The sequence below is a fragment of the Oncorhynchus mykiss genome, chromosome 7 (assembly GCF_057628025.1).
Source record: "Oncorhynchus mykiss isolate SJ-2025 chromosome 7, ASM5762802v1, whole genome shotgun sequence".
Taxonomy (NCBI): domain Eukaryota; kingdom Metazoa; phylum Chordata; class Actinopteri; order Salmoniformes; family Salmonidae; genus Oncorhynchus; species Oncorhynchus mykiss.
Window position 1 is genome coordinate 63,451,342 of NC_143028.1, and position 279,391 is coordinate 63,730,732.

The following is a 279,391-nucleotide window of genomic DNA, read 5'->3' on the forward strand; positions in this document are numbered from 1 at the left end:
AGCCAGATTTATATGGCTCGTTTTAAAACAGGCAATATTTTGGAGATGATTTCCTTTTCAAATAACCGAAAGTGAGAGGTGTGAATGAAGGTAAAAATGCCATTCTTACTAATCTGCTAGAGAACCAGTTTGGATTTAAGTATAGTTTTTGTATGACTGAAGCATTTAGTGAAAGGTGCAATGATTTAATATTTAATAATTTCTGCCCTTCCGAGTTTCAAATTCATTAAATATATAGGCACGTTTAATTTTGTCTGGTTTGCCATTCCAAATAAAGAGGAGTATTTTTTGGTCATATAATAAATAAAAAAACAAGTTGTTAGGTGTAGGCAGGGCCATGTAAAAGCTTAGTTTTATTGCAAAACAATCGGTAATATGGTGCACGAATCATTATTATGTTTTAATGCAGAGAGGTCAGAAAAATGATCTAGATCCTGTATGAGGCTGTGCAGGGATACAAATTGCAGATTTTTCGTCAGCGTTTTTGTTTTTAATTCCTGGATTTCTAAGCCATTGATATTGTTGGATCTGATTTGAATAGCTAACATTTCGATGGCCATAATAAATAGATATACCGATAGTGGACAAGTTAATACTTTCTGAAAAGTAGACAATATTTACTATTTTACACAGGTGGTAGATTTTTCTTGATACACACAGGAAACTGTTGAGTGTGAAAAACCACCATGTTTGCAGTTCTTGACACATTCAAATCGGTGCGCCTGGCACCTACTACCATATCCTGTTCAAAGGCACTTAAATATTTTGTCTTGCCCATTCACCCTCTAAAACATGTGACATCAATAAAGGATAATAGTTTTCACCTGGTCAGTCTGTCTTGGAAAGAGCAGGTGTTCCTAACGTTTTGTACACATTGGAAATAATTGACAGCAACATAGAAACATACATTGCAAACAGGGCTTGTATCAGTATCAGAGTGGGTGTTTGCAGCACTTTGACGTTTGCCTGAGAACAAGTATACACCAACCAACTAGGCTTGATTTCACCGAGGAGTGAAAAAGCAACTGAATTGAACAACTTAGAGGAAAGTTGTTGTGATGGATAAAACAATGGATGGATCGGATCAAGCTTTGTTTGATTGATGATCTGTTGAAGAAAGTGGTATGTGTGTGTCTATGTTCTTTTCTCACATATTCTCTTTTATAGAATGACAAACGACAGAAAAATGATATAATAATTCATACATGTCTGTTGCAGGGGAGGCTCCTCAGAGAAAGGGTAGGACCATCCTCCTCAGTGAACTTCATTACAATAAAAATGGTAAAACATTGAAAAAGTTATAATTTTTAGATAAAACTATACTAAATATATTCATGTCACCAAATAATTGATTAAAACACTGTTTTGCAATGAAGGTCTACAGTAGCCTAAACAGCACTCAGTAGGGTAGCACCATTGTGTAGCCGGAGGACAGCTAGCTTCTGTCCTCCTCTTGGTACATTGACTTCAATACAAAACCTAGAAGGCTCTTGGTTTTCACCCCCTTCCACAGACTTATACAGTAATTATGACAGCTTCTGGTGGACGTCCTCCAACTTATCAGAGCTCTTACAGCATGAACTGACATGTTGTCCACCCAATCAAAGGATCAGAGAATGAATCTAGTACTGAAAGCATAAGCTACAGCTAGCTAGCACTGCCGTGTGCATAAAATGTGGTGAGTAGTTGACTCAAAGAGAGAGAAAGACAATAGTTCAACAGTTTTCAACAAATTAATTTCTTCAAAAATGAAGCAGAAGCAAGACAGAGAGAGAGGATTTCATTTTTTTCAGTTTCAAATCAAATCAAATGTTATTAATCACATGTGCTGAACACAACCTTACTTACAAGCCCTTAACCAGCAATGCAGTTTTATGAAAATACCAACAAAAAAAGTAAGGGATAAGAAAAACAAATGTTTAAGATCAGCAGTAAATAACAATAGCGGGGCTATATACAGGGGGTACAGAACAGAGTCAATGTGCGCGGGCACCGGTGTCGAGGTAGTTGAGGTAATTATGTACAGTGGGGCAAAAAAGTATTTAGTCAGCCACCAATTGTGAAAGTTCTCCCACTTAAAAAGATGAGAGAGGCCTCTAATTTTCATCATAGGTACACTTCAACTATGACAGACAAAATGAGAAAAATAAATCCAGAAAATCACATTGTAGGATTTTTAATGCATTTATTTGCAAATTATGGTGGAAAATACGTTTTTGGTCAGCTACAAACAAGCAAGATTTCTGGCTCTCACAGACCTGTAACTTCTTCTTTAAGAGGCTCCTCTGTCCTCCACTCGTTACCTGTATTAATGGCACCTGTTTGAACTTGTTATCAGTATAAAAGACACCTGTCCACAACCTCAAACAGTCACACTCCAAACTCCACTATGGCCAAGACCAAAGAGCTGTCAAAGGACACCAGAAACAAAATTGTAGACCTGCACCAGGCTGGGAAGACTGAATCTGCAATAGGTAAGCAGCTTGGTTTGAAGAAATCAACTGTGGGAGCAATTATTAGGAAATGGAAGACATACAAGACCACTGATAATCTCCCTCGATCTGGGGCTCCACGCAATATCTCATCCCGTGGGGTCAAAATGATCACAAGAACGGTGAGCAAAAATACCAAAACCACACGGGGGGACCTAGTGAATGACCTGCAGAGAGCTGGGACCAAAGTAACAAAACCTACCATCGGTAACACACTACGCCGCCAGGGACTCAAATCCTGCAGTGCCAGACGTGTTCCCCTGCTTAAGCCAGTACATGTCCAGGCCCGTCTGAAGTTTGCTAGAGAGCTTTTGGATGATCCAGAAGAAGATTGGGAGAATGTCATATTGTCAGATGAAACCAAAATATAACTTTTTGGTAAAAACTCAACTCGCCGTGTTTGGAGAACAAAGAATGCTGAGTTGCATCCAAAGAACACCATACCTACTGTGAAGCATGGGGGTGGAAACATCATGCTTTGGGGCTGTTTTTCTGCAAAGGGACCAGGACGACTGATCCGTGTAAAGGAAAGAATGAATGGGGCCATGTATCGTGAGATTTTGAGTGAAAACCTCCTTCCATCAGCAAGGGCATTGAAGATGAAACGTGGCTGGGTCTTTCAGCATGACAATGATCCCAAACACACCGCCTGGGCAACGAAGGAGTGGCTTCGTAAGAAGCATTTCAAGGTCCTGGAGTGGCCTAGCCAGTCTCCAGATCTCAACCCCATAGAAACTCTTTGGAGGGAGTTGAAAGTCCGTGTTGCCCAGCAACAGCCCCAAAACATCACTGCTCTAGAGGAGATCTGCATGGAGTAAAGGGCCAAAATACCAGCAACAGTTTGTGAAAACCTTGTGAAGACTTACAGAAAACGTTTGACCTCTGTCATTGCCAACAAAGGGTATATAACAAAGTATTGAGATAAACTTTTGTTATTGACCAAATACTTATTTTCCACCATAATATGCAAATAAATTCATTAAAAATCCTACAATGTGATTTTCTGGATTTTTTTCTCTAATTTTGTCTGTCATAGTTGAAGCGTACCTATGATGAAAATTACAGGCCTCTCATCTTTTTACGTGGGAGAACTTGCACAATTGGTGGCTGACTAAATACTTTTTTGCCCCACCATACATGCAGGAGGGTTATTAAAGTGGCAGTAGCAGCAGTGTAGGTAGGTGGGTGGGTGGGGGGGATGGGTGCAAATAGTTTGGGTAGCCATGGCTTGGGGATGTTATGGCTTGGGGATGTTTAGAAGCATCTTGGACCTAAACTTGGCGCTCTGGTACTGCTTGTCGTGCGGTAGCAGAGCGAACAGTCTATGACTAGGGTAACTGGAGTCTTTGACAATTTTTAGGGCCTTCCTCTGATCCCGCCTGGTATAGAGGTCCTGGATGGCAGGCAGCTTGGCCCCCGTGATGTACTGGGCAGTTCACAATACCTTCTGTAGTGCCTTGCGGTTGGAGGGAGAGCAGTTGCCATACCAGGCAGTGATGCTTTCACTTACTTAGCTAGCAATTGCAGCTGGTTAGTTTAGTTACTCAAACACTCGGCTCAAACAGAGGGATACTATGTTAGCTAGCTGGCTATGACTTTCCAACACAACACTGGAACTCTTCCAAGTCAAGGTAAGGTTTTGGTTTTATTAATTTATTGTCACCGGGGCCCACCGGTGTAACTGCTTACTGACTGTACACTGTAACGTTACTGCATGATTGTAGTGGGTTTACTAATGCATTAGTTCTATTAGCTATGTTGACTATGACGTTACTTTGTGTGTAGCGGTTATGACAAAGTTTTTTTTACTTGGTCACATACAGTACAGTTGATGTGTTATTCATTGAAGTCCACAAACGAAGAGAAAAGGTGAGAGGAGGAGTGCAAAGAGGCTAGAATGAACACAATGTGGTTGCCATGATCAGGGGTGTCTTCATTACGCCAATTCTGTTGAAAAACGTTTCTTAAACAGAAACAAACAAAACGGGGATAAAAAATACCTGAATTTGTCCAATTAAAAACTCTCATTTGCAACTGTTGGACTAATGATTACACCCTAGATAAGCTAGATGCAGGCACGAGTATGCAAGGTGGTATTGAATGTGTCACTGTCTGTCATCTCAACATTTTCTCTCAACTTGTGTGCACTTACGTTGTAAACTTTTATTCATAGGCTAGGTTGTAGCAACCTCATGATGGGTATAGGGAAAATTTGAGTATCATGTAGTAGCCTAAACCTATCGGTGTTACATTGAACTGGGGGAATGGAATATGAATGACAGTCACCCAACATGCTGTAATAGAAATTAGGCCATGCTCATGAATAAATAATCGTCCTCCCTCATCATAAACGGCACTGACCGCCACTGGTCTGTTGTTATATATACTTTCATAGTACTTATCATTATTGTGTTTTACAAGGCAATATGCTGGGGAACAGTTAGCATATTGTAACTGTCTGTCATGAAGTAGACACAGGAAAAGGAAGACAAAATGTACATGTTGGTTATTAAATACACTGGGTATTGTACGTTTTCACCTCCCTTGGATTTTAATATTTTTTTTGCACTACAAAGTGGGATTCTTATAGACATATCTTTTTTTGTAATTGATCTACACAAAATACTCCATAATGTCAAAGTGAAAATAAAATTCTACAAATGAATGAAAACAAAACTAAAATATAGTCGTTGCATACATATTCAACCCCTTTGTTTAGGCAAGCCTAAATTAGTTCAGGAGTCAAATTTGGCTTAACAAATCACAAAATAAATTACATGGACTCACTCTGTGTGAAATAACAGGGGTTGACTACCACTTTCATAGACGCTAACTGCTTAAGCTAACACAAACTCCTTTTTGGACAAACTCTTTTGGCTCATCACATACGCTGCTGTTACTGTTATTATTTATCCCATTGCCTAGTCACTTTATTCCTACCTATATATACATATCTACCTCAATTACCTTGTACCGCTGCACATTGACTCGGTGCTGGTACCCCGTGTACATAGCCAAGTTACCATTACTCATTGTGTATTTATTTATTTGTCTATTTATTCCTATTTATTTTCCTACTATTTATATTTTCTTTCTCTCTGTATTGTTGGGAAGGGCTCATCAGTAAGCATTTCACTGTTAGTGTACACCTGTTGTTTACAAAGCATGTGGCAAATACAATTTTATTTGATTATTCACAATAGTAACTGGGTGAGTTTTGTTAAGAGTCTGAACGCTTTCTCTAAACATTGCCACACATCACTTCCAGTATGGTTATGGTCACATCTTTCATATCAGCGAGAAATCATCATTTAAAAAAAAGTTTCAATTACTACGCACCTTTACAGGGTTAGGGTTCCCACACGGCCATATTTCAATGTTACAGAGCTTGTTTCCAGAAAACAGATGGAAGACAGAGTGTACTACCTGTGCTAATTAGCTATCTTTGTGTCCGAACACCTGTGTGTAAATGAAAGACAGATGCCAAAAACGTGTTGTCACTGAAAAATACTGTTTGCTGCAACTGTGTTAAATCCGGTTAAGACAATAAGTAGCAATGCGCATGCCCCGCCCCACTGAGGATCTGTTTTTTTCAGCCATCTATTTCCTGTGTCTGAGTGGTGCAAAATCCACCTGTCACATCTCACTGGATTGCTTTCATTTTACTCCTGCGACTCTCTCATACTCTTGCTTGTGTGATATTACGTCTGATCTCACAAATCAAGTAAAGTATGTATAGATAGGTGTAATCTCGAGGCAAGAGAGTTGATTTTTAATCTGAGGATATCCTGCTAATGACACACTTCAATCAGTAATTAATGAGGTGGTCTAGACAGCGGAGATGAGCGCAGGAAGGCTTGGACCAATACAGAGCAAGTTTTTTTGGTGGTTGCAGTCCTGTTCCACCCCTTTATAATAATATACAAAAATGTGAAAATACACAGTGTATTTATGCAAATTAGGCACATATCATTTTGGGTAACACTTTATCCACTGTGTGATTTGTATTTTTTGTATTTATTATGAATCCAATTTAGCTGCTGCCAAAGCAGCAGTTACTCTTCATGAGGTCCAGCAAAATTGAGGCAGTTTATACAATTTTAAAACATTACAATACATTCACAGATTTCACAACACACTGTGTGCCCTCAGGCCCCTACTCCACCACTACCACATATCTACATACATCCATGTGTATGTATAGTGCGTATGTTATCGTAAGTGTGTGTGTGTGTATGCGTGTGTCTGTGCCAATGTTTGTGATGCTTCACAGTCTCGGCTGTTCCATAAGGTGTGTTTTTATCAGTTTTTTAAATCAAATTTTACTGATTGCGTCAGTTACTTGATGTGGAATAGAGTTTCATGTAGTCATGGCTCTATGTAGTACTGTGTGCCTCCCATTGTCTGTTCAGGACTTGGGGACTGTGAAGAGACATCTGGTGGCATGTCTTGTGGGGTATGCATGGGTGTCCGTGCTGTGTGCCAGTAGTTAAGACAGACAGCTCGGTGCATTCAACATGTCAATAACTCTCATAAATAAAAGTAGTGATGAAGTCAATCTCTCCTCCACTGTCAGCCAGGAGAGATTGACATACATATTATTAATATTAGCTCTCTGTGTACATCCAAGGGCCAGCCGTGCTTCCCTGTTCTGAGCCAATTGCAATTTTCCTAAGTCTTTTTTTTGTGGCACCTGACCACACGACTGAACAGTAGTCAAGGTGCGACAAAACTAGGGCCTGTAGGACCTGCCTTGTTGATGTGTTGTTAAGAAGGCAGAGCATCGCTTATTATTGACAGACTTATCCCCATTTTAGCTACTATTGCATCAATATGCTTTGACCATGACAGTTTACAATTTAGTGTTACTCCAAGCAGTTTAGTCATCTCAACTTGCTCAATTTCCACATTATTTATTACAAGATTTAGTTGAGGTTTAGGGTTTAGTGAGTGTTTTGTTCCAAATACAATGGTTTTAGTTTTAGAAATATTTAGAGCTAACTTATTCCTTGCCACCCACTCTGAAACTAACTACAGCTCTTTGTTGAGTGTTGCAGTCATTTCAGTCGCTGTAGTAGCTGACGTGTAGTGTTGAGTCATCCGCATACATAGAAACTCTGGCTTTACTCGAAGTCGTTAGTAAAAATTGAAAAAAGCAAGGGGCCTAAACAGCTACCCTGGGGAATTACTGATTATAACTGGATTACATTTGATAGGCTTCCATTAAAGAACACCCTCTGTGTTCTGTTAGACAAGAAGTTTACTAAGGGTTGGTAACAGGCTGATTGGTCGGCTACTTGAGCCAGTAAAGGGGGCTTTACTATTCTTGGGTAGGGGAATGACTTTAGTTTCCCTCCAGGCCTGAGGGCACATGCTCTCTAGTAGGCTTAAATTGAAGATGTGGCAAATAGGAGTGGCAATCCCATCTGCTATTATCTTCAGCAATTTTCTATCTAGATTGTCAGACCCTGATGGCTTGTCATTGTTGATAGACAACAATCATTTTTTCACCCTCTTCAACACGGACTTTACGGAATTCCAAAGTACAATTCTTGTCTTTCATAATTTGGTCCGATATACTTGGATGTGTAGTGTCAGCGTATGTTGCTGGCATGTCATCCCTAAGTTTACTTATCTTGCCAATGAAAAATTCATTTGTTTGCAATATCAAAGTCAGTAGTTTACAATACAAGTGGGCTTTGTGATGAATGAGCTATCTGATTCAATAAATTAAGGAGACGAGTTGGCTTTTTTCCCCAAAATGTCATTCAGTTTTCCTCATCAAACTACACACAATGCTCCATAATGACAAAGCAAAAACAGGTTAAGAAATGTTTGCAAATGTATTAAAAATAAAAAACAGAAATACATTATTGACTTAAGTACTCAGACCCTTTGCTATGACTCAAAATAGAGCTCAGGTGCATCCTGTTTCCATTGATCGTCCTTGAAATGTTTATACAACTTGATTGGAGTCCACCTGTGGTAAATTACATTGATTAGACATGATTTGGAAAGGCACACATCTATATAAGGTCCCACAGTTGACAGTGCATGTCAGAGTAAAAACCAAGCCATGAGGTCGAAGCAATTGTCAGTAGAGACAGGATTGTGTCGAGGCACAGATCTGGGGAAGGGTACCAAAACATTTCTGCAGCATTGAAGGTCAACAAGAACTCAGTGGCCTCCACAATTCTTAAATGGAAGAAGTTTGGAACCACCAAGTTTGGAACCACTTTTCCTTGAGCTGGCCATCCGGCCAAACTGAGCAAACGGGGGAGAAGGGCCTTGGTCAGGGAGGTGACCAAGAACCCGTTGGTCACTCCGACAGCACTCCAGAGTTCCTCTGTGGAGATGGGAGAACCTTCCAGAAGGACAACCATCTCTGCATCACCCAACCAATCAAGCCTTTATGGTAGAGTGGCCAGAAGGAAGCCACTCCTCAGTAAAAGGCACATGAAAGCCTGCTTGGAGTTTGCCAAAAGGCACATAAAGGAATCTCAGACCATGAGAAACAAGATTGTCTGGTCTGATGAAACCAAGATTGAACTCTGGCCTGAATGCCAAGCGTAACATCTGGAGGAAACCTGACACCATCCCTACGGTGAAGCATGGTGGTGGCAAAATCATGCTGTGAAGATGTTTTTCAGCGGCAGGGACTGGGAGACTAGTCAGGATCGAAGATGAACGTAGTAAAGTACAGAGAGATCATTGATGAAAACCTTCTCCAGAGTTCTCAAGACCTCAGACTGGGGCGAAGGTGAACCTTCCAACAGTACAACGACCCTAAGCACACAGCCAAGACAACCCAGGAGTGGCTTCAGGAGAAGACTCTGAATGTCCTTGAGTGGCCCAACCAGAGCCCAGACTTGAACCATATAGAACATCTCTGGAGAGACCTGAAAATAGCTGTGCAGTGATACTCCCCATCTAACCTGACAGAGCTTGAGAGGATCTGCAGAGAAGAATGAGAGAAACTCCCCAAATATAGGAGTTCCAAGCTTGTAGTGCCATACCCATTAAGGCTTAAGGCTGTGTAAATCACTGTCAAAGATTCTTCAACAAAGTACTGAGTATAGGGTCTGAATATTTATGTAAATGTAATATTTCAGTTTTTTATACATTTGCAAACATTTCTTTAACCTGTTTTTGCTTAGTCATTACGGGGTATTGTGTGTAGATTTATTAAAAAAAAAAAAAAAAAGCTAAAACGTAACTAAATGTGGAAAAGTCAAGAGGTCTGAAAACGTTCCTAATGCACCAAAATTCCTGAACGTTCATTATTTGTTTGTGCCAGTAAAATGTTTCATGCACTATAATTCAGCCAATATCTGAAAGATTTACAATTTTCAAAAAGGTTTGAGTATCTCCATCCATTGTCCAACTGTTTTATTTATTAGAATTGTTTTTAATTGCTTACAGTAAGTGTATTTAGTATTTGTGAAATGATTTTGATGTGATATGTAAGTAGAGGGATTTATGTTTCTAGAACCATACCGCAATTGAGAATCGATTCACGTTTAGATGTAGTAATTAACTGTTTTGGATTCCAGAGCCAATTTGCCTTCAAACAGAACATTGCAATGTCCTTGAACTCAGGAGTAACATCAGGGTCCTTTAGTCCACTATTGGGATAGGGGTTGACATTTTTGAAATGACTATCCCTTCCTCTGTCCACCATACAGTCAAGAATTGACAGCACAGATTCAACTACAAAAACCAGGGAGCTTTTAAAAAGCCTCATAAAGAAGGGCAGTGATTGGTAGATGGCTAACAATAAGATATCAGACATTGAATATCAATTTAAGCATGGTCAAGTTAATAATTATGCTGTGGATGATGCATTAAACCACCCAGACACATCTGAGATACAGTCGTCCTTTTGAACTGAGCTGCAGGACAGGAAGGAAACTGCTCAGGGATGTCACCATGAGGCCATTGGTGATATTAAAACAGCTACGGACTTTAATGGCTGTGATGGGTGAAAACTGAGGACGGATGAACAACATTATAGTGACTCCACAATAATTACCTAAATGACAGAATGAAATAAGAATACAAATAAACAGAATATATATTCCAAAACATGCATCCTGCATGCAGCAAGGCACTAAAGTAATACTGCAAAAAACATGGCAAAGGAATACACTTTCTGGCCTAAATGCAAAGCCTTATACGTGGGGCAAGTCCAACACAACACATCACTGAGTAACTGCCTCTTCGTTTTCAAGCAATGGTGGCGGCTGCATCATGGTATGAGTATGCTTGATTATGGCACAGACTGGGGAGTTTTTCAGGATAAAAATAAATGGGATGGAATTAAGCACAGGGAAAATCCTAGAGGAAAACCTGCTTCAGTCTGCGTTATACCAGACACTGGAGGAGGAATTCCCCTTTCAGCAGGACAATAACCTACAAGACAAGGCCAAATGTAGACTGAAGTTGGTTACCATGAAGACAGTGAATGTTCCTGAGTGGCCAAGTTACAGTTTTGACTTAAATCTACTTGTAAATATATGGCAAGACTTGACAATTGCTGTCTAATCATGATCCCCAACATCTTGACAGAGCCGACTAGGTGAACAATGTCAATTTGCCCTTAAGCAAGGCTCTTAACCCTAATTGCTCCTGTAAATCGCAATGGATAAGAGCGTCTGCTAAATGATAACATTTGTAAAAAATTAAGCATTGACTCAGGGGGGTATATTCGTGCTTTATTTTTCACTAATCTTTAAAAAAAATCTGATTGTTTACTTCCACTTTGATATTAGTGTTTTGTGCAGATTGTTCACAAAAGCCTATTAAATAAATATATTTGAATCCCACTTTGTAACATAATAAAATGAAGAAATCCAAGGAGGGGTGAATATTTATGATATCCACTGTATGACAATAGTGTGCTCTACGCTGACAAATGGTGAGTAATGTATCATCCACAAGGTTGTGTCTAGAAAGACATCCATTCCAGGACTAAAGCAGACAGGGAATGTGTAACAAACAACACCCTATTCCCTACATAGTGCACTACTTTTGACCAGAACGCTATGGGTCCTGGTCAAAGTAATGCTCTATGTAGGGAATAGGGTTCCATTTGAGGCACACTCAGGGTTAGAAACAGGAATGAACTGAAGTGGAGATTCTTCCCTGCCTGCCTTGTATTATTCATCTCTCTGAGAGTGGAATAAATGGTGTGATCTTGAAAATACCTTAACACTGCTGCTCATGAATTTACATAACCGTTTGCATAAAACTTTGATTTCTGGTCTCCCAGTTATTTAATTACAGATGTATACATCCCTCTGTGTCGTCTGTACACTCCCAATTCCTCCCTCTCTTTCCTTCTCACCCCTCCCTTCTTAATCTCTCCCGTTTTTTTCACCCACAGCTGAGCATATCATAGCAATTGACTCAAATGATGTCAATTAGCCTATCAGAAGCTTCTAAAGACATTACATCATTTTCTGGAATTTTCCAAGCTGTTTAAAGGCAGTCAATTTAGTGTATGTAAACTTCTGACCCACTGGGATTGTGTTACAGTGAATTATAAGTGAAATAATCTGTCTATAAACAATTGTTGGAAAAATGACTTGTGTCATGCACAAAGTTGATGTCCTAACCGGCTTGCCAAAACTATAGTTTGTTAACAAAAAATGTGTGTAGTGGTTGAAAAACACGTTTTAATGACTCCAACCTAAGTGTATGTAAACTTCCGACTTCAACTGTACATATGAGATGAGTAATACAAGATATGTAAACATTATTAAAGTGGCTAGTGTTTCATTATTAAAGTGGCCAGTGATTTCAAGTCTGTGTATATATGTCTTTTTTTTTTCTTTTTTTTTTCTCACCTTTATTTAACCAGGTAGGCTAGTTGAGAACAAGTTCTCATTTACAACTGCGACCTGGCCAAGATAAAGCAAAGCAGTTCGACACAAACAACGACACAGAGTTACACATGGAGTAAAACAAACATACAGTCAATAATGCAGTAGAAAATAAGTCTATATATAATGTGAGCAAATGAGGTGAGATAAGGGAGGTAAAGGCAAAAAGGCCATGGTGGCAAAGTAAATACAATATAGCAAGTAAAACACTGGAATGGTAGATTTGCATTGGAAGAATGTGCAAAGTAAAGATATAAATAATGGGGTGCAAAGGAGCATAAATAAATACAGTAGGGGGAGAGGTAGTTGTTTGGGCTAAATTATAGATGGGTTATGTACAGGTGCAGTAATCTGTGAGCTGCTCTGACAGCTGGTGCTTAAAGCTAGTGAGGGAGATAAGCGTTTCCAGTTTCAGAGATTTTTGTAATTCGCTCCAGTCATTGGCAGCAGAGAACTGGAAGGAGAGGTGACCAAAGGAAGAATTTGTTTTGGGGATGACCAGAGAGATATACATGCTGGAGCGCGTGCTACAGGTGGGTGCTGCTATGGTGACCAGTGAGCTGAGATAAGGGGGGACTTTACCTAGCAGGGTCTTGTAGATGACTTGGAGTCAGTGGGTTTGGCGACGAGTATGAAGCGAGGGCCAGCCAACGTGAGCGTACAGGTCGCAGTGGTGGGTAGTATATGGGGCTTTGGTGACCAAACGGATGGCACTGTGATAGACTGCATCCAATTTATTGAGTAGGGTATTGGAGGATATTTTGTAAATGACATCGCCGAAGTCGAGGGTAGGTAGGATGGTCAGTTTTACAAGGGTATGTTTGGCAGCATGAGTGAAGGATGCTTTGTTGCGAAATAGGAAGCAAATTCTAGATTTAACTTTGGATTGGAGATGTTTGATGTGAGTCTGGAAGGAGAGTTTACAGTCTAACCAGACAGACACCTAGGCATTTGTAGTTTCCACATATTCTAAGTCAGAACCGTCCAGAGTAGTGATGTTGGACGGGCGGGCAGGTGCAGGCAGCGATCGGTTGAAGAGCATGCATTTAGTTTTACTTGTATTTAAGAGTAATTGGAGGCCACGGAAGGAGAGTTGTATGGCGACAGAATGGTGTCGTCTGCGTAGAGGTGGATCAGAGACTCACCAGCAGCAAGAGCGACATCATTGATGTATACAGAGAAGAGAGTCAGTCCAAGAATTTAACCGTGGGACCCCCATAGACTGCCAGAGGTCTGGACAACAGGCCCTCCGATTTGACACACTGAACTCTATCAGAGAAGTAGTTGGTGAACCAGGCGAGGCAATCATTTGAGAAACCAAGGCTATATAGGGCAGCAGCCTCTAATGTGCTAGTGACGGCTATTTAAAAGTCTGATGGCCGTAAGATAAAGCTTTTTTCAGTCTCTCGGCCCCAGCTTTGATGCACCTGTACTGACCTCGCCTTCTGGATGGTAACGTGGTGAACAGGCAGTGGCTCAGGGGGTTGTTGTCTTGATGATCTTTTTGACATTCTTGTGACATCGGGATATAATTAAGCAATAAGGTCCGAGGGGGTGTGGTATACTGGGCATATACCACAAACCCAAGTTGCTATTGCTATTATAAACTGGTTGCCAACATAAATAGAACAATAAACAAGTATTTTTGCATCATACTATGGTATATTGTCTTATATACACACACATCTGAATTTCTGTTTCAGCCAATCAGCAGCCAGGACCCAAATTACACAGTTTAAAACATGGCATATTTAAATAGACAATATACCAAGGCTATGGGCTGTATCCAGGCACTCTGCATTGCATCGTGCATAAGAACAGCACTTAGCACGATGCAATGCAGAGTGCCTGGATACAGCCCATAGCCTTGGTATATTGGCCTTTTATGGGGCGGCAGGTTTGTAGGACTGTTGGGCCAGTAACCGTTACGAGCTGACAAGGTAAAAATCTGTTGTTCTGCCCCTGAGCAAGTCTGTGGCGCCGATGATGTGGATGTCCATTAAGGCAGCCCCCCGCACCTCTCTGATTCAAAGGAGTTGGATTAAATGCAGAAGAAACATTTCAGTTGTACAACTGACTAGGTATACCACCACCCACCCCGAGGTGCCTTATTGCTATTATAACGTGGTTACCAACTTAATTAGACCAGTAAATAGTTTTTTTTGTTGGTCATACCCGTGGTATACAGTCTAATATACCATAGCTTTCAGCATTCAGGGCTCAAACCAACCGGCTTATACAGTAATTATACTGATTTTATAGATTTCAAGTTGTTTGGTCAGATTGAAAGGATGGGAAAAATAGACCGTATGGAAAAACTGAGCACTTTTACATACCCAAATAAACATATTCTAAATAGTTTTTTTTCTTACTCAAAAGAAAAACACTATATAAAAATCAAAAGCAAGATCATCTCAAATATTGATACACTAGAGTTTTACTGCAATTACAGGATGAAGGTCAAAACATCAGTCACAAGGGATGATAATTATAATTTTAATAGTAAAAACATAACAATCAAGTAAAAAAATCATCTAAAATGCATCCAAACACACTTGATCACCATGCTTATCATATTGAATGAAGTACTTAAAAACAAACATGGATTTCAAGAAACTCAGGTTACCTGACATATTTTTTTTCAAGTAGGCTATTTTCTGTCAGCCAATCAACAGTAGGACAGAAAGAAGGAAATCATTTTCCCTTTGGAACTGCCTCACCAACAGCTCAACACAACACACTCATCAGACTAACTCATCACCTTAAAATAGGTTTGGGAATGTAAAAAAACTCTACTTGTAGGAAGACACAATGGCTCTATCTCTATAAGTCTTTCTGTGATTCCCTGCATCCTATTTCCTCACCTCACCTCAAATATTGGAGGAGGAAGTGCAAAATGGGAGAAATCAAGGAAAGACTAATTGAAAAAGAGCCATAGAAAACTGCACATTAGAATTCTCTCCTCCTCCCCCAACCTCCACTTCTTCTTCTCCCCCACTTCTTCTTCTCCCCCACTTCATCCCCTCACTCCTCCCCCCCAGCTACAACCCCTCTCTCCTCTGTGGTTGTCTCTAGGTGCTTGTTGCCGGGGGCGTCGCTAGCTTGCTCTGTCCCTGCTTCCTCCTGTCCATCTGGGAGTTCCATGTCCAACTCCTCAAAGGAGGAGGAGCTGGAGCTCCTGTCACTGCGGTCTTCACCTCCTCCTCCTCCTCCTGTTCCTCCTCTGTAGTGTCGGATCAGGGAGGGGACGCTGGATGGGGCTAGGGAGGTCTCTCTGCTGTCTGACAGGAAAACACCACTCCCTGAACTGCACTCACTATTGGAGTCTGCACCTAGTGAGACAGAGAGAGAGAGAAAATAAGAATAGTTAGAGGTCAAGCTTAGGGAGAAAAAGACATGGGGAGAACAGGTAAGACTAAAGATAATGCATACCTTTTTGTTGGCACTGTGTTACTAAGCAGAATGCATGAAAATGATGAGCATATAACATATGTGAATCAACAGACACAGACAGACAGACAAACACAGACAGACACAGACAGACGAGAGCTAGATAGACAGATAGACAATACATATAGACACTTTAAACAATGCCACTTTAATAATGTTTACATATCTTACATTACTCATATCATATGTATATGCTGTATTTTATACCATCTACTGCACCTTGCCTATGCCGCTCGGCCATCGCTCATCCATATATTTATATGTACATATTTTCATTCACCCCCCTTTAGATTTGTGTGTATTAGGTAGTTGTTGGAAAACTGTTAGAATACTTGTTAGATTTTACTGCACTGTCGGAACCAGAAGCACAAGCATTTCACTACACTCGCATTAGCATTTGCTAACCATGTGTATGTGACAATTAACATTTGATTTGTGTGGCCAGACGAAAGCCACATGACAGCCCGCTTGCAGTTTGCCAAATGGCTCCTAAAGACTCTCAGACCATGAGAAACAAGATTATCTGGTCTGATGAATCCCTATGGTGAAGCATGGTGGTGGCAGAATCATGCTGTGGCGATGTTTTTCAGTGCCAGGGACTGGGAGACTAGTTAGGACCAAGGCAAAGATGAACGGAGAAAAGTAGAGAGATCCTTGATGAAAACCTGCTCCAGACCTCAGATTGGGGCGAAGGTTCACCTTTCAACTGGACAATGACCCTATGCACACAGCCAAGACAATGCAGGAGTGGCTTTGGGACAAGTCTCTGAATGTTCTTGAGTGGCCAAGACAGAGCCCGGACTTGAACCTGATCTAACATCTCTGAAGAGACCTGTTAATAGCTGTGCAGCGAAGCTCCCCATCCAACCTGACAAAGCTTGAGAGCTCCATGCAAGATCTCACCCCGTGGGGTCAAAATGATCACAAGAACGGTGAGCAAAAATCCCAGAACCACACGGGGGGTGGTTCATTTTGACCCCACGGGGTGAGATCTTGCGTGGAGCCCCAGATCGAGGGAGATTATCAGTGGTCTTGTATGTCTTCCATTTCCTAATAATTGCTCCCACAGTTGATTTCTTCAAACCAAGCTGCTTACCTATTGCAGATTCAGTCTTCCCAGCCTGGTGCAGGTCTACAATTTTGTTTCTGGTGTCCTTTGACAGCTCTTTGGTCTTGGCCATAGTGGAGTTTGGAGTGTGACTGTTTGAGGTTGTGGACAGGTGTCTTTCATACTGATAACAAGTTCAAACAGGTGCCATTAATACAGGTAACGAGTGGAGGACAGAGGAGCCTCTTAAAGAAGTTACAGGTCTGTGGGAGCCAGAAATCTTGCTTGTTTGTAGGTGACCAAAAACTTATTTTCCACCATTATTTGCAAATAAATTCATAAAAAAATCCTAATGTGATTTTCTGTAATTATTTTTCTCATTTTGTCTGTCATAGTTGAAGTGTACCTATGATAGAAATTACAGGCCTCTCTCATCTTTTTAAGTGGGAGAACATGCACAATTGATGCTGACTAAATACTTTTTTGCCCCACTATACATGTAGATATGGTTAAAGTGACTGTGCATATATGATAAACAGAGAGTAGCAGCAGCGTAAAAAGAGGGGTTGGGGTACACAATGCAAATAGTCCGGGTAGCCATTTGATTACCTGTTCAGGAGTCTTATGGCTTGGGGGTAAAAACTGTTGAGAAGCCTTTTTGTCCTAGACTTGGCACTCCGGTACCGCTTGCCATGCGGTAGTAGAGAGAACAGTCTGACTGGGGTGGCTGGGGTCTTTGACAATTTTTAGGGCCTTCCTCTGACACCGCCTGGTGTAGAGGTCCTGGATTTTTTTTATTTTTATTTTATTTTACCTTTATTTAACTAGGCAAGTCAGTTAAGAACAAATTCTTATTTTCAATGACGGCCTAGGAACAGTGGGTTAACTGCCTGTTCAGGGGCAGAACGACAGATTTGTACTTTGTCAGCTCGGGGGTTTGAACTTACAACTTTCCGGTTACTAGTCCAACACTCTAACCACTAGGCTACCCTGCCGCCCCGGATGGCGGGCAGCTTAGCCCCAGTGATGTATTGGGCCGTATGCACTACCCTTTTTAGTTTCCTGAGGGGGAATAGGCTTTATCGTGCCCAGTTCACGACTGTCTTGGTGTGTTTGAACCATTCTAGTTTGTTGTTGATGTGGACACCAAGGAACTTGAAGCTCTCAACCTGCTCCACTACAGCCCCGTCGATGAGAATGGGGGCATGCTCGGTCCTCCTTTTCCTGTAGTCCACAAAAATCTCCTTAGTCTTGGTTACGTTGAGGGATAGGTTGTTATTCTGGCACCACCCGGCCAGGTCTCTGACTTCCTCCCTTTAGGCTTTCTCGTCGTTGTTGGTGATCAGGCCTACCACTGTTGTGTCGTCTGCAAACTTAATGATGGTGTTGGAGTCGTGCCTGGCCATGCAGTTGTGGGTGAACAGGGAGTGCAGGAGGGGACTGAGCACGCACCCCTGGCGAGCTCAAGTGTTGAGGATCAGCGTGGCAGATGTATTGCTACCTACCCTCACCACCTGGGGGCGGCCCATCAGGAAGTCCAGGATCCAGTTGCAGAGGGAGGTGTTTAGTCCCAGGATCCTTAGTTTAGTGATGAGCTTTGAGGGTACTATGGTGTTGAACGCTGAGCTGTAGTCAATGAATAGCATTCTCACGTAAGTTTTCCCTTTTGTCCAGGTGGGAAAGGGCAGTGTGGAGTGCAATAGAGATTGCATCATCTGTGGATCTGTTTGGGCGGAATGCAAGTTGGAGTTGGTCTAGGGTTTCTGGGATAATGGTGTTGATGTGAGCCATTACCAACCTTTCAAAGCACTTCATGGCTACAGATTTCATTTAGGCAGGTTGCCTTTGTGTTCTTGGGCACAGGGACTATGGTGGTCCGCTTGAAACATGTTGGTATTACATACCTAATCAGGGACATGTTGAAAATGTCAGTGAAGACACCTGTCAGTTGGTCAGCACATGCCCGGAGCATATTTTAAAACTGTGCCTAATAAATTATATTAACAGAAATGATGATATACCTTTCAGACCTGAGAAACATTTTGTATGAACACTGCACTGAGAACATGTATATATCTCTGTATGAGTGTTGGGCATAAGCTCAAGAAGGGACACTTCAAACTCAGCATTTCTAAGTGATAAATACAACACATCATTTTGCGTTTCAGTTTTTAGTGTCTATGTCAGTGTTTTTGCAGCAGAGTGATGGTTTGGTTTGTGTACTCCAGTGTACCTAATAGCAGATAGGACAGACAGGATCCTTCCTAATGTTAATTTATCTCATTCTGTCACAGTGGCTCACGCTCGCACATCACCCAAGGACAAAGAGGGAGAAAAAGACAGAGAGAGACTGCAGATGAACAGAATGAGAAAGATAGAGACCGAGAGAAGCAGAGTGACAGAGATGAAGTTGAAGCTGATAGGAAATGTCAGACTCACCAAAGACTGAGCTGTTGACAGCAGTTTATGTTAAAGGGTTTACCACCTGTCTATCTCTTTCCATATCATTCCAAATTAACCAATGTGCAACTAATGAAATGACACCAAACAACACTGTCAGGACAATAAGTCAAGACCATTTCCTCCTCTGTGACTTCAGTTAGCCTTCACTGGGCGACATGAGTAAAATTATAGTAAATAGCTATGAAACAAAGCTAAAATGAATAAATGTGCTGTACACACAGACACAAACTCCCAACCAATGTTTTTTTTGTCTGAATAAAACTGCCTCATTGCAGTGCAACTGAAATCTAGCCAAGAGCTGTCACTGGTTAATTCACACTAGACTAATTTACATGTGATGGATAGGAGGTAGTGGAAACTGAAATCTGACAGTGAACAGTGAACAGTGAACACACACACACACACTGAGAGGAAATGTTCAGTGGTGCCTTCAGGCTAGTCTTCCCACCCTTCATAACTATAATCGATCCATTATTGCTACTTGCTTATGGAGTATGTGAAATATTGTGTGGAACTTTTAGCTTTAATGTGCTTTCTCCAAAGGATTTTTTAAAAGCATTCTCAAAAAGCCATAGGCAATACTGAGCACTGAGATACAGGCTAGCACAGCTATATGTCAGAAACGGTGAAAAGAAACTAGCAGGAAAATGCAAGTGCAAATCCATACCATGTCCACCCACTCTTCAGTGCAGCCTTACATGTTAGTAAAAGACAGAGAGGAAAGGGTGACTGTTGTGGAGTTGGCTGGCCCTGTCAAAAATACAGGGGGCGATGGTCCGAGAAGGCTCCTTGTGTTCCTCTGACCTCTGTGAGATGAGACCAGTCAGTGATAGGACCATGGGTACCTGTCACAGTATCATCACACACACACACACCGTCAGCCGGGGACACAGGGAATAGAGAGGAGCAGGATTTGTCACTGCTACTCAACATTCAGTAGGTCTCCAGCCATGTGTGGAGGGGACAGAGAGAGAGAGATTACATCTTCTGGTTGCCATGAGTGTCATGGGTGTGTGTGCACATGCTTGTGTGCGCGCGCGTGTGTGTGTGTTTGTGTTGCACATTTTACATCCCAATCTCCTACTGAAGATCCTGAGTCGTGTAGACAGAAGGGTGTTGAGTTATTCCCAGCTGAAGTCTCAGTCACTGTGCTTGTGTAGACAGAAGGGTGTTGAGTTATTCCCAGCTGAAGTCTCAGTAACTGTGCTTGTGTAGACAGAAGGGTGTTGAGTTATTCCCAGCTGAAGTCTCAGTCACTGTGCTTGTGTAGACAGAAGGGTGTTGAGTTATTCCCAGCTGAAGTCTCAGTCACTGTGCTTGTGTAGACAGAAGGGTGTTGAGTTATTCCCAGCTGAAGTCTCAGTCACTGTGCTTGCCTTGGAGGACTTTTGTTGTGCAGTTAGATCAGTTAGATAACTGGGTCCAAGTCCCAGTTTGTCTCTGTGTAAGTGTGTGTGTAAGGGTGTGTGTGATGATACTGTTCGCTTTAGCAATCTCACTAGGATAAAGACCTCCTCCATTCCTGTCATCATTGAAAGAGATCGTGATACCTCACATCTCAAAATAGAGCTACTTAATGTTAGATCCCTTACTTCAAAGGCAATTATAGTCAATGAACTAATCACTGATCATAATCTTGATGTGATTGGCCTGACTGAAACATGGCTTAAGCCTGATGAATTTACTGTGTTAAATGAGGCCTCATCTCCTGGCTACATTAGTGACCATATACAGTGCCTTGTGAAAGTATTCGGCCCCCTTGAACTTTGCGACCTTTTGCCACATTTCAGGCTTCAAACATAAAGATATAAAACTGTATTTTTTTGTGAAGAATCAACAACAAGTGGGACACAATCATGAAGTGGAACGACATTTATTGGATATTTCAAACTTTTTTAACAAATCAAAAACTGAAAAATTGGGCGTGCAAAATTATTCAGCCCCCTTAAGTTAATACTTTGTAGCGCCACCTTTTGCTGCGATTACAGCTGTAAGTCGCTTGGGGTATGTCTCTATCAGTTTTGCACATCGAGAGACTGAATTTTTTTCCCATTCCTCCTTGCAAAACAGCTCGAGCTCAGTGAGGTTGGATGGAGAGCATTTGTGAACAGCAGTTTTCAGTTATTTCCACAGATTCTCGATTGGATTCAGGTCTGGACTTTGACTTGGCCATTCTAACACCTGGATATGTTTATTTTTGAACCATTCCATTGTAGATTTTGCTTTATGTTTTGGATCATTGTCTTGTTGGAAGACAAATCTCCGTCCCAGTCTCAGGTCTTTTGCAGACTCCATCAGGTTTTCTTCCAGAATGGTCCTGTATTTGGCTCCATCCATCTTCCCATCAATTTTAACCATCTTCCCTGTCCCTGCTGAAGAAAAGCAGGCCCAAACCATGATGCTGCCACCACCAAGTTTGACAGTGGGGATGGTGTGTTCAGCTGTGTTGCTTTTACGCCAAACATAACGTTTTGCATTGTTGCCAAAAAGTTCAATTTTGGTTTCATCTGACCAGAGCACCTTCTTCCACATGTTTGGTGTGTCTCCCAGGTGGCTTGTGGCAAACTTTAAACAACACTTTTTATGGATATCTTTAAGAAATGGCTTTCTTCTTGCCACTCTTCCATAAAGGCCAGATTTGTGCAATATACGACTGATTGTTGTCCTATGGACAGAGTCTCCCACCTCAGCTGTAGATCTCTGCAGTTCATCCAGAATGATCATGGGTCTCTTGGCTGCATCTCTGATCAGTCTTCTCCTTGTATGAGCTGAAAGTTTAGAGGGACGGCCAGGTCTTGGTAGATTTGCAGTGGTCTGATACTCCTTCCATTTCAATATTATCGCTTGCACAGTGCTCCTTGGGATGTTTAAAGCTTGGGAAATCTTTTTGTATCCAAATCCGGCTTTAAACTTCTTCACAACAGTATCTCGGACCTGCCTGGTGTGTTCCTTGTTCTTCATGATGCTCTCTGCGCTTTTAACGGACCTCTGAGACTATCACAGTGCAGGTGCATTTATACGGAGACTTGATTACACACAGGTGGATTGTATTTATCATCATTAGTCATTTAGGTCAACATTGGATCATTCAGAGATCCTCACTGAACTTCTGGAGAGAGTTTGCTGCACTGAAAGTAAAGGGGCTGAATAATTTTGCACGCCCAATTTCAGTTTTTGATTTGTTAAAAAAGTTTGAAATATCCAATAAATGTCGTTCCACTTCATGATTGTGTCCCACTTGTTGTTGATTCTTCACAAAAAAATACAGTTTTATATCTTTATGTTTGAAGCCTGAAATGTGGCAAAAGGTCGCAAAGTTCAAGGGGGCCGAATACTTTCGCAAGGCACTGTATATCCCCCGTGCATCCCGCAAAGGCGGAAGTGTTGCTAACATTTACGATAGCAAATTTCAATTTACAAAAACAAAATGACGTTTTCGTCTTTTGAGCTTCTAGTCATGAAATCTATGCAGCCTACTCAATCACTTTTTATAGCTACTGTTTACAGGCCTCCTGGGCCATATACAGCGTTCCTCATTGAGTTCACTGAATTCCTATCGGACCTTGTAGTCATAGCAGATAATATTCACATTTTTGGTGACTTTAATATTCACATGGAAAAGTTCACAGACCCACTCCAAAAGGCTTTCGGAGCCATCATCGACTCAGTGGGTTTTGTCCAACACGTCTCTGGACCTACTCACTGTCACAGTCATAGTCTGGACCTAGTTTTGTCCCATGGAATATGTTTTTCCTCATTATCCAGGACTATCGGACCACCATTTTATTACGTTTGCAATTGCAACAAGTAATCTGCTCAGACCCCAACCAAGGAGCATCAATAGTCATGCTATAAATTCACAGACAACACAAAGATTCCTTGATGCCCTTCCAGACTCCCTCTGCCTACCGAAGGACGTCAGAGGACAAAAATCAGTTGACCACCTAACTGAGGAACTACATTTAAACTTGCGCAATACCCTAGATGCAGTTGCACCCCTAAAAACGAAAAACATTTCTCAAAAGAAACTACCTCCCTGGTATACAGAAAATACCCGAGCTCCGAAGCAAGCTTCCAGAAAATTTGAACGAAATGGCGCCACACCAAACTGGAAGTCTTTCGACTAGCTTGGAAAGACAGTACCGTGCAGTATCAAAGAGCCCTCACTCACTGCTGCTCGATCATCCTATTTTTCCAAATTAATTGAGGAAAATAAGAACAATCTGAAATTTATTTTTGATACTGTCGCAAAGCTAACTAAAAAGCAGCATTCCCCAAGAGAGAATGGCTTTCACTTCAGCAGTAATAAATTCATGAACTTCTTTGAGGAAAAGATCATGATTATTAGAAAGCAAATTACGGACTCCTTTTTAAATCTGCGTATTCCTTCAAAGCTCAGTTGTCCTGAGTCTGCACAGCTGTGCCAGGACCTAGGATCAACAGAGACACTCAAGTGTTTTAGTACTATATCTCTTGACACAATGATGAAAATAATCATGGCCTCTAAACCTTCAAGCTGCATACTGGACCCTATTCCAACTAAACTACTGAAATAGCTGCTTCCTGTGCTTGGCTCTCCTATGTTGAACATAATAAACGGCTCTCTATCCACCGGATGTGTACCAAACTCACTAAAAGTGGCAGTAATAAAGCCTCTCTTGAAAAAGCCAAACCTTGACCAAGAAAATATAAAAAACTATCGGCCTATATCGAATCTTCCATTCCTCTCAAACATTTTAGAAAAGGCTGTTGCGCAGCAACACACTGCCTTCCTGAAGACAAACAATGTGTATGAAATGCTTTAGACCCCATCATAGCACTGAGACTGCACTTGTGAAGGTGGTAAATGACCTTTTAATGGCATCAGACCGAGGCTCTGCATCTGTCCTCGTGCTCCTAGGCCTTAGTGCTGCTATTGAAACCATCGATCACCACATTCTTTTGGAGAGATTGGAAACCCAAAATGGTCTACACAAACAAGTTCTGGCCTGGTTTAGATCTTATCTGTCGGAAAGATATCAGTTTGTCTCTGTGAATGGTTTGTCCTCTGACAAATCAACTGTACATTTCGGTGTTCCTCAAGGTTCCGTTTTAGGACCACAATTGTTTTCATTATATATTTTACCTCTTGGGGATGTCATTCAAAAACATAATGTTAACTTTCACTGCTATGCGGATGACACACAGCTGTACATTTCAATGAAACATGGTGAAGCCCCAAAATTGCCCTCGCTAGAAGCCTGTGTTTCAGACATACGGAAGTGGATGGCTGCAAACTTTCTACTTTTAAACTCGGACAAAATAGAGATATGCTTGTTCTAGGTCCCAAGAAACAAAGAGATCTTCTGTTGAATTTGACAATTAATCTTAATGGTTGTACAGTCGTCTCACATAAAACTGTGAAGGACCTCGGCGTTACTCTGGACCCTGATCTCTCTTTTGACGAACATATCAAGACCGTTTCAAGGACAGCTTTTTTCCATCTACGTAACATTGCAAAAATCAGAAACTTTCAGTCCAAAAAGGATGCAGAAAAATGTATCCATGCTTTTGTTACTTCTAGGTTAGACTACTGCAATGCTCTACTTTCCGGCTACCCGGATAAAGCACTAAATAAACTTCAGTTAGTGCTAAATACGGCTGCTAGAATCCTGACGAGAACCAACAAATTTGATCATATTACTCCAGTGCTAGCCTCCCTAGACTGGCTTCCTGTCAAGGCATTGGCTGATTTCAAAGTTTTACTGCTAACCTACAAAGCATTACATGGGCTTGCTCCTACCTATCGCTCTGAATTGGTCCTGCCGTACATACCTACATGTACGCTACGGTCACAAGACGCAGGCCTCCTAATTGTCCCTAGAATTTCTAAGCAAACAGCTGGAGGCAGGGCATTCTCCTATAGAGCTCAATTTTTATGGAATGGTCTGCCTACCCATGTGAGAGATGCAAACTCGGTCTCAACCTTTAAGTCTTTACTGAAGACTCATCTCTTCAGTGGGTCATATGATTGAGTGCAGTCTGGCCCAGGAGTGTGAAGGTGAACGGAAAGGCTCTGGAGCAACGAACCACCCTTGCTGTCTCTGCCTGGCCGGTTCCCCTCTTTCCACTGGGATTCTCTGCCTCTAACCCTATTACAGGGGCTGAGTCACTGGCTTACTGGTGCTCTTTCAAGCCGTCCCAAGGAGGGGTGTGTCACTTGAGTGGGTTGAGTCACTGATGTGATCTGCCTGTCGGGGTTGGCATCCCCCCTTTGGTTGTGCCGTGGCAGAGATCTTTGTGGGCTATACTCGGCCTTGTCTCAGGATGGCAAGTTGGTAGTTGAAGACATCCCTCTAGTGGTGTGTGGGCTGTGCTTTGGCAAAGTGGGTGGGGTTATATCCTTCCTGTTTGGCCCTGTCCGGGGGTATCATCGGATGGGGCCACAGTGTCTCCTGACCCCTCCTGTCTCAGCCTCCAGTATTTATGCTGCAGTAGTTTGTTTCTCGGGAGGCTAGGGTCAGTTTGTTATATCTGGAGTACTTTTCCTGTCTTATCCGGTGTCCTGTGTGAATTTAAGTATGCTCTCTCTAATTCTCTCTTTCAGAGGACCTGAGCCCTAGGACCATGCCTCAGGACTACCTGGCATGACGACTCCTTGCTGTCCCCAATCCACCTGGCCGTGCTGCTGCTCCAGTTTCAACTGTTCTGCCTGCGGCTATGGAATCCTGACCTGTTCACCAGACGTGCTACCTGTCCCAGACCTATTATTTGACCATGCTAGTCATTTATGAACATTTGAACATCTTGGCCATGTTCTGTTACAATCTCCACCCGGCACAGCCAGAAGAGGACTGGCCACCCCTCATAGCCTGGTTCCTCTCTAGGTTTCTTCCTAGGTTTAGGCCTTTCTAGGGAGTTTTTCCTAACCAATGTGCTTAAACCTGCATTGCTTGCTGTTTGGGGTTTTAGGCTGGGTTTCTGTACAGCACTTTGAGATATCAGCTGATGTACGAAGGGCTATATAAATACATTTGATTTGATTTGATTAGGCTGGCTTTAGAGGAAAGCTTTGTCTCAGCCCAGTTTCTCACAGCCTGTATGGGCTAAGTCTTCCTACCACAGACATACTGCCACACTGCTCTACTCTCCTGTATGTGTGTGTGTATGTGTGTCTGTACGTGGTGGAAAGTTGAGGTGAAATTATCAGTGACTGAACGCAAAATAAAGTGAACGTGTGTGTGTGTGGTGTCATCTCTGTGTGTGTGTGTGTGTGTGTGTGTGTGTGTGTGTATATTTTTTATTTCATTTATTTTATTTCACCTTTATTTAACCAGGTAGGCTAGTTGAGAACAAGTTATAATTTGCAACTGTGACCTGGCCTGTGACCTAAAGCGTAGCAATTCGACACATACAACAACAGAGTTACACATGGAATAAATAAAACATACAGTCAATAATACAGTAGAACAAAAGAAAACAAAAAGTATATATACAGTGAGTGCAAATGAGGTAAGTTAAGGAAATATATAGGCCATGGGGGCGAAGTAATTACAATATAGCAATCAAACACTGGAATGGTAGATCGGCAGAAGATGAATGTGCAGGTAGAGATACTGGGGTGCAAAGGAGCAAGATAAATAAATAAATACTGTATGGGGATGAGGTAGGTAGACAGATGGGCTGATTACAGATAGGCTAAGTACAGGTGCAGTGATCTGTAAACTGCTCTGACAGCTGGTGCTTAAAGCTAGTGAGGGAGATGTGAGTCTCCAGCTTCAGAGATTTGTGCAATTTGTTCCAGTCATAGGCAGCAGAGAACTGGAATGAAAGATGACCAAAGGAGGAATTGGCTTTGGGGGTGACCAGTGAGATATACCTGCTGGAGCGCGTGCTACGAGTGGGTGCTGCTATGGTGACCAGTGAGCTGAGATAAGTCAGGGCTTTACCTAGCACACTTGTAGATAACCTGTAGCCAGTGGATTTGGCGACGAGTATGAAGCGAGGGCCAACCAACGAGAGCGTACAGGTCGCAATGGTGGGTAGTGTATGGGGCTTTGGTGACAAAACGGATGGCACTGTGATAGACTGCATCCAGTTTGTTGAGTAGAGTGTTGGAGGCTATTTTATAGATGACATCACCGAAGTCGAGGCTCGGTAGGATGGTCAGTTTTACGAGGGTATGTTTGGCAGCATGAGTGAAGGATGCTTGGTTGTGATACAGAAAGCCGATTCTAGATTTAATTTTGGATTGGATGGATGCTTAATGTGAGTCTGGAAGGAGAGTTTACAGTCTAACCAGACACCCAGGTTTTTGTAGTTGTCCACGTATTCTAAGTCAGAGCCGTCCAGAGTAGTGATGCTGGACGGGCGGGCAGTGATCGATTGAATAGCATGCATTTAGTTTTACTTGCGTTTAAGAGCGGTTGGAGGCCACGGAAGGAGAGTTGTATGGCATTGAAGCTCGCCTGGAGGCTAGTTAAAGTGAGTGAGTATATATGTATGTATGTAAGTAAGTATGTATGTATGTATGTACAGTGGGGCAAACAAGTATTTAGTCAGCCACCAATTGTGCAAGTTCTCCCACTTAAAAAGATGAGAGAGGCCAGTAATTTTCATCATAGGTACACTTCAACTATGACAGACAAAATGAGAGGAAAAAAATCCAGAAAATTACATTGTAGGATTTTTATGAATTTATTTGCAAATTATGGTGGAAAATAAGTATTTGGTCAATAACAAAAGTTTCTCAATACTTTGTTATATACCCTTTGTTGACAATGACAGAGGTCAAACATTTTTTGTAAGTCTTCACAAGGTTTTCACACACTGTTGCTGGTATTTTGGCCCATTCCTCCATGCAGCTCTCCTCTAGAGTAGTGATGTTTTGGGGCTGTTGCTGGGCAACACAGACTTTCAACTCCCTCCAAAGATTTTCTATGGGGTTGAGATCTGGAGACTGGCTAGGCCACTCCAGGACCATGAAATGCTTCTTACGAAGCCACTCGTTTCCCGGGTGGTGTGCTTGGGATCATTGTCATGCTGAAAGACCCAGTCACGTTTCATCTTCAATGCCCTTGCTGATGGAAGGAGGTTTTCACTCAAAATCTCACGATATATGGCCCCATTCATTCTTTCCTTTACACTGATCAGTCGTCCTGGTCCCTTTGCAGAAAAACAGCCCCAAAGCATGATGTTTCCACTCCCATGCTTCACAGTAGGTATGGTGTTCTTTGGATGCAACTCAGCATTCTTTGTTCTCCAAACACGACGAGTTGAGTTTTTACCAAAAAGTTCTATTTTGGTTTCATCTGACCATATGACATTCTCCCAATCTTCTTCTGGATCATCCAAATGCTCTCTAGCAAACTTCAGACGGGCTTGGACATGTACTGGCTTAAGCAGGGGAACACGTCTGGCACTGCGGGATTTGAGTCCCTGCCGGCGTAGTGTGTTACTGATGGTAGGCTTTGTTACTTTGGTCCCAGCTCTCTGCTGGTCATTCACTAGGTCCCCCCGTGTGGTTCTGGGATTTTTGCTCACCGTTCTTGTGATCATTTTGACCCCACGGGGTGAGATCTTGCTTGGAGCCCCAGATCGAGGGAGATTATCAGTGGTCTTGTATGTCTTCCATTTCCTAATAATTGCTCCCACAGTTGATTTCTTCAAACCAAGCTGCTTACCTATTGCAGATTCAGTCTTCCCAGCCTGGTGCAGGTCTACAATTTTGTTTCTGGTGTCCTTTGACAGCTCTTTGGTCTTGGCCATAGTGGAGTTTGGAGTGTGACTGTTTGAGGTTGTGGACAGGTGTTTTTTATACTGATAACAAGTTCAAACAGGTGACATTAATACAGGTAACGAGTGGAGGACAGAGGAGCCTCTTAAAGAAGAAGTTACAGGTCTGTGAGAGCCAGAAATCTTGCTTGTTTGTAGGTGACCAAATACTTATTTTCCACCATAATTTGCAAATAAATTCATTAAAATCCTACAATGTGATTTTCTGGATTTTTTTCTTCTCATTTTGTCTCTCATAGTTGAAGTGTACCTATGATAAAAATTACAGGCCTCTCATCTTTTTAAGTGGGAGAACTTGCACAATTGGTGGGTGACTAAATACCTTTTTGCCCACTGTATGTATGTGTGTATGTGTGTGTATGTGTGTGTGTGTGTGTGTGTGTATTTGTTGCATGTGTGTGCAGAACTGATGTCCCACTGGTGTATTAGGCTGGAAAATGTGATTCCTCACGGTGAGAGGGGACAGGTCATCAAACATTGAGAGGGTCCACACACACAACATCCCACTGCTACTCTGTGCGCACGCACGCACACATGCACCCCCCCACACACACACCCACACATACTGCTCTCTTCCTCTGTTCTCTTAGATCACATCAACACAGCATGGGCCTGCCATGGGCTTCCACATTGGCGAAATGCTGCAGCCGCAACAATTACATTTCCCTCTCAGTTTGTAGTCACCCCCCAATGTGCACAGGTTTTCACAACCACACACATATAATTGTTTAGATGGATAATTCTGCCTGCACACACATTTCACCCTCAGGTTTTCTATCACCAACTCTCAATGCATTTACACACACAACATCTATCCACCCCCAACACACACCTGCTGTAGGTCCATCCCTCAGCCCACCACGCTGTGCCCCGTCCCGCTGCGTGTATGTAGGTCCATACCCAGCCCACCACGCTGTGCCCCGCCCCGCTGTGTGCCTGTAGGTCCATACCCAGCCCACCACGCTGTGCCCCGCCCCGCTGCGTGTATGTAGGTCCATACCCAGCCCACCACGCTGTGCCCCGCCCCGCTGCGTGCCTGTAGGTCCATACCCAGCCCACCACGCTATGCCCCGCCCCGCTGCGTGTATGTAGGTCCATATCCAGCCCACCACGCTGTGCCCCGCCCTGCTGCGTGTATGTAGGTCCATACCCGGCCCACCACGTTGTGCCCCGCCCCGCTGCGTGTATGTAGGTCCATACCCAGCCCACCACGCTGTGCCCTGCCTGTAGGTCCATACCCAGCCCACCACGCTGTGCCCTGCCTGTAGGTCCATACCCGGCACACAACGTTGTGCCCCGCCCCGCTGCGTGTATGTAGGTCCATACCCAGCCCACCACGCTGTGCCCCGCTGCGTGCCTGTAGGTCCATACCCAGCCCACCACGCTGTGCCCTGCCTGTAGGTCCATATCCAGCCCACCACGCTGTGCCCTGCCTGTAGGTTCATATCCAGCCCACCATGTTGTGCCCTGCCTGTAGGTTCATATCCAGCCCACCATGTTGTGCCCTGCCTGTAGGTTCATATCCAGCCCACCACGCTGTGCCCTGCCTGTAGGTTCATATCCAGCCCACCACGTTGTGCCCTGCCTGTAGGTCCATACCCAGCCCACCACGTTGTGCCCTGCCTGTAGGTCCATACCCAGCCCACCACGTTGTGCCCTGCCTGTAGGTCCATACCCAGCCCACCACGTTGTGCCGCCACCCCGCTGCGTGCCTGTAGGTCCATACCCAGCCCACCACGCTGTGCCCCGCCCCGCGCCTGTAGGTCCATACCCGGCCCACCACGCTGTGCCCCGCCCCGCGCCTGTAGGTCCATACCCAGCCCACCACGCTGTGCCCTGCCTGTAGGTCCATATCCAGCCCACCACGCTGTGCCCTGCCCGGCTGCGTGCCTGTAGGTTCATACCCAGCCCACCACGCTGTGCCCCGCCCCGCTGCGTGCCTGTAGGTTCATACCCAGCCCACCACGCAGTGCCCCGCCCCGCGCCTGTAGGTTCATACCCAGCCCACCACGCTGTGCCTTGCCTGTAGGTCCATACCCAGCCCACCACGCTGTGCCCCGCCCGGCTGCGTGCCTGTAGGTCCATACCCAGCCCACCACGCTGTGCCCCGCCCCGCTGCGTGCCTGTAGGTTCATACCCAGCCCACCACGCTGTGCGCCACCCCGCGCCTGTAGGTCCATATCCAGCCCACCACGCTGTGCCCCGCCCGCTGCATGCCTGTAGGTCCATACCCAGCCCACCACGCTGTGCCCCGCCCCGCGCCTGTAGGTTCATACCCAGCCCACCACGCTGTGCCCTGCTTGTAGGTCCATACCCAGCCCACCACGCTGTGCCCCGCCCGCTGCATGCCTGTAGGTCCATACCCAGCCCACCACGCTGTGCCCCGCCCCGCGCCTGTAGGTTCATACCCAGCCCACCACGCTGTGCCCTGCTTGTAGGTCCATACCCAGCCCACCACGCTGTGCCCTGCCTGTAGGTTCATACCCAGCCCACCACGCTGTGCCCTGCCTGTAGGTTCATACCCAGCCCACCACGCTGTGCCCTGCCTGTAGGTCCATACCCAGCCCACCACGCTGTGCCCTGCCTGTAGGTCCATACCCAGCCCACCACACTGTGCCCTGCCTGTAGGTCCATACCCAGCCCACCACGCTGTGCCCTGCCTGTAGGTCCATACCCTGCCCACCACGCTGTGCCCTGCCTGTAGGTTCATACCCAGCCCACCACGCTGTGCCCCGCCCCGCTGCGTGCCTGTAGGTTCATACCCAGCCCACCACGCAGTGCCCCGCCCCGCGCCTGTAGGTTCATACCCAGCCCACCACGCTGTGCCTTGCCTGTAGGTCCATACCCAGCCCACCACGCTGTGCCCCGCCCGGCTGCGTGCCTGTAGGTCCATATCCAGCCCACTACGCTGTGCCCCGCCCGCTGCATGCCTGTAGGTCCATACCCAGCCCACCACGCTGTGCCCCGCCCCGCGCCTGTAGGTTCATACCCAGCCCACCACGCTGTGCCCTGCTTGTAGGTCCATACCCAGCCCACCACGCTGTGCCCCGCCCGCTGCATGCCTGTAGGTCCATACCCAGCCCACCACGCTGTGCCCCGCCCCGCGCCTGTAGGTTCATACCCAGCCCACCACGCTGTGCCCTGCTTGTAGGTCCATACCCAGCCCACCATGCTGTGCCCTGCCTGTAGGTTCATACCCAGCCCACCACGCTGTGCCCTGCCTGTAGGTTCATACCCAGCCCACCACGCTGTGCCCTGCCTGTAGGTCCATACCCAGCCCACCACGCTGTGCCCTGCCTGTAGGTCCATACCCAGCCCACCACACTGTGCCCTGCCTGTAGGTCCATACCCAGCCCACCACGCTGTGCCCTGCCTGTAGGTCCATACCCTGCCCACCACGCTGTGCCCTGCCTGTAGGTTCATACCCAGCCCACCACGCTGTGCCCTGCCTGTAGGTCCATACCCAGCCCATCACGCTGTGCCCTGCCTGTAGGTCCATACCCAGCCCACCACGCTGTGCCCCGCCCCGCTGCGTGCCTGTAGGTTCATACCCAGCCCACCACGCTGTGCCCCGCCTGTAGGTTCATACCCAGCCCGCCACGCTGTGCCCTGCCTGTAGGTCCATACCCAGCCCACCACGCTGTGCCCTGCCTGTAGGTCCATACCCAGCCCACCACGCTGTGCCCCGCCCCGCTGCGTGCCTGTAGGTTCATACCCAGCCCACCACGCTGTGCTGTGCCCCGCCCCGCTGCGTGCCTGTAGGTCCATACCCAGCCCACCACGCTGTGCCCCGCCCCACTGCGTGCCTGTAGGTCCATACCCAGCCCACCACGCTGTGCCCCGCCCCGCTGCGTGTATGTAGGACCATACCCAGCCCACCACGCTGTGCCCCGCCCCGCTGCGTGCCTGTAGCTCAATACCCAGCCCACCACGCTGTGCCCCGCCCCGCGCCTGTAGGTCCATACCCAGCCCACCACGCTGTGCCCCGCCCTGCTGCGTGTATGTAGGTCCATACCCAGCCCACCACGCTGTGCCCTGCCCTGCTGCGTGTATGTAGGTCCATACCCAGCCCACCACGCTGTGCCCTGCCTGTAGGTCCATACCCAGCCCACCACGCTGTGCCCTGCCTGTAGGTCCATTTCCAGCCCACCACGCTGTGCCCTGCCTGTAGGTCCATACCCAGCCCACCACGCTGTGCCCTGCCTGTCGGTCCATACCCAGCCCACCACGCTGTGCCCTGCCTGTAGGTCCATACCCAGCCCACCACGTTGTGCCCTGCCTGTAGGTCCATATCCAGCCCACCACGCTGTGCCCTGCCTGTAGGTCCATACCCAGCCCACCACGCTGTGCCCTGCCTGTAGGTCCATACCCAGCCCACCACGCTGTGCCCCGCCACGCTGCGTGTATGTAGGTCCATACCCAGCCTACCACGCCGTGCCCCGCCCCTCTGCGTGCCTGTAGGTCCATACCCAGCCCACCACGCTGTGCCCCGCCCCGCTGCGTGTATGTAGGTCCATATCCAGCCCACCACGCTGTGCCCTGCCTGTAGGTCCATACCCAGCCCACCACGCTGTGCCCCGCCCCGCTGCGTGCCTGTAGGTCCATACCCAGCCCACCACGCTGTGTCCCGCCCCGCTGCGTGCCTGTAGGTCCATACCCAGCCCACCACGCTGTGCCCCGCCCTGCTGCGTGCCTGTAGGTCCATACCCAGCCCACCACGCTGTGCCCCGCCCCGCTGCGTGCCTGTAGGTCCATATCCAGCCCACCACGCTGTGCCCCGCCCCGCGGCTGTAGGTCCATACCCAGCCTACCACGCTGTGCCGTGCCCCGCCCCTCTGCGTGCCTGTAGGTCCATACCCAGCCCACCACGTTGCGTGCCTCTAGGCCAGGACCAGGCTGCCTCCCCTCCCTTCCCTTGTGGCTGGAGTAACGTTAATGGCTCACTTGGCAGGTTAAGAGCGGAGTGGAAGATGATTTTAAGGGAAATCAGGCATGCTGAAGCTGTAGGCCAAGCTCACGGGTCCTGGAAGGATATCTCTCAGCGATATAGCCTTCGCAGTCTATGGTAGATATGAAGTCACAGCTATGTGTCGATTTAGATCACTCAACTTTCTCATCTTATCAGTTCGTGCAGAGTCATCCATGGAATTAGGTCTAGGCAAATATGTGGCCCTCAATACCTGTTATGGAATCCCCCCCATACACTCCCAGAGACAGACTGACAGCGTGTACAACACCTCCATGACACAACCACAGCAACACATTCTATCTCTGGTGATGTTTGGGTGGAGACTAATCTTGTACCACCATCTCGCTCTCTCTCTCGCTCTCTAAAACATTAATTCTCTATTTTGTCTCCCCTCCAAGTCTCACTTCTAGTCTGACCCCTCCTTATTTCCTTTAAATCACCTTTTTGACTATGTTCTGCATCAAACTACCTGCATGAGTGTCTGTCCAAATTATTTGAGCCAATATATCCAGTCATTCCTAAACATATCCTCATAAAGCAGTTACATTGGCTGTGTCTCAAATGGTCCCTATATAGCCTATAGGGATCTAGTCAAAAGTAGTGCCCTATGGAAGGCAATAGGGAGCCATTTGGGATGCAAACACTGTTAGTATTCATAAACCTCACCTCTCATTCTTACTGTTGATTAAACATTAGGTGCCATGCCACAGTGTTAATGGAGCCCAGGGGACTTTGCTACAGGCCAGCCCAGTCTAGTATGGGTGAGCACTGAGCAGCATCAGGCCATACATATGGTGGTGGTGAAGGACAGACCCCTAGTAAGTGACGTCTACCCAGGTGTGTGTGTTTGTGTGTTTTATGGGCATATGGTGGTGGTGGTGGCTGTGACCAGCCCCCTGGTGAGTGACAGCAGTGTTCTGTGGGTCTTAGCCTTTCATTAGCACCTGACAGGGTGTCACTCACAGGATACAGTGTGTGTGTGTGTGTGTGTGTCTCACTCACAGGATACAGTGTGTGTGTGTCTCACTCACAGGATCGTGTGTGTGTGTGTGTGTGTGTGTGTGTGTGTGTGTGTGTGTGTGTGTGTGTGTGTGTGTGTGTGTGTGTGTGTGTGTGTGTGTGTGTGTGTGTCACTCACAGGATACAGTGTATGTGTGTGTGTGTGTGTGTGTGAGAGAGTGTGTGTGTGTCACTCACAGGACAGGAGCACACCCTAGGAGCTCATAAACACAGGCACACTACGACACACCGTGGGGATTCAGCTCATAAACACCACCAACCATCAACAAGATCCAAATCCCTTTGGTACCAACTGGAAACTGAAATGATGCGACAATAACACACAAAACATATACTGCATATTTTTGTAACATTATCGTCCAATTTAATTATACATAGTTTTTGTAGTTTTTCAAAAATACACTATTCTCTGCTAATACCATGGAGTGGCCTGTTATTCTGTGGATCACCATTACATTCACATTATGTGTATTTCTCTGCCAACTAGCTATCTGTGTTCTAACAACTTCCAATGTGGACAGTCATATCTATTATTACTAGTGATTCAATCAGTTAACAAAGAAGCATAGGCCTACTGGTTCCCCTGCTGATTGACTGGGCAATGGCCTCAAAGACAAAGTGTTAAGCTCCCAATCCATATGAGGATTGTGCTTCCATTGATACAGTATGTATTCGTTAAAATATATAGTACAGTATGCCCATGGATGTAATAATGTAGGGCAGGCGTATTCAACTCTTACCCTATGAGGTTCAGAGCATGCTGGTTTTCTGTTCTACCTAATAATTGCACCCACCTGGTGTCTCAGGTCTAAATCAGTCCCTGATTAGAGGGGAACAATGGAAAAAAAGCAGTGGAACTGGCTTCAAAGTCAAGAGTTGAATCTGACGGATGTAGGGTGTCCAATCAAAAACACATATTTTGACCAATGGGAAAAATAAATGTTTAAAATTGTCTTTCTGTTTAAAATGTATTGAGTTTTTACCCTTGTAGGATGGCCAAATTTAAGCGGACTAAATTAATGGAGACCAGATGAAAAAAAAAAAGGTCAAAAATCTGGAAAATAGCGTCAGCTAGGCTGGATACTGTGTGAGGCTAACTGACAGGCTCAGCGTTGAACTTGTCATCCTTCTCGAAAACCGGAAGACATAAAACAACAGAGATCAATATAGTTTTTGAGACACGACATGTTGGCTTATGGTAGAGAAATTAAAATTGAATTCTCTGGCACCAGCTCTGGTGGACATTCCTGTAGTCAGCATGCCAATTGCATGCTCCCTCAAAACTTGAGACATTTGCGGCATTGTGTTGTGTGACCAAACTGCACATTTTAGACTGGCCTTTTATTGTCCACAGCACAAAGTGCACCTGTGTAATGATCATGCTGTTTAATCAGCTTCTTGATATGCCATACCTGTCAGATGGATGGATAATCTTGGTAAAGGAGAAATGCTCACTAACAGGTATGTAAACTAATTTGTCCATAAAATTTGAGAGAAATACGTTTTTTGTGCATATGGAACATTTCTGGGATCTTTTATTTCAGCTCATAAAACATGGGACCAACACTTTACATGTTGCGTTTATATTTTTGTTCAGTGTAGTAGCACCATTGGCAACAATTACAGATTATTTCTGGGTAAGTCGCTAAGAGCTTTCCACAACAGGATTGTGCAACATTTTCCCATTATTATTAAAACAATTCTTCAAGCTCTGTCAAATTGGTTGTTGATCATTGCTAGACAACCATTTTCAGGTCTTGCCATATATTTTCAAGTAGATTTAAGTCAAAACTGTAACTCGGCCACTCAGGAACATTCACTGTTTTCTTGGTAAGCAACTCTAATGTAGATTTGGCCTTGTGTTTTAGGTTATTGTCCTGTTGAAAGGTGAATTCTTCTACCAAAGTCTGATGGATAGCAGACTGAACTAGATTTGTATCTAGGATTTTGCCTGTGCTTAGCTCCAATCTGTTTATTCTTATCCTGAAAAACTCCCCAGTCCGCAGTAAAAACCGTGCGCACAAAATTTGAGATAAATAAGATTTTTGTGCATATGGAACATTTCTGGGATCTTTAATTTCAGTTCATGAAACCAACATGTTCATATTTTTGTTCAGTGTAGCTTTCTGCAACCCATGGAAACAACTTTGCAGACTACCACAACATGTAAAATCCCCAAAAGTCTCTAAGAAAGCTGCACTGCTCTGTCAACATAGCTCGGTGCTTATTATCGGATGTATTAGATCATGAAATCTGCCTTTTAGGATATAATGTTAATGATATTTTATACAAAGACCCCACTGAACTATTCAGAACATGAAGAATCATATGTGTCTTGGTAAAATGCATTTTATAATATAAGGAAATTCAATTATCACCACCAAAGCACATTTTCACCCACTCTGGGCAGAGTGGGTGAACACCCCAAATAATGTTCTCTACTTGTACAGTACTAAGTATAGCCCAGTGGAGAGAGTGTGTGTGTGTGTGTGTGTGTGTGTGTGTCTCGGGCAGGGATCTCTAACCCTGTTCTTGGAGAGCGACCCTAATCTAGTGCACCTGGCTGATATGCTGAATCAGGTTAGTTACAACTGGGGTTGGAGCAAAAATCTACAAGAGGGTAGCTCTCCAGGAACAGGGTTGGAGAGCCCTGGTCTAGGGCCTACTGTAGTGTACCTGTGATGTCGGTCCCTCTGTCCTCCTCAGAGTCATTGTCTCCCAGCAGCCTCCTGTCCGGGTCCTGACGGACCTCTGGTACGTAGAAATCTCCCTGGCGAGCCAGAGGACTCATGTAGTGGATCAGGTCATCTCTGTAGATCTCCAGGCATGGGTGTGCACACAACTTCCTCTCCTGGGGGGAGAGAGGGAGAGGGGGCGAGGGGAAGGGGAGGAAGAGAGACAGAAGGAAGTGAGAAACATTGTGTCTTTTATACTGATAACAAGTTCAAACAGGTACCATTAATACAGGTAACGAGTGGAGGACAGAGGAGCCTCTTAAAGAAGAAGTTACAGGTCTGTGAGAGACAGAAATGTTGCTTGTTTGTACGTGACCAAATACTTATTTTCCACCATAATTTGCAAATAAATTCATTATAAATCCTACAATGTGACTTTCTGCATTTTTTAAAATCATTTTGTCTGTCATAGAACTTGCACAATTGGTGGCTGACTAAATACTTTTTTTGCCCCACTGTATTCACTGCTCAAAAAAAATAAAGGGAACACTTAAACAACACAATGTAACTCCAAGTCAAATCACACTTCTGTGAAATCAAACTGTCCACTTAGGAAGCAACACTGATTGACAACAAATTTAACATGCTGTTGTGCAAATGGATTAGACAACAGCTGGAAATTATAGGCAATTAGCAAGACACCCCCAATAAAGGAGTGGTTCTGCAGGTGATAACCACAGACCACTTCTCCGTTCCTATGCTTCCTGGCTGATGTTTTGGTCACTTTTGAATGCTAGCGGTGCTTTCACTCTATGGGTAGCATGAGCCGGAGTCTACAACCCACACAAGTGGCTCAGGTAGTGCAGCTCATCCAGGATGGCACATCAATGCGAGCTGTGGCAAGAAGGTTTGCTGTGTCTGTCAGCGTAGTGTCCAGAGCATGGAGGTGCTACCAGGAGACAGGCCAGTACATCAGGAGACGTGGAGGAGGCCGTAGGAGGGCAACAACCCAGCAGCAGGACCGCTACCCCCGCCTTTGTGCAAGGAGGAGCAGGAGGAGAACTGCCAGAGCCCTGCAAAATTACCTCCAGCAGGCCACAAATGTGCATGTGACTGCTCAAACGGTCAGAAACAGACTCCATGAGGGTGGTATGAGGGCCCGATGTCCACAGGTGGGGGTTGTGCTTACAGCCCAACACCGTGCAGGACGTTTTTCATTTGCCTGAGAACACCAAGATTGGCAAATTCGCCACTGGCGCCCTGTGCTCTTCACAGATGAAAGCAGGTTCACACTGAGCACATGTGACAGACGTGACAGTCTGGAGACGCCGTGGAGAACGTTCTGCTGCCTGCAACATCCTCCAGCATGACCGGTTTGGCAGTGGGTCAGTCATGGTGTGGGGTGGCATTTCTTTGGGGGGCCGCACAGCCCTCCATGTGCTCGCCAGAGGTAGACTGACTGCCATTAGGTACCAAGATGAGATCCTCAGACCCCTTGTGAGACCATATGCTGGTGCGGTTGGCCCTGGGTTCCTCCTAATGCAAGACAATGCTAGACCTCATGTGGCTGGAGTGTGTCAGCAGTTCCTGCAAGAGGAAGGCATTGATGCTATGGACTGGCCCGCCCGTTCCCCAGACCTGAATCCAATTGAGCACATCTGGGACATCATGTCTCGCTCCATCCACCAATGCCACGTTACACCAGACTGTCCAGGAGTTGGTGGATGCTTTAGTCCAGGTCTGGGAGGAGATCCCTCAGGAGACCATCGGCCACCTCATCAGGAGCATGCCCAGGCATTGTAGGGAGGTCATACAGGCACGTGGAGGCCACACACAATACTCGGCCTCATTTTGACTTGTTTTAAGGACATTACATCGAAGTTGGATCAGCCTGTAGTGTGGTTTTCCACTTTCATTTTGAGTGACTCTAAATCCAGACCATTTAAACTCAGTTTTTACAATTCCTGACATTTAATCCTAGTAAAATTCCCTGTTTTAGGACAGTTAGAATCACCAGTTTATTTTAAGAATGTGAAATGTCAGAATAATAGTAGAGAGAATGATTTATTTCAGCCTTTATTTATTTCATCACATTCCCAGTGGATCAGAAGTTTAAATACACTCAATTAGTATTTGGTAGCATTGCCTTTAAATTGTTTAACTTGGGTCAAAAGTTTCGGGTAGCCTTCCACAAGCCTACCACAATAAGTTGGGTTAATTTTGGCCCATTCCTCCTGACAGAGCTGGTGTAACTGAGTCAAGTTTGTAGGCCTCCTTGCTCGCACAAACTTTTTCAGTTCTGCCCACACATTTTCTATAGGATTGAGGTCAGGGCTTTGTGATGGCCACTCCAATACCTTAAATGTGTTGTCCTTAAGCCATTTTTCCACAACTTTGGAAATATGCTTGGGGTCATTGTCCATTTGGAAGACCCATTTGCGACCAAGCATTAACTTCCGTACTGATTTCTTGAGATGTGTGTGTCTGTAGATCTCCAGGTGTGTCTGTAGGTCTCCTTTCTTGAGACAAATGCCATACGTTGCTGCTACAATTTGTTTTTTTATCCTGCTGCTCAGCCACTTACGCCTGATTTTATGCATAACTACCTCATCTATCACTGATATAATTATTGATATTGATCTTGTACATCGTGTCAATATAAAGAAAATAATATATAGTATCTATTTCTGACATTGCTACTATGCAAGTAACCATTTGGCTGTACCGTTTACACCTTCTGAGACCCATCCACTTAGCAATATGTGGCTGGGGTTTATAGCATTTCTTTCACATGACCCATCAATTTAGGCAAGTGTGTCTGGGTAAGCGTCATCTAATTTTTATATCGGGACACTTTCTGTTTACCTGGAATTTGTCCTTATTGTAGGCTACTACTTTCACCACTTTTAGTCTTAATCTTTATAACACTACTCACTGTTTAGCACATGACCTCACATGGGAATCCTTGAAGAGATGGGTGGGGCTGGCTTAAGAGGGTGTGAACATTGCTGAATGGGGCTGAGTCACTGGCTTACTGGGGCTCTCTCATGCCGTCGCTGGAAGGGGTGCGTCACCTGAGTGGGTTGATTTACTGATGTGGTCATCCCCCCCCCTTGGGTTGTGCCGGGGCGGAGGTCTTATTGGGCTATACTCAGCCTTGTCTCAGGATGGTAAGTTGGTGGTTGAAGATATCCCTCTCGTGTTGTGGGGGCTGTGCTTTGGCAAAGTGGGTGGGGTTATATCCTTCCTGTTTGGCCCTGTCCGGGGGTGTCCTTGGATGGGGCCACAGTGTCTCCTGACGTTACACCCCTAATATTGAGGTGTCACACTGACCGGGGCTGTTTACTTGTGGGGCACCAGCGCGCGCATTGATTCAACTCATGGGCAAAATGTGGCAATAAGTTGGAAGCAATGTGGCAATATAAGTTGGAAACTATTCCCCTACAATTGTTTTTGCTACTGTTAAGGAGAGATGTCCATTCCCATATGGGCTACTACACAATTGCTAAAAAAATTATTTACATGTATTTGGTCACCCCTTTGCTGCTATAACAGCCTCCAGTCTTCCGAGAAGCCTTTCCACTAGATTTTGGAACATTGCTGTGGGGACTTGTTTCTAATCAGCCACAAGAGCATTAGTCAGGACGTGCACTGATGTTGGGAGATTAGGCCTGGCTTGCAGTCAGCTTTCCAATTCAGGGATCTGTGTGGGATGCGTGTCCACTGCTCCAAAGTCCAATGGTGGCGAGGTTTGCACCACTCCAGCCGACGCTTGGCATTGCACATGGTGATCTTAGGCTTGTGTGCTGGGCCATGGAAACCCATTTTATGAATCTCCCAATGAGCAGTTATTGGGCTGACGATGCTTCCAGAGGGAGTTTGGAACTCGGTAGTTAGTGTTGCTACCGAGGACAGACAATTGTTACGCGCTATGCACTTCAGCATTTGGCGGTCCTGCTCTGTGAGCTTGTGTGGCCTACCACTTCGTGGCTGAGCCGTTATTGCTCCTAGACGTTTCCACTTCATAATAACAGCACTTACAGTTGACTGGGGAAGCTATAGCAGGGCAGAAATTTGACAAACTGACTTGTTGGAAAGGTGGCATCCAATGAAGGTGCCACATTGAAAGTCACTGTGGCATGTGATAGTACGTTTTTTGATTCTCTAAAAAACATATTGTTTTAATTAACTGAATTCCATCTGGTTATTGGGACAGACAAACACCATTTGGACATGCGGGACAAATATAATAAGACCAACTACAATCCACACGGAACCAACGCTCTCCAACATATACAGTGCCTTGCGAAAGTATTCGGCCCCCTTGAACTTTGCGACCTTTTGCCACATTTCAGGCTTCAAACATAAAGATATAAAACTGTATTTTTTTGTGAAGAATCAACAACAAGTGGGACACCATCATGAAGTGGAACGACATTTATTGGATATTTCAAACTTTTTTAACAAATCAAAAACTGAAAAATTGGGCGTGCAAAATTATTCAGCCCCCGTAAGTTAATACTTTGTAGCGCCACCTTTTGCTGCGATTACAGCTGTAAGTCGCTTGGTATGTCTCTATCAGTTTTGCATATCGAGAGACTGAATTTTTTTCCCATTCCTCCTTGCAAAACAGCTCGAGCTCAGTGAGGTTGGATGGAGAGCATTTGTGAACAGCAGTTTTCAGTTCTTTCCACAGATTCTCGATTGGATTCAGGTCTGGACTTTGACTTGGCCATTCTAACACCTGGATATGTTTATTTTTGAACCATTCCATTGTAGATTTTGCTTTATGTTTTGGATCATTGTCTTGTTGGAAGACAAATCTCCGTCCCAGTCTCAGGTCTTTTGCAGACTCCATCAGGTTTTCTTCCAGAATGGTCCTGTATTTGGCTCCATCCATCTTCCCATCAATTTGAACCATCTTCCCTGTCCCTGCTGAAGAAAAGCAGGCCCAAACCATGATGCTGCCACCACCATGTTTGACACTTTTACGCCAAACATAACGTTTTGCATTGTTGCCAAAAAGTTCAATTTTGGTTTCATCTGACCAGAGCACCTTCTTCCACATGTTTGGTGTGTCTCCCAGGTGGCTTGTGGCAAACTTTAAACAACACTTTTAATGGATATCTTTAAGAAATGGCTTTCTTCTTGCCACTCTTCCATAAAGGCCAGATTTGTGCAATATACGACTGATTGTTGTCCTATGGACAGAGTCTCCCACCTCAGCTGTAGATCTCTGCAGTTCATCCAGAGTGATCATGGGCCTCTTGGCTGCATCTCTGATCAGTCTTCTCCTTGAATGAGCTGAAAGTTTAGAGGGATGGCCAGGTCTTGGTAGATTTGCAGTGGTCTGATACTCCTTCCATTTCAATATTATCGCTTGCACAGTGCTCCTTAGGATGTTTAAAGCTTGGGAAATCTTTTTGTATCCAAATCCGGCTTTAAACTTCTTCACAACAGTATCTCGGACCTGCCTGGTGTGTTCCTTGTTCTTCATGATGCTCTCTGCGCTTTTAACGGATCTCTGAGACTATCACAGTGCAGGTGCATTTATACGGAGACTTGATTACACACAGGTGGATTGTATTTATCATCATTAGTCATTTAGGTCAACATTGGATCATTCAGAGATCCTCACTGAACTTCTGGAGAGAGTTTGCTGCACTGAAAGTAAAGGTGGCTGAATAATTTTGCACGCCCAATTTTTCAGTTTTTGATTTGTTAAAAAAGTTTGAAATATCTAATAAATGTCGTTCCACTTCATGATTGTGTCCCACTTGTTGTTGATTCTTCACAAAAAAATACAGTTTTATATCTTTATGTTTGAAGCCTGAAATGTGGCAAAAGGTCGCAAAGTTCAAGGGGGGCCGAATACTTTCGCAAGGCACTGTAGGCCTACTCTCTGATTATAAACTTATTGAAGCCTGACAAGCACATAATTCAAAAGCAAATGAGTACACCTTCTACTCAAACAGGCATAATACATTCTCCTGAATCGATTTTAGATTTTATAAAACTCTATTTTCTAAAATTAAGAAAATCTAAATTCGCATGTCCGATCTCAACGCCTACTACTGCCAACTACACATTTCAGAATCTCCTAAAAGCCACAAGATGGTGTTTCAACATTTCATTACAAAAAAATCCAGTGATCAATTTGAAATGTAATTTAATGAATTAAAATTGATTGATAAAAATTCAGCCGATGACCCTCAGATTTTAAAGGGATGACACCAAAGGTTTTATTAAAATAATGCAACTACATTTGCATCTGGGTTGAATAAATCACAATTATATAAGATATCATAATTGGAAATGTTAACTGCGTTGGAGCATTCTCAACAAACACTTTTTTGGGCCAACAAGCTATGCAGTAATGATGTTATATGTTATGTAATGATGCAGCTGTTATAGAAACTATTGAAATCAGGGGAATTACTATCAGAAAAAAATAAAAATAAATAAATAATAATAATAATAATAATAATCAAATATACTCACACACTATACACCTCTGTACACCTCTGATTGAAAATCCCACACCAAGCCAGATCAACTCCTTTTTAAAATAATTAAGAATTCCTCTTTTCTCAAAAGAAGAAGCCGCCTTGCCGGGAGCCCACAACTCAAAAGATCATTGAATAGCATGAACAAAGGCAAATCACCTGGATGATGCTTTCATCAGAAACAACAACTCCTCAGGCTTAGGTTTCATCTATTTGATAGACTAGAATGGTCATATCTCTGGTCTGTCATGGAACATACGGGAATTGGCTCAAATTTCATTAATACGATTAAAATGCTATATGCCAATCACTCAGACATAGTTATAACAGTCAATAATGTGCTCTGTTCCGTTCAGAATCACTAGAAGCAGCAGACAAGTAGGGATGGGCACGCTTATTCGAATAACCAAACTGACATTGGTATTCGAATAGGCCTACTTGCAAAAACTATAATCTTAGGCATATTTTTATTTATTTTTTTCTCTTTTTTTTGAGGGTGGATCAGCTTAATATTGTGGAAAGAATGTTGCTTCCAATGTAATTGTCTGCATCATTTCCAATCCCCCATTTTTTTGGGGTAAATATATATATCCATACAAGCATGCATACATACATACATACATACACATACCTATATAGACATACATACTTTTAAAAATAATATACCTTTATTATTATTCCCTGCAAACCCTTCCGCCGATCCCCCAATTGGAGTAAACTAAAACACTTCTGCTTCTACCTTCAATCCATACATCTTATACATCTTATACACATTCTACAGACACAGCCTACTTTACAATAGTTCTCACTTATTTGTTCTTAGTCCTTCTTAGTCCTTCCTCTATTTCTGATTTCTATTTGTAACTATGCTATTTCACAAAAGCTCCGAACCTATATACAGTGCCTTGCGAAAGTATTCGGCCCCCTTGAACTTTGCGACCTTTTGCCACATTTCAGGCTTCAAACATAAAGATATAAAACTGTCTTTTTTTGTGAAGAATCAACAACAAGTGGGACACAATCATGAAGTGGAACGACATTTATTGGATATTTCAAAACTTTTTGTATACTTCCACTGGTATGCCATCCAGCCCTGGAGTTTTCCCATCCTTAAAGGCCCCAATTGCCTCAAGCAGTTCCTCCTCTGTAATTTGGCCTTCACATGAGTCTTTCTGTACAGATATTAATTTTAAATTATTATTAGGAAAAAAAATCCATACAATTAGTTTCAATTAGTGGAGATGGAGGAGTCTGAAATGAAAACATATTCCCAAAGTACTTTACTTCCTCCTTCAAAATATCATCCGGTGAATCATGCGTGACTCCATCATTTGTAACAAGTTTTAATAAAAAAAATTTGGTCGCATTTCTATATTGAAGATTGAAAAATTATTTGGTGCATTTTTCTCCATATTCCATCCAGTTCGCTTTATTTTTATAATATATTACACTGGATCTTTCTTGAATAAGTTCCTCCATTTCTTTTTGTTTTTCTTCTAACTTATCTTAGGCCTATTTTAAAAATGAAAAAGTTTGTTTCAAATAAATAAAATGATCTACAATGCCTTCAGAAAACATTCACACCCCTTGACTTTTTCCACATGTTGTGGTGTTACAGCCTGAATTGAAATGTATTTCATTTTGTCACTGGCCTACACACAATACCATATAATTTCATAGTAGAATTATGTTTTTTGAGAATTTTACAAATTAATTACAATTGAAATACTAAAATGTCTTGAGTCAATAAGAATTAAATCCCTTAACAAGTCACATGATTTGCATGGACGCACTCTGTGCACAATAATAGTGTTCAAAATGATTTTTAAATGACTACCTCATCTCTGTAACCCATACGATTAATTATCTATAAGGTCCCTCAGTCGAGCAGTGAATTTCAAACACAGATTCAACCACAAGGACCAGGGAGGTTTTCCAATGCCTCACAAAGATGGGTCAAAATAAAAAAGCAGACCTTGAATATCCCTTTGAGCATGATGAAGTTATTAATTACACTTTGGATGGTGTATCAATACACCCAGTCATTACAAAGATACAGCCGTCCTTCCTAACTCAGTTAACAGAAAGGAGGAAACCAGTTCAGTAATTTACCCATGAGGCCAATAGTGGCTTTAAAACAGTTAGAGTTGTATTTTTTATTTTACCTTTATTTAACCAGGTAGGCCAGTTGAGAACAAGTTCTCATTTACAACTGTGACCTGGCCAAGATAAAGCAAAGCAGTGCGACAAAAACAACACAGAGTTACACATAAACAAACGTAGTCAATAACAGTGTGATAAAACGGATGGCACTGATAGATGTGGTCATGTGGTCATCCTGTCTGGGTTGGCGCCCCCCCCCCCCCCCTTGGGTTGTGCCATGGCAGAGGTCTTTGTGGGCTATACTCAGCCTTGTCTCAGGATGGTAAGTTGGTGGTTGAAGATATCCCTCTAGTGGTGTGGGGGCTGTGCTTTGGCAAAGTGGGTGGGGTTATATCCTTCCTGTTTGGCCCTGTCCGGGGGTGTCCTCGGAGTGGGCCACAGTGTCTCCTGACCCCTCCTGTCTCAGCCTCCAGTATTTATGCTGCAGTAGTTTATGTGTCGGGGGGCTAGGGTCAGTTTGTTATATCTGGAGTACTTCTCCTGTCCTATTCGAATCTAAGTGTGCGTTCTCTAATTCTCTCCTTCTCTTTTTCTCTCTCTCGGAGGACCTGAGCCCTAGGACCATGCCCCAGGACTACCTGACATGATGACTCCTTGCTGTCCCCAGTCCACCTGGCTGTGCTGCTGCTCCAGTTTCAACTGTTCTGCCTTATTATTATTCGACCATGCTGATCATTTATGAACATTTGAACATCTTGGCCATGTTCTGTTATAATCTCCACCCGGCACAGCCAGAAGAGGACTGGCCATCCCACATATGCTCTCTCTAATTCTCTCTTTCTTTCTCTCTCTCGGAGGACCTGAGCCCTAGGACCATGCCCCAGGAATACCTGACATGATGACTCCTTGCTGTCCCCAGTCCACCTGACTGTGCTGCTGCTCCAGTTTCAACTATTCTGCCTTATTATTATTCGACCATGCTGGTCATTTATGAACATTTGAACATCTTGACCATGTTTTGTTATAATCTCCACCCGGCACAGCCAGAAGAGGACTGGCCACCCCACATAGCCTGGTTCCTCTCTAGGTTTCTTCCTAGGTTTTGGCCTTTCTAGGGAGTTTTTCCTAGCCACCGTGCTTCTTCACCTGCATTGCTTGCTGTTTGGGGTTTTAGGCTGGGTTTCTGTACAGCACTTTGAGATATCAGCTGATGTACGAAGGGCTATATAAAATTAATTTGATTGATTGATTGATAGATTACAGCCAGTTTGCATGGCACTGTGTAATTGCCTATTATTCTGTCCGAGAACAAAAAAAGTATCAGAATATGAGATAATAATAAATGGTAATTAAAAGATTAACCTGTGAAGTTTCACAGTTGCACTAATTCAAGTTAAAGTGGTTAAGGAAGAGAGGTGGAGAAGAAAGAAGGAAAGGAAGAGGAGAGGTTTAACTGTTAGGGAAGGGGTGTGAGTGGTTAGTCCTGGTCTGTCTCCAGGGGGTTTGTCGTCGTGACTGAGTTTAGACCAACAGCTGCTGCAGGTATACAGCTATTTCAGCCTCATCCCTAAATCCCCCACAGAGAATACACAGCCTCAGGCTCTCATCATCCGCAGGTACACACAGATATTACCAAAAGGTAGGTTTGTACACACAGATATTACCAAGAGGTAGGTTTACACACACACAACCAAGAGGTAGGTTTACACACACACACAACCAGGAGATAGGTTTACACACACAAAACCAAGAGGTAGGTTTACACACACAAAACCAAGAGGTAGGTTTACACACACAAAACCAAGAGGTAGGTTTACACACACAAAACCAAGAGGTAGGTTTACACAAACAAAACCAAGAGGTAGGTTTACACACACAAAACCAAGAGGTAGGTTTACACACACACACACACACACACACACACACACACACACACACACACAACCAAGAGGTAGGTTCACACACACACACAACCAAAAGGTAGGCTTACACACACACACACACACACACACACAACCAAGAGGTAGGTTCATACACACACACACACACACACACACACGTATTACCAAGAAGTAGGTGTGCACACACACTTATTACTAAGAGGTAGGTTTACACACACACACACACACACACACACACACACACACACACACACACACTTATTACCAAGAGGTAGGTTTACACACACTTATTACCAAGATGTAGGTTTGCACACACACTTATTACCAAGAGGTAGGTTTGCACACACACTTATTACCAAGAGGTAAGTTTACACACACACTTATTACCAAGAGGTAGGTTTACACACACACTTATTACCAAGAGGTAGGTTTACACACACACACGTATTACCAAGAGGTAGGTTTACACACACACACACACACTTATTACCAAGAGGTAGGTTTACACACACATATTACCAAGATGTCGGTTTGCACACACACTTATTACCAAGAGGTAGGTTTACACACACACACTTATTACCAAGAGGTAGGTTTACACACACACACTTATTACCAAGAGGTAGGTTTACACACACACACTTATTACCAAGAGGTAGGTTTACACACACACACACACACACACACACACACACACACACACACACTACTGAGAGGTAGGTTTACACACACACTTACTACCAAGAGGTAGGCCTACACACACACACTTACTACCAAGAGGTAGGCCTACACACACACTTATTACTAAGAGGTAGGCCTACACACACACTTATTACTAAGAGGTAGGTTTACACACACACTTATTACTAAGAGGTAGGTTTACACACACATGCATCACTAAGAGGTAGGCCTACACACACAGTAGGGATGTGACCAACTACTAGAGATGGAGTGAAGGTACGCTAATTTAGTGATAATCAAGTATGATCTCCATGATGACCCATAAGATAAGATGAGAACGTTAAATGCCATGGAAAACTCCCAGTGGACTCTCAGTCACATCTCCCCTATGATATCTCCCATGGGGTGGTAGGGGGTGAGAGACAGATAGGCAGTTTAGAGAAGAGATGTTTCTGAGAGAGACAGCGAGGATGGAGGATAGGCTAGATAGATGATAAGGACGGGGCAGCAGCATCCTCCCTCTCCTCCTCTCCTCTCCAGGTTCCAGGTTCCTGGGGCAGAACAGCTGCAGAGAGAAAGAACATATACACCACATCCACATTTCCCTTCAGATAAATACATGAAAATGTACTGCAGTTTATATTTAGATAGGTATAAAAAGGTCCCTGTGAGACTTCTGGTGAGGCACGTTGTCACGTTCGTCATAACGAGGAGACCAAGGCGCAGCGTGATATGAATACATTCTTCTTTATTGAACGAAGAACACTAAACAAACTAACAAAACAAATGTGAAGCTATAAACAACTAGTGCTGACATGCAACTACACAGACAACAACCCACATAACCAAAATGGGAAATGGCAACCTAAATAGGATCCCCAATCAGAGACAACAATAAACAGCTGTCTCTGATTGGGAACCAATTCAGGCCACCATAGACCTACATATACCTAGACATATCCCAAACCCCATAGATATACAAAAAACCCTAGACAAGACAAAAACACACATACCACCCGTGTCACACCCTGACCTAACTAAAATAATAAAGAAAACAAAGATAACTAAGGTCAAGGCGTGACAGTGCCCCCCACCCCCCAAAGGTGTGGACTCCTTAAACCTATATGGGAGGGTCTGGGTGGGCATCTAACCTTGTGGCGGCTCTGGTTCTGGACACCGCCCCCCTTCTTGACCCTGAGTCCGCTCTTGTAGCACTGACCGGTGGATCATCGTCGGAGGCTCTGGACTGAGGATCCTCGCCATAGGCCCCGGGCTGGGGGCCCTCGCTGCGTGGATCATCGGCGGATGTTTTGGACTGGGCACCGTCGCTGGAGACCCCGGGATGGGGACCATCGCTGGAGACCCCGGGCTGGGACCGTCGCTGGAGGCCCCGGGCTGGGACCGTCGCTGGAGGCCCCGGGCTGGGGACCGTCGTTGGAGGCCCCGGACTGTGGCCTGTCATTGGAGGTTCCGGACTCTCGACTGGGTACTGTCGTCGGACGCTCTCGACTGGGTACTGTCGTCGGACGCTCTCGACTGGGTACTGTCGTCGGACGCTCTCGACTGGGTACTGTCGTCGGACGCTCTCGACTGGGTACTGACGCCGGACGCTCTGGACTGGGTACTGTCGCCGGACGCTCTGGACTGGGTACTGTCGCCGGACGCTCTGGACTGGGGAGGCGCACTGTAGGCCTGGTGCCGGCACTGATGGTACCGGGCTGGGGACACGCACCTCAGGGTGAATGCGGGGAGGAGGAACAGGGCGTACTGGACTGCTGAGGTGCACTGGAGGCCTGGTGCGTGGTGCCGGCACTGGTGGCACCGGGCTGGGGACACGCACCTCAGGGCGAGTGCGAGGAGCAGGAAGAGGACGTACTGGACTGTGGTGGCGCACTTGAGGGAGAGTGCCAGGAGCAGGAACAGGACACACCTCACTGGGAAAGCGCACTTGAGGGAGAGTGCAAGGAGTTGGCACAGGACGCACTGGGTCTTGAAGGTACACTGGAGACCTGGTGTGCATAGCCGGCATCAATTGTTCCGGAACTTTAACACACGTTTCAGGACGAGTACGGAGAGCTGACTCAGGTGGCACGTTCTTTCATTCCAAATCCGTGCGTCCTCCACCAACTCAATAACTCCCCCATTTATCTCTCCTCCAAATCCTACTTCTTCTCCCAGACTGGCTCTGGTTTACTCCTCGGCTCCACCGACTGCTTTATGTGCCCCCCCCAAAAAAAATATTGGGGTTTCTATGGTTGCCTTGACTCCTCGTATCGTCACATTTCCTCCTGTGCTATATCCACCTGCTTCCATGGCAGGGTCTTGTCCCCTGCCATTACCTCCTCCCAGGTCCAGGATGTCCTCCACTCATCTTTCTCCCGGGCCCAGGATGTCCGCTCCTCATTCACACGCTGCTTGGTCCTTATTTGGTGGGTTATTCTGTCACGTTCGTCATAACGAGGAGACCAAGACGCAGCGTGATATGAGTACATTCTTCTTTATTAAACAAACACTAAACAAACTAACAAAATAACAAAACTAATGTGAAGCTATAAACAACTAGCGCTGACATGCAACTACACATAGACAATAACCCACAAAACCAAAATGGAAAATGGCAACCTAAATAGGATCCCCAATCAGAGACAACAATAAACAGCTGTCTCTGATTGGGAACCAATTCAGGCCACCATAGACCTACATATACCTAGACATATCCAAAACCCCATAGATATACAAAAAACTCTAGACAAGACAAAAACACACATACCACCCTCGTCACACCCTGACCTAACCAAAATAATAAAGAAAACAAAGATAACTAAGGTCAGGGTGTGACACATGTACAGTAAACACACACATCCGAAAAGAACTTGACAGACTACTGTAGACTACTAGACTACATCCTAGCATTTCCAATGAGTGCTATCCATGGAATACCAAGAGATACTTAGGATCGGTCCCAAATGGCACCCTATTCCCCGCGCTACTTCGGTCAAAAAATGACTTTGGCCATGGTCAAAAATAGTGCACTATTTTTGCACTAGTTTATGGATCAAAAAGGGGTTTAGGTGGTGGGCGTGGCAGGGGAGGTGGCAATGGGCGAGGTTGGACTGTTTTAAAATATATTTATTTATTTATTTAGAGGCCCCCAATCTAGGAGGTGTAGAGACATTTCTTGAATATTTAAGCCAATTTCCTGCAATTATACAAATTTCAGCATGGAGCTCAGAGAAAAATGTTCAGTTTTAAAGCAAATTTCCTGCAATTCTATGCATTTTTCCATGGCTAATGCTGTGTTCTTTTACTCAAACAGAATGACAGTCCAGCTCTTATTTTGGTAATTGGGAGTTCTCAAATAATATATTATTAAAAAAATATATATAGGTACATTATATTTTTTGAATACTTTATATCTGGTTTTATTTTTTTGAAGTTAACACTGAATTTGCTTTTCCATCCCGGAAATGTAGAAAACCTTTAAAACCTTTTTTTTTATATACTAAGGCCGCCCAAGGATTTTAATGGCAGAAAAATCCCTGTAGGGTGCCATTTGGAATGCCGTCTTAATGAGTTCTTCATATGAGGTTTTTCACATACATTAGGTCTCTATAAAGTAGGAACCATGTCATAAATTCTGTTCATGTACAAGATCCAGTCTGACTTACAGTGATTTACAAGTCACTACGGGAGATGTAAAAACAGGGTATTCATGGACATGTAAAATCAGTTTACACTCAGCTGCACTCAATGGGAGAATTTAGCAGACCCCTAGCACCCATAGTACTGCGTCACACAGAGGAGACAGACATTGAGTCTATAGGTCCTTCTACTAAATGTTCCAAAATGATTGGGCAGCAAATCTAAACGCACTCTTACCATACTCCATTCTTGTGTTTGGGACAATATATAAAATACAGTTCAGCCCTCCTTGTCATGGACAAGTATTTAATTTACAGGTTTGTGACACTTGGCCGGTTCCTGTGTGGTCTAATGGCTGTAATCTGTGGGATTACGGGGCACTGGGGGCAGACACAGTCTGAGACAGAAGATTATGGGGCAGACCACTCAAACTGAGATAGGGGTATAGGCAAGTGTCAAGTGGTGACAGGTCTCTGTCTCTCCTTCTCTCACCCTGTTGTTGCTATTCATCATTCTCCCCACTCCCCCATCTCACTCTTCCTCTCTTCAATTAACAGCCTCTTTTACCCAGCTACGGTCAGCCATGCCAAATTAACAAGAAGACTACAAGAGTGTGTTTAGAAGTCACTGATCTGAGTAACAAGAGTACAGTTTTAAGATGTTTTTATCTCTCCTATTTTCTTTAGCTAAATCACAGGGCCATATTTGTGCGAACTTGAACTGGAAGCCCCCACCTCCGCCCCATCCCACCCTGCAGTTGGACTCACTCATACTTGACTGGCTCCAAATTGCATTATGAATTGCTTTTCTGACAAATCCCTCAAGAGGACACTGGATAAAATCCCACGAATGTGGATTTCTTTCTATCTCAAAGAAGTGGCTCAGCAGGTTTGGCCACTTTGTCCAGCCACCTGAAAAGTATGACACATATCAAACCAAAACGTTTTGCCGCTAACCTTTTTACGTATTTTCTTTATATCTGAAAGGTATTGCCGGTAACAAAGCCTGTACTTTTATTTCCACCAACTGAGGTAGTCATGAATGCCTAATTTGTTTTAAAAAACACCAATGCCTCAGTATAAACGTCCCCTTTCTTCTTACCGGCTTTGGCACGCATTAAATCATGAACATTGCAATGTTGAACTTGTCCTTGTCATTATTTTTTTTAATTTAACCTTTATTTAACCAGGTGGGCCAGTTGAGAACAAGTTCTCATTTACAACTGCGACCTGGCCAAGATAAAGTAAAGCAGTACGACAAAAACAACAACACAGAGTTATACATAAACAAACGAACAGTCAATGACACAAAACAAAATAAAAATAGATTATTCTATGTACAGTGTGTGCAAATGTAGAAGAGTAGGGAGGTAGGCAATAAATAGGCCTTAGAGGCGAAAATAATTACAATTTAGCATTAATATTGGAGTGATAGATGTGCAGATGATGATGTGCAAGTAGAGATACTGGGTGCAAAAGAGCAAGAGGTTAAGTAATAATATGGGGATGAGGTAGTTGGGTGTGCTATTTACAGATTGGCTGTGTACAGGTACAGTGATCGGTAAGCTGCTCAGACAGCTGATGCTTAAAGTTAGAGAGGGAGATAAAAGACTCCAGCTTCAGAGATTGTTGCCATTTGTTCATTGGCAGCAGAAAACAGGAAGGAAAGGCGGCCAAATTAAGTGTTGGCTTTGGGGATGACCAGTGAGATATACATGTTGGAGTGCGTGCTACGGTTGGGTGTTGCTATGGTGACCAGTGAGCTGAGATAAGACAGGGCTTTACCTAGCAAAGACTTATAGATGACCTGGAGCCAGTGGGTTTGGCGACGGATATGTAGTGAGGGCCAGCCAACGAGAGCATACAGGTCGCAGTGGTGGGCAGTATATGGGACTTGTGATAAAACGGATGGCACTGAGAGACTACATCCAGTTTGCTATTTTGTAAATGACATCACCAAAGTCAGGGATCGGTAGGATAGTCAGTTTTACGAGGGTATGTTTGGTGGCGTGGGTGAAGGAGGCTTTGTTGCGAAAAAGGAAGCCGATTCTAGATTTCATTTTGGATTGGAGATGATTAATGTGAGTCTGGAAGGAGAGTTTACAGTCTAACCAGACACCTAGGTATTTATAATTGTCCACATATTCTAGGTCAGAACCGTTCAGAGTAGTGAAGCTAGTCAGGCGGGAAGGTGCGGACAGCAATCGGCCTGCATTTAGTTTTACTAGGATTTAAAAGCAGTTGGAGGCCACGGAAGGAGTGTTGTATGGCGTTGAAGCTCGTTTGGAGGTTTGTTAGCACAGTGTCCAAAGAAGGGCCAGATGTACACAGAATGGTGTCTGCATAGAGGTGGATCAGAGAATCACCAGCAGCAAGAGTGACATCATTGATATATACAGAGAAAAGAGTCGGACTGAAAATTGAACCCTGTGGCATCCCCATAGAGACTGCCAGTGGTCCGGACAACAGGCCCTCCGATTTGACACACTGAACTCTATCAGAGAAGTAGTTGGTGAACCAGGCCAGGCAGTCATTTGAGAAACCAAGGCTGTTGAGTCTGCCGATAAGAATGCGGTGATTGACAGAGTCGAAAGCCTTGGCCAGGTCGAAGACGGCTGCACAGTACTATCTTTTATCAATGGCGGTTATGATATCGTTTAGGACCTTGAGGAGCACCCATGACCAGCTCGGAAACCAAATTGCATAGTGGAGAAGGTACAGTGGGTTTTGAAATGGTCGGTGATCTGTTTATTAACTTGGTTTTCGAAGATTTTAGAAAAAGGCAGGGCAGGATGGATATAGGTCTATAACAGATTGGGTCTAGAGCGTCTCCCCCTTTGAAGAGGGGGATGACCATTGCAGCTTTCTAATCTTTGGGGATCTCAGACGATACAAATGAGAGGTTGAATAGGCTAGTAATAGGGGTTGCAACAATGTCGGGGGATGGTCCAGATTGTCTAGCTCAGTTGATTTGTAGGGATCCAGATTTTGCAGCTCTTACAGAACATCAGCTGTCTGGAGTTGGGCAAGATGCTGCAGTGGGTGCTGAGCTGTTGGCCGGGGTAGGGGCAGCCAGGTGGAAAGCATGGCCAGCCGTGGAAAAATACTTATTGAAATGATCGATTATCGTAGATTTATCGGTGGTGACAGTGTTTCCTACCCTCAGTGCAGTGGGGAGCTGGGAGGAGGTGCTCTTATTCTCCATGGACTTTACACTGTCCCAGAACTTTTGGGAATTAGTGCTACAGGAAGCAAATTTCTGTTTGAAAAAGCCAGCCTTAGCTTTCCTAACTGACTGAGTATATTGGTTCCTGACTTCCCTGAAAAGTTGCATTTCGTGGGGACTATTCGATGCTAATGCAGAACGCCACAGGATGTTTTGAGCTGGTCAAGGGCAGTCAAGTCTGGGGTGAACCAAGGGCTGTTCTGTTCTTAGTTCTACATTTTTTTAAAGATCGAGAGGAAAGCATTTTAAAGAGAAACCAGGCATCCTCTACTGACGGAATGAGGTCAATATCCTTCCAGGAAACCTGGGCCAGGTCGATTAGGAAATCTTGCTCATTGAAGTGTTTTAGGGAGCGTTTGACAATGATGAGGGGTGGTTGTTTGACCATGGACCCATTACGCACTCAGGCAATGTGGCAATATCAACACATAAATGGCATGACAATGCAGAAGCCTGGTCCAAATAGCAACGTTACCTACACTATTTTTTGCACCAAAAACACATCCGTTGAAAAACATTTTTAGGATAGGTTATGTCAATCTAACAAGCCAGGCCACTAAATGCAACTTTCTAGACAATGTTTTGGTTCGTTGGTAGCAAGCTATCTATCTATTTTTTTTCAACTGTATAAAAAAAACATTTACATAACTATTCAAACCCTTTACTCAGTACTTTGTTGAAGAACCTTTGGCAGTGATTATAGCCGAGTCTTCTTGGGTATGACACTACAAGCTTGGCACACCTGTATTTGGGGAGTTTCTCCCATTCTTCTCTGCAGATCCTCTCAAGCTCTGTCAGGTTGGATCGGGACTTCGCTGCACAGCTATTTTCAGGTCTCTTCAGAGATGTTAGATCGGGTTCAAGTCCACTCAAGGACATTCAGAGACTTGTCCCAAAGCCACCCCTGGGTTGTGCTAAAGGGTCAATGTCCTTTTGGGAGGTGAACGTTCACCCCAGTCAGAGGTCCTGAGCGCCCAAGAGCAGGTTTTCATCAAGGATCTCTCTGTACTTTGCTTCGTTCATCTTTCTCTCGATCCTGACTAGTCTCCCAGTCCCTGCTGCAGAAAAACATCCCAACAGCATGATGCTGCCACCACCATGCTTCCACCACTATGCTTCACCGTAGGGATGGTTCCAGGTTTCCTCCAGACGTGATGCTTGGCATTCATAGCAAAGAGTTCAAGCTTGGTTTAATCAGATCAGACAATCTTGTTTCTCATGGTCTGAGAGTCTTTACGTGCCTTTTGGCAATCTCCAAGCGGGCTGTCTTTTACTGAGGAGTGGCTTCCGTCTGGCCACTCTACCATAAAGGCCTGATTGGTGGAGTGCTGCAGAGATGGTTGTCCTTCTGGAAGGTTCTCCCAGAAGCTCTTGAGCTCTGTCAGAGTGACCATCGGGTTCTTGGTCACCTCCCTGACCAAGGCCCTTCTCCTTTGATTGCTCAGTTTGGCCGGGTGGCCAGCTCTAGGACGAGTCTTGGTGGTTCCAAACTTCTTCCATTTAAGAATTATGGAGGCCACTGTGTTTTTGGGACCTTCAATAGAACCCTTCCCCCGAAGTCGATTGGTCGAAAGAACAGCTGTCTCTTGGTCAACCAAGATTATATTTTTTATGTTGGGGACAGGCCTTGTGTGGGTTATAATTTTATTGCTAGGTATTACTGCACTGTTTGAGCTGGAAACACAAGCATTTCGCTGCACCTGCAATAACATCTGCAAATCTTGATTTCATTTGATTTGGAAATGCGTGCGGGAAAGATGCCGTGGGGGAAAGATCCCGAATCTCCCCATTACCCCCAGGAAAATGTGCCTACATTCAGGCTATTGTTTATATATTGAGGTAAAAATTGAAGTATAATGCTTGTATGGATGTCAACCCCAATGTTCATGTCAACGTCACCAATCAACTGCATTACAGTTAAAAACGACATTGACTTCTCTATGCTAGCTATGCTACCAGCTTATACGAACGTGAGTTAGCATTTAGCAGTCACTTCATCTAAACCTGAAAAGGGACTACTTGTAAATGTTATGAGGCAAAAAAACAAATATATTAAAATCAGACTTTATTAAACAGATTGTGGGCCTGTAACAGAACATCAATCATTTGATGAATATCAAGTTTGTTAGATCAGATTTGTTGAATATGCGCCAAATAAGCGTCCTTCTATCCCCCATGGTCTGTGTTTCATTGACCTCTTTACCACATCTATAGTATAGTGAGGTGGAAAAATTATCCACCTACAGATGCGCTTGTTGAATATGTGCCAGGTAGCTTTTGAATGGTGCACCGCAACCATGTGACCAAATCATCTGCACTTCACTCAGTAGAAATGCTTAGGATCATTGGTGTTCACAGACCCAAAGGCTCACAGACCCAAAGGCTCACAGACCCAAAGGCTCACAGCATAATAAGGAAGAAAAAACTATAATGAGTATGAGACAATTTTAATGTGTTGTTGGTATTTTTACACATCCTGACAAAAGTATGTGCCTGCACTATGACATTGACAAAAACTTCAACAGAGTTCACAGAAATACTAATAATCTTATCAAACTATGACATTGATAAGGCTTCCACAGTGTTCACAGAGATACTAATAATCTTACCAAACTATGACATTGATAAGGCTTCCACAATGTTCACAGAGATACTAATAATCTTATCAAACTATGACATTGATAAGGCTTCCACAATGTTCACAGAGATACTAATAATCTTATCAAACTATGACATTGATAGGGCTTCCACAATGTTCACAGAGATACTAATAATCTTATCAAACTATGACATTGATAGGGCTTCCACAATGTTCACAGAGGTACTAATAATCTTATCAAACTATGACATTGATAAGGCTTCCACAATGTTCACAGAGATACTAATAATCTTACCAAACTATGACATCGATAGGGCTTCCACAATGTTCACAGAGATACTAATAATCTTATCAAACTATGACATTGATAAGGCTTCCACAGTGTTCACAGAGATACTAATAATCTTACCAAACTATGACATTGATAAGGCTTCCACAGTGTTCACAGAGATACTAATAATCTTACCAAACTATGACATTGATAAGGCTTCCACAATGTTCACAGAGATACTAATAATCTTACCAAACTATGACATCGATAGGGCTTCCACAATGTTCACAGAGATACTAATAATCTTACCAAACTATGACATTGATAAGGCTTCCACAGTGTTCACAGAGGTACTAATAATCTTATCAAACTATGACATTGATAAGGCTTCCACAATGTTCACAGAGATACTAATAATCTTACCAAACTATGACATCGATAGGGCTTCCACAATGTTCACAGAGATACTAATAATCTTACCAAACTATGACATTGATAAGGCTTCCACAGTGTTCACAGAGATACTAATAATCTTACCAAACTATGACATTGATAAGGCTTCCACAGTGTTCACAGAGGTACTAATAATCTTATCAAACTATGACATTGATAAGGCTTCCACAATGTTCACAGAGATACTAATAATCTTACCAAACTACGACATTGATAAGGCTTCCACAGTGTTCACAGAGGTACTAATAATCTTATCAAACTATGACATCGATAGGGCTTCCACAATGTTCACAGAGATACTAATAATCTTACCAAACTATGACATTGATAAGGCTTCCACAGTGTTCACAGAGATACTAATAATCTTACCAAACTATGACATTGATAAGGCTTCCACAGTGTTCACAGAGATACTAATAATCTTACCAAACTACGACATTGATAAGGCTTCCACAATGTTCACAGAGATACTAATAATCTTATCAAACTACGACATTGATAAGGCTTCCACAGTGTTCACAGAGGTACTAATAATCTTATCAAACTATGACATTGATAAGGCTTCCACAATGTTCACAGAGATACTAATAATCTTATCAAACTATGACATCGATAGGGCTTCCACAATGTTCACAGAGATACTAATAATCTTACCAAACTATGACATCGATAGGGCTTCCACAATGTTCACAGAGGTACTAATAATCTTATCAAACTATGACATGGAGCAGCCTTCAGCTATAAGCCTACCAAACTGGACGTTTTACTCTCCCTCTCGCTTGGCAACTAGCAGGAGCAAACTGGTTACCAGGGAAACTGTCTATGTAGATTCCCCACTTTTCCAGAGATGTTGGTTAAACTGATATTCCAAAGAGCAGAAGAAAGGGAGGATGGAGGAGGGAGTGGGGAGGAGGGGGAGAGGCTGTGGATGTGTCTCTCTATCTTATGTTAAGCTTCATTGGATACTGAGAGATGATGAACCAGAGGCAGCACACTAAGTAACTGGTCATCTCGTCTGCAGGTAGGGTCAAGGATTGGGCAACAGGGGCAATCTACTGCTGCTATTTCAACTAGGCCTAATACACATAATTCCATGAAGAATTGGCACTTTGGAATTTAATCTGGCCAGGTGTGTATTTGATTATTTGTTATTTAAATACTTATTTTCTGTGTTTTGGAGTATTTTCAAATAATGTATTTGAGTATTTTCAAATAATCAACTACTTCTATTGGAAGTTTTTTTCAAATAATTTCCTATTAATAGCCTACAATCTGAAAAGTTTTTCAGATACTTATTTCAAAATACATGATTTAAAATACCAAACAGACCTGTTTCTGGCCTTATGGGAAGGAGAATTACTTAACATAGAACTGACCTGTTTGATTAAACTGTTACACTCTTCACAGCACAGTATCTTCAGCGGGGAAGACAATATTGGCCAGGAAGGCAGAGTGTGATAATTGGTTCAAAACCATCCGTCCAAAACTATTTCCAAATAAAGCACAGAGGGGGAAAGTCAGTCTGCATTCTGCAATCTCTGTGGGTTGTTGGAATAGAAAGACCATTTCCACCTCAGAAGAGTTCCAGCTAGCAGGTTTATAAAACATCGGCAGGCTTTACCACCATTCTCTTTAGCACAGCTTCACCTTACACACAATAACAAAAACATTACACAAATAGAAATTAGCCATGCGTCAGAGTCAGGAGAGAATGATAATCCCACACCTCTCTATTTAAAACCTCCAAAACAAAGAAACTGTTCATCTTCATTGCAAAGAAGGAAAAAGTAACAGACGGAACCCAGACAATACAAGACAATTAATTTTCCTAATAGTGGAAATCTGTGGCTTAAAACCACTGTGGCGTTTCAAGCTATTGTTCTGGGTGTGGAGGCTGTTTAACACAACCTTCTCAGAGAGTGTTAACGTGGGGAGAGAAAGAGATGGGGGCAAAGGGAGGGAGAGAGAGAGAGAGACAGAGAGAGAGAGAGAGAGAGAGAGAGAGAGAGAGAGAAAATGGGGAGACAGTGAGGGAGCGAGAAAGACAAGGAGAACAAGTGAGCGATAGGAGCAGTGAACACCAAAGGCCCAGACTGAACACGTCCTCACACCACACAAGTAGCCTACCCAGCGGCTCTCCAGTTCCCCCGGCCGCGGTGCCCGCCAGCTGCACACCACACCACACACGTAGCCTTCCCAGCGGCCACGATGCCCGACAGCTGCGCACGACACCACACACGTAACCTCCCTAGTGCCCACAGCCGCACACCCCACCGAGCAGGGTATTATGATGGAGCTGTTGTAGGACCTGATACCAGGAGGATTAGCTCTCACACAGGCTACAGACATCGAAGTTTATCTTCTGAGATATGATGAACAACAAGATACCGAACTTATGCAGACTTCACAACGGTTAATAAGGGGTAAGAAAAGTTGGAGGACTTAGAACTGGTAGACAGGCTGTGAGGACTAGATGGGGTATGGCTTTAGAGTGAGTCTTATTAAGTTTTATACACACAAAAAACACAAGATGCCAGAGCCCCCCAGGCCTACTACTATCAACCAATGACTACACAGTACTGGCAACATACACTATATATACAAAAGTATGTAGACACCCCTTCAAATTAGTGGATTCGGCTATTTCAGCCAAGTTGTGGTTTTCATGAATGCAGAGAGCTCCGTTACTTTCAACATGGCACCGTCATAGGATGCCACCTAACCAACAAGTCAGTTCATCAAATTTCTGTCCTGCTAGAGATGCCCCAGTCAACTGTACAGTAAGTGCTGTTATTATGAAATGGAAACCACATGAGGTTGGTGGCACCTTAATTGGGGAGGATGGGCTTGTGGTAATGACTGGAGTGGAATCAGTGGAATGTTATCAAATACATCAAACACATGGTTTTCATGTGTTTGATGCCATTCCATTTACTCCAGTCCAGCCATTATAATGAGCAGTCATCCTGTCAGCAGACTCCACTGGTGGAAACAGCTAGGAGTCACAAAGGCTCAGCCCACAAAGTGGTAGGCCACACAAGCTCAAAGAATGGGACCGCCAAGTGCTGAGGCACGTAGAGTGCAAAAATCCTCTGTTGCAACACTAACTACCGAGTTCCAAATTGGCTCTGGAAGCAACTATTTGAAAAACTAGTGGAAAGTGTTCCCAGAAGAGTGGAGGCTGTTATATTTGTAAAAAATATACATATAAAAAAAAAATATATACATATAAAAAAAAAAATATATATATATATATATTTACCTAGGCAAGTCAGTTTGTAAATAAGAATTTGTTCCAATGACGACCTACACCAGCCAAACCCGGACGACGCTGTGCCAATTGTGCGCCGCCCTATGGGACTCCAAATCACGGCCGGATGTGATACAGTTATAGAAGCAAAAGGGGGGGACCAACTCTATATCAGTGCCCATGATTTTGGAATGAGATGTTCGACGAACAGACATGGTGAGTGGGAGGAGAAGGCACAAATAAAGTATGAAGAAAACAACCCTGCAGGTCTCACTATAAAAACAATATAGATTACATATCAGAAACCATTGTGCGGAGCCTGGTTCTGGGGACATGGAAGAGTTTGGTGTGGCTTGAACGGAGGGTGCGTGAAGGATCATAGGGGGATAGCAAGTCTGACAGGTCGACAGGTTCGATGCCATTTAGGGCTGTGTAGACGAGGAGGGAAATTGTATAGTTCATTCTTTGAGGAGTTAGCCAATGGGGATCAGCAAGGATGGGGGTGATGTGGGCCGACTTTTTTTTCTATCAGAATCCTTGCGGCACTGTTTCGGATGAGCTATAGTTTATGAATTGAATTTGGAGGCAGGCCCCCCAAGTAGTGCATTCCCATAATCAATTCAGGAGAAAATTAATGCGTGGATTAGCTTTTCAGCATCAATTGTGGTGAGAGGGGGAACTGGTGAGATTGAAACATAACATTACTATTCACTTTCTAATCCACAAAGGATATGCACTAACATCTGACATTCACTCCAAGACGCATCTTCCATCATGATCAAATGATCAACTGTATCACCTTCGCTGACTTCTCATCGCAGGGTCAACTGAAAGGTCAACTGCCACACTAATGAAGTAGGCAACATGAAGTGAATGTTTGAGGGGACATTTCCCTGAGGGAAGAAACATTGTGAATAAGGGACAAATGAAGAGGGACAGAGATGGGGAGGAGTATAGGAGGGATACAACCTCCTCTGCCTCCGCTCCACCTCTCCACCCATCTCTCTCTCTCTCGCCCAACAAGCATCTGTATCATAGTCACTTTATAACTCCAGCTAACCATCCTATCTGTATGGGCCATAAAACAGCTCTATTTCCACAGTAAATGGGTAGTAAATATGCCGGTGCACCCCTCCTGCCTGATCTTCATTCAGAGCGACAGCCGTCTGGAATAAAATCTACATCGGATCAATCATATTCAAATGTGACATTTAGCGTTAACAAATGTCTTTGGATTCCCCGTGGCCAGATGACTAAAGTCATGTTTGAGCACTTGACTGGCAGGGTCCACACAGCCCCGTGAGTGAGTGCGTGATTGTGTGCGTGAGAGAGAAAGAGCGAGCAAGAGAGAAAGGACCTCAGAGCTCCTCACAGCCCCTGGACAGACCAGACCAGACCTGGCTCAGAGGGTCAGACCCTGTCTGACCCGACTCGCAAACAGAAGAGCTCAGAGCTAGGGAACACATACATGGATATAATGCTTCACATTTCTTTATCAGTATCCTCAACTACTCTGATAAAATGAAACATATGGTTGTTATCATATAGGCTCAAAGAAAGCAGAGTTCTTTGCATTTCTTTATCATTGTCCTAGACTAGGGCTAGGCTATATTCTCTGGTAAAATGATTTAGCCTAAGGCAAAACATATAGACCCAGTACAGTCCTGCATATTTCCCCCTTAGAATAATTCCATTAATTTTTTTTATTTAACCTTTATTTAACTATTGTATTGTTGAAAAGGAGATAAAGCCTGTATTTCCATAGCTTGATAAAGCACCACATTTTGCCCATCTAATTGAACATCCTAGTGCCGGAGATTGTTTACTAGGCAACAGATGATAAATGGAAATAGCTCATCAGAATGCCTCTGTATGGACAGTCCATAAACACACACAGGCACACACACACAGCCTACACACACACGCACACACAACATGCACACGCATTGTTTGATCACTCCTTTAAACAGTGAGAGGCTCAGAGAGATAACTAATAGGCATTTTAAAAATGTCTTCTGACTAATTCCTCTCCAGGAATGAATCAGTCCCAATGGACAGAAAGCACAATTGTTAGACTACAGCAAAGTCAGAATGGAAAAGTGCTTCCTTTCCTTCGTCTAGGTACAGAATTATGAGTGTGAGCCACGAGAGAAGAGTCAGTGAGGTTTATTCCAATAAACCTCTCTGTTACGAATGAAAAGAGTGATCTGCTTTCTGTGTTGCTCTACTTGAATGTGTGTCTGTGACTCTGAAGCATGCCCTAGTTGTAGAGATGTAGGATCTTAATTTGATTACCCTGTTGTAGGAGGTCTCTCATGCAATAGAGAACATGTTCAACTTGTAGTGTATTTGAGGTTTGAAAAAGGCTTCAAGTTTGTAATTTCCACTTTGAAATTTCAGACTTGATTATCCCTTACCCAAAATGTATCAATCCCTACAACAATGTCAATTAATTATAATCCACAAAATAATTAATATTTCCTGTCGCTGCAGGATTATGTTCCTGCTGTAGCAAACTGGCACAAATTAAGGTCCTACATATGTATGTGCAGCAGAGTTTAGGTGTTTGAGAGTCTGAGCCATCCTCACACCTATCCGGTGACCTTCTAGCCCAGGCCAAAAGAGTGGCTTAATGAACTTGTAGGCCCAGATGATTCATCTGATCCTGGAAACCCAGAGTTGAATGGCAGGCCAAGACCAGGCCTTGTTAAGAAGCTTCACCTCTACACGACACTGTCTCCCTCCCATACTCTCTGCCTGCCTGCCTGTCTGGCTCTCTCTTTATCTCCCTCTCTCGGTCTGTCTATCTTTCACTCATTCTCCATCACCTTTTCAACTTCGTCCATGTCCTTTACTGACATTTACAACTGCGCCCTACTGTTTCACAGGCCCTGCGGACTAGCAGCTGTTCCTGAGCCTGTGACCTGTGACTGACCAGGCTAATAAGCACTGCTAGCTGCCAGTCACAAACCACACTCACCTACAAACAAACCCCTCTCAGCACGCATCTTACTGAGGAAAACAACAATTATGTTAATTTAGCCTCACCGTAAATGACAGTCACTCGACAAAAGTGACTTTATTTCCCAAAAGTCAGTTTACATTCAACTCAGTGCCCCTCTGTGCTGGTGAGAGACCACGTCGCCAGTTTCACTAACCCTCAGATCTCTGTAAATGTCAACACTAGGGCCCCTCTACACCCCTCTTCTCCCCACTCCAATCCCCCCCCCAGTCTCAAGATGCCAGGGTCGTCTCTCATCTTTGATGTGACATAGACCTAAAAAGTCAGACAGCAAACACCAGGGCCGGTCATTGGTTTCCCGTCTTGATTTCCAAATATCAAGCCCCCTAGTGCCCTCTACCCTGGGGCGTCCACTCAGAGTGCCTGTCTGCCAGTCAGACAGACCCTCATTCTGCCATAACAGGCCAGCCATGCTTAATACTGATGAGTTCCTCTGAAAAGGTCACACCACAGGGGGGGGACACACATAGTGTCAGACACCACAGACATGTTCAGCACACAGTATCAGGCCAGGGCTCATAACTGCCTCGTGGTACAGGCTTTGGTTTTTCCATTTATATTTCGAGGTTGGACGTTAGCAAGTTAGCACATTAGCACGTGGGCCGCACCGATTGGTGGTACATCTGTGCTGGTTTCTAATCTCGTTAGTGGGAAGGTATTTCACCTGGGCTGGCCCAGGTTATATTTAAGAGTGTCTGGCCCAGTTCTCCAGTTGTCTTGAGAGATGTGGAGGGTCAGCACCTTTAGCTGGCTCTCCATTTTGGATTTTTAGAAAAATAATCCTTTGTCTGATCTTCCCCGTTTTAGTTTTGCTCCACCTTTTGGTTTGCTTCCAGTCTTTAAGTTTGGTGTGGGTTTTTATTTAGTTTGCCTCCTCTTGGGCAAATTTTGTGAGTCTCATGGTGTTTGTCTTTTAGGTTCCAGTTGTTGTTGCTAGGCAATTTCAGTGGACACCCCCATGAGTGTCTTTCAGAGCCCCTCCTAAAACCCCACCGGTTTTGTTTTGGTTGTTGTCAGTGACTCTTTGTTAGTTCCCCCTTCGGTTTGAGTGTACATTTTTGGTTTTCTTGCTGGGGAACATAACAGTCGAGACACTATCCCAGTGGGCTAAAATGGTTGAAATGTGGTAAAAAAAAATGACTGGTTGAAATGACTTCATTCGGCTAGTAGTTGTTCATTGGGACAGTATAGAGGCATCTTCTATGCGACATTGAGTTACAACATAGACGTTCCACTCTGATATAGACTAGGCTTCTATTTCCCGCCACAATGGAGTGGATATAATACAATTAGTGAATATAATACTACAATTTACTTCATTTTAGGCAGGATATCAATGCTTTCACAATCTCCATGATGTAGTATCTGCATAAGATCTGATATTAGTACCAGAGGTGCAGTGATAAAATGAAATGTCATGGTGACATTTTATTGCATGTTTTCCCTATATAAGCCTATCCCACATTGCCCATGGATGCTGGATATGATACGTTGACTTTCATTCATCCCTGTCTGTGTGGCTCTATGATAATACTTTATGAGAGAAAAGGGACAGAGAGGGAAGATGTGCTATTTCAAAAGCATCAGAATATCATGACAACGTAACAAATCAGTCCACAGCCCAGACCACCACATGTGGTGTAGACTGGACTCGTCTGTCCATATAATCCTCGCCATTTATCACTGAAATTCTAAGCAATATCACTCTGCTAAGAAACATCTCATTAACTCACATGTATGACAGCCTAGAGTGTGACTTTCCAGTCTAAAAGCAATTGGATGCAACAGAATGGATTAAAAAAAATGTTTTAAAAAAATCTATCCAAGATGGCGTAGCAGTGCAGACGTTGTTTGTCGTTCTCCCATGTAAAAAAATAAAAAATAAAAATAAAATAAATAAATAAATCCATCTGTCTTTGTATATATTTCCATTTTTAAATGAAAATATACCTACCGGCAACCTGCCTCACCCAATGTGATACAGATCTGCTATTTTTAGACCTTAAAGCCAGAACCTCCATCAGAGGCTAGCCACCAGAGGCTAACCAGCTACTAGCTATTTAATCATTGTTAGCCACTGCTAGCGGCCTTTACAGGTAGCACAGACACCAGCCGCTTTTATCCTGGTTTTTCTCCACTATAACACCAGATTCCTGCCATAAGCCCAGGACCATTACTCCTGTTCATCGAAGCTAGCTTTGAGCCAGGCCCATCTCCCGGCATGCTCAGTGGACACTATGATCACTCGGCTACACAGCTGATGCCTCCCGGACTCTTCACTAACACAACTAGAAGCCACTACATCACCGGATTACTACCGTAAGCTCTGGACCTTTGCATCGGATCATCGCAGCTAGCTAGCTGCTACCGAGTGGCTATAGTGGCTAACGCCCTTGTCCCAAAGCTTTCCTTCCAGTTCTCTGCTGCCTGCAACTGGAACGAATTGCAAAAATCTCTGAAGTTGGAGACTTTTATCTCCCTCACCAACTTTAAACATCTGCTATCTGAGCAGCTAACCGATCGCTGCACATAGTCCATCGGTATATAGCCCACCCAATTTACCTACCTCATCCCCATATTGTTTTTATTTTATTTACTTTTCTGCTCTTTTGCACACCAGTTTCTCTACCTGCACATGTTCATCTGATCAATTATCACTCCAGTGTTAATCTGCTAAATTGTAATTATTCACTCCTATGGCCAATTTATTGCCTACCTCTTCATGCCTTTTGCACACACTGTATATAGATTTTTTTTCTCTACTGTTATTGACTTGTTTATTGTTTACTCCATGTGTAACTCTGTGTGGTTGTCTGTTCACAATGCTATGCTTTATCTTGGCCAGGTCGCAGTTGCAAATGAGAACTTGTTCTCAACTGGCCTACCTGGTTAAATAAAGGTGTAATAAGACATATAAAAAATGTAAAACAGGACCAAGCCTGGCCTGCTGAGGAGTGACGGACTCCATCCTAGCTGGAGGGGTGCTCTCATCTTATCTACCAACATAGACAGGGCTCTAACTCCTCTAGCTCCACAATGAAATAGGGTGCAGGCCAGGCAGCAGGCTGTTAGCCAGCCAGCCTGCCAGCTTAGTGGAGTCTGCCACTAGCACAGTCAGTGTAGTCAGCTCAGCTATCCCCATTGAGACCATGTCTGTGCCTCGACTTAGGTTGGGCAAAACTAAACATGGCAGTGTTCGCCTTAGCAATCTCACTAGGATAAAGACCTCCTCCAATCCTACCATTATTGAAAGAGATCGTGATACCTCACATCTCAAAATAGGGCTACTTAATGTTGGATCCCTCACGACAAAGGCAGTTATAGTTAAGGAACTAATCACTGATCATAATCTTGATGTGATTGGCTTGACTGAAACGTGGCTTAAGCCTGATGAATTTACTGTGTTAAATGAGGCCTCACCTCCAGGTTACACTAGTGACCATATCCCCCCGTGCATCCCGCAAAGGCGGAGGTGTTGCTAACATTTACCATAGCAAATGTCAATTTACAAAAAAAAAAATTACGTTTGTCTTTTGAGCTTCTAGTCATGAAATATATGCAGCCTACTCAATCACTTTTTATAGCTACTGTTTACAGGCCTCGTGGGCCATATACAGCATTCCTAATTGAGTTCACTGAATTCCTATCGGACCTTGTAGTCATAGCAGATAATATTCACATTTTTGGTGACTTTAATATTCACGTGGAAAAGTCCACAGACCTACTCCAAAAGGCTTTCGGAGCCATCATCGACTCAGTGGGTTTTGTCCAACATGTCTCTGGACCTACTCACTGTCACAGTCATACTCTGGACCTAGTTTTGTCCCATGGAATAAATGTTGTGGATCTTAATGTTTTTCCTCATAATCCTGGACTATCGGACCACCATTTTATTAAATTTGCAACAAAAAATCTGCTCAGACACCAACCAAGGAGCATCAACAGTCGTGCTATAAATTCACAGACAACACAAAGATTCCTTGATGCCCTTCCAGACTCCCTCTGCCTACCCAAGGACGTCAGAGGACAAAAATCAGTTAACCACCTAACTGAGTAACTCAATTTAAACTTGCGCAATACCCTAGATGCAGTTGCACCCCTAAAAACTAAAAACATTTCTCAAAAGAAACTAGCTCCCTGGTATACAGAAAATACCTGAAGTACGCTTCTGACTAGCTCGGAAAGACAGTACCGTGCAGTATCGAAGAGCCCTCACTGCTGCTCGATCATCGGATCTTCCAACTTAATTGAGGAAAAGAAGAACAATCCTACATTTATTTTGATACTGTCGTAAAGCTAACTAAAAAGCAGCATTCCCCAAGTGAGGATGGCTTTCACTTCAGCAGTAATAAATTCATGAACTTCTTTGAGGAAAAGATCATGATTATTAGAAAGCAAATTACGGACTCCTTTTTAAATCTGCGTATTCCTTCAAAGCTCAGTTGTCCTGAGTCTGCACAACTCTGCCAGGACCTAGGATCAAGAGAGACACTCAAGTGATTTAGTACTATATTCCTTGACACAATGATGAAAATAATCATGGCCTCTAAACCTTCAAGCTGCATACTGGACCCTATTCCAACTAAACTACTGAAAGAGCTGCTTCATGTGCTTGGCCCTCCTATGTTGAACATAATAAACGGCTCTCTATCCACCGAATGTGTACCAAACTCACTAAAAGTGGCAGTAATAAAGCCTCTCTTGAAAAAACCAAACCTTGACCAAGAAAATATAAAAACTATCGGCCTATATCGGATCTTCTATTCCTCTCAAAACTAGAAAAAGCTGTTAGAAAAAGCTGTTGCGCAGAAACTCACTGCCTTCCTGTAGAAAAACAATGTATACGAAATGCTTCAGTCTGGTTTTAGACCCCATCATAGCACTGAGACTGCACCTGTGAAGGTGGTAAATGACCATTTAATGACATCAGACCGAGGCTCTGCATCTGTCCTTGTGCTCCTAGACCTTAGTGCTGCTTTTGATACCATCGATCACCACATTCTTTTGTAGAGATTAGAACCCCAAATTGGTCTACACGGACACGTTCTGGCCTGGTTTAGTTCTTATCTGTCGGAAAGACATCAGTTTGTCTCTGTGAATGGTTTGTCCTCTGACAAATCAACTGTACATTTCGGTGTTCCTCAAGATTCCGTTTTAGGACCACTATTGTTTTCACTATATATTTTACCTATGTCATTCGAAAACATAATGTTAACTTGCACTGCTATGCGGTGTCATGACTGTCCTGACCAGGTCAGGTTACAGGAGACCACACCCCTACCTATTATCTCTCAACCCCAACAGAGGAGGAGAGATCTAGGGGTTTGAAGATGTGGGGGTTTTATGACCCCTCACGCCCCTGGTAAATCTCAGGCCACAGACAAATTCCTTTGTCCTGCTACTATGGAGAACCAGCCTCGGAACATTAAACATGAAATGAAATTCGGAACAATGGTTTCCGTCAGCCACAATGGTGGTCATGACGATAGATGGAATATGAAAATGTATGTAATTTTTGTTTTGTTATTAAAGGTTAATAGATGACATTATTACGAAAACATTGTAACGTGAAGAGTTTTCCTAGTATATGTTTGATGTTTATACATTGTAAGTTGTATGGAAAATATCCAAATCAAAGAGAATGTTTTGGGGAAGATGAAATGTGAAGTTAGTTGTCTAAAATTGAATTTAAGTAAAATCTAGACCTTGCTCTCTTAACTTGGTACGCCCAGAGAATTGCCCTAAGGGCGGTTACGCCCACTTCTGACCCAAGGGTATAAAACCTGTGAGTAAAGAATTTCCATAGAAGACTACGTGACCCAAGCTGCAGCCAAGGTCTAAAAAGTCAACGAACCCAGAACGCAACAAGTTTGTAGACAAAGAAATCCTTTTCTCTCCAAGCTACGGATGAGTAGCTGTGTCTAAGCGGGTTAATTCAAGCCGGACCCCCTTAGCATCCAATCCCAGCAAATCGTGGTATCTAAAGGGTTTCATTCCTATGCTGTGAGCTCTGAGCTACATAGCCATCTGTCCTCAGAAGACCCCTTCCAGAGCAAGGGTGAGGGAACAGACCTCTAAGCCAAAGGTACACCGACATCGGGAGGACGATCAGAGAGGTGCGCCCGGAGCAGTGCGTCATCGAGCAGCCTGAACGGTCCACGCAGATAATCCTCGGAGATCATCCCCATGTAATTACATAATTATATTCTGACCCATAAGAGCGGCAGTTTGGGGCAAGGCTAGGGTTAGAATAGCATAGCTGACAAATTCTCCCAAATGGATATTTCTCTCTTGTACTTTCTTTTTTCTCTCTCTCTTTGAAATCCCCATTTTGGGTAACACGCGCCATAGTATGTTGGCCCGTTATACTAAGTTCTAATCAATAGCCTATAATGTGTTTTGTCTATGTGTACCTTTTATCATCATTTTAGCTTTTTAGTGAATAAATATTCAACTAAAATTGGTGTGGTATGAACTCATTGGTGAGACCCGGGTCCGTGCAGATTCACGGACTATACGACGTTCAGAACGAGATTGGTAGAGGTAATTGGTTAATTAGCAGCTGTTGTAAAATCGATATTCTGATATTCTTTGAGTTGATTAGGGAAATAGAAACTCAATAAAAACTAGTTAACCCATGGTGCCCCAGGTTAATGAGTTAATAATTGCTTGATTCAGTTATTCACGCAATTAGAAACTTGTAATCATTCAATGAACAACAGTCGTCACATTAACTAATACAACGTCACGACAGCGGATGACACACAGCTGTACCTTTCAATGAAACATGGTGAAGCCCCAAAATTGGGGTGAGTCTGTGTTTCAGACATAAGGAAGTGGATGGCTGCAAACGTTCTACTTTTAAACTCGGACAAAACAGAGATGCTTGTTTTAGGTCCCAAGAAACAAAGAGACCTTCTGTTGAATCTGACAATTAATCTTAATGGTTGTCGTCTCAAATAAAACTGTGAAGGACCTCTGCGTTACTCTGGACCCAGATCTCTCTTTTGACGAACATATCAAGACTGTTTCAAGGACAGCTTTTTTCCATCTACGTAACATTGCAAAAATCAGAAACTTTGTCCAAAAATGATGCAGAAAAATTAATCCATGCTTTTGTTACTTCTAGGTTAGACTACTGCAATGCTCTACTTTCCACCTACCCGGATAAAGCACAGTTAGTGCTAAATATGGAGCAAAGAACCGCCCTTGCTGTCTCTGCCTGGCCGGTTCCCCTCTTTCCACTGGGATTCTCTGCCTCTAACCCTATTACAGGGGTCACTGGCTTACTGGTGCTCTTTCATGCCGTCCCTAGGAGGAGTGCGTCACTTGAGTAGGTTGAGTCACTGATGTGATCTTTCTGTCTGGGTTGGCACCCCCCATGGGTTGTGCCGTGGCGAAGATCTGTGGGCTATACTCAGCCTTGTCTCAGGATGGTAAGTTGGTGGTTGAAGATATCCCTCTAGTGGTGTAGGGGCTGTGCTTTGGCAAAGTGGGTGGGGTTATATCCTTCCTGTTTGGCCCTGTCCGGGGGTATCATCGGATGGGGCCACAGTGTCTCCTGATCCTTCCTGTCTCAGCCTCCAGTATTTATGCTGCAGTAGTTTATGTGTCGGGGGGCTAGAGTCAGTTTGTTATATCTGGAGTACTTCTCCTGTCTTATCCGGTGTCCTGTGTGAATTTAAGCATGCTCTCTCTAATTCTCTCTTTCTTTCTCTCTCTCGGAGGACCTGAGCCCTAGGACCATGCCTCAGGACTACCTGGCATGATGACTCCTTGCTGTCCCCAGTCCACCTGGCCGTGCTGCTGCTCCAGTTTCAACTGTTCTGCCTGTGGCTATGGAATCCTGACTTGTTCACCGGACGTGCTTCCTGTCCCAGACCTGCTGTTTTCAACTCTCAGGAGACAGCAGGAGTGGTAGAGATACTCTTAATGATCGGCTATGAAAAGCCAATTGACATTTACTCCTGAGGTGCTGACTTGCTGCACCCTCGACAACTAATGTGATTATTATTATTTGACCATGCTGGTAATTTATGAACATTTGAACATGTTGGCCATGTTCTGTTATAATCTCCACCCGGCACAGCCAGAAGAGGACTGGCCACCCGTCATAGCCTGGTTCCTCTCTAGGTTTCTTCCTAGGTTTTGGCCTTTCTAGGGAGTTTTTCCTAGCCACCGTGCTTCTACACCTGCATTGCTTGCTGTTTGGGGTTTTAGGCTGGGTTTCTGTATAGCACTTTGAGATATCAGCTGATGTACGAAGGGCTATATAAATACATTTGATTTGATTTGATCAAATCAAATATTATTTGTCACATGCTTAATTAATAACAGGTGTAGACTAACAGTGACATGCTTACTTTCGGGTCCTTTACCAACAATGCAGAGTTGAAGATAAAGATTACAAAGCAACAAATAAAAATAACATGGCTATATACAGGGAATAGCAGTACCGAGTTGATGTGCAGGAGTATGAGCCATTTGTATGAAGTAGGCTACAGCCCAGCCAGCCCATCACACCCACTTGGAGTTTTCTGACAGATTGTGAATAGGAATATTGAATGGCAGATCATAATGAAATAGCCTGTAAATAGACAGAGATAAGAGACATTGGCTATGTTCAAATCTCCGTACTACCAGACCACTTACAATGCCTAGCCAAGACATTGCTTCATTCTGAATAGTATGCTAGTGTGTGGACATTCAAACAGAGAAAATGTTATTGTGCGGACAGAAAATGAGGTGTAAGGTTCAACAGATGTGGCCATTGTATATAAGGCCTGGCCAGGCATTGCACTGGACTAGTGGACTTGTCTGCTTCCTTCCACTGTTAAGAGTCTGCACTGGAAGTACACTCCTGGGAGAGAGACCTGATGTCTAACAATAAAGCCCTAAAGCTGGAAGATGACATCATTAATAATGGATAATCATATTAACATCCCTGGGGGATGGATGGGCCACGCTAGGCCTCGGCATGGCACAACCTCTGGTTGTTGCTGCGTGCACACACACAGCGCAGTCAGACCCCAATCCCCAAGTTCCCAGACACTCTTTACAGTTGTGATGGAAGCCAGTGGAGGGCACACACACACACACACACACACACACACAAGGGTTGCAGAGGGCAGGGGAGCCATCAAAAATGAAGAAGATCACATAAGAGCAGCACCTCACAGGACCCATCAGTGGTACACTGTCTGTCACACACACACACACACACACACACACACACACACACACACACACACACACACACACACACACACTCAGCAAAAAAGTAAACGGCCCTTTATCAGGACGCTGTCTTTCAAAGATAATTCGTAATAATCCAAATAACTTCACAGATCTTCATTGTAAAGGGTTTAAACACTGTTTCCCATGCTTATTCAATGAACCATAAACAATAAATGAACATGCACCTGTGGAACTGTCGTTAAGACACTAACAGTTTACAGACGGTAGACAATTAAGGTCACAGTTATGAAAACTTAGGACACTAAAGAGGCCTTTCTTGTTGTCATTGCAGGCAATCTCAACGCTGTGCTTTACAGGGAAGACATCCTCCTCCCTCACCAGTCTCAACGTCAACAGTAAAGAGGCGACTCCCGGAGTCGCCTCTTCACAGTTGACATTGAGACTGGTGTTTTGCGGGTACTAATGAAGCTGCCAGTTGAGGACTTGTGAGGCATCGGTTTCTCAAACTAGACACACTAATGTACTAGTCCTCTTGCTCAATTGTGCACCGGGGCCTCCCACTCCTCTTTCAATTCTGGATAGAGACAGTTTGCAATGTTCTGTGAAGGGAGTAGTACACAGCGTTGTACCAGATCTTCAGTTTCTTGGCAATTTCTCACATTTCTCTGAACAAGAATAGACTGAAGAGTTTCAGAAGGAAGGACTTCTAATGAACAATTAGCCTTTCAAAATGATAAACTTGGATTAGCTAACACAACGTGCCATTGGAACACAGGAGTGATGGTTGCTGATAATGGACCTCTGTACGCCTATGAAGATATTTAGTTAAAAATCTGCCGTTTCCAGCTACAATAGTTATTTACAACATTAACAATGTGTACACTGTATTTCTGATCATTTTGATGTTATTGTAAAGGCCAAAAAATGTCCTTCTCTTTCAAAAACAAGGACATTTCTAAGTGACCCCAAACTTTTGAACAGTAGTGTATATTTGTAGCAAACAGAGCGAGCAGTGGCACAAATGAGAGCCAGGAGTGTACAACCACCACTTGCTCCACATCATCTCCCTACAGTGCAGTGGCACTCATCAGTTCTATTTCAGATGGCATCAACATCATTTACTTTTAATGCATTTTGGAGTAGAATGTATTTTTAAAAAGTCACCAGAAGTTACCTTTTCAGTCTTTCGACAAACAAAATCACCTCCAGGTCATGCACCTAACCCCCCCCCCCCTCCTGCTACCTTTGCCACTGCTGCTGAAAGAAATCATAGGGGAAACACTGCGCACACACACACACAGACAGAGGAGCTAGAAGCAGACAGGTGGTCAGCATAACGGCGGCAGAATGAGAGATGGTCGTGACTCGTGGCAGTGTGGATATTGGAATGGGCCCAGGGTGCATAGATTTGATATGGAGGAGCATGTAATAAGTACAGAGGGTGCTGGGCTGCTTTCCGTGACAGGCTGTGAACTTACATATGAATGGGAGTAGTTTAAAAAAGGGGCTATACTCTGTGTGTGTGTGTGTGTGTGTGTGTGTGTGTTTACGGTGCATGGTCAAACGCCACAGGGCATTATATGTTGCAGTGTTGTTTACTACACATTCATTACTCATGAATAAAACGTTAGCAGGACAAGTGTTTCACTCCATGACCATTCTCCCGCTCCAGTAGTTGATGTTCACTCACTACGTTGTGTTTTGATTCATTGCCATGAGGATCCCCTTGCATCCTGAACAAAATTAAAAATCTAACAAAGTGTGCGTGAAGAAGCACACGGAACATCAGTGGTTGGCCACACAATACGCTCTGCCACTTGACATCAAATTACTCATGTGTAGATTTATGCAGATATAGTCTAAGTTCATATTATGATTCAGAATCAAGGCCAAATTGTTTTAATGGATAATCCATCAAATAAAATGTATGTAACAAGGTTTTTATGCAATGTTTGGTTTTCAAGAGGCTCTTAAAAATATAACTTTGAATATTGTAAAGAAAGATAAATAAGAGAAAAGGCAGAACACTTGAATTAAACTAATCATGTCCGGCTTTTTTTTTTTTTAAAGAGAAAAAGGTAGAGTGCAGAACCCCAAAAAAACTAAGGGAGATTCTCATTATCTTACAACCACGCCCAGATACAAAATTAACTTGCTACTCAGCCGAGAGAGTCAGTGGAGACAGAAAATCTGTCTTTCATAATGATGTTTCACCGCAGCTTCTGCTGAGTAAGTCCACACAGATTCTAACACCTAAGTGCAAATCAATGGTTATAACTGAATGCTGTTTTCTTATCATGACACATTTTATATGATAAGGTTAAGGACTGAGGGTAAGAACATCAAAATCATGCTTTTATGAGAAGTCATTCTGGTAGGGTCTAGGGAGCCTACTGACACCAGAATGTGTCACACACACACACAGAGAGAGAAACAGAGAGAGATGCTCCCTATGCAACTGGGAGGATAACTCCCCAGAGATCTGAGCATGCGGAGCTTCCAAGAGAGACTACATATATTCAGAGTCTGATACAGCTCACATAGCGAATCACTGTGTTTAAAATTAATCACTGTGTTTAAAATGAGAGGGGGAGGACAGATACAAAATGCCTTCAGAAGAAAAGCAGTAAGGAGAGACACTGTGCAAGCATGATGGATAGGAATGTTAAATACCCAAATAAACATTTTACATTGAATAATACATTGAAATGAAAGTGAATTCCATTCTCTCACCAACATATTTAGGCCTAGTTCATGAGGTGGATAGGAAACATTTATAATTAAAAAAATGTCACAATAAGTGAATACACTGTAGGAATCTATCTTCCTTAGACCACCACTGCAAACGCCCGCTGTCACTAGGGGTTATAAATGGACATGAACTCATTAATCAAAATGAGTTTTGCACACAATACACACACCAACTCACGCAAATAAACACAATCACTCACACCTACTACTAGCCTAGATTTCTCTGCTTCCCTCAACATTTTACAACACTCCGAGCTCACCTTTCACCCACTCAGTAGAACAAATTCAATATTTTTAAAAACCCAGTAAAAGACTGGTTTAGCACTAAAACTGGGAACTGTACCATGACACATAGACAGAGGATTAAATAGACAGCAATCATATGTGACCCGTTTCAGGAAGCTAGGCGTATGTCGCTTGTCACTACTTCACTGGAGAGGCATTTGAATGTTTTTTGGCAGAAATGCCTTCTGGAACATGTGAACTTTCATGTGCCTTAATAACAAACTTGTATGCAATCTGTAAATACAAATAAAATTTATAAATTACGAGCCTAGTTGGTTTAGCCACGGAAAAAAAGACAGGAACCTTCCCTGTAGCCATGACTGGATGAGATAATGGATGGGCTGGACATGCCATGTAGCATGATTTTGTCTATAACATGAGCTGCTCAGTATGTGTAGATAACCCTTGCTACCACAGATTTTTTGAAAGATATAGTGGCCATTGAGAACTGCAAAAGTGTTGCTACTGCTCTCAACAACATTGCTTCCCTGAATTAAGCAGGCGCTATCAACAAAGATCAGTGGGAAAAAGTACTTTCTGGAGGACGATCGTGCCATGCTGACTCTCTCTGACTCTGAAAATAAAATCAGACGATGAGGAAATCCCTGATTTAAGAACATTTTCACTGAACCAGACATTGTAGTCTTCTGATGAGGGTGATGGGGAAGAAACGGCTTTCAACAGGATTGTTGTCAAGGAAGAAGTTGACAGAGTTTTGAACGATGCTGAATGGGTGTAGACAAAGAAGAACTCTCCAGTTGGTGGAACAAAACATTAAGGGGCTACTTTTGCAAAAGTGGGGTTACATGTTAATCAACATTCAAACCAGATTTACTTTCATTGTTCCACAGTCTGTACTTTTATCCAATGTAAAAAACACTATTTCAAATCTTGCAACATAAGACTGAAAAGAGTTGAACGGTCACATATTTGAGACACCCCCAGCCTCATAAAGTACCAATGCAAGGAGCTAAAGTTGAATAGTAATTTGTAAATCCCCAAGACAGAAGATGGTATAGGTCTAGGAAGTAGAGAGGCAACTGGCACCAGACTGTATCGGACGGTTACGATTGTTTAAGCCCTGTATCTGGGAACCATGCAATGAAATACAAAACTTAATGTTCCAAAGCAACTTATACAAATGGGTCAAGTGCCACTGAGTGACGCTGGCCAGACTTTAGCAGCGTCAGGTCCAGGGCAGATGGCATCGCCAGCCAGGGAATGTGGCAGGGGAGGCAGACATTCACTTGCGCACACACACACACACACACACACACACACACACACACACACACAGCTGGCAGCCCATGGTGATGCCACCTGTACCAGAATGCTACCTAATTAACCCTTGAGAAACCCACGGCTCAGACTCCGCAATGACTCACTTTCCCAGCAGCCCCAGGCCTGCTGCTGTACTGGGTCAGTGGTTACAAGGGAGGGATGGGGAGTGTTGGGCTGGAGTAAACATGCAGGACTTGGCCTAGGGAGTGGATGGTTCTTAGGGTATAGGACAGGACAGCATAGATAAGTATGGATAGGGACGAATAAAGGAGACCATGGATAAAGGGGTGAGAGGCGGAGGAGAAAACAGAAGGCAGTCGGTCATACTGTATATTATTACCTTGATGTAGCTCTCCAGCTGGGGGTAGACTCTCTGCACCCCAAAGAAGATTGACAGGGGTGTCCTGTGGGGAAAGGAGGCGCTGACCACGTGAGTGACCTCTGGGAAGCTGAAGACCCGGAAACCAAACTTCTCATAGAGCTGTTGGAGCTCCTCACTGGGCCTAGTATCGCCCTCACTCAGGACACTACCCACCGCACAGCGACACTTCTCTCCTATCACCTAGAGAAAAAAGGAAGGAAGGACGGAAGGGGGGAGAGAGAGAGAGTCTTGTCAACAAAAGGTTAAATCTCACTGTGAGGCGGAAATGAACAATCTGATGTGACAACAGTCTGTTTGCATTTAATGTGATTGCTTTAGTTTCTATTGGGCTGTTGCCTATTAGTGGTGTTAATACAGCAATCATGTAACATTTTTTCTTTAGGGGTAAATCAGCTTAATATTGCAGAAAGATTGTTGCGTCCATCAATGTAATTGTCTGCATCATTTCCAATCCTGTATATCTTTTTTTGGTAAATATATATATATATCCATATAAACATATATACATACACATACCTACAGTGGGGAGAACAAGTATTTGATACACTGCCGATTTTGCAGGTTTTCCTACTTACAAAGCATGTAGAGGTCTGTAATTTTTAATCATAGGTACACTTCAACTGTGAGAGACGGAATCTAAAACAAAAATCCAGAAAATCACATTGTATAATTTTTAAGTATTTAATTAGCATTTTATTGCATGACATAAGTATTTGATACATCAGAAAAGCAGAACTTAATATTTGGTACAGAGATATTACGTTTCCTGTAGTTCTTGACCAGGTTTGCACACACTGCAGCAGGGATTTTGGCCCACTCCTCTATATAGACCTTCTCCAGAATCCTTCAGGTTTTGGGGTTGTCGCTGGGCAATATGGACTTTCAGCGCCCTCCAAAGATTGTCTATTGGGTTCAGGTCTGGAGACTGGCTAGGCCACTCCAGAACCTTGAGATGCTTCTTACGGAGCCACTCCTTAGTTGCCCTGGCTGTGTGTTTAGGGTCGTTGTCATGCTGGAAGACCCAGCCAACACCCATCTTCAATGCTCTTACTGAGGGAAGGAGGTTGTTGGCCAAGATCTCGCAATACATGGCCCCATCCATCCTCCCCTCAATACGGTACAGTCGTCCTGTCCCCTTTGCAGAAAAGCATCCCCAAAGAATGATGTTTCCACCTCCATGCTTCACGGTTGGGATGGTGTTCTTGGGGTTGTACTCATCCTTCTTCCTCCTCCAAACACGGCAAGTGGAGTTTAGACCAGTTTAGGCTCTATTTTTGTCTCATCAGACCACATGACCTTCTCCCATTCCTCCTCTGGATCATCCAGATGGTCATTGGCAAACTTCCGACGGGCCTGGACATGCGCTGGCTTGAGCAGGGGACCTTGCGTGCGCTGCAGGATTTTAATTCATGACGGCGTAGTGTGTTACGAATGGTTTTCTTTGAGACTGTGGTCCCAGCACTCTTCAGATCATTGACCAAGTCCTGCCGTGTAGTTCTGGGCTGATCCCTCACCTTCCTCATGATCATTGATGCCCCATGAGGTGAGATCTTGCATGGAGCCCCAGACCAAGGGTGATTGACCGTCATCTTGAACTTCTTCCATTTTCTAATAATTGCGCCAACAGTTGTTGCCTTCTCACCAAGCTGCTTGCCTATTGTCCTGTAGCCCATCCCAGCCTTGTACAGGTCTACAATTTTATCCCTGATGTCCTTACACAGCTCTCTGGTCTTGGCCATTGTGGAGAGGTTGGAGTCTGTTTGATTGAGTATGTGGACAGGTGTCTTTATTTCAGGTAACGAGTTCAAACAGGTGCAGTAAATACAGGTAATGAGTGGAGAAGAGGAGGGCTTCTTAAAGAAAAACTAACAGGTCTGTGAGAGCCGAATTTCTTACTGGTTGGTAGGTGATCAAATACTTATGTCATGCAATAAAATGCAAATGAATTACTTAAAAAATCATACAATGTGATTTTCTGGATTTTTGTATTAGATTCCGTCTCTCACAGTTGAAGTGTACCTATGATAAAAATTACAGACTTCTCCATGCTTTGTAAGTAGGAAAACCTGCAAAATCGGCAGTGTATCAAATACTTGTTCTCCCCACTGTATATAGTGATACGTACTTTTTTTAGAATATACCTTTTTCATTCCCCGCAAATCCCACCATCCTTCCTCCAATTGGTGTAAACTAATAAACAATAACACTTAGGCTTCTACCTTCAGTTTATTCATATTATACACATTTTACAGACACAATCTATTTTACAATAGTTATATTTTGTTTGTTTTTACTACTTCCTCTATTTCTGATGTCCATCCGGTTTGATTTCTATTTTTAACTGTGCTATTTCACAACATTTCTGAACCTATATACATTTTACAGACCCCGTATGTTTTACATTGGTTATCTTGTTATTAGTCCCACCCTTCTTGTCCATTCAACCCCTCCCATCTATCTCTCAACATTTTGGATTTCTATTTGCCATATATTTTTCAACTGTGCTGTGATGCTTCACAAACGTACTGAACCTTTCTATTCTCATAGCTTCTACAGATTGTAAATTTTTAAAAAAATGTTTTGCTAAAATAATTATTATATTGATTGATTGACTATGGCTTTTCAAATCACCCAGTACTGCTATCTGCAGCGTTAGTTCTACAACAATCATGTATCATGATGTTAGTATTCCTTCGCATCAGATTATTCTAAAAACAATCTGAAAATGTGTCAATATGTTTGTCCTCAGACTCAACCGTGGAACAATTTCCAAATTGACCTCTCTCGCTTCCGACTCGCTCTATCGCTGTTGTTCTGTCCCTCCACCTTTCTCTCATTACAGTCACTCAGAGAGCCTGTAATTATACATGCAAACTGCCTCCATGGATGAGAAGGATGTCTCCTCTCTTTCTTTCTCCTTCCCTCCCTCAACAACCCCCTGAAGCCTGCCGCAGCAATTAAGGACTGCAAAACCACTATTGTTGTAAACACTGCCTTTATCTAAACCCACCTTTATCTATGCCCATCAAAGTCTACAAGTCCCCTCCCCCCCAAAAAATTGTCCACCGTCTGAAAAATAGCCAACCAATTTCACAGACAGACGGTTCCTTCAGTCTCCAAAAATGTCCACCTTCTAACAAACGGATGAGTCACAAAGAAGATTGGCTGGCAGAAAACAGCTTAACAAACCATGTGAAAGGAAAACACATTTTACACAAATAAATAAATACAAATAAACGACAAGTTTTAGAATCCACCACAGTTGGCAGGCAATGTTAAGAGCAAGGCTCTTGTTAGGCTCTAAGACACTGATTGCTACTTTTGGCTGTTCAGTTGTGCTTGGTGGTTCTCTCTCCAATCTGGGGAGTGAATCGAATCATCCATTAAAGGGTAGAAAAAGAGGAGCCACTTAATGCAAATTAAGACTCATGGGACATCCGAAATGACCTCCGGATTGTGTACAAACCAATTGCCAATAAAACGGCTGAAGTCCCAGCAGGTGTAGAGAGGACAGGACAGGACAGGGGTTGCATTCGGAACGTTCTTATTGCTTTTCCTCGATATGATGAACACCGACTGCAAGCCAGGCCTAATCGCCTAACATCAGTGCCCGACCTCATGAAAGTTTGGGGCTGAATGGAAGCAAGTCCCCACAGCAATGTTCCAACATCTAGTGGAAAGCCTTCCCAGAAGAGTGGGGGCTGTTATAGCAGCAAATGGGGAACCAACAATAACATATTATTGCCCATGATTAAGAATGAGATGCTGGACGAGCACATGTCCACATACTTTGGGTCATGTACTGTACTTCCATTCATTTTTTCAACTGGTAACGGGGGACCTCCAGATGAGTCTTATGAGGCCTGTGGACAACCTAGAGCAAAACAACCGACATGTACACCATCGTGGTCAGAAAGTCTCATCTCTCCATAGAGGGGTCATAATAGTTTGTAGGCCAAACCGTTCGAACACTTGCCTCGTGGTCTTGGAGTTGAGAACCCCTGAATTGGCTCAGTGTCTACAGGGGGAATAGTTGTGGTGGAGGGCAGGGGGAATTTGTTTGTTTTACATTTGTTTCTATTGCAATTTCATTGGATATACTGTATCCATTATAATGATCATGATAAATGAATTTTTCTGGTTCAGAGAAGCTGTCAGTCAGTCTCTTCACGTTCATAAGCATGGCACAGTGGCCAAAACAACTGCAGCATTGTTACACAGGTCAAACAGCAAGGTTTAGACAAACCGCAACTGTTGCAAACCAAATGCTAGCTCAGTAGTATAGGGAAATATTGTCTAGATGCTTTTTTCCAGGGGAGATGTAGTTCATCACCGATCCTCCACCAAATTTCACAGTGGGTGCGAGACCTGGAGAGGGCTACAAGCCACAGTGTCTCGCACCCATAGTGAAATTTGGTGGAGGATCGGTGATTATCTGGGGGTGCTTCAGCAAGGCTGGAATCGTGCAGATTTGTCTTTGTGAAGGACACATGAATCAAGCCAAGTACAAGGTAGTCCTGGAAGAAAACTTGCTTCCTTCTGCCCTGACAATGTTCCCCCACTCTGAGGACTGTTTTTTCCAGGGGGACAATGCTCCATGCCACACAGCCACGTTACTCAAGGTGTAGATGGAGGACCACTAGATCAAGACCCGGTCATTGCCAGCCAAATCTCTAGACCTGAACCCCATTGAAAACCTCTGGAAAGTGATCAACAGGAAGATGTATGGTCACAAGCCATCAAACAAAGCCGAGCTGCTTGAATTTGTGTGCCAGCATAGGCATAAAGTCACCCGACATCAATGTGAAAGACTGCTGGAGAGCATGCCAAGACGCATGAAAGCCGTGATTGAAAATCAGGATTATTCCACCAAATATTGATTTCTGAACTCTTCCTAAGTTAAAATATGAGTTTTGTGAGGTTTAAATTATGAATATTAACTTATTTTCTTTGCATTATTCAAGGTCTGACAACACCAAATATTTTTTTGTTATTTTGACCAGTTGTCATTTTCTGCAAATAAATGCTCTAAATTACTATATTTTTATTTGGAATTTGGGAGAAATTTGGGAGAAACACATACCTATAAATAGAAAAATTATAATTTTGCAGTGGTCTCTTAATTTTTTTCAGAGCTGTGTATAAACTGTATAAAAAAGAAGAAACGTCCCTTTTTCAGGACCCTGTCTTTCAAAGATAATTCATAAAAATCCAAATAACTTCACAAATCTTCATTGTAAAGGGTTTAAACACTGTTTCCCATGCTTGTTCAATTAACCATAAACAATTAGTGAACATGCACCTGTGGAATGGTCGTTAAGACACTAACAGCTTACAGACGGTAGGCAATTAAGGTCACAGTTAAGAAAACTTAGGACACTAAGGAGCCCTTTCTACTGACTCTGAAAAACACTAAAAGAAAGATGCCCAGGGACCCTGCTCATCTGAGTGAACGTGCCTTAGACATACTGCAAGGAGGCATGAGGACTGCAAATGTGGCCAGGGCAATAAATTGCCATGTCTGTACTGTGAGATGGCTAAGACAGCGCAACAGGGAGACAGGATGGACAGCTGATCGTCCTCGCTGTGGCAGACCACGTGTAACAACACCTGCACAGGATCGGTACATCCTCCCCTTTTTTCAGGGTCCCATTATTCCATTTCTGTTAGTCACATGTCTGTGGAACTTGTTCAGTTTTTGTCTCAGTTGTTGAATCTTGTTATGTTCATACAAATATTTACAAATGTTAAGTTTGCTCAAAATAAACGCAGTTGACAGTGAGAGGACGTTTCTTTTTTGCTGAGTTTATGTCTACAGGCAGCTACCCCTGAAGTGCTAGCGATGGCTGTTTAACAGTCTGATTGCCTTGAGATAAAAGCTGTTTTTAAGTCTCTTGGTCCCAGCTTTGATGCACCTGTACTGACCTCGCCTTCTGCATGACAGCGGAGTGAACAGGCAGTGGCTCGGGTGGTAGATGTCCTTGATGATATTTTTGGCCATCCTTTGGCATTGGGTGCTGCAGGTGTCCAGGAGGGCGGGAAGTTTGCCCCCAGTAATGCATTGGACAGACCGCACCACCCTCTGGAGAGCTTTGTGGTTGTGGGCGTCGCAGTTGCCATACCAGGCGGTGATACAGCCCGACAGGATGCTCTCAATTGTGCATCTGTAAAAGTTTGTGAGGGTTTTAGGTGTTAAGTCAAATTTCTTTATTCTCCTGAGGTTGATGCGCTGTTGCCTTCTTCACCACACTGTCTGTGTGGGTGGACCATTTCAGTTGGTCAGTGATGTGTACACCAAGGTACTTCACATTTATTTCAAATCAATCAAATGTATTTATAAAGCCCTTCTTACATCAGCTGATGTCACAAAGTGCTGTATAGAAACCCAGCCTAAACCCAACCCAAAACAGTAAGCAATGCAGGTGAGAAGCACCTGCTTCCACCTTCTCCACTGTGGTCCCATCAATGTGGATCAGGGGGTGCTCCCTCTGCTGTATCCTGAAGTCCACAATCATCTCCTTTATTGTGTTGACGTTGAGTGAGAAGTTATTTTCCAGGCACCACACTCCCAGAGCAGTCACCTCCTCCCTGTAGGCTGTTTCATCATTGTTGGTAATCAAGCCTACTACTGTTGTGTCATCTGCAAACTTGATGATTGAGTTGGAGGCATGCTTGGCCACGCAGTCATGGGTGAACATGGAGTACAGGAGGGGGCTAAGCATGTACGCTTGTGGGGCCCCAGTGTTGAGGATCAGCAAAGAGGAGGTGTTGTTTCCTACCTTCACCACCTTGGTGGGGGCGACCCGTCAGGAAGTCCAGGACCCAGTTGTAAAGGGCAGGGTTCAAAACCAGGGCATCAAGATTGATGATGAGCTTGGAGGGTACTATGGTGTTGAATGCTGAGCTGTAGTCAACAGACAGCATTCTTACATAGGTATGCCTCTTGTCCAGATGGGACAGGGCAGTGTGCAGTTTGGTGCGATTGCATCGTCTGTGGATCTATTGGGGTGGTAAGCGTGGAGTGGCAAAGAAGGTGGAGGTGATATGATCCTTGACTAGTCTCTCAAAGCACTTCATTATGAGAGGTGAGTGCTACGGGGCAAAAGTAATTTAGTTCAAACACACACAACTACAAACGTTTGGTGTCACTGAGAAATGTCCTTGTTTTTGAAAGAGGTAAAAAAAATAAAACATTTAAATAACATAAAATTGATCAGAAATACAGTGTAGCCATTGTTAATGTTGTAAATTACTATTGAAGCTAGAAACGGCTGATTTTTATTTGGAAAACCTACATACGCCCGTTATCAACCGTCACTCCTGTGTTACAATGGCACATTGTGTTAGCTAATCCAAGTTTATAATTTTGAAAGGCTAATTGATCATTAGAAACCCCTTTGCAATTATGTTATAACAGCTAAAAACTGTGGTGCTGATTAAAGAAGCAATAAAACTGGCCTTCTTTAGACTAGTTGAGTATCTGGAGCATCAGCATTTGTGGGTTCGATTACAGGCTCAAAATGGCCAGAAACAAATAACTTTCTTCTGAAACTCGTCAGTCTATACTTGTTCTGAGAAATGAAGGCTATTCCATGTGAGAAATTGCCAAGAAACTGAAGATCTCGTACAACGCTGTGTACTACTTCCCTCATAGAGCAGCGCAAACTGGCTATAACCAGAATAGAAAGAGTGGGAGGCCCCGGTACACAACTGAGCAAGAGGACAAGTACATAGAGTGTCTAGCTTGGGAAACTGATGCCTCACAAGTCCTCAAATGGCAACTTCATTAAATAGTATCCGCAAAACACCAGCCACAACGTCAACAGTGAAGAGGTGACTCCGGGATGCTGGCCTTCTAGGCAGAGTTCCTCTGTTCAGTGTCTGTGTTCTTTTGCCCATCATAATTTTGTATTTTTATTGTCCAGTCTGAGATACGGCTTTTTCTTTGCAACTCTGCCTGGAAGGCCAGCATCCCGGAGTCACCTCTTCACTGTTGACGTTGAGACTGGTATTTTGCAGGTACTATTTAATGAAGCTGCCAGTTGAGGACTTGTGAGGGGTCTGTTTCCCAAACTAGACACTCTAATGTACTTGTCCTCTTGCTTTTTTACGATTATCTAGTTAGGCTATAACAACACTTTTACAGATGCACAATCGAGAGCATCCTGTCGGGCTGTATCACCGCCTGGTACGGCAACTGCTCTGCCCACAACCGCAAGACTTTCCAGAGGGTAGTGCGGTCTGCACAAAGCATCACCAGGGGCAAGGACACCTACACGACCCGATGTCACAGGAAGGTCAAAAAGATCATCAAGGACAACAATCACAAGGACACTGCCTTTTCACCCCGCTATCATCCAGAAGGCGAGGTCAGTACATGTGCATCAAAGCTGGGAACGAGAGACTGAAAAACAGCTTCTATCTCAAGGCCATCAGACTGTTAAACAGCCATCACTAACATTGAGTGGCTGCTGACAACATACTGACTCAAATCACTAGCCACTTGAATAATAAAAAATTGGATGTAATAAATGTATCACTAGTCACTTTAAACAATGCCACTTTATATAATGTTTACATACCCTACATTACTCATCTCATATGTATATACTGTAATGGCTTTCCTCCTCCTCTTCTGAGGAGTAGTAGGAAGGATCAGAGGACCAAAATGCAGCATGGTATGTATCCATAATATAATTTAATGAGAATGAATACAGAATACAAAAAGAACAAGAGAAACAAAATGAAAACCAAAACAGTCCCGAATGGTGCAAACACTGAAACGGAAAATAATCGCCCACAAAACACAGGTGGGGAAAGGCTACCTAAGTATGATTCTCAATCAGAGACAACGAACGACACCTGCCTCTGATTGAGAACCATACCAGGCCAAACACAAAAACACCACATAGAAAAAGGAACGTAGACAACCCACCCAACTCACGAACTAAGGTCAGAACGTGACAATACTGTACTCTATAACATCTACTGCATCTTGCCTATGCCGTTCGGCCATCGCTCATCCATATATTTACATGTACATTTCTTATTCATTCCTTTACACTTGTGTGTAAAAGGTAGTTGTTGCAAAATTGTTTGCTTACTTGTTAGATATTACTGCATGGTCGGAACTAGAAGCACAAGCATTATTTGAAAATAATATGTTGCGATAACTGCACTGTCGTTTTGATTTCGTAGTGAAAAAAACATTTTTCAGTTAGGGATTTTTCTTAACGTTAAGGATCCCAATTTGGTTTACATGATTTAACGTTTAAACGTTCAGACCCCTACTCCTTGATATCAACCAATCAGCATCCAGGATCCAAACAACCAGTTTTATAATAAACGACATATCGCCATCCCTCTCTCGCTCTAGTAATCTTGACTGAGTCTGAGAGGTCTCCTTTAACACTGGCAGCTGAAGTAGAGTACCAATCACCTTGCCTCAGGGAGACAACGCTCTTTCCTCACTCAAGCCATAACCTACTACACAGCACTGAAAAGTAAGCTACTGGTAAAACCCTTCAGATTCACCACACCCCAGACTCTTGACTGAACCGGTATTGGCGCCTACATCGATCCCATCTCGTTTCTCGTCAATGTATTGCATCGCAATCAAAAGGCAGCTGTCTACTGCCTACCCATCTCCCAGGTAGTATTTTACCAGAAGATAGCTTAACTGAAAACGGAATCCCATTTGAGACCTGATTCAAAGGCAGCATCATTTGTGGATTGAGACAGACCCACCATAATCTACTCTCCATCTCTGGTTCCTGCTGACACTTACACCCCACGCCCATTTCAGCCTGTGGAGTGTCAGCAGCAGAAGGGTCAGTGTCTCTCCGCTCTCTCAGCATGGCTGTGGATGGCTCCTGTGACTAAAGTGTGTGGTAAACAAGCAGTACCATCACTGCAGCTCTGTCTCTACTAACCCCCAGTAGCAGTACACAAAGGCCAGGGACACACGCAGGGCTAGCTAGCGCTTGGGTCTCCCGCCGCGATGAGACGGGACAACAACCGCCACATGGTGCCATCCGAGACCAGAATCGCAGAAATCTGGACTGACCCAAGGAGAGATGCAGGAGGAGAGGAGAGAAGAGCGGGATGTGGAGAGGAGGGATGGAGGAGGCAGTGAGAAAAGGGGTGGTGATAACAGCAGAGTCCGTACAGAGACACTCTTCATCAGCCAGTGACAGGCCAGGGACCCAAATGAGTCCCACTGTCCACTAACACTGCTCTAATTAATGATCACTGTCAGCAGGGCTAGGGAGAGGAACATACACTGCTCTACACCTAACCCAGTCTGTCAGCACAGGGCTGGAGAGAGGAACCTACACCTAGCCCAGTCCCCGTACAGATCTGGGACCAGAATAGACAACACATAGTCTATCACACCCTCACACCCAATAGGAAGTCTCCACCAGGGAAGATGGATAGAGTGAGATAAGAACTTCTACACTAGCTTTCATAAAGAGGGGGAGAAGTGTTCAGTTCAAACTGTCCAGTTGAATTATATCAAGTCGCCTATAGAGTACTATAGAAATGGTCACGACGCACAAGGCATTTCCTGGACATTATAAAACTGGGTAGAGAGCTCACTCTGATACTCTCAAAAATGGTGTAGGACTGAAGAAATAGCCTATAGAGATTGAAAAAACTAGCTTTAGTAAGGCCTGGACATTTGATAGGATTTTTGTAGCGATTTTGTTTTTGGTCACAGCGGGGGGGCCCTGTGGATTGGAGCCAACACAAGGTTCACAGCGGGACACGCTGGACAAAGAGGCGCAGCTACAAACCCTGCTGCTGAGCCCTCTGGGAGATTGATGGACTTCAAAAACAACTTTGAACGCAGTCCCATGTATTCTTCATTTCACATCCACTTAGGAAGCACCTCTCACTCTCTTCCCTCTCACTCCTCTTCCCCTCCCTCCCTCTACTCTTCCTCTCTTTTCTCCTCTCCTCCTCCCCTTTCTTCTCTCCTCTCCCCTTCTCATCAACTCTCTGTCTCTTCTCCAGCACACCCCTCCTGGTGCGCTAGCCTTTTCATGTTCGGGCCATGCTCAGACTGGTGCTAAAATACTAATAAATTGGTCTCAGGGAGCCACTTGGGACTGTACTCTGTGAGGGCTTTTGATACATCGTGGCATCAAGATGAATGGGGGCATTCTGGGGCTGGGTAGTGGGGTGTTCAGGGAGTGGAGTAAGGTGGTCACGGGGTGGGGCTGGAGCAGTCAAGGAACTTGGAGATAGGGCTGAATGTTCCGTCTCTCAGTGGGTTACCTGCATCAGTGTTTCGCTCCAGCCCTTTCTCTAGTGTTGAAGTTTGATCTTTCAATCATCACAAACAAAGAGCTCCAGATCCTGCAATGTACTGCAACATAATATGGACAGGACTCACAAATGAACAGACAGATTTGTCATCTCATGCCCCCCTCTCCCTCAGAATGCACCCCACTTTGACAATCCCTATGTCACAAAGACCTCCAACCCTGACCCTGAGAGATCAGCAACCTTATCTCAAAATGGAGCATAGTCTCAAATCAAATGTTATTTGTCACGTGCCTCATAAACAACAGGTTTGGACTAACAGTTAAATGCTTACTTAGGAGTCCTTCCCAATAATGCAGTCTATTGAATACATCATTTAAACATTCACAGTATAGATTGGAAGTATGTGAACCCCTAGGCTGACTCCAAAAGTTAATTGGAGTCAGGAGCCAGCTAACCCGGGGTCCAATCAATGAGACGAGTGGAGACGTTGGTTAGAGCTGCCTTGCCCTATAAAAAACACTCACAAAATTTGAGTTTGCTACTCACATGAAGCATTGCCTGATGTGAAACATGCCTCGAACAAAAGAGATCTCGGAAGATTAAGATTAAGAATTGTTGACTTGCATAAAGCTGGAAAGGGTTACTAAAGCATCTCTAAAAGCCTTGATGTTCATCAGTCCATGGTAAGACAAATTGTCTAGAAATTTAGAAAGTTCGGCACTGTCGCTACTCTCCCCAGGAGTGGTTGTCCTGCAAAGATGACTGCAAGAGCACAGTGCAAAATGCTCAATGAGGTTAAGAATAATCCTAGAGTGTCAGCTAAAGACTTACAGAAATCTCTGGAACATGCTAACATCTCTGTTGATGAGTCTACGATACGTAAAACAAGAATGGTGTTCATCGGAGGACACCACAGAATAATCCACTGTTGTCCAAAAACAACCTTGCTCCACGTCTGAAGTTCGCAAAAGTGAACCTGGATGTTCCACAGGGCTACTGGCAAAAATATTCTGTGGACAGATGAAAGTACAGTTGAGGTGTTTGGAAGAAACACACAACACTATGTGTGGAGAAAAAAATAGCACAGCGCACCAACATCAAAACATCATCCTAACTGTAAAGTATGGTGGAGGGAGCATGGTTTGGGACTGCTTTGCTACCTCAGGGCCTGGACAGCTTGCCATCATCGACAGAAAAATGAATTCAAGTTTATCAAGACATTTTGCAGTAGAATGTTAGGCTATCTGTGCACCAATTGAAGCTCAAAATAAGTTTGGTGATGCAACAGGACAATGACTCAAAACATAGAAGTAAATCAACAACAGACTGGCTTCAACAGAAGAAAATATGCCTTCTGGAGTGGCCCAGTCAGAGTCCTGACCTCAACCCGATTGAGATGCTGTGGCTTAACCTCGAGAGCAGTTCACACCAGAAATTCCAAGAATATTGCTGAACTGAAACAGTTTTGTACAGAGGAATGGTCCAAAATTCCTCCTGCAAACCGTAGTCTCGCTTTTTTCTGGCGGTTTTGGAGCGGTGGAATCTTCCTTGCTGAGCGGCCTTTCAGGTAATGTCGATATAGGACTAGTTTTACAGTGGATATAGATACATTTGTACCCGTTTCCTCCAGCATCTTCAGAAGGTCCTTTGCAGTTTTTCCACGTTTCGCACAAAAGTACATTTAACTCTAGGAGACAGAAGGTGTCTCCTTCCTGAGCAGCATGGCAGCTGCCTGGTCCCATGGTGTTCATACTTGCATACTATTGTTTGTACAGATGAACGTGGTACCTTCAGGCGTTTGGAAATTGCTCCCAAGGATCAACCAGACATGTGGAGGTCTACACTTTTTTCTGAGGTCTTGGCTGATTTCTTTTGATTTTCCCATGATGTCAAGCAAAGAGGCACTGAGTTTGAAGGTAGGCCTTGAAATACATCCACAGGTACACCTCCATTTGACTCAAATTATATAAATTAGCCTATCAGAAGCTTGTAAATCCATGACATTATTTTCTGGAATTTTCCAAGCTGTTTAAAGGCACAGTCAACTTAGTGTATGTAAACTTCTGACCCACTGGAATTGTGATACAGTGAGTTATAAATGAAATATTCTGTCTGTAAACAATTGTTGAAAAATGACTTGTGTCATGCACAAAGTAGATGTCCTAACTGACATGCCAAAACTATAGTTTGTTAACAAGAAATTTGTGGAGTGGTTGAAAAACAAGTTTTAATGACTCCAACATAAGTGTATGTAAACTTCCAACTTCAACTGTTCCTCTCTGCATCTTCATAACAACTTTGTCAATATGACTTAAACATGATAATAGACCATCCAGCTTCTTCAACTTGTTCAATGACACCCTTTATGTACAACTCCAGCTGAGGTTTAGGTCTTAGTGAATGTTTTGAACCAAATACAATGCTTTTGGTTTTAGATGTATTTGAGAGAGCGACAGAGAGACGAGTGGAGCGCTTCCGAGAGAGGGGGGGTAGTGGTGGGCAGACTGGGAGAGTGAGAAAAACCTCAGCCTTTGAACTATGTCGAGAGAGGAGGAGAGGCTGTGGAAAAGAGGAGAGAGAGATGAGACAGACTTTACGCCTGGTGATGTCAGCTGTTTGAAGGAAGGGAAGGATAGGAAGAATAGAACAGTTGCTCCACAGCCCTGTATTTATGCCAACCATGTCAGGACCACCTCGAGCCCTTTCTCTCTGAGTCTTTTGTTTCCACAGAGGAAGTGATTAAAAAGAGAAGACTTTAGACTTGTGAAAAATATGAGGATATATACACGATGGAGGAAAGAAGAAGCCACACTTAACTGAAAACCAACCTCTCCTCTGACAGTTGTGCTTTTGTCAATTTAAACTCCCCATTCCATACAAAACCAATAGCCTTTCTCTGAGTAGAAAACACTATTCCAACTCTGACTGTTCGAAATGGCACCCTAATCCCTATGGGCCCTGGTCAAAGGTAATGTACTATACAGGAAATAGTGTCCCATTTAGAACACAGCCTCTGTTTTTCTGCCCATCCCCCAACCCTCCCTCCAGGGGGCCCAAAGCACTGAGGGCTTCTGACCTTGGGAACAGATAACATCCCGGGGTTTTAACAAACAAGCTGAGATCATTACGCCAATTAGGCCTAGCCAAACTTACATCAGGACTTGGCTGTGGCTGTACAAAGGGGATAGCCTATAGGGTCCATTGCTAATTGCGGGCTTGGGAAAAAGCAGATGGGTGTTGGTGTCACAAAGGGGGATTGGAAGCAGAGCTGGGAAGAATCATTCAACTCTGGTAGCTAACATTCCAACAGGTTGCTGTGGGTACGAATCGGGCTCAGATAGCGAGAAGGGTACAGTTATTTATCTTGTAACTCCAGCTCATAGTATTAGCCAATGAGATGGAGAGGCGAGGCATGGAACCAAATAGCAGTCCTATAAAGAGAATGGTGAACAAATTCATTAAGTAATCTGAAAGTATTGTGAGTGGGGATGGACAGAAGTACAGAATGCTGAGCAGTCAGAGGCTACCATTGCCAATCTATTGTGGACTCCAGAGCAGAGGAACAGAAGGGGCAAGGGGGGGGGGGGGGGGGGGGGGGGGTGAGAAGGAGAGAGAAAGAGAGAGGGGGAGAGAGCGAGAGAATGATTTGAATTCAATCGCGGTTTGATCTCTTTCAATTTAAACACTTTCCCTACATTTGCCCATTGAAGAAGTGGTCAGTCAGAAAGTTATTTTTTCCCCTGAATGTCAAAACATTCCCGAGAAAAAGGTGCTTAAAGTTGACCCATTTTGCATACCCCACCATACCATGAGAGATCCATGTTTTCATCAATTGAAAAGATAAAACGGTTGTGTTATAATTTAAAACCTTACAAAACAGGGTTGTCAAACTATTTCATAATTTCTTTCTTTTTTTAACATCAATTATCTAAAAATGCGTAAACTCCAATTTTTTTCATATTCTGATACGTTGTAGATTAGATCCTATTTCACATCTGAGGTTTTTGTGTTGTGCCCACCATCGGTTAAGACAGAACCTGCTCTTGAATACAGGGTGGGTGTCATTTCAACCATAGAAATATATTTCATATAATGGACCTATCCCTTCAGATCACTGCAATTTAGCTGGTACACCATTGAAATTGGAATTTAATAGATTTTTTAAAATTAGAATTACTACCAAAGACGGCCGCCGGTCCACCCACCATCGAATGACAACTTAAATGTTTTTCTATTACCTATGTTTCTATGATTTCCTATGGAGAATTGACAGCATAATTTAAAACAACAGATATTCCCATTCAAGTCAACATTCTATGATGTGTGGAACTCCAACCATCTTTGTGGTACGATTCGAAAGTTGAAATTTCCATTTTATTCCTATTTTAGTACATTTATAAGCTAAAACATGACACCCACAATGTATTCAAGGGCATGATGTGTCTCAACCGATAGCAGGCACAACACAAAACCATTAAATGATGTAGAATAGAGTCTAAGCTACAACAAATGTGAATATGAAGACAAATGTATGCATTTTTAGATCATTTATGTTTAAGGTAAAAAATTAAATACACTTTTTTTCAAGACATTTTGAAATAGTTTGACAATCCTATTTGTAAGCTTAAAAAATATATCAATCTCAAATGTTTATTTTTTTCCAGTGATGTCTAATGGTATGGTGGGGTATGTAAAATAGGTCAACGTTGAGCACCTTTATCTCTTCAATGTTTTGGCATTCAGGTCCAAAAGTCACTTTCTGAACACTTCTACAATGGGCAAAAATGTATGGAATGTTTTGTTCAAATCAAAATGGGTGTTGTCAGAAAGTGATAGAAATCAAATGGATTTGCCCATAGGGGTAACCAGTTCAGTCTTCACACAGGGACCAGCAGGAGGCTGGAGAAAACTGGTGTCACAGAGACACCCAGCAGGTTAGTGGATGGTGTTGACACTGCGGCGGGGTGGGAAGAGAAAGAATGGAGAGGAGGCAGCAGAGTGGATGGAAGAGTAACAAGCGGGACTACAATGGGCTACCTTCATTCACATGACCAGAGAGTGGGAACCATGTTTAGAGGCTAGCCCCTTGGCCTGAAGTCCTGAGAGCACAGGTCTAGGGATCAGGCGTAGGGGGATACAAAGTATACATCCCCCAAAACCATATAGGGGACAGAAGCTGTGTTAACATAGTCATGGATGACAAAAACACACATCACCACCAACCACACCCCTTTCCAGATATTCTCCGGTATTATTTAGCTTCATATGAGACTGACATATCACTAAACTCAATGGCTGAGCTCATATGAGGCATTTAAAAGGGTAAACCAGCTCAAAATGTGGACCTATAGATGTGCAAAGGTAAAATTACTTCAAATGACCAACACTTTCAACTTCTGCGTCTGAGGACAACACCATATACTGACTGACCTTTGGTTCAAGGTAGTAGGTCTATAGACCATATTTCTGGCTTCAGGTTACATGTTTGGGTATAGAATGGATACCCTGGGAAACAACATCCATATTTTCTATCACACGATAAGCCCATTTATATACAAACAAGACGAATCCAATACTGATGTGGTAATTCCTCCTGAAGGTAATGGGTATGCTATCATATTCCACCCCACCACTTCCAAATAGCACTGGGTTCTTTCTGATACCATTATCTCCATCTAGTGGATAATGGAGTAAATTACTAATCCAATCTGGAAACACCAGGGGAGAATGACTGCCCCCTCTCATTGAAGACACAGAAGTCAAATCTAATCTTCTTTCTCAAATGTTTCGTAAACAACAGGTATAGACTTACTTACGGGCCCTTGCGAACAACGCAAAAAAAAATATATAGAAATCAATTTTTTGGTTTGTTTAATAACATGAGCAATAATGGAAAAATAATAACACGAAGAATCATTTAAAAATAATAACCCAAGGAATAAATACACAATGAGTAACAACATCTTGGCTATATACACGGAGTACCAGTACCAGTCGATGTGCAGGGGTACGAGGTAATTGACAGCATCCAGTCTTCTGGGAAGGGTTTCTACTAGATGTTGGAACATTGTTGAGAGGATTTTCTTTCATTCAACCACAAGAGCATTAGTGAGGTCAGGCACTGATGTTGGTCAATTAGGCATGGCTCCAATTCATCCCAAAGGTGTTCGATGGAGTTGAGGTCAGGGCTCTGTGCATGCCAGTCAAGTTCTTCCACACTGATCTCAACAAACCATTTCTGTATGGACCACGCTTTATGCATGGGGGCATTGTCATGCCGAAACAGGGAAGGGCCATCCCCAAACTGTTGCCACAAAGTTGAAAGCACAGAATCGCCGAATGTAATGTAATTGTATACAGTAGTGTTAAGATTTCCCTTCACTGGAACTAAGGGGAAAAACAGCCCCAGACCATTATTCCTTGTGACTTAAATCTACTTGAAAATCTATGGCAAGACTTGAAAATGGTTGTCTAGCAATGATCAACCACCATTCTACAGAGCTTGAAGAATTTTGAAAATAATAATAGGCAAATGTTGCACAATCCAGGTGTGGAAAGCTCTTAGAGATTTACCCAGAAAGACTCACAGCTGTAATCGCTGCCAAAGGTGCTTTTACAAAGTATTGCGTCAGGGATGTGAATACTTGTGTAAATAAGATATTTTTGTATTTAATTTTCTATACATTTCTTACTTCATCATTATGGGTTATTGTGTACAGATGGGTGAGAAAAACTACAATGTAATCCATGTGTGGTGGTCTGCTTGAAAAATGTACATATTACAGACTAGGTCAGAGTTTGAAAATGTCAGAGAAGACACTTGCCAACTGGTCAGCACATGCTTTGAGTACGCGTCCTGATAGTCTATCTGGCCCTGCGGCCTTGTGATTGTTAACCTGTTTAAAGGGCTTACTCACATCGGCTACGGAGAGCGTGATCACACAGTCGTCTGAAACAGCTAGTGCTCTCATGCATAGTTCAGTGTTTGCTAGCCTTCGAAGCGTGCATAGAAGGTATTTAGCTCATCTGGTAGGCTATCGACACTGGACAGCTTGGGCTGGGTTTCCCTTTGTAAGCAGTAATAGTTTGCAAGACATGCCACCCCTGGCGAGCATCAGACGCTGTGTAGTAGGATTCGATCTTGGTCCTGTATTGACGCTTTGCCTGTTTGATGGTTCATCGGAGGGCGTAGCAGGATTTCTTATTAGTGTCCCGCTCCTTGAAAGAGGCAGCTCTAGCCTTTAGCTCAGTGCAGATGTTGCCTGTAATCCATGGCTTCTGGTTGGGATATGTTCATCGATACACTTATTTATAAAGCCGGTGACTGATGTGTTAAACTCCTCAAAGCCATCGGATGAATCCCAGAACATATCCTGTCTTTGCTAGAGAAACAGACCTGTAGCTTAGCATCCGCTTCATCAGACCACTTCCATATTGAGTGTATCACTGGTACTTCCTGTTTGAGTTTTTGTCTTGTAAGAAGGAATCAGGATAGAGTTATGGTCAGATTTCCCAAATGGGAAAGGGAAAGGGGGATACCTAGTCAGTTGTACAACTGAATGCCTTCAACTGAAATGTGTCTTCTGCATTTAACCCAACCACTCTGAATCAGAGAGGTGCAGGGGGCTGCCATAATCGACAACCACGTCTTCGGCGCCTGGGGAACAGTGGGTTAACTGCCTTGCTCAGGAGCAGAACAATAGATTGTTACCTTGTCAGCTCGGGGATTCGATCCAGCAACCTTTCAGTGGAGCGTGATCTACAGTTTTTTCACCTTTAGTTTCTGGTAGAAATGAGGTAAAACGGATTTCAGTTTTCCTGTATTAAAGTCACCGGTCACTAGGTGCACCGCCTCTGGGTGAGCATTTTCTTCAAGTCAAATTTATATAGCCCTTCTTACATCAGCTGATACCTCAAAGTGCTGTACAGAAACCCAGCCTAAAACCCCAAACAGCAAGCAATGCAGGTGTAGAAGCACGGTGGCTAGGAAAAAACTCCCTAGAAAGGCCAATTTTCTTGTTTGCTTAAGGTCCTATACAGCTTGTTGAATGTGGTCTTAGTGCCAGCACTGGTTTGTGGTGGTAAATAGACAGCTACGAAATATATAGATGAAATCTCTTGGTAATTGGTGTGGCATACAGCTAGCGTATCATGAGGTATTCTAACTTAGGCGAGCAGAACCCCAAGACTTCCTAAACATTAGAGATCGCACACCAGTTGTTGTCAATAAAGATACACACACCCCCTCCTCTCAGCTTCCCCAACGGATCCGTTCTGTCCTGCTGATGTATAGAAAGACCAGCTAGATTTATATTAACTACATCCTTGTTGAGCTATGACATAGGATAATACAGTTTTTCAGATCACATTGATAAGATTAGTCTTGAACGGAGCTCATCCAGTTTATTCTCCAGTGATTTAAATTTGGCCATTAGAACGGAGGGTAGAGGCAATTTAACCACTCTCTGACTTATTCTCTTCAGGTATCTCGCACACCGGCTTCTATAGAGCCGTCTCCTCCTTCCACCATATTTGATGCTGAGTGGAAGCTACAACTGGAGACCCAATGGGGAAGAAGATGGTGTAAGCGGATTTTCTGTTTGAATCAGATGGCGTGTCGAATGGAGATGGAGAATGAGAAGAATGGAGAGTGAGAAGTGAGAATGGAGAGTGAGAAGGATTACAGTTGCAAACACAAACTGAAATAAGAGAAGTAATGTGGTTGTGGGATTTAGTAAATCCAAGCCTAGTTCTGATTATTTTTTGGACGGAGTGAGGGTTTTGGATCGATGGAGTTACCTGGGAGATCCGTTTGAAGTCTATATGAAAATCATGGATGCGTTGGACAAGAAGAAAATTGGCCCGCGACTGAATCTAGTTGATGATTCCTGCTTTAAGAGCTTATTTCCAAACCCATGCAGTGTGATAATTGCAAATTATTTGGTAATGTGTCAAGTATATGTAGAGGGCTGGCGTATCGTATGTAGAGGGCAGGAGTATCGTATGCAAGCTGAGACTAAATACTGCAATTGTGGTGGTGAACATGCACCCGAATTCTTTAAATGCCCTGTTAGGGTGAAGGAGACAGAGGCGGGAAGAATAATGTCTACTATCCGAAGGCCGTGAGGGGAGTGGAAGAAAGGAGTGACGTTGAATAAATAATGGTAGTAGGAGTAGAGACACCAGTGAATATTCCTTGTCAACAGAAGGATCCTGACATGTTGCATGTTAAGGTGAACTTTGTAGCGTTTATTGCATTGGTTATCAACTGCACAGCGCAAACAGAGAGGAAATCTGAGAAAACAGGCATAGTTGTGAGTGCGGCTGAAAGTTGTTGTTTTTTACAACAGAGGCATTACAAGGAATCGATTAATGCTACGTCCTCACAGGCCCCTGAGTCTGACTGAAGAAGTGGGATGGTTTTTGATTGATTTCATCAAAAAATCCCAAACAGTAGGTGGCGGCAATACACCAATAGGTTGTAGTCTGTCAAACTGAATGCTTTAAATGTTCACCCCCTGCGATCCATCTGGGTTTCCCCTATCCATATGTGGTGGTAGTGAATAAAATCATGTTGAAAAGACATTGCTGCTGATAGGCCAAACAATGCAGTAATTGTTACTTTGGGGCTAGGCTAAATCTGGTCTGATTAATCAGGCTGTAATACATCATTAATTGGTATATACAGCCTGACACATTTGAGTGAAAAATTGTGAAGGCCTAAATGTCCCTTGCAAGGTAGAAGGTTTAATAAAATTACATTTAAACTTACTCTACCGGTTGTCTGTGCAGTTTGTCCTTCAGCACTCAATTATTTTTTACAAATATCCACAGGAAATTGTTTACCCTAATTCTTTGAAAGCTGGTAGGTATGGTTCTGTCCGCTTGATTTTCTGTTGTGTGTTTTACTGCAACGTAAAACACTTGCACAATAAACAATAACCAAGTGTAACCAAACCACAGACTTAACATTGCTTACATTCAGCTGGCAGTGGCAAACCTACCAGCTCTCTAAAAAGTTGGGTAAACAATAATTTCCTGTGGATATTTTGGCTCAAATTTCAAGTGGGTGAAAGACAAACCGCACAACAATCGGTAGAGTAAGTTTAAATGTCATTTTATTCAACATTCTGGCATAAAAAGAACATATACACAATGTTGAACTCAAACATGTCAGGTTGTATAGTATGCCAATTAAATTTGTATTATAGCCTGAGTAGTCAGACAAGACTAAATCCTTGAGTCAGAGCTAGGTAAGCTCACAGAAACTGTAGCCTTCTAGTATTAGGTCCTACCTCCAATACGAGGTTCAAACTCAACCATGCTGCATGACCAACTGAGACTCGTGAAACTTCATTTATTTTAGATTACAGGGGCCACCTGGGGCTCACTGCAGCCACCTATACAATAATGTAGGCTATTACTCACAAGTTGTAAGTCACTTTGGATAAAATGGCATCCCTAACATCTTCAACATCCCTGAATACAGTAATTACAGACCGTGGCCATTTAGCAGTGCATGCCAGCCTTTATGATGCCAGCTAGAGAGGAATGGGCTTCAGTACTGTCAGACATAGGCCTGATAATAGCCTGTTATTTCTTATGACAAATATATATATTGTAGAAAATTGATTTATGTATGAGTATACTGTCATAACTAAATACGGGCTGATAAGTAGGCCTAAAATCTGATTTCTAGTAATGATGTATGTGTGCACAGGAAGTTGGCTAGCACTGCGCAGGCAGGGGGTTGTGTTCTATGGCTAGCTAATTTACCTTTTTAGGATCATCGTAGAACACTCCAATACTAGACAGATTGCGTCCAATGCTGCAACTCTCAGTAAAAAGTTGTCCACACTCTTTATATGGTCCCTGTTTGAACTTGTAGGCGATTGTGATGTTCTTGATTGGAGGAGAACCAGTCCGGATGTGTATTTCTGACAACAGCCCCGAGTACAGAACGTACCCTACTATTGTCACAAGACTCAACAAGAAGACGAAAATCAAACACAACATTAACCATTCTGCCATGATGTAGAGTCCTAGAATGTAGCTTTGGTTGTTGAAATCTTTTCTGCTTTAGCGATTTGCTAAAACACACTCGGGAATTTATTTATGTTGGTAGCTATCTAGCTGGCTTAAAAGCCAACTAAAGCCACAACTACTTTCACAGTTAAAACGTCCGTTAACTTGATAACAACTCTCACATAACGGCATGAACAACTGGTCCGTTCAATACAGATTAATTTCCCTAAACAAGGACCAGTTGAAAACAACTTCCTGGGATGCACCATCTGTGGAAACGAAAGTGAGGTATTGTTTAATTCCATGACCATTGCTATTCAATATATCTGTAATATAAATTGTAGCTACCGACTTTTATCAACCAAATACATCTACCAATGTCATTTCAAATTCAAAACATATCTCAACGACTAAAATTTCGTGTTGTAGAAAATCGTTTAATCTAGTAAACACCCCTTTATCTTTTTTTATCTTGTTCCAATCAATTATACGCTTTGCTGCGTGAGACGCCACCAGAGGTCAACAAATCCTCATGGAAGTTGTTACTGGGCAATTCCATGATAACGGAATGAAAAACGAAAAACATTGTTTGCAAAGTTAAATAAACCTTAGAAATATATGCACAGGGACTGCTTTTAACAACTTCCAGAGAACATTTTACAAAAACACATTTACTCGAAGAACAGATGTGTAGATGTAAAGTTTGGTGTCAGAATAACTGTAAAATCTCCCTCAGTTTTTATGTGAACCACTTTTTCCAAAACGTGTCTGTAGAAAGAATGGGGAGTCAGCTATGATGAAAAAAATCTATTTTGGTTATTGAACTACAGTGAGTTAAATGGATTAACACCCAGTAATAGAATGATGGCAACATAATGACATCATGGGTCCCTGATCTATAGTACAGAAATGCATAATTATGAATGTTATTCTCTTCATGGTGAAGTATCCTGAGTAGGTAAAAAAATGTAATATCCTCCTTTGAATGTTTGGGTATTATTCTACACACTGGCTATTATTCTAATGAGCTTTGCCTCCAAACAATATCAAACGTGGTTGTTCCAGACCGGACCAAATATGTACCAATCATAGACCTACATGTTTCACAAGTTTGGACATCACAGCACAGTAGAGTAGAGTAGAGTTCAGTACAGTACAGTTTAGTTCAATACAGTAAAGTGGAATACAGTCAATTATACTGTACTCTACTATAGTGTGCTCTACTGTACTGTACTAAACTCTACTTTACAGTACTGTACTGTACAGTGCCTGCGGAACGTATTCTGACCACTTTACTTTTTCCACATTTTTACCTTAAGATTTACAATGGGTGTGAGGTGTCAGAACTCCCCACCTCCATACCGCTCCATCTCTCCCCCTCTGGCGGGTGTGAGAGATGTCTCTTGTAGAAGTGTGGTACACGGTAACCTGACCCAAACAGGCTAGTCATGACACACCCATCTGTGTGCTGTCTCCCTCTAGGAGCTGATGGCTGTCTTCGAAGGTTGAGGGAAAGATGACCAACCGTCCTCGTCTGATTCTGACTGCAGCTGTGTCCGGAAAGAGGACCATTGACACTGCATACCAGATCCCCAAGATTGGACGGTCAGTACATACACACTGGGCCTCAATGATATCAATTCTCATGCAAAATGTGTACACAAAAACATGCACAATCTATCAAATAATACCTTGCATATTGGAAATGGTTTGTTTATTCTAGCCACTAAATATATATTTGTATCTCTCTTCCTAACACTCAGGCTGTTGGCCTTCTGAATGTGATAACCTATGACTTCCATGGATCTTGGGAATTCAACACTGGAGAAAACAGCCCTCTACCAAGGACCAGCTGATCAGGGAAACCATATCTACTACAATGTGGCGACACTTTCACTCTACTTCCCTCTTTATCTCCCCCTCATATTTCTCTCTACCCATCTCTTCCCGTTTATCAAATCAGTCTCTTCCTGCCTGTCTAGGTTCCAGTTGAGCGTGAGTAACATCTTTATTTTTCCAACCTTCGCTCTCTAGTGTTCTCACTACCAGATATTGTGTGTTCTAAGGACTATGCCATGAAGTACTGGAAAAGCAACAGTGCCCCTGCCGAGAAGCTCCTGTCTGGATTTGCCACACCTTTCAGCAGGCCAGTGGCTCTAACACTGCTGTGGACGCTCCCACCATTGGCCCCGGCCCTGCCGGACTCTTCACCAGACAGGCTGGCTTCTTGGCCTACTACGAAGTAACTGACACAGGACCAGGATACAGTAGGTGTGAAATGACACCCTATTCCTTACAGTGCCATACTTGTGTACTCTGGTTAAAGGTAGTGTACTACATGGGGAACAGGGTGCCATTTTGGACTCAAACACAGTGTGTGTGTGATTACATCTGCATCTTCCTGAAGCAGGCTTCCCTTTGAAGATGATGTAAACTCCCAACCCTAACGTAAGTGTGTCTTTAGATCTGCACCTTCCGGAAGCAGGGAGATCGAGGTCTGGGACTCTACCCAGATTGTGCCCTACAACAAGCAGAACGTGTCGGTCAGATACGATAACTTAGCAAGATCTCTGTTTGTATCTGTGAGGGAAAATATATGACTAGAGGGTAATGGAGTAGCATGCTACTCTGTTACATTCACAACCCTCTCCATCACTATCTCAACCAGATCTGGGTTCAAAGAGTAGTTGAAATGATATCAACCCCATCTCATCTCTCCCAGGTCGTTTCATCAGCTTCAATAAATAGTTCCGACCCCTAAGTATGTCATGAAGGAGCTGGGTCTAAAGGCAGTGTTGTTGCTAGGGCCAGTTGTCATGGCCCATTCTAACATCTGCACCATGTAATGTCTAACCCACTCTAATAAACTCCCAAAATATGAATGCATCCTGCTGTATGTCACTTTACTTCCTTTGTGGTCAACTACATTGCACTTGAACTGTGCAGAATCACTGATCTACAAATAACCTTGCATCCCACATAACTACTCAGTAAGTGATCAATATTAGCAACTCTGCACCTCAACTTTAAAAATAAAAAAAAGTTTAAGCATTCAACTAGAGAAGTCAAGAACAAATTCTTATTTCCAATGACGGCCAACCTTGCTCAAACACCCTCTGTCAGTTTAGTTTCAATAGAATCCATTTAACAAACAGTGAATAGCAGAGAGAGTAGTCCTTTATTACGGTCAAACGTTACCAGGCTAAGTGGTCATTAACATGACAGTTTAAGTTAAGGCATTGACATTTAACACGTAGAAAACATGTACACACAAAAAAAACATTTAAAATATGTGATGTTATGAATTAAAATGTTAAAAGCTGACCACACCACAGTGCAAAGTGAAACTAAGCATGAATCATTGTGATCAGATAGTGGTAAAAATAATAAGTATACAACGCTTATAAAAATCTTATGAAAAGTGGTGATACCAAAATGTTGACACCATACACACACACCCCCCCAGGGGGTTAGAGGCGTGTGAGGTGGTTGGAGATGTGGTAAACATTGTTGTCTGGCAGGTGGAGAGAGTTCTTCCTATAGTACCGTTGTCCGTCTGTATAACGCCCGCCACGGTGGACCTCCAGGTATGGACCCCAACCCTCCACAGGAGAACACACAGCACACATACGCTGCAGACAGAGACACAATGCACTGTAATAGAAAGGATGCTTGGAGAGACACAGGCAGAATCATATGACCCACTCTTCAGTGGGTCATATGATTGAGTGTAGTCTGGCCCAGGAGTGGGAAGGTTAACGGAAAGGCTCTGGAGCAACGAACAGCCCTTGCTGTCTCTGCCTGGCCGGTTCCCCTCTTTCCACTGGGATTCTCTGCCTCTAACCCTATTACAGGGGCTGAGTCACTGGCTTACTGGGGCTCTTTCATACCGTCCCTGGGAGGGGTGCGTCACTTGAGTGGGTTGAGTCACAACCCTTGGGTTGTGCCGTGGCGGAGATCTTTGTGGGCTATACTCGGCCTTGTCTCAGGATGGTAAGTTGGTGGTTGAAGATATCCCTCTAGGGGTGTGGGGGCTGTGCTTTGGCAAAGTGGGTGGGGTTATATCCTTCCTGTTTGGCCCTGTCCGGGGGTGTCCTCGGATGGGGCCACAGTGTCTCCTGACCCCTCCTGTCCCAGCCTCCAGTATTTATGCTGCAGTAGTTTGTGTCGGGGGGCTAAGGTCAGTTTGTTATATCTGGAGTACTTCTCCTGTCCTATTCGGTGTCCTGTGTGAATTTAAGTGCGCTCTCTCTAATTCTCTCTCTCTCTCTCTCTCTCTCTCTCTCGGAGGACCTGAGCCCTAGGACCATGCCTCAGGACTACCTGACATGATGACTCCTTGCTGTCCCCAGTCCATCTGGCCGTGCTGCTGCTCCAGTTTCAACTGTTCTGCCTTATTATTATTGGACCATGCTGGTCATTTATGAACATTTGAACATCTTGGCCATGCTCTGTTATGATCTCCACCTGGCTAAGCCAGAAGAGGACTGGCCACCCCACATAGCCTGGTTCCTCTCTAGGTTTCTTCCTAGGTGTTGGCCTTTCATGACATAATCATGACATATCTGATGCTGACCCTCAGCCTGAATCTACAACTCATAACATGCCACACACACATGCCACACACACATGCCACTGTCTATTATCTATCCTGTTGCCTAGTCACTTTACCCCTACATATATGTACATAGCTAACTCAATTACCTCTGCACATCGACTTGGTACTGGTACTCCCTGTATACATGGCATTAGGAAAGAATTCAGAACTCTTGACTTTCCACATTACTACGTTACAGCCTTCTAAAATGGAATTGGTTTTCATCCCTCAATCTAAAACACAATACCCTGTAATCACTAGGAAAAACAAAAAAACAGGTTCGTAGTCATTTTGCAAATGTATAAACATTTTAAAATAAACAGAAAAGTCACATTTACATAAGTATTCAGACCATTTACGCAGTACTTAGTTGAAGCACCTTTGGCAGCAATTACAGCCTAGAGTCTTATTGGGTATGACACTACAAGCTTGGCACACCTGTATTTGGGGAGTTTGATTTGATATACTGCATGCATTTTGACCTGACTTTCCAGGACCTGGGTTTGATACCTGGCTAAAAAAAAGGATTGACAATTCCAGGAGAAGTTCCAAACACTCTCAGAAGTCCTAAGCATCCACATCTCTGCCAGACACACCTACCTGCCACGGGTTTCCTTGGGCACAGAGTATTTTCCAGATGGCGACGAGGGGTATCCAGATGAGACAGAAAGCGATCATACACCATCCCAGAGCCACACCCCACGCAGGGTACTGCACCGTACCGTAGGATGGCGGACGGAAAGTCAACAACGACCACACCAAGATCACCTACACAACACACACATGCATTAGGGAAGTGTGTATGCGTGCCAGAGAACAGGGGTTAAAGAAATGAGGACCCTGGAACAGAGAGCCAGGTAGGATAGAATCTAAATTATTAAGAGAAAGACAGAGAGATTACTCACAGTGATGACAGCAGGAGTGATGAAAAACCAGCATGCTCTCCACCACAGCCAGAAGAGAGAGCTCCTCGTCCCAATCATCATCTCTATGTCCTTAATGAAACGATTTCCTCCTACAAACAAACACAGAATGTGCCATACTCTATAACATGTAATATACTGTATATAGCTATAATATAACATGCAATATATACACTGAGTATACAAAACATTGAGAACACCTGCTCTTTCCAATGACCAGGTTAAGCCAGGTGAAAACTATGATCCCTCATTGATGTCACTTGTTAAATCCACTTCAAAATCAGTATAGATGAAGAAGAAGAGACAGGATGAAGGATTTTTAAGTCTTGAGACATGATTGTGTATGTGTGCCATTCAGAGGGTGAATGGGCAAGACAAAATATTGAAGTGCCTTTGAACAGGTTATGGAAGTAGGTGCCAGGTGCACCAGTTTGTGTCAATAACTGCAATGCTGCTGGAGTTTCATCCACTGCCAAAGGACATCCAGCCAACTTGACAACTGTGGGAGGCATTGGAATCAACATGGGCCAGCAGCCCTGTGGAACGCTTTCAGCACCTTGTTGAGTCCGTGCCCCAATGAATTGAGGCTGTTCTGAGGGGGAAAATGGGGGAGGGGGGCACCCTAATGTTTGGTATACTCAGTGATGTGCATAGTGATTGGACAAAAGCAATGACAATACAGCCCCTCCATAGCCTCTCTTGAAAAAGCCAAACCTTGACCCAGAAAATATAAAAAACTATTGGCCTATATCGAATCTTCCATTCCTCTCAAATTTGTTTGAAAAAGCTGTTGCGCAGCAACTCACTGCCTTCCTGAAGACAAACACTGTATACGAAATGCTTCAGTCTGGTTTTAGACCCCATCATATCACTGAGACTGCACTTGTGAAGGTGGTAAATGACCTTTTAATGTCATCAGACCGAGGCTCTGCATCTGTCCTCGTGCTCCTGTCCTCATCCTTTTGATACCATCGATCACCACATTCTTTTGGAGAGATTGGAAATGCAAATTGGTCTACACGGACAAGTTCTAGCCTGGTTTAGATCTTATCTGTCGGAAAGATATCAATTTGTCTCTGTGAATGGTTTGTCCTCTGACAAATCAACTGTAAATTTCGGTGTTCCTCAAGGTTCCGTTTTAGGATCACTATTGTTTTCACTATATATTTTACCTCTTGGGGATGGCATTCGAAAACATAATGTTAACTTTCACTGGTATGCGGATGACACACAGCTGTACATTTCAATTAAACATGGTGAAGCCCCAAAATTGCCCTCGCTAGAAGCCTGTGTTTCAGACATAAGGAAGTGAATGGCTGCAAACCTTCTACTTTTAAACTCGGACAAAACAGAGATGCTTGTTCTAGGTCCCAAGAAACAAAGAGATCTTCTGTTGAATCTGACAATTAATCTTGATGGTTGTACAGTCGTCTCAAATAAAACTGTGAAGGACCTCAGCGTTACTCTGGACCCTGATCTCTCTTTTGACGAACATATCAAGACTGTTTCAAGGACAGATTTTTTCCCTCTACGTAACATTGCAAAAATCTGAAACTTTCTGTCCAAAAATGATGCATAAAAATGTATCCATGCTTTTATTACTTCTAGGTTAGACTACTGCAATGCTCTACTTTCCGGCTACCCGGATAAAGCACTAAATAAACTTCAGTTAGTGCTAAATACGGCTGCTAGAATCCTGACTAGAACCAAAACATTTGATCATATTACTCCAGTGCTAGCCTCTCTACACTGGCTTCCTGTCAAAGCAAGGGCTGATTTCAAGGTTTTACTGCTAACCTACAAAGCATTACATGGGCTTGCTCCTACCCATCTCTCTGATTTGGTCCTGCCGTACATACCTACACATACGCTACGGTCACAAGACGCAGGCCTCCTAATTGTCCCTAGAATTTCTAAGCAAACAGCTGGAGGCAGGGTTTTCTCCCATAGAGTTCCATTTTTATGGAATGGTCTGCCTATCCTTGTGAGAGACGCAGACTCGGTCTCAACCTTGAAGTCTTTACTGAAGACTCATCTCTTCAGTGGGTCATATGATTGAGTGTAGTCTGGCCCAGAAGTGTGAAGGTGAACGGAAAGGCTCTGGAGCAACGAAACGAACTTGCTGTCTCTGCCTGGCCGGTTCCCCTCTCTACACTGGGATTCTCTGCCTCTAACCCTATTACAGGGGCTGAGTCACTGGCTTACTGGTGCTCCTTCATGCCGTCCCTAGGAGGGGTGCGTCACTTGAGTGGGTTGAGTCACTGACGTGATCTTCCTGTCTGGGTTGGCGTCCCCCCTTGGGTTGTGCCGTGGCGGAGATCTTTGTGGGCTATACTTGGCCTTGTCTCAGGATGGTAAATTGGTGGTTGAAGATATCCCTCTAGTGGTGTGGGGGCTGTGCTTTGGCAAAGTGGGTGGGGTTATATCCTTCCTGTTTGGCCCTGCCTAGGGGTATCATCGGATGGGGCCACAGTGTCTCCTGACCCCTCCTGTCTCAGCCTCCAGTATTTATGCTGCAGTAGTTTATGTGTCGGGGGGCTAGGGTCAGTTTGTTATATCTGGAGTACTTCTCCTGTCTTTTATCTGGTGTCCTGTGTCAATTTAAGTATGCTCTCTCTAATTCTCTCTTTCTCTCGGAGGACCTGAGCCCTAGGGCCATGCCTCAGGATTACCTGGCATGATGACTCCTTGCTGTCCCCAGTCCACCTGGCCGTCCCCAGTCCACCTGGCCGTGCTGCTGCTCCAGTTTCAACTGTTCTGCCTGCGGCTATGGAATCCTGACCTGTTCACCGGATGTGCTACCTGTCCCAGACCTGCTGTTTTCAATTCTCTGCAGACAGCAGGATTGGTAGAGATACTCTTAATGACCGGCTATGAAAAGCCAATTGACATTTACTACTGAGGTGCTGACTTGCTGCACCCTCGACAACTACTGTGATTATTATTATTTGACCATGCTGGTCATTTATGAACATTTGAACATCTTGGCCATGTTCTGTTATAATCTCCACCTGGCACAGCCAGAAGACGACTGGCCACCCCTCATAGGCTGGTTCCTCTATAGGTTTCTTCCTAGGTTTTGGCCTTTCTAGGGAGTTTTTCCTAGCCACCGTGCTTCTACCCCTGCATTGCTTGCCGTTTGGGGTTTAGGCTGGGTTTCTGCCCAGCACTTTGAGATATCAGCTGATGTACGAAGGGCTATATAAATACATTTGATAACATAAAAAATCCTCTACATGTACCCATCACACAATATATTCTGTAGATGTAGCTATAACATGTAATATACTTCCATTTACCGTAGAAGTAGAACACCCCAACAAGCTCCATTAGAGCAGCGATCAGTAGAACAAAGCCAGCACAGAACTGATCCATCAGAGTCACCCAATATATCCCTGCCTGGAGTGACACACAGACAGTAATCACACGCATTCGCAATAAATTAATGTGAACGAAATTGTGGTATCTAAGGACCTATTTTAGTTATGGTAACTAAGGACTTACCTGGGTTACGCACGGCAGGCCGAGCAGGAAAAGGATGGCACAGGTTCCCACAGAGATGATAGAGCGTTTTGATTTGAACCTCTCAGGGAAGGCATCCTGTAGGCAGGTGGAGATGACCTCTGAGGGAACACGACAAGAGTCAGAGGTCACTGTCCAGGTCTAGTTAGTAGTGTGTGTGTGTGCAAACACACACAGAAAGTATTCAGACCCCTTCACGATTTCACGTTACAGCCTAAAATGTATCAAAACTTTTTTCCCCATCAATCTACACAATACCCCATAATGACAAAGCACAAACAGTTTATTTTAACACATTTAAAAAACAAATGTAACCTGAAATATCATATATTCATATGTATTCAGACCCTTTACTCAGTACTTCATTGAAGCACCGTTGGCAGCGATTACAGCCTTGAGTCTTCTTGACTATGACGCTACAAGCTTGGCACACCGGTATTTCGGGAGTTTCTCACATTTTTCTCAAGCTCGGTCAGGTTGGATGGGGAGCGTCACTGCACAGCTATTTTCTGGTCTCTCCAGAGATTGGGTTCAAGTCCAGGGTCTGGCTGGGCCACTCAAGGACATTCAGAGACTTGTCCCGAAGCCACTCCTGCGTTGTCTTGGCTGTGTGATTAGGGTTGTTCTGTTGGAAAGTGAACCTTCTACCCATTCTGAAGTCCTGAGCAGGTTTTCAGCAAGGATGTCTGCACTTTCCAGTGTTTATCTTTCCCTCAATCCTGCCTAGTCTCCCAGTCCTACTGCTGAGAAAATAAAAATAAAAGTTCACACAGCGTGATGCTGCCAGATTTCCCCCAGACGTGACATTTGGCATTCAGGTCAAAGAGTTCAATCTTGGTTTCATCAGACCAAGGAATCTTGTTTCTCATGGTCTGAAAGTCCTTTAGGTGCCTTTTGGCTAATTACAAGCAAGCTGTCATGCGCCTTTCACTGAGGAGTGGCTTCCGTCTGGCCACTCTACCATAAAAAGCCTGATTGGTGGAGTGCTTTAGAGATGTTGACGTTCTGGAAGTTTCTCCCATCTCCACAGATGAACTCTGGAGCTCTGTCAGAGTGACCATTGGGTTCTTGGTCACCTCCAAGGCCCTTCTCCCCCGATTGCTCAGAGTTTCCGTGCGGCCAGGTCTAGGAAGACTCTTGGTGGTTCCAATTTTTCCACTTAAGAATCATGGAGGCCACTGTGTTGTTGGGGACCTTCAATGCTGCAAAAAGGTTTTGGTACCCTTCCCCAGATCTGTGCCGACACAATCCTGTCTCAGATCTCTACGGACAATTCTTTCATCCTCATGGCTTGGTTTTTGCTCTGACATGCACTGTGTAACGGATATCGTCCTCTTCGTCTGAGGAGGAGTAAGGATCGGACCAAAGCGCAGCACGTGTTCATGATGATTTTAATAAAAGAAAGCACTGAATCAAAACAATAAACGATGACGTGAATATACCAAAACCGAAACAGTACCATGTGACCAAACACTCACACGGAAACAAACACCCACAACCCAACAGTGAAACCCAGGCTACCTAAGTATGATTCTCAATCAGAGACAACTAACGACACCTGCCTCTGATTGAGAACCATACTAGGCCGAACACAAAAACCAACATAGAAAAACAAACAGACTGCCCACCCCAACTCACACCCTGACCATACTAAAACAAAGAATAAAATAACAGAACTATGGTCTGAAAGTGACACACTGTCAACTGTGGGACCTTACTTAACAGGTGTGTGCGCCTTTCCAAATCATGTCCAATCAATTGAATTTACCACAGGTGTACTCCAAATCAAGTTGTGGAAACATCAAGGACGATCAATGGAAACAGGATGTGCCTGAGCTCAATTTCAAGTCTCACCTGAACAGAGCAAAGTACAGAGAGAGATCCTTGATGAAAACCTGCTCTAGAGTGAGCAGGACCTCACTTTGGGGCAAAGTTCCACCTTCCAACAGGACAACAACCTTAAGCACACAGCCAAGACAAAGCAGGAGCGGCTTTGGCACAAGTCTCTGAATATTCTTGAGTGGCTCAGCCAGAGCCCGGACTTGAACACAATGGAACATCTCTGGAGAGACCTGAAAATATCTGTGCAGCAATGCTCCCCATCCAACCTGACAGAGCTTGAAAGGATCTGCAGAGTAGAATGGGAGAAACTCCCCAAATACAGGTGTGCCAAGCTTGTAGCGTTATACCCAAAGAATACTTGAGGCTGTATTCACTGCAAAAGGTGCTTCAACAAAGTACTGAGTAAAGAGTAATTACACTACCAGTCAAAAGTTTGGACACTCACTCAAGGGCTTCCTTATTTTTTATTACTTTCTACATTGTAAAATACATCAAACCTAAGCAATATGGAATCATGTAGTAACCAAACGAATAGTGTTAAACAAATCAAAATATATTTCACACTTGAGATTCTTCAAAGTATCCACCCTTGCACACTCTTGGCATTCTCTCAACCAGCTTCATGAGGTAGTCACCTGGAATACATTTCAATTAACAGGTGTGCCTTGTTAAAAGTGCAAATGTTGAATTTATTTCCTTCTTAAATGCATTTGAGCCAAGCAGTTGTGTTGTGACATGGTAGGGGTGGTTTACAGAAGATAGCTCTATTTGGTAAAATACCAAGTCCATATCATGGCAAGAACAGCTCAAATAAGCAAAGAGAAACAGTCTACCATAACTTTAGCACATGATGGTCAGTCAATCCGGAAAAGTAAGAACTTTGAAAGTTTCTTCAAGTGTAGTCGCAAAATGATGAAACTGGCTCTCATGAGGACCGCCCCAGGAAAGGAAGACCCAGAGATACCTCTGCTGCAGAGGATAAGTTCATTAGTAACCAGCCCAAATAAATGCTATTCAGAGGAGACTATGTGAATCAGGCCATCATGGTTGAATTGCTGCAAAGAAACCACTACTAAAAGGACACCAATAAGAAGAGGAGACTTGCTTGGGCCAAGAAATATGAGCGGTGGTGTGATAGTGCTTTGCTTGTGACACTGATTTATTTAGAATTCAAGGCACACTTAACCAGCATGGCTACCACAGCATTCTGCAGCGATACGCCATCCCATCTGGTTTGCGCTTAGTGGTACTATCATTTGTTTTTCAACAGAGCAATGACCCAACACACCTCCTGGCTGTGTAAGGGCTATTTGACCAAGACGGAGAGTGATGGAGTGCTGCTTCAGATGACCTGGCCTCCACAATCCCCCGACCTCAACCCAATTGAGATGGTTTGGGATGAGTTGGACCGCAGAGTGAAGGAAAAGCAGCCAACAAGAGCTCAGCAAATGTGGGAACTCCTTCAAGACTGATGGGAAAGCATTCCAGGTGATAACCTCCTGAAGCTGGTTGAGAGAATGTCAACAGTGTGCAAAGCTGTCATGGTGGCTACTTTGAAATATCTCAAATATATTTTTTTGTTGAACACTTTTTTGGTTACTACACGATTCCATGTGTTATTTCATAGTTTTGATGTCTTCACTATTATTCGACAATGTAGAATAAAGAAAAATCCTGGAATAAGTAGGTGTCCAAACTATTTTTTGTTTAAATACTTATTTTTCTGTGCATTTTAGTATTTTGTACACCAACGTCAAACAGCTGAAAATACAATATTTTTTGTTATGGAAAATATATTTCACAGCGTTTTAGATGCTACAATGACTCTCTACACTATACTTGCTTGTTTTGTCACACACTGAAATTAGGTGAACTATTCGAATTTTAGCAGTCAGGAAGTGGCAGAGCAATTTCTGCATAGTGCATCTTTAAATGCATGGGAGTGTATGAGTATTTTCAAAAATTTTCCAAGTGTATTTCCAAATACATTCCAATATTCAACTACTGGTCTTTAAAAAAAAATATATATATATATATCTAAATACTTACTTCCAAATGTTTTTGAAAGTAATTGAAATACTCCAAATAGTTGGCAGTAAGTGAAATACCCTGGCGTGTGTGTCCCATGTGCATGGATGTGTGTGTGTCTGACTGACCTATGCCAGCGAACTGCGAGTCCAGTCCAAGGGTGAGCAGCATGAAGAAGAAGAGGATGGACCAAAGAGGAGAAATTGGCAGCTTGGACAGGGCATCAGGGTACGCAATAAATGCTAGTCCAAAACCTACACGCATGCACACGCGCACACTTTGTTAGTGTTTGTTAAGTGGCTATTGTGTCAGTAAGGTAAAGCTAAACACTAGACAGTGGTGTACTACTCACCTGCTTGGGCCACCTCGGATACAGGCTTTCCATAGACATGAGCCATGTGACCTAAGATGGAGAAGATGGCGAAGCCTGCAAACACACTGGTACCTATAGAGTGACATTAAACGGGAAAGGAAAAACGATGTACCGGAACAGAATGAAACCTTGAAAGTTATTCTTTATGATGCCATTAGCATCCATCTGGTGCGTGTGTGGTGTTTGAGTCATACCACAGTTGGTGAGGCAGACGGTCAGTGCGTCCTTGAACACATTGTTGTGGAACTTGTTATATGAAGACAGGGCCGTGACACCACCCCACGCTACTGACAGAGAATAGAAGATCTGTGTGGCTGCATCTCTCCACACCTGCCAGAAAGACCTACTATTTAGTTACTTCAGTCAAGTATGTGTATTTTGTGTTGACAGGTAAGAGGTTAGGCTCTAACCTCTGCCTCGCCCAGTTTTGTGAGGTTGGACTGGGAGCCAATGTAGAACTCGATCCCGTCTCTGGCGCCCTCTAGTGTAACTCCCCGGATCAGAAGAATCAGCAACACCACATAGGGAAACGTAGCGGTGAAATACACCACCTGGGGACAGACACACACAAATATTAGAGGGACACATGCACATCCGAAAGACACAGATTAGAAAGACAGGACCAACTCACACACTAGTGGGGAGCAGGTCAGCTCTTTGTTCGCCCGCAATTGCTAATAACCCATCGACAACCACCCAACTATATGTAATAAGTTTTAAACGGAGGCCCGCACCCGACCCTAACCCTCTAATATAGAAAATGTTGTAGGTTACCGTCAGGTTTTTGTTTTTTTTAGTACTAAGTTGGCCTGATTTCAGATATGTTTTTGCTTGTAACTTCTAATGTTTTGGTAGGCTATTTGTAAGTCAAGTTGTCTATAATTAGATACATGCAGCATCTCTTCTGTCATTGTTGCCCAAGACTAAATAAACCCTTGCTTACCAGAATCTAGTTGACATCGATAAATTTCTCAGTCATCTCTGATACTTCCATGGAGCAAAGATGTTTAGGGACCGGCAAGAAAATGAAATAACTAAAACTTAAAAGATGTGTAAAATTTCCAAATAATTTCAGTTTGACCGGTTGTAAGGAAATAGAAAGCTGTGAAAACAACCCAACGTGTTTCTCATAAGATTTCAGTTCAGCTTGGATGCATATTTTGTGGTTGAAATAGTATCATCTTTTATGATGCTGATAAAGATTGCACTTCGACAAACTGTATCTAACTGCATATTTGCATTCTCTCAAGAAGCTGAAAGAAAGAAATCATATTTCTCCACTCCTGTGAGTAAAAATGTTGCCTACATTTTCTGTATCATTTTACTGCAAGAAATGCTTAAATTCTGCAGGTGTTAATATTAAGGCTAAGTGAGCGGTTATAGACCTACAGTCAGTGTCCAGATTTCAGTTTCCATTTAACCCATCAACAGTAGGCTACAATTCCCTTGACTTGTTATAGGCCTATTTGAAGTCCCCGTCTTGTGACTGAGGCACTGTACAAATTTGACAACCACACATAACATAGCCAGCACTGCTATCATCCTCTTTGACCACTTCAAATGTTACTTTCCTGGCCCTCCCTTGTATTTATTTTCAACTCTCCATTTCGCAGCTTTTCTCTAAACTCAGACATTGTCCTTTTTTTCCCTCCTTGGATCGACGTTAACTTGTCCTGCCCGTTCCAAATGCATTTGGCGACTGGCATGTAAGCTACTTGGTGCACGTACAGTTAGGCCCTAAAGTTTATGCACTAATGCCAGCTAGCCTAAAATAATGAAAGGTATCATTTTCCCTTTATACAATATTTCATGACCCTAAACCTGCCCGCCTCGTGAATATAACTGCGGCGATTGTGGGTTATGGGTCAACCCGCACATCACTATCACACACAAACAGGAAATGGGTCATACAGACTTTTCCTGAGGACTTGATGCCTTTGTAAAGGGCAGCAGCGATGAGCAGCCATCCCAGTAGCAGACAGAGAGCCAGATGCCAGACCACCGGACCGGTCTCATCCAGACCACTGGACCTTTGTAAGGCCACCAGGCTGGGGATAGACAAAGAGATTGTCTGACTGTAAGGTGGTCAATCTTACAGACAGGATCAGTTTCAACATAGCATTATAGAGACAACCTGGCATTCAACACAACCTGTGTGACCTCTGAAGTATTTTCAACTTAGTGAAATTGAATCAAGTGTGTGTGTGTTACTCACTCCCAATACTGTTCGCTGGGGCTCTGTACTGGGATGCTGATGATGTTTTCCTTTGGGCAAGTCTCATTCTCCCACAGCGTCATGTTGGCTACAATTACTGGTTCACTCCAGTTGGCAGCTAGGGTATTGTTGCACACTTCTGTAGAGGTCAGAAGCCATTGTCATAGTGGTAAAGTTACATGGCACTCTGTTCAGGTTCAGCTAGGTCATGTTCATTAAAGCATATCATGGAAAACATTAATGTCAGGTAATGGAAAATATTGGTCAAGGTTATTTTGTTTGGAGCCTAATTAACATGATAGAAGAGTAAAAGCTGCACAACAGGGAAACTTCACTACATCTTTAGATGAGACACAACATTATAAAACAGGTACCTCTAGGTGTGAGGCTACAATTGCTGTTGGACCAGTAGAAACAGTCACTCCATGGCAGAGGGGACTGGAATGAGGCAAACATGTAGTAGAGACTGTAGGCAATGATGACGTTGTAGTAGATGCCTACTAACGTACTGACCAAAACCATAGCTACACCCACACCTGGAGAGGATAGGGAAAGGGAGAGTGAGGAGAGAGAGCAGGAATTGAGTTAGATGTAAATCAAGGCGGATTCTTCAATATTTGAATTTCAATTCACTTCCTGAATAGATTGAATCGTCACCATCCCTGTTAGCAGTGACTTTATTGATAAGTTCTGTGAAGTTCAATCTTTATCACATACTGATTCAGCCGAAAGGCAAACAGCCAGTGCTTCCTGGTATACTGGTCAACCGGTCACATTGTAGTTCCTAAATCTTGAGATTTATCTAATCAAGGAAGTCCCATTGAGGAAAACATTCTATTTTCCAAGGAAGACGTAACAGAGAACACATGGTAAGTGAGACATTCTATGGTAGGATGTATCCACCAAAGCATGTGAAAGAATAACTACAGTGGCAATGTACAAAAATTACACTGACCACAAATACACAATTCGAAAGATTTTACTGAGTTACAGTTCATATAAGAAACTCAGTCACTTTAAATACATTCATTAGGCCCTAATCTATGGATTTCACATGACAGGGAATACAAATATGCATCTGTTGGTCACAGATACCTTAAAAAAAGAAAAAAGAAATAAAAGTAGGCGCGTGGATCAGAAAACCAGTCAGTATCTGGTGTGATCACCATTTGCCTCATGCAGTGCGACACATCTCCTTTGTATAGAGTTGATCAGGCTGTTGATTGTGGCCTGTGGAATATTGTCCCACTCCTCTTCAATGGCTGTGCGAAGTTCCTGGAAATTGGCGGGTACTGGAACACGCTGTCGTACATGTCGACCCAGAGCATCCCAAACATGATCAAGGGGTAATTTCATTTTCATCTGTGTACATTCAAATTGCCATTAATAAAATGCAATTGTGTTCATTGCCCGTAGCTTATGCCTGTCACCACACAACACTCATCAAATCAAATTGATTTATAAAGCCCTTCTTACATCAGCTGATATCTCAAAATGCTGTACAGAAACCCAGCCTAAAACCCCAAACAGCAAGCAATGCAGGTGTAGAAGCACTCATCACCATGTGCCCGGTACAGTTGAAACAGGGAATCATTTGTGAAAAGCACACTTTTCTAGCGTGCAAGTGGCCATCGAAGATGAGCATTTGCCCACTGAAGTCGGTTAAAACGCCAAACAGCAGTCAAGTCAACGAGCAAGCTGATGAGCTTCCATGACACGGTTTGACAGTTTGTGCTGAAATTCTTCATTTGTGCAAACCCACAGTTTCATCAGCTGTATGGGTGGAAGTGAAAAAGCTGGATGTGGAGGTCACGGGCTGGCGTGGTTGCAGGTGGTCTGCGGTTGTGAGGCCGGTTGGACGTACTGCCAAATTCTCTAAAACATAAAATTCTCTGGCAACAGTTCTGGTGGACATTCCTGCAGTCAGCATGCCAATTGAACACTCCCTCAAAACATGTGGCATTGTGTTATGTGACAAAACATTTGTGGCTTTTTGTCCCCAGTTCACCTGTGTAATGATATACCACACTTATCAGGTGGATGGATTATCTTGCCAAAGGAGAAATTATCACTAATGAGGATGTAAACAAATTTGTGCTAAACATAATAACAAAATAAGATGTGCTTATGGACAATTTCTAGGATCTTTTATTTCAGCTCACAAACAAGTATTACTAAGAAATTGCTTACATGCACATCCTAGAGCAATATTTCTTCATCCTGGTTCCGGGGATCCAAAAGGGGTGCACATTTGCTCTAGCGCTACACACCAGATTGAAATAAACAACAAATGTGAATCAGGTGCGTTACGTAGTGCTAGGGTTAAAAACAAAAACCAGAATTTGGAAACACTACCCTTGACAGTTTTATAACTAACCAATAGCAGTAGAGAAGGACTTGGTCCAATATGCACCATGAATGTGTTCTGTGTTTTGGCACATTCAGCAGCTAGAGGCCAGTCTGACAGAGTGATACAGTAACCCATTGGGCTTGGTAGGGTTATAGGTTAGCTCAGGGGCTGGGTACATACAGTAAATGGACTAGCAGCCTTATAGGGTTAGCCCTGGGTCTAGACTGATCGTTCCTCCAGCTCATACATCGAGTTTAGATTCAGGTCATATGGTTAACCATTAATACACTGCTCAAACAAACTTCAGACAATTTTCCTCTAAGGTCAATAAAGCTGATCCCGTTGTGTAATGGGCTGGCTGCTCACACAACATTCAAACAGAGAGTAGTAGCAAACACTCCCCAAAAGGTCTGAGTGGTGAAGGGAATGGATGAGTTCCTAGAAGTGGAAAAAAAGTCATACAGCTGGTCCCAATCCACTCCTTAACAATTCCCTTTGGCCCTTTACCCTTCAATGTCTGCAGATCTGAAGAGTCTGGCTAGGGATAAGCAGTATAATGGTGAAGGTTCCAAAAACATAGCTTATACCTTACATACTGTATCTGCAAATATTGAAGGGTTGAGACCAAGAGTAATGGGTAGACATTGAATTGGGACCGGTTTGGGCTTAGGTGGTAAATTAGGGGTACAAGGCTTAGTCTTACCCTGAAATATGGGCAGAGCCCGCCACACATTGACAGGGCCTTGGCTGCAGAACTGACCAAAGGAACTCTCCAGGAAGAACAGAGGTATACCAGCAACAGCCAGCATGATGACATACGGGATGAGGAAAGCACCTAGAGACAGAGAGGACAGAAAACTTGACACTAATAACAAATGCAGGAATATGAGGTAGCCAGTGGATGGTGGAAGCGTATATGGGCTTAACTACAATAATCTGAAATGAATCTTTAAGAATGTTCTGCCATGGTCTAGTTTATAAGTGATTATAGGGTAGGATTCCCAAATAGGCGGCCTGCGGGACAGAGTTGGCCAGTAGGTGATTTTATTAGGCCCCCCAAGTTCTGACACTTATAATTATTTTGGGACATAAGACTAAAATCACCAGGAAATAAGCTTCAAGTGATTTTAATTTAGGAAATCTGTTGCCATGTAAACCCACGCATAAAGAGGCATGTGAGCTTATCAAGGTTTTAAATGATTCCGTTTTTTGTCAAATATGTGATCGGTTAGTTTTTTTGCGGTCAATTTGCAATGTTGAAATTTAAACTCAGCAAAAGAAACAACCCTGTCTTTCAAAAATAATTAGTAAAAATCCAAATAACTTCACATATCTTCATTGCATGTGGTTTAAAACACAGTTTCCAATGCTTGTTCAATGAACCATAAACAATTAATGAACATGCACCTGTGGAACAGTCGTTAAGACACTAACAGCTTACAGACGGTAGGCAATTAAGGTCAGTTATGAAAACTTAGGACACTAAAGAGGCCTTTCTATTGACTCTGAAAAATACCAAAAGAAAGATGCCCAGGGTCCCTGCTCATCTCCGTGAACGTGCCTTAGGCATGCTGCAAGGAGGCATGAGGACTGCAAATGTGGTCAGGGCAATAAATTGCAATGTCCATACTGTGAGACGCCCAAGACAGCGCTACAGGGAGACAGGACGGAGAGCTGATCGTCCTCGCAGTGGCAGACCACGTGTAACAACACCTACACAGGATTGGTACATCCGAACATCACACCTGCGGGACAGGTACAGCATGGCAACAACAACAGTCCGAGTTACACCAGGAACGCACAATCCCTCCATCAGTGCTCAGACTGTCCGTAATAGGCTGAGAGAGGCTGAACTGAGGGCTTGTAGGCCTGTTGTAAGGCAGGTCCTCACCAGACATCACCGGCAACAACGTCGCCATTGGGCACAAACCCACCGTCACTGGACCAGACAGGACTGGCAAAAGTGCTCGTCACTGACGAGTCGCAGTTTTGTCTCACCAGGGGTAATGGTCGGATTAACGTTTATCGTCAAAGGAATGAGCGTTACACTGAGGCCTGTACTCTGTAGCGGGATTAATTTGGAGGTGGAGGGTCCGTCATGGTCTGGGGCGGTGTGTCGCATCATCGGACTGAGCTTGTCGTCATTGCAGGCAATCTCAATGCTGTGCATTACAGGGAAGATATCCTCCCCCCTCATGTGGTACCCTCCTGCAGGTTCATCCTGACATGACCCTCCAGCATGACAATGGCACCAGCCATATTGCTTGTTCTGTGCGTGATTTCCTGCAAGACAGGAATGTCAGTGTACTGCCATGGCCAGCGAAGACCCTGGATCTCAATCCCATTGAGCACGTTTGGGACCTGTTGGATTGAAGGGTGAGGGCTAGGGCCATTCCCCCCAGAAATGTTCGGGAACTTGCAGGTGCCTTGGTGGAAGAGTGGGGTACCATCTCACAGCAAGAACTGGCAAATCTGGTGCAGTCCATGAGGAGGAGATGCACTGCAGTACCTAATGGAGCTGGTGGCCACACTAGATACTGACTGTTACTTTTGATTTTGACCCCCCTTTGTTCAGGGTCACATTATTCCATTTCTGTTAGTCACATGTCTGTGGAACTTGTTCAGTTTGTCTCAGTTGTTGAATCTTATGTTCATACAAATATTTACACATGTTGCTGAAAATAAACGCAGTTGACAATGAGAGGACGTTTCTTTTTTTGCTGAGTTTATAACTATGTTCCGGCCCCCGACCGACCATCTGCTCAAGGAAAGAAAAAAATAATAATTGGCACACGGCTGAATGCAACTGGGGACCCGTTTTAGGGTATTGAGTTACTATTGAACAGGTGTGTCATTAGTGCACACTAAGCAAGCTTAGGTCACTGTGTATGTGTGTGTCAGTGGAGGCTCCTTCTCAGATGAAGGGGATGACCATCCTAATCAGTGAATTTCAGAAAAACCTAAATGTCAACATAAGATAAAACTATACTAAATATATTAATTTTACCAAAATTATTAAAACACTGTTTTGCAATGAGGGTCTACAGTAGCCTCAACAGCACCTTCTAGGGTAGAATAATAATAGTGTAGGTGGAGGAAAAATATATTTTCCATCCTCCTCTTGGTACATTGACTTCAATACAAAACCTAGGAGGCTCACGGTTCTCACCCACTTCCATAGATGTACACAGTAATTATGACGACTTCCGGAGGACGTCCTCCAACCTCAGAGCTCTTGCAGCATGAATTGACATGTCCATCCAATCAAATGATCAGATAATTAATCTGGAACTGAAAGCAGAAGCTACAGCTAGCTAGCACAGCCGTGCATCAATTGTGGTGTGTTGTTGACTCAGAAAGACAATAGTTGAACAGTTTTAAACAAATTATTTTCTTAAATTAAGGATAAGCAGTTCATTACCTTTCACTCACTTAGGCAGCTAATATAGCCTACTCAACAACCTGACTCAAACAGCGAGGAATGCCATTTCTGTTAGCTAGCTGGCTAAGGCAATCCAACACTGCAACTCTTCCAAGTCAAGGTAAGCTTTTGGTTTTAGTAATGTACTGCCGCCGGTGCCTGCCAGTCTAACTGCTAGCTGTACACATAGATTGGATTGTGGGCTTATTAATGTGTTAGTTCTAGTAGGCCTAGCTATGTTGACTATGACAATAGCAAATATGGTACGTTTACATGCACACTAATAATTTCATATTAAACTGGTTATGGCACTAGGCAGATTATGCAATTAAAAAAAATAGAAAAGGCATTCCAGCAGTGTATTTGTTCTGTGCATGTGCTTGCACCTGCCAAGCGAGCCTCCCTCTTTAGGGCTAGTGAAGTGTGTTGGGCGCAACAATGTACAATACTGTTCAAAAGTTTGGGGTCACTTAGAAATGTCCTTGTTTTTTAAAGAAAAGCTAATTTATTTTGTCCATTAAAATAACATCAAAATTATCAGAAATAAAGTGTATACATTGTTAATGTTGTAAATGACTATTGTAGCTGGAAACGGCAGATTTTTATGGAATATCTACATAGGCGTACATAGGCCCATTATGAGCAACCATCGGCCCTATGTTCCAATGGCACATTGTGTTAACTTATCCAAGTTTATCATTTTAAAAGGCTAATTAGTCATTAGAAAAAACTTTTGCAATTATGTTAGCCCAGCTGAACTTCTTTAGTGCTGACTAAAAAAGCAATTAAACTGGCCTTCTTTAGACTCGTTGAGAATCTGGAGCATCAGCATTTGTGGGTTCAATTACAGGCTCAAAATGGCCAGAAACAAATAACTTTCTTCTGAAACTCAGTCTGTTCTTGTTCTGAGAAATGAAGGCTATTCCATGCAAGAAATTGCCAAGAAACTGAAGATCTGGTATAACGCTGTGTACTACGCCCTTCACAGAACAGCGCAAACTGGCTATAACCAGAATAGAAAGAGTGGGAGGCCCTGGTGCACAACTGAGCAAGAGGACAAGTACATTAGTGTCTAGTTTGAGAAACAGATGCCACACAAGTCTTCAACTGGCACATTCATTAAATAGTACCCGCAAATCAAATCAAATTTTATTGGTCACATACACATGGTTAGCAGATGTTCATGCAAGTGTAGCGAAATGCTTCTGCATCTAGTTCCGACCATGCAGTAATATCTAACAAGTAATCTAACAATTTCACAACAACTACCTTATACACACAAGTGTAAAGGAATGAATGAGAATATGTACATATAAATACATGGGTGAGCGATGGCCGAACGGCATAGGCAAGATGCAGTAGATGGTATAGAATACAGTATATACATATGAGATGAGTAATGTAAGCATTATATAAAGTGGCATTGTTTAAAGTGACTAGTGAGACATTTATTACATCCAATTTTTATTATTAAAGTGGCTAGAGATTTGAGTCAATATGTTGGCAGCAGCCACTCAATGTTAGTGATGGCTGTTTAACAGTCTGATGGCCTTGAGATAGAAGCTGTTTTTCAGTCTCTCGGTCCCAGCTTTGATGCACCTGTACTGACCTCGCCTTCTGGATGATAGGGGGGGAACAGGCAGTGGCTCGGCTGGTTGTTGTCCTTGATGATCTTTTCGGCCTTCCTGTGACATCGGGTGGTGTAGTTGTCCCGAAGGGCAGGTTGATTGTGCCCGGTGATGCGTTGTGCAGACCTCACTACCCTCTGGAGAGCCTTGCGGTTGTGGGCGGAGCAGTTGCCGTACCAACTTTTTGCCTCTGTAAAAGTTTGTGTTTTGGTGACAAGCCAAATTTCTTCAGCTTCCTGAGGTTGAAGAGGCGCTGTTGCGCATTCATCACCACGCTGTCTGTGTGGGTGGACCATTTCAGTTTGTCGGTGATGTGTACTCAGAGGAACTTAAAACTTTCCACCTTCTCCACTACTGTCCAATCGATGTGGATAGAAGGGTGCTCCCTCTGCTGTTTCCTGAAGTTCACAATCATCTCCTTTGTTTTGTTGATGTTGAGTGTGAGGTTATTGTCCTGACACCACACTCTGAGGGCCCTCACCTCCCTGTAGGCCATCTCGTCGTTGTTGGTAATCAAGCCTACCACTGTAGTGTCGTCTGCAAACTTGATGATTGAGTTGGAGGTGTGCAAGGCCACGCAGTCATGGGTGAACAGGGAGTACAGGAGAGGGCAGAGAACGTACTCTTGTGGTGCCCCAATGTTGAGAATCAGCGGGGTGGAGATGTTACCTACCCTCACCACCTGGGGGGCGGTCCGTCAGAATTTCCAGGACCCAGTTGCACAGGGCGGGGTTGAGACCCAGGGTCTCGAACTTAATGACGAGTTTGGAGGGTACTATGGTGTTAAATGCTGCGCTGTAGTCGATGAAAAGCTTTCTTACATAGGTATTCCTCTTGTCGAGATTGGTTAGGACAATGTGCAGTGTGATTGCATCGTCTGTGGACCTATTGGGGCGGTAAGCAAATTGGAATGGGTCTAGGGTGTCAGGTAGGGTGGAGGTGATTTGGTCCTTGACTAGTCTCTCAAAGCACTTCATGATGACGGAAGTGAGTGCTACAGGGCGATAGTCATTTAGCTCAGTTACCTTAGTTTTCTTGGGGACAGGAACAATGGTGGCCCTCTTGAATCATGTGGGAACAGCAGACTATGATAGGGATTGATTGAATATGTCCGTAAACACACCAGCCAGCTGGTCTGCGCATGCTCTGAGGACGCGGCTAGGGATGCCGTTTGGGCCGGCAGCCTTGCGAGGGTAAACACATTTAAATGTTTTACTCACATTGGCTGCGGGAAGGAGAGCCCGCAGGTTTTGGTAGCGGGCCATGTCGGTGGCACTGTATTGTCCTCAAAGCGAGCAAAGATTTTGTTTAGTTTGCCTGGGAGCAAGACATCGGGGTCCGCGACGGGGCTGGTTTTCTTTTTGTAGTCTGTGATTGACTGTAGACCCTGCCACATACCTCTCGTGTCTGAGCCGTTGAATTGTGACTCTACTTTGTCTCCATGCTGACGCTTAGCTTGTTTGATTGCCTTGGAGGGAATAGCTAAACTGTTTGTATTCGGTCATGTTTCCGGCCGCCTTGCCCTGATTAAAAGCAGTGGTTCGCACTTTCAGTATTGCTTGAATGCTGCCATCAATCCACGGTTTCTGGTTGGGGAAGGTTTCAATTGTCGCCATGGGTACAACATCACCGATGCACTTGCTAATAAACTCGCTCACCAAAACAGCATATACATCAATGTTGTTCGACGCTATCCGGAACATATCCCAGTCCACGTGATCAAAGCAATCTTGAAGCATGGAATCAGATTGGTGGGACCAGCGTTGAACAGACCTGAGCACGGGCGTTCCCTGTTTAAGTTTCTGTCTATAGGCTGGGAGCAACAAAATGGAGTCGTGGTCAGATTTGCCGAAAGGAGGGCAAGGGAAGGCCTTGTATGCATCACGTTAGAAGTTAGAGTAACAATGATCCAGAATTAGTCCAGCCCGGGTCGCGCATTCGATATGCTGATAAAAATTTAGGGAGCCTTGTCTTGATCCATTGTCCTGGGTGGTGGACCAAACAGAGGATCCGCTTCGGGAAAGTCGTGTTCCTGTCTCAACGTCAACAGTGAAGAGGCGACTCCGGGATGCTGGCCTTCTAGGTAGAGTTGCAAAAGAAAAAGCCATATCTCAGACTGGCCAATAAAAAGAAAAGATTAAGATGGGCAAAAGAACACAGACACTGGACAGAGGGAGCTCTGCCTAGAAGGTCAGCATCCCGGAGTCGCCTCTTCACTGTTCTGGTTAGAGCCAGTTTGCTTTGTTCTGTGAAGGGAGTAGTTCACAGCACTGTACCAGATCTTCAGTTTCTTGACAATTTCTCACATGGAATAGCCTTCATATCTCAGAACAAGAATAGACTGAGTTTCAGAAGAAAGTTTTTTGTTTCTAGCCATTTTGAGCCTGTAATCGAACCCACAAGTGCTGATGCTCCAGCTACTCAAGCAGTCCAAAGAAGGCCAGTTTTATTCCTTCTTTAAATCAGAACAGGTTTTCGGCTGTGCTAACATAATTGCAAAAGAGTTTCCTAATGATCAATTAGCCTTTTAAATTGCTAAAATTTTATTAGCTAACACATTGTGCCATTGGAACACAGGAGTGATGACTATCCACAATAGTCGCATTATTGTATGCATGTAACCGCACTCGATGTAGGCTGTGCAGTGGTTAGCAGTTAGGGTATGAAGGTTTGACTTAGATACGTTCTTTTCACCTGGTCACAGACAGCTGTTGTGTTGTGTACTTAACACCAAGCAAGGGGAAAAGGTGAGAGGAGAGAGAGCGGAGATCCGAGAAGGAATTATTCAACAAGCAAAGTGATGATGCTGTATGTGCCTGCTATGAAGGTGAACAGGTGATCAGGGGTGGATTCATTTCACCCATTCTGTTGCAAAACATTTCTTAAACAGAAGGAAACGGAACAAAACGGGATGAAACTATCAGAATTTGTCCAATAGAAACTGTACTTTTAGATGTTCCGTGTTGCCACTGTTTGGACTAGTGACTACAGCCTAGATCAACTAGATGATGGCAAGAGTGTGCAAGGCGGTATTGAATGTGTCACCATCCGCCACCTTGGTGACTCCAATTTGTCTCTCAACCTGTGTACCTACGTTATAAACTTTCATTCGTAGGCTAGGTTGTAGCAACCTCATGATGGGTATTGGGCAAATTCGAGTATCATATAATAGACTAAACATTGAGCTGGGTTAATGGAGTATGAATGACAGTTATCCAATAGTCTGTAATAGAAATGAGGCCATGCTCAAAAATCATCATCCCTAATCTTAAACTGCACCGAGAACCACTGGTGTGTGTGTGTGTACCGGTGTGTCCCCACTTACCTCCTCCATTCTTATAGGCCAGGTAGGGGAACCTCCATACATTCCCCAGACCCACAGCATAGCCAATCATAGACAACATGTACTCCCTCTTATTGGTCCAGTTCCCCCGGTCAATATTCTCATCATTGCTGCCCACATAGGAGTCCTGCTGCTGCTTCTCATGATCATCCTTAACCTGTATCACAGACAGATAACGCAAGCACGCACATAGTAAGTGAGAGCATATTTCATAAAGCTTAGAAGGCAATGTCAAGCCATTGTTACATACGTGCAACACACTGGAATTCGTTTTTATTCATTTACAGTGAATAGCATCCCAACCGTGACAGAGAAGTAGGCTATACAGTTAAATTCTCCATTCCAGATGAATTAGAATTCTACCTGTTTGTTATTTGGACCGCGCAAATAACAGCATATTTACCCATTAATCGATTCATACATTTTAAGCGTTTATCTTTATAAGTAGGCTAATCTCCCCAATTAAATAAATAAAAAGACAGTCGTCAGAATGAAGTTGCTTTGGTCAAAATATCGTTCCTCCCGCCAACAACCATGACTTAATTAACTGTTACACCAAGACAGTTGCATATCATCCTACCGTGTCAGTGGCCGCGGGGTTTTTAAATATTACGTCTGTGAAACTGCTCCAATATTTCCTCATTTTGCTGCTGTTTGTCACATTAATAAGTGATGTGATGAGAAGCGTTTGTTTGGGACAGACAGGTTCACAGTTATTTAAACTCCCTAGAGCCTGAGTGACACGCTCGTCTCTCTAGCCAATCGCCGCTCTGATTCCGGAATCATCCGCATTACCCGCGTACCAAATTATAGCTTGAGTGAAACGTTTGAAACCGCGTGCGCCCGCAAGTGCGCGTGCGTGTTTCCAACCAGAGTGCTAAGACATACTGTACCTATAGTATTTTCTTGTAAATAAACCTAAATCGTTCATTATTTTGTCCTCTTTCAGATATGACTAACTATTTCCAATGGTGTGAAAAGTACCCAATTGTCATACTTGAATAAAAATAAAGATATCTTAATATAAAATGACTAATGTAAAAGTAAAAGTCACGCAGTAAAATACAACTTGAGTAAAGGTCTAAAAGTATTTGGTTTTAAATATACTTAAGTATCAAAAGTAAATGTAATTGCTAAAATATTATTTATTCCACATTCCTTATATTAAAACCAGAAGGCACAATATTATTTTTTTATTTTATTTACAGATAGCCAGGGGCACACTCCTACTGCCTCTGTCAGATCAGAGGCAGTAGGGATGACCAGGAAGGCTCTCTTGATAAGTGTGTGAAAAGGACAATTTTCCTGTCCTGCTAAGCATTCGAAATGTAACTATTACTTTCGGGTGTCAGAGACAGTGGAGTGAAAATAAAAGTTGTCACAACTATATATATTAAAGTAAAGTACAGATACCCCAAAAAACGACTTAAGTAGCACTTTAATAAGTCGTTTTACTTAAGTACTTTACACCACTGACTATTTCTAGTGGGTTTATTCTATCAATGCCAAACAAAACAGGTTACCTATAATTTTTGTCAAGTGCGTTGTAGTTTTTTCTTTGTGTGAGTATGTGCTTATGTGTGTGTATGTGTGTGTCTGCATGTGCATGTGTTTTGGATGCATGTGTGGATCTGTGTGTGTGGATCTGTGTGTGTGTGTGTGTGTGGATCTGTGTGTGTGTGTGTGTGTGTGTGTGTGTGTGTGTGCCTTAGACCACAATGTTACTATTAAGGAGCCTACTCCTTTAAAGTCCAAATAACTTATATGTTATGTTCAGAGGTAAACTGGCTCTGTCAGCAAAAACAGCCAAATATTCCATCTAAATGTCAATCGATTCTCAATAGTGATAGGGTTCTAAAACATAAAGCCTTCTATTTTCATATCACTTAAAAAATGATTTAGCAAATGCAACATAAACACTTACTGTACACTGTTTTAACCGGTTTTAACACAGTTGCAGCTGACAGTATTTTCTGATTACAACACTTTTCTGGCATCCTTCTTCCAATACACACAGGTGTTCGGAGCTAATTAGAACAGTCGGTTGCCTCTGTCTTCCGTCGGTCTTCCTTTGACAAGCGCTGTAACATTGAAATATGGCTGTGTGGGAACCCTAACCCTATAAAGGTGTGTAGTAATTTAACCTTTTGTTTTATGAAAAACTTTCTTGATTATATGACAGTAAATACCCAAAGGTATCCAAAGCCGTATCATAAGCAAGGGTTTCAACATGTAGACAAAGCGTTGGGAATATTGTACACAGTCCTGCACCATCGTCAATGCTTCAGCTGAGAACCACAGAGGGAGCCCTCTTTGATAACCCTCCCGTGGTCCTGGGGTCAGGGTGACCCAGGTCCTGTGTGTGGAGGGCTCCCCTTTCTGTGCTCTGCGCTCGCGGGTCAGAGCGACCCAGGCCATGTGCGTGGAGGGCTGGCGCTCTTGCGCTGGCGGGTCAGAGCGACCGTGCCAGCCACTGGTGAGGCGTGTGCCTTCGAGCGTAGTAGAGAGTCTGCGAGTGTGGCGAGGCTGTGCCCGGCTCCCCGCTCTGCGCTCTGTGCTCTGGCCTCCCCGCTCTGCGCTCTTGGGTCAGAGGGACCCTGCAAGCCACTACACAGGTCCGGACGTGCCTCGCTGTGTGCTAGAGAACAGCCGAGTGTTGTAGTTGTGCTCTGCGCTCGTGGGTCAGAGCGACCCAGGCCCTGTGTTTCCAGGGCTCGCGCTCTGCGCTCTGCGCTCCTGAGTCAGAGCGACCCTGTCAGCCACTGGCGAGGCGTATGCCGTTGAGCGTAGTAGAGTGTCTGCGAGTGTGGCGAGGCTGTGCCCGGCTCCCCGCTCTGCGCTCTGTGCTCTGGAGTGTTCTTGTTGCGCTCTGCGCTCTGTGGGTCAGAGCGACCCAGCCAGCCGCTGCACAGGTCCAGACGTGCCCCGCTGTGTGCTAGAGAGCAGCCAAGTGTTCTTGTTGTGCTCTGCGCTCGTGGGTCAGAGCGACCCAGCCAGCCGCTGCACAGGTCCAGACGTGCTCCGCTGTGTGCTAGAGAGCAGCCGAGTGTTCTTGTTGCGCTCTGCGCTCGTGGGTCAGTGCGACCCAGGCCCTGGGTTTCCAGGGCTGGCGCTCTGCGCTCTGCGCTCTGCGAGTCAGAGCGACCCTGTCAGCCACTGGCGAGGCGTATGCCGTGGAGCGTAGTAGAGCGTCTGCAAGTGTGGCGAGGTTGTGCGCTCGTGGGTCAGAGCGACCCAGCCAGCCGCTGCACAGGTCCGGACGTGCTCCGCCGTGTGCTAGAGAGCAACCGAATGTTCTTGTTGCGCTCGTTGCCAGTCAGAGCGACCCAGCCAGCCGCTGCACAGGTCCAGACGTGCTCCGCCGTGTGCTAGAGAGCAACCGAGTGTTCTTGTTGCGCTCATGGCTCAGAGCGGACGAGCGCGCAAGCGAGCCTCGAGCATTGGTCTCGGTCTCCCGCGTAAGCCGGCCCGGCCGGCCCTACGTAGAGTGGATACTAATATTGTCAGCAGCACCCACCCACACCCACACACACACACACACACACACACACACACACACACACACACACACACACACACAAAGTGACCGGCGCCCCACCTGTGCCAAGTGCGCTCTTGCCCGCAGCTCAGCGGACCCGATCAGTGGAGCCGAGCGGCCATGGCCGCACGTTTCACGGCCGCGCAGGTTCTAGAACAGATCTTGTCCAGCGTGGACCAAGAAGACTACTCAGATTGCCAGGAGGAGGAGGAGGAGGAAGAGGTTTCGGAAGACGAAGACGGGGAGGAATACAACCCCGAGCACCGCGAGGTCGACGATGCCTCTTCTCCCTCTTCTGAGGAAGAGCAGCCCGAGGAAGAGCCGCCCGAGGACGAGCACGAGGACGAGCGTGAGGACCGCGGCGAGGAAGAGATCTCCTCGGCCCCGGACCAACGGGAGCCGCAGTTGCTGTCGAAAAACGGCAAAATCGAGTGGTCCCCCGTGGCCTATGGCCGCCGCCGCGGGCCCATCGCGATCTGCCACGTCGGGCCGGACCAGACTCCGGGCCCCACGGCCTATGCCGCGACATCGCGTCCGCCTTCCACCTGTTTGTCACCCCGGCGATAGAAAGGATAATTGTGGAAATGACGAACCTGCACGGGGCCAGAAAATACGGCGACGGCTGGCGAACCCATGGACGCCACGGACCTGCGCGCCTACGTAGGGCTGCTGATCCTAGCGGGCGTCTACAGGTCCCGGGGCGAGGCCGCGGCAAGCCTGTGGAACGCCGAGAGCGGCAGGACCGTGTTCCGAGCCACCATGCCGCTCAAGGTCTTTCACAGGTACTCGAGGCTGCTGCGACCAGGCCAGTCGAGACCCACCAGACTCGCCACGGACAAACTCGCAGCCATACGGGAGGTCTGGGACCTGTGGGAGGCGCGGCTGCGGGCCTCTACAACCTGGGGCCCGACGTGACGGTGGACGAGCAACTGGTCTCGTTCAGAGATACTGTGCTTGTGCTTGTGCTTGCGCGTGTGTGCTCGCGTGTGCTTATATGTCTATACAGAGAGGCAGTGCTGCCGTAGCAGCGGTACAAGCAGCGGCTGTAGCAGCGCTGGCAGCGTGTGTAACACAAAAGTTGGCCCTTGGCCCCCGTGACACAGTAACCACACTAATCTCTTGTCCCCTTTCCAAAAGGCTGCTGTCCTTTCCGTCAGTACATCCCAAGTAAGCCAGCCAAATACGGCATCAAGTCGTGGGTGGCCTGCGAAGCCAACTCCAGCTACGCTTGGAAGATGCAAGTGTACACCGGCAAGGCGGCCGGCTGAGGCCCCGAGAAGAACCAGGGGATGCGCGTCGTCCTCGATCTGACAACGGGCCTGAGCGGTCGCAACGTCACCTGCGACAACTTCTTCACCTCCTACGACCTGGGCCAGCGGCTCCTCGAGAGGAACCTCACCATGGTGGGCATGGTGAGAAAGAACAAGGCTGAGCTCCCGCCCGCGCTGCTCGAGTCCAGGGGCAGACAGGTCCTGTCCTCCAGGTTCGCCTTCACGCCCACCGCCACTCTGGTGTCCTACCTGGCAAAGAGAAACAAGAACGTGCTACTTTTGAGCACGCTGCACACAGAGGGCCACATTAGCGATCGCCGTGACAGGAAGCTGGCCCTCATCCTAGACTACAACTGCAACAAGGGCGGCGTGGACAACCTAGACAAGGTGGTGGGCACCTACAGCTGCAGACGGATGACTGCCCGCTGACCCCTGGTCGTCTTCCACAACATCCTCGACGTGTCCTCCTACAACGCCTTTGTCATATGGCAAGAGATCAAGCCTGACTGGATGCCTGGCAAGCGGAACAAGCGCAGGGTGTTCCTCGAGCAGCTGGGAAAGGCACTTGTGAAGCCGCTGATCCAAAGAAGGCAGCATCTGCCCCGCACCGAAGCGGCGTCAGCCCTTGTCAAAGTCCTACAGAGTGCTACGGCGGCGACGGCTGCGGCTCCTCGTGATCAACAGTGCGAGGGCCCCGCCGCTGGCACGGCCGCTGCCCCGCTCGTTGCCCCGGCCACCGGGGCAAGTAAGAGGAAGAGGTGTCAGCTCTGCCCACCCAAGAAGGACTCCAAGACACACACGGTGTGCTGCAGGTGTAAGAAATACATCTGCAAAGGCTGTTCACACGCCTACTGTCACACTTGCGCACATTGGGCCTTTAGCCAGGACGGGACAGGGTGACCCAGAGGACGCGGGGACTAGACACAATACCAGGACAACGGGAGGGTTAAACAAAAGCTACTGTGTGCCTATGTCACAGGATCAGATAGTTGTTGAGAATCATCTTGTAAAAGCATACCTGCCTCACAAACAAATCTGGGTTGTGTGTTCTGCGTGACTGCCATGGGTTAGCTGATTTCCTGGTATGTTTTTAAAAACATACTGATGGTGTTTTATGAATAATGTATTGATGCATTGCAACAGTATTGGAAACAATAAGAGAAGCAGGTGTTTTTTCTGGACTCTTTTGACTGATTCTATTGTATTAGGGGATAGTGTCATATCTGTCTCTAAAATAACTGTTCTCAAATATTAAGATATGTCATATCACTTTGGTGATGTATAACTAACTGTATTACACCATCACTAAATACACCAACTTAGTTACCGGGGACAATGCACATTTGTTTTCACATTCATTAGAAGGTATTTTGGTATTTTATTAGAGAAAGCAGCAAGTACTCTTCCTGGGTTCCACACAAAACATGAAACATGACATAATAAAAAACATTAATAGACAATAACAGAACTACATATATTTAAAACATCACATATAGCCTACAAATCAGTACATACACACAAAATATCTAGGTCAAACAGGGGAGAGGCGTTGCGCCATGAGGTGATGCTTTATCTGTTTTTTTAAACTGTGTTTGCTGTTCACATGAACAATCACAGATGGAAGGGAGTTCCATGTAATCAAGGCTCTATATAATACTGTATGTTTTCTTGAATTTGTACTGGATTTGGGAACTGTGAAAAGCAGGGCCTAAAATAAAATGTGTGATTCATTTTTGCACACAAATCCTTTGTGTGCAAAAATGACACCAACAAAACACCCCGAAGTGGATGTCCATGCTTTGTAATGTTTCTAAAACAATATATGTATTACTTGTAAGAAGTAATGTGGTAAGTAAATAAACTTTTAACCAAAATATTGGATACAAAAATGTTCACCTACCCCTTTAAGGGCGGGAGGTTACCGTGGTAACACTGCTCCAGTCATTGTCTTCTCTTCCCTAGCTGTTGAAACTCAAACATTGAAAAACAACCTAGCTTGTGAACAAAACAATGTAAATAGCCAAGAAGCACCAGGACAAAGTCTCACTTCAGTAGACTTTCATTTCAAGTTAATGAGACCAACTTTTATGGGTTGCGCAGCACTTCTAAAAATGAGTCTTTCACTCAGCTCTTCACATGTGCACAGCTCCCAGCCAGGCAGTGTTGCAGTGCAATGTGGGACAGGCTATATGATTCTTAGTTCTTTGACTTTGTGCGAAGAATTGACCAACTATGAAACTAAACGGCAGAAATACTTTGAAAACGGCTACTACAGCATTTATTTAGCAATAAATGTGACCATACTTTACTATTTTTATTCACAAATGCGAGTGAAATGCTCACAATGTGGAGCCTTGACCACCTGCCAATGTGTTAGCCACCAAAGCCAAAATCGAACCATATTTGATAGGTGGCGGGTGTTAATTTTAGGCCCTGGTGAAAAGACCCCAGGTGGCGGGTGTTAATTTTAGGCCCTGGTGAAAAGACCCCAGGTGGCGGGGCAAGTGCATGTGTGTAAATTGACTATGCAAACAATTTTGAATTTTCAACACATTAATGTTTCTTATAAAAATAAATGATGCAGTCAGTCTCTCCTCTACTTTTAGCCAAGAGAGACTTGCATGCATAATGTTGATATTAGCCCTCTGAATACAGTGAAAAGCAAGAAGTGCAGCTCTCTTCTCTGCCAGCTGCAGTTTTTCTTGTTATTTTTTTTTGCAGCAGCTGACCATATGACTGGGCAATAATGAAGATAAAATAAAACTAGGATTTTCTTTGTGGAATGTGGTGTCAAAAAAGAAGAGCATCTCTTTGTCACTGTCATTGTCTCCCCATCTTTACAGCTATTGAAATAATATGTTTTGAGCATGACAGTTTACAATCCAAGGTAACACTAAGTAATTTAGTCTCCTCAACTTGCTCAACAGCCACATTATTCATTATTAGATTCATCTGAAGTCTAGAACGTAGAGAATTATTTTTACCAAATACAATTCTCTTAGTTCTAGAGATGTTCAGGACTAGTTTAATACTGGCAACCCATTCTAAAACTGACTGCAATTATTTGTTTAGGGTTGCAGTGATTTCACTAGCTGTGGTTGCTGACTCGTATAGGGTTGAATTATCGGCATACATAAACACACAGGCTTTGTTTAATGCCAGTGGCAGGTCATTAGTAAAAATAGAAAACAGTAGAGGGCCTAGAAAACGGCCGTGTGCTACACCACACTTTATATATTTTTAACATTAGAGAAGCATCCATTAAAGAAAACCCTCTGTGTTCTATTAGATCGATAGCTCTGAAATCACGATATGGTAGAGGTTGAAAAGCCTCAACAACAGGTTCTGTTCAATAATATAAAAGGCTGCACTGAAATCAAACAGTACAGCACCCCCAATCTTATTATTATCAATTTATTTCCAACAATCATCAGTCATTTGTGTCAGTGCAATACATGTTGAGTGCCCTTCTCTATAAGCATGCTGAACGTCTGTTGTTAATTTGTTTACAGAGAAATTGCATTGTCAAAAACAGCAAGCTGATTGGTCAGCTGTTATAACCAGTAAAATGTGATGTACCATTCTTGGGTAGTGGAATGACTTTGACTTCCCTCCAGGTCTGAGGATAAACATTTTTCATATGACAAATAGGAGTGGCAATATAGTCCGCTACTACCATCCTCAGTAGCTTTCTCTCTTAAGTTGTCAAGACTAGGTGGGTTGTCATTATTGATGGACAACAGTAATCTTTCTACCTCACCCACACTAACTTTACAGAATTCAAAATTACAATGCTTTTCTTTCATTATTAGGTCATTTATGCATGCATGTGAACGCACACAGTTTGTTGTTGGCATTTAATGCCTAAATTTGCTTACTTTGCCAATTAAATAGTAATTAAAGTAATTGGCAACATCAAAATGTATTCTTTCTCTTTGTTCAGTTTAGTCACATAATTTCTCAATTTACAGTAAATTTGCCAATCAAATGTGCAGCCAGATGTATTCACCACTCTGTTTGCCTCGTCCCTCTCAACCATACAGATTTTAAATTCCTTATCAATCCACGGGGCCTTAACAGTGCTAGCAGTCAATTTCTTAATAGGTGTATGCTTATCAAGAACTGAAATAAACAATTTCATAAATTCATCAAGTGCAGCATCTGGATGCTCCTCATTACACACTATAGTGAGAAGCTTCCTCTTGAGCGGACAGCTTGATGAAAAGCAGTCTTTATTCAGGTCACCCAGAAAATATAACTCTCTTTTAACATCACACACAATATCAAGCATAGCACATATATAGTTGAAGTCGGAAGTTTACATACACTTAGGTTGGAGTCATTAAAACTAGTTTTTCAACCACAAATTTCTTGTCAACAAACTATAGTTTTGGCAAGTCGGTTAGGACATCTACTTTGTGCATGACACAAGTAATTTTTCCAACAATTGTTTACAGGCAGATTATTTCACTTATAATTCACTGTATCACAATTCCAGTGGGTCAGAAGTTTACATACACTAAGTTGACTGTGATTTAAACAGCTTGGAAAATTCCAGAAAATTATGTCATGGCTTTAGAAGCTTCTGATAGGCTAATTGACATCATTGGAGTCAATTGGAGGTGTACCTGTGGATGTATTTCAAGGCCTACCTTCAAACTCAGTGCCTCTTTGCTTGACATCATGGGAAAATCAAAAGAAATCAGCCAAGACCTCAGAAAATAATTGTAGACCTCCACAAGTCTGGTTCATCCTTGGGAGCAATTTCCAAATGCCTGAAGGTACCACGTTCATCTGTACAAACAATAGTACGCAAGTATAAACACCATGGGACCACGCAGCTGTCATACCGCTCAGGAAGGAGATGCATTCTGTCTCCTAGAGATGAACGTACGTTGGTGTGAAAAGTGCAAATCAATCCCAGAACAACAGCAAAGGACCTTGTGAAAATGCTGGAGGAAACAGGTACAAAAGTATCTATAGCCACAGTAAAATGAGTCCTATAACCTGAAAGGCCGCTCAGCAAGGAAGAAGCCACTGCTCAAAAACCACCATAAAGAAAAGCCAGACTACGGTTTTCAACTGCACATGGGGACAAAGATTGTACTTTTTGGAGAAATGTCCTCTGGTCTGATGAAACAAAAATACAACTGTTTGGCCATAATGACCATCGTTATGTTTGGAGGAAAAAGGGGGAGGTTTGCAAGCCAAAGAACACCATCCCAACCGTGAAACAGGGGGGTGGCAGCATCATGTTGTTGAGGTGATTTGCTGCAGGAGGGACTGGTGCACTTCACAAAATAGAATGCACCATGAGGCAGGAAAAGTATGTGGATATATTGAAGCAACATCTCAAGACATCAGTCAGGAAGTTAAAGCTTGGTTGCAATTGGGTCTTCCACATGGACCATGACCCCAAGCATTCTTCCAAAGTTGTGGCAAAATGGCTTAAGGACTTAAGAACTGAAAAAGTGTGTGCGAGCAAGGAGGCCTACAAACCTGACTCAGTTACATCAGCTCTGTCAGGAGGAATGGGCCAAAATTCACCTAACTTATTGTGGGAAGCTTGTGGAAGGCTACCCGAAACGTTTGACCCAAGTTAAACAATTTAAATACAATGCTACCAAGTAGTATTGAGTGTACTTCTGACCCACTGGGAATGTGATGAAATAAATAAAAGCTGAAATAAATCATTCTCTCTACTATTATTCTGACATTTCACATTCTTAAAATAGTGGTCATCCTAACTGACCTAAAACAGGGAATTTTAATTGTGAAAACTGAGTTTAAATGTACTCGGCTAAGGTGTATGTAAAGATGTATGGCCTATAGTAGCACCCCAAAAGAAGAGGCTTTAGGTGAGGCAGGTGAAAGTGGAACTGAGTCTGAGATGAGCAAATATGAACGTTATCTGATTTTAGCAAGTTATTGATTTCATAAACCTTATTTCTAAGGCAATATTTAATATGTACAATGTTTTGCCGTTTCCTGGGTAGCTTTTCGGAGATATACATAATATGAAGAAAAAAACAGAAAGCATGACAAGAACATTGTCAATCAGGCACGTTTGAGTATCAATTGGTGTATGTACTGTATATGTGATGTGGAGCTGAAGTTGCTGACCCGAAGCTCGGCTCTCTCACTGCTACAAGTATTTTGGGAGGGAGGGTGGACAATGAGCCTGTCATAGTGGATGTAAGCAATGTTCCCACGCTCTCTGGCAGCGATAAGTACTTTACACCTCTGGCGCAAATAGCTTCCGTGTAGTCCTCATTAAGGAAGAGTTCTTGGACCTCTCCAGAACAGCCATCTTGTCCTTAAATGTAAGTAATTTAGCAGATACTCTTATCCAGAGCAATTTACAGGAACAGTTAGGGTTAAGTGCCTTACTCAAGGGCATGTCAACAGATACAGTGCCTTGCGAAAGTATTCGGCCCCCTTGAACTTTGCAACCTTTTGCCACATTTCAGGCTTCAAACATAAAGATATAAAACTGTATTTTTTTGTGAAGAATCAACAACAAGTGGGACACAATCATGAAGTGGAACGACATTTATTGGATATTTCAAACTTTTTTAACAAATCAAAAACTGAAAAATTGGGCCTGCAAAATTATTCAGCCCCCTTAAGTTAATACTTTGTAGCGCCACCTTTTGCTGCGATTACAGCTGTAAGTTGCTTGGGGTATGTCTCTATCAGTTTTGTACATTGAGAGACTGAATTTTTTTCCCATTCCTCCTTGCAAAACAGCTCGAGCTCAGTGAGGTTGGATGGAGAGCATTTGTGAACAGCAGTTTTCAGTTCTTTCCACAGATTCTCGATTGGATTCAGGTCTGGACTTTGACTTGGCCATTCTAACACCTGGATATGTTTATTTTTGAATCATTCCATTGTAGATTTTGCTTTATGTTTTGGATCATTGTCTTGTTGGAAGACAAATCTCCGTCCCAGTCTCAGGTCTTTTGCAGACTCCATCAGGTTTTCTTCCAGAATGGTCCTGTATTTGGCTGAAAAGCAGGCCCAAACCATGATGCTGCCACCACCATGTTTGACAGTGGGGATGGTGTGTTCAGCTGTGTTGCTTTTACGCCAAACATAACGTTTTGCATTGTTGCCAAAAAGTTCAATTTTGGTTTCATCTGACCAGAGCACCTTCTTCCACATGTTTGGTGTGTCTCCAAGGTGGCTTGTGGCAAACTTTAAACAACACTTTTTATGGATATCTTTAAGAAATGGTTTTCTTCTTGCCACTCTTCCATAAAGGCCAGATTTGTGCAATATACGACTGATTGTTGTCCTATGGACAGAGTCTCCCACCTCAGCTGTATATCTCTGCAGTTCATCCAGAGTGATCATGGGCCTCTTGGCTGCATCTCTGATCAGTCTTCTCCTTGTATGAGCTGAAAGTTTAGAGGGACGGCCAGGTCTTGGTAGATTTGCAGTGGTCTGATACTCCTTCCATTTCAATATTATCGCTTGCACAGTGCTCCTTGGGATGTTTAAAGCTTGGGAAATCTTTTTGTATCCAAATCCGGCTTTAAACTTCTTCACAACAGTATCTCGGACCTGCCTGGTGTGTTCCTTGTTCTTCATGATGCTCTCTGCACTTTTAACGGACCTCTGAGACTATCACAGTGCAGGTGCATTTATACGGAGATTTGATTACACACAGGTGGATTGTATTTATCATCATTAGTCATTTAGGTCAACATTGGATCATTCAGAGATCCTCACTGAACTTCTGGAGAGAGTTTGCTGCACTGAAAGTAAAGGGGCTGAATAATTTTGCACGCCCAATTTTTCAGTTTTTGATTTGTTAAAAAAGTTTGAAATATCCAATAAATGTCGTTCCGCTTCATGATTGTGTCCCACTTGTTGTTGATTCTTCACAAAAAAATACAGTTTTATATCTTTATGTTTGAAGCCTGAAATGTGGCAAAAGGTCGCAAAGTTCAAGGGGGCCGAATACTTTCGCAAGGCACTGTATATCAGCTAGTTGGTTTGGGGATTTGAACCAGAAACCTTTTGGTTACTGACCAAACACTCTGAACTGCTAAGCTACCACTATTGCTATCAGCCTTCACCGATGTCAGGGAAGTGGTGAGAAGTATTGTTGATGTTCTCAGACTACCTGTAGCAGTAACAGCAGAGGCAGAGGAGGCAAGGCAGGGCCAGAGAGGATGTAGTCAGATATACAGAGATACTGGATGTAGTCTACTGTAGTAGGCCTACAGGTTGGAGGTGGTTCTCAGAGCTGGGCTGTGTAGACAATAGTTTCTATGGCATCACAAATACACACGTATAGAGTAAACACGCAATTGGAATAATGTATATTAAGCTATCGACAAATATAGTTAAGCACTGAGTTACCTCATTTATCCGTCATGACTGACTGTTGCACTGCATGATTGTTGTGTATGTGAGCCAAGGTGAAGTGAGTTCATTACTCATCTGCTGACACAGAGAGAGATGGTCACATTACAGTAGCAGCACCCTCATCATAGGATTAGAGGTTAGTTGGCCACACACACACACACACACACACACACACACACACACACACACACACTACATCATGTTGTTGCCATTGTATAGGACACTGTATTTTTCCAGGACTGTGAGATTACAGCATGGTTTCAGTCTTAAACAGTCATTTTACGGTAATCCTGACCGCAGAAAACTAGTAAAGACAACAGACATGTTACGCATCAAAATATTGTTAGTTTAAAGTCAAAATCAGGTTTTTGATGAAATTGGATGATATTTAAAGGAAACCAGATCAAAGTCTTCTTGGTCATGAAAACTTGGCCATGGAAACCAGATCATCTTGACCATGTTCTGTTATAATCTCCACCCGGCACAGCCAGAAGAGGACCCACCCCTCATAACCTGGTTCCTCTCTAGGATTCTTCCTAGGTTCTGGCCTTTCTAGGGAGTTCTTTCTAGCCCCCGTGCTTCTACACCTGCATTGCTTGCTGTTTGGGGATTTAGGCTAGGTTTCTGTACAGCACTTTGTGACATCAGCTGATGTTAGAAGGGATTTATAAATACATTTTATTCATTGATTGTTTTATTTTGTTGTCCTTAAGCCATTTTGCCACAACTTTGGAAGTACGCTTGGGGTCATTATCCATTTGGAAGACCCGTTTGCGACCAAGCTTTAACTTCTTGACTGATGTCTTGAGATGTTGCTTCAACATACCCACCTAATTTTCCTTTCTCATGGAGCCATCTATTTTGTGGAGTGCACCAATCCCTCCTGCAGCAAAGCACCCCAACAACATGATGCTGCCACCCCCGTGCTTCACGGTTGGGATGGGGTTTTTCTACTTGGAAACCTCCCTTTTTTTCCTCCAAACATAACAATGGTCATTATGGCCAAACAGTTCTATTTTTGTTTCATCAGACCAGAGGACATTTCTCCAAAAAGTACGACGATCTTTGTCCCCATGTGCAGTTGCAAACCATACTCTGACTTTTTTTATGGCGGTTTTGGAGGGTTGGAATCTTCCTTGCTGAGCGGCCTTTCAGGTTATGTTGATATAGGACTCGTTTTACAGTGGATATAGATACTTTTCTACATGTGTCCTCCAGCATATTCACAATGTCCTTTGCTGTTGTTCTGGGATTGATGCACCAAAGTACATTCATCGCTAGGAGACAGAATGCGTCTCCTTCCTGAGCGGTATGACAGCTGCCTGGTCCCATGGTGTTTATACTTGGGTACTATTGTTTGTACAGATTAACGTGGTACCTTCAGGCATTTGGAAATTGCTCCAAAGGATGAACAGTAGTACCTGCAAGACACCAGTCTCAACATCAACAGTGAAGGGGCAACTCTGGGATGCTGGCCTTCTAGGCAGAGTTGCAAAGAAATAGCCATATCTCAGACTGGCCAATAAGGCAAAATAATATAGACACTGGACAGAGGAACTCTGCCTAGAAGGCCAGCATCCCAGAGTCACCATTTCACTGTTGACGTTGAGACTGGTGTTTTGCTGGTACTATTTAATGAAGCTGCCAGTTGAGGACTTGTGAGGCATCTATTTTAATGTACTTGTCTTCTTGCTCAGTTGTGCACCGGGGGCTCCCACTTCTCTTTCTATTCTGGTTATAGCCAGTTTGCGCTGTTCTGTGAAGGGAGTTGTACACAGTGTTGTACCAGATCTGCAGTTCCTTGGCAAATTCTCGCATGGAATAGCCACTTCCTCAGAACAAGAACAGACTGACGACTTTCAGAAGAAAGTTCTTTGTTTCTCGCTATTTATCGGCTGTAATCGAACCCACAAATACTGATGCTCCAAATACTCAACAAGTCTAAAGACGGCCAGTTGTATTGCTTCTTTAATCAGAACAACAGTTTTTAGCTGTGCTAACATAATTGCAAAGGAGTTTTCTAATTATGAATTAGCCTTTTAAAATGCTAAACTTGGTTTAGCTAACACAGGGTGCCATTGGAACAAAGGAGTGATGGTTGCTGATAATGGGCCTCTGTACACCTATGTAGATATTCCATATAAAATCAGCCATTTACATCTACAATAGTCATTTAAAACATTAACAATGTCTACACTGTATTTCGGATCTATTTTATTTTATTTTAATGGATGAAAAAATGGCTTTTCTTTCAAAAAGAAGGACATTTCTTTAGTATATGTCCGTTATGTGTATGGGGGGTCAATTAAGGAAGATATCCTCTTCTGGAAACCAGGACAACAGGAGATTATATTTTTAAGGTACTGGACATCTTTGTGACATCAAATGGACTCTGGTGGTCAACATGTGTTGGTATCTGTACTGATGGCACAAAAGCCATGACAGGGAGACATAGTGGAGTGGTAACACGCATACAAGCAGTTGCTCCCGACGCCACTTGGGTACACTGCAGCATCCACCGAGAGGCTCTTGCTGCCAAGGGAATGCCTGACAGTTTGAAAGACGTTTTGAACACTACAGTGAAAATGGTTAACGTTGTTAAAGCAAGGCCCCTGAACTCTCGTATTTTCTACGCTATGCAATGATATGGGCAGCGACCATGTAACGCTTTTACAACATACAGATGTGCGCTGGTAATCAAGGGGCAAAGTATTGACAGGCTTTCACGATGACGAGTTTGTCACATGACTGGCCTGTCTGGGTGAGGTTTTTTTCTCGCCTAAATGATCTGAATCTAGGATTACAGTGTCTTCACTGACATTTTCAACCTCTGCCTGACCGAGTCTGGGATGCCTACATGTTTCAAGCAGACCGCCAACGTTCCTGGGCCCAAGGAAGCGAAGGTAACCTGATTAAATGATTAGTTCCCCGTAGCACTCACTTCAGTAGCCATGAAGTGCTTTGAAAGGCCCAGTACATCACTACGGCCAAGCTTTCATTATCCATGCATAGTCACTTCACCCCTACCTACATGTACAAATTACCTCGACTAACCTGTACCCCCGCACATTGACTCGGTACCAGTACCCCAGGTGGGTGATAAACATTGGTGGTGGACAAGGTGGACAAGGTTTTCCCACCTTACCATTCAAAGCACTTACCTTGGAAGTGTGTGATTTTGTGTGTGCAGAAAGAGTGAGTCTATAGAAAATAGTGTGTTTGTAAGAGTGTATGTGTGTGCGCCATAGAGACATTGTTGGGTGATCGGGTATCGGTCTCTGTTTGTGTCTCTGTCCCTGTCCTTGTCACTGCCTCTGTCTCTCGTATCACAAACTGCAGACACTACCCAATGAAAGCTAATTTCTGGGTATCGTCTGGCCCAGTGGGTTTACTGTGGCACTCAAGTTACTTTTTTTGTCCCGAAAACTGTATTGATTTTGTGAAACAAGAGATTGAACCTAAACAATAATCCAAAATCAAAACCGGTTAAGTCTTAGTAAAACATGAATTCCTTTATTAAGTCAATAAGAAAGCCCTGTAAAGAACATCAAAACACCAAGGCCCTTAGTCAAAACTAATACCAATACATGCAGTAGGCCTACATGTCTTTCATATCATAAATCATATCATAAATCTCAACAGTTACATCCCTACTCGGATTAGGGCCGGAACACAGAGATCTGATCCAATGGTATTTCTCTGAGGCTTATATGTTGTCAGACAACGTAAATTATGGCCAGAACCACCATTCGTCCATCATTTTTTTCTGACCGTCAAAAGTTGACATGAAGTTGACTTTGGAAGCACTTTCAACATGCTTTGAACATTCTGTTTCTAACTTGTCCTGATATGGAGATGTATGCTAATGTCCTTTTGAATGATATTAGTAAAACAAACTAAACCAAAATAAACTTGGTGTGCCTTTGTGTCTCATACCCCTCTGCTGCCCCTTCTTGGTGATATTGGGGAATTGCAACGTGATGCTAAAGTTAGGACTGCTGCTTTGTCACTAGTTATCACAGCCACAGAGTCAAAATTGTCTATATTGTCAAAATTAATGAAAGCAAAAATGTTCTTCTCAGTCTTCATTTAAGGTTAGGGTTAGGCATAAGTTTAGCAGTGTGGTTAAGGTTAAGGTTAGGGTTAGGTTTAAAATCAGATTTTTGGCAGAAAAATTGTTGCTCAGTTGGCAGCGCTTGGCACGATTCCCAGGACAACCCATACTTCAAATGTATGCATGCATGACTGCAAGTAATTCTGGATAAAAGCGTCTGCTAAATGGATAATGTATTATAGAAATAGGTGGGGTTTAGCCATAATTATGACTTTGTGGCTTTGGTAACTAGTGATGATCAATCTGCTGCCCTCCGTTCAGGAAATAGGGGAGTTGCAGATGTGTACTGGAAATGCTGCATTCCAGTGTTGAGATGGTTGTTCACACCTTGATGGTGCTGCAGCCTGGTGGTGAGATGGTTGATCACACCTTGATGGTGCTGCAGCCTGGTGGTGAGATGGGAGCATTACACCTCGATGGTGTTGGCCATGCGCAGACAAAGGACTGAGTCGGAGGGGACATCCACGGTGCTGATCTCATTTCCATCCAGACGCACCGTCCTCAGTTTGGAGAAGTTAATCACGTCCACGACACTACAGAAACTACCCAGGGTAAACTCTACAAAGATAGAGGGAGAGAGCAACAGAGAGGGGAGGGAGACAAGTGTGGGAGAGAGCCAGCCAGAGAGGTAGAGACAGAGAGTGATATTGTTTACATTCTGGCATTCAGACAAAGAGCAAGTGTGTTTCTTCAACTTCTAAATGCTGCTGAAATCACATCATTAGACTATGGACGTGTCTTACCTGCAGCATTGTGTAAGTGCATCTGTGCACCACAGCCACACTATGTTGCACAACCACATCACATGAAGTGTCCCAAGCACCTTCCCACCTACTGTAACCTACTTTCCCCCCAACCTCAATGGAGCATTGTCATCATGGACTTCAATGGAGCATTGTCATCATGGACTTCAATGGACAGCCAAGATGTTGTGTGCTCATACATGTGCATGTGTATGTTCTGCTTGCATGCAAACATGCATACTGTATACAGTTTAAGGATATGATATGTGGTTGCTGTTGATCCTCAGGGGCCTCCGTAGTTCATGTCATGATGAGATGACTCATAAATCAGTTTTGATTATGCTTAATTAGGTTGTCAGACATCACTAATTACACATACCTTTGATGTGGTTGGCCTGTAGGTAGAGGTGCTCTAGCGTCTGGCTGACGGGGGGGATCCTCTCCAGCTGGTTAAAGCTGAGGTCCAGCTCCACCAGGCCAGTCACGTTGAAGGTGTTGGGGGGGATGCCCTTGTCCGTCAGCTGGTTGTGGCCCATGCGAATGTATTGCAGCTGGGAGAACTTACTGAGGAATCCCTCTGGGACAGCGCTGATGGCATTAGACTCCAGGTACAGCTGGTGGATGCGCTCTGGGAGGCTGTCTGGAACCTGGAGGGGTCAGTCAGTCAATCAATAGATCACTTGATCAATCAATTCAAATGTATTTATATATTGTGTTTTTACAAAAGTATTTTTGACTAAGTGCTTCACAAAGAGAAGACAGAAAAGTGGAATACACACACACACACACACACACACACACACACACACACACACACACACACACACACACACACACCCGTTACACTACGGTACCTTTTTCAGCTTGTTGCCGCTGACGTCGAGGAGTGTGAGTGAGTTCAACCCCCTAAGAGATGTGCCCATCTCCGTCAGAGCGTTGTCATGGAGATACAGGATGGTCAGGTTGTCCATGCCCTCCAGGGCCTCTGGTGTAATCTAGGCAACGACAACAAAACAAACTTTATTGAAATGATTGCATAAAAACAGTGATGAGGCCCAGAACACTTGTGGTCTTTCCAAGAGTGTGTTTTTTTTACATGCCTCTTTGACACTTGATTGAAAAACATCTGGATGCACTTCACAATCAAAATAAAGACTGAATAAAGATGAAGAAGAATAAAAGTGTTTGAAAGTGCAGTGGTGATGAAGGGTCTGAATGATGCCGTTACCTTGTTGATGTTGTTGTTGTTGAGTCTGAGGTCTCGTAGTGAGTGTGGCAGGTTGGGGGGAACACCAGTCAGGTTGTTATGTTGTAGGTACAGACGCTCCAACCCTTGCAGCTTGGCAAACGCCTGGAATACAATGATGAAAAAAGTATGTTATAATCTATGTAATGATTGGTTGATCGAAGCCTAGTGTAGTGTAGTCTAGTGCTGTATTGTGACGTGCAGTGAAGTGTCATGTTATATAGAGTAACCTACCCTCTTGCCGATTTTGTCTGTAGACAGCGCGTTGTGATGCAACATGACCCAGACTAGGTTAGTAGTGTTAGCCAGGGCGGAGTCTGGCAGGGCGGTGATCTCGTTGTGCTGCAGGTACAGGTACTTCATCCTGGAGGGCACGGTGGGCATGGCTGTCAGCCCCCGTCCGTCACAGTACATAGCGATAGGAAAGGTGGGCGGGCAGTCACACTCATCAGGACACTCCCCCCCGGTGGTGTCAGCCAATAGGGATCCCTCGTTGTAACCGCGACCATGCAGGGCGGACAGCCAGAGAAACGGGTCCTGCCTGTCTGGCATGGCAACGGATAGCGCCATGATGCATACCAAAAGGAACACGCACACGCTGCGCATGGTCACACACGCAGGAAAGAACTCACACACAAGTCTGCTGCAGCTAAGAGAAGAGAAAGAGAGGAGACTTAACCAGAGTTCAGAAATGTGAGTTAAACCTACCTGAACATCCTGTAAAATACTCCAAATGACAGTGGAAAAATAATCATCAACCAACCTGAACCTGCTGTATAAAAAAGGGTCCCAAAGAAATTAGAGAACATTGTAAAGGACCCATACTCTCCCATTGGGAGTTGAAACTCATAAATTACCATCAAGACATTTCTCTGCCCCCCTTTGTAAAAACAACACATATGAAAGTAATGCATTCTTGCTACCAAAGCTTTAATACATAATAAACTCCTGGAATGACCGGAAAATGTAGATGCTAAACATCAAAACACCATAACCAAAGAAAAACCCAAGTCAAATGTTATCTATCAAAATGTAATCTATCACCACATGAAAAGAGAGGAGAGCTACAGGGGATCAGCACACACACACACACACACACACACACACACACACACACACACACACACACACACACACACACACACACACACACACACACACACACACACACACACACACACACACACATACACACACACACAAAACAGATGAAAGCAAGCCAAAGAGCAGCTGCCCATCTAAACAGCAGGCACTATTGACTCAACACTAGATATACTGCATGTTAAATACTGTACATTACTGCAGGGGCAGTATTTAAGGATCTTTCTTCATCAGGTAATGGATCCACAGAGGAGAATGTTAAAAAGAGAAGAATATATAAATTAATGTACACTCTTAGAAAAAAGGGTTCCAAAAGGGTTCTTTGGCTGTCACCACAGTGTTCCATGTAGAACCCTCTGGGAAAAGGGTTCTACAGCCCAATAGGGTTCTACCTTGAACCAAAAAGGGTTCTACCTGGAACCAAAAAGGGTTATCTGATGGGGACAGCCAAATAACTCTTGTACAGCTAACCTTGTGGGGATACATAATTCAGTCCCATTCAAAATCATATTTTTAACCCCTAACCCTAAACCTAACCCTAACCCGTACTTTTACCCTAACCCTAATCTTAACCCTAACCCTAAAACCTAACCTTAACCCTAACCCTAATCCTAGCTCCTAAACCTAATTCTAACCCTAACAATAATTCTAACCTTAACCATAAACCCACTAGAAATAGCATTTCACCTTGTTGTTAAAATGTTTGTTTGTTTACTATTCTTGTGGGGAATTCTGGTAGTTAAACACGTCCACACACACACACACACACCCATACAATATTTGTGCACACACGCACGCACGCACGCACGCACACACACACACACACACACACACACACACACACACACACACACACACACACACACACACACACACACACACACACACACACACACACACACACACACAAGAAAACACACATACAATGCTCATGCACACATGCACACACACACACAAACACACACACCTACCTACCTGACCAGTGAGAACCAGTACCTCTTGAGTCCCTCTTGAGAGGCTGTGCAGGACTGAGAGGGTCTTTGCCAAACACTTTATGAAAACCTCTCTCTCCTTCACTTCCTTCCCTCCTCCATCCCCCTCTCCACCCATCCATTCCATTCCTCTCGACCCCCCCCACTCTACTTTTGGTAGCGTCCCCCTGCCTTTTCTTTCCTCCCTCACCCTTTCCTGTTACCACACACAACCCTGCCCATCTGCTCCCTCCTCTCCTCTGCTGAGTGTTCTTGTCTCAACAGGCAGAGTGTTTGGTTGTTCAGAACATAAGAAGACGATCGCTGAAAGAAGCTGAATACTGTATTTGGAAAACACATTCAGATGCTGTACTCTACTGATTCTGCAAAGCTGTTCAACCATGAAATTCAATAGAAACTGAACAAAATTAAGCCTGACATAAAAGCATTCCAAAAAGACCACAGTATCGTCCTTCTCCTGAATCTCTTTGGCCTTTTTCTACTTTCCTCACTCTTTATCTCTCTCTTTCCCTTTCTGCCTCTCTTCCCCTGTCAGGGCTCTCTTTATCTCTCTCTTTCCCTGTTTGCCTCTCATGCCCTGTCTGCCTCTCTGAATCTCTCTCTTCCCCTGTCTGCCTCTCTGAATCTCTCTTCACCTGTCTGCCTCTCTTACCCTGTATGCCTCTCTTTATCTCTTTCTTTACCTGTCTTCCTTCTCTATCTCTCTCTTTCCCTATCTTCCTATCATTATCTATCTCTTTCCCTGTCTGCCTATCATTATCTCTCTCTTTTCCTGTCTGCCTCGCTCCCCGTATGCCTCTCTGAATCTATTACTTCATCTGTATGCCTCTCTTACCCTGTATGCCTCGCTTTATCTCTCTTGTACCCTGTCTGCCCCTGTTAGTCTCTCTCTTTTTTCCCTGTCTGCCTCTTTAGCTCTCTCCTCACCTGTCTGCCTCTCTTTACCTCTCATTTTCCCTGTTTGCCTCTCTTCCCCTGCCAGCCTCTCTTTACCTCTCTTGTACCGTCTGTCTCTCTTTATCTCTATTTAACCTGTCTGCCTCTCTTAGTCTCTATTTTTTCCCTGTCTGTCTTTCTTCATTTCCCTCTTTACCTGTTCTCCTCTCTTTATCTCTCTCTTCCACTAATATGCCTCTCTTTATCTTTCTGCCCCTGTCAATCTCTCTATCTGCCTCTTTGTCTATCTGTGCCTTTCTCTGTGCCTCTCTCTATCCATCTCTCTTTTCCCAGTGGAATCCTGCTGGATTTGATGAGAGGAGATTGGATGGGCAGCTGTCAGGAGATAAAAAAACCCAGAGAGATGGAGAGGGAGAGGGAGGATAGATGAGGAGAAGGGAGACGATGATGAGAGAAGAGAGCAGACAGTAGATACAAGGATATATATAGTTTAAAAAATGCCCGTTTTGCATGTTATTTTGACGTGAATACGTGTCACATATCAGTTTGTAGACAATGTAAAACAAATACAATAATTATTGACTTAACAAAGCCGTATACCATCATGGTCTCTTTTTTACGTTCTTGAGTAAGGCAGCTCCAAAATGCACGTGTTCCAGCCTGATGATGCCCATCCAAGAGGGCTCATGGTCATTGGCCACAGATAAAATTATGTCAAATCACATTATATCTACTGTAGTTTTGATTGGACTGATCATGACAACATCATACTTTCAGAATCTTAGCTAGCAAGCTAGACAATCAGTCAACATCATGAATCACAATCTGCAATCTACTGGCAAATCCTTTTCAATCCTTGTCATATGAAGAGAAATTATAGATCAAACGTATCGAAGCTCATCGGCCATTGGACATAAACATTACACAACAAGTTGGTCATCGCAAATTCAACAATGAGTGGTTTGGAAGGAGTCAGTGGCTAAATGCAAGTGTTCACATTCAACACCATGGGCCAGTAAAGATTGAATACATTGGCCATGCTGTTAACCTGTTGAGTGTAGGGGGCAGTATTTTGATGTTTGGATGAAAAACGTACCCAAATTAAACTGCCTATTTCTCAGGCCCAGAAGCTATAATATGCATATAATTGTCAGATTAGGATAGAAAACACTCTAAAGTTTTAAAAACGGTCAAAATATTGTCTGTGAGTATAACAGAACTGATATTGCAGGCGAAAACCTGAGGAAAATCCAACTAGGAAGTATTTTGAAAGCTCCCTGTTCCATTGCATGCCTTCCCTCCATTTAAAGGGATATCAACCAGATTCCTTTCCCTATGGCTTCCACATGGTGTGAACCGTCTTTAGACATAGTTTCAGCCTTTTATTCTGAAAAATTAGCGAGAACGATCACATCACTTCAGTGGATGGCTGGGTGCCAGCAGAGTTTTGCATGCGCAACAGCTTGGAGCAGACATTTTCTCTCTCTCTCCTATTGAAAAAGCTAGTTGAAATATTATCGATTATATATTGTAAAAACAACCTGAGGATTGATTATAAAAATCGCTTGACATGTTTCTACGAACTTTATGGATACTATTTGGAATTTTCGTCTGCCCCGTCGTGACCGCTCGAGCCTGTGGATTTCTGAACATAGGGAATTGTATTGGGAAAATACATTTTGTTATCCAAGTTATCCAACTCGGAATTCCAAGTCAGGAACTTGGGCCTCTTTCTAGAGCTCCGACCTGAAAATCACTGACGTCATGATTCGACCTTGTTTTGTTTTTTTGTTTCCATTTGTCTTGAAAGCACCATAAATCCAGAGAATGACACACTTCAATGAAAAAGTGTGGTGACAGAATTTGCCCAGAAGAAGGACTGCGGTGCCACCTTGCTGTTCGAGTCTGCACAGCACAATCATGAGTCCATAAATGTATTCTATGCTACTGCATAAATTATGTAATATGCCAGGGATATATATTATACTTATACATATATTTATACTGCAGCTAAACTGTTAGTAGTCCATGTGCCTCACCCTAATAATTTGGTCCCTTCCCCCTCATAACTTAGCCTACTGTTCTGACGGTGGTGCACATGTAGCCTATAGCCTGTTTTAGAGAAATTTCCTCATTGAATATTGCAAGAGTGGAAGGTGCCTCACTAGGATAAGGTAGGTGCATGAGTCAAGAGCAGGAGAGCACTGAAGTCCAAATAGTAAAATATTTATTTGGATGTCCAAAACACAACAAAACTGGTCAGGAAAGAAACCCAACGAAGGCGCCCAACAAAACAGGAACTCGAAGTGACAACAGGAAGAAAAAAACAATCTACTCCTAAATAAATCACAACGGCACAAAACGACCGTAAGAATAGACTGTGGCGCAATCTAGCACATGCACCAAACAAACACAGAAATAATCCAGCACAAAATAACAGCAGGCAACGAGGTTAATGAACCCACAGAAATGAACTCAATAGAACACAGGTGTAAGAAACAGACAGACACAAACGTAAAAGAAAAATGGATCGGTGGTAGCTAGTAGGCCGGCAACGACGACCACCGAGCACCTCCCGAACAGGGAGAGGAGACACCTTCGGTGGAAGTCGTGACAAAGAGCTGTCATTGTTTGCGTATATGGCCCTTTTATTTATCCTACGGTTCTGACCTGGTGTACAGGGAAATGGCCCATGTTCTGAATTAATTCGCTGTACATTTCAAAAGTGCTGAACCAATAGTTACAGTTAAAGTCGGAAGTTTACATACACTGAGGTTGGAGTCATTAAAACTCCTTTTTCAACCACTCCACACATTTCTTGTTAACAAACTGTACTTTTTGCAAGTTGCAGCCAAGAACTCAGAAAAAAATTGTAGACCTCCACAAGTATGGTTCATCCTTGGGCACAATTTCCAAACACCTGAAGGTTCCATGTTATTCTGTACAAACAGTAGTATGCAAGGAAAAACACCATGGGACCACGCAGCCATCAGGAAGGAGACGCGTTCTATCTCCTGGAGATGAACGTACTTTGGTGTGAAAAGTGCAAATCAATCCCAGAACAACAACAAGGACCTTGTGAAGATGTTGGTGGAAACAGGTACAAAGGTATCTATATCCACAGTAAAATGAGTCCTATATCAACATAACCTGAAAGGCCGCTCTGCAAGGAAGAAGCCACTGCTCCAAAACCGCCATAAAAAAGCTAGACTACAGTTCGCAAATGCACATGGGGACAAAGATCGTACTTTTTGGAGAAATGTCCTCTGGTCTGATGAAACAAAAATATCACTGTTTGGCCATAATGACCATCATTAAGGAAAAAGGGGTATGCTTGCAAGTTGAAGAACACCATCCCAACCGTGAAGCACGGGGGTGGCAGCATCATGTTGTGGGGGTGCTTTGCTGCAGGAGGGACTGTTGCACTTCACAAAATAGATGGCATAATGAGGAGAAGAATTATGTGGATATATTGAAGCAACATCTCAAGTCATCAGTCAGGAAGTTAAAGGTTGGTCACAAATGGATCTTCCAAATGGACAATGACCCCAAGCATTCTTCCAAAGTTGTAGCAAAATGGCTTAAGGACAACAAAGTCAAGGTATTAGAGTGGCCATCACAAAGCCCTGACCTCAATCCTATAGAAAATGTATGGGCAGAACTGAAAAAGCTTGTGTGAGCAAGGAGGCCTACTGGAGGAATGGGCCAAATGGGCCAAAATTCACCCAACTTATTGTGAGAAGCTTGTGGAAGGCTACCCGAAACATTTGACCCAAATTAAACAATGTAAAGGCAATGCTAACAAATACTAATTGAGTGTATGTAAACTTCTGACCCACTGGGAATGTGATGAAAGAAATGAAAGCTGAAATAAATAATTCTCTCATCTCACATTCTCAAAATATAGTGATGATCCTAACTGACCTAAAACAGGGAATTTTACTAGGTTTAAATGTTAGGAATTTTTGAAACTGAGTTTAAATGTATTTGGCTAAGGTGAATGTAAACATCCGACTTCAACTGTGTATATATGTCACGTTCTGACCTTAGTTCCTTTGTTTTGTCTTTTGTTTTAGTATGGTCAGGGCGTGAGTTGGGTGGGTTGTCTGTTAGTTTTTCTATGATTTTCTATTTCTGTGTTTGGCCTGATATGGTTCTCAATCATAGGCAGCTGTCAATCGTTGTCCCTGATTGAGAACCATATTTAGGTAGCCTGTTTTCTATTGTGTTTTGTGGGTGGTTATTTTCAGTCTTCTGCACCAGATAGAACTGTTTCGGATTTCACTTTGTTGTTTTGTTTTTGAAGTGTTCAGTTTCATTAAAAGAAGATGAACACTTACCACGTGCGCTTTGGTCCTCTCCTTCTTCCCAAGACAACCGTTACAATATATATATATATACAGTGCCTTGCGAAAGTATTCGGCCCCCTTGAACTTTGCGACCTTTTGCCACATTTCAGGCTTCAAACATAAAGATATAAAACTGTATTTTTTTGTGAAGAATCAACAACAAGTGGGACACAATCATGAAGTGGAACGACATTTATTGGATATTTCAAACTTTTTTAACAAATCAAAAACTGAAAAATTGGGCGTGCAAAATTATTCAGCCCCCTTAAGTTAATACTTTGTAGCGCCACCTTTTGCTGCGATTACAGCTGTAAGTCGCTTGGGGTATGTCTCTATCAGTTTTGCACATCGAGAGACTGAAATTTTTTCCCATTCCTCCTTGCAAAACAGCTTGAGCTCAGTGAGGTTGGATGGAGAGCATTTGTAAACAGCAGTTTTCAGTTCTTTCCACAGATTCTCGATTGGATTCAGGTCTGGACTTTGACTTGGCCATTCTAACACCTGGATATGTTTATTTTTGAACCATTCCATTGTAGATTTTGCTTTATTTTTTGGGATCATTGTCTTGTTGGAAGACAAATCTCCGTCCCAGTCTCAGGTCTTTTGCAGACTCCATCAGGTTTTCTTCCAGAATGGTCCTGTATTTGGCTCCATCCATCTTCCCATCAATTTTAACCATCTTCCCTGTCCCTGCTGAAGAAAAGCAGGCCCAAACCATGATGCTGCCACCACCATGTTTGACAGTGGGGATGGTGTGTTCAGCTGTGTTGTTTTTACGCCAAACATAACGTTTTGCATCTGACCAGAGCACCTTCTTCCACATGTTTGGTGTGTCTCCCAGGTGGCTTGTGGCAAACTTTAAACAACACTTTTTATGGATATCTTTAAGAAATTGCTTTTTTCTTGCCACTCTTCCATAAAGGCCAGATTTGTGCAATATACGACTGATTGTTGTCCTATGGACAGAGTCTCCCTCCTCAGTTGTAGATCTCTGCAGTTCATCCAGAGTGATCATGGGCCTCTTGGCTGCATCTCTGATCAGTCTTCTCCTTGTATGAGCTGACAGTTTAGAGGGACGGCCAGGTCTTGGTAGATTTGCAGTGGTCTGATACTCCTTCCATTTCAATATTATCGCTTGCACAGTGCTCCTTGGGATGTTTAAAGCTTGGGAAATATTTTTGTATCCAAATCCGGCTTTAAACTTCTTCACAACAGTATCTCGGACCTGCCTGGTGTGTTCCTTGTTCTTCATGATGCTCTCTGCGCTTTTAACGGACCTCTGAGACTATCACAGTGCAGGTGCATTTATACGGAGACTTGATTACACACAGGTGGATTGTATTTATCATCATTAGTCATTTAGGTCAACATTGGATCATTCAGAGATCCTCACTGAACTTCTGGAGAGAGTTTGAGGCACTGAAAGTAAAGGGGCTGAATAATTTTGCGCGCCCAATTTTTCAGTTTTTGATTTGTTAAAAAAGTTTGAAATATCCAATAAATGTCGTTCCACTTCATGATTGTGTCCCACTTGTTGTTGATTCTTCACAAAAAAATACAGTTTTATATCTTTATGTTTGAAGCCTGAAATGTGGCAAAAGGTCGCAAAGTTCAAGGGGGCCGAATACTTTCGCAAGGCACTGTATAAACTCAGCAAAAAAAGAAACCTCCCTTTTTCAGGACCCTGTCTTTTAAAGATTATTCGTAAAAATCCAACGAACTTCAGATCTTCATTGTAAAGGATTTAAACACTGTTTCCCATGCTGGTTCAATGAACCATAAACAATTAATGAACATGCACCTGTGGAACGGTTGTTAAGACACTAACAGCTTTCAGACGGTAGGTCATAGTTATGAAAACTTAGGACACTAAAGAGGCCTTTCTACTGAATCTGAGGAGGACTGCAGATGGGGCCAGGGCCTAGAATTGCAATATCCGTACTGTGAGACGCCTAAGACAGCGCTACAGGGAGACAGGACGGACAGCTGATCGTCCTCGCCGTGGCAGACCATGTGTAACAACACCTGCACAGGATCGGTACATCCAAAAATGACAGGTACAGGATGGTAACAACAACTGCCCGAGTTACACCAGGAACGCACAATCCCTCCATCAGTGCTCAGACTGTCCGCAATAGGCTGAGAGAGTCTGGACTGAGGGCTTGTAGGCCTGTTGTAAGGCAGGTCCTCACCAGACATCACCGGCAACAACGTCGCCATTGGGCACAAACCCACCGTCGCTGGACCACTGGCAAAAGTGCTGTTCACTGACGACTCACGGTTTTGTCTCACCGGGGGTGATGGTCGGATTCACGTTTTATCGTTGAAGGAATGAGGGTTACACCAAGGCCTGTTCTCTGTAGCGGGATCAATTTGGAGATGGAGGGTCCGTCATGGTCTGGGGCGGTGTGTCACAGCCTCATCGGACTGAGCTTGTTGTCATTGCAGGCAATCTCAGCGCTGTGCGCTACAGGAAAGACATCCTCCTCCCTCATGTGGTACCCGTACCCTTCCTGGAGGCTCATCCTGACATGACCCTCCAGCATGACAATGCCACCAGCCATTCTGCTCGTTCTGTGCGTGATTTCCTGCAAGACAGGAATGTCAGTTTTCTGCCATGGCCAGGGAAGAGCGCGGATCTCAATCCCATTGAGCACGTCTGGAACCTGTTGGATTGAAGGGTGAGGGCTAGGGCCATTCCCCCCAGAAATGTCCAGGACCTTGCAGGTGCCTTGGTGGAAGAGTGGGGTAACATCTCACAGCAAGAACTGGCAAATCTGGTGCAGTCCATGAGGAGGAGATGCACTGCAGTACTTAATGCAGTTGGTGGCCACACCAGATACTGACTGTTAATTTAGATTTTGACCCCCCTTTGTTCAGAGTCACATTATTCCATTTCTGTCAGTCACATGTCTGTGTTTTTTGTCTCAGTTGTTGAATCTTGTTATGTTCATACAAATACTTATACATGTTAAGTTTGCTGAAAATAAATGCAGTTGACAGTGAGAGGACGCTTCTTTTTTTGCTGAGTTTATATATATATATATATATATATATATATATATATATATATATATATATATAGAGAGAGAGAGAGAGAGAGAGGGGGGGGGGGGGTGACCTCCCCTCTCAATTCTAATGACCTTCTCATTCTATAGGTCTTTATCCCATCACTGTGATGCTGGGACACGCCCAGATCCACAGTGGAATTTAGAATTCACTCTTCCTTCTGAAACACATTCAGAATCACAGATATCATTTTACACGGCTTTCCCCTCAGGACATCCCTACAGAGATATTATTACACAACACTTCTCCCTCCGAACTCTTGGAATGTGTTTGTCCCTGTAACAGGGCCTGGCTAGTCCCGCTATTCTCATTCTTAACAGAGCAGCTTTGTCTCATATTGTAGTTTTTATAACGTTTTGTTTTAATTTGAGGGAGACTCTGAAGAGGTCCATGATATAAGCGCCCTGGTATGGTGGACCAGATGTCATGTCCCTTCATGGTGAACAGAAACAGTCAGTGATTGTGTATATTACATATAGTACATTAGTTATTTCAGTGTTGGTATTTTTTGTTCAACACCCCAAAGCCACCAGCACCCCTCCTTCTGTCCTCCCAGCCGGTGTGTTTCTCTAAGTGTCTTTGACCCACTCTGGAATAGAGGTCGACCGATTAATCGGAATGGCCGATTAATAGGGCCGATTTCAAGTTTTCATAACAATCGGAAATTTGTATTTTTGTACACCGATTTGGCCAATTTTTTTTTGTATTTTCTTTTTTACACCTTTATTTAACTAGGCAAGTCAGTTAAGAACACCTTCTTATTTACAATGACGGCCTAGGAACGGTACGGCAACTGCCTTGTTCAGGGGCAGAACGACAGAATGTTACCTTGTCAGCTGGAGGATTCAAACTTGCAATCTTACAGTTAACTAGTCCAACGCTCTAACCACCTGCATCTCATTGCACTCCACGAGGATCCTACCTGTTACGCGAATGCAGTAAGAAGGCAAGGTAAGTTGCTAGCTAGCATTAAACTAATCTTATGAAAAACAATCAATCAATCAATCAATCATAATCACTAGTTAACTACACATGGTTGATGATATTACTAGTTTATCTAGCGTGTCCTGCGTTGCATATATTCGATGCGGTGGGCATTCGTGGAAAAAGGACTGTCGTTGCTCCAACGTGTACCTAACCATAAACATCAATGCCTTTCTTAAAATCAATACACAGAAGTATATATTTTTAAACCTGCATATTTAGCTAAAAGAAATCCAGGTTAGCAGGCAATATTAACCAGGTGAAATTGTGTCACTTCTCTTGCGTTCATTGCACGCAGAGTCAGGGTATATGCGATAATAATAAACGTTTTGTTTTCAAAATTATAGTTTTGCGATTCGACCATATTAATGCCCAAAGGCTCGTATTTCTCTGTGTTATCATGTTATAATTAAGTCTATGATTTGATATTTGATAGAGTAGTCTGACTGAGCGGTGGTAGGCAGCAGCAGGCTCGTAAGCATTCATTCAAACAGCACTTTTGTGCGTTTTGCCAGCAGCTCTTCGTTGTGCTTCAAACATTGAGCTGTTTATGACTTCAAGCCTATCAACTCCCGAGATTAGGCTGGTGTAACTGATGTGAAATGGCTAACTAGTTAGAGGGGTGCGCGTGCTAATAGCGTTTCAAACGTCACTCGCTCTGAGACTTGGAGTAGTTGTTCCCCTTGCTCTGCATGGGTAATGCTGCTTCGAGGGTGGCTGTTGTCGATGTGTTCCTGGTTCGAGCCCAGGTAGGAGCGAGGAGAGGGACAGAAGTTATACTGTTACACTGGCAATACTAGAGTGCCTATAAGAACATCCAATAGTCAAAGGTATATGAAATACAAATGGTATAGAGAGAAATAGTCACATAAATACTATATTAACTACAACCTAAAACTTATTACCTGGGAATATTGAAGACTTGTTAAAAGGAACCACCAGCTTTCATATGTTCTCATGTTCTGAGCAAGGACCTTAATAAACGTTAGCTTTTTTACATGGCACATATTGCACTTTTACTTTCTTCTCCAACACTTTGTTTATGCATTATTTAAACCAAATTGAACATGTTTCATTATTTATTTGAGGCTAAATTGATTTTATATGTTATATTATATATTTTATATTAAGTTATATTTATATTAAGTTAAAACAAGTGTTCATTCAGTATTGTTGTAATTTTCATTATTACAAATAAATATAAAAAATCTGCCAATTAATCGTTATTGGCTTTTTTTGGTCCTCCAATAATCTGTATCGGTATCGGAGTTGAAAAATCATAATCGGTCAACCTCAACTCTGGACAAATACGTCCATATTACAGCTTTATAGGGCTGTTTGGTTTTAGTGCATCTTTATCCAACTAACACTCTCTTTATGTGTCCCTCTCTCTGTGTGTGTGTGTGTCTCTCAATCTCTCTCCCTTGCTATATTTTCTATTTTCCCATTTCTCTTAACTTGCTTGGTTACCAGATACACACACCTCAAGGGTACGATGGACATTTTTTCTTTCTTCTGTGAGGTTGGTTGGTAGACTCAGTGGCTCCTTTAGTAACCGGAACCAGAGAGCCTGAGGGTCAGACATACCGCTATACCCAAAACAGATGTCTCTTCATCACATCACACAGCTGCTTCAGCTGCTCTGCAGGAAATTCATTGCCTGAATCGGTAAACGTTGTCTTTTGGGTTCTCGTCACAGCGAAACTGGAATTTTATGTATTTGCAGAAATGACTAAATTAATTTAACATTTCACAATTTACAAAAGACTGTTAGTCCCCTAATATAATCCCTACGTTGCCTAGACTTTAGCTCAGTGGGCCAAAGTGGTCTTGAGGCTCATAGACGACCAAAGTTTGATAGTGGTCCTGCAGAGCTATATTCTGTTCACATCCTGTTTGGGATGTAAGAGACACAGGCCCAGAAATCACACACATATCATCAAGAAGTGTGTTTGACTGAGTCTGGACCATGTCCCAGATGTGTTCCATACCCACACATTTACACGTTTTCACACTTATGCATGTACGCACACACACATACATGCACACATGCATATTTTTACATACACATGTATGCACACACACACACACACACACACACACACACACACACACACACACACACACACACACACACACACACACACACACACACACACACACACACACACACACACACACACACACACACACATATTCACACAAGACAGATGTTGGTGGTGAAAAGCCTCTCAGAGTGGCAGAAACATTAAACAGTGTAACCATGGGAACTATTCCTGCCTGATTGATAATGCCAAATCATAGAAATGCATTGAATAGAACATGAAAGATTCTGAATAGAACAACACTCAATGGGAATGACCATTCTACACACCCACATTCTATGCTAGACTAGTGCATATCGAAATGGCGCCCTCTAGCCGCAATAAGAGGGAGGGCCCTGGTGTATGATTAAATCATAAACACATCTGATTCACACAGTGAGGAGGGTGTTTTTTGTTGTTGAATTTAAACATTTTGATAACCTTTTGAGGGTTGAGCTAAAATATCTGGTGGTGACTCATGGAGTTGCAGGACTGACAATGGCAAGTGTTTTATGCTTGGATTGGCTATCTTTAGCTGAAGATGTGCTGGAACTTTGCAATTCCATGGTAACAGAATGATGCTGAACACAGATTTCTCTGTGAAAAAAATGTATGTTAAAAAAACAAACAATGATTGCAAAGTTAAACAAACCATACAACTTCATGCACAAAGACTACTTTTAACCATTTCTGCACTGGTTTTCAAGTAAATGTGTTTTTGTTAAATTTCTAAATGTTTTTGTAAAAAAAATAAAATGTGTTTTTGGAAATTGTTAAGTCATCCTTGTGCATAGGTTTGTGTTCTGTTCTATGGTTTGCCTAACTTTGCCATTGTTGGTTTAGTTTGACATACATTTTTTTAAGAGAAAAATCTGTCTCAGGATCATTCTGCTACAGTGGAATCGCCCATTTAGAACAGAGTAAAGTTGGACAGCAGCAGAGAGAAAGCAGAGGTCTGGACAGACTGTAGAACTCATAGAACTTAGTGGAACTGGAACCATAAGGACTGGAAATCATCCAGAAGACATCGCACTGCTCAGATATGAGGCAGCTCTGTCTTTCTGCAACACAGCAGTTAGAAGAGAATTACATCTGGATTGCATGTGTGTCTTTATGTGTCAGTGCACGTGTTCTAACATCAGATCAGAGACAGTTATCTGTCTGTTGATGATGTATGACCTCATCAGCTGTATATGAGCAGACTGCTGGTGATTTAGTGCTACCACTCACATACTGTACACACCCAACTATCTGACAGCGCTGATGGAGAGAGTGGGAGGGTTGGCTGGGGTACATATGGAGGGGAATGGGAGACTGAGGAGAGAGTGGAGGAGATAAGGGTGGGGATATAGGCAGTACAGTTTTGGAGGGTCTGGGCAGGGGAATAGGTACCACATGGAGAGAGAGAGAGAGAGAGAAAGAGGGGGAGAGAGAGTGAGAGAGGAAAGAGAGAGAGGTTTTAATTTAAAGTAGGCAGACAGCCATAACTTCACTCTTTGTCTGCCTGTAGAAAAACTATGGTCCTTTCACATTGGCTCTTTCTCAGCCTGTACTGGCTCTCCTTCACTGTATACTGTTATACTTTATGACTTTTCCCTCTATCACTCTGTCTCTTGTAATCACAAGGTTGCTGGTTCAAGTCTTGTTCCAGCTGTTACCTCTCAATCGTTACACATATGGGTAAAACCCTGAAAATGAGCATGAGCAATACTTGGTTACTGTACTAAACTTGAATTAATGTTTTTGGTGTGAAAAGTGAATATTGCATGGTACTGTTGCTGTCGACCTACACTCCCCTACGTATGTATATATTTTTTCTCCATTTTTTATTTGTCTCTATACACCATATCATATATTTATTATGAGGGGACTGTACCTCATAGGCATTGAGGAGTACACCACATCAGTCACTGGCTTCATCAATAAGTGCATTCATGACGTCGTCCCCACAGTGACTGTACATACATACCCCAACCAGAAGCGATGGATTACAGGCAACATCCGCACTGAGCTAAAGGGTAGAGCTGCCGCTTTCAAGGAGCGGGACTCTAACCTGGACGCTTATAAGAAATTCCGCTGTACCCTCCGACGAACCATCAAACAGGCAAAGCGCCAATACAGGACTAAGATTGAATCGTATCACACCCCCTTCGACACTAGTCGGATGTGGCAGGGCTTGCAAACTATTAAAGAGTACAAAGGGAAGCGCAGCCGCGAGCTGCCCGGTGACATAAACCTACCAGACAAGCTAAATCACTTATATGCTTGCTTTGAGGCAAGCAACACTGAAACATGCATGAGAGCACCAGCTGTTCCGGATGACTGTGTTATCACACTCTCCATAGCCAATGTGAATAAGACCTTTAAACAGGTCAACATTCACAAGGCTGCAGGCCCAGATGGATTACCAGGATGTGTACTCCGAGCATACACTGACCAACTGGCAATTGTCAATTTTTACTCGGATTACAGTTTTTCGGAATCACTTTGGCACTAATTTCAGAACCTTGTGGTCATTTTTCAAAACTCTGGACACAAAACTCAAAACGGTCATCACTTGTAACACAGGCTGCCCAATGTTCAAAACATTGCATTGTGCATTCATATCTTTAAAGAAACCTTACACTTGCAGAATAATTGGTTAAAATAACTCATTTATCATGAAATACCATAGGAACATTCATTTAGATCACCCACACACAAGATACAGATAGTTTCACTGTGTAGTTGTTCATACAGTCATTAAATATTGTAGTACAAAATATGTGATACATTTTTCATTATGCTACTACACGTAAATACATCACTGTAAAATAACTAGTAGAGAGAATACTACAGGCACAGTGGAATCATTGAACAAAATCTGAAATGTATTGATGAAATGCAAAAATAATTAGCTACAATTTTTTTTTAACTACAGTAAAACGTCAGCTGCAGTGTTCCTCACCTGGCTTACTGTAAAAAACAAAACAAAGGACTGATTACTGTACTTCTATATTTCCATCAACCCTGTCTTGTGGATTTGGCCACAGGTTCTCATCCACATCACAATGGATGTTTTCATTGGCCAAACATCTTGGGAAGAATCTTCGGGCATGGCGAATCCAGGCCTGACACTGGTCTGCCGTGATGTCATTGCGTGCATCATCCATGGCCTGGAGAAGGGCGGCTTGTTCATGAGGGCGCCTACAATATACCATTCACCTCCATGTGGAGAAAAATTCCTATCGGGTTAAAAGGAGAGTATGGGGTAAGTACAGGGTGGTAAATTGTGGTTGTGCCTGAAACCATGCTTGCACCATTTGAGAATGGTATGATTGTTGATGCCACACATGGTGATTCCAGCATCTCAGAAACAGCTTCCCTCCTGGGATTTTTGCGCACTACAGTCTCTAGAGTTTTCAGAGAATGGTGCGATAAACAAAACACATTCAGTGAGCTGCATTTCTGTGGGCAAAAACACCTTGTTATTGAGAGAGGTCAGAGGAGAATGTCCAGACTCATTCAAGCCAACAGAAAGGCCACAAATCCTCAAATAACAGCTGTTTAAAACAGTGGTGTGCAGAATGGCATCTCTTAACATACAACACCATGAATAATTCAGGCTGTTGTGGAAGCAAAAGTGGGTCCTACCCAGTACTAGATAGGTGTACCTAATAAAGTGGCCGGTGAGTGTACAGTAATGTTAAATCTGAAAACATGGTCTGGAAAAGTGGTACATGGGACATAGAAACAGTGTCTGATAAAGAATGATGATGAACTATTACATCCATAGATAATGTAGTCCAATTGGTTCATGTTCCACGGTAATTGATGTCAATGGATCTTGATATCCTGACACTTTCATGATCTAAACATGGAATATTGTTAGTCAGTTTCCATAAAACTATACATTAAGAGTAACGCAACAGTTACTTATAATTTTGAGCAGTTGTATCAATTGATAGTTAGATCATTGTAGTGAAATTAATAGACAGTCATTTCAGATGTAATGTGTGAATTGCATTTTGAAATGGTAATACTTGGATGTCAAGTTGTGTCATTTTGAACAGGTGATTTTAGTTCAATGATCAAAATCTTAGCTTTATGTGTATTGTTTCCAAGCAATTGGAAAAAGTGTTGGAGTTTTGAAAAATACAAGTACAGTGCATGCAGATTAAGGGCACTCCGAAGAGCACCTGATCCTGATGGCATGCAGCCTTTGAAAACTTGACCAGATTATAATTCAAACCCCATGCCATGATATCAGACATGTCTTTCTCCCTCTATCCTCTATAACTGTTTCCCCCCTTCTCTCGCTCTCTCTCTTCATTTTAGATAACATGTTTCCACCAAATGTTGCAGGATAGACAGTTACTATAGGGTGTTGTCTGAGTGGAAAGAGGGAGAAGAGAAAGAGGGGGAGAGAGAGAGCGAAAGTAGAGAGAGAGAGAGCGAAAGTAGGTAGAGAGAGAGAGATGGTAGAGAGAGAGAGAGAGAGTGAAAGTAGGTACAGAGAGAGAGAGAGTGTGAAAGTGGGTAGAGAGAGAGAGATGGTAGAGAGAGAGAGCAGAGAGAGAGTAGAGAGAGAGAAAGAGAGAGAAAGTGAAGGTCAAGGACCTTGCCTGAGTACCTCAGGAACGTATTTGGCAGTGTGTTTAAATACTTCCGGCATCCTGAACACACACACACACACACAAACACACACACACACACGCACGCTTACCACCAACCACTATTATATGCTCATCAGTGCAGACCAGAGGTGGGACCTAGTCACTATTATTTGAGTCATATTCAGGTTTCAAGTCACAAGGTCCGAATCTCAAGTCGAGTCTCAAGTAGACCGGGTCGAGTAAAGTCCAAGTCATGCATTCTAAGAGCAAGTTAAGTCGAGTTGAATCACAAGTTTTTAAATCAAGTCTCAAGTCAAGAGGAAAAAAATCTATACATGCCATGATTTATTCAGCTACAAAGTGGTGTCTATTTATTGAGGCTACCAGACAGCTCTTTTCATTGTTTTGTCTACAACACATTTGATTATGTCATTCTAAAATAGGGACCTTGTAGCAGTGGTAAGGGTAAAAACTGAGTTTAAATGTATTTGGCTAAGGTGTATGTGAACTTCCGACTTGCGCATGAAAATGCCTTCAAATTAAAGGAGGAGTTCTGTACTGTCAACTCATATGAAACATTAGATCTTGAATCCGAAATGCTGGAGTATAGAAACAGATTTAAGATTTTAGCATCACTGCATAAAGAAGTAGGTGAGTGCTTGTGGTTGTTTGACAGAGTAACTTATTCTAGTGGTTAGTTGGCTGTGTGTGTGTGTGTGTGTGTGTGTGTGTGTGTGTGTGTGCGTGTGTGTGTGTGTGTAGTAGCCTAGAATGGTATGTGCTACCTGTTGGCAGTCTGTCCTAACATAGGCCACAGCTTTAAAAGATCAGTCAAGGTTTTTGAAATATCTTTCATTCAAATATAAACCAGACAGACAAATCTATTTCATAACAATGTTATTGTGAAACTCTGCCAATATGGACCTAAGTTTCTGTTACCATGGAAAAGATTTGACAAATTATGATTCCAAAACTTTTTGTGAAGTTCTTCATTCTTGTTTGTCTGTCAAGCATCAGTTTGCACTCTGTATATGTTTATCAAAAAGCAGTAACTGCTTTTCTCATCAAACTTTCCATCAGTAACATTACAGCTCATAATTAAACATATTATTGTAGATCAAAATAATCCGATATCATAATAATAGTGCCCTATTTAGCCCCCCAATAATAATCCTCAATTTTAGCCCCCTATTAATAATCCTCCATTTTAGCCCCCTCTTAATAATCCTCCATTTTAGCCCCCCTTTAATAATCTTCCATTTTAGCCCCCTCTTAATAATCCTCAATTTTAGCCCCCTCTTAATAATCCTCCATTTTAGCCCCCTATTAATAATCCTCCATTTTAGCCCCCTCTTAATAATCCTCCATTTTAGCCCCCTATTAATAATCCTCCATTTTAGCCTCCTATTAATAATCCTCCATTTTAGCCCCCTCTTAATAATCCTCCATTTTAGCCCCCTATTAATAATCCTCCATTTTAGCCCCCTCTTTTAGTCCCCAAATAACAATACACATTATAGTTCCCCCTTTAGTCCCCTATTTCAGTCCTCTGCTCACCATAATAGTCCCCTGTTTTAGTAGTCATAGCTAAACTGGGTGACATTATGTCAGACCTATGATGACACTGTTCCCCTGAGGAGGCTGTCATGTGAAACCCTTTGATTCTTCCTCTGGCAACATAGACAGAAACAGCATGTCTGACACTCAGAGGGTTGGGCAAAGTGCTTATACATGTACACATGTGCACACACAGCCACACACACACAGACACTGTGGAACTGATGGTGGTGTTATGATATCTGTTTGTGCTAGGGGGTGCTCCTTCTGTGTCTTTTTCTCTCTCTATCGCTCTGTTCCCACACTCCTCTTTCCCTCTCTTCCTCAGTCCACACCCTCTCGTTCCCTCTCTTCCTCAGTCTCCACCCTCTCTTTCCCTCTCTTCCTCAGTCCCCATCCTCTCTTTCCCTCTCTTCCTCAGTCCCCATCCTCTATTTCCCTCTCTTCCTCAGTCAAAACCCTCTCTTTCCCTCTCTTCCTCAGTCCCCACCCTCTCTTTCTACCCATTCCCTCAGTCCCCACCCTCTCTTTTCCTCTCTTCCTCAGTCCCCATCCTCTCTTTCCCTCTCTTCCTCAGTCCCCATCCTCTCTTTCCCTCTCTTCCTCAGTCCCCACCCTCTCTTTCTACCCATTCCCTCAGTCCCCATCCTCTCTTTCCCTCTCTTCCTCAGTCCCCATCCTCTCTTTCCCTCTCTTCCTCAGTCCCCACCCTCTCTTTCCCTCTCTTCCTCAGTCCCCACCCTCTCTTTCTACCCATTCCCTCAGTCCCCATCCTCTCTTTCCCTCTCTTCCTCAGTCCCCATCCTCTCTTTCCCTCTCTTCCTCAGTCCCCACCCTCTCTTTCCCTCCCTTCCTCAGTCCCCACCCTCTCTTTCTACCCATTCCCTCAGTCCCCACCCTCTCTTTCCCTCGCTTCCTCAGTCCCCATCCTCTCTTTCTACCCATTCCCTCAGTCCCCACCCTCTCTTTCCCTCTATTCCTCAGTCCCCATTCTCTCTTTCCCTCTCTTCCTCAATCCCCATCCTCTCTTTCCCTCTCTTCCTCAGTCTCCACCCTCTCTTTCTACTTCTCTCCCTCAGACCCCACCCTCTCTTTCTACCCATTTTCTCAGTCCACACCCTCTCTTTCCCTCTCTTCCTCAGTCTCCACCCTCTCTTTCTACCCATTCCCTCAGTCCCCACCCTCTCTTTCCCTCTCTTCCTCAGTCCCCATCCTCTCTTTCCCTCTCTTCCTCCGTCTCCACCCTCTCTTTCCCTCTCTTCCTCAGTCCCCACCCTCTCTTTCCCTCTCTTCCTCAGTCCCCACCCTCTCTTTCTACCCATTCCCTCAGTCCACACCCTCTCTTTCCCTCTCTTCCTCAGTCCCCACCCTCTCTTTCTACCCATTCCCTCAGTCCACACCCTCTCTTTCCCTCTCTTCCTCAGTCCCCACCCTCTCTTTCCCTCTCTTCCTCAGTCCCCACCCTCTCTTTCCCTCTCTTCCTCAGTCCCCATCCTCTCTTTCCCTCTCTTCCTCAGTCTCCACCCTCTCTTTCCCTCTCTTCCTCAGTCTCCACCCTCTCTTTCTACTTCTCTCCCTCAGTCCCCACCCTCTCTTTCTCCTTCTCTCCCTCAGTCCCCACCCTCTCTTTCTACTCACTCCCTCGGTCCTCCCAACCTCCCTTTCTCCCTTAATCCCCCACAAGATCGCCCTCTTCCATTCCATTCCCTCCCTCTCTCCAACCCCTCCCTTCTTCTCTCTATCCCCACTGCCTTCCTCTTCTCTACCCTCCTCCCTCTCCCTCCCTCTGTCCTACCGTTTTTCTCTCTCCCTTTGTCCCCATAGCTACCAGCAGTAACCTTGGAAAGCGCTGGAATATTTTCATTGTACGCAGCTGAGATGCACAAAAGATGCATACATACACACACATTCACGCACAAAACCTGGGCCTGTTGCCTGGATCATAATTCCAGAGATTGTCCCTTTGCATATTGATGAAGTACAGTGCATGGAGATTAAGGGCACTCCGAAGAGCACCTGATCCTGATGGCATGCAGCCTTTGAAAACTTGACCAGATTATAATTCAAACCCCATGCCATGATATCAGACATGTCTTTCTCCCTCTATCCTCTATAACTGTTTCCCCCCTTCTCTCGCTCTCTCTCTTCATTTTAGATAACATGTTTCCACCAAATGTTGCAGGATAGACAGTTACTATAGGGTGTTGTCTGAGTGGAAAGAGGGAGAAGAGAAAGAGGGGGAGAGAGAGACCGAAAGTAGAGAGAGAGAGTGAAAGTAGGTAGAGAGAGAGAGATGGTAGAGAGAGAGAGAGCAGAGAGAGAGTAGAGAGAGAGAAAGAGAGAGAAACTGGAGGGTATCGAGGAGGTCAAGGACCTTGCCTGAGTACCTCAGGAACATATTTGGCAGTGTGCTTAAATACTTCCGGCTTCCTGAACACACACACACACACACACACACACGCTTACCACCAACCACTATTATATGCTCATCGGTGCAGACCAGAGGTGGGACCTAGTCACTATTATTTGAGTCATATTCATGTTTCAAGTTACAAGGTCCGAATCTCAAGTCGAGTCTCAAGTAGACCGGGTCGAGTAAAGTCCAAGTCATGCATTCTAAGTGCAAGTTAAGTTGAGTTGAATCACAAGTTTTTAAATCAAGTCTCAAGTCAAGAGGAAAAAAATCTATACATGCCATGATTTATTCAGCTACAAAGTGGTGTCTATTTATTGTGGCTACCAGACAGCTCTTTTCATTGTTTTGTCTACAACACATTTGATTATGTCATTCTAAAATAGGGACCTTGTAGCAGTGGTAAGGGTAAAAACTGAGTTTAAATGTATTTGGCTAAGGTGTATGTGAACTTCAGACTTCAAATGTACGCATGAAAATGCCTTCAAATTAAAGGAGGAATTCTGTACTGTCAACTCATATGAAACATTAGATCTCGAATCCGAAATGCTGGAGTTTAGAGACACATTTAAGATTTTAGCATCACTGAATAAAGAAGTAGGTGAGTGCTTGTGGTTGTTTGACAGAGTAACTTATTCTAGTGGTTAGTTGGCTCTCATTGGCTGCCTGCTGGTGAAAAGACTGAAAGAACCTGGCCAAGAGGCAATGGAAGGTTTCCTCATTTCAAGCTTTTGTTTATGGAAAAGCCATTAGCGTGTGTGTGTGTGTGTGTGTGTGTGTGTGTGTGTGTGTGTGTGTGTGTGTGTGTGTGTGTGTGTGTGTGTGTGTGTGTGTGTGTAGTAGCCTAGAATGGTATGTGCTACCTGTTGGCAGTCTGTCCTAACATAGGCCACAGCTTTAAAAGATCAGTCAAGGTTTTTGAAATATCTTTCATTCAATTATAAACCAGACAGACAAATCTATTTCATAACAATGTTATTGTGAAACTCTGCCAATATGGACCTAAGTTTCTGTTACCAAGGAAAAGATTTGACAAATTATGATTCCAAAACTTTTTGTGAAGTTCCTCATTCTTGTTTCTCTGTCAAGCATCAGTTTGCACTCTGTATATGTTTATCAAAAAGCAGTAACTGCTTTTCTCATCAAACTTTCCCTCAGTAACATTACAGCTCATAATTAAACATATTATTGTAGATCAAAAGAATCCGATATCATAATAATAGTGCCCTATTTAGCCCCCTATCAATAATCCTCCATTTTAGCCCCCTATTAATAATCCTCAATTTTAGCCCCCTATTAATAATCCTCTATTTTAGCCCCCTATTAATAATCCTCAATTTTAGCCCCCTATTAACAATCCTCCATTTTAGCCCCCTATTAATAATCCTCCATTTTAGCCCCCTATTAATAATCCTTCATTTTAGCCCCCTATTAATAATCCTCCATTTTAGCCCCCTCTTAATAATCCTCCATTTTAGCCCCCTATTAATAATCCTCCATTTTAGCCCCCTATTAATAATCCTCCATTTTAGCCCCTCTTAATAATCCTCCATTTTAGCCCCCTCTTAATAATCCTCCATTTTAGCCCCCTCTTAATAATCCTCCATTTTAGCCCCCTATTAATAATCCTCCATTTTAGCCCCCTATTAATAATCCTCCATTTTAGCCCCCTCTTAATAATCCTCCATTTTAGCCCCCTATTAATAATCCTCCATTTTAGCCCCCTATTAATAATCCTCCATTTTAGCCCCCTATTAATAATCCTCCATTTTAGCCCCCTATTAATAATCCTCCATTTTAGCCCCCTCTTAATAATCCTCCATTTTAGCCCCCTATTAATAATCCTCCATTTTAGCCCCCTCTTTTAGTCCCCAAATAACAATACACATTATAGTTCCCCCTTTAGTCCCCTATTTCAGTCCTCTGCTCACCATAATAGTCCCCTGTTTTAGTAGTCATAGCTAAACTGGGTGAAATTATGTCAGACCTATGATGACACTGTTCCCCTGAGGAGGCTGTCATGTGAAACCCTTTGATTCTTCCTCTGGCAACATAGACAGAAACAGCATGTCTGACACTCAGAGGGTTGGGCAAAGTGCTTATACATGTACACATGTGCACACACAGCCACACACACACAGACACTGTGGAACTGATGGTGGTGTTATGATATCTGTTTGTGCTAGGGGGTGCTCCTTCTGTGTCTTTTTCTCTCTCTATCGCTCTGTTCCCACACTCCTCTTTCCCTCTCTTCCTCAGTCCCCACCCTCTCTTTCTACACATTCCCTCAGTCCACACCCTCTCTTTCCCTCTCTTCCTCAGTCCCCACCCTCTCTTTCCCTCTCTTCCTCAGTCCCCACCCTCTCTTTCTACCCATTCCCTCAGTCCACACCCTCTCTTCCCCTCTCTTCCTCAGTCCCCACCCTCTCTTTCCCTCTCTTCCTCAGTCCCCACCCTCTCTTTCCCTCTCTTCCTCAGTCCCCACCCTCTCTTTCCCTCTCTTCCTCAGTCCCCACCCTCTCTTTCTCCTTCTCTTCCTCAGTCTCCACCCTCCCTTTCTACTTCTCTCCCATAGTCCCCACCCTCTCTTTCTACTTCTCTCCCTCAGTCCCCACCCTCTCTTTCTCCTTCTCTCCCTCAGTCCCCACCCTCTCTTTCTCCTTCTCTCCCTCAGTCCCCACCCTCTCTTTCTACTCACTCCCTCGGTCCTCCCAACCTCCCTTTCTCCCTTAATCCCCAACAAGATTGCCCTCTTCCATTCCCTCCCTCTCTCCAACCCCTCCCTTCGTCTCTCTATCCCCACTGCCTTCCTCTTCTCTACCCTCCTCCCTCTCCCTCCCTCTGTCCTACCGTTTTTCTCTCTCCCTTTGTCCCCATAGCTACCAGCAGTAACCCTGGAAAGCGCTGGAATATTTCCATTGTACGCAGCTGAGACGCACAAAAGATGCACACATACACATTCACGCACAAAACCTGGGCCTGTTGCCTTGATCATAATTCCAGAGATTGTCCCTTTGCATATTGATGAAGTACAGTGCATGGGGATTAAGGGCACTCCGAAGAGCACCTGATCCTGATGGCATGCAGCCTTTGAAAACTTGACCAGATTATAATTCAAACCCCATGCCATGATATCAGACATGTCTTTCTCCCTCTATCCTCTATAACTGTTTCCCCCTTCTCTCGCTCTCTCTCTTCATTTTAGATAACATGTTTCCACCAAATGTTGCAGGATAGACAGTTACTATAGGGTGTTGTCTGAGTGGAGAGAGAGAGATCGAAAGTAGAGAGAGAGAGAGTGAAAGTAGGTAGAGAGAGAGAGAGAGAGAGAGAGAGAGAGAGAGAGAGCAGAGAGAGAGTAGAGAGAGAGAGAGAGAGAGAGAGAGTAGAGAGAGAGAGAGAGAGAGAGAGAGAGAAAGTGAAGGGTATCGAGGAAGTCAAGGATCTTGCCTGTGTACCTCAGGAACGTATTTGGCAGTGTGTTTAAATACTTCCGGCATCCTGAACACACACACACACAAACTGTCATGTATTGTCACGTGTGTTTCGTCATTAAAGAAACTCTGTTTTGTTAATTCGCTTTTGGGTCCTCATTCACGCACCTGACACAAACACACACACACACACACACACACACATTATTTACAGGTCTTGGTGATCCAATGGTGAAAGCACCATATCATACAAAATATACAAGCAGATCTACTCAATATCCATGGGGAATAGCCCAAAAGAAGTAGCCTTTGCATCAGGCTTCTGGTGTGTTCAGAACATCTGGGAAATCTACGAGGTCATATCATGACGTCAGTAATCTTCAGGTTAGAATGTCGAGTTCCCAAATTGGAATTCCGAGTTGGAAACAATTTTTCCCAGTCGGAGCTTGTTTTTTCCGAGTTCCCAGTTGTCTTGATTGCACTGAAGTCGGAAGTCTGAGATTTCCAAGTTCCCTGTTGTTTTGAACTCAGCATCAATCTGTCCTATCTAAAGGAAAAATAAACAGAATCTGTCTATGGATGTGTTTACCCAGGCAGCCCAATTCTGATTTTTTTCCCCCCACAAATCGATATTTTGACCAATCAAATCACATCTAAAAAAGATCTGATGTGATTGGTCAAAAGACAAATTAGTGGGAAAATAATCAGAATTGGGCTGCCTGTCTTAACCAGCATAACAGGAGCTCAAACTGGTACTTGTAAGCACGCCCTGCCCTTAACCATAAATTTACACAATTGGCAATTACAACCAATAAACTGGTTCTACAATGGAAATAGAAATGTCCACATCCATCTTAATCAGAATGAATGATTATTAATGATATGTCATCAACATTTATACATGCAACCATCATTTTATCTTATTCAACTGAATCCAATGCGTGGGGTGAAGGCCACATAGCCTATTTCTATGCGCACTAAAAGCCAACGTATGCTTGATCTGAAAAAATGTGGTCGAATGATCTGTATGGCGGGTGTGACAAATTGAGCTCTGTACCGCATCGCTGTGAGACTCGCAAATTATATAACAATGTGGAAGGCTCCTTATAGCTCCGTATTGATATGATTGGTCAACGGTAGGTGGGGGCGGGAGGTCCTGTCTAAACACAAACTCACTTCCTTGACAAATTCCTTCACAATTTACTGCTGCTACTCAGCGACGAGCAAGAAGTATGAATGCCCTGACGTCTGCAGGCGGTATCACCGATTCACGGTAAATGCTGCACTGCCAATGCAGATAACAGATTGACCATGCAGAGCTTTTTAGGCGCACGCGTTCCTAATACGCATAACCAGAATGATAGAGACGGGACATAGATACACGGAACTCCGACATAACCTTGGAATTTGGGAAATATGAACAAAGGAAACCATATATTGAATTCAATAAACATAACTTATATCCCATGAGTCTTGCAAACGTTCATGTGCACAAAACACCGCGCCCACTCAGTGGGTAAGAAATGGTCACTGAAAATGTCAAACATGAAACAGAAATGTCGATGTGCTGCAATAAACGGTGCAGGGATGGAATGATGAAACGCAAAAAATTGTTGTAGAATTTTAGTGGAATATAGATTGACCACATATGTATTTAAAAGTGTGTAAGCCATTGCAAACATTTTAACAAGAGAACAAAGTGCTCCACTGGCTGGAGTTTGGCAGGCGCTGTTGGAGACGCGCCTAAATCAAATCAAATCAAATTTTATTTGTCACATACACATGGTTAGCAGATGTTAATGCGAGTGTAGCGAAATGCTTGTGCTTCTAGTTCCGACAATGCAGTAATAACCAACAAGTAATCTAACTAACAATTCCAAAACGACTGTCTTATAGTGGGAGTGTAGGGGGAGAAAGAATATGTACATAGAGATATATGAATGAGTGATGGTACAGAGTGGCATAGGCAAGATACAGTAGATGGTATCGAGTACAGTATATACATATGAGATGAGTATGTAAACAAAGTGGCATAGTTAAAGTGGCTAGTGATACATGTATTACATAAAGATGCAGTAGATGATATAGAGTACAGTATATACGTATACATATGAGATGAATAATGTAGGGTATGTAAACATTATATTAGGTAGCATTGTTTAAAGTGGCTAGTGATATATTTTACATAATTTCCCATCAATTCCCGTTATTAAAGTGGCTGGAGTTGAGTCAGTGTGTTGGCAGCAGCCACTCAATGTTAGTGGTGGCTGTTTAACAGTCTGATGGCCTTGAGATAGAAGCTGTTTTTCAGTCTCTCGGTCCTAGCTTTGATGCACCTGTACTGACCTCGCCTTCTGGATGATAGCAGGGTGAACAGGCAGTGGCTCGGGTGGTTGTTGTCCTTGATGATCTTTATGGCATTCCTGTAACATCGGGTGGTGTAGGTGTCCTGGAGGGCAGGTAGTTTGCCCCCGGTGATGCGTTGTGCAGACCTCACTACCCTCTGGAGAGCCTTACGGTTGTGGGCGGAGCAGTTGCCGTACCAGGCGGTGATACAGCCCGCCAGGATGCTCTCGATTGTGCATCTGTAGAAGTTTGTGAGTGCTTTTGGTGACAAGCCGAATTTATTCAGCCTCCTGCGCCTTCTTCACGATGCTGTCTGTGTGGGATGCTGTCTGTGTGGGTGGACCAATTCAGTTTGTCTGTGATGTGTATGCCGAGGAACTTAAAACTCCATTATGCAAGCTTAATAAGTAAAGCTTATTGACAGTTTGCTGGTCCAATCAGAGGGCCGAGTGTGCGTTTCACTAGCCAATCTGTTGCGCGTTTTTTTTTTTTTTTTGCGATGCTGAGGCTACTGACTCTGGCTGCTTAGAGAATAATCCACGGAGTCTGTGACACAAATTGAATTACAAACGTTACAAAACCTGGTTAGATCATTTCAAGTCATCAGTCTCAAGTCAAAGTCAAGTCTCAGGTTATTTTATTTCCCTTCAAGTTGAGTGTCAAATCATCAAAATTGGGACTCAAATTAGACTCCAAGTCATGTGACTCAAGTCCACAACTCTGGTGCAGAGACAGACCGATGACCACCTCTACTGTCTTCGACTACATGTTTATACTGTAAAGAGAACAGCTCAGGAATACAAACAACCACAAGCCAGAACTACACCTGTTCTACCACAGCTAAAACAAGTATGTCTACTCTGTTTCCTTCATTTACCTGGGGTGAGTTAGTGAGTTTATGCAATTTGAAGTTGGACAGAAATTATTTTATTCATAGATGAGTAATTCCACTGTAATTGTACTGTAGTGAGTTATACCTTTAAAGGTGGGCATTTCATCTTCTGACTAACAGGCAGTGGTGTGGATGTGAATGACTGTACTTTAACCCAATCTTCCCCTAACTCAATGAGATATGAAGATTAAGTCCAGTTGACTTGTAAGGATGATGCAGTCTGCCATTTTTGTGTGTATTATGTGTGTATTATGTGTGTGGGAGCGAGCATGTATGCATGTGTGTGTGTGAGCAAGCCTGTGTGTGTGGGTGTGAGAGTAAAAGCTATCCACTGTGCATTATTAAGACGCTGCAGCTGTGCACGTGGAAAAATACAGACACACATTCCTCTCTGTCCAAGGCAGATGTATGTCTGCACAGCAAGAAATGAGGGAAAAAAGTTGCATGAATGCCTGTACTGTATTACAGTATTGAGATCTTAAGTGACGAAAACGTAGTCACTGGTTGGTGTCTCATGCTGTGACAACAGTCTCTCCAGGAGTCACAGGCCGTAGCTTCTTGCTGTAGAAGTGTTGTGTTAATTTTGCTAAAGCAGATCATTAAAGTTGCTGTGTCCATGGCTGTAGTGTGTTCATGGTGCTGGGTCTGGTCCTGGTCTGAGGATGTGCATATGTATTTCATTAATATAATTATTATTCCCAGGTAATCTAAACTATCTCCATGGCCACGGTGCGGTATATAGTGGCCCTAGGTCTCTGGCTGGGTCTGGTGCTAAGTGTCTGCAGCTGCAGGTCTGTGTATTTATATATAATATATTTCATAAAAATCACTATTATTGTTACTATTATCAGTCCCAGGTTATCCATGGCTGTGCTGCAGTCCGTGCTGGCCCTGTCTCTCGCTCTGGTGCTGAGTGTCTGCAGGTCAGTGTGTGGCAACCCAGGGGTACCCCAAGAACTGGACTACGGAGGGGTTCCTCTCTGGATCAACCGTCTGCTGGAGGAACCCTCTGTCCTCAGCCTGAGGGGCTGGTTGGACTGAGCATGGTACTGTATTTAACCTTGAACCTTTATGGACTGCGTGGTACTTTATTTCGATATATGGACTGATCATGCAACTTCAATTAGATATATGGACTAAGCATGGCACTTTAATTAGATACACTACCGTTCAAAAGTTTGGGGTCATCTAGAAATGTCCTTTTTTTTTAAAGAAAAACACATTTTTTTGTCCATTGAAATAACATCAAATTGATCAGAAATACAGTGTAGACATTGTTAATGTTGTAAATGACTATTGCAGCTGGAAACGACTGTTTTTTAATGGAATATCTACATAGGCCCATTATCAGCAACCATCACTCCTGTGTTCCAGTGTCATGTTGTGTTAGCTAATCCAAGTTTATAATTTTAAGAGGCTAATTGATCATTAGAAAACTCTTTTGCAATTATGTTAGCACAGCTAAAACTGTGGTTCTGATTAAAGAAGCAATAAAACTGGCCTTCTTTAGATTAGTTGAGTATCTGGAGCATCAGCATTTGTGGGTTCAATTACAGGCTCAAAATGGCCAGAAAAAAAATACTATTCTGAATCTCGTCATTATTAGAAATATGGACTAAGCATGGTATATTATTTAGATATATGGACTAAGCATGGTATTTTATTTAGATATATGAACTAAGCATGGTACTTTATTAGATATATGGACTAAGCATGGTACTTTATTAGATATATGGACTAAGCATGGTATTTTATTTAGATATATGGACTAAGCATGGTACTTTATTAGATATATGGACTAAGCATGGTACTTTATTTAGATATATGGACTAAGCATGGTACTTTATTTAGATATATGGACTTAGCATGGTACTTTATTTAGATACAGTATATGGACTAAGCATGGTACTTTTTTAGATATATGGACTAAGCATGGTACTTTTTTAGATATATGGACTAAGCATGGTACTTTTTTAGATATATGGACTAAGCATGGTACTTTATTTAGATATATGGACTAAGCATGGTACTTTATTTAGATATATGGACTAAGCATGGTACTTTATTTAGATATATGGACTAAGCATGGTACTTTATTAGATATATGGACTAAGCATGGTACTTTATTTAGATATATGGACTAAGCATGGTACTTTATTTAGATATATGGACTTAGCATGGTACTTTATTTAGATACAGTATATGGACTAAGCATGGTACTTTTTTAGATATATGGACTAAGCATGGTACTTTATTTAGATACAGTATATGGACTAAGCACTTTATTAGATATATGGACCAAGCATGGTACTTTATTTAGATATATGGACTAAGCATGGTACTTTATTTAGATACAGTATATGGACTAAGCATGGTACTTTTTTAGATATATGGACTAAGCATGGTACTTTATTAAATATATGGACTAAGCATGGTACTTTTTTAGATATATGGACTAAGCATGGTACTTTTTTAGATATATGGACTAAGCATGGTACTTTATTTAGATACAGTATATGGACTAAGCATGGTACTTTATTAGATATATGGACTAAGCATGGTACTTTTTTAGATATATGGACTAAGCATGGTACTTTATTTAGATATATGGACTAAGCATGGTACTTTATTTAGATATATGGACTAAGCATGGTACTTTATTTAGATATATGGACTTAGCATGGTACTTTATTAGATATATGGACTAAGCATGGTACTTTATTTAGATACAGTATATGGACTAAGCATGGTACTTTTTTAGATATATGGACTAAGCATGGTACTTTATTTAGATACAGTATATGGACTAAGCATGGTACTTTATTAGATATATGGACTAAGCATGGTACTTTATTTAGATACAGTATATGGACTAAGCACTTTATTAGATATATGGACTAAGCATGGTACTTTATTAGATATATGGACTAAGCATGGTACTTTATTTAGATACAGTATATGGACTAAGCATGGTACTTTATTTAGATATATGGACTAAGCATGGTACTTTATTTAGATATATGGACTAAGCATGGTACTTTATTAGATATATGGACTAAGCATGGTACTTTATTTAGATACAGTATATGGACTAAGCACTTTATTAGATATATGGACTAAGCATGGTACTTTATTTAGATACAGTATATGGACTAAGCACTTTATTAGATATATGGACTAAGCATGGTACTTTATTAGATATATGGACTAAGCATGGTACTTTATTTAGATACAGTATATGGACTAAGCATGGTACTTTATTTAGATACATTATATGGACTAAGCATGGTACTTTATTTAGATATATGGACTAAGCATGGTACTTTATTTAGATATATGGACTAAGCATGGTACTTTATTAGATATATGGACTAAGCATGGTACTTTATTTAGATACCGTATATGGACTAAGCACTTTATTAGATATATGGACTAAGCATGGTACTTCATTTAGATACAGTGCATTCAGAAATTATTTAGACCCCTTGACTTTTTCTACATTTTGTTACTTTACAGCCTTATTCTAAAATTGATCAGATCGTTTGTTTTTTTCTCATCAATCTACACACAATACCCTGTAATTACAAGCAAAAACAGTTTTTTAGATTTTTTTGCAAAACAAAACAAAAAGAAACTGATATCACAGTTTTCAGGCCCTTTACTCAGTACTTCGTTGAAGCACCTTTGGCGGCGATTACAGCCTCGAGTCTTCTTGGGTATGACGCTACAAGCTTGGCACACCTGTATTTGGGGAGTTTCTCCCATTCTTCTCTGCAGATCCTCTCAAGCTCTGTCAAGTTGGATGGGGAGCGTCTCTGCACAGCTATTTTCACACCTCTCCAGAGATGTTTGATCGGGTTCAAATAAAATGTTATATGTCACATGCGCCGAATACTACATATACAACCTTACCGTGAAATGCTTACTTACAAGCCCTTAACCAACAATGCAGTTCATGAAATAGAGTTAAGAAAATATTTATAAATAAACTAAAGTAAAAATATATATATATATATATATTTAAAAAAATCAAGTAACACAATAAAATAACAATAATGAGGCTATATACAAGGGGTACCAGTACCGTGTTACGGTGCGTGAATGAGGACCCAAAAGCGAATTAACTTAAACAGAGCTTCTTTAATTACCAAACATAGGTAGGCTCAGACGGACCGGCAGATTCCGACAGGACAAGACAAGGTTACAGCAAACATGACGATAGTCTGGTTCAGGCATGAAACACAACAAACAAGAATCCGACAAGGACAGGAGCAGAAACAGAGAGAGATATAGGGACCTATTCAGAGGGAAAAAGGGAACAGGTGGGAAAAGGGGTGACGAGGTGGTTAGGAGGAGACAAGGCACAGCTGGGGGAAAGAGGGGGAGAAAAGGTAACCTAACAACGACCAGCAGAGGGAGACAGGGTGAAGGGAAAGGACAGAGACAAGACACAACATGACAGTACATGACATACCGAGTCAATGTTCAGAGATACAGGTTAGTCGAGGTAATTAGTAAAAGAAAATGTGTGGGTACAGTAGAGGTAAAGTGACTATGCTTAGATAATAAACAGCGAGTAGCAGCAGTGTAAAAACAAAGGGGGGGGGGGGGGGGGGGTTGATGTAAATAGTCTGGGTGGCCATTTGATTAATTGTTCAGCAGTCTTATGCCTTGGGGGTAGAAGCTTAGAAGCTGTTGCGTACCCTTTTGATCCTAGACTTGGCGCTCCATTACCACTTGCCGTGCGGTAGCAGAGAGAACGGTCTATGATTTGGGTGACTTTGACAATTTTTTGGGGCCTTTCTCTGACACCGCCTAGTAGATAGGTCCTGGGTGGCCGGAAGCTTGGCCCCAGTGATGTACTGGGCCATAAGCACTACCCCCTGTAGTGCCTTGCGGTCAGATGCCGAGCAGTTGCCATACCAGGTGGTGATGCAAACGGTCAGGATGCTCTCAAATCTTTTCAGTCTCCTGAGGGGGACTGTCTTGGTGTGTTTTGGACTATGATAGTTTGTTGGTGATGTGGACACTACAGCCCTGTTGATGTTAATGGGGGCCTGTTCGGCCCACCTTTTCCAATAGTCCACTATCAGCTCCTTTGTCCAGACTCAGGGTGGGCCACTCAAGGACATTCAGGGTGGGCCACTCAAGGACACTCAAGGACACTCTGAGCCTTGGGATGGTTGTTTCCCTTGCTCTGCATGGGTAACGCTGCTTCGATGGTGGCTGTTGTCATTGTGTTGCTGGTTCGAGCCCAGGGAGGAGCGAGGAGAGGGAAGGAAGCTATACTGTTACACTGGCAATACTAAAGTGCCTATAAGAACATCCAATAGTCAAAGGTTAATGAAATACAAATGGTATAGAGGGAAATAGTCCTATAAGTCATATAGTAACTACAACCTAAAACTTCTTACCTGGGAATATTGAAGACTCATGTTAAAAGGAACCACCAGCTTTCATATGTTCTCATGTTCTGAGCAAGGACCTGAAACGTTAGCTTTCTTACATAGCACATATTGCACTTTTACTTTCTTCTCCAACACTTTGTTTTTGCATTATTTAAACCAACTTGAGGCTAAATTGATTTTATTGATGTATTATATTAAGTTAAAATAAGTGTTCATTCAGTATTGTTGTAATTGTCATTATTACAAATAAAAAATATATTTTTAAATTGGCCGATTAATCGGTATCGGCGTTGATAAATCATAATCGGTCGACCTCTAGTGTAGATTGATGAAGAATCATTTATGTTTAAGTGGTTAAGGGCGCTGTATTGCAGCGCCAGCTGTGCCATCAGAGTCCCTGGGTTCACGCTCAGGCTCTGTCGTAATCGGCCGCGACCGGGAGGTCCGTGGGGCGACGCACAATTGGCCTAGTGTCGCCCAGGTTAGGGAGGGCTTGGTCGGTAGGGGTGTCCTTGTCTCATCGCCAGGTGCACGGTGTTTCCTCCGACACATTGGTGCGGCTGGCTTCCGGGTTGGATGCGCGCTGTGTTAAGAAGCAGTTGGGTTGTGTATTGGAGGACGCATGACTTTCAACCTTCGTCTCTCCCGAGCCCGTACGGGAGTTGTAGCGATGAAAGAAGATAGTAGCTACTACAACAATTGGATACCACGAAATTGGGGAGAAAAAGGGGTAAAAATAAAACAATTAAGAATAAGGCTGTAACCTAACAAAATGTGGAAAAGTCAAAGGGTCTGAATACTTTCCGAATGCACTGTATTCCTTTTTATATTCTACTGAATTTTAGTCAATACCACTCCGACATTGTTCGTTCTAATATTTATATATTTCTTAATTCCATTTATTTTTTATTTTTTTGTGTGTATTGTTGTGAATTGTTAGATACTACTGCACTGTTGGAGCTAGGAACACAAGCATTTCTCTACACCCATAATGACATCACACACACACACACACACACACACACACACACACACACACACACACACACACACACACACACACACACACACACACACACACACACACACACACACACACACACCATAGGGCTGGGAGGGAAAGTAAGTTAACGCTGAGGAGAGGAGAAAATCTCTGTGAGGGCTTGATCAGGAGAATAAGATCAGCCAAAATGATGCTCAGAAAAACACTCCTCTTGCTGTGCCTCCAAATATTTTCAAATGACGAAAGCTGATAGATTTATGAACTCCTGAACACTTCTCTTGGGCTGCAAATCAGCACATGGAGAGTGGATTTATCTTCATGCCTCATCTTCAACAACGAACCTGTGAATCTCCCAAACAGTCAAACACTGCTTGGCCGCTCGGTCGCTCAGCCGTGTCTCCTGGACAAAACACTGTTAAGATTCCTGGATACCTGTTCTGGCTGAAAAGAGGATGTTTGGGCAGGAGGTTGAGAGAGGCAGAGAGAATGACGAGAGAAAAACAGAGGTAGATAAACAGGGAGGGAGGGAGAGAGAGAAAGATTTCTCCAGGAGACTAGACTATAAGCTGGTATGTCTGACAAAGAGCTAAACACCAGACACTACCCTCACAGTAGAGCACCCGGACAGCTAGCAACTGTTACTCTTCTGCCAACAGCTATAGGCAGGAACCAGTGGCAGTCAGTGCCATTTATGATGAGCGAGGATAATAATTTTTTTCATGAGCATGGTGTTTTTTCTATTACAGTATATTGTATGACTGTCATTCATATTCCATTTACCCAGTTCAATGTAACATTGATAGGTTTAGGCTACTACGTGATACTCAAAATTTCCCTAGAACCATCAAGAGGTTGTTATAACCTAGCCTATGAATGAAAGTTTCCAACGTAGCTACACACAGGTCGAGAGAAAATGTTGAGGTGACAGACAGTGACGCAACGCCCTTCAGAGGCTAGCCAGCTAACTAGCTACTATCTAGTAGTCAGTTAGCCACTGCTAGCGGTCATCACCGTTAACTCTGACATCTGCCAGCCTCAGCCCGGTCAATTCCTGCCAGTCTGCACAGCGCAATATCAACCCAGAGCATATCGGACTGCTTTTTCTCTACCACATCTCCTGATTCCTACTGCAAGCTCTGAACTTTACTCCGGATCATTGCAGCTAGCTAGCTGCTATCCGAGTGGCTACTCCTGGCTAACGTCTCTGTCCCGAAGCAAGCACCAGTTAGCCTGGAACTAGCCTTGAGCTAAGCCCATCTCCCGGCTAGCCCGAAGAGATCCATCAGACAATTCCTGGGCTTCAATACCTCTTTTTCCAATTGGCCTGGACCCTTTGTTGCCGACACGGAGCCCCACCAATCCATCACGACTGGTCTGCCGACGTAACCGTCCGAGGGGGTTTCTACAGGCTCTTCCGTTGCGACGTCCCCCTGAGGCCTGTCTGCTAGCCTGCTAGCCCCGGCCTGCTAGCTGTCTGAATCGCCATGCCTCCAACTCGCCTAGCTACTCATTGGACTCTATGATCACTTGGCTACACATAGCTCCCCCTAATGTCAATATGCCTTGTCTACTGTTGTTTTGGTTAGTGATTTTGGTCATATTTCACTGTAGAGCCTCCAGCCCTGCTCAATGTGCCTTAGCTAGCCCTTTTGTTCCACCACCCACACATGCGGTGACCTCACCTGGCTTAAATGGTACCTACTACAGAGATAGCCTGCAGACATCTGTCATACTATCCAGGTCTGTGCCCAAACAATTCGAGCTTCTACTTTTAAAAATCCACCTTTCCAGAAACAAGTCTCTCACCGTTGCCACTTGTTATAGACCCCCAACTGTGCCCTGGACACCATATGTGAATTGATCGCCCCCCATCTATCTTCAGAGTTCGTACTATTAGGTGACCTGAACTGGGACATGCTTAACACCCCGGCCGCCCTACAATCTAAACTAGATGCCCTCAATCTCACACAAATTATCAAGGTACAACCCTAAATCCGTAACCATGGGCACCCTCTTAGATATCATCCTGACCAACTTGTCCTCTAAATACACCTCAACCAGGATCCAGGATCTCAGCGATCATTGTCTCATTGCCTGAAGGATATTGACCTCATCCCATCAGTAGAGGATGCCTGGTTGCTCTTCAAAAGTGCTTTCCTCTCCGTTTGAAATAAGTGTGCTGCCATCCTGTTAGAAGGCAACAGATTATTTTATTACAATGGTTAAGATGGATTTTCATTGTGTTCCATGGTGTTATTCGCCACCTAGTGGAGCTTTCTGGTACTTCTGAAAATATTTGTTTGTAAGTTCGATTCAAGCATTTAGCTAGTGATGATAATCTTGTTATTGATAGAGTTGCTTACATATCAATGTTGGTTGGTTGGATTTACTCACACAAATTGCAATGCCTTTCATGTATGCCGTCAGCTGTATTACTTTGCTTGTGCGTCATGCAAACGAATTGTAAAATATACAATACTGTAGTTTTGTTACTGTTTCTAGTGTAATATGCTTTGTTATTCTACATAAATGTTTGTACATTATTAGAGTAATTAAAGGAGTTAGCCAATTACCATATGAGTAACAATTAGCTATATGTGTCATGTATTGTCATGTTGTGTCTTGTTTCTGTCCTTTCCCTTCACCCTGTCTCCCTCTGCTGGTCGTTATTAGGTTACCTTTTCTCCCCCTCTTTCCCCCAGCTGTTCCTTGTCTCCTCCTAACTACCTCGTCACCCCTTTTCCCACCTGTTCCCTTTTTCCCTCTGATTAGTCCTCTATATCTCTCTCTGTTTTTGTTTCTGTCTTTGTCGGATTCTTGTTTGTGTTATTCATGCCTGAACCAGACTATCGTCATGTTTGCTGCAACCTTGTCCTGTCCTGTCGGAATCTGCCGGTCCATCTGAGCCTACGTTTGTTTTGTTATTAAAGAAGCTCTGTTTACGTTAATTCGCTTTTGGGTCCTCATTCACGCACCGTAACAGAAGAATCCGACCAAGAATGGACCCAGCGACTTCGGATCCTCTCCACTCAGCCGTCGAGATCCAGGGAGCGATGCTAGGCAGACACGAGCAGGAATTGTCTGCTGCTCGACATGCCGTTGAGACCCTGGCCACCCAAGTCTCCAACCTCACAGAACAGGTTCACCATCTCCGCCTCGATCCACCGGCCACTTCCAGGGCTTTCGAATCTCCGGAGCCCAGAATCAATAACCCGCCGTGTTACTCTGGGGAGCCCACTGAATGCCGCTCGTTCCTCACCCAGTGTGATATTGTGTTTTCTCTCCAGCCCAACACTTACTCCAGGAGCACTGCTCGTGTCGCCCACGTCATATCTCTCCTTATTGGACGGGCTCGTGAGTGGGGCACGGCAATCTGGGAGGCAAGGGCTGAGTGTACTAACCAGTATCAGGACTTTAAGGAGGAGATGATACGGGTTTTTGATCGATCTGTTTTTGGGGAGGAGGCTTCCAGGGTCCTGTCTTCCCTATGTCAAGGTAATCGATCCATAACAGACTACTCTATTGAGTTTCGCACTCTTGCTGCCTCCAGTGGCTGGAACGAGCCGGCTTTGCTCGCTCGTTTTCTGGAGGGTCTCCGCGCAGAGGTAAAGGATGAGATTCTCTCCCGGGAGGTTCCTTCCAGCGTGGATTCCTTGATTGAACTCGCTATTCGCATTGAGCGACGGGTTGATCTTCGTCACCGAGCTCGTGGAAAGGAGCTCGCGTTCTCCGTTGCCCCCCTCTCCGCATCACTACCATCTTCCTCTGCCGGCTCGGGTGCTGAGCCTATGCAGCTGGGAGGTATCCGCATCTCGACTAAGGAGAGGGAACGGAGAATCACCAACCGCCTCTGTCTCTATTGCGGTTCTGCTGGTCATTTTGTCACTTCATGTCCAGTAAAAGCCAGAGCTCATCAGTAAGCGGAGGGCTACTGGTGAGCGCTACTACTCCTGTCTCTCCTTCAAGATCCTGCACTACCTTGTCGGTCCATCTACGCTGGACCGGTTCGTCAGCTTCCTGCAGTGCCTTAATAGACTCTGGGGCGGAGGGCTGTTTTATGGACGAGACCTGGGCTCGGGAACATGACATTCCTCTCAGACAGTTAAGGGAGTCCACGGCCTTGTTCGCCCTGGATGGTAGTCCTCTCCCCAGGATTCAGCGTGAGACGCTACCTTTAACCCTCACTGTTTCTGGTAATCATAGCGAAACCATTTCTTTTTTAATTTTTCGTTCACCTTTTACACCTGTTGTTTTGGGCCATCCCTGGCTAGTTTGTCATAATCCTTCCATTAATTGGTCTAGTAATTCTATCCTCTCCTGGAACGTCTCTTGTCATGTGAAATGTTTAATGTCTGCTATCCCTCCTGTTTCCTCTGTCTCTTCTTCACAGGAGGAGCCTGGTGATTTGACAGGGGTGCCGGAGGAATATCACGATCTGCGCACGGTGTTCAGTCGGTCCAGGGCCACCTCTCTTCCTCCACACCGGTCGTATGATTGTAGTATTGATCTCCTTCCGGGAACCACTCCCCCCCGGGGTAGACTATACTCTCTGTCGGCTCCCGAACGTAAGGCTCTCGAAGATTATTTGTCTGTAGCTCTTGCCGCCGGTACCATAGTCCCCTCCTCCTCTCCCGCCGGAGCGGGGTTTTTTTTTGTTAAGAAGAAGGACGGGTCCCTGCGCCCCTGCATAGATTATCGAGGGCTGAATGACATAACAGTGAAGAATCGTTATCCGCTTCCTCTTATGTCTTCAGCCTTCGAGATCCTGCAGGGAGCCAGGTTTTTCACTAAGTTGGACCTTCGTAACGCTTACCATCTCGTGCGCATCAGGGAGGGGGACGAGTGGAAGACGGCGTTTAACACTCCGTTAGGGCACTTTGAATACCGGGTTCTTCCTTTCGGCCTCGCTAACGCTCCAGCTGTCTTTCAGGCATTAGTCAATGATGTCCTGAGAGACATGCTGAACATCTTTGTTTTCGTTTACCTTGACGATATCCTGATTTTTTCACCGTCACTCCAGATTCATGTTCAGCACGTTCGACGTGTCCTCCAGCGCCTTTTAGAGAATTGTCTTTTTGTGAAGGCTGAGAAGTGCTCTTTTCATGCCTCCTCCGTCACATTTCTCGGTTCTGTTATTTCCGCTGAAGGCATTAAGATGGATCCCGCTAAAGTCCAAGCTGTCATTGATTGGCCCGTCCCTAGGTCACGCGTCGAGCTGCAGCGCTTTCTCGGCTTTGCGAACTTCTATCGTCGTTTCATCCGTAATTTCTGTCAGGTGGCAGCCCCTCTCACAGCCCTTACTTCTGTCAAGACGTGCTTTAAGTGGTCCGTTTCCGCCCAGGGAGCTTTTGATCTCCTCAAGAATCGTTTTACATCCGCACCTATCCTTGTTACACCTGACGTCACTAGACAGTTCGTTGTCGAGGTTGACGCGTCAGAGGTGGGCGTGGGAGCCATTCTTTCTCAGCGCTCCCTCTCTGACGACAAGGTCCACCCTTGCGCGTATTTTTCTCATCGCCTGTCGCCGTCGGAACGTAACTATGATGTGGGAAACCGCGAACTGCTCGCCATCCGCTTAGCCCTAGGCGAATGGCGACAGTGGTTGGAGGGGGCGACCGTTCCTTTTGTCGTTTGGACTGACCATAGGAACCTTGAGTACATCCGTTCTGCCAAACGACTTAATGCGCGTCAGGCGCGCTGGGCGCTGTTTTTCGCTCGTTTCGAGTTCGTGATTTCTTATCGTCCGGGCTCTAAGAACACCAAGCCTGGTGCTTTATCTCGTCTCTTCAGTTCTTCAGTAGCCTCCACTGACCCCGAGGGGATTCTCCCTGAGGGGCGTGTTGTCGGGTTGACTGTCTGGGGAATTGAGAGGCAGGTAAAGCAAGCACTCACTCAAACTCCGTCGCCGCGCGCTTGTCCTAGGAACCTTCTTTTCGTTCCCGTTCCTACTCGTCTGGCCGTTCTTCAGTGGGCTCACTCTGCCAAGTTAGCCGGCCACCCTGGCGTTCGGGGTACGCTTGCTTCCATTCGCCAGCGTTTTTGGTGGCCCACCCGGGAGCATGACACGCGTCGCTTCGTGGCTGCTTGTTCGGTCTGCGCGCAGACTAAGTCCGGCAACTCCCCTCCTGCCGGCCGTCTCAGGCCGCTTCCCATTCCCTCTCGACCGTGGTCTCACATCGCCTTAGATTTTGTCACCGGACTGCCTTCGTCAGCGGGGAAGACTGTTATTCTTACGGTTGTCGACAGGTTCTCTAAGGCGGCTCATTTTATTCCCCTTGCTAAGCTTCCTTCTGCTAAAGAGACGGCACAAATCATCATCGAGAATGTTTTCAGAATTCATGGCCTTCCGTCAGACGTCGTTTCGGACAGAGGTCCGCAATTCACGTCTCAATTTTGGAGGGAGTTTTGCCGTTTGATTGGGGCTTCCGTCAGTCTCTCTTCCGGCTTTCACCCCCAGTCTAACGGTCAAGCAGAACGGGCCAATCAGACTATTGGTCGCATCTTACGCAGTCTTTCTTTTCGCAACCCTGCGTCTTGGTCAGAACAGCTCCCCTGGGCAGAATACGCCCACAACTCGCTTCCTTCGTCTGCGACCGGGCTATCTCCTTTTCAGAGTAGCCTCGGGTACCAGCCTCCGCTGTTCTCATCTCAGTTCGCCGAGTCCAGCGTCCCCTCCGCTCAGGCTTTTGTCCAACGTTGCGAGCGCACCTGGAAGAGGGTCAGGTCTGCACTTTGCCGTTATAGGGCGCAGACTGTGAGGGCTGCTAATAAGCGTAGAACTAAGAGTCCTAGATATTGTCGCGGTCAGAGAGTTTGGCTCTCCACTCAGAACCTTCCCCTTAAGACCGCTTCTCGCAAGTTGACCCCGCGGTTCATTGGTCCGTTCCGTATTTCTCAGATCATTAATCCTGTCGCAGTTCGACTTCTTCTTCCGCGATATCTTCGTCGCGTCCACCCGGTCTTCCATGTCTCCTGTATCAAGCCCGTTCTTCGCGCCCCCGCTCGTCTCCCCCCCCCCCCCCATCCTTGTCGAGGGCGAACCCATCTACAGGGTCCGTAGGATTTTGGACATGCGTCCTCGGGGCCGTGGTCATCAGTACCTAGTAGATTGGGAGGGGTACGGTCCTGAGGAGAGGAGTTGGGTTCCCTCTCGGGACGTGCTGGACCGTGCGCTGATCGAGGATTTCCTCCGTTGCCGCCAGGTTTCCTCCTCGAGTGCGCCAGGAGGCGCTCGGTGAGTGGGGGGGTACTGTCATGTATTGTCATGTTGTGTCTTGTTTCTGTCCTTTCCCTTCACCCTGTCTCCCTCTGCTGGTCGTTATTAGGTTACCTTTTCTCCCCCTCTTTCCCCCAGCTGTTCCTTGTCTCCTCCTAACTACCTCGTCACCCCTTTTCCCACCTGTTCCCTTTTTCCCTCTGATTAGTCCTCTATATCTCTCTCTGTTTTTGTTTCTGTCTTTGTCGGATTCTTGTTTGTGTTATTCATGCCTGAACCAGACTATCGTCATGTTTGCTGCAACCTTGTCCTGTCCTGTCGGAATCTGCCGGTCCATCTGAGCCTACGTTTGTTTTGTTATTAAAGAAGCTCTGTTTACGTTAATTCGCTTTTGGGTCCTCATTCACGCACCGTAACAATATGGTTTGGCATCATGCCAGATGCATGGTACCTTAGCACGTGCTTTGTATTCATGCACCTTTAAATGTATAATGTACAGCTACAGTGTGTCGGTGTGAATTGAATACTAATGTATAATGTACAGCTACAGTATGTCGGTGTGAATTGAATACTAATGTATAATGTACAGCTACAGTATGTCGGTGTGAATTGAATACTAATGTATAATGTACAGCTACAGTATGTCGGTGTGAATTGAATACTAATGTATAATGTACAGCTACAGTGTGTCGGTGTGAATTGAATACTAATGTATAATGTACAGCTACAGTATGTCGGTGTGAATTGAATACTAATGTATAATGTACAGCTACAGTATGTCGGTGTGAATTGAATACTAATGTATAATGTACAGCTACAGTATGTCGGTGTGAATTGAATACTAATGTATAATGTACAGCTACAGTATGTCGGTGTGAATTGAATACTAATGTATAATGTACAGCTACAGTATGTCGGTGTGAATTGAATACTAATGTATAATGTACAGCTACAGTATGTCGGTGTGAATTGAATACTAATGTATAATGTACAGCTGCAGTATGTCAGTGTGAATTGAATACTAATGTATAATGTACAGCTACAGTATGTCGGTGTGAATTGAATACTAATGTATAATGTACAGCTACAGTATGTCGGTGTGAATTGAATACTAATGTATAATGTACAGCTACAGTGTGTCGGTGTGAATTGAATACTAATGTATAATGTACAGCTACAGTATGTCGGTGTGAATTGAATACTAATGTATAATGTACAGCTACAGTATGTCGGTGTGAATTGAATACTAATGTATAATGTACAGCTACAGTGTGTCGGTGTGAATTGAATACTAATGTATAATGTACAGCTACAGTATGTCGGTGTGAATTGAATACTAATGTATAATGTACAGCTACAGTATGTCGGTGTGAATTGAATACTAATGTATAATGTACAGCTACAGTATGTCGGTGTGAATTGAATACTAATGTATAATGTACAGCTACAGTGTGTCGGTGTGAATTGAATACTAATGTATAATGTACAGCTACAGTATGTCGGTGTGAATTGAATACTAATGTATAATGTACAGCTACAGTATGTCGGTGTGAATTGAATACTAATGTATAATGTACAGCTACAGTATGTCGGTGTGAATTGAATACTAATGTATAATGTACAGCTACAGTATGTCGGTGTGAATTGAATACTAATGTATAATGTACAGCTACAGTATGTTGGTGTGAATTGAATACTAATGTATAATGTACAGCTACAGTATGTCGGTGTGAATTGAATACTAATGTATAATGTACAGCTACAGTATGTCGGTGTGAATTGAATACTAATGTATAATGTACAGCTACAGTATGTCGGTGTGAATTGAATACTAATGTATAATTTACAGCTACAGTATGTCGGTGTGAATTGAATACTAATGTATAATGTACAGCTGCAGTATGTCGGTGTGAATTGAATACTAATGTATAATGTACAGCTACAGTATGTCGGTGTGAATTGAATACTAATGTATAATGTACAGCTGCAGTATGTCGGTGTGAATTGAATACTAATGTATAATGTACAGCTACAGTATGTCGGTGTGAATTGAATACTAATGTATAATGTACAGCTACAGTATGTCGGTGTGAATTGAATACTAATGTATAATGTACAGCTACAGTATGTCGGTGTGAATTGAATACTAATGTATAATGTACAGCTACAGTATGTCGGTGTGAATTGAATACTAATGTATAATGTACAGCTACAGTATGTCGGTGTGAATTGAATACTAATGTATAATGTACAGCTACAGTATGTCGGTGTGAATTGAATACTAAAGTATATTCTTTTCTCTATTTTGCAGTTTCACAACATAAACGTTTTCATTATATTCATTCAAGAAAAGGATTTTAGGATCTGGACTGGAGATATTGTGGTTTGATGAGTTTCTGCTCCCAATAGAATAGTGAAGCTGTGCCCAGATTCTGTTCAGGGGAGTTATTCTCATATGGTCGGCCATTTCATCAAAGATGATGGTGGTGCGCTCAAAATATGGCAACTTTTAATAGGAGGAAATGGGGTTAGATTTAGTTCACACATGCTATAAACATGGTAGAAACTCACATTCCTCAAACACGTCACTGATGTGCACTTGGACGCATGCTAGGTAACACATGAACACAACCTCATGCTCGCATGGTCTCAGAAAAGGTCTTCTAGACTCTATTTAAAGACAATTTGAGACTCAATACAATTTCAATTAAATCTTCCAAGAGTAGCAATAAGGCTAATATACGTAGCGCTGGTCTGATTGTTTCACTGTAGCCACGTCCTACTGTAATTTGATCACCCTGTTGCAGGAGAGCTTTCCTGCAATGCAGGAATTTTAAAACGTATAATGTATTTGAGGTTTAAAAAGGCTTATGAAGTTTGTACATTTCAAACTTGATTTTCCTTATGAAAAATGTATCAACCGCTACAAAAATGTCCATGAATTATAATCCAATTATAATTCACATTTCTTGTTGCTGCATGATTATTTCCCCACTGTAGCAAACTGGCACAAATTTAGATCCTACACATGTCCTACACATCTATAACACATAGATAGTCTGAACAGAGTATGAAACAGGTATTCATTCAACTCTGTCTCTACCTGAGAACATCTTCCACAGAGGCTTGTTCATATATCACAGTACTGTAGAGTCAGCTTGGAGATGCATTGATCCAACACACACGTATAAATGTGCAAATTATATAACATTGGTTATTGTTATGTTTTACAATATTTCACAAATTATATAACATTGGTTATTGTTATGTTTTACAATATATCACAAATTATATAACATTGGTTATTGTTATGTTTTACAATATATCACAAATTATATAACATTGGTTATTGTTATGTTTTACAATATATCACAAATTATATAACATTGTTTATTGTTATGTTTTACAATATATCACAAATTATATAACATTGGTTATTGTTATGTTTTACAATATATCACAAATTATATAACATTGGTTATTGTTATGTTTTACAATATATCACAAATTATATAACATTGGTTATTGTTATGTTTTACAATATATCACAAATTATATAACATTGGTTATTGTTTTGTTTTACAACATATCACAAATTATTTGTGCTTTTATTGGATGATGCATTATTGTATCTTATTGCAAATGACAATAACAATAAAATATACACCATTATCACACAAAACAATCATCGTTTTTCTCTCTCAACTAATATTTTACAACAGACACTACTGATGTAGACATGAAATAATGATAAATTATTATAAAAAACAAAACTGTTGTCCATTCCAGAGCATCAGTCACTATAAACCTTGTTATATTCATTCATCTAGATCCTGGTCCTATTACTCTACAGGTAGCTAGTTCACTGTCTGAGACACACAAAAACATTCCTTTACTATGACCACATCCCACAATGACCTGCTGTTATCTCCATGGAAACCCACTGTTTGTTATTCCTGAATATCAGCCTCACAGACCTAGAAATCATACATATAACCCTATCCCTACACGTTAATAGAGGTATAGGTCTTCCCGTGAGGGGCATTTTAACATGCTGTGTCCCAAGTACATTACCATACCTCGGAACCTATAGGGGAAAGTCTGCATGTGTGTGTGTGTGTGTGTATTAATGTCAATACCATATTTTTACAGGTGAAATAGCATTTTTTTGCAGACCCAGCCATTTTCGGGGGGCACTAAATCTGGACCAGCATGCTGTACATGCAATGGAAACTATGTGGCTGAGTGTGTATGTTTGTGTGTCTTGTGTGTTTGTGGAAAACCTGTGATAAATTGCTATGTACCAGACTGCAATTTTCCTGAGTTGATCATATCCCACTAGACTCACCACACACACACTCCACCACACTTACCAGTGGTGGTAATGTCAGAGAGACTAGAGACGAGTCTGTGTTCTGATTAAAGACATGTATCATCGCTTACTCAAGACAGAAATTCAACATAAAAACATGTGGTTCCATCCCAAATGGCACCCTATTCCCTACATAGTGCACCACTTTTGAGCAGAGCCCTATGGGCCCTGGTCAAAAGTAGTGCACTATATAAGCAATAGGGTGCCATTTGGGACAGATGTGCTAGGTCTGTGCCAGCAGTGACTGCAGTCTAGCAGGGATTCAAGGTCTAATGCAGACATTTTTATCACTATCCAATACTTTCTGGGTAAGAATTAAGTACCTTACTGTGAATGTTTTCAATTAAAATGGTAAATAAAAAAATAAACAACAATAGCGTCTTAGCAAGAAACACCTGACTAACCAGTGTCTGTATGTAGCCTCGCTACTTTTATAGCCTCACTACTGTATATAGCCTGTCTTTTTACTGTTGTTTTATTTCTTTACTTACCTATTGTTCACCTAACACCTTTTTTGCACTATTGGTTAGAGCCTGTGAGTAAGCATTTTACTGTAAGGTCTACACTTGTTGTATTCAGCGCACATGACAAATAAACTTTGATTTGATTTCTCAAGTAACTGTCTGGGAGTTTGAAGGGGAAAACTGACAACTATCTGTTATTGGCAGAGAGGTTTGGAACTATCTTTCTTACTGGTCTATTAACTAATTTATCGCCTGGTGATGTCACCAGGCAGGCCAAAAACCCATCACACCAAAACAGGCAAACATTTCAAGCAGTCTTTTCAAACAGCTAATAAAACATGTAATAATTTGGTGGGTGCTTACAGTATATGTGTCCTATATCACAAATATATAAATATGTATTATACGCATGTGTGAATTGGAAATGTGTTTTTTGCATATCCCAACCCTCCCTGAGCCACCCTTGGAGAGTGGAGTCACGTCCAGGGTCAGCCATTATCAACAGCGACCCTGGAGCAATTAGGGTTAAGTGCCTTGCTCAAGGTCACATCGACAGATTTTTCTCCTTGTCAGCTTGGGGATTCAAACAAGCAGGCTTTCGGTTTCTGGCTCAACGCTCTAACCTCAGGCCCAGCTCTTACACTAAAAGGGCATTATCATCATTTTTAAAGTGTCACAGTATTAATCGAACCTCATAGTGTGGAAATATATATTTCCTGGGCCGGTAGGGTAGCCTAGTGGTTAGAGCGTTGGACTAGTAACCGGAAGGTTGCAAGTTCAAATCCCAGAGCTGACAAGGTACAAATCTGTTGTTCTGCCCCTGAACAGGCAGTTCCTAGGCTGTCATTGAAAATAAGAATTTGTTCTTAACTGACTTGCCAAGTTAAATAATGGTAAAAATATTTCTATCAGGAAATCATGTTTTTGACTGCACTGGGACTTTAAATCATGGTGAGGCGAGAGTGTTAAGAAACTCTCATTCCATCATGGTCCTAGACACCGTTTCCTACACACTCCCTAAAACACTACATCATCACAGCTATGTTACACTGACTTTCCACATCTCACCTCTCCTGTTGTCCGAATCAGGACAAATGCATATTTCCATCAGGTTTTTGGCCCAGTGGTGTTGGAGTATATAGAGGCCTATCTCAGCTGTTCTAGCTTAGTTTTGTGAATGTTAAGATACTGCTTCTTGTCACCAAAAACACTCAAACTTTTATAGATGCACAATCGAGAGCATTCTGTCGGACTGTATCACCGCCTGGTATGGCAACTGCTCCGCCCACAACCGCAAGGCTCTCCAGAGGGTAGTGAGGTCTGCACAACGCATCACCAGGGGCAAACTACCTGCCCTCCAGGACACCTACACCCGATGTCACAGGAAGGTCAAAAATATAATGGGATTGGATGGGGTTATATCCTTCCTGTTTGGCCCTGTCCGGGGGTATCATCGGATGGGGCCACAGTGTCTCCTGACGCCTTCTGTCTCAGCCTCCAGTATTTATGCTGCAGTAGTTTATGTGTCGGGGGGCTGGGGTCAGTTTGTTATATCTGGAGTACTTCTCCTGTCTTATCCGGTGTCCTGTGTGAATTTAAGTATGCTCTCTCTAATTCTCTCTTTCTCTCTTTTTTTCTCTCTCTCTGAGGACCTGAGCCCTAGGACCATGCCTCAGGACTACCTGGCATGATGACTCCTTGCTGTCCCCAGTCTACCTGGCCGTGCTGCTGCTCCAGTTTCAACTGTTCTGCCTGCGGCTATGGAATCCTGACCTGTTCACCGGACGTGCTACCTGTCCCAGACCTGCTGTTTTCAACTCTCTAGAGACAGCAGGAGTGGTAGAGATACTCTTAATGATCGGCTATGAAAAGCCAATTGACATTTACTCCTGAGGTGCTGACTTGCTGCACCCTCTACAACTACTGTGATTATTATTATTTGACCATGCTGGTCATTTATGAACATTTGAACATGTTGGCCATGTTCTGTTATAATCTCCACCCGGCACAGCTAGAAGAGGACTGGCCACCCTTCATAGCCTGGTTCCTCTCTAGGTTTCTTCCTAGGTTTGGGTCTTTCTAGGGAGTTTTCCCTAGTCACCGTGCTTCTACACCTTCATTGCTTGCTGTTTGGGGTTTTAGGCTGGGTTTCTGTACATCAGCTGATGTACGAAGGGCTATATAAAGGGCTATATAAATACATTTGATTTGATTTGATTGCTCATGCTCATATCTTTATGTACATATTCTTATTAATTCCTTTACACTTGTGTGTATGAGGTAGTTGTTGTGAAATTGTTAGGTTACTTGTTAGATATTACTGCATGGTCAGAACTAGAAGCACAAGCATTTTGCTACACTCGCATTAACATCTGCTAACCATGTGTATGTGACAAATACAATTTGATTCGTACCCGGTTGCAGCCTCTCCTGTTGTCTGGACCAGAACTGAGATATATTTCCACATAGTCTAATTTTACATTCCCTGGCCGTGTAGTGTTGGCATGTGTAGAGCCCTGACGTTGCTGTTCTTTGGGTTGCAGAGTTAGTTAGTGAATGTTTCGGGAATGTTTTTCCATACCTAATATAGCAGACGTAAAATAACACCCCCCTTCCTTACCCCAGACACCTGACTCCTCCCTCACGCCAATCCCACAATCACCCTGCACTCCCTTCACCTCCTCCCTTCCCCCTCCTAGCCTGGCTTTTGCATTCCCCATCCTCTGAGCCCTAAAGACTGCAGGACAGCTCCCGGATGGACAGTTCAGACAGGGGAAGTATTAAACCAGTAGGAAAGGAATGAAGGAGAAGGAGGAGGGAGGTGGGGATGGAAAGATGATCTACCCTTTAGAACCAATAACAGTTACTCTTTAATATTTATCCCATACTACGTTCCCATTGAGCCAGATCTGACTCTCCCCACATTAATATTTAGCCAACACCAGGTCCCCATAGAGCCAGATCTGACTCTCCTCACATTATTATTATTTTTTTTTTTACTTCACCTTTATTTAACCAGGTAGGCAAGTTGAGAACAAGTTCTCATTTACAATTGCGACCTGGCCAAGATAAAGCAAAGCAGTTCGACACATACAACGACACAGAGTTACACATGGAGTATAACAAACATACAGTCAATAATACAGTATAAACAAGTCTATATACGATGTGAGCAAATGAGGTGAGATAAGGGAGGTAAAGGCAAAAAAAGGCCATGGTGGCAAAGTAAATACAATATAGCAAGTAAAACACTGGAATGGTAGATTTGCAGTGGAAGAATGTGCAAAGTAGAAATAAAAATAATGGGGTGAAAAGGAGCAAAATAAATAAATAAAATAAATATAGTAGGGAAAGAGGTAGTTGTTTGGGCTAAATTATAGGTGGGCTATGTACAGGTGCAGTAATATGTGAGCTGCTCTGACAGTTGGTGCTTAAAGCTAGTGAGGGAGATAAGTGTTTCCAGTTTCAGAGATTTTTGTAGTTCGTTCCAGTCATTGACAGCAGAGAACTGGAAGGAGAGGCGGCCAAAGAAAGAATTGGTTTTGGGGGTGACCATAGAGATATACCTGCTGGAGCGCGTGCTACAGGTGGGTGATGCTATGGTGACCAGCGAGCTGAGATAACTGACTTTACCTAGCAGGGTCTTGTAGATGACATGGAGCCAGTGGGTTTGGCGACGAGTATAAAGCGAGGGCCAGCCAACGAGAGCGTACAGGTCGCAATGGTGGGTAGTGTATGGGGCTTTGGTGACAAAACGGATTGCACTGTGATAGACTGCATCCAATTTGTTGAGTAGGGTATTGGAGGCTATTTTGTAAATGACATCGCCAAAGTCGAGGATTGGTAGGATGGTCAGGTTCACAAGGGTATGTTTGGCAGCATGAGTGAAGGATGCTTTGTTGCGAAATAGGAAGCCCATTCTAGATTTAACTTTGGATTGGAGATGTTTGATGTGGGTCTGGAAGGAGAGTTTACAGTCAAACAAGACACCTAGGTATTTGTAGTTGTCCACGCATTCTAAGTCAGAGCCGTCCAGAGTAGTGATGTTGGACAGGCGGGCAGGTGCAGGCAGCGATCGGTTAAAGAGCATGCATTTAGTTTTACTTGTATTTAAGAGCAATTGGAGGCCACGGAAGGAGTGTTGTATGGCATTGAAGCTTGCCTGGAGGGTTGTTACACAGTGTCCAAAGAAGGGCCAGAAGTATACAGAATGGTGTCATCTGCGTAGAGGTGGATCAGAGACTCACCAGCAGCAAGAGCGACATCATTGATGTATACAGAGAAGAGAGTCGGTCCAAGAATTGAACCCTGTGGCACCCCCATAGAGACTGCCAGAGGTCCGGACAGCAGACCCTCTGATTTTGACACACTGAACTCTATCAGAGAAGTAGTTGGTGAACCAGGCGAGGCAATCATTTGAGAAAACAAGGCTGTCGAGTCTGCCGATGAGGATGTGGTGATTGACAGAGTCGAAAGCCTTGGCCAGATCAATGAATACGGCTGCACAGTAATGTTTCTTATCGATGGCGGTTAAGATATCGTTTAGGACCTTGAGCGTGGCTGAGGTGCACCCATGACCAGCTCTGAAACCAGATTGCTTAGCAGAGAAGGTATGGTGAGATTCGAAATGGTCGGTAATCTGTTTGTTGACTTGGCTTTCGAAGACCTTAGAAAGGCAGGGTAGGATAGATATAGGTCTGTGGCAGTTTGGGTCAAGAGTGTCCCTCCCTTTGAAGAGGGGGATGACCGCAGCTGCTTTCCAATCTTTGGGAATCACAGACGACACGAAAGAGAGGTTGAACAGGCTAGTAGTAGGGGTGGCAACCATTTTGGCAGATAATTTTAGATAGAAAGGGTGAGATTATTAATATTTAGCCAACACCAGGTTCCCATAGAGCCAGATCTGACTCTCCCCACATTCATATTTAGCCAACACCAGGTTCCCATTGAGCCAGATCTGACTCTCCCCATATTAATATTAACCAACACCAGGTTCCCATTGAGCCATATCTGACTCTCCCCACATTCATATTTAGCCCACACCAGGTCCCCATAAACCATGTGTCAAACTCATTCCACAGAAGTGTCTACGGGTCTCCTCCCTTGTATTGATTGATGAATTAAGGTCACTGATTAGTAAGGAACTCTCCTCACCTGGTTGTCTAGGTTTTCATTGAAAGGAAAAATTAAACCAGCATACACTAGGCCCTCCATGAACTGAAATCAAATCAAATGTATTTATAAAGCCCTTCTTACGTCAGCTGATGTGGCTAGGAAAAACTCCCTAGAAAGGCCAGAACCTAGGAAGAAACCTAGAGAGGAACCAGGCTATGAGGGGTGGCCTGTCCTCTTCTGGCTGTGCCGGGTGGAGATTATAGCAGAACATGGCCAAGATGTTCAAATTTTCATAGATGACCAGCATGGTCAAATAATAATAATCACAGTAGTTGTCGAGGGTGCAACAGGTCAGCACCTCGGGAGTAAATGTCAGTTGGCTTTTCATAGCCGAAATTAGTTTAACATCCCTGCCATAGAGTTTTGAAAAGTGATTCAGTGTTTGAATACATCACGCATAAACGTTAGCATTTATGCCACTTACCAGCAACATTTTTGACCAGAGTACAGTTCTTACTTGCTTTATTTTTTTTAACACTAACTGTAAAATACCTGTTAACAACCAACCTGATTTACACTTGACAGAGTGTGAGATTTCTTTGCCACTTAACAAGCTTTTAAAGCTATTGTCTTTCAGACCTTCCTTCTAGACACTGCTGTGTGTGTGTGTATGCGTGCGTGCATGCGTGCGTGTGTGTGTGTGTGTGTGTGTTTACAGGTCTGTTTACGAGGGTGAGACCTCATCTCATTCTGCAGACATAGAAATGCTGACTGGGTTCTCAGGGCTCGTTTCCTGTGTGCTTTTTTGTTTTATAGCAACACAAACATCTGCTTCCTGTTATTAAATTAATGGACTTTCATTATCCTCATACAGAGTTAATTCTACTTCACAGCATGGACAAAAAAGCAGTTAATAAGATGGTTCTCAACACTCCACATCACCAATGAACTATCATAGTCCAAACACACCAAGACAGTCGTGAAGAGGGCACAACACTATTTCCCTCTCAGAAGACTGAAAAGATTTGGCATGGGTCCCCAGATCCTTAAAATGTTCTACAACTGCACCATCGAGAGCATCCTGAACTGTTGCATCACCGCCTGGTATGGCAACCGCTCAGCATCCGATCATAAGGTGCTAGGTTAGTGCGTACGGCCCAATACATCACTGGGGCCAAGCTTCCTGCCATCCAGGACCTATCTACTAGGCGGTGTCAGAGGAAGGCCCACAAAATGGTCAAAGACTACAGTCACCCAAGTCCTAGACTTCTCTCTCTCTGTACTGACAAGCTGTACCGGAGCGCCAAGTCTAGGTCCAAAAGGCTCCTTAACAGCTTCTACCCCCAAGCCATAAGAGTGCTGAACAATTAATCAAATGGCTGGACTATTTACAGTTGGAAGTTTACATACACCTTAGCCAAATACAGTTAAACTCAGTTTTTCATAACTCCTGGCATTTAATCCAAGTAAAAATTCCCTGTTTTAGGTCAGTTGGGAGCACCACTTTATTTTAGAATGAGAAATGTCAGAATAATAGTAGAGATAATTATTTATTTCAGCTTGTGTTTCTTTCATCACATTCCCAGTGTATCAGAAGTTTGCATACACTCAATTCATATTTGGTAGCATTGCCTTTAAATTGTTTAACTTGGGTCAAACGTTTCGGGTAGCCTTCCACAAGCTTCCCACAATAAGTTGGGTGAATTTTGGCCCATCCCTCCTGACAGAGCTGGTGTAACTGAGTCAGGTTTGTAGGCCTCCTTGCTCGCACACACTTTTTCAGTTCTGCCCACAAATTTTCTATAGGATTGAGGTCAGGGCTTTGTGATGACCACTCCAAATACCTTGACTTTGTTGTCCTTAAGCCATTTTCGCCACAACTTTATGTATGCTTGGGGTCATTGTCCATTTGGAAGACTCATTTGCAAACAAGCTTTAACTTCCTGACTGATGTCTTGAGATGTTGCTTCAATATATCCACATAATTTTCCTCCTCATGATGCAATCTATTTTGTGAAGTGCACCAGTCCTTCCTGCAGCAAATCACCCCAACAACATGATGCTGCCACCCCCGTGCTTCACGGTTGGGATGGTGTTCTTCGGCTTGCAAGCCTCCCCCTTTTTCCTCCAAACATAACGATGGTCATTATGGCCAAACAGTTAAATTTTTTGTTTCATCAGACCAAGGGACATTTCTCCAAAAAGTACGATCTTTGTCCACATGTGCAGTAGTCTGGCTTTTATATGGCAGGTTATGTCGATATAGGACTTGTTTTACTGTGGATATCGATACTTTTGTACCTGTTTCCTCCAGCATCTTCACAAGGTCCTTTGCTGCTGTTCTGGGATTGATTTGCACTTTTTGCACCAAAGTCCGTTCATCTCTAGGAGACAGAGCACATCTCCTTCCTGAGCGGTATGACGGCTGTGTGGTCCCATGGTGTTTATTCTTGCGTACTATTGTTTGTACAGATGAACGTGGTACCTTCAGATGTTTGGAAATTGCTCCCAAGGATTAACCAGACTTGTGGAGGTCTACAATTTATTTTCAGAAGTCTTGGCTGATTTATTTTGATTTTCCCATGATGTCAAGCAAAGAGTCAATGAGTTTGAAGGTAGGCCTTGAAATAAATCCACAGGTACACCTCCAGTTGACTCAAATGATGTCAATTAGCCTATCAGAACCTTCTAAAACCATGTCATCATTTTCTGGAATTTTCCAAGCTGTTTAAAGGCACTTAGTGTATATAAACTTCTGACCCACTGGAATTGTGATACAGTTAATTATAAGTAAAATAATCTGCCTGTAATCAATTGTTGGAAAAATTACTTGTGTCATGCACAAAGTAGATAGCCCTAACTGACTTGCCAAAATTATAGTTTGTTAACAAGAAATTTGTGGAGTGGTTGAAAAACAAGTTTTAATGACTCAAACCTAAGAGTATGTAAACTTCCGACTTCAACTGTACATTGACCCCCCCCCCCCCCCCTTTGTTTTTACACTGCTGCTACTCACTGTTTATTATCTATGCAAAGTCACTTTACCTCTACCTACATGTATAAATTACCTCGGCTAACCTGTATCCCCTCACATTGACTCGGTACCGGTACCCCCTGTATATATCCTCGTTATAGTTTATTTAGTAAATATTTTGTTAGCTCTATTTCTTTAACTGCATTGTTGGATAAGGAATTTAAGCTTTACACGGTAAGTTCTACACCTGTTGTATTCACCCCCCCCTGTCCTCAGAATAGTCTCAATTCATCGGGGCATCGACTCTACAAGGTACCAAAAGCTTTCAACAGGGATGCTGGCCCATGTTGACTCCAATGCTTCCCACACTTGTGCCAAGTTGGCTGGATGTCCTTTGGGTGGTGGACCATTCTTGATACACACGGGAAACTGTTGAGCATGAAAAACCCAGCAGCGTTGCAGTTCTTGACACTAACTAGTGCGCCTGGCACTTACTACCATACACCAATCAAAGTCACTTAAATCTTTTGTCTTGCCTACTCATCCTCTGAATGGCACACATACACAATCCATGTCTTAGACATCCTTCTTTAACCTCTCTCCTCCCCTTAATCTACACTGACTGAAGTAGATTTAACAGGTGACATCAAGAAGGGATCATAGCTTTCACCTGGATTCACCTGGTCAGTCTATGTCATGGAAAGAGCTGGTGTTCTTAATGTTTTGTATCCACAGTGTACTGTACATCATAAAGTCTGGGTAGTGAAGAAGGAAAAACATTCTGGCTGTGCCCACAATAACAGAGACATCGATCAACTCTTCTCTATTTCAACGAATACAATATAGTGTCATTTAATAACCCACACCATCTGAAGGATTATACATCAACATAAAACATGATTGACAACATTGGTGTACTACATTTGGACTTTTGAATTTGAGGAGGGGAAACCCATTTAAATCCCTAGATTCAGCCAGAGCCACATATCTGACTGAGAATAAACATTAAAATCATATTGGTTTCATTATGAAACCATCCTTTCATTTTACTGTGCTTCCTTGTGCTACTTGAGTCACAAAGGCTTTCTTTCTTTATTTCTGCTGAGCTCTGAGTCTCCTGAACAACTTTCTTTCTTTCTCTTTTCTCAATGTAAACATGGCTATTAGTCCACATGAGATGGACATTTGTCTTCTGCTTTAATCTAACCCCCAGATACACACACACACACACCCACACAAACATTAGGTTGGAGCGGCTGGAGCAGAGGGTAGCCTCAGGGCCGCCGCAGTGCAGCACTCAATGATCAGTTTAGGGGGAACACTCCTTGTTCAACGGAACATCGGTGGTAGGTGGCTCACTCCCCGCCAGATTTTGTCCCCCCCCACCACACCTCATCAGCACTGGGATTCAAACTGCTTCTCTAACCTCGAGGCTACTGCTATCCCTTAAAAATGATCTCATCTTAAAATGGCTTAAACTGATCTCATCTATACCTCGACTGTAAACTTCTCTAAAGTTTGGATTTGTTTAGACATTGTTGGATGACCTTAAAGACCTGTGATGAGAAACATCCCATATTTCCAAACATGATTAATTCTGCCAATAACATTGCCGATGTTCTGATTATATTCTACAATTTCTTTGATTATATAGTGAGGATTGTGGCAGGGTGTTGTGGTGTGTGAGTGGATTGCATGCCAGACAGTATTCTGGAGCATGATCTCATATGTTGACAACGTGTGGTTTACAGTAACACACACACACAACACAGACACACACACGGAAGAGGACGGGTCATGCTTTGCATGAGACACAGCTCAGCACAAAACTCCCTCGCTCTCCATGCGCCCATGTGTCCATACATGTGTGTCGGCGATGTGTACTTGCATCCATGCTTGGTTGTGTGTGCGTCAAACGTGAGTCCGTGCATCCATTTGTGTGTGAGTATACACACGATTTGGGTGAGAGAGCGCAGTTCCAGCAATTTTTAAGAATTCATCCTTTCTCCATGTGAAATAGGTAACATAGAGATGCAGTCTTAGGGGCAGATATTCAGGAGGCAGAAAGTTCTGGTGCAAAGGTGTCCACATTTATTGTGTTCAATAGAGACAGCAAGCGATTAATATTTACAAAACAGTTAGACAATAGACTTCTCAAGCAAAATAACAAACCGTATTTAGCTTATAACAGGCTTACCCTTTACCTTCCATAGGTATTACAGGTTTGGGGTGTACCTGGCTCACACAGTCTCCCCACTTGCTCTTCTTCTTCTTCTTCTTTGGTTTTTAAATGGTTGTTGGCGATCACAAGGTGCATTACCGCCACCAACTGGACTGGAGTGTAAATCCATTACAAAAAAACACCTCTCTGACTAACCCTACACTCCTTATATACCCACTACCACATTCCACTACTTTGACCCTCTCTGCCCCTACACCACTGGGAGGACGGAACACCACCACTCAGAACACCCTGTAACTCTTCTGAAGTCAAGTACACAAGTACTTCTCTGTCGCTGCCACCACAACATCTATTTTCTGTGATTTACGTTTTATTTATGCGGTACAGTTGATAACTATTGCTATGCACACTAAGATGCCAAGCTGTTTCTGTCTGGAGACAAAGGGCTGGGAGATGGGGGTTTAATTCTAGATACATGGAAATTGGGATGTATACGGAGGGTGAGGGGCAACAGAAGGAACACAGCAGAGGGGCTAAGGACCTTAAAGGGGTCCTTAGGGCCAATAAAACAGGGAGAATGTTTGCGGGACTCCAACCGGAAGGGCAGATCCCAAGTGGAAAGTCATACCTTCTGCCCAAGCCGGTGGCAGGGAGCTGGGGCCGGTGGCGGTCCGACTGTTGACGATACCTGGAGGTGGTCTTGAGAAGAGCGGACCAGCCTCTCTTCCAGGTCTGGCGACAGTGATGGACGAACATCTGGACAGAAGGTATGCTGACCGTTCGCCCCGAGAAGAGCGGGTGCTGATTTCCCAGGGAACACTCAAAAGGTGAGAAAACAGCAGCAGAACAGGGAAGGGTGTTGTGGGTATATTCCACCCACATGAGTTTCTGGCTCAAGGCGGTGGGATTGGTGGAGACGAGGCAATGAAGAGTCATCTCTAGGTCCTGATTAGCTGGATCCAACTGGCCGTTAAACTGGGGATGAAAAGCAGAGGACAAGCTGGCCAACGACCCAATGAGGGTGCAGAACGCCTTCCAGAACTGGGATGAGAACTGAGGACCGCAATCATGTCGATCCATGGAAGTCCATGGATCTGGAAGACGTGCTGCACCATGAGCTGGGCTGTCTCCTTAGCTGAGGGTAACTTAGGAAGGGGGATAAAATGGGCGTCTTTGGAAAACCTATCTACCATAGTAAGGATGGTGATGTTGCCATCTGACGGAGGGAGACCCATGACGAAGTCCAAGGATATATGGGACCAGGGGCGGTGAAGTACAGCGAGTGGTTGAAGGAGGCCAGCCGGAGCTTGCTGCCGTTTCTTGTTCTGCGCACACACAGTGCAGGTGGCAACGACCGTGGAGACGTCAGGAACCATGATGGGCCACCAAAAACGTTGTCAGACAAAACCCAAGGTCCAACGGGAGCCAGGATGACTTTTTTTTTTTTCTTTTTCAATTTTTTTGTTAAATATACCATCCGGCAACCCGCCTCACCCAATGTGATACGTATCTGCTATTTTTAGACTCTATAGCTAGAACCTCCATCAGAAGCTAGCCATCAGATGCTAACCAGCTAATTAGCTACTAACTATTTAGTCATTGTTAGCCACTGCTAGCGGCCTTTACCTTTAGCTCAGACACCAGACGCTTTTAGCCTGGATAATACCCGCCAGTCTGCACAGCGCGATATCAACCCTGAGCATACCAGACTGCTTTTCTCCACTACATCACCAGATTCCTGCCGTAAGCTCTGGACCATTACTCCAGATCATCGCAGCTAGCTAGCTTCTACCGAGTGACCTAGTCCCGAAGCTAGCCTTGAGCCAGGCCCATCTCCCGGCTTGCTCTGTGGACCCTATGATCACTCGACTACACAGCTGATGCCTCCCGGACTCTTCACTAACACAACTAGAAGCCACTACATCACCGGATTCCTGCCGTAAGCTCTGGACCTTTTCATCGGATCATCGCAGCTAGCTAGCTGCTACCAAGTGTCCCGAAGCTAGCACCAGTTAGCCTCGAGCCAGGCGCATCTCCCAGCTAGCAAACAACATTTGTCGACACGGAGCCCCGCCGATCCATCACAACTGGTCTGCCCACATATTTCCATCTGATGTGCCCTCAACTGGCCTTTGTCGTACGTCGATGAAGACGTTTCTGCTATCCCTGGCCTGCTAACTTTATGAACGCCGTGTCTCCTGCTTGCTAGCGTAGTAACGACTACCTAAGATCTTCCCTGTTTCATCTATTGCTGTTCACTGGACCCTATGATCACCTGGGTACATAGCTGATGCCTGCTGGACTGTTCATTAATCACATACTCCATTTTTGTTTATTTTGTTTATCTGTTGGTCCCAGCCTCGAACTCAGGTCCTATGTGTAGTTAACTGACCCTCTGCCCATTCATTGCCATTTTACCTGCTGTTGTTGTCTTACCCGTCGTTGTCTTAGCTAGTTCTCCCAATCAACACCTGTGATTGCTTTATGACTCACATTATGTCTCTCTCTAATGTCAATATGCCTTGCATACTGTTGTTTACGGTAGTTATCATTGTTTTATTTTACTGCGGAGCCCCTAGCCCCAATCAACATGCCTCAAATACCTATTTTGCCCCACCTCCCACACATGCAGTGACCTCACCGAGCATAACTAGTGCCTCCGAGATGCAACCTCTCTTATCGTCACACAATGCCTAGGTTTACCTCCACTGTACCCGCACCTTACCATACCCGTCTGTACATTATGCCCTGAATCTATTCTACCACGCCCAAAAATCTGCTCCTTTTATTCTCTGTCCCCAAATCACTAGACGGACGGTTTTCATAGCTTTTAGCCGTACCCTCATCCTAGTCCTCCTCTGTTCCTCGGGTGATGTAAAGGTTAACCCAGGCCCTGTGTGTCCACAGGCATTTTCATTTGTTGACTTCTGTAACCTTAAAAGCCTTGGTTTCATGAATATTAACATCAGAAGCCTCCTCCTTAAGTTTGTTTTACTCACTGCTTTAGCACACTCCACCAACCCTGATGTCATAGTCTTGTCTGAATCCTGGCTTAGGAAGGCCACCAAAAATTCTGAGATTTCCATCCCCAACTACAACATTTTCAGTCAAGATAGAACTGCCAAAGGTGGAGGAGTTTTAATCTACTGCAGAGATAGCCTGCAAAGTTCTGTCATACTTTCCAGGTCTATGCCCAAACAGTTCAAACTTCTAATTTTAAAATGAATCTCTCCAGAAATAAGTCTCTCACTGTTGCCATCTAAAATAGATCCCCCTCAGTTCCCAGCTGTGCCCTGGACACCATATGTGAATGGATTGCCCCCCATCTATCTTCAGAGTTCGTTCTGTTAGGTGATCGACCTGGCCCGGGTATCCTGGAAGGATATTGACCTCATCCCGTCAGTAGAGGATGCCTGGTTGTTCTTTAAAAGTAACTTCCTCACCAATTTCCTCACCATCTTAAATAAGCATGCCCCTTTCAAAAAATGTAGAACTAGGCACAGTGGTGAAGGGCGCTGTACTGCAGCGTCAGCTGTGCCACCAGAGACTCAGGGTTCGCGCCCAGACTCTGTTGTAACCGGCCGCGACCGGGAGGTCCGTGGGGCGACGCACAATTGGCCTAGCATCGTTTGTCTCATCGCGCACCAGTGACTCCTGTGGCGGGCTGGGCGCAGTGCACGCTAACCAAGGTTGCCAGGTGCACGGTGTTTCCTCCGACACATTGTTGCGGTTGGCTTCCGGGTTGGATGGCGCTGTGTTAAGAAGCAGTGCGGCTTGGTTGAGTTGTGTATCGGAGGACGCATGACCGTTGTCTCTCCCGAGCCCGTACGGGAGTTGTAGCGATGAGACAAGATAGTAGCTACTAAAAACAATTGGATACCACGAAATTGGGGAGAAAAAGGGTTAAAAATTCAACAACAAAAAAACACAAAAAAAAATGTAGAACTGTTAGGCGTGTGTACGGGAGGCGAAATCAGGTGCAGCAAACATTCACACTTTAATTCCGGTCCAACAAGACAGCACATAAAAACATACAAGTGCCAAAACCACGGAATATAACAAAATTAATGCGCCGGACAAATCCACATAACAATAAACAATTACACACAAAGACATGATGGGGAACAGAGGACTAAATACATGCAGATTGATTGGGGAATGAAAACCAGGTGTGTATGGAACAAGACAAAACAAATGGACATATGAGAAATGGAGTGGCAATGGCTAGATAGCCGGTGACGTCGAACGCCGCCCGAAAAAGGAGAGGAGCCGACTTTTTAGCGACATGAACTAAGAACAGAACAGCTCTAACTCCAAAATGTTCTGTGACACTGTAAAGTCCATGGAGAATAAGAGCACCTCCTCCCAGCTGAACACTGCACTGATGCTAAGAAACACTGTGACCACCAATAAACCCACATGAATCAATAATTTCAATAAGCATTTCTCTACGGCTGGCCATGCTGTCCTCCTGGTTACCCCAACCCCGGCCAACAGCTCTGCATCCCCCCCAGCTACTTGTCCAAGCCTCCCCAGCATCTACTTCACCCAAATCCAGATAGCAGATGTTCTGAAAGAGCTGCAAAACCTGGACCCGTATAAATCAGCTGGGCTAGACAATCTGGACCCTCTCTTTCTAAAATGATCTTCCGCCATTGTTGCAACCCCTATTACTATTCTGTTCAACCTCTCTTTCATATTGTCAGAGATTCCTAAAGATTGGAAAGCTGCCACGAAGTTAACAAACAGATCACTGACCATTTCAAATCCCACCGTACCTTCTCCACTGTGCAATCCGGTTTCAGAGCTGGTCACGGGTGCACCTCTGCCACGCTCAAGGTACTAAATGATATCATAACCTCCCTAGTTAAAAGACATTACTGTGCAGCTGTCTTCATCGACCTGACCAAGGCTTTCAACTCTGTCAACCACTGTATTCATATCGGCAGACTCCATAGTCTTGGTTTCTCAAATGACTGCCTCGCCTGGTTCACCAACTACTTCTCAGATAGAGTTCAGTGTGTCAAATTGGAAGGCCTGTTATCCGAACCTCTGGGAGTCTCTATGGGGGTGCCACAGGGTTCAATTCAACTCTTTTCTCTTTTCTCTATATACCAATGATGTCGCTCTTGCTGCGGGTGTTTCCTTGATCCACCTCTACGCAGACTACACCATTCCGTATACATTTGGCCCTTCTTTGGACACTGTGTTAACACACCTCCAAACGAGCTTCAATGCCATACAAAACTCCTTCTGTGGCCTCCAACTGCTTTTAAACACTAGTAAAATGAAATGCATGCTCTTCAACCGATCTCTGCCCGCACCCGCCCGCCCGAATAGCATCACTACTCTGGATGGTTCTGACTTACAATATGTGGACAACTACAAATACCTAGGTGTTTGGTTAGACTGTAAACTCTCCTTCCAGACTCACATTAAGCATCTCCAATACAAAATGATATCTAGAATCGGCTTCCTATTTCGCAACAAAGCCTCCTTCACTCACGCTGCCAAACATACCCTCGCAAAACTGACTATCCTACCGATTCTCTACTTCGGCAATGTAATTTACAAAATAGCCTCCAACACTATACTCAATAAACTAGATGATGTCTATCACAGGGTCATCCGTTTTGTCACCAAAGCCCCATATACCACCCACCACAGCAACCTGTATGCTCTCGTCGGCTGGCCCTCGCTACATATTCGTCGCCAGACCCACTGGCTCCAGGTCATCTATACGTCCTTGCTAGGTAAAGCTCCACCTTATCTCCGCTCACTGATCACGATAACACCATAACAACACCCACCTGTAGCACACGCTCCAGCAGGTATATCTCACTGGTCATTCCCAAAGCCAAAACTTATTTTTGCTTCCTTTCCTTCCAGTTCTCTACTGCCAATGACTTGAACGAATTGCAAAAATCGCTGAAGTTGGAGACTAACTTTATTAAGCATCAGCTATCTGAGCAGCTTACCGATTACTGCAGCTGTACACAGCCCATCTGTAAATAGCCCATCCAACTACCTACCTCATTCACATACTGTTTTCACTTGCTTTTTTTTGGCTCTTTTGCACACCAGTATTTCTGCAAGCACATTGTCATCTGCACATCTATCACTCCAGTGTTAATTTGCTAAATTGTAATTACTTTGCTACTGTTGGCCTATTTATTGCCTTATCTCCTTACTCCATTTGCACACACTGAATATATATTTTTCTATTTTGTTACTGACTGTACTTTTGTTAATCCCATGTGTAACTTTTTGTCGCACTACATGTTCTCATTTACAACTGCGACCTGGCCAAGATTAAGCAAAGCAGTGCAACACAAACAACAACACGGTGTTACGCATGGAATAAACAAACATACAGTCAATAATACAACTGTTTCATCATACCAGAGGACATTTCTCCAAAAAGTATGATCTTTGTCCCCCTGTGCAGTTGCAAACCGGGCGGTTTTGGAGCAGTGGCTTCCTCCTTGCTGAGCAGCCTTTCAGGTTATGTCGATATACTGTGGATATAGATACTTTTGTACCTGTTACTTTTGTACCTGTTTCCTCCAGCATCTTTTCTGTCCTTTTGGGATTGATTTGCACTTTTCGCACCACCAAAGTACGTTAATCTGTAGGAGACAGAAAACGTCTCCTTCCTGAGCAGTATGACGGCTTCGTGGTCCCATGGTGTTTATACTTGCGTACTATTGTTTGAACAGATGAACGTGGTACCTTAAAAGCGTTTGGAAATTGCTCCCAAGGACGAACCAGACTTGTGGACGTCTACAAATTTCTTTCTGAGGTCTTGGCTGATTTCTTTTGATTTTCCCATGATGTCAAGCAAAGAGGCACTGAGTTTGAAGGTAGGCCTTGAAATACATCCACAAGTACACCTCCAATTGGCTCAAATTATGTCAATTAGCCTATCAGAAGCTTCTAAAGCCATGGCATCATTTTCTGGAATTTTCCAAGCTGTTTAAAGGCCCAGTCAACTTCGTGTATGTCAAATTCTGACCCACTGGAATTGTGATACAGTGAATTATAAGTGAAATAATCTGTCTGTAAACAATTGTTGGAAAAATGACTTGTGTTATGCACACAGTAGATGTCCTAACTGGCTTGCCAAAACTATAATTTGTTAAAAAGACATTTGTGGAGTGGTTGAAAAACTAGATTTAATGACTCCAACCTAAGTATATGTAAACTTCCGACTTCAACTGTATATAGTATATATCAGCTGGAAGTAGAAGCCTATGTCACACCCTGGTCAAAGTATTTTGTGTTTATCTTTATTTATTTGGTCAGGCCAGGGTGTGGCATGGGTTTTTGTATGTGGTGTGTATGTATGGGGATTGTAGCTAGTGGGGTGTTCTAGCTAAGTATATGGCTGTCTGAAGTGGTTCTCAATCAGAGGCAGGTGTTTATCGTTGTCTCTGATTGGGAACCATATTTAGGCAGCCATATTCTTTGAATTTGTCGTGGGTGATTGTCCTTAGTGTCCTGATGTCATTGGTCTGTGTTAGGTTACACAAGTATAGGCTGTTTCGGTTTTCGTTAAGTTTATTGTTTTGATAGTGTATGTGTTTAGTGTGTTACTTCATTAAACATGGATTGCAATAGACACGCCGCATTTTGGTCTGACTCTCCTTCTCATCAAGAAAACCGTTACAGAATCACCCACCACAAAGGGACCAAGCAGCGTGTCAACAGGCAGGAACAGCCCAAAGTGGAGTACAGTATGGACTATACTTCTTGGGAGGAGATAGACAGGTGGGCGGTCGACCCAGGGAGAGTGCCGGATCCCGCCTGGGATTCGATGGAGCAGTGCGCGGAAGGATATAGGAGAATGGAGTTTGCGAAGCAAGCAAGGCGGCGTGGACGGAGGCCCCAGAGTCAGCCCCAAAAATTTCTTGGGGGGGGGCTCAGGGAGAGTGTGGCAGAGTCAGGAGCCAGACCTGAGCCAACTCTCCCTGTTTATCGTGAGGAGCCAAGGAGGAGACCAGAGCCGGTGTTGGAGGTGAGCGAAACAGAGACTGTGAAGGAGTTAATGGGGAAATTGGAGGTGAGCGAAACAGAGACTGTGAAGGAGTTAATGGGGAAATTGGAGGAGAGAGAAATGAGGGAGTTGCTGTGTTGGTGTTTTAAACATGGAATTCGCCCGACGGAGCGTGTCGGGGATTTGATGGCACCTGGGTCAGCGCTCCATACTCGTCCTGAGGTCCGTGTTAGTCGGCTGGTGAAGATGGTGCCAGTCTCACGTACCAGGCCTCCTGTGCACCTCCCTAGCCTTGCACGTCCTGTGCCAGCACCGCTCTCAAGATCTCCAGTACGCCTTCACGGTCTAACCCATCCTGTGCCACCTCCACACCCCAGCCCTCCGGTAGCAGCTCCCCGCACCAGGCTTCCTGTGCGTGTCCTCGGCCCAGTACCACCAGTGCCAGCACCACGCATCAGGCCTACAGTGCGCCTCGCCTGTCCAGCGCTGTCGGAGCCCTCCTCCTCTCCAGCGCTGTCGGAGTCTCCCGCCTGTTTAGCGCTGTTAGAGCCTTCCTTCTCTACAGCGCTGCCGGAGTCTCCCGCCTGTTCAGAACTGCCAGTTAGCATAGAGCTGCCAGTTAGCATAGAGCTGCCAGTCTGCAAGGAGCTGCCAGTCTGCAAGGAGCTGCCAGTCTGCAAGGAGCTGCCAGTCTGCATAGAGCTGCCAGTCTGCAAGGAGCTGCCAGTCTGCAAGGAGCCGCCAGAGCTGCCTGTCTGCAGGATGCCGCCAAAGCTGCCAGTCTGCAAGGAGCCGCCAGAGCTGCCAGTCTGCAAGGAGCCGCCAGAGCTGCCAGTTAGCATGGAGCAGCCAGGGCCGCCAGTCAGCATGGAGCAGCCAGGGCCGCCAGTCAGCATGGAGCAGCCAGGGCCGCCAGTCAGCATGGAGCAGCCAGGGCCGCCAGTCAGCATGGAGCAGCCAGTCAGCATGGAGCAGCCAGAGCTGCCAGTCAGCATGGAGCAGCCAGAGCTGTCAGTCAGCATGGAGCAGCCAGTCAGCATGGAGCTGCCAGTCGACCAGACTCTTCCAGATCTGCCAGTCGACCAGACTCTTCCAGATCTGCCAGTCGACCAGACTCTTCCAGATCTGCCAGTCGACCAGACTCTTCCAGATCTGCCAGTCGACCAGACTCTTCCACATCTGCCAGTCGACCAGACTCTTCCACATCTGCCAGTCGACCAGACTCTTCCACATCTGCCAGTCGACCAGACTCTTCCACATCTGCCAGTCGACCAGACTCTTCCACATCTGCCAGTCGACCAGACTCTTCCATATCTGCCAGTCGACCAGACTCTTCCACATCTGCCAGTCGACCAGACTCTTCCACATCTGCCAGTCGACCAGACTCTTCCACATCTGCCAGTCGACCAGACTATTCCACATCTGCCAGTCGACCAGACTCTTCCAGATCTGCCAGTCGACCAGACTTTTCCAGATCTGCCAGTCAGCCAGGATCTGCCAGATCTGCCAGTCAGCCAGGATCTGCCAGTCAGCCAGGATCTGCCGAAACCACCAGCCAGCCAGGATCTGGTAGATTCATCAACCTGCCTGAGCTTCCTCTCACTCCTGAGCTTCCTCTCACTCCTGAGCTTCCTCTCACTCCTGAGCTTCCCCTCAGTTCCGAGCTGCCCCTCAGTCCCGAGCTGCCCCTCAGTCCCGATCTGCTCCTCAGTCCAGTGGGGTTCTGGGTGAGGACTACTAGGCCATGGTCGGCGGCGAGGGTGGACTATCCAGGGACGCGAGGAGAAGGGACTAAGACATTGATTGAGTGGGGTCCACGTCCCGCGCCGGAGCCGCCACCATGGACAGACGCCCACCCGGACCCTCCCTATTGTTTTGAGGTGCGTTCGGGAGTCCGCACCTTAGGGGGGGGGGGGTTCTGTCACACCCTGGTCAAAGTATTTTGTGTTTATCTTTATTTATTTGGTCAGGCCAGGGTGTGGCATGGGTTTTTGTATGTGGTGTGTATGTATGGGGATTGTAGCTAGTGGGGTGTTCTAGCTAAGTCTATGGCTGTCTGAAGTGGTTCTCAATCAGAGGCAGGTGTTTATCGTTGTCTCTGATTGGGAACCATATTTAGGCAGCCATATTCTTTGAGTTTGTCGTGGGTGATTGTCCTTAGTGTCCTGATGTCATTGTTCTGTGTTAGGTTACACAAGTATAGGCTGTTTTCGTTAAGTTTATTGTTTTGATAGTGTTTGTGTTTAGTGTGTTACTTCATTAAACATGGATTGCAATAGACACGCCGCATTTTGGTCCGACTCTCCTTCTCATCAAGAAAACCGTTACAGCCTAAGTGTTTTCCATTAGTTTACTCCTATTAGGGGAGGGGTGGTAGGGTAAGGAGAACATAATAAATACAAATATTTAACTGTATTTTTCTAAATAAATATATATATGGGGGATTGGAAATATTGCAGACACATACATTGATGGAAGCTTTTTCCACATTTTGTTATTACAGCCTTATCCTAAAATGTATTTTTTTATCATCAGCAATCTACACACAATACACCATAATAACAAAGCAAAAACAGGTTTGTAGACATTTTTGCAAATGTATTGAAAATTAAAAACAGAAAAACCTTATATCCATAAGTATTCAGATCCTTTGCTATGAGATTTGAAATTGAGCTCAGGTGCATCCTGTTTCCATTGATCATCCTTGAGATGTTTCTGCAACTTGATTGGAGTGTACCTGTGGTAAATTCAATTGATTGGACATGATTTGAAAAGTCACAGACCTGTCTATATAAGGTCCCACAGTTGACAGAACATCAACTGTTCAGAGGAGACTGCTTGAATCAGTCCTTCATGGTCGAATTACTGCAAAGAAAATACTACTAAAGAACAACAACAATAATAAGAAGATACTTTTTTGGCCTAAGAAACACAAGCAATGGACATTAGACAGTGGAAATGTTTCCTTTTGTCTGAGTCCAAATTTGAGATTGTTGATTCCCAACCACTGTGTCTTTGTGAGACGCAGAGTATGTGAACGGATGATCTCCGCATGTGTGGTTCCTACCATGAAGCATGGAGGAGGAGGTGTGATGGTGTGGGGGTGTTTTGCTGATGACACTGTCAGTGATTTAATTAGAATTCAAGGCACACTGAACCAGCATGGCTACCACAGCATTCTGCAGCGATACGCCATCCCATCTAGTTTGCGCTTAGTGGGACTATCATTTGTTTTTCAACAGGACAATGACCCAACACATCTCCAGACTGTGTAAGCGCTATTTGACCAAGAATGAGAGTGATGGAGTGCTGCATCAGATGACCTGGCCTCCACAATCACCCAACAACAAACCCAATTGAGATGGTTTGGCATGAGATGGACCACAGAGTGAAGGAAAAGCAGCCAACAAGTGCCCAGCATATGTGGGAACTCCTTCAAGACTGTTGGAAAAGCATTCCAGGTGAAGCTGGTTGAGAGAATGCTAAGAGTGTGCAAAGCGGTCATCAATGCAAAGGCTGGCTACTTTGAAGAATCAAAAATCTATTTTTATTTGTTTAACACTTTTTTGATTACTACATGATTCCATAATGTGTTATTTCCTCATTTTGATGTTTTCACTATTATTATATTATATAGAAAATAGTTTTAAAAAATATTGAAAAAAACCTTGAATGAGTGGGTGTGTCCAAACATTTGACTGGTACTGACCTTAGTTCCTTTTTTATGTCTCTATTTTAGTTTGGTCAGGGCGTGAGTTGGGGTGGGCATTCTGTGTTCAGTTTCTATGTTTTGTATTTCTTTGTTGTTTGGCCGTGGGTGGTTCTCAATCAGAGGCAGCTGTCTATCGTTGTCTCTGATTGAGAACCATACTTAGGTAGACAGGACTGTTTTGGTTTTCGGTCATTCTCTTTGTTATTTTTGTTATTTCAGTGTTCAGTTCTAATAAAAGCATGAACACGTACCACGCTGCGCTTTGGTCCTCACCTTCTTCCACCAACAGCCATTACAGTTTGAGTTCATTGTCATGCAGAAGGTAAATTTGTCGGCCAGTGTCAGTTGGAAAGCAGATTGAATCAGGTTTTCAGGGTTTTGCCTGTGCTTAGCTCCATTCCATAACATGTCTTATTTGGAAAGCTCCCCAGTTCTTAATGATTACAACCATACGCATAACATGATGTAGCCACCACTTTGCTTGAGAAAATGGAGAGTTGAATTTGCCCCAGTATTCAAGACAAAAAGTTAATTGCTTTGCCACATTTTTTACAGTAGGTCTTTTGTGCCTTGTTGCAAACAGGATGCATGTTTTGTAATATTTTTATTCTGTACAGGCTTCCTGCTTTTCACTCTGTCAATTAGGTTAGTATTGTTGAGTAACTACAATGTTGTTGATCCATCCCCAGTTCTCTAATATCACAACCATTAAACTCTGTAAATGTTTTAAAATCACAATCGGCCTCATGGTGAAATCCCTGAGCAGTTTCCTTCCTGAGGTAGGAAGGACGCCTGTATCTTTGTAGTGACTGGGTGTATTTATAAACCATCCAAAGCCTAATTGATAACTTCACCTTGCTCAAAGGGATATTCAGTGTCTGCTTTTTCAATGTTTTGACCTCTCTGGTCTTTGTGGTTGAATCTGTGCTTGAAATGGCATGATATCCAATATTATTGAACACAGAATGAGTCCATGCAACTTATTATAAGATTTGTTAAGGCCATTTCTACTCCTAAACTTATTTAGGCTTGCCATGACAAAATGGTTGAATAGTTATTGACTGAAGACATTTCAACTCTTCATTTTTAATTAAATTCAAAGATTTCAACAACAAAAGAAATCCACTTTGACATTATGGAGTATTGTGTGTAGATCAGTGACACAAAATCTAAATGTAACCAATTGTAAATGCTGGCTGTAACACAACTACATGTGGAAAACGTCAAACGACAGGGCCAGACAGAGACACACGGAACTCCGACACAACATGGGAAATATGGGAAACATGGGAAATATGAACAAACAAACATTAACAGAATGAAATAAACAGAGCTTTTAGCTCGTAAGTGCTACGATGATTATGTGGACCAAAATATTGTTTCACTCTGGTAAGCTCAGGTAAATAACCTCATTTATTTGGAGAACAGATTATACTAAAATACCTTTCCATACTAACATTTCCCTTCCCAAATGGGCATGAACCTTAAACAGTAGCTAACAAAGGAGCTAAAGAATAATATAGTAATGTGCAGTATAATGCTTCTAGAAAGCAATTGCATAATATATAAGGGAAATAGAACACCTTATTTCAGACAGTACATGTTCATTACGAGGGCATAAATCCACGTTGTCACACTCCAGATCAGCATACCTGTCAGGTGATGGCAGTCATTACAGTAAGTCAGACAGTCTTATACAGAACCGCTGATGATAACAGCCTTCAATGGAGAAGCTGGCTAAATGAAATGTGCCCTTAAGTCTGCATGGACATAAATCATTCACATAAATCGTGCATCACTATCAGTGGAGCACTTGCATGAAGGTCATCTTTAGGATATCACCCTCTATCTCCATCAGTCTGCCTGTTCATCAGTTAGTGTAATCTACTATGGTATGTTACTGCTCAAATTGTGTTTGTATATCTGAGCAATTATTATCTGTCTAGGTCATGGTCTGGTTGTGTATGCTGTGAGGGCTGATGGATAATGTCTGGTAAGCTACTGACAGATGAGTGCTGTTCTGTCTTACAGCCTTCAACAAAAGACCTGTCTCAGATGTTTAAACGTAGAACTCAAGACAAACCACTTGTCATAGTCACTTTTCCCAGAGGCTAAGAAAGCAGCCAGAAAGACCAGCAGTATTGGAAAACTTTAGTACAGCCCCATGTTCTTCCAGGAATGAGATGGATTAAGTGAGTCAGTTACAGGCTTGAGCTGTCATCCTACATGGCTAGCCCCTCTGTCTGGCTGTGGCATAGATGAGCTTCAGTGGGAGGTCCTACAGTCTGTTACAGCATGCTCAGCAGAGGATCACCAATACTGCAGACACAAATGTTGAATTCCTGTCTGACTAGATGAGCAGGACATTGCACTGCATCAACCAATGGTTGTGTGCCACGTCATTGACTCTTCAGTCGGGCATCAGATTGCTACAGTGCCTTCAGAAAGTATTCACACCCCTTGACCTTTTCCACATTTTTCAATTATGTTAGCACAGCTGAAAGCTGTTGTTCTGATTGGGGTATGTCTCTATAAGCTTGGCAAATATAGCCCCTGGAAGTTTTGCCGATTCTTCAAGGCAAAACTGCTCCAGCTCCTTAAAGTTGGACGGGTTCCACGGGTTACAGTAATCTTTAAGTCATACCACAGATTCTCAATTGGATTGAGGTCTGGGCTTTGACTAGGCCATTCCAATACATTTAAATGTTTCCCCATAAACCAGTAGAGTGTTGCTTTAGCAGTATGCTTAGGGTCATTGTCCTGCTGGAAGGTGAACCTCCGTCCCAGTCTCAAATATCTGGAAGACTGAAACAGGTTTCCCTCAAGAATTTCTCTGTATTTAGCGCCATGCATTCCTTCAATTCTGACCAGTTTCCCAGTCCCTGCATATGAAAAACATCCCCACAGCATGGGGATGGCGTTCTCGGGGTGATGAGAGGTGTTGGGTTTGAGCCAGACATAGCGTTTTCCTTGATGGCCAAAAAGCAAAATTTTAGTCTTATCTGACCAGAGTACCTTCTTCCATATGTTTGGAGAGTCTCCCACATGAACACCAGACGTGTTTGCTTATTTTTTTCTTCAAGCAATGGCTTTTTTCTGGTCACTCTTCCATAAATCCCAGCTCTGTGGAGTGTAGACTGTGGAGTGTAGACTATGTGGAGTGAAGACCCCAGCCACCCCAGTCATAGACTGTTCTCTCTCCTACCGGAGCGCCAAGTCTAGGACCAAAAGGCTTCTCAACAGCTTTTACCCCCAGGCCATAAGGCTCCTGAACCGGTAATCAAATGGCTACCCGGACTATTTGCATTGTGTCGTCCCCCCACAACCCCTCTTTTACACTGCTGCTACTCTCTGTTTATCATATATGCATAGTCACTTAACTATACATTCATGTACATACTACCTCAATTAGCCCGACCAACCAGTGCTCCCGCACATTGGCCACCCGGACTACCTGCATTGTGTCCCACCACCCGCCAACCCCTCTTTTACGCTACTGCTACTCTCTGCTAATCATATATGCATAGTCACTTTAACCATACCTACATCTACATACTACCTCAATTAGCTTGACTAACCGGTGCCTGTATATAGCCTCGCTACTGTTATAGCCTCGCTACTGTTATAGCCTCGATACTATATATAGCCTTGCTACTGTGTATAGCCTCGCTACTGTATATAGCCTCGCTACTGTATATAGCCCCGCTACTGTATATAGCCTATCTACTGTATATAGCCTCGCTACTGTATATAGCCTCTCTACTGTATATAGCCTCGCTACTGTATATAGCCTCACTACTGTATATAGCCTCGCTACTGTATATAGCCTCTCTACTGTATATAGCCTCGCTACTGTATATAGCCTCACTACTGTATATAGCCTCACTACTGTATATAGCCTCGCTACTGTTTATAGCCTCTCTACTGTATATAGCCTCGCTACTGTATATAGCCTCTCTACTGTATATAGCCTCGCTACTGTATATAGCCTCGCTACTGTATATAGCCTCTCTACTGTATATAGCCTCGCTACTGTATATAGCCTCTCTACTGTATATAGCCTCGCTACAGTATATAACCTCTCTACTGTATATAATGTCGCTACTGTATATAGCCTCTCTACTGTATATAGCCTCTCTACTGTATATAGCCTCGCTACTGTATTTAGCCTTGCTACTGTATATAGCCTCACTAGTGTATTTAGCCTCGCTACTGTATATAGCCTAGCTAATGTATATAGCCTCTCTACTGTATATAGCCTCGCTAGTGTATATAGCCTCCCTACTGTTTATAGCCTCACTACTGTATATAGCCTCGCTACTTTATATAGCCTCTCTGCTGTATATAGCCTCACTACTGTACATAGCCTCGCTACTGTATATAGCCTCGCTACTGTATATAGCCTCACTACTGTATATAGCCTCGATACTGTATATAGCCTCGCTACTGTATATAGCCTCTCTACTGTATATAGCCTCGCTACTGTATATAGCCTCACTACTGTATATAGCCTCGCTACTGCATATAGCCTCTCTACTGTATATAGCCTCGCTACTGTATATAGCCTCACTACTGTATATAGCCTCGCTACTGTATATAGCCTCTCTACTGTATATAGCCTCGCTACTGTATATAGCCTCTCTACTGTATATATTCTCGCTACTGTATATAGCCTCGCTACTGTATATAGCCTCTCTACTGTATATAGCCTAGCTACTGTATATAGCCTCTCTACTGTATATAATGTCGCTACTGTATATAGCCTTTCTACTGTATATAGCCTCTCTACTGTATATAGACTCGCTACTGTGTATAGCCTTGCTACTGTATATAGCCTCACTAGTGTATTTAGCCTCGCTACTGTATATAGCCTAGCTAATGTATATAGCCTCTCTACTGTATATAGCCTCGCTAGTGTATATAGCCTCCCTACTGTTTATAGCCTCTCTACTGTATATAGCCTCGCTACTTTATATAGCCTCTCTACTGTATATAGCCTCACTACTGTATATAGCCTCGCTACTTTATATAGCCTCTCTACTGTATATAGCCTCACTACTGTACATAGCCTCGCTACTGTATATAGCCTCGCTACTGTATATAGCCTCTCTACTGTATATAGCCTCGGTACTGTATATAGCCTCGCTACTGTATATAGCCTCTCTACTGTATGTAGCCTCGCTACAGTATATAACCTCTCTACTGTATATAATGTCGCTACTGTATATAGCCTCTCTACTGTATATAGCCTCTCTACTGTATATAGCCTCGCTACTGTATTTAGCCTTGCTACTGTATATAGCCTCACTAGTGTATTTAGCCTCGCTACTGTATATAGCCTAGCTAATGTATATAGCCTCTCTACTGTATATAGCCTCGCTAGTGTATATAGCCTCCCTACTGTTTATAGCCTCACTACTGTATATAGCCTCGCTACTTTATATAGCCTCTCTGCTGTATATAGCCTCACTACTGTACATAGCCTCGCTACTGTATATAGCCTCGCTACTGTATATAGCCTCACTACTGTATATAGCCTCGATACTGTATATAGCCTCGCTACTGTATATAGCCTCTCTACTGTATATAGCCTCGCTACTGTATATAGCCTCACTACTGTATATAGCCTTGCTACTGTATATAGCCTCTCTACTGTATATAGCCTCGCTACTGTATATAGCCTCACTACTGTATATAGCCTCGCTACTGTATATAGCCTCTCTACTGTATATAGCCTCGCTACTGTATATAGCCTCTCTACTGTATATAGCCTAGCTACTGTATATAGCCTCTCTACTGTATATAGCCTTGCTACTGTATATAGCCTCTCTACTGTATATAATGTCGCTACTGTATATAGCCTTTCTACTGTATATAGCCTCTCTACTGTATATAGACTCGCTACTGTGTATAGCCTTGCTACTGTATATAGCCTCACTAGTGTATTTAGCCTCGCTACTGTATATAGCCTAGCTAATGTATATAGCCTCTCTACTGTATATAGCCTCGCTAGTGTATATAGCCTCCCTACTGTTTATAGCCTCTCTACTGTATATAGCCTCGCTACTTTATATAGCCTCTCTACTGTATATAGCCTCACTACTGTATATAGCCTCGCTACTTTATATAGCCTCTCTACTGTATATAGCCTCACTACTGTACATAGCCTCGCTACTGTATATAGCCTCGCTACTGTATATAGCCTCTCTACTGTATATAGCCTCGGTACTGTATATAGCCTCGCTACTGTATATAGCCTCTCTACTGTATGTAGCCTCTCTACTGTATATAGCCTCTCTACTGTATATAGCCTCGGTACAGTATATAGCCTCGCTACTGTATATAGCCTCTCTACTGTATATATCCTCTCTACTGTATATAGCCTATCTACTGTATATAGCCTCTCTACTGTATATAGCCTCGGTACTGTATATAGCCTCGCTACTGTATATAGCCTTACTACTGTACATAGCCTCTCTACTGTATATAGCCTCTCTACTCTATATAGCCTCGCTACTGTATGTAGCCTCTCTACTGTATGTAGCCTCTCTACTGTATATAGCCTCGGTACTGTATATAGCCTCGCTACTGTATATAGCCTCACTACTGTACATAGCCTCTCTACTGTATATAGCCTCTCTACTCTATATAGCCTCTCTACTGTATATAGCCTCGCTACTGTATATAGCCTCTCTACTGTATATAGGCTCTCTACTGTATATAGCCTCGCTACTGTATATAGCCTCACTACTGTATATAGCCTCGCTACTGTATATAGCCTCTCTACTGTATATAGCCTCTCTACTGAATATAGCCTCTACTGTATATAGCCTCTCTACTGTATATAGCCTCGCTACTGTATATAGCCTCTCTACTGTATATAGCCTCGCTACTGTACATAGCCTCGCTACTGTATATAGCCTCTCTACTGTATATAGCCTCGCTACTGTATATAGCCTCTCTACTGTATATAGCCTCGCTACTGTACATAGCCTCGCTACTGTATATAGCCTCTCTACTGTATATAGCCTCTCTACTGAATATAGCCTCTCTACTGTATATAGCCTCTCTACTGAATATAGCCTCTCTACTGTATATAGCCTCGCTACTGTATATAGCCTCGCTACTGTATATAGCCTCTCTACTGTATATAGCCTCTCTACTGAATATAGCCTCTCTACTGTATATAGCCTCTCTACTGAATATAGCCTCTCTACTGTATATAGCCTCTCTACTGTATATAGCCTCGCTACTGTATATAGCCTCGCTACTGTATATAGCCTCTCTACTGTATATAGCCTCGCTACTGTACATAGCCTCGCTACTGTATATAGCCTCACTACTGTATATAGCCTCGCTACTGTATATAGCCTCTCTACTGTATGTAGCCTCTCTACTGTATATAGCCTCGGTACTGTATATAGCCTCGCTACTGTATATAGCCTCACTACTGTACATAGCCTCTCTACTGTATATAGCCTCTCTACTCTATATAGCCTCTCTACTGTATATAGCCTCGCTACTGTATATAGCCTCTCTACTGTATATAGGCTCTCTACTGTATATAGCCTCGCTACTGTATATAGCCTCACTACTGTATATAGCCTCGCTACTGTATATAGCCTCTCTACTGTATATAGCCTCTCTACTGAATATAGCCTCTACTGTATATAGCCTCTCTACTGTATATAGCCTCGCTACTGTATATAGCCTCTCTACTGTATATAGCCTCGCTACTGTACATAGCCTCGCTACTGTATATAGCCTCTCTACTGTATATAGCCTCACTACTGTATATAGCCTCTCTACTGTATATAGCCTCGCTACTGTACATAGCCTCGCTACTGTATATAGCCTCTCTACTGTATATAGCCTCTCTACTGAATATAGCCTCTCTACTGTATATAGCCTCTCTACTGAATATAGCCTCTCTACTGTATATAGCCTCGCTACTGTATATAGCCTCTCTACTGTATATAGCCTCGCTACTGTACATAGCCTCGCTACTGTATATAGCCTCTCTACTGTATATAGCCTCTCTACTGTATATAGTCTCTCTACTGTATATAGCCTCGCTACTGTTATTTTTCACTATCTATTGTTCACCTAATACCTATTTTTTACTTAAAAATTGCACTGTTGGTTAGGGCCTGTAAGTAAGCATTTTACTGTAAGGTCTACTGTTACGGTTTTCTTCGGGTGAAGTAGAGTCGGACCAAAATGCAGCGTGGTAATTTTGATACATGTTTAATAATGAAGAAAAACGAACAACACAAAAACAAGAAACGGACCGTGAAAACCTATACAGCCTATCTGGTGCAAACAAACACAGCGACAGGAACAATCACCCACGAAACACTCAAAGAATATGGCTGCCTAAATATGGTTCCCAATCAGAGACAACGATAAAGACCTGCCTCTGATTGAGAACCACTCCAGACAGCCATAGACTTTGCTAGAGAACCCCACTAAGCCACAATCCCAATACCTATGAAAACCCCAAGACAAAACACACCACATAAATAAACCCATGTCACACCCTGGCCTGACCAAAATAATAAAGAAAACACAAAATATAAAGACCAGGGCGTGACATCTACACCTGTTGTGTTCAGCGCACATGACAAATAAACTTTTTGATTTGATTTGTATGGCTTAAAGCGGTCCTATGGACAGATACTTCAATCTCAGCTTTTTTTCTGGCCACTCTTCCGTAAAGCCAAGCTCTATGGAGTGTATGGCTTAAAGTGGACAGATGCTCCAATCTCCGCTGTGGAGCTTCAGGGTTATCTTTGGTCTCTTAGTTGCCTCTCTGATTAATGCCTTCCTTGCCTGGTACATGAGTTTTGGTGGGCAGCCCTCTCTTGGCAGGTTTGTTGTGGTGTCATATTCTTTCCATTTTTTAATAATGGATTTAATCGTGCTCCGTGGGATGTTCAAAGTTTCAGATATTTTTTTATAACCCAGACCTGATCTGTACTTCTTAATAACTTTATCCCTGACCTGTTTGGAGAGCTCCTTGGTCTTCATGGTGCCGCTTGCTTGGTGGACTCCGACGCCTTTCAGAACAGATGTATATATTTTGAGATCATGTGACAGATCATGTGACACTTAGATTGCACACAGTTAGACTTTATTAAACTAATTATGTGACTTCTGAAGGTAATTGGTTGCACCAGATCTTATTTAGGGGCTTCATAGTAAAGGGGGTGACTACATATGCACACACCACTTTTCAGTTTTTTTTTTTTTGAGAATTGTTTTTAAACAAGTACATTTTTTCATTTCACTTCACCAATTTGGACTATTTTGTGTATTAATTCAATTTAAATGACAGGTTGTAATGCAATAAAATAGGAAAAACACCAAAGGGGATGAATGCTTTTGCAAGGCACTGTAGGAGGGATGGTTGCTGATAATATGTTAATATATTCCATCAAAAAATCTGCCGTTTCCAGCTACAACATAAAACATTTCTACACTGTATTTCTCATCAATTTGATGTTGATGGACAAGAAATGTGCTTTTCTTTCAAAAACAAGGACATTTCCAAGTGACCCCAAACTTTTGATGAGTTTTCTGTATTTCATTTTTTATACATTTGCAAAAACTTCTGAAAACATGTTTTCACTTTGTTTTTATGGGTTAATTGTGAGTAGATTCAATTTTGAATTCAGGCAAAATGTGGAATAAATCTTGAATAATTTGTTCTTAACTGACTTGCCTAGTTAAATAAATTAAAAATGAATACATCCCAGAGATGATGAACTTAGACTGAGTCCTACCCCTATGGGCCCTGGTCAAAACAAGTACACTACATAGGGTGCCATTTAGGACTCAGTCTAAGTTCATCAGCTCTGGGATGTATTCATTTTTTAATGTATTTAACTAGGCAAGTCAGTTAAGAACACATTCTTATTTACAACCCAGGAGCAGTGGGTTAACTGTTCAGTGGCAGAACAACAGATTTTAACCTTGTCAGCTTGGGGATTCGATCCAGCAACCTTTCGGTTACTGGCCCAAAGCTCTAACTACTAGGCTACCTGCCGCCACAAAACACAGATAGAGATCTAAACAGTAGAATCCTCCCAATCATCTTCAAAATGATTATAGATGAGATATGGGTGTAGGGTGCAGTAACACTGGGTTTTGTAGATGAGATATGGGTGTAGGGTGCAGTAACACTGGGGTTTATAGATGAGATATGGGTGTAGGGTGCAGTAACACTGGGATTTCTAGATGAGATATGGGAGTAGGGTGCATTGACACTGGGGTTTATAGATGAGATATGGGTGTAGGGTATAGTAACACTGGGGTTTGTAGATGAGATATCGGTGTAGGGTGCAGTAACACTGGGGTTTGTAGATGAGATATGGGAGTAGGGTGCATTAACACTGGGGTTTATAGATGAGATATGGGAGTAGGGTGCAGTAACACTGGGGTTTAGAGATGAGATATGGGTATCGGGTGCAGGAACACTGGGGTTTATAGATGAGATATGGGTGTAGGGTGCATTAACACTGGGGTTTGTTTATAGATGAGTTATGGGAGTAGGGTGCAGTAACACTGGGGTTTATAGATGCGATATGGGAGTAGGGTGCAGTAACACTGGGGTTTATAGATGAGATATGGGAGTAGGGTGCAGTAACACTGGGGTTTCTAGATGAGATATGGGTGCAGGGTGCAGTAACCCTGGGGTTTATAGATGAGATTTGGGTGTAGGGTATAATAACACTGAGGTTTATAGATGAGATATAGGTGTCGGATATAGTAACACTGGGGTTTATAGATGAGATATGGATGTAGGGTATAGTAACACTGGGGTTTATAGATGAGATATGGGTGTAGGGTATAGTAACACTGGGGTTTATAGATGAGATATGGGTGTCGGGTGCAGTAACACTGGGGTTTATAGATGAGATATTACTGTAGGGTGCAGTAACACTGGGGTTTATAGATGAGATACGGGTGTCGGGTGCAGTAACACTGGGGTTTATAGATGAGATATGGGTGTAGGGTGCAGTAACACTGGGGTTTATAGATGAGATATGGGTGTAGGGTGCAGTAACACTGGGGTTTATAGATGGGATATGGGTGTAGGGTGCAGTAACACTGGGGTTTATAGATGAGATGCGGGTGTCGGGTGCAGTAACACTGGGGTTTATAGATGAGATATGGGTGTAGGGTGCAGTAACACTGGGGTTTATAGATGAGATATGGGTGTAGGGTGTAGTAACACTGGGGTTTATAGATGAGATACGGGTGTCGGGTGCAGTAACACTGGGGTTCATAGATGAGATATGGGTGTGGGGTATAGTAACACTGGGGTTTATAGATGAGATATGGGTGTCGGGTGCAGTAACACTGGGGTTTATAGATGAGATATGGGTGTAGGGTGCAGTAACACTGGGGTTTATAGATGAGATATGAGAGTAGGGTGCAGTAACACTGGGGTTTATAGATGAGATATGGGTGTAGGGTGCAGTAACACTGGGGTTTATAGATGAGATGTGGGTGTAGGGTGCAGTAACACTGGGGTTTGTTTATAGATGAGATATGGGAGTAGGGTGCAGTAACACTGGGGTTTATAGATGAGATATGGGTGTAGGGTGCAGTAACACTGGGGTTTATAGATGAGATATGGGTGTAGGGTATAGTAACACTGGGGTTTATAGATGAGATATGGGTGTAGGGTGCAGTAACACTGGGGTTTATAGATGAGATATGGGTGTAGGGTGCATTAACACTGGGGTTTATAGATGATATATGGGTGTAGGGTATAGTAACACTGGGGTTTGTAGATGAGATATGGGTGTAGGGTGCAGTAACACTGGGGTTTATAGATGAGATATGGGTGTCGGGTGCAGTAACAATGGGGTTTATAGATGAGATATGGGTGTTGGGTGCAGTAACACTGGGGTTTATAGATGAGATATAGGTGTAGGGTGAAGTAACACTGGGGTTTATAGATGAGATATGGGTGTAGAGTGCAGTAACACTGGGGTTTATAGATGAGATATGGGTGTAGGGTGCAGTAACACTGGGGTTTATAGATGAGATATGGGTGTAGGGTGAAGTAACACTGGGGTTTATAGATGAGATATGGGTGTAGAGTGCAGTAACACTGGGGTTTATAGATGAGGTATGGGTGTAGGGTGCAGTAACACTGGGGTTTGTAGATGAGATATAGGTGTAGGGTGAAGTAACACTGGGGTTTATAGATGAGATATGGGTGTAGAGTGCAGTAACACTGGGGTTTATAGATGAGATATGGGTGTAGGGTGCAGTAACACTGGGGTTTGTAGATGAGATATGGGTGTAGGGTGCAGTAACACTGGGATTTCTAGATGAGATATGGGAGTAGGGTGCAGTAACACTGGGGTTTATAGATGAGATATAGGTGTAGGGTGAAGTAACACTGGGGTTTATAGATGAGATATGGGTGTAGAGTGCAGTAACACTGGGGTTTATAGATGAGATATGGGTGTAGGGTGCAGTAACACTGGGGTTTGTAGATGAGATATGGGTGTAGGGTGCAGTAACACTGGGATTTCTAGATGAGATATGGGAGTAGGGTGCATTAACACTGGGGTTTAAAGATGAGATATGGGTGTAGGGTATAGTAACACTGGGGTTTGTAGATGAGATATCGGTGTAGGGTGCAGTAACACTGGGGTTTATAGATGAGATATGGGAGTAGGGTGCATTAACACTGGGGTTTATAGATGAGATATGGATGTAGGGTGCAGTAACACTGGGGTTTAGAGATGAGATATGGGTGTCGGGTATCGTAACACTGGGGTTTATAGATACGATATGGGAGTAGGGTGCAGTAACACTGGGGTTTATAAATGAGATATGGGAGTAGGGTGCAGTAACACTGGGGTTTCTAGATGAGATATGGGTGCAGGGTGCAGTAACCCTGGGGTTTATAGATGAGATTTGGGTGTAGGGTATAGTAACACTGAGGTTTATAGATGAGATATAGGTGTTGGATATAGTAACACTGCGGTTTATAGATGAGATATGGGAGTAGGGTGTAGTAACACTGGGGTTTCTAGATGAGATATGGGTGTAGGGTGCAGTAACACTGGGGTTAATAGATGAGATATGGGTGTAGGGTGCAGTAACACTGGGGTTTATAGATGAGATATGGGTGTAGGGTGCAGGAACACTGGGGTTAATAGATGAGAAATGGGTGTAGGGTGCAGTAACACTGGGGTTTATAGATGAGATACGGTTGTCGGGTGCAGTAACACTGGGGTTTATAGATGAGATATGGGTGTCGGGTGCAGTAACACTGGGGTTTATAGATGAGATACGGGTGTAGGGTATAGTAACACTGGGGTTTATATATGATATATGGGTGTCGGGTGCAGTAACACTGGGGTTTATAGATGAGATATGGGTGTAGGGTATAGTAACACTGGGGTTTATAGATGAGATATGGGTGTCGGGTGCAGTAACACTGGGGTTTATAGATGAGATATGGGTGTAGGGTGCAGTAACACTGGGGTTTATAGATGAGATATGAGAGTAGGGTGCAGTAACACTGTGGTTTATAGATGAGATATGGGTGTAGGGTGCAGTAACACTGGGGTTTGTAGATGAGATATGGGTGTCGGGTGCAGTAACACTGGGGTTTATAGATGAGATATGGGTGTAGGGTGCAGTAACACTGGGGTTTATAGATGAGATATGAGAGTAGGGTGCAGTAACACTGTGGTTTATAGATGAGATATGGGTGTAGGGTGCAGTAACACTGGGGTTTATAGATGAGATATGGGTGTAGGGTGCAGTAACACTGGGGTTTATAGATGAGATACGGGTGTCGGGTGCAGTAACACTGGGGTTTATAGATGAGATACGGGTGTCGGGTGCAGTAACACTGGGGTTTATAGATGAGATATGGGTGTAGGGTATAGTAACACTGGGGTTTGTAGATGAGATATAGGTGTAGGGTGAAGTAACACTGGGGTTTATAGATGAGATATGGATGTAGAGTGCAGTAACACTGGGGTTTATAGATGAGATATGGGTGTAGGGTGCAGTAACACTGGGATTTCTAGATGAGATATGGGAGTAGGGTGCATTAACACTGGGGTTTAAAGATGAGATATGGGTGTAGGGTATAGTAACACTGGGGTTTGTAGATGAGATATGGGAGTAGGGTGTAGTAACACTGGGGTTTTTAGATGAGATATGGGAGTAGGGTGTAGTAACACTGGGGTTTCTAGATGAGATATGGGTGTCGGGTGCAGTAACACTGCGGTTTATAGATGAGATAGTGCTGTAGGGTGCAGTAACACTGCGGTTTATAGATGAGATAGTGCTGTAGGGTGCAGTAACACTGGGGTTTATAGATGAGATGCGGGTGTAGGGTGCAGTAACACTGGGGTTTATAGATGAGATATGGGTGTAGGGTGCAGTAACACTGGGGTTTATAGATGAGATACGGGTGTAGGGTGCAGTAACACTGGGGTTTAAAGATGAGATATGGGTGTAGGGTGCAGTAACACTGGGGTTTATAGATGAGATGCGGGTGTAGGGTGCAGTAACACTGGGGTTTATAGATGAGATATGGCTGTAGGGTGCAGTAACACTGGTGTTTATAGATGAGATACGGGTGTCGGGTGCAGTAACACTGGGGTTTATAGATGAGATATGGGTGTAGGGTATAGTAACACTGGGGTTTATAGATGAGATATGGGTGTCGGGTGCAGTAACACTGGGGTTTATAGATGAGATATGGGTGTAGGGTGCAGTAACACTGGGGTTTATAGATGAGATATGAGAGTTGGGTGCAGTAACACTGGGGTTTATAGATGAGATATGGGTGTAGGGTGCAGTAACACTGGGGTTTATAGATGAGATATGGGTGTAGGGTGCAGTAACACTGGGGTTTATAGATGAGATACGGGTGTCGGGTGCAGTAACACTGGGGTTTATAGATGAGATATGGGTGTTGTGTATAGTAACACTGGGGTTTATAGATGAGATACGGGTGTCGGGTGCAGTAACACTGGGGTTTATAGATGAGATATGGGAGTAGGGTGCAGTAACACTGGGGTTTATAGATGAGATATGGGTGTCGGGTGCAGTAACACTGGGGTTTATAGATGAGATACGGGTGTCGGGTGCAGTAACACTGGGGTTTATAGATGAGATATGGGTGTAGGGTATAGTAACACTGGGGTTTATAGATGAGATACGGGTGTCGGGTGCAGTAACACTGGGGTTTATAGATGAGATATGGGTGTAGGGTGCAGTAACACTGGGGTTTATAGATGAGATATGGGTGTAGGGTGCAGTAACACTGGGGTTTATAGATGAGATATGGGTGTAGGGTGCAGTAACACTGGGGTTTATAGATGAGATATAGGTGTAGGGTGAAGTAACACTGGGGTTTATAGATGAGATATGGGTGTCGGGTGCAGTAACACTGGGGTTTATAGATGAGATATGGGTGTTGTGTATAGTAACACTGGGGTTTATAGATGAGATATGGGAGTAGGGTGTAGTAACACTGGGGTTTATAGATGAGATATGGGTGTAGGGTGCAGTAACACTGGGGTTTATAGATGAGATATGGGTGTAGGGTGCAGTAACACTGGGGTTTATAGATGAGATATGGGAGTAGGGTGTAGTAACACTGGGGTTTATAGATGAGATATGGGTGTAGGGTGCAGTAACAGTCAGTGTTATGGAGGGTTGAAAGAAAGGAGAGAGGGAGTGAGTGAGTGAGTGAGTGAGTGAGAGAGAGAGAGAGAGAGAGAGAGAGAGAGAGAGAGAGAGAGAGAGAGAGAGAGAGAGAGAGAGAGAGAGAGAGAGGGGGGGGGGAGAACCTGAGGGATAAGAGAGAGTGAGGGAGAGAAAGGGCTGAGGGAAAGAGTTCTCCACATGTGTTCTCCTCATTAGACTGAGCAGCATGCTGCTCATTCTGCAGGAATGTGCTGCTAACGTGTCTGTAACCTCCACCACACACTCACACACACACACACACACCACACCACACCACACCACACTTAATAAGACTCCCCATTGCTCTAACCACACAGCTGCTCTGTGCGATACAGCACATCACATAATACAAACCTCAAAGGAATAGTTCACAGAAATGACATAATTACATATTGGTTTTCTTAGCCTGTAAGCAGTCTATGGACAAGGTATGAGAGCAAACCATGCTATGGTTTAGTTTCCCGGGCACTGTTTCCAAATGCTAACAAATCCCATTGAAGTCATGAGACCAATATAATAATTTTCTAACATCTTGTCCAAGACAAGACCGGGGTACTTATTGTTGGAACCAAAGCACAGATAGAGAATCTGGCATTTTAATTTACGGGCAATAAAATTAAAATACCAGGTAAAAAACCTAGTCGTTATTTTAGATTCTGAACTCAGTTTCGAGTAACACATTAGGAACATGAACAAAATAGCTTTTCACCACCTGAGGAACATTGCCAAGGTGCGGCCATTTCTCTCTCAGGCTGATGCAGAGAGACTCATCCATGCTTTTATTACAAGCAGGCTTGACTACTGTAATGCTGCAGCACGGATACTGACCAAGACCAGTTGGAGAGCATACATTTCATCGGTTTTAAGGTCTCTGCACTGGCTGCCTGTGAGTTTTACAATTAATTTTAAGATTATTCTGTTTGTTTTTAAATCAATCCACGATTGTGCACCCCAATACATGTCAGACACGCTTTTAAGTTATGTACCCAGTAGGTCCCTCAGGTCCTCTGGCACTGGCCATTTAACTATCCCAAAGTCTAGGACCAAGAGGCTGAATGGGAGAGTGCTTTTATGGTGGTAAGAGTTCTATTTTAGGTTATGATTGACACTTGCTCCAGCCACATACAGAAGCACACATGGGTCACACGCACACACACACACACACACACACACACACACACACACACACACACACAGAAAAAGTACTAAATTGTCATACTTGAGTAAAAGTAAAGATACCTTAATAGAGAAAGTGAAAGCCACCCAGTAAAATACAACTTGAGTAAAAGTCTAAAGGTTTCTGGTTTTGAATGTGCTTAAAGTGCAGTGGTGGAGAAATGATTCAGTTGTCATACTAAAAGTACAAAGTACAAGTAAATGGAATACATCAAATTCCTTATATTAAGCAAACCAGATGGCACTATTCTTGTACTTTCATTTATTTACGGACAGCCAGGGGCACACTTCAACACTCAGAAATCATTTACAAATGCGGCATTTGTGTTTAGTGAGTACACCATATCAGAGCGGGTAGGGATGACATTGTGTTATATTGATAGGTGCAGGAATTGGACCATATTGCATCATGGTCACCTAATCTTCCATTTGGCTCATTCATCCCTCCTCCTCTCCCCTGTAACCATTTCCCAGGTCTTAATTTACAGTTGAAGTCAGAAGTTTACATCCACTTAGGTTGGAGTCATTAAAACTAGTTTTTCAACCACTCCACAAATGTCTTGTTAACACACTATAGTTTTGGCAAGTCGGTTAGGACATCTACTTTGTGCATGACACAAGTAATATTCCCAACAATTGTTTACAGACAGATTATTTCACTTGTAATTGTCACGACTTCTGCCGAATGTACCTTGGTGTGAAAAGTGCAAATCAATCCCTGAACAACTGCAAAGAACCTTGTGAAGATGCTGGAGGAAACAGGTACAAAAGTATCTATATCTACAGTAAAACGAGTCCTATATTGTCATAACCTGAAAGGCCGCACAGCAAGGAAGAAGCCACTGCTCCAAAACCGCCATAAAAAAGCCAGACTACGTTTTGCAACTGCACATGGGGACAAAGATCGTACTTTTTAGAGAAATGTCCTCTGGTCTGATGAAACAAAAATGTAACTGTTTGGCCATAATGACCATCGTTATGTATGAAGGAAAAAGGGGTAGGTTTGCAAGTCGAAGAACACCATCCCAACCGTGAAGCACGCGGGTGGCAGCATCATGTTGTGGGGGTGCTTTGCTACAGGAAGGACTGGTGCACTTCACAAAATAGATGGCATCATGAGACAGGAAAATTACGTGGATATATTGAAGCAACATCTCAAGACATCAGTCAGGAAGTTAAAGCTTGGTCTCAAATGTGTCTTCCAAATGGACAATGACCCCAAGCATACTTCCAAAGTTGTGGCAAAATGGCTTGTGGACAACAAAGTCAAAGTATTGGAGTGGCCATCACAAAGCCCTGACCTCAATCCTATAGAACATTGTGGGCAGAACTGAAAAAGTGTGTGCGAGCAAGGAGGTCTACAAACCTGACTCAGTTATACCAGCTTTGTCAGGAGGAATGGGCCAAAATTCACCCAACTTATTGTGGGAAGCTTGTGGAAGGCTACTTGAAACGTTTGACCCAAGTTAAACTATTTAAAGGCAATGCTACCAAATACTAATTGAGTGTATGTAAACTTCTGACCCACTGGGAATGTGATGAAAGAAATAAAAGCTGAAATAAATCATTCTTTCTACTATTATTCTGACATTTCACATTCTTAAAGTGGTGATCCTAACTGACCTAAAAGTTGGAATGGGGAGGAGAGGGAGTGGGGGTGGGTGGGTGGGAGGGGAGGAGAGGGAGTGGGGGTGGGTGGGTGGGAGGGGAGGAGAGGAGATGGGAGGGGAGGGGAGGGGAGGGAGTGGGAGGAAGTGGAGGAGAGTGGGAAACACTATGACTTTCAGAGGGAAAAATAGCCAGGGAACCAACCCAATAGGAGGCTTGTACACTAAGAAGGAGAGAGGGAGGGAGAGGAAGAGAGAGGTAAGGGTAAGAGAAGGGTAAGAGAGACAGAGAGCAGAGAGACAGAAAACTCTCAACTTGATAAAAGAGGGCAGGTACCATTGACAGGTAAGACAATATTTGTTGCTTCTTTCCTCCAGGGGGGATGCTATTAGATGTGACACGCTCGATAACAGCATGTAAACAGAGCAAGACCAGGAGAGAGTGTGTGTGTCTTACAGTGCGTGAGGTGTATGTGGGACGAGGAGTGTGTGTTTGTGTGTGCGTGTCTTGGCAGAGAGGCGGACGTGAACAGAGCCTGACAGTGTGTGTTTCTATAGAGATGCTGAATGAGAGTGGTACTGTCCTCTCCTCCCAAAGCGAGTTGCTTCTGCTAAAGTTCTCTCACAAAGCAGATTCTAGAACCCTGCTGCTCTGTGACATTCAGACAAATAGCGACACACCTATCCATTTCATTCAGCTAAACATGCTGCTTTCTTGTTGCAAGTTGATGGAAGGGTAGTACTGGGTGGCAAAAAGACTGAACTGAAAGTGAAGTTATTTTTCACAGTCAGACTTAGGAAAACATTGCTTTGCGGTGTTTGGCTATATCACGCTACCCTCTACAGCTCTAAGCTTTAAATCAGATAGGGCTTGACAACTGTCCAGGTGTCTGTCAAGACGTCTGTCTGTCTGCTAGGATTGGTAGGTCACAATTATATACAGATTTTTGTTGATCAATGTCTTTGAAAAGAGAGGAGAAGCTTTCTGAAATTTCCAGAATCATCTCAGGAATGTTCATTCCTTCATAATGGTCTGTGGTCTGGACTGGTTCTGTTGAATTGGACATCTGTGTTTTTACACAGCAATAAAACTGTCAATTGAATTTATTATTGACAAAAAAAATTCCCTGCATGGGAAACATTGTTAAAACGGATCATTGTTGATCATACGACATTATCTGTTGTCTAACACGTGCTATAAAATATCTATATCATTCTGCCAAAACAACGTTTCTTATTTGACATTTGGCGATATTTCCTTTAGAATGTGGGTCATCCATGAGTTTAGACAGACAGGCTATATATCTGCCTGCCATCTCAACCGTTTTCCAAATGGTGTTTCACAGCCAAGCGTTCTTGGGCTGGTGCTTTAGCCTGTAAGGTAAACCAGTAAGGTTGACGTGTTACCAGTCACATTTCTGCCTAGACTTTATAGCTCCCCTTAATAGAGTTGCCAACCCTTTTCTCCAGTGGAGCAGAAAAGATATTCCGGGAGATGTAAGCGACAATGGAAAAGTGAATAAAGTTGAAAGATTCTTATCATGGTTCCAGGATGATCTTGGAGCAACTCTTACTCAGAAGTGCTGAAGCCTGAGTATTATTTATCTATACGGGTGTTATCTATCTACATACTTTATATATATATATATATATATATATATATACAGTACAAGTCAAAAGTTTGAACACACCTACTCTTTCAAGGATTTTTCTTAATTTTACTATTTTCTACATTATAGAATAATAGTGAAGACATCAAACCTATGAAATAACACATATGGAATCAATGTAGTAACCAAAAAAGTGTTAAACAAATCAAAATATGTTTTATATTTCTGAGTCTTCAAAGTAGCCACCATTTGCCTTGATGACACTTTGCACACCCTTGGTATTCTCTCAACCAGCTTCAGGAGGTAGTCACCTGGAATGCTTTTCCAACAGTCTTGAAGGAGTTCCCACATACACTCAATTGAGTTGAGGTCGGGTGATTGTGGAGGCCAGGTCATCTGATGCAGCACTCCATCACTCTCCTTCTAGGTCAAGTAGCCCTTACACTGCCTGGAAGTATTTTGGGGTTATTGTCCTCTTGAAAAACAAATGATACTCCTACTAGGCGCAAACCAGATGGGATAGTGTATCGCTGCAGGGTGATTCACTTTGGGAACCACACATGTGGAGATCATCCATTCACATACTTTGCGTCTCACAAAGACACAGCGGTTGGAAGCAAAAATATCAAATTTGGACTCATCAGACCAAAGGACAGATTTCCACCGGTCTAATGTCCACGTTTCTTTCCCCAGGCAAGTCTCGTTTTCTTATTGCTGTCCTTTAGTAGTGGTTTCTTTGCAGCAGTTCAACCATGAAGACCTGATTCATGCAATCTCCTCTGAACAGTTGATGTTGAGATGTGTCTGTTACTTGAATGCATGCAATCTCCTCTGAACAGTTGATGTTGAGATGTGTCTGTTACTTGAACTCTGAAGCATTTATTTGGGCTGCAATCTGAGGTGCAGTTAATACCAATGTCTGGTAACTCAAGTGAACTTATCCCCTGAAGCAGAGGTAACTCTGGGTCTTCCTTTCTTGTGGCAGTCCTCATGAGAACCAGTTTCATCATAGTTCTTGATGATTTTTGCGACTGCACTTGAAGAAACTTTAAAAGTTATTGAAGTTTTCCGGATTGACTGACCTTAAATGTCTTAAAGTAATTTATCTTTGCTTATTTGAGCTGTTCTTTCCATAATATGGACTTGGTATTTTACCAAATAGGGCTATCTTCTGTATACCAACCCTACCTTGTCACAATACAACCGATTGGCTCAAACGCATTAAGAAGGAAAGAAATTCCACAAATTGACTTTCAACAGGACACAACTCTTAATTGAAATACATTCCAGGTGACTACCTCATGAAGCTGGTTGAGAGAATGCCAAGAGTGTTCAAAGCTGTCATCAAGGCAAAGGGTGGCTACTTTGAAGAATCTGAAATATAAAACATATTTTGATTTGTTGAATTTTTTTTTGGTTACTACATGATGATGTGTTATTTCATAGTTTTGATGTCTTCACTATTATTCTACAATGTAGAAAATAGTAAAAATAAAGAAAAACGTTGAATGAGTAGTTGTGTTCAAACTTTTGACTGGTACTATATATATATATATATATATATATATATATATATATATATATATATATATATATATATATATATATCTCGTGATGACTAACAACCCTAAGTCACAGACACATAACTGTGACTATAGTATAGATGTGCAGAACTCTGTCATCTTTCTCTTGTGTCTACCAACAGCCCTAACTCTCTGTCCTGATGTCGTAACATCTGATTATAGCTGTTGGAGTTCTGGACTACTGAGAGACGAAAAGTGAAATCACACTCTGGGCTGAGTGGCATTGCCAGGAACACGATTAGTTTAGGAGGAAGGGAAGTTCAGAACTGTTTATCCTGGCCTGGACAGACTCTGGCTAGGAGAATAGTTTTGCAATTACTCTCAGCTATTTATCAGACTCAACAGAAGGCTTTCTCACAACAAACAAAGGACAGAAAAACACAGTCATCCATAACACCTTGTATTTTTGTGAGTAGTCACTTGTTGTATCTTGGGGACTCTGTCAATTACTAACTAATGACCAACAACTGGTTTGATGTGGTCTCCTGTATGCTAGGTTGTAAGATTGCCAGAGTGAGAGAGACCAAGAGAAAAGAGAGGAAGACAGAGAGAGAGATGGAGAGAGAGACTTAGCCCCTGTTGGGCTGGGCGTCTCAGAACTCTAGCCCCTCTGACCCCCTCGTTAGGATCCACTCACATTGGACCAAGAGCTGTATTCAACCTGCATCTCAGAAGTTCAGCTTTACAGCGTGATTGAAAGGCAATGTTCCCACTTTAAGCTCCCTATTAAAACTCACCCTTCACCTCTCTCTCTCTCTCTCTCTCTCTCTCTCTCGCTCTCTCTCTCTCCCAGCTCTCTCTCTCTCTCTCTCTCTCTCTCTCTCTCTCTCTCTCTCTGTCTCCCTCCCCCTTCTCTCTCTCTCTCTCTCTCTCTCGCTGTCTCTCTCTCTCTCTCTCTGTCTCCCTCCCCCTCTCTCTCCATCTCTCTCTCTTGCTCTCTGTCTCCCTCCCCCCCTCTTTCTCTCTCTCTCTCTCTCTCTCGCTCTCTCTCTCCCAGCTCTCTCTCTCTCTCTCTTTCTCTCTCTCTCTCTCTCTCTCTCTGTCTCCCTCCCCCTTCTCTCTCTCTCTCTCTCTCTCTCGCTGTCTCTCTCTCTCTCTCTCTCTGTCTCCCTCCCCCTCTCTCTCCATCTCTCTCTCTCGCTCTCTGTCTCCCTCCCCCCCTCTCTTTCTTTCTTTCTCTCTCTCTCTCTCTCTCTCTCTCTCTCTCTCTCTCTCCATCTCCCTCCCCCTCTCTCTGTCTCGCTCTCTCTCTCTCTCTCTCTCTCTCTCTCCGTCTCCCTCCCCCCCCTCTCTCTCTCTCTCTTATTTTTAACAGCTGTAAAGGAAAAGCTAGTGCTTCACCCAGTCATTAATGAGAACCATGTCTGTGTGCTTTGCCTGCACAGGTCACTGCTCTCAACTCAGCCTTTATATAAGCAGATTACCAAGCCCCTGCAGAAGGCTAGAGGAAAACATTTACTGTAGTGGCTGCTAGCAAGTAATCCACTTTAAACTGTGATCACTTTTAAGGTTTAATAACGCAATCATAACTCCCATTTAAACTGCATCATAAACTATTTAGAAACAAAGTCAGGCCAAATAAAGGGGCATATATATTCTTTACCAAATTACACATTTCCCATAACCCTTTTGCCACAATCGCTTTTTCCTCCCTCCCACTCTCGGTCTCGGTCTCGGTTTCTCTCTGTCTCTGTCTCTGTCTCTGGGTCTATGTCTCTCTGTCTCTGTCTCTCTGTCTCTCTGTCTCTGGGTCTCTGTCTCTCTGTCTCTGGGTCTCTGTCTCTGGGTCTCTGTCTCTGGGTCTCTGTCTCTGGGTCTCTGTCTCTCTGTCTCTGGGTCTCTGTCTGTCTTTCTGTCTCTATCTCTCTGTCACTCTGTCTCTGTCTCTCTGTCTCTGTCACTCTGTCTCTGTCTCTCTGTCTCTCTGTCTCTGGGTCTCTGTCTGTCTTTCTGTCTCTATCTCTCTGTCGCTCTGTCTCTGGGTCTCTGTCTCTGGGTCTCTGTCTCTGGGTCTCTGTCTGTCTTTCTGTCTCTATCTCTCTGTCTCTCTGTCTCTTTGTCTCTGTCTCTCTGTCTCTGGGCCTCTGTCTGTCTTTCTGTCTCTATCTCTCTGTCGCTCTGTCTCTGTCTGTCTCTCTGTCAATTCAATTAATTTCAAAGTGGCTTTATTGCCATGGGAAACATGTGTTTACATTGCCAAAACAACAATGACAAAAAGCAACAAAGGGAATTAAACAACACAAAGACAGAAACAATCAGACATTAACAGTAAACATTACTACACAAGCAAAACGTTTGAAGAGAGTACCATGGGAGGGGGGGCGGGGGGTTGTCACACATTTTGCTGCTGGGATTGATTTGTGTTCGAATTCTTTGTGGGTTTGTGTAATTTGAGGAAAATATGTGTCTCATATGGTCGTACATTTGACAGGGGGGTAGAAAGTGCAGCTTGGTTTTCAACTAAGTTTATGGACAATGATCACATATCTTGTCTTCTCTTGAGAGCCTGGTCTTCCTATGGCAGCCACTCTCAACAGCAAGGCTATGCTCACTGACTCTGTACATAGTCAAGGCTTTCCTTCGTTTTGGGCCAGACCCAGTGGTCAGGTATTCTGCCACTGTGTCCTCTTTGTTACGGGCAAGGTAGCATTCCAATTTGGTCAGGTTTTTTGGTTGATTCTTTCCAATCTGTCAAGTAGTTCTCTGTCAGTTTTTTCATACTTTGGTTGGGGCTAATTTTATGTCTGTTAACAGAGCCACATAACCAGCTGGCTGAGGGGACTCTTCTCTAGGTTCATCTCTCTGTAGGTTAAGGCTTTGTGATGGAAGGTTTGGGCATCGCTTTCCTTCAGGTGGTTGTGGAATTTAACAGTTATTTTCTGGATTTGGATAATTAACGGGTATAGTCCTAATTCTGATCTGCATACGTTATTTGGGTTATGCATTGACAATATATTTTTGCCGAATTCTGCATGCGGAGTCTCAATTGGGTGTTTTTCCCATTTTGTGAATTCTTGGTTGGTGAGTGGACCCCAGGGTTCACCACCATAGAAGGCAATTCCTCCACCACTTCTCTCTCCGTCCTAAGGCCACCAAGTGGGTTCTATAACTGAGTGGAGTATTTTAAGACAGATCCTAATTGGGATGCTAAATTGTATGTTTCTTTTGATGGCATAGGCCCTTCTTGCCTTGTCTCTGTCTGGCTGTGTCTCTCTCTCTCTCTCTTGCTCTCTCTATCTCTGTCTCTCTCAATTCAATTAAATCTCTCTATCTATTTTTCCTCCACCCCTTCTCTCTCCATCCAGGACAATGAAGGCAGCTGTGGGACTCTACTCTGCCCTGGTGCTCTGTCTCCTGATGGGGGCAGTGTTCTCACAGAGACCGAGACCTAAAAAACCTCCTAAGCCTCCTAAGGCCACCAAGCGGCCCTCTTTCAAGCCTAGCCTGCCCCCTGATGAACTGGAACCCCAGGAGCCCACAGACTTCCCCCCTCCCATCCTTGGTCCCCCCTCCATGTTCCTTGACTGCCCCCGCGAGTGTTTCTGTCCCCCCTCCTTCCCCAACGCCCTCTATTGTGAGAACCGGAACCTCCGTACGGTCCCTGTGATCCCGTCGAGAGTCCACTACCTTTACCTGCAGAACAACTACATCTCTGTGGTAACAGCGGAACCCTTCAACAACGCCACAGAGCTGCGATGGGTTAACATGGCCAACAATCGCATAAGAAAAGTAGACAAGCAGGTGGGAGCTTTTTTCTATTTATTTATTTCATTTATTTATGTAGTCATGCATTCACTGATTTTCATAATTCCATCTTTCTTTATTTTTTCTCGCTATTTGTCTCTGTCTCTTTTTCTCCCTCTCTCCCTCTCGCTCTGTCTCCCTCTCTCTCTCTCTCTCTCTCTCTCTCTCTCTCACTCTCTCTCTCTCTCTCTCTCGTTCTCTCTCCCTCCCTCCCTCCCTCTCTCTCTCTCTCTCCCTCTCTCTCTCTCTCTCTCTCTCTCTCTCTCTCTCTCTCTCTCTCTCTCTCTGTCTCCCTCTCTCTCTCTCTCTCTCTCTCTCTCTCTCTCTCTCTCTGTCTCCCTCTCTCTCTCTCTCTCTCTCTCTCTTTCTCTCTCTCTCTCTCTCTCTCTCTCTCTCTGTCTCCCTCCCTTTCTCTCTCGCTCTCTCTCTCTCTCGCTCTCTCTCTCTCTGTCTCTCTCTGTTTGTCTCTCTGTATCTCTGTCTGTCTCTCTGTCTATGTCGCTGTCTCTCGTTCTGTCTCTCTCAATTCAATTCAATTCAATTCAAGGGCTTTATTGGCATGGGAAACATGTGTTAACATTGCCAAAGCAAGTGAGGTAGATAATATATAAAGTGAATATATAAAGTGAAATAAACAATAAAAATTAACAGTAAACATTACACATACAGAAGTTTCAAAACAATAAAGACATTACAAATGTCATATTATATATATATACAGTGTTTTAACAATGTACAAATGGTTAAAGGACACAAGATAAAATAAATAAGCATAAATATGGGTTGTATTTACAATGGTGTTTGTTCTTCACTGGTTGCCCTTTTCTCGTGGCAACAGGTCACAAATCTTGCTGCTGTGATGGCACACTGTGGAATTTCACCCAGTAGACATGGGAGTTTATCAAAATTGGATTTGTTTTCGAATTCTTTGTGGATCTGTGTAATCTGAGGGAAATATTTCTCTCTAATATGGTCATACATTTGGCAGGAGGTTAGGAAGTGCAGCTCAGTTTCCACCTCATTTTGTGGGCAGTGAGCACATAGTCTGTCTTCTCTTGAGAGCCATGTCTGCCTTCGGCGGCCTTTCTCAATAGCAAGGCTATGCTCACTGAGTCTGTACATAGTCAAAGCTTTCCTTAATTTTGGGTCAGTCACAGTGGTCAGGTATTCTGCCGCTGTGTACTCTCTGTGTGTTTTTTTGTTAATTATTTCCAATGTGTCAAGTAATTATCTTTTTGTTTTCTCATGATTTGGTTGGGTCTAATTGTGCTGCTGTCCTGGGGCTCTGTAGGGTGTGTTTGTGTTTGTGAACAGAGCCCCAGGACCAGCTTGCTTAGGGGACTCTTCTCCAGGTTCATTCATCTCTCTGTAGGTGATGGCTTTGTTATGGAAGGTTTGGGAATCGCTTCCTTTTAGGTGGTTATAGAATTTAACGGCTCTTTTCTGGATTTTGATAATTAGTGGGTATCGGCCTAATTCTGCTCTGCATGCATTATTTGGTGTTCTACATTGTACACGGAGGATATTTTTGCAGAATTGTGCGTGCAGAGTCTCAATTTGGTGTTTGTCCCATTTTGTGAAGTCTTGGTTGGTGAGCGGACCCCAGACCTCACAACCATAAAGGGCAATGGGCTCTATGACTGATTCAAGTATTTTTAGCCAAATCCTAATTGGTATGTTGAAATTTATGTTCCTTTTGATGGCATAGAATGCCCTTCTTGCCTCTATTTCTGTCCCTCTGTGTCCCAGGTGTTTGAGAAGGTACCTGGTCTGTTGTTTCTCTACATGGAGAGGAACCAGCTGAAGGAGGTTCCTGATGACCTGCCAGCTGGGTTGGAGCAGCTCATTCTCAGCCACAACCAGATCTCCAAGATCCCCTCTGGAGCCTTCGGCAAGATGGAGCACCTTGCTCTGCTCGACCTGCACCACAACAAGGTACACACACACATACAAATGCACAAACATACACACGCATTTATGCATGCACACACACACATACAAACACATGCACACGGGCATGTATGCACACGGACTCGCACAAACACATGCTTGCATGCGCACACAAATGCACTCACTCTCACGCTCACTCAATGTTAATTCTCCCTGTGTATTCTCTGTTGTGTTTAGTTGAGTGACAGTGATGTGGGGAAGAACACTTTTAAAGACATGAAGAACCTGGTTCAGCTGAACTTGGCCCACAACATCCTGAAGAAGATGCCAGCTAACATCCCCAACGGCATCACACAACTATTCCTGGATAGGAACAATATCGAGGACATCCCTAAGTAATGACACATGCATGCACACACAATGCAGGTACGCACACGTACGCACACACACACATTATCTATTGGCCGAAACATTGGTGTCAGATCCAGGAAAGCACACAAGAATGACAGTGTGCTGAACTCTCTATCCTCTAAGCACTTGGAAAATACTGCATCATCCCACTATTTACAGTAACCCACTTGTCTTCCCATTGCAGGGACTACTTCCAAGGCTTCTCCAACCTGGCGTTTGTGAGGCTCAACTACAACCAGCTGAGTGATAAGGGAGTACCTAAGGCTGTGTTCAACGTTTCCACCCTGCTAGACCTTCACCTGGCCCACAACCAGCTCACCTCCGTCCCCCTGTTCAACCCCCAGCTGGAGCAACTGCACCTCAACCACAACAGCATTGAGAGTGAGTAGCCTAGTTTAAGGCCATAATAGGTCTGTAGCATGACCACAACACAACCACATCACAACTGTAACAGCATTGAGAATGAGTAACATGTAATGCAGATGCAAACATTAGTAACACAACCACGACAGCATTGATTAACCTATGTGTGTGTGCATGTGTGTGTGTGTCCGTGCGTGTTCATATGTCAGGTATTAACGGGACCCAGCTTTGTCCATTCAGTCTGTCCTCTGAGAGTCTGACTGATGAGGCTCTGATGCCCAGACTCAGGTAATATAAATATTTATAACACAATAGGTACGATGGATTGATTTATTGATATGTGTCTTTGATTGATTGGTTTATAGTTTGTTTGATTGATTGATAGTTTGTTGGATTGATTGATTGACATGTTTGTTTGATTGATTGATAGTTTGATTGATTGATTGATTGAAAGTTTGATTGATTGATAGTTTTTTTATTGTTTGATTGATAGTTTGATTGATAGTTTGTTTGATTGATCGATTGTTTGATTGATTGATAGTTTGTTTGCTGGATTGTTTGTATGATTGATAGTTTGTTTGATTGATTGATCATTTGTTTGATTGATTGATCATTTGATTGATTGATTGAAAGTTTGATTGATTGATAGTTATTTTATTGTTTGATTGATAGTTTGTTTGATTGATCGATTGATTGATAGTTTGTTTGCTGGATTGTTTGTTTGATTGATAGTTCGTTTGATTGATTTATCGTTTGTTTGATTGATTAATAGTTTGATTGATTGATTGATTGATAGTTTGATTGATAGTTTGTTTGATTGATTGATTGATACCCAACAGGTACCTGCGTCTGGATGGGAACCACCTGAGCCCTCCTGTCCCTCTGGATGTCATCATGTGTTTCAGACACCTCAAGTCTATTGTCATCTAGAGTCAGGCCTGGACATCACAACATCACACACACACACAAAACCACACAACACACACACAACCACACAATCACACACATTAGTATTTTAGATGGGTGAAATGGTGCCAGATAACCTGAGTAAAATGATAACTGTACGGCTTTGACAACTTCAGGAATATTTCACAGCTGAAAGATTTTAAAACGTTAAAACAAATATTTATAAAACTAGGTCTTTGGTGCATGGATGTATCTGCAGTTCCAGTAAGATAGGAGCTGTTTTATCTGTAAGTTGTGTTTCTAATATTAAGGTAAATAAGTACCATAGAATAATGGAACAAGTGGCAGATGAAAAATAAAGGTACATTGACTGACATGCTACAAATATAGTGTAGTTACAATTAGGGTATGATTAGTCTTTGCACATTATGAATGTACTGTAACACTACATCTGGGGTAGGAAAGAAGCATGGTAATGGTTTACAGGGGCCAATACACAGGTATGGCATTTGGTGAATGAAAAACAGGTTAAAAACGTGACTACCATGTAGTTTAAAATGTCCTTGGTGTATCTGTGTTTTTGAGGTACTTTCGATAAAAGTAATTGTATCCCTTTGTTTTGTATGAAGCAGTTCTGTACAAATAAAATAAATAAAATGTGCTCTTGGGCTAATCATGAATCCTTTCCTAGCCACATCATTCCTATCCTTCTGAGTGTGTTTACTGTCCCCCTCTGAAAGCACAGTCTCCACTACCTCCTCATGAACATTAACCTATTATCACGGTCATCCTTGTTCCTGGCAACCCATTATTGCTATATCGTCTGGAAAACCCAGAATATGACTGCTGCTGTTATAGGGAGGCAGGGAGAGAGCCAGTGAGAGAGCCAGCGAGAGAGCTAGCGAGAGAGCCAGCAGGAGAGCCAGCGAGAGATTCAGGGAGAGATTCAGGGAGAGAGCCAGCGAGAGAGCCAGGGAGAGAGCCAGCGAGAGAGCCAGGGAGAGAGCCAGCGAGAGAGCCAGGGAGAGAGACAGCGAGAGAGCCAGCGAGAGAGCCAGCGAGAGAGCCAGGGAGAGAGCCAGCGAGAGAGCCAGGGAGAGAGCCAGCGAGAGAGCCAGCGAGAGAGCCAGCGAGAGAGCCAGGGAGAGAGCCAGCGAGAGAGACAGCGAGAGAGCCAGCGAGAGATCCAGCGAGAGAGCCGGGGAGAGAGCCAGGGAGAGAGTCAGCGAGAGAGCCGGGGAGAGAGCCAGGGAGAGAGCCAGGGAGAGAGTCAGCGAGAGAGCCAGGGAGAGAGCCAGTGAGAGATCCAGGGAGAGAGCCAGGGAGAGAGCCAGCGAGAGAGCCAGCGAGAGAGCCAGGGAGAGAGCCGGGGAGAGAGCCAGGGAGAGAGCCAGGGAGAGAGTCAGCGAGAGAGCCAGGGAGAGAGCCAGTGAGAGATCCAGGGAGAGAGCCAGGGAGAGAGCCAGCGAGAGAGCCAGCGAGAGAGCCAGGGAGAGAGCCAGCGAGAGAGCCGGGGTGACAGCCAGGGAGAGAGCCAGCGAGAGAGCCGGGGAGAGAGCCAGGGAGAGAGCCAGCGAGAGCCAGCGAGAGAGCCAGCGAGAGAGCCGGCGAGAGAGCCGGCGAGAGAGCCGGCGAGAGAGCCGGCGAGAGAGCCAGGGAGAGAGCCGGCGAGAGAGCCAGGGAGAGAGCCAGTGAGAGATCCAGGGAGAGAGCCAGGGAGAGAGCCAGCGAGAGAGCCAGCGAGAGAGCCGGGGAGAGAGCCGGGGAGAGAGCCAGGGAGAGAGCCAGGGAGAGAGTCAGCGAGAGAGCCAGGGAGAGAGCCAGTGAGAGATCCAGGGAGAGAGCCAGGGAGAGAGCCAGCGAGAGAGCCAGCGAGAGAGCCAGGGAGAGAGCCAGCGAGAGAGCCGGGGTGACAGCCAGGGAGAGAGCCAGCGAGAGAGCCGGGGAGAGATCCAGGGAGAGAGCCAGCGAGAGCCAGCGAGAGAGCCAGCGAGAGAGCCGGCGAGAGAGCCGGCGAGAGAGCCGGCGAGAGAGCCGGCGAGAGAGCCGGCGAGAGAGCCAGGGAGAGAGCCGGCGAGAGAGCCGGGGAGAGAGCCAGCGAGAGAGCCGGCGAGAGAGCCGGGGAGAGAGGCAGGGAGAGAGCATGTTGTGCTGCATGTTAGAGACAGACAATTTGCCATGTGAAGTGAATTATTATCTCCTTATCCGCCTGTCTGTCTGTCGAACCATACTGTATGTACAGAATATATAAACAGACACACACATGTATGTGCATACACGCACACACACAGGAGAATGAGTCAGTTTGTTGTCTTTTAGAAAAATATGTTTTGGAAGGGTTTTCTGGTTGAGGAACGACCAATTGGTGAATGTCCCTGTGGGTGGTGCTTTTTGCTACTCATCCATGGGCTTTTCAACACTAAAGATAACAATTATATCATTAATATAACATTCATTTCTGAGAAACAATGACAACACTAGGTACTCTGTCTTGGAATTTGAAAGGCCTAAATTGTCCTATCAAATGTTACAACTGTATTGATATACTATGGCAACGCTCCAAGAAACACACCTGCTCCATAAGTACCTTGGCATCCCGTAATCCGAGTTGTCAAGTTATACATTTTAAATTTGTTCACAGTCTATTTAACAAGGAGGAAACATTTTACAATGAAATTGGACCCATCTCCAGGCTGTTCAGTGTCCCCTAAATGATGTGGTAGTGCCCTGCAGTTAAATGCTTCTGGGACAAAGTAAACCTTTTTTTTTTTTAGAAGTGCATGAACGTAAATATATTCAAACGCATTCTTAAATGGAAGAAGTTTGGAAGCACCAAGGCTGTTCCTACAGCTGGCTGCCCGGGAAGAAGGGCCTTGGTCAGGGTGGTGACCAAGAACCCGATGGTCACTCTAACAGAGCTCCAGATATTCTCAGTGGAGATGGGAGAACCTTCCAGAAGGACAATCATCTCTGCAGCACTCCACAAATCAGGCCTTTATGGTAGAGGAGCCAGACAGAAGCCACTCCTCAGTAAAAGGCACATGACAGCCCGCTTGGAGTTTGCCAAAAGTCACCTAAAGGACTCTCAAACCATGAGAAACAAGATTCTCTGGTCAGATGAAATCAAGACTGAACTCTTTGGCCTGAATGCCAATTGTCACGTCTGGAGGAAACCTGGCACCATATTTATGGTGAAGCATGGTGGTGGCAGCATCATGCTTCTGAATGTTTTTCAGCGGCAGGGACTGGGAGACTAGTCAGGATCGAGGGAAAGGTGAACGGAGCAAAGTACTGAGAGATCCTTGATGAAAACCTGCTCCAGAGGGTTCAGGACCTCAGACTGGGGCGAAGGTTCACCTTCCAACAGGACAACGACCCTAAGCACACAGCCAAGACAACGCAGGAGTGGCTTCGGGACAAGTCTCTGAATGTCCTACAGTGGCCAAGCCAGATCCCGGACTTGAACCCAATTTAACATCTCTAGAGGGACCTGGAAATAGCTGTGCAGCGACGCTCCCCATTCAACCTGACAGAGCGTGGGAGAATCAGCAGAGACGAACGGGAGAAACTCCCCAAATACAGGTGTGCAAAGCTTTAGCGTCATACCCAAGAAGACTCGAGGCTGTAATCTCTGCCAAAGGTTCTTCAATAATGTGCCAAGTAAAGGGTCTGAATAGTTATGTAAATGTGATATTTCCATTGTTTTTTGTTTATAAATTAGCAAAAATTTCAAAAAAACATTTTTGCTTTCTCATTATGGGGTATTGTGTGTAGGTTTTTGTATTTAATAGATTTTAGAATAAGTCTGTAACCAAACAAAATGTGTAAAAAGTCAAGAGGTCTGAATACTTTCCGAAGGCACTGTAATTGTTAAGGACTGGGGAGTTTTTCCAGCTAAAAATAAAAGGAATGGAGCTAAGCACAGACAAAATGGATGGAGACATGGGATTGTGGGAATGAGATGGGAGTTGGGGCTGGAGTCTCACTTCTTTTTGTTTTTTTTCCCATTACATACTACATCTATTATTATTTTTTATCATAATGATCAATACTTTGTATGTATGTAAAACATTTTTCTATGTTTTTTATTTTTGAGTGGAAGCTCACAGGTGAATATGAACTATTACCCCCCTCCCTCCTAAAAGGAGGGAGGGGGAAGAATGAGGAAGGAAGAATGAGTCCTTGCTGAGGATGCACATGTGTCTCATATGTAGAAATATTTCACATTCATATCGCACCGTTCATTGTGCTGAAAAGGGTGTAGTTTCACAGGTCAAAATGACTGCAGAAAATGACCGCTTCTCCACAAGCTGTCTTGGCCATCCCTGCTTACCTGGATCCTTGTGATGAGTCATCTAAAAGGGGAAACTACAGCACAAGGAAAGGAGAAACACCTATTCACATAAGCATAAACTCACACCTATCCACGTACTGAGTGAATGAGATGACGTCCCTCAAGACTTAGGTCTAACTCTCTCCTCATGACACACCAGCGAAAATAAACGGATCATCCTTTGTTAGTTGACAGTTGACGTAGATGCTTTCTTTATTCTCTCTTGTTGTGCCAAAGCTATGATCTTTTGCCAAGTTCTGTATACTTCTATAAAATGCCAAAACATACTAGCTAATCCAGCATGAGTCCTGGAAATAACACGTTTTACAACAGTAACTGTAAGCGTCTCGTTCACTCCAGGAATCCTGTAAAGCTTGGCCTTAGGGCTTAAATACCGTCAGCCCAACAGCCCAACCTTATTTGTGTCTTGAACTATGAGATCAGAGTCTGCTGCCAGGAAGTGGTTTAGTGAGGAAGACTCTTTTAGGGACACATTACGGTAAACCTATTCCGGGACTAAAAAGCACTTTCAATGGAGTAAATGAATGAAAACGTCGTAAACCTTCATGTTCATGTCAAGTGACACTGTCAAATAAAGTAGAACCAAAGTGCATTGGAGTCCAGGAGTAGTCTTAATTCATCTGGGTTCTGCAAAACTGGCCTAGAGAGTTCTAATCATACGTTTTCAATCTCACCCAGCTGCAATGGGCTACAATACCCTGAGGGGCCTAACAGCTTACATTCAAGGGAATTGAAATTCACTCCCATAAACACAGTAATGCTGACCTCTTATGGTTAGGACATGTATTACATCAATGAAAAAGGAAAGAAAAACAGTACACCCTCAAAGTGAGGTGCTGACTAATTGAAGACAAACTATGCAATGAAAAAAGAAAGTTTCACATTCATTTTGGTAACACTTTACTTGACACCCAGCATCATAACACGTTATGACACAGTCATAACCATGTCATAAGATGTCGCAACAGCTGATATGACTTGTCATAAACTGTCATAATGTGGTCTTAACATTGTCATGACACATATATTTACACCTGTTGTGACATATATTGCATTACTTTATGGCTGGTTATGACACCTACATCAGAGTGACAAAACATGCCCTTATGTCAGTAGTCAGTCAAAATGAGGATGTCTTGTCCTGCTCCTGAAATCTGCTCCTGCATTCATCCCAGTCATCAGCAACAGAGCATTGAGGTAGGTGCATGCCTGACATCAATGCGTGCACAATTACAATTACAATTTAAGGAAATGTTATATAACATAAACATACTGTTGATAAGTAGTTTATGGTGTCATGGAATGTTTTGCCTTGTGTGGTACGTGTTGTGGGTTTTGACCAGCTTATGTACACTACCTTTGAAAAGTTTGGGGTCACTTAGAAATGTCCTTGTTTTTGAAAGAAAACCACATTTTTTTTGTCCATTAAAATAACATCAAATTGATCAGAAATACAGTGTAAACATTGTTAATGTTGGAAATGACTATTGTAGCTGGAAACAGAATATTTTTTATGGAATATCAACATAGGCGTACGGAGGCCCATTATCAGCAACTATCACTCCTGTGTTCCAATGGCACGTTGTGTTAGCTAATCCAAGTTGATCATTTTAGAAGGCTTATTGATCATTAGAAAACCCTTTTGCAATTATGTTATAACAGCTGAAAGCTGTTGTCCTGATTAAAGAAGCAATAGAACTGGCCTTCTTTAGACTAGTTGAGGATCTGGAGCATCAACATTTGTGGGTTTGATTATAGGCTCCAAATTGCCAGAAACAAAGTACTTTCTTCTGAAACTCGTCAGTCTATTCTTGTTCTGAGAAATGAAGGCTATTCCATGCGAGAAATTGCCAAGAAACTGAAGATCTCGTACAACGCTGTGTACTACACCCTTCACAGAACAGCGCAAACTGGCCCTAACCAGAATAGAAAGAGTGGGAGGCCCCGATGCACAACTGAGCAAGAGGACAAGTACATTAAAGTGTCTAGTTTGAGAAACAGACTCCTCACAAGTCCTCAACTGGCAGCTTCATTAAATAGTACCCGCAAAACACCAGTCAACAGTGAAGAGGCGATTCCGGGATGCTGGCCTTCTAGGTAGAGTTTCAAAGAAAAAGACATTGGAAGACAAGAGTGATGGTTGCTGATAATGGGCCTCTGTACGCCTATGTAGATATTCCATAAAAAATCTGCCGTTTCCAGCTACAATAGTCATTTACAACATTAACAATGTCTACACTGTATTAATTATCAATTTGATGTTATTTTAGTGGACAAAAATATACTTTTCTTTCAAAACAAGGACATTTCTAAGTGACCCCAAACTTTGGAATGGTAGTGCAGGTGTCATAACCAGTCACAACAGGTCTGAATATATGTGTCATGACAGTGTTATGACCATATTATGACAGTTTATGACAAGTTATGTCAGCTGGTATGACTGTTATGACACTGGGTGTCAAGTAAAGTGTCACCCTAAGTTTTCCTTGAATGTGGATTGATGAGGGGATGATAGCTAATGAGCCAAACCGGCAAAGAGAGATGAGTTCGCATCTTTCTTTTTTCTTTGCTCGTGTATTACACAATGTTCTGCCCTACATTTCCTAGAGGAGTGCTGAGTCACTTCTTAGAGAGGTTAGAGAGGAAGTACTTTTTTCTGTTATTGCAGTATATTCTGGTTCCACTGTGTGCTTTGATTTCCTGGACCTGCAGCCTGCTTCCTATATGCTTCTTCTCATCCCACATAGCTGAGCAGCTGATGGCTTCCCATAAGCACCTGTCTGGTGGGAGAACACGTCGAGAGCTTCAGGCAGAAGGGTGTGACATCATACAGAGAGCTCTGCTGGGGGTGGATGGAGATTCCGTACATATTTATGTCACGAGATGACGAGATGACAATCATTCAACAAAGCCATTTTCAGTTCACGGAGGAAAGAGATGCTGCTGGGAAATGTTCTGAAAATACAGCAGAGATGGAGCCAGAGCTTTCTATCCCCAGCCCCAGTCTCAGCCCCAGCCTCATCCCCAGCCCCAGCCCCAGCCCCAGCCCCAGCCTCGGCCCCAGCCTCAGCCCCAGTCCCATCCCCAGCCTCAGCCTCAGCCCCAGCCCCAGCCCTACTCTCAGCCCCAGCCTCAGCCCCAGTCCCATCCCCAGCCTCAGGCCCAGCCCCAGCCCCAGCCCTAGCTTCAGCCCCAGCCCCAGCCCCAGCCTCAGCCCCAGCCCCAGCCCCAGCCTCAGCCCCAGACCCAGCCTCATCCCCAGCCCCAGCCTCAGCCCCACCCTCAGCCCCAGCCTCAGCCCCAGTCCCATCCCCAGCCTCAGCCCCAGCCCCAGCCTCAGCCCCAGCCCCAGCCTCAGACCCAGCACCAGCCTCAGCCCCAGCCCCAGCCCCAGACCCAGCCTCAGCCCCAGCCCCAGCCACAGGCCCAGACCCAGCCTCAGCCCCAGCCCCAGACCCGGCCTCGGCCCCATCCTCAGCCCCAGCCTCATCCCCAGACCCAGCCCCAGCCCCAGCCCCAGCCTCAGCCCCAGCCCCAGACCCAGCCCCAGCCTCAGCCTCAGCCTCAGCCCCAGCCCCAGCCTCAGCCCCAGCCCCAGCCTCTGCCACAGCCCCAGCCCCAGCCTCAGCCTCAGCCCCAGCCTCAGCCTCAGCCCCAGACCCAGCCTCATCCCCAGCCCCAGCCTCAGCCCCACCCTCAGCCCCAGCCTCAGCCCCAGTCCCATCCCCAGCCTCAGCCCCAGCCCCAGCCTCAGCCCCACCCTCAGCCCCAGCCTCAGCCCCAGTCCCATCCCCAGCCTCAGCCCCAGCCCCAGCCTCAGCCCCAGCCCCAGCCTCAGACCCAGCACCAGCCTCAGCCCCAGCCCCAGCCCCAGACCCAGCCTCAGCCCCAGCCCCAGCCACAGGCCCAGACCCAGCCTCAGCCTCAGCCCCAGCCCCAGACCCGGCCTCGGCCCCATCCTCAGCCCCAGCCTCAGCCCCAGCCCCAGACCCAGCCCCAGCCTCAGCCTCAGCCTCAGCCCCAGCCTCAGCCCCAGCCCCAGCCTCTGCCACAGCCCCAGCCCCAGCCTCAGCCCCAGCCTCAGCCCCAGCCTCAGCCTCAGCCCCAGCCCCAGCCCCAGCCCCAGCCCCAGCCTCAGCCCCAGCCCCAGACCCAGCCCCAGCCTCAGCCTCAGCCTCAGCCCCAGCCCCAGCCTCAGCCCCAGCCCCAGCCTCTGCCACAGCCCCAGCCCCAGCCTCAGCCTCAGCCCCAGCCTCAGCCTCAGACCCAGACCCAGCCTCATCCCCAGCCCCAGCCTCAGCCCCACCCTCAGCCCCAGCCTCAGCCCCAGTCCCATCCCCAGCCTCAGCCCCAGCCCCAGCCTCAGCCCCAGCCCCAGCCTCAGACCCAGCACCAGCCTCAGCCCCAGCCCCAGACCCAGCCTCAGCCCCAGCCCCAGCCACAGGCCCAGACCCAGCCTCAGCCTCAGCCCCAGCCCCAGCCCCAGCCCCAGCCTCAGCCCCAGCCCCAGACCCAGCCCCAGCCTCAGCCTCAGCCTCAGCCCCAGCCCCAGCCTCAGCCCCAGCCCCAGCCTCTGCCACAGCCCCAGCCCCAGCCTCAGCCTCAGCCCCAGCCTCAGCCTCAGCCCCAGACCCAGCCTCATCCCCAGCCCCAGCCTCAGCCCCACCCTCAGCCCCAGCCTCAGCCCCAGTCCCATCCCCAGCCTCAGCCCCAGCCCCAGCCTCAGCCCCAGCCCCAGCCTCAGACCCAGCACCAGCCTCAGCCCCAGCCCCAGACCCAGCCTCAGCCCCAGCCCCAGCCACAGGCCCAGACCCAGCCTCAGCCTCAGCCCCAGCCCCAGACCCGGCCTCGGCCCCATCCTCAGCCCCAGCCTCAGCCCCAGCCCCAGACCCAGCCCCAGCCTCAGCCTCAGCCTCAGCCTCAGCCCCAGCCCCAGCCTCAGCCCCAGCCCCAGCCTCTGCCCAGCCCCAGCCCCAGCCCTAGCTTCAGCCCCAGCCCCAGCCCCAGCCTCAGCCCCAGCCCCAGCCCCAGCCTCAGCCCCAGACCCAGCCTCATCCCCAGCCCCAGCCTCAGCCCCACCCTCAGCCCCAGCCTCAGCCCCAGTCCCATCCCCAGCCTCAGCCCCAGCCCCAGCCTCAGCCCCAGCCCCAGCCTCAGACCCAGCACCAGCCTCAGCCCCAGCCCCAGCCCCAGACCCAGCCTCAGCCCCAGCCCCAGCCACAGGCCCAGACCCAGCCTCAGCCCCAGCCCCAGACCCGGCCTCGGCCCCATCCTCAGCCCCAGCCTCAGCCCCAGCCCCAGCCCCAGCCCCAGCCTCAGCCCCAGCCCCAGACCCAGCCCCAGCCTCAGCCTCAGCCCCAGCCCCAGCCCCAGCCTCAGCCCCAGCCCCAGCCTCTGCCACAGCCCCAGCCCCATCCTCAGCCTCAGCCCCAGCCTCAGCCTCAGCCCCAGACCCAGCCTCATCCCCAGCCCCAGCCTCAGCCCCACCCTCAGCCCCAGCCTCAGCCCCAGTCCCATCCCCAGCCTCAGCCCCAGCCCCAGCCTCAGCCCCAGCCCCAGCCTCAGACCCAGCACCAGCCTCAGCCCCAGCCCCAGCCCCAGACCCAGCCTCAGCCCCAGCCCCAGCCACAGGCCCAGACCCAGCCTCAGCCTCAGCCCCAGCCCCAGACCCGGCCTCGGCCCCATCCTCAGCCCCAGCCTCAGCCCCAGCCCCAGACCCAGACCCAGCCTCAGCCTCAGCCTCAGCCCCAGCCCCAGCCTCAGCCCCAGCCCCAGCCTCTGCCACAGCCCCAGCCCCAGCCTCAGCCTCAGCCTCAGCCTCAGCCTCAGCCTCAGCCCCAGCCTCAGCCTCAGCCCCAGCCCCAGCCCCAGCCCAAGCCTCAGCCTGAGTACCAGCCTCACACCCAGACCCTTGGCCTTCTTGGAAGGTCAAAGAAAGTTAGGGAAGCACCTCACTGTGGTAGTGTATTGTTGTCTTCTCCATGGAAAGTTACTGTAAACAGAGGTGAAATTGGGGTGGAATAGCAAGGAACGGAATTCTCAAAGGGAAATGATTTTGACAGAAACGTACAGTGGTTAGTGGTTAAGGCCTGCAATATAGTAATAATGTGTGTGCTTATATTTGTCATAGTTCACACATGTAAAAGTGTGTTTTTTGCATATCCCAACTCACCATGAGACATCCTTGGAGAGTGGAGTCACATCCAGGGTCAGCCATTATCAACGGCGAACCTGTAGCAATTACGGTTAAGTGCCTTGCTCAAGGTCACATCGAGAGATTGTTCACCTTGTTGGCTCAGGGATTCAAACTAGAGATGTTTGGTTACTGGCCCAATGCTCTAACCGCTAGGCTACAGGCTGTCCATATACAGTAGGGCAAAAAAGTATTTATTCAGCCACCAATTGTGCAAGTTCTCCCACTTAAAAAGATGAGAGAGGCCTGTAATTTTCATCATAGGTACACTTCAATTATGTCAGACAAAATTAGAAAAAAAATCCAGAAAATCACATTGTAGAATTTTTTATGAATTTATTTGCAAATTATGGTGGAAAATAAGTATTTGTTCACCTACAAACAAGCAAGATTTCTGGCTCTCACAAACCTGTAACTTCTTCTTTAAGATGGTCCTCTGTCCTCCACTCGTTACCTGTATTAATGGCACCTGTTTGAACTTGTTATCAGTATAAAAGACACCTGTCCACAACCTCAAACAGTCACACTCCGAACTCCACTATGGCCAAGACCAAAGAGCTGTCAAAGGACACCAGAAACAAAATTGTAGACCTGCACCAGGCTGGGAAGACTGAATCTGCAATAGGTAAGCAGCTTGGTTTGAAGAAATCAACTGTGGGAGCAATTATTAGGAAATGGAAGACATACAAGACCACTGATAATCTCCCTCTATCTGGGGCTCCACGCAAGATCTCACCCAAAACCACACAGGGGGACCTAGTGAATGACCTCCAGAGAGCTGGGGCCAAAGTAAGAAAGCCTACCATCAGTAACACACTACGCCGCCAGGGACTCAAATCCTGCAGTGGCAGACGTGTTCCCCTGCTTAAGCCAGTACATGTCCAAGCCCGTCTGAAGTTTGCTAGAGAGCATTTGGATGATCTAGAAGAAGATTGGGAGAATGTCATATGGTCAGATGAATCCAAAATATAACTTTTTGGTAAAAACTCAACTCGTCGTGTTTGGAGGACAAAGAATGCTGAGTTGCATCCAAAGAACACCATACCTACTGTGAAGCATGGGGGTGAAAATATCATGCTTTGGGGCTGTTTTTCTGCAAAGGGACCATGACGACTGATCCGTGTAAAGGAAAGAATGAATGGGGCCATGTATCGTGAGATTTTGAGTGAAAACCTCCTTCCATTAGCAAGGGCATTGAAGATGAAACGTGGCTGGGTCTTTCAGGATGAGAATGATCCCAAACACACCGCCCGGGCAATGAAGGAGTGGCTTCGTAAGAAGCATTTCAAGGTCCTGGAGTGGCCTAGCCAGTCTCCAGATCTCAACCCCAATAGAAAATCTTTGGAGGGAGTTGAAAGTCTGTGTTGCCCAGCAACAGCCCCAAAACATCACTGCTCTAGAGGAGATCTGCATAGAGGAATGGGCCAAAATACCAGCAACAGTGTGTGAATACCTTGTGAAGACTTACAGAAAACGTTTGACCTCTGTCATTGCCAACAAAGGTTATATAACAAAGTATTGAGATAAACTTTTGTTATTGACCAAATACTTATTTTCCACCATAATTTGCAAATAAATTCATTAAAAATCCTACAATGTGATTTTCTGGATTTTGTCTGTCATGGTTGAAGTGTACCTATGATGAAAATTACAGGCCTCTCTCATCTTTTTAAGTGGGAGAACTTGCACATATGGTGGCTGACTAAATACTTTTTTGCCCCACTGTATGTCGTTAACTGTCAAGGATATATTACGCAAGCCTTGATATTAAATCCCAGAACTGTCATCAGTTCCTTCCTTCCTTTTCATTAAAATTACTCATTTAGAGATGAGCTGTTATTCCTTCCTATGCTGCTGTATTTCCTCTTACCTGTTTCTGTGTGACTGTGCACCTTGTGGAGTATCTGGCGAAATTCCCCTCTCTGCCCTATAAGAGCCAGACATGAGCGCCAACATGGACACAGAGGACTGCTCATCAGATAGATAGAGGACACACACACAGAGGACTGCTCATCAGATAGATAGAGGACACACACACAGAGGACTGCTCATCAGATAGATAGAGGACACACACACAGAGGACTGCTCATCAGATAGATAGAGGACACACACACAGAGGACTGCTCATCAGATAGATAGAGGACACACACACAGAGGACTGCTCATCAGATAGATAGAAGACACACACACAGAGGACTGCTCATCAGAGAGATAAAGGACACACACACAGACACACAGACAGGTGAGTTGGAACACCTGCCACACATCTAAGGATTTGTTGGGGGTGGGGAGATTTTGACTTGGATGCGGGGAAGACTTTTTAAATTGATTACTGGATGCTGCACTGAACTGACAATACGCTATAAACATGGATATGTCACAAACTATAAAAATGTAACCACCGAGTCATTTCTGGAGGCTTGAATCAGCGTCACTGTGGCAATAACTCTAAGCAATAACTTAATAACTTTAGCTAACTTGGACTGAGAAGACTTAACATGAATGTGTATGTTGTCATGTCAGTGATGCTCTATCTAAAAGTTTGACTTTTCCTTTCATCTCCATACACCTGTCAGTAAAAATGTTGTCACATACACCTGAAAAGTGTTGTTTTGTACAGTCACAGCCATAGTAGTATGGCACCCCTGGAGCAAATTAGGGTTAAGTGCCTTGCTCAAGAGCACAACAACAGATTTTTTACCTTGTCGGCTCAGGTAATCAAACCGGCAACCATTTTGGTTACTGGCCCTACGCTCTAACCTCTAGGCTATGTGTTACCAGTACGTAAGGTGTGTGAGTTTACTTTCTAAGTGATGCTCTGTCTGTCTCCAGGTTGACATAGAGATGAAGCTGCTGTTAAGCCCCACCATCCCCAGGCTCCTCTTCCTGTTAGCGTGTCTCAGTGGGTGTGGCTTGGGACATGGCATACACCTGGGAACCTGCTCTGTCACCGTACACACTCACGAACTACGCAAGCACTACACAGAGATACGGAGCTCTGTGGTGAGCACACACACAAACACAGTCACTTCCATGATCCTGTATTAGAACAAGAAACCTACCCTGAGGCTCTTAGTCTCTACCTCTCCTCACTCTCTGTCACACTGTCTGTTTTACATATACATATTTTATTAGAGTGAATAGAATGTTGTATTGACTGTGTTGTTGTGGGTTAAATGTGTGCAGATAGCAGCAGACAGTCAGATGGGAGTGAGACTGCTGAGGGGAGACGTGATGAGGAACATACAGGTAAATTGTTCTCACTACCTTAACCTGCATATCAATGTTCTTTAAAAGGCACTCAGTCTAGTGTTGTCCATTACGGGAGACCTTTTCCTGGTGCAAAAAAAGCACATATATCTGTACAAAAAAATACAGTAAACCCTCATAACCTGGTAGCATGATATCATTTGGAACATTTCTTTAACAATGTGCTGCAGTAAATGTAACATGTAGTGTGTCCTCCCTTTCAGGAGGGGGAGTACTGCTGTTTCCTGCGTCTTTTGCTACGTTTTTATGTGGAGAGAGTGTTTGTTAGCCACGGCATGTCTCAGCCACTGCACCGACGCTCAACCAGCGCTCTCGCTAATAGTTTCCTCACAATCAACAAGAACCTGAGGCAATGTGTAAGAAGACACACACACACACACACACACACACACACACACACACACACACATGCACACACACACAAGCATGCACACACACACACACATATTAACACACAACAGCACACATTTTACACCTACAAACTCACACATAAACAAAAGCTACTACTATCGTTATCTAATGTCATCTCTTTATGTCCTCCAGCACTGCCACTGTGGAGAAGACACCAGGAGAAAAATGGACTCCCTACAGGCCCAGTTTGACAAGGTAACTACACACACTGACATATAAATATACATATATAGAGAGATAGATAGCAAAATAGAGAAAATACTGTTTGGCGAGTGTATGGTGAAAGAGGCTTAGACAGTCCAAGAGAGGAGAGTGAGAGAGAGGAGATGAATCAATAAGATTCATGCCAATATTAACCTCTCTCCTCCTTTTCTCCATCCTCTCACCCTCATCTTTCCCTCCTCTCCCCCTCCTTTCTCACCCTCATCTATCCATCCTCTCCCCTCATTTATTCCTCCTCTCCCCCTCACCTCTCCATTCTACCACCCCTCATCTCTCCATCCTCTCTTCCTTATGTCTCCATCCTCATCTCTCCATCCTGTAGCTGGAGATCTACCAGGCAGCAGTAAAGGCTATAGGAGAGCTGGACTCTCTACTGGACTGGCTGGAAGAACTCAAGCACAACTCACACACAACTCACACAGACAGATAACACATGAAAATGTGTAAATGTTGCAGTACAGATGATATGTTACATTTTTGTTACCACATATTGATGGGATAAGTTTACCTGAAAGGAATATTTATTAATGTGTGTATTGATACTAACGTATGTATTAAAAGAGACATATGTCAGTCTCAGATGGTTGTCTAAGTTCCATAAATAATGGTTCTGTGATAGTGTTATTAAACAGTGTGAATTTGACCAAACTGTCGAATTTCACTACAAATTACATGTACAGTGCCTTCGGAAAGTATTCAGACCCCTTGACTTTTTCCACATTTTGTTAGGTTCAACCTTATTCTAAAATGTATTAGATTGTTTTTTTTTTTCATCAATCCCCACACAATACCCCATAATGATGAAGCAAAAACAGTTTTTTTGACATTTTTGCAAATTTATAAAAAATAAAACACTGAAATATCACATTTACATAAGTATTCATTCATACCCTTTACTCAGTACTTTGTTGAAGCACTGTTGGCAGCGATTACAGCCTCGAGTCTTCTTGGGTATGACGCTACAAGCTCGGCACACCTGTATTTGTGGAGTTTCTCCCATTCTTCTCTGCAGATCCTCTCAAGCTCTGTCAGGTTGGATGGGGAGCGTTGCTGCACAGCTATTTTTAGGTCTCTCCAGACATGTTTGATCGGGTTCAAGTCCGGGCTCTGGCTAGGACACTCAAGGACATTCAGAGACTTGTCCCGAAGCCATTCCTGCGTTGTCTTGGCTGTGTGCTTATGGTCATAGTTCTGTTGGTCCTGAGTGCTCTGGAACAGGTTTTCATCAAGGATCTCTGTACTTTGCTCCGTTCACCTTTCCCTCGTTCCTGACTAGTCTCCCAGTCCCTGCCACTGAAAAACATCCCCACAGCATGATGCTGCAACCACCATGCTTCACAGTAGGGATGGTGCCAGGTTTCCTCCAGATATGACGCTTGGCATTCAGGCCAAAGAGTTCAATCTTGATTTTATCAGACCAGAGAATCTTGTTTCTCTTGGTCTGAGTCTTTAGGTGCCTTTTGGCAAACTCCAACTGGGCTGTCATGTGCCTTTTATTGAGGAGTGGCTTCCGTCTGGCCACTCTACCATAAAGGCCTGATTGGTGGAGTGATGCGGAGATGGTTGTCCAGAGGTACTCTAGAGCTCTGTCAGAGTGACATTCGGGTTCTCGGTCACCTCATGTCCGACTGCTGAGAATATATTTTTTTATTTGATAAATTTTGTAATACAGCTATAACGTAACAAAATGTGGAAAAAGTCCAGGGGTCTGAATACTTTCCATAGGCACTGTAAGTGTGCAATTGCTGGTACCTGGGCTGTCATCCTTAAACGTAGTTGATTATAATTTGACAGGCACCTTGCCCTCTCGGAGCGCACACTGGACGCTCTGGCAAAGGAGTAGGGTTGTTCTGAGCGTTCGGACCTTACAATGGCAGTCAAGCACCCAAGCTTACTGGCTAAATGTTGGCTAACTAGCGAGCTACTTCCAGACAAATGAGAGAACAGCTCACTCTGACCATTTTACTCGCCCTAGCAGAGCTGGTTAGGCTGTTTTTATGTTTTCCAGAACGTTGGTGACTGTAACTGTGCTGCTGGCAACAATTTAATTTCTCTTTTTTTGCCAACGTTTACTGACACCGGCCATATTCAATGGGTGTTGAACCTTCGTAACTGAATCAGTTATTAAGAGTGAATTTACAAACTCTGGCTGTCCCTTCGCCACAGAACACAGTAAATGTAGAGAGCAAGGCTGAAAAAGATGCATTCTGAAGCTGCCTTACTCAAAAAAACAATACTACCAGAGGTGTCGAGTATGCTGCTTTATTAACTCAATCAATGATTTTGTTTACATTGTTTTCTAACTGATATGATATAATATTGTGACATGAATTAATGCGAGAAGTACACGCAAAACACCGCCATCTCCTGGATAGTGTTGGTCCCAAACAGATGCCGCTCTAAATAAAAAAGGTATACCCAAACACGCTTCAGCCCAATTGAAACGAAAAAGGGGGGATCCGGTGCTCGACTGAGGGTCTTGAAAATCCCCAAAACATTCCATACCTCAGGATACTTCAACTATCCGGGAGAATAAAGAATAAGGAGCACTCTAACCCGATTGTTTGTACTGTCAATAAATCCGATTTATGCAGAAACATATTTATTCTCCGCGATAGTCACCAGTTGAAGTATCTGGGATAAGGAATGCTTTTGGGATATGCCAATCCAACACACAGTAAAAGTTATGCAGTAATGTGAAATATCATACCTGATAGTATTTATAATAATAAATAAAGGTTGAGAACCTGTATTTATTTGAGAAATAAAATAGCCTTCTATAACAGCTTGAAATTAAATAACATGATTAATAATAAAAAGCTTTATTTACAAGAAGCATAATATACCAATCCACTCTAAGATGCTCACAACAATATAGCATGACATTACATGGACTGGGGCTATGTCAGGTTTATGAGAAAGAACACCATGCAGTGGTGTCAAACCCACTACACAAGAAAACAAACGAGGTAATGAAACTAGAGCTGGTGAGGTGGCACTCCAACATTTGAACAAGGAGCCTTGTTGAAACCAACTATGTGCTGCTTTCAGTACAGCTAGAAGACATTCACTGATACGCGTTGTGTATAATTCAAAACAAAATGTGATGGCAACTGCATATGCTTAAAAATGTATGTTTCTGTTATGCACACTATTTTGGGCTTCTACAATGTTGTGCATGTTTGTTCCTCAATACATTCACAATATAAAATGCCTTTTGGAAAGTATTCAGACCCATTAACTTGTTCCACATTTTGTTAGGCTACAGCCTTATTCTAAAAATGTGTTTACATTTTTTTATCCTCATCAATCTACACAAAATTCCCCATAATGACAAAGCAAAAACAAGCTTGGTCTGAGAATATTTAGGTGACTTTTGTCAAACTCCAAGCAGGTTGTCATGTGCCTTTTACTGAAGAGTGGCTTCCGTCTGGTCACTTTACCATAAAGGCTTGATTGATAGAATTCTGCAGAGATGGTTGTCCTTCTGGAAGGTTCTCCTATCTCCACAGAGGAACTCTGGATCTCTGTCAGAGTGACCATCGGGTTCTTGGTCACCTCCCTGAACAAGACCCTTGTCCCCTTATGGCTCAGTTTGGCCGGGCGGACAGCTCTAGGATGGGTCTTGGTGGTTCCAAACTTCTTCCATTTAAGAATTATGGAGGCCACTGTGTTCTTGGGGACCTTAAATGGTACAGCTTTTTTTGGTACCCTTCCCCAGATCGGTTCCTTCGACACAATCCTGTTTGGGAGCTCTATGGACAATTCCTTTGACCTCATGGCTTGGTATTTGCTCTGACATGAATTGTCAACTGTGGGACCTTATATAGACAGGTGCGTGCTTTTCCAAATCATGTCCAATCAATTGAATTTAACCCAGGTGGACTCCAATCAAGTTGTAGAAACATCTAAAGGATGATCAATGTAAACAGGATGTAACTGATCTCAATTTTGAGTCTCATAGCAAAGGCTCTGAATACTTACGTAAAAAAGTATTTTCTTTCCCCTCTTTTTTTCATTTGCTAAATAAAAAAAAAAAAATGTGTTCTCGCTTTATCATTATGGGGTATTGTGTGTAGATTGCTACAGATTTTTATTTACTTAATCAATTTTAGAATAAGGCTGTAACGTAAAAAAATGTGGAAAAAGTCAAGGGGTCTGAATACTTTCCAAAGGCACTGTATATTAAACCAAGATCATTGACCTGATGGGTTTGTTTGTCCTGCCACTACAGGTATAAGGTAGCATGTCTACAAATGTGAAGCACATTCCCATTAAAATGTAGACATCCTTTATGTATTTAGAGAACACCAATGTACCTATTTGCTGTGACTTTAAGGTGTAATCCAAATGGGGGACTCATTTGTTGGGACAAACTTAAAAAGCTTACTGTGTCAGCTAAAAATACTAGTTCTACAAAACATACTATCCACTTTTGTGCCATGCTCAGAATCGAAAGGTCTTACTGCACAAGTGAGAGAAAGATTTTGCCCTAAGAAGCAGTCATGTTTCTCACTCTGTGTTCATCCTCATTTCTTACAAGTGAAGTATTAACCACAAAAAAGTCAGCAATATGGTTGTTCTCTGTGAATCTGTTGGTGCTGTTTTAGAAATCGTGCTGCCCTGAAGCATTTTACACACATGGGACACTTATATGGTTTCTCACCTGTGTGAATACTAATATGTTCTTTCAAGCTAAACTTCTGAGTGAAGCATTTGCCACAATAACAACACTGATAGGGTCTCTCTCCTGTATGACTCCTCATATGCTTTGCCAGGGATTTGGTGTAACCAAAGCATTTGCCACATTCTTTGCACTGATATGGTTTCTCTCCCGTGTGTATCCTCATATGGACTGTTAGGTTATGCTTGAGGCTAAACAATTTACCACAGTCTTCACATTGATGTGGTTTCTCTCTTTTGTGAGTCACCATATGTTCTTCCAGGTATATCTTCTGGCTGAAACATTTGCCACATTCACTACACTGATATGGTTTCTCTCCAGTGTGTGTCCTCATAAGATCCCTCTCTCTGTTCTCCACCGTTGGGTTTTGGTAAAGATGTGAGGGCTGAGGTGGGTCCTGATCACAGTCACTTTTCACAAAGGAAGGATTGTTTATGAACTCTTTGATATCAGACTCCAGACCCTGAAGCTGCTCTTCCTCCTGACCTGTCCCAAACTCCTCCTGTTCCTCTTTAATCTGTTTGGGCTCTGGGTCCTCCTGCCCCAGACTGGTGCACCACCACTCCTGCTCACAGTGCTGCTGCTCCCCCTCTTCAGGGACAGGGAGTATTAGATGCTGGGGATCTAAAAGGAAAGTCAATCAATCAATCATTATATTACAATCGATCCTGACATTATTTTAAAGACACAATTGTGTATTGGTTGTTTATGGGCAATGTGGTTTGCCTGCTTACATAATCTGCTTGATTGATTGTTGTGATAGTCGCTACCAACCTGCTTTATGCAAATGTATCTTTGGTTGAGTAACGACATCCAGTAGCATCCGTAGACGATCGATCTCCTCCTTTGAACGGGAGATTTCTTCCTGGTACTCTGATACCGTTTTTTCCACGACCACAAATATCTCAACAGCCGCCGCTGTTAATCGCTCGGTAAGAAACACATTCAGCAGATGTAGTTTGGACATTTTGTAGAATGAACGTGTATCAGTTCCTATTGTTTAACTCACGTGGATTAGTAGTATGTTGTGTGTGTGAACCATAGACTGTGAAAAGAAAACGTATGAACGTCACAAGAGTAGCAGAGATTGCAATACCGCCCCCTTTTGTGCGGGTTAATTACGATGATTTTGCTGTCAATGAATGGATGTCTACAAACGTAAGGGCTGTCAAAAATATTGAAATATTAAAGAGTAAGGTTAAACCATATTACATTTAGGATTACTCAGCGCTGCATCCATCCAAAATCTGTGGTTGATTTGTTTATGGCTTTATCTCACTCCAGCCCAACAGGTGGCGGTATACCAATAGCGACCAATGAACAAAGAGCGATAAGGAAGCATACACTGTTTACTTCCATGTACCATAGGACAGCATTTCTCTGGAAATGTTTTTGTACACTATCATAATGTCTAAACTACATCTGCTGAATGTGTTTCTTTCCGAGCAATTAACAGCATCGGCCTTTGAAATATTTAGGGCCGTGGTTAGAACGATTTCGGAGTACGAGTAAGACATCTCCCGTTCAAAGAAAGATCGAACGTCTACAAAGGCTAACGTTACTAACGTTAAATGTCATCACACAGCCTGATAGTGATATAAAGCAGGTCTGTAGCGTATAGTGATGTTTCCATAACGTTTTACCTTCCCGTATCATAAAGACGTTTCAGATTTTGATAAACCATACAATATTGTGAACACACGTGCATGTGCGCAGTCGGATCTTCAGTGTCAGAGGAAAATAACTATAGCTATATCATAATATAGTTCGAGATATTTATTTTTTAATATCTACAGATCCCCAGCAGCTAGTAACTCACTGTCCCAGAAGCAGGAGTTCCCCCTGAGCAGCAGCACTGTGACCAGGAGTGGATCCCAGGTCAGGGGCAGGATGACCCAGAGCCCACACAGATTAAAGAGGAACAGGAGTAGTTTGGGATTGGTCATGAGGAAGAGCAGATTCAGAGGCTGGAGTCTGATACCAAAGATTCATATTAACTCCCTTTGTGAAAAGTGATTGGGATCAGGACCCACCCCAGCCCTCACATATTCACCAAACCCAAACTGTGGAGAATGACTTTCTACCCACTAAAACAACAGAAGAGATCCAAACAGAACATGGTGAGGGCTGTGGAGTATCAGAACCAAACAGTGAATTACAGCCCCTCTCTCCAGTAAATGCAGACTGTTCTCCAGCTCAGAATGAAAACAGTGAACTTGTCGATAGTAGTACATCAACTCTGAGAAAGCAGAAAGATCTCTGGGGAGAAACCGTTTAACTGCCATGTGTGCAGTAAATGTTTCCTTACAGAGGAATACTGTCAAAGACATACAAATACATACAGGAGATGAATATTTTCATTACCATGGTTGTGGCACGTGGTTTACCAGGAAGGGACACTTGGCAGAGCATTTAAGATAGTTACACCCAGAAGAGAAGCCATCCCACTCCCAAGTTTGTATCAAACGTCCTCATCTTTTGAAGGATCATATGAAATTACACACAGGGGATACATATACACTCCCCTCCATATGTATTTGGACAGTGAAGCAAAAATTTTAAAATTGGCTCCCACATTTGGGATTTGAGATCAAAGGTTTTATATGAGGCTACGGTCCGTAATGTCACCTTTTATTTGAGGGTATTTTCATACAGATTGGTTTTACCGTTTAGAATTAAAAGCATTTTTATGTATCCCCCATTTGAAGAAGTCATAAGTATTTGGACAAATTAACTTCGTGTTTGAAGTAGTAAAAAGTTCTGGTGCATATTCCGAGCACACAAACATGTTTGTCGGATGCATTTCTTGGGTTGTTTTGCCCAATAGGAAGTGAATGGTTAATTATAACTGGAGTCATTTTCTAAGTAGATAAAATGTTTCTGCACACTTCATGAAAATGCCCTCAAATATAAAGGTGACATTCTGTACTGTCACCTCATACGGAACATTGGATCCCAAATACAAAATGTTGGCATATGGAGCCGATATTAAAATGTTAGCTTCATTCTCCAAATACATGGAGGGAAGTGTACATGCTCACTGTGTGACCGCAGCTTCATATCTCAGAGTAGACTAAACATCCACCAGCTAGTTCACACAGGGGAGAAGTTTTTTAGCTGCAATGTGTGTGGCAAATCTTTCCCTGGGAAGGGATATTGACATACATATGATACACACATGGTAAAAAAAACTTTGTTGCCGTGTTTGGCATGAAGGCTTCCATCAAACAGAGCATATGAAGACAAGACCCAAGGGTGGAGGTGCTCTGTGAGGGAAACAGGATTCAGTCCGAATATCTGAAGGAACAGATTAACAATGTAGGACATTCCCCTCATGTCACTACTGTTAGTTGACTTAATCTAATGTATTGATTGATGAATGAGGGTAATTGACATGATTTGCTATTTTTGTGTCCAAGGATAATATTTATATAAAAAAAAACTATAAATACAATCTTATTACAACACATTTCTACATGTTCTCTTCTGTTTGGCACTGTATAAATGTATCACAAAGAATGATACATTTGTACAGTTTTTGCATATCAAAGGTTGAAAATATATTGGGCAACTGTCCACGATTGAATTTGAACAACTAAAATGGGATATTGGTGTGTTTCATAAGAAAACTGCAAGTATTGACACAGTCCATACAGTTAATAAGAAAAAATGTTTTCAGCCTTTAAAAAAAGAAAAGATGCCTTCATCCATCAAGGAGAGGGTTGCACGACACAGGTCACAGGTCACGGATAAATTCTGATCCTCAAGCAAAGGCAGAATACCTTGCCAAGAGAAGAGTATGGTAGCATTTTCTGAATTTCATTGTACATTTCAACTTATTTAGTTAATTTAGTTAATTGTATGGTCAGTGTAGAGTGATTTACATCTGGTATCAGTTATTGTTTTGCTTTTAGTTATCAAAGAAGGGCTCAAGGGAAGAAGGATCAACCTCCAATGGAATTGATGTCTGAAACAGCCAGGGCACACAAAAAGGGAACAGTGGAGGGAAACAAATGCTCTTATGGACCAAAGCGGGACCTTCAACCAGAATAGTCCTCAGTCTCAACACATGACAAAGCAAAGAAAAGTGCAGATTGCAGAAACGATGCAAAAGAAAACTCCAGTTAAACAGCTACGGAGGTTTGAACGAAATTGCAACAAAGCAAAAGGGGAGAAATTCCCAAAATATTTATAGAGGTCAAACAAAACCAGAAAGAAAGTAAGCATACAATAGAGGAAAAAACTATTTGGAGAAGAAAAGTTGACGAGAGTGCAATGTCAAAGTTCAGAGTAGAGGTCTTGTTTTACCTCACAGAACTCCATGCAGCATTCAATGAATGGGTGAGCTCTCCATGCTGTACAGGCAGGCAGTTTGTGCCCATTTTATATAACTGAATGTGTGACTAACACTTATACCCGTCATAAGGCTAACCTGAAAGTACAAATTGTGAGGGCTCATGCCAGTGTCCTGTGTGGAAAACAATTTAAACATCATTAATGTAAAAACACCAAGTCATTCAAACTGGGAAGAAACCATTTCAGTGTCAAGATTGTGGTAAACATTTCAGTCGAAAAGGAAGCTTGCAGATGCATGAGGACACACACGAAGGAGACGCTGCATCGTTGTCATATTTGTGGAAAGAGCTTCCCTGACCACACGTATGAGTCAGAGGGTTGAAACTGCATCACTGTGAAGAATGTCACAAGGTCTCCGCTGAGTGAAGCCCTGACCGTGCATATGAAGACTCAAATAGAGGAGAAACCGCATCCGTGCCATGAAGGCAGCAGACTTCAATCAGATGGGATCACTTAGAAGGTATATGAGCTTGTTTTACAAACTGGAGGAATCATGATTTGCGTGGGGAAAATGTGTCAGTTTAAACTAGATTGAAAGATGCTGATATCTAAACTTACATACTGTATCTCAGAGGCACTGCTTTAGGTTGAAAGTGGTAGTCACACACCCACCCCACACACACTGTCTTACCAACCCCCCCCCCCCCCACACAGTGCTACCCACACACGGTACCCCCCCCCCCCACACACACACACACCCACACTGCAGCCTGAATGGTAGAAGATAAAGTAATCCTGACCTTAAAAAAACATTTGACCAATTATTTATTACAAAACAGTTAACATTCAGTACAGAACACTACATTTTGACACAGTAATTTCATCAGGGATAACTGTCAAGGCCCTAATAGGATAGTCATACAGCCCAGCAGTCATGTCCAAGTCCTAAGGGGAAATAGATGAGGATCAAATTCATTGATTGATCTGCATCTACTAAAACAGGTGATATCCTCTGCTTCCTGTAAAATGTGTAGTATAATTACAAAAGAACAACATCAGTCAACATATATATGTATTCATATCAGTATTCATAGCAGTATTCATATCCTCATGCTGGCACTGAACATGGTTTCAGATGATGACGCATGCAGCAACACAATCACATGGATCAGTGAAAAACAGTAACATTTTCATTACTCAAAGTTATTCCCATTCCCCACTGGATTGTAATGCATTGTTCAAACATCAATCACTGATTCTTCTAGTGTTTTAAATCCTGGACAATAATTAAACTGCCCAGATTTACATGTCACTCTCCTTCTGTGCTCAGAACTTAATTTCAAGAGAGAGCGTAAATGTCTCTGCTGTTAACGTTTTGACCGAGCCATTTTCCAGCCATGTGGTCTCTCCCCTGGGTGAATTTTAAAGTGAGTGTTGAGGTGAGCCGACTGGTTGAAACATTTCCCACAGATGTGACAGCGGAAGGGCTTCTCTCCAGTGTGAATGCGGTGGTGCCTCCTCAACATGCTGATGGTTGTGAAGCCTTTTCTGCACACAGAGCAGCTGAATGGTCTTTCCTTGGTGTGCCATCGCATGTGGACCTCTAACTGGCAGGAGAAACTGAAGCATTTCCCACACTCTCTGCAACGATACACTCTCTGTATGCCCTGGGGTTGATAGGGAGATCTCTGTGGAGGCAGCTTTGAGGTGTTCTGGCCTCTAACATCTATGTGTAGACCTATACTTTCTCTTTCATATGCACTGCTTGTTCCCTGTGGGGCCTTATATCCTGAGAGTCCTTCTCTCTGAATTCTATTGTTGATATTGGGTTGGGCACCGTTTTCACTCGAAGCTGCAAGACAGTCTGAATTTACATTGAAGATGGTCTGTAAGTCACTGGTTGGTTCTGATGTGCTGTAGCCTTCTTCACTTTCTATTTTGATCTGCTTAGAAGATATGGTTCTGGCTAAAGAGTCTCCTTCTCTGATGTCCACAGTTTGGGTATGTGGAAGATGTGAAGGCTGAGCTGGGTCCTGATCACAGTTACTTTTAACAAAGGGAGGAGTTAATGTAGACTCTCCTTTGGTATCAGACTCCAGACCGTGATGCTGGTCTTCCTCCTGGCTGATTCTGAGCTCCTGTTCCTCTTTAATCAGTGTGGGCTCTGGGTCCTGGCCCAGACCGGGGCTCCACTCCTGCTCACAGTGCTGCTGCTCAGGGGAAGATGCATCTTCAGTGAGATGGATAGCATGGTGGTCTAGAGGGAAAGGAAAGGAAGAAAGTCAGCTGAAGGCAATTCTATCTTAGTACCACAGTACATGTATAGCCTGCATGTGAACCAGAATCTGGGTTTACAGGAGACGTTGAATATGGAGATTCTCCTTTAAGCCCAGGAAGCAGCCATTCAACTTGCCATTCACCAGCTTTGCAAACCTAAAATGTCTAAATACGTTCGGTACTCACCAAAGACCAGTGTGGCAGAGCAACCATTGTCATAACTGCCTTCACGTCCAGTATGTACTTCCAAAAAAGTTCTAAATAAAAAGTTTAATGCAACTGAAAAAAATGGTCTGTCTGGAAAGAATCTAAGAATTGTTTTTGACCATGTGCCAGATCTACCTCTTCTGCACCGCCAGTAAAATCACTCAGTCTATCTAGAAATATAGAATCCCTGTAAAAATATACTCTGTTGTCTACTTACATAAAATATTATTGCATTCCGTGTAATATATGGGTGAAACAGATTGATGACGTTCAAATTGTTGTAGGTGATGAAATCAATTACCTTTCCTGCTGCTGGATCAGCCGACCGGCTGGGCGCGTGCGCCTACGTGCACTAATTTATTTTGTCCCCCAACACCAAACATGATCACGACAAAGGTTAAAATACCAAAACAAACTCTGAACCAATGACATTAATTTGGGGACAGGTCGAAAAGCATTAAACACGTATGGCAATTTAGCTAGTTAGCTTGCACTTGCTAGCTAATTTGTCCTATTTAGCTAGCTTGCACTTGCTAGCTAATTTGTCCTATTTAGCTAGCTTGCTGTTGCTAGCTAATTTGTCCTGGGATATAAACATTTGAGTTGTTATTTTACCTGAAATGCACAAGGTCCTCTACTCTACACATAAAACGGCCAACCGAATAGTCTCTAGTCATCTCTCCTCCCTGGCTCCTTCATCTTTGAACTTTTTTGGTGATTGGCATCTACACTTTCATAGTATTACCACGACAACCGACAAAACATTTAGTCTTTCAATTACCCACGTGGGTATAACCAATGAGGACCTGCTTCTATAAACCAATGAGGAGATGGGAGAGGCAGGACTTGCAGCGCGATTGCGTCAGAAATAGGAATGACTTCTATTTCAGCCCTTGGCAACACAGACACTCGTTGGCGCGCGCGAGCAGTGTGGGTGCAACAATTGAATAACATGGATTTCTAAATTTATGTTGCGACACGAGCGAGTGGTTTGGTCAGCCTATTATGCTGCATTTAGACAGTCAGCCCAATACTGGTCTTTTTTCACTAATTGATCTTTTGACCAATCAGATTGGCTCTGAAAAAGATATGATATGGCCTCCCGAGTGGCGCAGCAGTCTAAAAATGTTTTATCAAACTATTTGTCATATGCGCCAAATACAACAAGTGTAGACTTTACTGTGAAATGCTTACTTACAAGCCCTTAACCAACAGTGCAGTTCAAGAAGAGTTAAGAAAATATTTACCAAATAACAATAACATAATGAGGCTATATACAGCGGGTACCGGTACCAAGTCAGTGTGCGGGGGTACAGGTTAGTTGAGGTAATTTGTACATGTAGGTAGGGGTGAAGTGACTATGCATAGATAATAAACAGCAAGTAGCAGCAGTGTACAAAACAAATGGAAGGGGGTGGGGGGGGGTCAATGTAATAGTCCGGTGGCCATCTGATTAATTGTTCAGCAGTCTTATGGCTTGGGGTAGAATGTGTTAAGGAGCCTTTTGGTCCTAGACTTGGCGTTCCAGTACCGCTTGCCGTGCGGTAGCAGAGAAAACAGTCTATACAGACTTGGGTGACTGGATTCTCTGACAATTTTAGAGGAGTCTCTGACACTGCCCATTATATAGGTCCTGGATGAAAGGAAGCTTGGCCCCAGTGATGTACTGGGCCGTACGCACTACCCTTTGTAGCGCCTTATGGTCAGATGCCGAGCAGTGGACATACCAGGCGGTGATGTAATCGGTCAGGATTTTATTTCACATTTTATTTAACCAAGTAGGCCAGTTGAGAACAAGTTCTCATTTACAACTGCGACCTGGCCAAGATAAAGCAAAGCAGTGCGACAAAAACAACACATAGGATAAACAAACGTACAGTCAATAACAATAGAAAAACCTGTATACAGTGTGTGCAAATGAAGTAAGGAGGTAAGGCAATAAATAGGCAAATTGTGGTGAAGTAATTACAATTTAGCAATTTACACTGGAGTGATACATGTGTAGTTGAGGATGTGCAAGTAGAAATACTGGTGTGAAAAAGAGCTGAAATACCAAAATAAATATTGGGATGAGGTAGGTAGTTGGTTGGATGGACCATTTACAGATGGGCTGTGTACAGCTGTAGCAATCGGTAAGCTGCTCTGACAGCTGACGCTTAAAGTTAGTGAGGGAGATAAGTCTCCAACTTTAGTCATTTTTGTGTGGCTTTGGGGATGACCAGTGAAATATACCTGCTGGAGTGCGTGCTACGGGTGGGTGTTGCTATGGTGACCAGTGAGCTGAGATAAGGTGGAGCTACTATTTAAGAGCAGTTGGAGGCCACGGAAAGAGTGTTGTATGGCGTTGAAGCTTGTTTTTAGGTTTGTTAACACAGTGTCCAAAGAAGGGCCAGATGTATACAGAATGGTGTCGTCTGCGTAGAGGTGGATCAAAAAAAAAATCACCCGCAGCAAGAGCGACATCATTGATATATACAGAGAAAATAGTCGGCCCGAGAATTGAACCCTGTGGCACCCCCATAGAGAGACTGCCAGAGGTCTGGACAACAGGCCTTCCGATTTTACACACTGAACTCTATCTGAGAAGTAGTTGGTGAACCAGGTGAGGCAGTCATTAGAGAAACCAAGGCTGTTGAGTCTGCTGATAAGAATGAGGTGATTGATGGAGTCGAAAGCCTTGGCCAGGTCGATGAAGACGGCTGCACAATCCTGTCTTTTATTGATGTTGGTTAGGACCTTGAGCGTGGCTGAGGTGCACCCGTGACCAGCTCGGAAACCAGATTGCATAGCGGAGAAGGTACGGTGGGATTCTAAAATGGTTGGTGATCTGTTAACTTGGCTTCCGAAGACTTTACAAAGGCAGGGCAGGATGGATATAGGTCTAACAGTTTGGATCATGACCGCGGCCGCATTCCAATCTTTAGGAATCTCAGACGATACGAAAGAGAGGTTGAACAGATTAGTAATAGGGGTGCTCTCTAGGATGCTCTCAATGGTGCAGTTGTAGAACTTTGAGGATCTGGGGACCCATGCCAAATGTTTTCAGTCTCCTGAGGGGGAAAAGGTTTTGTCGTGCCCTCTTCATGACTATCTTGGTGTGTTTTGACCATGATAGTTTGTTGGTGATGTGGAAACCAATGCACTTGAAACTCTCGACCCGCTCCACTACAGCCCCGTTGATGTTAATTGGGGCCCCGTTCGGCTCGCCTTTTCCTGTAGTCCACGATCAGCTCCTTTGTCTTGCTCACATTGAGGGAGAGGTTGTTGTCCTGGCACCACACTGCCAGTTCTCTGACCTCCTCCCTATAGGTTGTCTCATTGTTGGTGATCAGGCCTAACCCTGTGGTGTCTAAGTACACACCCCTGAGGGGCCCCAGTGTTGAGGATCAGCGTGGCAGATGTGTTGTTGCCTACCCTTACCACCTGGGGGCAGCCTGTCAGGAAGTCCAGGATCCAGTTGCAGAGTGAGGTGTTTAGTCCCAGGCTCCTTAGCTTAGTGATGAGCTTCATGGGCACTATGGTGTTGAACGCTGAGCTGTAGTCAATGAACAGCATTCTCATATAGGTGTTCCTTTTGTCCAGGTGGGAAAAGGCAGTGTGGAGTGCGATTTTGTCATCTGTGGATCTGTTGTGGCATAATGCAAATTGGAGTGGGACTAGGGTATCCGGGATGATGCTGTTGATGTGAGCCATGACCAGCCTTTCAAAGCACTTCATTACTACCAACGTAAGTGCTAAAGGGCAGTAATTATTTAGGCAGGTTAACTTCGCTTCCTTGGGCACAGGGATTATGGTGGTCTGCTTGAAACATGTAGGTATTACATAATCAGTCAGGGAGAGGTTGAAAATGTAACTGAATACACTTGCCAGTTGGTCTGTGCATGCTTGGAGTACACATCCTGGTAATCCATCTGGCCCCAAGGCTTTGTGAATGTTGATCTGTTTAAAAAGGTCTTGCTCACATCGGCTACCGAGAGCGTTATCACACAGTCATTCAGGCTCTCGTGCATGCTTCAGTGTTGCTTGCCTCGAAGCGAGCATAAAAGGCATTTAGCTCATCTGGTAGGCTAGCATCACTGAGCAGCTCGCGTCTGGGTTTCCCTTTGTTGCCGGTAATAGTTTTCAAGCCTGGCCACATCCGAACAGTGTCAGAGCCGGTGTAGAATGATTCAATCGTAATCCTTTATTGACGCTTTGTTTGTTTGATGGTTCGTCTGAGGGCATAGCGGGATTTCAGATTAGTGTCCCGCTCCTTGAACGCGGCAGCCTTTCGCTCGATGTGGAGGTTGCCTGTAATCCATGGCTTCTGGTTGGGATATTTACTTATGGTCACTGTGGGGACGGCGTCATTGATGCACTTATTGATGAAGCCGAAGACTGAGGTGGTATACTCCTCAATTCCATTGGATGAATCCCGGAACATATTCCAGTCTGTGCTAGAAAAACAGTCCGCCGTCATCTGACCACTTCCATATGGATCGAGTCACAGGTACTTCTTCCTTTAGCTTTTGCTTGTAAGAAGGAATCAGAAGGATAGAATTATGATCAAATTTGCCAAATGGAGGGCGGGGGAGAGCTTTTGGATGAGCATCTAAGGCATGATCCCGGGCTGTATCACAACTGGCTGTGATCAGGAATCACATAGGGCGGCTTACAATTGGCCCAGCGTCGTCCGGATTAGGGGAGGGTTTGGCCGGGAGGGCTCCACGTTGGAGAGTAGCAGTGATGAGACAAGATTGAAATTTGGGAGAAAGGGGGGTAAACTTTTTTTTTAATCGTATATGGATAGATCAGATGTGATTCTTGAAAATGTGTATTTTTTTACCAAACGCCCCTCAAGATTAGAGTGGAATTGAATGGAGAGAGAGAGAGAATGTTCTCTGCTGAGTTTATAAAATGGTAAAAAACATTTGTAGATACAATATTGTCAACAAATTTAGGTTGCTGTTACTCCCATCCTTATTGCAGAATGCAGCAATTTGACAGCATGTACTAATGTCGAATTAATCCACACTTGCATTAGTACCATTGTTTTGGTGATTGGCATTTAGGCTCTGACAATGAAAAGGTAGCAGACAGACCTACAGTATGTTTAGTAGTGATTTGTCACTATGAAAATCATTTGGTCAAACAGATTGTGAACTCAAAAGCGTAAGTTTGATTCTAGAGGGGAGACAATAGATATAAAAACATTTTGGTTAGGGTGTAGGGGCAGATTTATGTCTTGCCTAGAGCAGATTTGATTATCAATTTACTTTATTTAGTCTGATCAGTTGAACAATTCTCATTCTTAACAATGGGCTGAAATAAAAAAAGTGGAATTAGTGTGCATGTCAGAAAGATCCCCACATTTACAGTATTTTATTGCTCCACTTCTCCCAATTTTGCCAGTGTAATCACAGATTTTAAATCTGATATGCCTACTTGTGTCTTTGAAAATGAATATAAGGCTATATATTTTTGCAGCCATTCATTGACAGTTTTGAAGTCCTACAAATAAGTATTGGATATTAAAATGCTCTAGGCCTCAAATATAATTTCACATTTTAGTACTGTGCACATGCAAGGCAGCGATAGAGGGAGACTGACAATTCATTAACAAATATTTTGTCTATGTAGAGTAAGAGAATGACAATGATCTTCAACTAGTAGACATAAACCACCTGAATATTGATATTCATTCGACTTATTTTAAACGGTTGGATGATTGACAAATTAAGAACATCCAGCACTTGGGAAACATAGATCAAGGAGAGCAAGCAGGATTTTCATCCAGCACTATTTTAAAGAGTTCACCAAAATGACCAAATACTAAATGTTTGTGTCCTTACCTTGAAAGCAGTCTACGACAAAACTGCAATCTATGATTTGGTTACCCACTGCCATCAACCATTAGTATTTCCTGTGCAGAGCATTCTCACTGACCTTCCCACTGTTTCTCCCATTGGCCTGTTTCCTCATCTAATTTCATTACTGAAATAAAAAATGTTTAAAGTGTCAAACCACCTAAAAAATAAATTAAATTGTATACTTTTAATTCCATCCCCCCAAAACCTAAAAGTAACAAAGTCGTAGAATTTTGAGTGTTAATTTATTGTTTTAAAAATTCTGAATACATCTGACCTGTTTTTATTTATATATATATATATATCATGTCGAAATACATATTACAGGAAATTAGCTTTAAAACAGTAACATTTCACAGGCCCCGTCTAGGCAAAATCTCACTCCAAGCTTTCTTCAAAGTTGGCAGCCCTGTGGTCGGCTTTTCATATTCTCAGTCTAGTCTAACGTTAGTCCAATAGAACAATTCTGGTATTTTGTATATATTATTTTGTGGAGTCTGGCAACAAACAAAACAATTCCCTCGTTTTGAGAAATAAAAGTAGGTTCATATCCTAGCGTTACTTAGCTAGTTACCTGTTTGAAGTAGAACGCGCTGAACAGCGATATCCAGCAGCTTTCGGAGACGATTGTTCTCCTCCTTGGAGCGAACGATTTCTGTCTGGTACTCAACTATCGTACCCTTCACAGCTCCAAATATCTCCTCGGCAGCCGCGGTTAATCTCTTCGTAAGAAATATATTCAACAATTCCAATTTTGACATTTTGTTTGCTGTGCGAGTAGTGCCACAAATGAAAGATGTTACTTATCTTTCAGGTAGTATTATTATTTTTAACAATCCACCATCTTTGTTTATAGCTATCTAGTTTCACGAATGTGACGACACAGATAAAACAATGAGCCAGATATTTCACCGGATGTATAAATGTGAAGCATCCAGTTGGCGTTTCCACTAACTACCAAATCTGATAATAAGAGGAAGCCCAGTGACCGGTAGTGGGAGAAGATGGAGGGAGATGGATTTTGAACGACATTCTGCAAATGTTCTCATCGATGAAACATTTGATCTACATAGTTTTATATTTCCAAAACTAGAATCTGTTACGAACAGAGTGGACTTATCTTTGTAGACTTCACCCTTTGCAATAGTTTTTTAAAATTGCGTTTTTTAGGAGCGCAAGGGCGTATTGAGTTATTGCAAACGCGCACTTCAGAGTAGGCGTTCTCTTACGGAAATATGCAAGTACATGCTAGCTTTGCCTATATCCTTGCTTGTTCTGCCTACTTTGATTAATTTGCTCCCATTGGAAACACAGTCCATGGTCTATCTTGACTTATAAAAAATCTTCGCCTACGATGCGTCTATTTCTGCTCAGATAGCACTGACCAAACTTAGGAGCGCCCACTGCTGTATCGGAGGGGAAAACAATTTATATTGACAAACACACGTTTCAAGTATTATAAAATCAACAGTAGTTGGTTGATTGCTCCAGGTAAGTTTAGGGCACATTAACTGAAATGACCCTGGCACTCAGATTTTTACATTGTAGCTGTAACAACCACTTTCTTAGATTGACATGTCTTCAGTCATCTTCATGCCATTTGCACACACTGTATATAGACTTCTTTTTTTTCCTATTGCGTTATTCACTGTACGCTTGTTTATTCCATGTGTAACCATGTTGTGGTTTGTGTTGCTCTGCTTTGCTTTATCTTGGCCAGGTCGCAGTTGTAAATGAGAACATGTTCAAATAGCCTACCTGATTAAATAAAGGTGAAATAAAAAAAGTCCTCGAGACTGGGGAATCGCAACTTGTCATGAAAGCCTTTTTATTATGTACTACACCCTTTAGACATTTACATAAGAACAGGCTCAAGCAGGTACAGATACACAATCAACAGACTCATCATCCATGATCATACAACTCTGATCAGCAGATATCTGATCACAGTTGACATGGGACAGGACCAACTGGTACTCCGACCACTAAGGCCAGTTGTCACATGCTAGCAGTGGAAAGTGTCAGTTGAATTCAGACATGGTGTATGAACATTACAAATAGGTTCAAAGTCAGACAGCAGATTCATAGTCCCTGAGAAGCTGCTTTTTCACATTTTAAGATTAGAAAACACTATTTGTAACAAAAGGTTTAACAGAGAGCAGGTTGTATGTTAAACAGTGTGTAATGTTTCATATTCAACTGTGTCAAATAATTGGGTAGGTTTAACACATTGTCCAAAATGGTATTTAATCCAAACACGTGTTGACCAACGTACAATAGGGAAAATAGGTAGG

At 43.7% G+C, this 279,391-nt stretch overlaps 7 protein-coding genes and 1 pseudogene across 12 annotated transcripts; 3 read left to right on the forward strand and 5 right to left on the reverse strand.

Annotated features, from left to right (window-relative positions):
* Nucleotides 1–14,858: 14,858 nt before the first annotated feature.
* On the reverse strand, nt 14,859–102,124 carry LOC110528351 (testis expressed 264, ER-phagy receptor). The gene is made up of 4 exons (XM_021610362.3): nt 101,373–102,124; nt 79,284–79,505; nt 37,777–37,951; nt 14,859–15,708 (listed from the first exon to the last, which is right to left on the reverse strand). Exons 1-4 carry the CDS (start codon nt 101,625–101,627, stop codon nt 15,401–15,403), a joined length of 960 nt encoding a protein of 319 aa, XP_021466037.1. The 5' UTR covers nt 101,628–102,124; the 3' UTR covers nt 14,859–15,400.
* Nucleotides 102,125–104,780: 2,656 nt separating this feature from the next.
* slc6a14 (solute carrier family 6 member 14) lies at nt 104,781–128,641 on the reverse strand. Its single transcript, XM_021610363.3, has 15 exons — nt 128,444–128,641; nt 127,846–128,020; nt 120,175–120,306; nt 117,496–117,657; nt 117,122–117,260; nt 116,822–116,954; nt 115,317–115,457; nt 115,101–115,236; nt 114,886–114,978; nt 114,662–114,787; nt 110,646–110,764; nt 110,441–110,540; nt 107,124–107,233; nt 106,819–106,986; nt 104,781–105,253 (listed from the first exon to the last, which is right to left on the reverse strand). Exons 1-15 carry the CDS (start codon nt 128,504–128,506, stop codon nt 105,092–105,094), a joined length of 1,959 nt encoding a protein of 652 aa, XP_021466038.3. The 5' UTR covers nt 128,507–128,641; the 3' UTR covers nt 104,781–105,091.
* Nucleotides 128,642–130,038: 1,397 nt separating this feature from the next.
* LOC149982631 (uncharacterized) lies at nt 130,039–133,572 on the forward strand (annotated as a pseudogene).
* Nucleotides 133,573–144,534: 10,962 nt separating this feature from the next.
* Nucleotides 144,535–149,393, reverse strand: fmoda (fibromodulin a). Of its 3 annotated transcripts, none has more exons than XM_090241692.1 (7): nt 149,228–149,393; nt 147,386–147,800; nt 147,134–147,256; nt 146,760–146,900; nt 146,285–146,552; nt 145,532–145,720; nt 144,535–145,489 (listed from the first exon to the last, which is right to left on the reverse strand). In XM_090241692.1, exons 2-6 carry the CDS (start codon nt 147,755–147,757, stop codon nt 145,569–145,571), a joined length of 1,056 nt encoding a protein of 351 aa, XP_090097818.1. In that variant the 5' UTR covers nt 147,758–147,800; nt 149,228–149,393; the 3' UTR covers nt 144,535–145,489; nt 145,532–145,568. The 3 variants fall into 3 exon arrangements, with proteins under 3 accessions (XP_090097818.1, XP_090097819.1, XP_021466040.2); XM_090241693.1 differs by having other exon boundaries at nt 149,249–149,344; XM_021610365.3 differs by having other exon boundaries at nt 144,535–145,720; nt 149,249–149,371.
* Nucleotides 149,394–232,781: 83,388 nt separating this feature from the next.
* Nucleotides 232,782–246,017, forward strand: prelp (proline/arginine-rich end leucine-rich repeat protein). Of its 3 annotated transcripts, none has more exons than XM_036983943.2 (7): nt 232,782–232,933; nt 241,329–241,764; nt 243,517–243,702; nt 243,895–244,052; nt 244,253–244,449; nt 244,641–244,719; nt 245,271–246,017. In XM_036983943.2, the coding sequence occupies exons 2-7, from the start codon at nt 241,333–241,335 to the stop codon at nt 245,359–245,361; spliced, it is 1,143 nt and encodes a 380-aa protein (XP_036839838.1). In that variant the 5' UTR covers nt 232,782–232,933; nt 241,329–241,332; the 3' UTR covers nt 245,362–246,017. The 3 variants fall into 3 exon arrangements, with proteins under 3 accessions (XP_036839838.1, XP_021466041.2, XP_036839837.1); XM_021610366.3 differs by lacking the exon at nt 232,782–232,933 and adding an exon at nt 234,905–235,176; XM_036983942.2 differs by lacking the exon at nt 232,782–232,933 and adding an exon at nt 234,978–235,089.
* An 11,825-nt stretch (nt 246,018–257,842) lies between these two features.
* On the forward strand, nt 257,843–260,655 carry il20 (interleukin 20). The gene is given in 6 exon segments (NM_001195186.1): nt 257,843–258,126; nt 258,717–258,887; nt 259,071–259,133; nt 259,358–259,510; nt 259,698–259,760; nt 260,110–260,655. Coding segments are annotated over 5 exon segments (546 nt in total). The 5' UTR covers nt 257,843–258,126; nt 258,717–258,728; the 3' UTR covers nt 260,218–260,655.
* Nucleotides 260,656–262,033: 1,378 nt separating this feature from the next.
* On the reverse strand, nt 262,034–269,392 carry LOC110528355 (uncharacterized). Of its 2 annotated transcripts, none has more exons than XM_090242328.1 (2): nt 266,291–269,392; nt 262,034–265,095 (listed from the first exon to the last, which is right to left on the reverse strand). In XM_090242328.1, exons 1-2 carry the CDS (start codon nt 266,415–266,417, stop codon nt 264,353–264,355), a joined length of 870 nt encoding a protein of 289 aa, XP_090098454.1. In that variant the 5' UTR covers nt 266,418–269,392; the 3' UTR covers nt 262,034–264,352. The 2 variants fall into 2 exon arrangements, with proteins under 2 accessions (XP_090098454.1, XP_021466043.3); XM_021610368.3 differs by lacking the exon at nt 266,291–269,392 and adding an exon at nt 265,246–265,609.
* A 183-nt stretch (nt 269,393–269,575) lies between these two features.
* Nucleotides 269,576–278,459, reverse strand: LOC110528356 (uncharacterized). Its single transcript, XM_021610369.3, has 2 exons — nt 277,672–278,459; nt 269,576–271,024 (listed from the first exon to the last, which is right to left on the reverse strand). Exons 1-2 carry the CDS (start codon nt 277,856–277,858, stop codon nt 270,135–270,137), a joined length of 1,077 nt encoding a protein of 358 aa, XP_021466044.2. The 5' UTR covers nt 277,859–278,459; the 3' UTR covers nt 269,576–270,134.
* Nucleotides 278,460–279,391: the final 932 nt, after the last annotated feature.

Bases quoted from the DNA above. Each gene is read 5' to 3' on its own strand.
- slc6a14 (XM_021610363.3), bottom strand. From the start codon at position 128,506: ATGAGGAAATATTGGAGCAGTTTCACAGACGTAATATTTAAAAACCCC. The intron at 117,261-117,495 runs GTACCTGTTTTA...TGACCTCTACAG, and splicing joins TTGTAGCCTCACACCTAGAG to AAGTGTGCAACAATACCCTA. The intron at 116,955-117,121 runs GTGAGTAACACA...GTCTATCCCCAG, and splicing joins CCCAGCGAACAGTATTGGGA to CCTGGTGGCCTTACAAAGGT.
- fmoda (XM_090241692.1), bottom strand. From the start codon at position 147,757: ATGCGCAGCGTGTGCGTGTTCCTTTTGGTATGCATCATGGCGCTATCC. The intron at 147,257-147,385 runs GTAGGTTACTCT...ATTGTATTCCAG, and splicing joins CAGACAAAATCGGCAAGAGG to GCGTTTGCCAAGCTGCAAGG. The intron at 145,721-146,284 runs GTATGTGTAATT...CTATCTTTGTAG, and splicing joins ACAGGCCAACCACATCAAAG to AGTTTACCCTGGGTAGTTTC.
- LOC110528355 (XM_021610368.3), bottom strand. From the start codon at position 265,438: ATGTCCAAACTACATCTGCTGAATGTGTTTCTTACCGAGCGATTAACA. The intron at 265,096-265,245 runs GTTGGTAGCGAC...CTTTCCTTTTAG, and splicing joins GATACATTTGCATAAAGCAG to ATCCCCAGCATCTAATACTC.
- LOC110528351 (XM_021610362.3), bottom strand. From the start codon at position 101,627: ATGGCAGAATGGTTAATGTTGTGTTTGATTTTCGTCTTCTTGTTGAGT. The intron at 37,952-79,283 runs GTAATAATATAC...CTCTCCCCCCAG, and splicing joins AGCTGGAGAGCTACATCAAG to GAGAGGAAGTTGTGTGCACA. The intron at 15,709-37,776 runs GTACACTACAGT...CTGTCTCACTAG, and splicing joins CAGAGGGACCGACATCACAG to GTGCAGACTCCAATAGTGAG.
- prelp (XM_036983943.2), top strand. From the start codon at position 241,333: ATGAAGGCAGCTGTGGGACTCTACTCTGCCCTGGTGCTCTGTCTCCTG. The intron at 244,450-244,640 runs GTGAGTAGCCTA...TTCATATGTCAG, and splicing joins CAACCACAACAGCATTGAGA to GTATTAACGGGACCCAGCTT. The intron at 244,720-245,270 runs GTAATATAAATA...GATACCCAACAG, and splicing joins GCTCTGATGCCCAGACTCAG to GTACCTGCGTCTGGATGGGA.
- LOC110528356 (XM_021610369.3), bottom strand. From the start codon at position 277,858: ATGTCAAAATTGGAATTGTTGAATATATTTCTTACGAAGAGATTAACC. The intron at 271,025-277,671 runs GTAACTAGCTAA...CTTTCCCTCTAG, and splicing joins GCGCGTTCTACTTCAAACAG to ACCACCATGCTATCCATCTC.